The following is a 288,358-nucleotide window of genomic DNA, read 5'->3' as shown; positions in this document are numbered from 1 at the left end:
GGAACTGAGTCCCCCACACACAGCAGGAAAGAGACAAATCAATCCAGGCCTCTATTCATACCAGCTGGAGAGGAACTGAGTCCCCCACACACACCAGGAAAGAGCCAAGTCAATCCAGGCGTCTATTCATACCAGCTGGAGAGGAACTGAGTCCCACTCACACACCAGGAAGGCACCAATTCAATCCAGACCTCTATTAATACCAGCTGGAGTGGTACTGAGCCCCTCTCACTCACCAGGAAAGAGCCAATTCAATCCAGTCCTCTATTAATACCAGCTGGAGTGGTACTGAGCCCCACTCATCACCAGGAAGGAGCCAATTCAAACCAGACCTCTATTAATACCAGCTGGAGTGGTACTGAGTCCCACTCAAACACCAGGAAAGAGCCAAATCAATCCAGACCTCTATTAATACAAGCTGGAGTGGTTCTGAGTCCCACTCAAACACCAGGAAAGAGCCAATTCAATCCAGACCTCTATTAATACCAGCTCGAGTGGTACTGAGTCCCACTCACACACCAGGAAAGAGTCAATTCAAACCAGACCTCTATTAATACCAGCTGGAGTGGTACTGAGTCCCACTCACTCACCAGGAAGGAGTCAATTCAATCCAGACCTCTATTAATACCAGCTGGAGTGGTACTGAGTCCCACTCACTCACCAGGAAAGAGTCAATTCAATCCAGACCTCTATTAATACCAGCTGGAGTGGTACTGAGTCCCACTCACTCACCAGGAAAGAGTCAATTCAATCCAGACCTCTATTAATACCAGCTGGAGTGGTACTGAGTCCCACTCACTCACCAGGAAAGAGTCAATTCAATCCAGACCTCTTATTAACACCAGCTGGAGAGGTACTGAGTCCCACTCACACACCAGGAAAGAGAAATATCAATCCAGACCTCTATAAATACCAGCTGCAGTGTAACTGAGTCCCACTCACACACCAGGAAAGAAAAATATCAATCCAGGCCTCTATAAATACCAGCAGAAGTGGTACTGAGCCCCACTCACACACCAGGAAAGAGTCTATTCAATCCATTCCTCTATTAATACCAGCTGGAGTGGTACTGAGTCCCAGTCAAGCACCAGGAAAGAGTTACGTCAATCCAGGACTCTATTCATACCAGCTGGAGAGGAACTGAGTCCCCCACACACACCAGGAAAGAGCCAAGTCAATCCAGGCCTCTATTCATACCAGCTGGAGAGGAACTGAGTCCCCCACACACAGCAGGAAAGAGACAAATCAATCCAGGCCTCTATTCATACCAGCTGGAGAGGAACTGAGTCCCCCACACACACCAGGAAAGAGCCAAGTCAATCCAGGCCTCTATTCATACCAGCTGGAGGGGAACTGAGTCCCCCACACACAGCAGGAAAGAGACAAATCAATCCAGGCCTCTATTCATATCAGCTGGAGAGGAACTGAGTCCCCCACACACACCAGGAAAGAGCCAAGTCAATCGAGGCGTCTATTCATACCAGCTGGAGAGGAACTGAGTCCCACTCACACACCAGGAAGGCGCCAATTCAATCCAGACCTCTATTAATACCAGCTGGAGTGGTACTGAGCCCCTCTCACTCACCAGGAAAGAGCCAATTCAATCCAGTCCTCTATTAATACCAGCTGGAGTGGTACTGAGCCCCACTCATCACCAGGAAGGAGCCAATTCAAACCAGACCTCTATTAATACCAGCTGGAGTTGTACTGAGTCCCACTCAAACACCAGGAAAGAGCCAAATCAATCCAGACCTCTATTAATACCAGCTGGAGTGGTACTGAGTCCCACTCACACACCAGGAAAGAGAAATATCAATCCAGGCCTCTATAAATACCAGCAGAAGTGGTACTGAGCCCCACTCACACACCAGTAACGAGTCTATTCAATCCATTCCTCTATTAATACCAGCTGGAGTGGTACTGAGTCCCAGTCAAGCACCAGGAAAGAGTCACGTCAATCCAGGACTCTATTCATACCAGCTGGAGAGGAACTGAGTCCCCCACACACACCAGGAAAGAGACAAATCAATCCAGGCCTCTATTCATACCAGCTGGAGAGGAACTGAGTCCCCCACACACACCAGGAAAGAGCCAAGTCAATCCAGGCCTCTATTCATACCAGCTGGAGAGGAACTGAGTCCCCCACACACAGCAGGAAAGAGACAAATCAATCCAGGCCTCTATTCATACCAGCTGGAGAGGAACTGAGTCCCCCACACACACCAGGAAAGAGCCAAGTCAATCCAGGCGTCTATTCATACCAGCTGGAGAGGAACTGAGTCCCACTCACACACCAGGAAGGCGCCAATTCAATCCAGACCTCTATTAATACCAGCTGGAGTGGTACTGAGCCCCTCTCACTCACCAGGAAAGAGCCAATTCAATCCAGTCCTCTATTAATACCAGCTGGAGTGGTACTGAGCCCCACTCATCACCAGGAAGGAGCCAATTCAAACCAGACCTCTATTAATACCAGCTGGAGTGGTACTGAGTCCCACTCAAACACCAGGAAAGAGCCAAATCAATCCAGACCTCTATTAATACCAGCTGGAGTGGTACTGAGTCCCACTCAAACACCAGGAAAGAGCCAAATCAATCCAGACCTCTATTAAAACCAGCTGGAGTGGTACTGAGTCCCACTCACACACCAAAAAAGAGTCAATTCAAACCAGACCTCTATTAATACCAGCTGGAGTGGTACTGAGTCCCACTCACTCACCAGGAAAGAGTCAATTCAATCCAGACCTCTATTAATACCAGCTGGAGTGGTACTGAGTCCCACTCACTCACCAGGAAAGAGTCAATTCAATCCAGTACTCTATTAATACCAGCTGGAGTGGTACTGAGTCCCACTCACTCACCAGGAAAGAGTCAATTCAATCCAGACCTCTTATTAACACCAGCTGGAGAGTACTGAGTCCCACGCACACACCAGGAAAGAGAAATATCAATCCAGACCTCTATAAATACCAGCTGCAGTGTAACTGAGTCCCACTCACACACCAGGAAAGTGAAATATCAATCCAGGCCTCTATAAATACCGGCAGAAGTGGTACTGAGCCCCACTCACACACCAGTAAAGAGTCTATTCAATCCATTCCTCTATTAATACCAGCTGGAGTGGTACTGAGTCCCAGTCAAGCACCAGGAAAGAGTCACGTCAATCCAGGACTCTATTCATACCAGCTGGAGAGGAACTGAGTCCCCCACACACACCAGGAAAGAGCCAAGTCAATCCAGGCCTCTATTCATACCAGCTGGAGAGGCACTGAGTCCCCCACACACAGCAGGAAAGAGACAAATCAATCCAGGCCTCTATTCATACCAGCTGGAGAGGAACTGAGTCCCCCACACACACCAGGAAAGAGCCAAGTCAATCCAGGCCTCTATTCATACCAGCTGGAGAGGAACTGAGTCCCCCACACACAGCAGGAAAGAGACAAATCAATCCAGGCCTCTATTCATACCAGATGGAGAGGAACTGAGTCCCCCACACACACCAGGAAAGAGCCAAGTCAATCCAGGCGTCTATTCATACCAGCTGGAGAGGAACTGAGTCCCACTCACACACCAGGAAGGCGCCAATTCAATCCAGACCTCTATTAATACCAGCTGGAGTGGTACTGAGCCCCTCTCACTCACCAGGAAAGAGCCAATTCAATCCAGTCCTCTATTAATACCAGCTGGAGTGGTACTGAGCCCCACTCATCACCAGGAAGGAGCCAATTCAAACCAGACCTCTATTAATACCAGCTGGAGTGGTACTGAGTCCCACTCAAACACCAGGAAAGAGCCAAATAAATCCAGACCTCTATTAATACCAGCTGGAGTGGTACTGAGTCCCACTCAAAAACCAGGAAAGAGCCAAATCAATCCAGACCTCTATTAATACCAGCTGGAGTGGTACTGAGTCCCACTCACACACCAGGAAAGAGTCAATTCAAACCAGACCTCTATTAATACCAGCTGGAGTGGTACTGAGTCCCACTCACTCACCAGGAAAGAGTCAATACAATCCAGACCTCTATTAATACCAGCTGGAGTGGTACTGAGTCCCACTCACTCACCAGGAAAGAGTCAATTCAATCCAGACCTCTATTAATATCAGCTGGAGTGGTACTGAGTCCCACTCACTCACCAGGAAAGAGTCAATTCAATCCAGACCTCTATTAATACCAGCTGGAGTGGTACTGAGTCCCACTCACTCACCAGGAAAGAGTCAATTCAATCCAGACCTCTTATTAACACCAGCTGGAGAGGTACTGAGTCCCACTCACACACCAGGAAAGAGAAATATCAATCCAGACCTCTATAAATGCCAGCTGCAGTGTAACTGAGTCCCACTCACACACCAGGAAAGAGAAATATCAATCCAGGCCTCTATAAATACCAGCAGAAGTGGTACTGAGCCCCACTCACACACCAGTAAAGAGTCTATTCAATCCATTCCTCTATTAATACCAGCTGGAGTGGTACTGAGTCCCAGTCAAGCACCAGGAAAGAGTCACTTCAATCAAGGACTCGATTCATACCAGCTGGAGAGGAACTGAGTCCCCCACACACACCAGGAAAGAGCCAAGTCAATCCAGGCCTCTATTCATACCAGCTGGAGAGGAACTGAGTCCCCCACACACAGCAGGAAAGAGACAAATCAATCCAGGCCTCTATTCATACCAGCTGGAGAGGAACTGAGTCCCCCACACACACCAGGAAAGAGCCAAGTCAATCCAGGCCTCTATTCATACCAGCTGGAGAGGAACTGAGTCCCCCACACACAGCAGGAAAGAGACAAATCAATCCAGGCGTCTATTCATACCAGCTGGAGAGGAACTGAGTCCCACTCACACACCAGGAAGGCGCCAATTCAATCCAGACCTCTATTAATAACAGCTGGAGTGGTACTGAGCCCCTCTCACTCACCAGGAAAGAGCCAATTCAATCCAGTCCTCTATTAATACCAGCTGGAGTGGTACTGAGCCCCACTCATCACCGGGAAGGAGCCAATTCAAACCAGACCTCTATTAATACCAGCTGGAGTGGTACTGAATCCCACTCACACACCAGGAAAGAGTCAATTCAAACCAGACCTCTATTAATACCAGCTGGAGTGGTACTGAGTCCCACTCAAACACCAGGAAAGAGCCAAATCAATCTAGACCTCTATTAATACCAGCTGGAGTGGTACTGAGTCCCACTCACACACCAGGAAAGAGTCAATTCAAACCAGACCTCTATTAATACCAGCTGGAGTGGTACTGAGTCCCACTCACTCACCAGGAAAGAGTCAATTCAATCCAGACCTCTTAATCCCAGCTGGAGTGGTACTGAGTCCCACTCACTCACCAGGAAAGAGTCAATTCAATCCAGACCTTATTAATACCAGCTGGAGTGGTACTGAGTCCCACTCACTCACCAGGAAAGAGTCAATTCAATCCAGACCTCTATTAACACCAGCTGGAGTGGTACTGAGTCCCACTCACTCACCAGGAAAGAGTCAATTCAATCCAGACCTCTTATTAACACCAGCTGGAGAGGTACTGAGTCCCACTCACACACCAGGAAAGAGAAATATCAATCCAGACCTCTATAAATACCAGCTGCAGTGTAACCGAGTCCCACTCACACACCAGGAAAGAGAAATATCAATCCAGGCCTCTATAAATACCAGCAGAAGTGGTACTGAGCCCCACTCACACACCAGTAAAGAGTCTATTCAATCCATTCCTCTATTAATACCAGCTGGAGTGGTACTGAGTCCCAGTCAAGCACCAGGAAAGTGTCACGTCAATCCAGGACTCTATTCATACCAGCTGGAGAGGAACTGAGTCCCCCACACACACCAGGAAAGAGCCAAGTCAATCCAGGCCTCTATTCATACCAGCTGGAGAGGAACTGAGTCCCCCACACACACCAGGAAAGAGCCAAGTCAATCCAGGCCTCTATTCATACCAGCTGGAGAGGAACTGAGTCCCCCACACACAGCAGGAAAGAGACAAATCAATCCAGGCCTCTATTCATACCAGCTGGAGAGGAACTGAGTCCCCCACACACACCAGGAAAGAGCCAAGTCAATCCAGGCGTCTATTCATACCAGCTGGAGAGGAACTGAGTCCCACTCACACACCAGGAAGGCGCCAATTCAATCCAGACCTCTATTAATACCAGCTGGAGTGGTACTGAGCCCCTCTCACTCACCAGGCAAGTGCCAATTCAATCCAGTCCTCTATTAATACCAGCTGGAGTGGTACTGAGCCCCACTCATCACCAGGAAGGAGCCAATTCAAACCAGACCTCTATTAATACCAGCTGGAGTGGTACTGAGTCCCACTCAAACACCAGGAAAGAGAAATATCAATCCAGACCTCTATTAATACCAGCTGGAGTGGTACTGAGTCCCACTCACACACCAGGAAAGAGAAATATCAATCCAGGCCTCTATAAATACCAGCAGAAGTGGTACTGAGCCCCACTCACACACCAGTAAAGAGTCTATTCAATCAATTCCTCTATTAATACCAGCGGGAGTGGTACTGAGTCCCAGTCAAGCACCAGGAAAGAGACACGTCAATCCAGGACTCTATTCATACCAGCTGGAGAGGAACTGAGTCCCCCACACACACCAGGAAAGAGCCAAGTCAATCCAGGCCTCTATTCATACCAGCTGGAGAGGAACTGAGTCCCCCACACACAGCAGGAAAGAGACAAATCAATCCAGGCCTCTATTCATACCAGCTGGAGAGGAACTGAGTCCCCCACACACACCAGGAAAGAGCCAATTCAATCCAGGCCTCTATTCATACCAGCTGGAGAGGAACTGAGTCCCCCACACACAGCAGGAAAGAGACAAATCAATCCAGGCCTCTATTCATACCAGCTGGAGAGGAACTGAGTCCCCCACACACACCAGGAAAGAGCCAAGTCAATCCAGGCGTCTATTCATACCAGCTGGAGAGGAACTGAGTCCCACTCACATACCAGGAAGGCGCCAATTCAATCCAGACCTCTATTAATACCAGCTGGAGTGGTACTGAGCCCCTCTCACTCACCAGGAAAGAGCCAATTCAATCCAGTCCTCTATTAATACCAGCTGGAGTGGTACTGAGCCCCACTCATCACCAGGAAGGAGCCAATTCAAACCAGACCTCTATTAATACCAGCTGGAGTGGTACTGAGTCCCACTCAAACACCAGGAAAGAGCCAAATCAATCCAGACCTCTATTAATACCAGCTGGAGTGGTTCTGAGTCCCACTCAAACACCAGGAAAGAGCCAAATCAATCCAGACCTCTATTAATACCAGCTGGAGTGGTACTGAGTCCCACTCACACACCAGGAAAGAGTCAATTCAAACCAGACCTCTATTAATACCAGCTGGAGTGGTACTGAGTCCCACTCACTCACCAGGAAGGAGTCAATTCAATCCAGACCTCTATTAATACCAGCTGGAGTGGTACTGAGTCCCACTCACTCACCAGGAAAGAGTCAATTCAATCCAGACCTCTATTAATACCAGCTGGAGTGGTACTGAGTCCCACTCACTCACCAGGAAAGAGTCAATTCAATCCAGACCTCTATTAATACCAGCTGGAGTGGTACTGAGTCCCACTCACTCACCAGGAAAGAGTCAATTCAATCCAGACCTCTTATTAACACCAGCTGGAGAGGTACTGAGTCCCACTCACACACCAGGAAAGAGAAATATCAATCCAGACCTCTATAAATACCAGCTGCAGTGTAACTGAGTCCCACTCACACACCAGGAAAGAGAAATATCAATCCAGGCCTCTATAAATACCAGCAGAAGTGGTACTGAGCCCCACTCACACACCAGTAAAGAGTCTATTCAATCCATTCCTCTATTAATACCAGCTGGAGTGGTACTGAGTCCCAGTCAAGCACCAGGAAAGAGTCACGTCAATCCAGGACTCTATTCATACCAGCTGGAGAGGAACTGAGTCCCCCACACACACCAGGAAAGAGCCAAGTCAATCCAGGCCTCTATTCATACCAGCTGGAGAGGAACTGAGTTCCCCACACACAGCAGGAAAGAGACAAATCAATCCAGGCCTCTATTCATACCAGATGGAGAGGAACTGAGTCCCCCACACACACCAGGAAAGAGCCAAGTCAATCCAGGCGTCTATTCATACCAGCTGGAGAGGAACTGAGTCCCACTCACACACCAGGAAGGCGCCAATTCAATCCAGACCTCTATTAATACCAGCTGGAGTGGTACTGAGCCCCTCTCACTCACCAGGAAAGAGCCAATTCAATCCAGTCCTCTATTAATACCAGCTGGAGTGGTACTGAGCCCCACTCATCACCAGGAAGGAGCCAATTCAAACCAGACCTCTATTAATACCAGCTGGAGTGGTACTGAGTCCCACTCAAACACCAGGAAAGAGCCAAATCAATCCAGACCTCTATTAATACCAGCTGGAGTGGTACTGAGTCCCACTCAAACACCAGGAAAGAGCCAAATCAATCCAGACCTCTATTAATACCAGCTGGAGTGGTACTGAGTCCCACTCACACACCAGGAAAGAGTCAATTCAAACCAGACCTCTATTAATACCAGCTGGAGTGGTACTGAGTCCCACTCACTCACCAGGAAAGAGTCAATACAATCCAGACCTCTATTAATACCAGCTGGAGTGGTACTGAGTCCCACTCACTCACCAGGAAAGAGTCAATTCAATCCAGACCTCTATTAATACCAGCTGGAGTGGTACTGAGCCCCACTCACTCACCAGGAAAGAGTCAATTCAATCCAGACCTCTATTAATACCAGCTGGAGTGGTACTGAGTCCCACTCACTCACCAGGAAAGAGTCAATTCAATCCAGACCTCTTATTAACACCAGCTGGAGAGGTACTGAGTCCCACTCACACACCAGGAAAGAGAAATATCAATCCAGACCTCTATAAATACCAGCTGCAGTGTAACTGAGTCCCACTCACACACCAGGAAAGAGAAATATCAATCCAGGCCTCTATAAATACCAGCAGAAGTGGTACTGAGCCCCACTCACACACCAGTAAAGAGTCTATTCAATCCATTCCTCTATTAATACCAGCTGGAGTGGTACTGAGTCCCAGTCAAGCACCAGGAAAGAGTCACTTCAATCAAGGACTCTATTCATACCAGCTGGAGAGGAACTGAGTCCCCCACACACAGCAGGAAAGAGACAAATCAATCCAGGCCTCTATTCATACCAGCTGGAGAGGAACTGAGTCCCCCCCACACACCAGGAAAGAGCCAAGTCAATCCAGGCCTCTATTCATACCAGCTGGAGAGGAACTGAGTCCCCCACACACAGCAGGAAAGAGACAAATCAATCCAGGCGTCTATTCATACCAGCTGGAGAGGAACTGAGTCCCACTCACACACCAGGAAGGCGCCAATTCAATCCAGACATCTATTAATACCAGCTGGAGTGGTACTGAGCCCCTCTCACTCACCAGGAAAGAGCCAATTCAATCCAGTCCTCTATTAATACCAGCTGGAGTGGTACTGAGCCCCACTCATCACCAGGAAGGAGCCAATTCAAACCAGACCTCTATTAATACCAGCTGGAGTGGTACTGAGTCCCACTCAAACACCAGGAAAGAGCCAAATCAATCCAGACCTCTATTAATACCAGCTGGAGTGGTACTGAGTCCCACTCACACACCAGGAAAGAGTCAATTGAAACCAGACCTCTATTAATACCAGCTGGAGTGGTACTGAGTCCCACTCACTCACCAGGAAAGAGTCAATTCAATCCAGACCTCTTAATCCCAGCTGGAGTGGTACTGAGTCCCACTCACTCACCAGGAAAGAGTCAATTCAATCCAGACCTCTATTAATACCAGCTGGAGTGGTACTGAGTCCCACTCACTCACCAGGAAAGAGTCAATTCAATCCAGACCTCTATTAACACCAGCTGGAGTGGTACTGAGCCCCACTCATCACCAGGAAGGAGCCAATTCAAACCAGACCTCTATTAATACCAGCTGGAGAGGTACTGAGTCCCACTCAAACACCAGGAAAGAGCCAAATCAATCCAGACCTCTATAAATACCAGCTGGAGTGGTACTGAGTCCCACTCACACACCAGGAAAGAGAAATATCAATCCAGGCCTCTATAAATACCAGCAGAAGTGGTACTGAGCCCCACTCACACACCAGTAAAGAGTCTATTCAATCCATTCCTCTATTAATACCAGCTGGAGTGGTACTGAGTCCCAGTCAAGCACCAGGAAAGAGTCACGTCAATCCAGGACTCTATTCATACCAGCTGGAGAGGAACTGAGTCCCCCACACACACCAGGAAAGAGCCAAGTCAATCCAGGCCTCTATTCATACCAGCTGGAGAGGAACTGAGTCCCCCACACACAGCAGGAAAGAGACAAATCAATCCAGGCCTCTATTCATACCAGCTGGAGAGGAACTGAGTCCCCCACACACACCAGGAAAGAGCCAAGTCAATCCAGGCCTCTATTCATACCAGCTGGAGAGGAACTGAGTCCCCCACACACAGCAGGAAAGAGACAAATCAATCCAGGCCTCTATTCATACCAGCTGGAGAGGAACTGAGTCCCCCACACACACCAGGAAAGAGCGAAGTCAATCCAGGCGTCTATTCATACCAGCTGGAGAGGAACTGAGTCCCACTCACACACCAGGAAGGCGCCAATTCAATCCAGACCTCTATTAATACCAGCTGGAGTGGTACTGAGCCCCTCTCACTCACCAGGAAAGTGCCAATTCAATCCAGTCCTCTATTAATACCAGCTGGAGTGGTACTGAGCCCCACTCATCACCAGGAAGGAGCCAATTCAAACCAGACCTCTATTAATACCAGCTGGAGTGGTACTGAGTCCCACTCAAACACCAGGAAAGAGCCAAATCAATCCAGACCTCTATTAATACCAGCTGGAGTGGTTCTGAGTCCCACCCACTCACCAGGAAAGAGTCAATTCAATCCAGACCTCTTATTAACACCAGCTGGAGAGGTACTGAGTCCCACTCACACACCAGGAAAGAGAAATATCAATCCAGACCTCTATAAATACCAGCTGCAGTGTAACTGAGTCCCACTCACACACCAGGAAAGAGAAATATCAATCCAGGCCTCTATAAATACCAGCAGAAGTGGTACTGAGCCCCACTCACACACCAGTAAAGAGTATATTCAATCCATTCCTCTATTAATACCAGCTGGAGTGGTACTGAGTCCCAGTCAAGCACCAGGAAAGAGTTACGTCAATCCAGGACTCTATTCATACCAGCTGGAGAGGAACTGAGTCCCCCACACACACCAGGAAAGAGCCAAGTCAATCCAGGCGTCTATTCATACCAGCTGGAGAGGAACTGAGTCCCACTCACACACCAGGAAGGCGCCAATTCAATCCAGACCTCTATTAATACCAGCTGGAGTGGTACTGAGCCCCTCTCACTCACCAGGAAAGTGCCAATTCAATCCAGTCCTCTATTAATACCAGCTGGAGTGGTACTGAGCCCCACTCATCACCAGGAAGGAGCCAATTCAAACCAGACCTCTATTAATACCAGCTGGAGTGGTACTGAGTCCCACTCAAACACCAGGAAAGAGCCAAATCAATCCAGACCTCTATTAATACCAGCTGGAGTGGTTCTGAGTCCCACCCACTCACCAGGAAAGAGTCAATTCAATCCAGACCTCTTATTAACACCAGCTGGAGAGGTACTGAGTCCCACTCACACACCAGGAAAGAGAAATATCAATCCAGACCTCTATAAATACCAGCTGCAGTGTAACTGAGTCCCACTCACACACCAGGAAAGAGAAATATCAATCCAGGCCTCTATAAATACCAGCAGAAGTGGTACTGAGCCCCACTCACACACCAGTAAAGAGTATATTCAATCCATTCCTCTATTAATACCAGCTGGAGTGGTACTGAGTCCCAGTCAAGCACCAGGAAAGAGTTACGTCAATCCAGGACTCTATTCATACCAGCTGGAGAGGAACTGAGTCCCCCACACACACCAGGAAAGAGCCAAGTCAATCCAGGCCTCTATTCATACCAGCTGGAGAGGGACTGAGTCCCCCACACACAGCAGGAAAGAGACAAATCAATCCAGGCCTCTATTCATACCAGCTGGAGAGGAACTGAGTCCCCCACACACACCAGGAAAGAGCCAAGTCAATCCAGGCCTCGATTCATACCAGCTGGAGGGGAACTGAGTCCCCCACACACAGCAGGAAAGAGACAAATCAATCCAGGCCTCTATTCATATCAGCTGGAGAGGAACTGAGTCCCCCACACACACCAGGAAAGAGCCAAGTCAATCGAGGCGTCTATTCATACCAGCTGGAGAGGAACTGAGTCCCACTCACACACCAGGAAGGCGCCAATTCAATCCAGACCTCTATTAATACCAGCTGGAGTGGTACTGAGCCCCTCTCACTCACCAGGAAAGAGCCAATTCAATCCAGTCCTCTATTAATACCAGCTGGAGTGGTACTGAGCCCCACGCATCACCAGGAAGGAGCCAATTCAAACCAGACCTCTATTAATACCAGCTGGAGTGGTACTGAGTCCCACTCACACACCAGGAAAGAGAAATATCAATCCAGGCCTCTATAAATACCAGCAGAAGTGGTACTGAGCCCCACTCACACACCAGTAAAGAGTCTATTCAATCCATTCCTCTATTAATACCAGCTGGAGTGGTACTGAGTCCCAGTCAAGCACCAGGAAAGATTCACGTCAATCCAGGACTCTATTCATACCAGCTGGAGAGGAACTGAGTCCCCCACACACACCAGGAAAGAGCCAAGTCAATCCAGGCCTCTATTCATACCAGCTGGAGAGGAACTGAGTCCCCCACACACAGCAGGAAAGAGACAAATCAATCCAGGCCTCTATTCATACCAGCTGGAGAGGAACTGAGTCCCCCACACACACCAGGAAAGAGCCAAGTCAATCCAGGCCTCTATTCATACCAGCTGGAGAGGAACTGAGTCCCCCACACACAGCAGGAAAGAGACAAATCAATCCAGGCCTCTATTCATACCAGCTGGAGAGGAACTGAGTCCCCCACACACACCAGGAAAGAGCCAAGTCAATCCAGGCGTCTATTCATACCAGCTGGAGAGGAACTGAGTCCCACTCACACACCAGGAAGGCGCCAATTCAATCCAGACCTCTATTAATACCAGCTGGAGTGGTACTGAGCCCCTCTCACTCACCAGGAAAGAGCCAATTCAATCCAGTCCTCTATTAATACCAGCTGGAGTGGTACTGAGCCCCACTCATCACCAGGAAGGAGCCAATTCAAACCAGACCTCTATTAATACCAGCTGGAGTGGTACTGAGTCCCACTCAAACACCAGGAAAGAGCCAAATCAATCCAGACCTCTATTAATACCAGCTGGAGTGGTACTGAGTCCCACTCAAACACCAGGAAAGAGCCAAATCAATCCAGACCTCTATTAATACCAGCTGGAGTGGTATTGAGTCCCACTCACACACCAGGAAAGAGTCAATTCAAACCAGACCTCTATTAATACCAGCTGGAGTGGTACTGAGTCCCACTCACTCACCAGGAAAGAGTCAATTCAATCCAGACCTCTATTAATACCAGCTGGAGTGGTACTGAGTCCCACTCACTCACCAGGAAAGAGTCAATTCAATCCAGACCTCTATTAATACCAGCTGGAGTGGTACTGAGTCCCACTCACTCACCAGGAAAGAGTCAATTCAATCCAGACCTCTTATTAACACCAGCTGGAGAGGTACTGAGTCCCACGCACACACCAGGAAAGAGAAATATCAATCCAGACCTCTATAAATACCAGCTGCAGTGTAACTGAGTCCCACTCACACACCAGGAAAGTGAAATATCAATCCAGGCCTCTATAAATACCGGCAGAAGTGGTACTGAGCCCCACTCACACACCAGTAAAGAGTCTATTCAATCCATTCCTCTATTAATACCAGCTGGAGTGGTACTGAGTCCCAGTCAAGCACCAGGAAAGAGTCACGTCAATCCAGGACTCTATTCATACCAGCTGGAGAGGAACTGAGTCCCCCACAAACACCAGGAAAGAGCCAATTCAATCCAGGCCTCTATTCATACCAGCTGGAGAGGCACTGAGTCCCCCACACACAGCAGGAAAGAGACAAATCAATCCAGGCCTCTATTCATACCAGCTGGAGAGGAACTGAGTCCCCCACACACACCAGGAAAGAGCCAAGTCAATCCAGGCCTCTATTCATACCAGCTGGAGAGGAACTGAGTCCCCTACACACAGCAGGAAAGAGACAAATCAATCCAGGCCTCTATTCATACCAGCTGGAGAGGAACTGAGTCCCCCACACACACCAGGAAAGAGCCAAGTCAATCCAGGCGTCTATTCATACCAGCTGGAGAGGAACTGAGTCCCACTCACACACCAGGAAGGCGCCAATTCAATCCAGACCTCTATTAATACCAGCTGGAGTGGTACTGAGCCCCTCTCACTCACCAGGAAAGAGCCAATTCAATCCAGTCCTCTATTAATACCAGCTGGAGTGGTACTGAGCCCCACTCATCACCAGGAAGGAGCCAATTCAAACCAGACCTCTATTAATACCAGCTGGAGTGGTACTGAGTCCCACTCAAACACCAGGAAAGAGCCAAATCAATCCAGACCTCTATTAATACCAGCTGGAGTGGTACTGAGTCCCACTCACACACCAGGAAAGAGAAATATCAATCCAGGCCTCTATAAATACCAGCAGAAGTGGTACTGAGCCCCACTCACACACCAGTAAAGAGTCTATTCAATCCATTCCTCTATTAATACCAGCTGGAGTGGTACTGAGTCCCAGTCAAGCACCAGGAAAGAGTCACGTCAATCCAGGACTCTATTCATACCAGCTGGAGAGGAACTGAGTCCCCCACACACACCAGGAAAGAGCCAAGTCAATCCAGGCCTCTATTCATACCAGCTGGAGAGGAACTGAGTCCCCCACACACAGCAGGAAAGAGACAAATCAATCCAGGCCTCTATTCATACCAGCTGGAGAGGAACTGAGTCCCCCACACACACCAGGAAAGAGCCAAGTCAATCCAGGCCTCTATTCATACCAGCTGGAGAGGAACTGAGTCCCCCACACACAGCAGGAAAGAGACAAATCAATCCAGGCCTCTATTCATACCAGCTGGAGAGGAACTGAGTCCCCCACACACACCAGGAAAGAGCCAAGTCAATCCAGGCGTCTATTCATACCAGCTGGAGAGGAACTGAGTCCCACTCACACACCAGGAAGGCGCCAATTCAATCCAGACCTCTATTAATACCAGCTGGAGTGGTACTGAGCCCCTCTCACTCACCAGGCAAGTGCCAATTCAATCCAGTCCTCTATTAATACCAGCTGGAGTGGTACTGAGCCCCACTCATCACCAGGAAGGAGCCAATTCAAACCAGACCTCTATTAATACCAGCTGGAGTGGTACTGAGTCCCACTCAAACACCAGGAAAGAGCCAAATCAATCCAGACCTCTATTAATACCAGCTGGAGTGGTTCTGAGTCCCACTCAAACACCAGGAAAGAGCCAAATCAATCCAGACCTCTATTAATACCAGCTGGAGTGGTACTGAGTCCCACTCACACACCAGGAAAGAGTCAATTCAAACCAGACCTCTATTAATACCAGCTGGAGTGGTACTGAGTCCCACTCACTCACCAGGAAGGAGTCAATTCAATCCAGACCTCTATTAATACCAGCTGGAGTGGTACTGAGTCCCACTCACTCACCAGGAAAGAGTCAATTCAATCCAGACCTCTATTAATACCAGCTGGAGTGGTACTGAGTCCCACTCACTCACCAGGAAAGAGTCAATTCAATCCAGACCTCTATTAATACCAGCTGGAGTGGTACTGAGTCCCACTCACACACCAGGAAAGAGAAATATCAATCCAGACCTCTATAAATACCAGCTGCAGTGTAACTGAGTCCCACTCACACACCAGGAAAGAGAAATATCAATCCAGGCCTCTCTAAATACCAGCAGAAGTGGTACTGAGCCCCACTCACACACCAGTAAAGAGTATATTCAATCCATTCCTCTATTAATACCAGCTGGAGTGGTACTGAGTCCCAGTCAAGCACCAGGAAAGAGTTACGTCAATCCAGAACTCTATTCATACCAGCTGGAGAGGAACTGAGTCCCCCACACACACCAGGAAAGAGCCAAGTCAATCCAGGCCTCTATTCATACCAGCTGGAGAGGCACTGAGTCCCCCACACACAGCAGGAAAGAGACAAATCAATCCAGGCCTCTATTCATACCAGCTGGAGAGGAACTGAGTCCCCCACACACACCAGGAAAGAGCCAAGTCAATCCAGGCCTCGATTCATACCAGCTGGAGGGGAACTGAGTCCCCCACACACAGCAGGAAAGAGACAAATCAATCCAGGCCTCTATTCATATCAGCTGGAGAGGAACTGAGTCCCCCACACACACCAGGAAAGAGCCAAGTCAATCGAGGCGTCTATTCATACCAGCTGGAGAGGAACTGAGTCCCACTCACACACCAGGAAGGCGCCAATTCAATCCAGACCTCTATTAATACCAGCTGGAGTGGTACTGAGCCCCTCTCACTCACCAGGAAAGAGCCAATTCAATCCAGTCCTCTATTAATACCAGCTGGAGTGGTACTGAGCCCCACGCATCACCAGGAAGGAGCCAATTCAAACCAGACCTCTATTAATACCAGCTGGAGTTGTACTGAGTCCCACTCAAACACCAGGAAAGAGCCAAATCAATCCAGACCTCTATTAATACCAGCTGGAGTGGTACTGAGTACCACTCACACACCAGGAAAGAGAAATATCAATCCAGGCCTCTATAAATACCAGCAGAAGTGGTACTGAGCCCCACTCACACACCAGTAAAGAGTCTATTCAATCCATTCCTCTATTAATACCAGCTGGAGTGGTACTGAGTCCCAGTCAAGCACCAGGAAAGAGTCACGTCAATCCAGGACTCTATTCATACCAGCTGGAGAGGAACTGAGTCCCCCACACACACCAGGAAAGAGCCAAGTCAATCCAGGCCTCTATTCATACCAGCTGGAGAGGAACTGAGTCCCCCACACACAGCAGGAAAGAGACAAATCAATCCAGGCCTCTATTCATACCAGCTGGAGAGGAACTGAGTCCCCCACACACACCAGGAAAGAGCCAAGTCAATCCAGGCCTCTATTCATACCAGCTGGAGAGGAACTGAGTCCCCCACACACAGCAGGAAAGAGACAAATCAATCCAGGCCTCTATTCATACCAGCTGGAGAGGAACTGAGTCCCCCACACACACCAGGAAAGAGCCAAGTCAATCCAGGCGTCTATTCATACCAGCTGGAGAGGAACTGAGTCCCACTCACACACCAGGAAGGCGCCAATTCAATCCAGACCTCTATTAATACCAGCTGGAGTGGTACTGAGCCCCTCTCACTCACCAGGAAAGAGCCAATTCAATCCAGTCCTCTATTAATACCAGCTGGAGTGGTACTGAGCCCCACTCATCACCAGGAAGGAGCCAATTCAAACCAGACCTCTATTAATACCAGCTGGAGTGGTACTGAGTCCCACTCAAACACCAGGAAAGAGCCAAATCAATCCAGACCTCTATTAATACCAGCTGGAGTGGTACTGAGTCCCACTCAAACACCAGGAAAGAGCCAAATCAATCCAGACCTCTATTAATACCAGCTGGAGTGGTACTGAGTCCCACTCACACACCAGGAAAGAGTCAATTCAAACCAGACCTCTATTAATACCAGCTGGAGTGGTACTGAGTCCCACTCACTCACCAGGAAAGAGTCAATTCAATCCAGACCTCTATTAATACCAGCTGGAGTGGTACTGAGTCCCACTCACTCACCAGGAAAGAGTCAATTCAATCCAGACCTCTATTAATACCAGCTGGAGTGGTACTGAGTCCCACTCACTCACCAGGAAAGAGTCAATTCAATCCAGACCTCTTATTAACACCAGCTGGAGAGGTACTGAGTCCCACGCACACACCAGGAAAGAGAAATATCAATCCAGACCTCTATAAATACCAGCTGCAGTGTAACTGAGTCCCACTCACACACCAGGAAAGTGAAATATCAATCCAGGCCTCTATAAATACCGGCAGAAGTGGTACTGAGCCCCACTCACACACCAGTAAAGAGTCTATTCAATCCATTGCTCTATTAATACCAGCTGGAGTGGTACTGAGTCCCAGTCAAGCACCAGGAAAGAGTCACGTCAATCCAGGACTCTGTTCATACCAGCTGGAGAGGAACTGAGTCCCCCACACACACCAGGAAAGAGCCAAGTCAATCCAGGCCTCTATTCATACCAGCTGGAGAGGCACTGAGTCCCCCACACACAGCAGGAAAGAGACAAATCAATCCAGGCCTCTATTCATACCAGCTGGAGAGGAACTGAGTCCCCCACACACACCAGGAAAGAGCCAAGTCAATCCAGGCCTCTATTCATACCAGCTGGAGAGGAACTGAGTCCCCCACACACAGCAGGAAAGAGACAAATCAATCCAGGCCTCTATTCATACCAGATGGAGAGGAACTGAGTACCCCACACACACCAGGAAAGAGCCAAGTCAATCCAGGCGTCTATTCATACCAGCTGGAGAGGAACTGAGTCCCCCACACACACCAGGAAGGCGCCAATTCAATCCAGACCTCTATTAATACCAGCTGGAGTGGTACTGAGCCCCTCTCACTCACCAGGAAAGAGCCAATTCAATCCAGTCCTCTATTAATACCAGCTGGAGTGGTACTGAGCCCCACTCATCACCAGCAAGGAGCCAATTCAAACCAGACCTCTATTAATACCAGCTGGAGTGGTACTGAGTCCCACTCAAACACCAGGAAAGAGCCAAATCAATCCAGACCTCTATTAATACCAGCTGGAGTGGTACTGAGTCCCACTCAAACACCAGGAAAGAGCCAAATCAATCCAGACCTCTATTAATACCAGCTGGAGTGGTACTGAGTCCCACTCACTCACCAGGAAAGAGTCAATTCAAACCAGACCTCTATTAATACCAGCTGGAGTGGTACTGAGTCCCACTCACTCACCAGGAAAGAGTCAATACAATCCAGACCTCTATTAATACCAGCTGGAGTGGTACTGAGTCCCACTCACTCACCAGGAAAGAGTCAATTCAATCCAGACCTCTATTAATACCAGCTGGAGTGGTACTGAGTCCCACTCACTCACCAGGAAAGAGTCAATTCAATCCAGACCTCTATTAATACCAGCTGGAGTGGTACTGAGTCCCACTCACTCACCAGGAAAGAGTCAATTCAATCCAGACCTCTTATTAACACCAGCTGGAGAGGTACTGAGTCCCACTCACACACCAGGAAAGAGAAATATCAATCCAGACCTCTAGAAATACCAGCTGCAGTGTAACTGAGTCCCACTCACACACCAGGAAAGTGAAATATCAATCCAGGCCTCTATAAATACCAGCAGAAGTGGTACTGAGCCCCACTCACACACCAGTAAAGAGTCTATTCAATCCATTCCTCTATTAATACCAGCTGGAGTGGTACTGAGTCCCAGTCAAGCACCAGGAAAGAGTCACTTCAATCAAGGACTCTATTCATACCAGCTGGAGAGGAACTGAGTCCCCCACACACACCAGGAAAGAGCCAAGTCAATCCAGGCCTCTATTCATACCAGCTGGAGAGGAACTGAGTCCCCCACACACAGCAGGAAAGAGACAAATCAATCCAGGCCTCTATTCATACCAGCTGGAGAGGAACTGAGTCCCCCACACACACCAGCAAAGAGCCAAGTCAATCCAGGCCTCTATTCATACCAGCTGGAGAGGAACTGAGTCCCCCACACACAGCAGGAAAGAGACAAATCAATCCAGGCGTCTATTCATAGCAGCTGGAGAGGAACTGAGTCCCACTCACACACCAGGAAGGCGCCAATTCAATCCAGACCTCTATTAATACCAGCTGGAGTGGTACTGAGCCCCTCTCACTCACCAGGAAAGAGCCAATTCAATCCAGTCCTCTATTAATACCAGCTGGAGTGGTACTGAGCCCCACTCATCACCAGGAAGGAGCCAATTCAAACCAGACCTCTATTAATACCAGCTGGAGTGGTACTGAATCCCACTCAAACACCAGGAAAGAGCCATATCAATCCAGACCTCTATTAATACCAGCTGGAGTGGTACTGAGTCCCACTCAAACACCAGGAAAGAGCCAAATCAATCCAGACCTCTATTAATACCAGCTGGAGTGGTACTGAGTCCCACTCACACACCAGGAAAGAGTCAATTCAAACCAGACCTCTATTAATACCAGCTGGAGTGGTACTGAGTCCCACTCACTCACCAGGAAAGAGTCAATTCAATCCAGACCTCTTAATCCCAGCTGGAGTGGTACTGAGTCCTACTCACTCACCAGGAAAGAGTCAATTCAATCCAGACCTCTATTAACACCAGCTGGAGTGGTACTGAGTCCCACTCACTCACCAGGAAAGAGTCAATTCAATCCAGACCTCTTATTAACACCAGCTGGAGAGGTACTGAGTCCCACTCACACACCAGGAAAGAGAAATATCAATCCAGACCTCTATAAATACCAGCTGCAGTGTAACCGAGTCCCACTCACACACCAGGAAAGAGAAATATCAATCCAGGCCTCTATAAATACCAGCAGAAGTGGTACTGAGCCCCACTCACACACCAGTAAAGAGTCTATTCAATCCATTCCTCTATTAATACCAGCTGGAGTGGTACTGAGTCCCAGTCAAGCACCAGGAAAGTGTCACGTCAATCCAGGACTCTATTCATACCAGCTGGAGAGGAACTGAGTCCCCCACACACACCAGGAAAGAGCCAAGTCAATCCAGGCCTCTATTCATACCAGCTGGAGAGGAACTGAGTCCCCCACACACACCAGGAAAGAGCCAAGTCAATCCAGGCCTCTATTCATACCAGCTGGAGAGGAACTGAGTCCCCTACACACAGCAGGAAAGAGACAAATCCATCCAGGCCTCTATTCATACCAGCTGGAGAGGAACTGAGTCCCCCACACACACCAGGAAAGAGCCAAGTCAATCCAGGCGTCTATTCATACCAGCTGGAGAGGAACTGAGTCCCACTCACACACCAGGAAGGCGCCAATTCAATCCAGACCTCTATTAATACCAGCTGGAGTGGTACTGAGCCCCTCTCACTCACCAGGAAAGAGCCAATTCAATCCAGTCCTCTATTAATACCAGCTGGAGTGGTACTGAGCCCCACTCATCACCAGGAAGGAGCCAATTCAAACCAGACCTCTATTAATACCAGCTGGCGTGGTACTGAGTCCCACTCAAACACCAGGAAAGAGCCAAATCAATCCAGACCTCTATTAATACCAGCTGGAGTGGTACTGATTCCCACTCACACACCAGGAAAGAGAAATATCAATCCAGGCCTCTATAAATACCAGCAGAAGTGGTACTGAGCCCCACTCACACACCAGTAAAGAGTCTATTCAATCCATTCCTCTATTAATACCAGCTGGAGTCGTACTGAGTCCCAGTCAAGCACCAGGAAAGAGTCACGTCAATCCAGGACTCTATTCATACCAGCTGGAGAGGAACTGAGTCCCCCACACACACCAGGAAAGAGCCAAGTCAATCCAGGCCTCTATTCATACCAGCTGGAGAGGAACTGAGTCCCCCACACACAGCAGGAAAGAGACAAATCAATCCAGGCCTCTATTCATACCAGCTGGAGAGGAACTGAGTCCCTCACACACACCAGGAAAGAGCCAAGTCAATCCAGGCCTCTATTCATACCAGCTGGAGAGGAACTGAGTCCCCCACTCACAGCAGGAAAGAGACAAATCAATCCAGGCCTCTATTCATACCAGCTGGAGAGGAACTGAGTCCCCCACACACACCAGGAAAGAGCCAAGTCAATCCAGGCGTCTTTTCATACCAGCTGGAGAGGAACTGAGTCCCACTCACACACCAGGAAGGCGCCAATTCAATCCAGACCTCTATTAATACCAGCTGGAGTGGTACTGAGCCCCTCTCACTCACCAGGAAAGTGGCAATTCAATCCAGTCCTCTATTAATACCAGCTGGAGTGGTACTGAGCCCCACTCATCACCAGGAAGGAGCCAATTCAAACCAGACCTCTATTAATACCAGCTGGAGTGGTACTGAGTCCCACTCAAACACCAGGAAAGAGCCAAATCAATCCAGACCTCTATTAATACCAGCTGGAGTGGTACTGAGTCCCACTCAAACACCAGGAAAGAGCCAAATCAATCCAGACCTCTATTAATACCAGCTGGAGTGGTACTGAGTCCCACTCACACACCAGGAAAGAGTCAATTCAAACCAGACCTCTATTAATACCAGCTGGAGTGGTACTGAGTCCCACTCACTCACCAGGAAAGAGTCAATACAATCCAGACCTCTATTAATACCAGCTGGAGTGGTACTGAGTCCCACTCACTCACCAGGAAAGAGTCAATTCAATCCAGACCTCTATTAATACCAGCTGGAGTGGTACTGAGTCCCACTCACTCACCAGGAAAGAGTCAATTCAATCCAGACCTCTATTAATACCAGCTGGAGTGGTACTGAGTCCCACTCACTCACCAGGAAAGAGTCAATTCAATCCAGACCTCTTATTAACACCAGCTGGAGAGGTACTGAGTCCCACTCACACACCAGGAAAGAGAAATATCAATCCAGACCTCTATAAATACCAGCTGCAGTGGAACTGAGTCCCACTCACACACCAGGAAAGAGAAATATCAATCCAGGCCTCTATAAATACCAGCAGAAGTGGTACTGAGCCCCACTCACACACCAGTAAAGAGTCTATTCAATCCATTCCTCTATTAATACCAGCTGGAGTGGTAGTGAGTCCCAGTCAAGCACCAGGAAAGAGTCACTTCAATCCAGGACTCTATTCATACCAGCTGGAGAGGAACTGAGTCCCCCACACACACCAGGAAAGAGCCAAGTCAATCCAGGCCTCTATTCATACCAGCTGGAGAGGAACTGAGTCCCCCACACACAGCAGGAAAGAGACAAATCAATCCAGGCCTCTATTCATACCAGCTGGAGAGGAACTGAGTCCCCCACACACACCAGGAAAGAGCCAAGTCAATCCAGGCCTCTATTCATACCAGCTGGAGAGGAACTGAGTCCCCCACACACAGCAGGAAAGAGACAAATCAATCCAGGCCTCTATTCATACCAGCTGGAGAGGAACTGAGTCCCACTCACACACCAGGAAGGCGCCAATTCAATCCAGACCTCTATTAATACCAGCTGGAGTGGTACTGAGCCCCACTCATCACCAGGAAGGAGCCAATTCAAACCAGACCTCTATTAATACCAGCTGGAGTGGTACTGAGTCCCACTCAAACACCAGGAAAGAGCCAAATCAATCCAGACCTCTATTAATACCAGCTGGAGTGGTACTGAGTCCCACTCAAACACCAGGAAAGAGCCAAATCAATCCAGACCTCTATTAATACCAGCTGGAGTGGTACTGAGTCCCACTCAAACACCAGGAAAGAGCCAAATCAATCCAGACCTCTATTAATACCAGCTGGAGTGGGACTGAGTCCCACTCACACAGCAGGAAAGAGTCAATTCGAACCAGGCCTCTATTAATACCCTCTGGAGTGGTACTGAGTCCCACTCACACACCAGGAAAGAGTCAATTCAAACCAGACCTCTATTAATACCTTTCAGTGCAGCAGCTTTTTCGGGAGCAGCGTGTGAGCGAGTGAGCAGCTGGGAAAGTCCGTTTGAAAGTAAATTTAATTTCCTTTTGTTTTTCGGCAGAGGCCAGGGGGCTGCTGGGTAAGTAAAACACTATATATTTGGGCGGTTTAAAATAACTTTCCTTTCAGTGCAGCAGCTTTTTCGGGAGCAGCGTGTGAGCGAGTGAGCAGCTGGGAAAGTCCGTTTGAAAGTAAATTTAATTTCCTTTTGTTTTTCGGCGGAGGCCAGGGGGCTGCTGGGTAAGTAAAACACTATATATTTGGGCGGTTTAAATGACTTTCCTTTCAGTGCAGCAGCTTTTTCGGGAGCAGCGTGTGAGCGAGTGAGCAGCTGGGAAAGTCCGTTTGAAAGTAAATTTAATTTCCTTTTGTTTTTCGGCGGAGGCCAGGGGGCTGCTGGGTAAGTAAAACACAATATATTTGGGCGGTTTAAAATAACTTTCCTTTCAGTGCAGCAGCTTTTTCGGGAGCAGCGTGTGAGCGAGTGAGCAGCTGGGAAAGTCCGTTTGAAAGTAAATTTAATTTCCTTTTGCTTTTCGGCGGAGGCCAGGGGGCTGCTGGGTAAGTAAAACACTATCTATTTGTGCTAAGATTTCGATCCAGGGCTCTATCTATAGCGACTGGAGTGGCACCGAGTCCCCCTCACACACCAGAAAGAGTCAATTTAAACCAGCCCTCTATTAATACCAGCTGGAGTGGTACTGAGTCTCACTCACGCACCAGGGAAGATCCATTTCGATCCAGGGCTCTATCTATAGCGAATGGAGTGGCACCGAGTCCCCCTCACAGACCAGAAAGAGTCAATTTAAACCAGCCCTCTATTAATACCAGCTGGAGTGGTACTGAGTCCCACTCACTCATCAGGAAGGAGCCAATTCAATCCAGACCTCTATTAATACCAGCTGGAGTGGTACTGAGTCCCACTCACTCACCAGTAAAGAGTCAATTCAATCCAGACCTCTTATTAACACCAGCTGGAGAGGTACTGAGTCCCACTCACACACCAGGGAAGAGAAATATCAATCCAGACCTCTATAAATACCAGCTGCAGTGTAAATGAGTCCCACTCACACACCAGGAAAGAGAAATATCAATCCAGGCCTCTATAAATACCAGCAGAAGTTGTACTGAGCCCCACTCACACACCAGTAAAGAGTCTATTCAATCCATTCCTCTATTCATACCAGCTGGAGAGGAACTGAGTCCCCCACACACACCAGGAAAGAGCCAAGTCAATCCAGGCCTCTATTCATACCAGCTGGAGTGGAACCGAGTCCCCCACACACAGCAGGAAAGAGCCAAGTCAATCCAGGCCTCTATTCATACCAGCTGGAGAGGGACTGAGTCCCCCACACACACCAGGAAAGAGCCAAGTCAATCCAGGCGTCTATTCATACCAGCTGGAGAGGAACTGAGTCCCACTCACACACCAGGAAGGCGCCAATTCAATCCAGACCTCTATTAATACCAGCTGGAGTGGTACTGAGCCCCTCTCACTCACCAGGAAAGAGCCAATTCAATCCAGTCCTTTATTAATACCAGCTGGAGTGGTACTGAGCCCCACTCATCACCAGGAAGGAGCCAATTCAAACCAGACCTCTATTAACACCAGCTGGAGTGGTACTGAGTCCCACTCAAGCACCAGGAAAGAGCCAAATCAATCCAGACCTCTATTAATACCAGCTGGAGTGGTACTGAGTCCCACTCACTCACCAGGAAAGAGTCAATTCAATCCAGACCTCTATTAATACCAGCTGGAGTGGTACTGAGTCCCACTCACTCACCAGGAAAGAGTCAATTCAATCCAGACCTCTATTAATACCAGCTGGAGTGGTACTGAGTCCCACTCACTCACCAGGAAAGAGTCAATTCAATCCAGACCTCTTATTAACACCAGATGGAGAGGTACTGAGTCCCACTCACACACCAGGAAAGAGAAATATCAATCCAGACCTCTATAAATACCAGCTGCAGTGGAACTGAGTCCCACTCACACACCAGGAAAGAGAAATATCAATCCAGGCCTCTATAAATACCAGCAGAAGTGGTACTGAGCCCCACTCACACACCAGTAAAGAGTCTATTCAATCCATTCCTCTATTAATACCAGCTGGAGTGGTACTGAGTCCCAGTCAAGCACCAGGAAAGAGTCACTTCAATCCAGGACTCTATTCATACCAGCTGGAGAGGAACTGAGTCCCACTCACACACCAGGAAAGAGCCAAGTCAATCCAGGCCTCTATTCATACCAGCTGGAGAGGAACTGAGTCCCCCACACACAGCAGGAAAGAGACAAATCAATCCAGGCCTCTATTCGTACCAGCTGGAGAGGAACTGAGTCCCCCACACACACCAGGAAAGAGCCAAGTCAATCCAGGCCTCTATTCATACCAGCTGGAGAGGAACTGAGTCCCCCACAAACAGCAGGAAAGAGACAAATCAATCCAGGCCTCTATTCATACCAGCTGGAGAGGAACTGAGACCCCCACACACACCAGGAAAGAGCCAAGTCAATCCAGGCGTCTATTCATACCAGCTGGAGAGGAACTGAGTCCCACTCACACACCAGGAAGGCGCCAATTCAATCCAGACCTCTATTAATACCAGCTGGAGTGGTACTGAGCCACTCTCACTCACCAGGAAAGAGCCAATTCAATCCAGTCCTCTATTAATACCAGCTGGAGTGGTACTGAGCCCCACGCATCACCAGGAAGGAGCCAATTCAAACCAGACCTCTATTAATACCAGCTGGAGTGGTACTGAGTCCCACTCAAACACCAGGAAAGAGCCAAATCAATCAAGACCTCTATTAATACCAGCTGGAGTGGTACTGAGTCCCACTCAAACACCAGGAAAGAGCCAAATCAATCCAGACCTCTATTAATACCAGCTGGAGTGGGACTGAGTCCCACTCACACAGCAGGAAAGAGTCAATTCAATCCAGACCTCTTATTAACACCAGCTGGAGAGGTACTGAGTCCCACTCACACACCAGGAAAGAGTCAATTCAAACCAGACCTCTATTAATACCAGCTGGAGTGGTACTGAGTCCCTCTCACTCACCAGGAAAGAGTCAATTCAATCCAGACCTCTATTAATACCTGCTGGAGTGGTACTGAGTCCCACTCACTCACCAGGAAAGAGTCAATTCAATCCAGACCTCTTATTAACACCAGCTGGAGAGGTACTGAGTCCCACTCACACACCAGGAAAGAGAAATATCAATCCAGACCTCTATAAATACCAGCTGCAGTGTAACTGAGTCCCACTCACACACCAGGAAAGAGAAATATCAATCCAGGCCTCTATAAATACCAGCAGAAGTGGTACTGAGCCCCACTCACACACCAGTAAAGAGTCTATTCAATCCATTCCTCTATTAATACCAGCTGGAGTGGTACTGTGTCCCAGTCAAGCACCAGGAAAGAGTCACGTCAATCCAGGACTCTATTCATACCAGCTGGAGAGGAACTGAGTCCCCCACACACACCAGGAAAGAGCCAAGTCAATCCAGGCCTCTATTCATACCAGCTGGAGAGGAACTGAGTCCCCCACACACAGCAGGAAAGAGACAAATCAATCCAGGCCTCTATTCATACCAGCTGGAGAGGAACTGAGTCCCCCACACACACCAGGAAAGAGCCAAGTCAATCCAGGCGTCTATTCATACCAGCTGGAGAGGAACTGAGTCCCCCACACACAGCAGGAAAGAGACAAATCAATCCAGGCCTCTATTCATACCAGCTGGAGAGGAACTGAGTCCCCCACACACACCAGGAAAGAGCCAAGTCAATCCAGGCGTCTATTCATACCAGCTGGAGAGGAACTGAGTCCCACTCACACACCAGGAAGGCGCCAATTCAATCCAGACCTCTATTAATACCAGCTGGAGTGGTACTGAGCCCCTCTCACACACCAGGAAAGAGCCAATTCAATCCAGTCCTCTATTAATACCAGCTGGAGTGGTACTGAGTCCCACTCACACACCAGGAAAGAGTCAATTCAAACCAGACCTATATTAATACCAGCTGGAGTGGTACTGAGTCCCACTCACTCACCAGGAAAGAGTCAATTCAATCCAGACCTCTATTAATACCAGCTGGAGTGGTACTGAGTCCCACTCACTCACCAGGAAAGAGTCAATTCAATCCAGACCTCTATTAATACCAGCTGGAGTGGTACTGAGTCCCACTCACTCACCAGGAAAGAGCCAATTCAATCCAGACCTCTATTAATACCAGCTGGAGTGGTACTGAGTCCCACTCACTCACCAGGAAAGAGTCAATTCAATCCAGACCTCTTATTAACACCAGCTGGAGAGGTACTGAGTGCCACTCACACACCAGGAAAGAGAAATATCAATCCAGACCTCTATAAGTACCAGCTGCAGAGTAACTGAGTCCCACTCACACACCAGGAAAGAGAAATATCAATCCAGGCCTCTATAAATACCAGCAGAAGTGGTACTGAGCCCCACTCACACACCAGTAAAGAGTCTATTCAATCCATTCCTCTATTAATACCAGCTGGAGTGGTACTGAGTCCCAGTCAAGCACCAGGAAAGAGTCACGTCAATCCAGGACTCTATTCATACCAGCTGGAGAGGAACTGAGTCCCCCACACACACCAGGAAAGAGCCAAGTCAATCCAGGCCTCTATTCATACCAGCTGGAGAGGAACTGAGTCCCCCACACACAGCAGGAAAGAGACAAATCAATCCTGGCCTCTATTCATACCAGCTGGAGAGGAACTGAGTCCCCCACACACACCAGGAAAGAGCCAAGTCAATCCAGGCCTCTATTCATACCAGCTGGAGAGGAACTGAGTCCCCCACACACAGCAGGAAAGAGACAAATCAATCCAGGCCTCTATTCATATCAGCTGGAGAGGAACTGAGTCCGCCACACACACCAGGAAAGAGCCAAGTCAATCCAGGCGTCTATTCATACCAGCTGGAGAGGAACTGAGTCCCACTCACACACCAGGAAGGCGCCAATTCAATCCAGACCTCTATTAATACCAGCTGGAGTGGTACTGAGCCCCTCTCACTCACCAGGAAAGAGCCAATTCAATCCAGTCCTCTATTAATACCAGCTGGAGTGGTACTGAGCCCCACTCATCACCAGGAAGGAGCCAATTCAAACCAGACCTCTATTAATACCAGCTGGAGTGGTACTGAGTCCCACTCAAACACCAGGAAAGAGCCAAATCAATCCAGACCTCTATTAATACCAGCTGGAGTGGTACTGAGTCCCACTCACACACCAGGAAAGAGAAATATCAATCCAGGCCTCTATAAATACCAGCAGAAGTGGTACTAAGCCCCACTCACACACCAGTAAAGAGTCTATTCAATCCATTCCTCTATTAATACCAGCTGGAGTGGTACTGAGTCCCAGTCAAGCACCAGGAAAGAGTCACGTCAATCCAGGACTCTATTCATACCAGCTGGAGAGGAACTGAGTCCCCCACACACACCAGGAAAGAGCCAAGTCAATCCAGGCCTCTATTCATACCAGCTGGAGAGGAACTGAGTCCCCCACACACAGCAGGAAAGAGACAAATCAATCCAGGCCTCTATTCATACCAGCTGGAGAGGAACTGAGTCCCCCACACACACCAGGAAAGAGCCAAGTCAATCCAGGCCTCTATTCATACCAGCTGGAGAGGAACTGAGTCCCCCACACACAGCAGGAAAGAGACAAATCAATCCAGGCCACTATTCATACCAGCTGGAGAGGAACTGAGTCCCCCACACACACCAGGAAAGAGCCAAGTCAATCCAGGCGTCTATTCATACCAGCTGGAGAGGAACTGAGTCCCACTCACACACCAGGAAGGCGCCAATTCAATCCAGACCTCTTAATACCAGCTGGAGTGGTACTGAGCCCCTCTCACACACCAGGAAAGAGCCAATTCAATCCAGTCCTCTATTAATACCAGCTGGAGTGGTACTGAGTCCCACTCACACACCAGGAAAGAGTCAATTCAAACCAGACCTCTATTAATACCAGCTGGAGTGGTACTGAGTCCCACTCACTCACCAGGAAAGAGTCAATTCAATCCAGACCTCTATTAATACCAGCTGGAGTGGTACTGAGTCCCACTCACTCACCAGGAAAGAGTCAATTCAATCCAGACCTCTGTTAATACCAGCTGGAGTGGTACTGAGTCCCACTCACTCACCAGGAAAGAGAAATATCAATCCAGACCTCTATAAGTACCAGCTGCAGTGTAACTGAGTCCCACTCACTCACCAGGAAAGAGTCAATTCAATCCAGACCTCTGTTAATACCAGCTGGAGTGGTACTGAGTCCCACTCAAACACCAGGAAAGAGCCAAATCAATCCAGACCTCTATTCATACCAGCTGGAGAGGAACTGAGTCCCCCACACACACCAGGAAAGAGCCAAGTCAATCCAGGCCTCTATTCATACCAGCTGGAGAGGAACTGAGTCCCCCACACACAGCAGGAAAGAGACAAATCAATCCAGGCCTCTATTCATACCAGCTGGAGAGGAACTGAGTCCCCCACACACACCAGGAAAGAGCCAAGTCAATCCAGGCGTCTATTCATACCAGCTGGAGAGGAACTGAGTCCCACTCACACACCAGGAAGGCGCCAATTCAATCCAGACCTCTATTAATACCAGCTGGAGTGTACTGAGCCCCTCTCACTCACCAGGAAAGAGCCAATTCAATCCAGTCCTCTATTAATACCAGCTGGAGTGGTACTGAGCCCCACTCATCACCAGGAAGGAGCCAATTCAAACCAGACCTCTATTAATACCAGCTGGAGTGGTACTGAGTCCCACTCAAACACCAGGAAAGAGCCAAATCAATCCAGACCTCTATTCATACCAGCTGGAGAGGAACTGAGTCCCCCACACACACCAGGAAAGAGCCAAGTCAATCCAGGCCTCTATTCATACCAGCTGGAGAGGAACTGAGTCCCCCACACACAGCAGGAAAGAGACAAATCAATCCAGGCCTCTATTCATACCAGCTGGAGAGGAACTGAGTCCCCCACACACACCAGGAAAGAGCCAAGTCAATCCAGGCGTCTATTCATACCAGCTGGAGAGGAACTGAGTCCCACTCACACACCAGGAAGGCGCCAATTCAATCCAGACCTCTATTAATACCAGCTGGAGTGGTACTGAGCCCCTCTCACTCACCAGGAAAGAGCCAATTCAATCCAGTCCTCTATTAATACCAGCTGGAGTGGTACTGAGCCCCACTCATCACCAGGAAGGAGCCAATTCAAACCAGACCTCTATTAATACCAGCTGGAGTGGTACTGAGTCCCACTCAAACACCAGGAAAGAGCCAAATCAATCCAGACCTCTATTAATACCAGCTGGAGTGGTACTGAGCCCCACTCACTCACCAGGAAAGAGTCAATTCAATCCAGACCTCTATTAATACCAGCTGGAGTGGTACTGAGTCCCACTCACTCACCAGGAAAGAGTCAATTCAATCCAGACCTCTTATTATCACCAGCTGGAGAGGTACTGAGTCCCACGCACACACCAGGAAAGAGAAATATCAAACCAGACCTCTATAAATACCAGCTGCAGTGTAACTGAGTCCCACTCACACACCAGGAAAGAGACATATCAATCCAGGCCTCTATAAATACCGGCAGAAGTGGTACTGAGCCCCACTCACACACCAGTAAAGAGTCTATTCAATCCATTCCTCTATTAATACCAGCTGGAGTGGTACTGAGTCCCAGTCAAGCACCAGGAAAGAGTCACGTCAATCCAGGACTCTATTCATACCAGCTGGAGAGGAACTGACTCCCCCACACACACCAGGAAAGAGCCAAGTCAATCCAGGCCTCTATTCATACCAGCTGGAGAGGAACTGAGTCCCCCACACACAGCAGGAAAGAGACAAATCAATCCAGGCCTCTATTCATACCAGCTGGAGAGGAACTGAGTCCCCCACACACACCAGGAAAGAGCCAAGTCAATCCAGGCCTCTATTCATACCAGCTGGAGAGGAACTGAGTCCCCCACACACAGCAGGAAAGAGACAAATCAATCCAGGCCTCTATTCATACCAGCTGGAGAGGAACTGAGTCCCCCACACACACCAGGAAAGAGCCAAGTCAATCCAGGCGTCTATGCATACCAGCTGGAGAGGAACTGAGTCCCACTCACACCAGGAAGGCGCCAATTCAATCCAGACCTCTATTAATACCAGCTGGAGTGGTACTGAGCCCCTCTCACTCACCAGGAAAGAGCCAATTCAATCCAGTCCTCTATTAATACCAGCTGGAGTGGTACTGAGCCCCACTCATCACCAGGAAGGAGCCAATTCAAACCAGACCTCTATTAATACCAGCTGGAGTGGTACTGAGTCCCACTCAAACACCAGGAAAGAGCCAAATCAATCCAGACCTCTATTAATACCAGCTGGAGTGGTACTGAGTCCCACTCAAACACCAGGAAAGAGCCAAATCAATCCAGACCTCTATTAATACCAGCTGGAGTGGTGCTGAGTCCCGCTCACACACCAGGAAAGAGTCAATTCAAACCAGACCTCTATTAATACCAGCTGGAGTGGTACTGAGTCCCACTCACTCACCAGGAAAGAGTCAATACAATCCAGACCTCTATTAATACCAGCTGGAGTGGTACTGAGTCCCACTCACTCACCAGGAAAGAGTCAATTCAATCCAGACCTCTATTAATACCAGCTGGAGTGGTACTGAGTCCCACTCACTCACCAGGAAAGAGTCAATTCAATCCAGACCTCTATTAATACCAGCTGGAGTGGTACTGAGTCCCACTCACTCACCAGGAAAGAGTCAATTCAATCCATTCCTCTATTAATACCAGCTGGAGTGGTACTGAGTCCCAGTCAAGCACCAGGAAAGAGTCACTTCAATCCAGGACTCTATTCATACCAGCTGGAGAGGAACTGAGTCCCCCACACACACCAGGAAAGAGCCAAGTCAATCCAGGCCTCTATTCATACCAGCTGGAGAGGAACTGAGTCCCCCACACACAGCAGGAAAGAGACAAATCAATCCAGGCCTCTATTGATACCAGCTGGAGAGGAACTGAGTCCCCCACACACACCAGGAAAGAGCCAAGTCAATCCAGGCCTCTATTCATACCAGCTGGAGAGGAACTGAGTCCCCCACACACAGCAGGAAAGAGACAAATCAATCCAGGCCTCTATTCATACCAGCTGGAGAGGAACTGAGTCCCCCACACACACCAGGAAAGAGCCAATTCAATCCAGACCTCTATTAATACCAGCTGGAGTGGTACTGAGCCCCTCTCACTCACCAGGAAAGAGCCAATTCAATCCAGTCCTCTATTAATACCAGCTGGAGTGGTACTGAGTCCCTCTCACTCACCAGGAAAGAGTCAATTCAATCCAGACCTCTTATTAACACCAGCTGGAGAGGTACTGAGTCCCACTCACACACCAGGAAAGAGAAATATCAATCCAGACCTCTATAAATACCAGCTGCAGTGTAACTGAGTCCCACTCACACACCAGGAAAGAGAAATATCAATCCAGGCCTCTATAAATACCAGCAGAAGTGGTACTGAGCCCCACTCACACACCAGTAAAGAGTCTATTCAATCCATTCCTCTATTAATACCAGCTGGAGTGGTACTGAGTCCCAGTCAAGCACCAGGAAAGAGTCACGTCAATCCAGGACTCTATTCATACCAGCTGGAGAGGAACTGAGTCCCCGACACACACCAGGAAAGAGCCAAGTCAATCCAGGCCTCTATTCATACCAGCTGGAGAGGAACTGAGTCCCCCACACACAGCAGGAAAGAGACAAATCAATCTAGGCCTCCATTCATACCAGCTGGAGATGAACTGAGTCCCCCACACACACCAGGAAAGAGCCAAGTCAATCCAGGCCTCTATTCATACCAGCTGGAGAGGAACTGAGTCCCCCACACACAGCAGGAAAGAGACAAATCAATCCAGGCCTCTATTCATACCAGCTGGAGAGGAACTGAGTCCCCCACACACACCAGGAAAGAGCCAAGTCAATCCAGGCGTCTATTCATACCAGCTGGAGAGGAACTGAGTCCCACTCACACACCAGGAAGGCGCCAATTCAATCCAGACCTCTATTAATACAAGCTGGAGTGGTACTGAGCCCCTCTCACTCACCAGGAAAGAGCCAATTCAATCCAGTCCTCTATTAATACCAGCTAGAGTGGTACTGAGCCCCACTCATCACCAGGAAGGAGCCAATTCAAACCAGACCTCTATTAATACCAGCTGGAGTGGTACTGAGTCCCACTCAAACACCAGCAAAGAGCCAAATCAATCCAGACCTCTATTAATACCAGCTGGAGTGGTACTGAGTCCCACTCAAACACCAGGAAAGAGCCAAATCAATCCTGACCTCTATTAATACCAGCTGGAGTGGTACTGAGTCCCACTCACACACCAGGAAAGAGTCAATTCAAACCAGACCTCTATTAATACCAGCTGGAGTGGTACTGAGTCCCACTCACTCACCAGGAAAGAGTCAATTCAATCCAGACCTCTTAATACCAGCTGGAGTGGTACTGAGTCCCACTCACTCACCAGGAAAGAGTCAATTCAATCCAGACCTCTAGTAATACCAGCTGGAGTGGTACTGAGTCCCACTCACTCACCAGGAAAGAGTCAATTCAATCCAGACCTCTATTAATACCAGCTGGAGTGGTACTGAGTCCCACTCACTCACCAGGAAAGAGTCAATTCAATCCAGACCTCTTATTAACACCAGCTGGAGAGGTACTGAGTCCCACTCACACACCAGGAAAGAGAAATATCAATCCAGACCTCTATAAATACCAGCTGCAGTGTAACCGAGTCCCACTCACACACCAGGAAAGAGAAATATCAATCCAGGCCTCTATAAATACCAGCAGAAGTGGTACTGAACCCCACTCACACACCAGTAAAGAGTCTATTCAATCCATTCCTCTATTAATACCAGCTGGAGTGGTACTGAGTCCCAGTCAAGCACCAGGAAAGAGTCACGTCAATCCAGGACTCTATTCATACCAGCTGGAGAGGAACTGAGTCCCCCACACACACCAGGAAAGAGCCAAGTCAATCCAGGCCTCTATTCATACCAGCTGGAGAGGAACTGAGTCCCCCACACACAGCAGGAAAGAGACAAATCAATCCAGGCCTCTATTCATACCAGCTGGAGAGGAACTGAGTCCCCCACACACACCAGGAAAGAGCCAAGTCAATCCAGGCCTCTATTCATACCAGCTGGAGAGGAACTGAGTCCCCCACAAACAGCAGGAAAGAGACAAATCAATCCAGGCCTCTATTCATACCAGCTGGAGAGGAACTGAGTCCCCCACATACACCAGGAAAGAGCCAAGTCAATCCAGGCGTCTATTCATACCAGCTGGAGAGGAACTGAGTCCCACTCACACACCAGGAAGGCGCCAATTCAATCCAGACCTCTATTAATACCAGCTGGAGTGGTACTGAGTCCCACTCACTCACCAGGAAAGAGTCAATTCAATCCAGACCTCTATTAATACCAGCTGGAGTGGTACTGAGTCCCACTCACTCACCAGGAAAGAGTCAATTCAATCCAGACCTCTATTAATACCAGCTGGAGTGGTACTGAGTCCCACTCACTCACCAGGAAAGAGTCAATTCAATCCAGACCTCTTATTAACACCAGCTGGAGAGGTACTGAGTCCCACTCACACACCAGGAAAGAGAAATATCAATCCAGACCTCTATAAATACCAGCTGCAGTGTAACCGAGTCCCACTCACACACCAGGAAAGAGAAATATCAATCCAGGCCTCTATAAATACCAGCAGAAGTGGTACTGAACCCCACTCACACACCAGTAAAGAGTCTATTCAATCCATTCCTCTATTAATACCAGCTGGAGTGGTACTGAGTCCCAGTCAAGCACCAGGAAAGAGTCACGTCAATCCAGGACTCTATTCATACCAGCTGGAGAGGAACTGAGTCCCCCACACACACCAGGAAAGAGCCAAGTCAATCCAGGCCTCTATTCATACCAGCTGGAGAGGAACTGAGTTCCCCACACACAGCAGGAAAGAGACAAATCAATCCAGGCCTCTATTTATACCAGCTGGAGAGGAACTGAGTCCCCCACACACACCAGGAAAGAGCCAAGTCAATCCAGGCCTCTATTCATACCAGCTGGAGAGGAACTGAGTCCCCCACAAACAGCAGGAAAGAGACAAATCAATCCAGGCCTCTATTCATACCAGCTGGAGAGGAACTGAGTCCCCCACATACACCAGGAAAGAGCCAAGTCAATCCAGGCGTCTATTCATACCAGCTGGAGAGGAACTGAGTCCCACTCACACACCAGGAAGGCGCCAATTCAATCCAGACCTCTATTAATACCAGCTGGAGTGGTACTGAGCCACTCTCACTCACCAGGAAAGAGCCAATTCAATCCAGTCCTCTATTAATACCAGCTGGAGTGGTACTGAGCCCCACTCATCACCAGGAAGGAGCCAATTCAAACCAGACCTCTATTAATACCAGCTGGAGTGGTACTGAGTCCCACTCAAACACCAGGAAAGGGCCAAATCAATCCAGACCTCTATTAATACCAGCTGGAGTGGTACTGAGTCCCACTCACACACCAGGAAAGAGAAATATCAATCCAGGCCTCTATAAATACCAGCAGAAGTGGTACTGAGCCCCACTCACACACCAGTAAAGAGTCTATTCAATCCATTCCTCTATTAATACCAGCTGGAGTGGTACTGAGTCCCAGTCAAGCACCAGGAAAGAGTCACGTCAATCCAGGACTCTATTCATACCAGCTGGAGAGGAACTGAGTCCCCCACACACACCAGGAAAGAGCCAAGTCAATCCAGGCCTCTATTCATACCAGCTGGAGAGGAACTGAGTCCCCCACACACAGCAGGAAAGAGACAAATCAATCCAGGCCTCTACTCATACCAGCTGGAGAGGAACTGAGTCCCCCACACACACCAGGAAAGGGCCAAGTCAATCCAGGCGTCTATTCATACCAGCTGGAGAGGAACTGAGTCCCACTCACACACCAGGAAGGCGCCAATTCAATCCAGACCTCTATTAATACCAGCTGGAGTGGTACTGAGCCCCTCTCACTCACCAGGAAAGAGCCAATTCAATCCAGTCCTCTATTAATACCAGCTGGAGTGGTACTGAGCCCCACTCATCACCAGGAAGGAGCCAATTCAAACCAGACCTCTATTAATACCAGCTGGAGTGGTACTGAGTCCCACTCAAACACCAGGAAAGAGCCAAATCAATCCAGACCTCTATTAATACCAGCTGGAGTGGTACTGAGCCCCACTCATCACCAGGAAGGAGCCAATTCAAACCAGACCTCTATTAATACCAGCTGGAGTGGTACTGAGTCCCACTCAAACACCAGGAAAGAGCCAAATCAATCCAGACCTCTATTAATACCAGCTGGAGTGGAACTGAGTCCCACTCAAACACCAGGAAAGAGCCAAATCAATCCAGACCTCTATTAATACCAGCTGGAGTGGTACTGAGTCCCACTCACACACCAGGAAAGAGTCAATTCAAACCAGACCTCTATTAATACCAGCTGGAGTGGTATTGAGCCCCTCTCACTCACCAGGAAAGAGCCAATTCAATCCAGTCCTCTATTAATACCAGCTGGAGTGGTACTGAGCCCCACTCATCACCAGGAAGGAGCCAATTCAAACCAGACCTCTATTAATACCAGCTGGAGTGGTACTGAGTCCCACTCAAACACCAGGAAAGAGCCAAATCAATCCAGACCTCTATTAATACCAGCTGGAGTGGTACTGAGTCCCACTCAAACACCAGGAAAGAGCCAAATCAAACCAGACGTCTATTAATACCAGCTGGAGTGGTACTGAGTCCCACTCACACACCAGGAAAGAGTCAATTCAAACCAGACCTCTATTAATACCAGCTGGAGTGGTACTGAGTCCCACTCACTCACCAGGAAAGAGTCAATACAATCCAGACCTCTATTAATACCAGCTGGAGTGGTACTGAGTCCCACTCACTCACCAGGAAAGAGTCAATTCAATCCAGACCTCTATTAATACCAGCTGGAGTGGTACTGAGTCCCACTCACTCACCAGGAAAGAGTCAATTCAATCCAGACCTCTATTAATACCAGCTGGAGTGGTACTGAGTCCCACTCACTCACCAGGAAAGAGTCAATTCAATCCAGACCTCTTATTAACACCAGCTGGAGAGGTACTGAGTCCCACTCACACACCAGGAAAGAGAAATATCAATCCAGACCTCTATAAATACCAGCTGCAGTGTAACTGAGTCCCACTCACACACCAGGAAAGAGAAATATCAATCCAGGCCTCTATAAATACCAGCAGAAGTGGTACTGAGCCCCACTCACACACCAGTAAAGAGTCTATTCAATCCATTCCTCTATTAATACCAGCTGGAGTGGTACTGAGTCCCAGTCAAGCACCAGGAAAGAGTCACGTCAATCCAGGACTCTATTCATACCAGCTGGAGAGGAACTGAGTCCCCCACACACACCAGGAAAGAGCCAAGTCAATCCAGGCCTCTATTCATACCAGCTGGAGAGGAACTGAGTCCCCCACACACAGCAGGAAAGAGACAAATCAATCCAGGCCTCTATTCATACCAGCTGGAGAGGAACTGAGTCCCCCACACACACCAGGAAAGAGCCAAGTCAATCCAGGCCTCTATTCATACCAGCTGGAGAGGAACTGAGTCCCCCACACACAGCAGGAAAGAGACAAATCAATCCAGGCCTCTATTCATACCAGCTGGAGAGGAACTGAGTCCCCCACACACACCAGGAAAGAGCCAAGTCAATCCAGGCGTCTATTCATACCAGCTGGAGAGGAACTGAGTCCCACTCACACACCAGGAAGGCGCCAATTCAATCCAGACCTCTATTAATACCAGCTGGAGTGGTACTGAGCCACTCTCACTCACCAGGAAAGAGCCAATTCAATCCAGTCCTCTATTAATACCAGCTGGAGTGGTACTGAGCCCCACTCATCACCAGGAAGGAGCCAATTCAAACCAGACCTCTATTAATACCAGCTGGAGTGGTACTGAGTCCCACTCAAACACCAGGAAAGGGCCAAATCAATCCAGACCTCTATTAATACCAGCTGGAGTGGTACTGAGTCCCACTCACACACCAGGAAAGAGAAATATCAATCCAGACCTCTATAAATACCAGCTGCAGTGTAACCGAGTCCCACTCACACACCAGGAAAGAGAAATATCAATCCAGGCCTCTATAAATACCAGCAGAAGTGGTACTGAACCCCACTCACACACCAGTAAAGAGTCTATTCAATCCATTCCTCTATTAATACCAGCTGGAGTGGTACTGAGTCCCAGTCAAGCACCAGGAAAGAGTCACGTCAATCCAGGACTCTATTCATACCAGCTGGAGAGGAACTGAGTCCCCCACACACACCAGGAAAGAGCCAAGTCAATCCAGGCCTCTATTCATACCAGCTGGAGAGGAACTGAGTTCCCCACACACAGCAGGAAAGAGACAAATCAATCCAGGCCTCTATTTATACCAGCTGGAGAGGAACTGAGTCCCCCACACACACCAGGAAAGAGCCAAGTCAATCCAGGCCTCTATTCATACCAGCTGGAGAGGAACTGAGTCCCCCACAAACAGCAGGAAAGAGACAAATCAATCCAGGCCTCTATTCATACCAGCTGGAGAGGAACTGAGTCCCCCACATACACCAGGAAAGAGCCAAGTCAATCCAGGCGTCTATTCATACCAGCTGGAGAGGAACTGAGTCCCACTCACACACCAGGAAGGCGCCAATTCAATCCAGACCTCTATTAATACCAGCTGGAGTGGTACTGAGCCACTCTCACTCACCAGGAAAGAGCCAATTCAATCCAGTCCTCTATTAATACCAGCTGGAGTGGTACTGAGCCCCACTCATCACCAGGAAGGAGCCAATTCAAACCAGACCTCTATTAATACCAGCTGGAGTGGTACTGAGTCCCACTCAAACCCCAGGAAAGGGCCAAATCAATCCAGACCTCTATTAATACCAGCTGGAGTGGTACTGAGTCCCACTCACACACCAGGAAAGAGAAATATCAATCCAGGCCTCTATAAATACCAGCAGAAGTGGTACTGAGCCCCACTCACACACCAGTAAAGAGTCTATTCAATCCATTCCTCTATTAATACCAGCTGGAGTGGTACTGAGTCCCAGTCAAGCACCAGGAAAGAGTCACGTCAATCCAGGACTCTATTCATACCAGCTGGAGAGGAACTGAGTCCCCCACACACACCAGGAAAGAGCCAAGTCAATCCAGGCCTCTATTCATACCAGCTGGAGAGGAACTGAGTCCCCCACACACAGCAGGAAAGAGACAAATCAATCCAGGCCTCTACTCATACCAGCTGGAGAGGAACTGAGTCCCCCACACACACCAGGAAAGGGCCAAGTCAATCCAGGCGTCTATTCATACCAGCTGGAGAGGAACTGAGTCCCACTCACACACCAGGAAGGCGCCAATTCAATCCAGACCTCTATTAATACCAGCTGGAGTGGTACTGAGCCCCTCTCACTCACCAGGAAAGAGCCAATTCAATCCAGTCCTCTATTAATACCAGCTGGAGTGGTACTGAGCCCCACTCATCACCAGGAAGGAGCCAATTCAAACCAGACCTCTATTAATACCAGCTGGAGTGGTACTGAGTCCCACTCAAACACCAGGAAAGAGCCAAATCAATCCAGACCTCTATTAATACCAGCTGGAGTGGTACTGAGCCCCACTCATCACCAGGAAGGAGCCAATTCAAACCAGACCTCTATTAATACCAGCTGGAGTGGTACTGAGTCCCACTCAAACACCAGGAAAGAGCCAAATCAATCCAGACCTCTATTAATACCAGCTGGAGTGGTACTGAGTCCCACTCAAACACCAGGAAAGAGCCAAATCAATCCAGACCTCTATTAATACCAGCTGGAGTGGTACTGAGTCCCACTCACACACCAGGAAAGAGTCAATTCAAACCAGACCTCTATTAATACCAGCTGGAGTGGTATTGAGCCCCTCTCACTCACCAGGAAAGAGCCAATTCAATCCAGTCCTCTATTAATACCAGCTGGAGTGGTACTGAGCCCCACTCATCACCAGGAAGGAGCCAATTCAAACCAGACCTCTATTAATACCAGCTGGAGTGGTACTGAGTCCCACTCAAACACCAGGAAAGAGCCAAATCAATCCAGACCTCTATTAATACCAGCTGGAGTGGTACTGAGTCCCACTCAAACACCAGGAAAGAGCCAAATCAAACCAGACGTCTATTAATACCAGCTGGAGTGGTACTGAGTCCCACTCACACACCAGGAAAGAGTCAATTCAAACCAGACCTCTATTAATACCAGCTGGAGTGGTACTGAGTCCCACTCACTCACCAGGAAAGAGTCAATACAATCCAGACCTCTATTAATACCAGCTGGAGTGGTACTGAGTCCCACTCACTCACCAGGAAAGAGTCAATTCAATCCAGACCTCTATTAATACCAGCTGGAGTGGTACTGAGTCCCACTCACTCACCAGGAAAGAGTCAATTCAATCCAGACCTCTATTAATACCAGCTGGAGTGGTACTGAGTCCCACTCACTCACCAGGAAAGAGTCAATTCAATCCAGACCTCTTATTAACACCAGCTGGAGAGGTACTGAGTCCCACTCACACACCAGGAAAGAGAAATATCAATCCAGACCTCTATAAATACCAGCTGCAGTGTAACTGAGTCCCACTCACACACCAGGAAAGAGAAATATCAATCCAGGCCTCTATAAATACCAGCAGAAGTGGTACTGAGCCCCACTCACACACCAGTAAAGAGTCTATTCAATCCATTCCTCTATTAATACCAGCTGGAGTGGTACTGAGTCCCAGTCAAGCACCAGGAAAGAGTCACGTCAATCCAGGACTCTATTCATACCAGCTGGAGAGGAACTGAGTCCCCCACACACACCAGGAAAGAGCCAAGTCAATCCAGGCCTCTATTCATACCAGCTGGAGAGGAACTGAGTCCCCCACACACAGCAGGAAAGAGACAAATCAATCCAGGCCTCTATTCATACCAGCTGGAGAGGAACTGAGTCCCCCACACACACCAGGAAAGAGCCAAGTCAATCCAGGCCTCTATTCATACCAGCTGGAGAGGAACTGAGTCCCCCACACACAGCAGGAAAGAGACAAATCAATCCAGGCCTCTATTCATACCAGCTGGAGAGGAACTGAGTCCCCCACACACACCAGGAAAGAGCCAAGTCAATCCAGGCGTCTATTCATACCAGCTGGAGAGGAACTGAGTCCCACTCACACACCAGGAAGGCGCCAATTCAATCCAGACCTCTATTAATACCAGCTGGAGTGGTACTGAGCCACTCTCACTCACCAGGAAAGAGCCAATTCAATCCAGTCCTCTATTAATACCAGCTGGAGTGGTACTGAGCCCCACTCATCACCAGGAAGGAGCCAATTCAAACCAGACCTCTATTAATACCAGCTGGAGTGGTACTGAGTCCCACTCAAACACCAGGAAAGGGCCAAATCAATCCAGACCTCTATTAATACCAGCTGGAGTGGTACTGAGTCCCACTCACACACCAGGAAAGAGAAATATCAATCCAGGCCTCTATAAATACCAGCAGAAGTGGTACTGAGCCCCACTCACACACCAGTAAAGAGTCTATTCAATCCATTCCTCTATTAATACCAGCTGGAGTGGTACTGAGTCCCAGTCAAGCACCAGGAAAGAGTCACGTCAATCCAGGACTCTATTCATACCAGCTGGAGAGGAACTGAGTCCCCCACACACAGCAGGAAAGAGACAAATCAATCCAGGCCTCTATTCATACCAGCTGGAGAGGAACTGAGTCCCCCACACACAGCAGGAAAGAGCCAAGTCAATCCAGGCGTCTATTCATACCAGCTGGAGAGGAACTGAGTCCCACTCACACACCAGGAAGGCGCCAATTCAATCCAGACCTCTATTAATACCAGCTGGAGTGGTACTGAGCCCCTCTCACTCACCAGGAAAGAGCCAATTCAATCCAGTCCTCTATTAATACCAGCTGGAGTGGTACTGAGCCCCACTCATCACCAGGAAGGAGCCAATTCAAACCAGACCTCTATTAATACCAGCTGGAGTGGTACTGAGTCCCACTCAAACACCAGGAAAGAGCCAAATCAATCCAGACCTCTATTAATACCAGCTGGAGTGGTACTGAGTCCCACTCAAACACCAGGAAAGAGCCAAATCAAACCAGACGTCTATTAATACCAGCTGGAGTGGTACTGAGTCCCACTCACACACCAGGAAAGAGTCAATTCAAACCAGACCTCTATTAATACCAGCTGGAGTGGTACTGAGTCCCACTCACTCACCAGGAAAGAGTCAATACAATCCAGACCTCTATTAATACCAGCTGGAGTGGTACTGAGTCCCACTCACTCACCAGGAAAGAGTCAATTCAATCCAGACCTCTATTAATACCAGCTGGAGTGGTACTGAGTCCCACTCACTCACCAGGAAAGAGTCAATTCAATCCAGACCTCTATTAATACCAGCTGGAGTGGTACTGAGTCCCACTCACTCACCAGGAAAGAGTCAATTCAATCCAGACCTCTTATTAACACCAGCTGGAGAGGTACTGAGTCCCACTCACACACCAGGAAAGAGAAATATCAATCCAGACCTCTATAAATACCAGCTGCAGTGTAACTGAGTCCCACTCACACACCAGGAAAGAGAAATATCAATCCAGGCCTCTATAAATACCAGCAGAAGTGGTACTGAGCCCCACTCACACACCAGTAAAGAGTCTATTCAATCCATTCCTCTATTAATACCAGCTGGAGTGGTACTGAGTCCCAGTCAAGCACCAGGAAAGAGTCACGTCAATCCAGGACTCTATTCATACCAGCTGGAGAGGAACTGAGTCCCCCACACACACCAGGAAAGAGCCAAGTCAATCCAGGCCTCTATTCATACCAGCTGGAGAGGAACTGAGTCCCCCACACACAGCAGGAAAGAGACAAATCAATCCAGGCCTCTATTCATACCAGCTGGAGAGGAACTGAGTCCCCCACACACACCAGGAAAGAGCCAAGTCAATCCAGGCCTCTATTCATACCAGCTGGAGAGGAACTGAGTCCCCCACACACAGCAGGAAAGAGACAAATCAATCCAGGCCTCTATTCATACCAGCTGGAGAGGAACTGAGTCCCCCACACACACCAGGAAAGAGCCAAGTCAATCCAGGCGTCTATTCATACCAGCTGGAGAGGAACTGAGTCCCACTCACACACCAGGAAGGCGCCAATTCAATCCAGACCTCTATTAATACCAGCTGGAGTGGTACTGAGCCCCTCTCACTCACCAGGAAAGAGCCAATTCAATCCAGTCCTCTATTAATACCAGCTGGAGTGGTACTGAGCCCCACTCATCACCAGGAAGGAGCCAATTCAAACCAGACCTCTATTAATACCAGCTGGAGTGGTACTGAGTCCCACTCAAACACCAGGAAAGAGCCAAATCAATCCAGACCTCTATTAATACCAGCTGGAGTGGTACTGAGTCCCACTCACACACCAGGAAAGAGTCAATTCAAACCAGACCTCTATTAATACCAGCTGGAGTGGTACTGAGTCCCACTCACTCACCAGGAAAGAGTCAATTCAATCCAGACCTCTATTAATACCAGCTGGAGTGGTACTGAGTCCCACTCACTCACCAGGAAAGAGTCAATTCAATCCAGACCTCTATTAATACCAGCTGGAGTGGTACTGAGTCCCACTCACTCACCAGGAAAGAGTCAATTCAATCCAGACCTCTTATTAACACCAGCTGGAGAGGTACTGAGTCCCACGCACATACCAGGAAAGAGCAATATCAATCCAGACCTCTATAAATACCAGCTGCAGTGTAACTGAGTCCCACTCACACACCAGGAAAGAGAAATATCAATCCAGGCCTCTATAAATACCGGCAGAAGTGGTACTGAGCCCCACTCACACACCAGTAAAGAGTCTATTCAATCCATTGCTCTATTAATACCAGCTGGAGTGGTACTGAGTCCCAGTCAAGCACCAGGAAAGAGTCACGTCAATCCAGGACTCTATTCATACCAGCTGGAGAGGAACTGAGTCCCCCACACACACCAGGAAAGAGCCAAGTCAATCCAGGCCTCTATTCATACCAGCTGGAGAGGAACTGAGTCCCCCACACACAGCAGGAAAGAGACAAATCAATCCAGGCCTCTATTCATACCAGCTGGAGAGGAACTGAGTCCCCCACACACACCAGGAAAGAGACAAATCAATCCAGGCCTCTATTCATACCAGCTGGAGAGGAATTGAGTCCCCCACACACAGCAGGAAAGAGCCAAGTCAATCCAGGCGTCTATTCATACCAGCTGGAGAGGAACTGAGTCCCACTCACACACCAGGAAGGCGCCAATTCAATCCAGACCTCTATTAATACCAGCTGGAGTGGTACTGAGCCCCTCTCACTCACCAGGAAAGAGCCAATTCAATCCAGTCCTCTATTAATACCAGCTGGAGTGGTACTGAGCCCCACTCATCACCAGGAAGGAGCCAATTCAAACCAGACCTCTATTAATACCAGCTGGAGTGGTACTGAGTCCCACTCAAACACCAGGAAAGAGCCAAATCAATCCAGACCTCTATTAATACCAGCTGGAGTGGTACTGAGCCCCACTCATCACCAGGAAGGAGCCAATTCAAACCAGACCTCTATTAATACCAGCTGGAGTGGTACTGAGTCCCACTCAAACACCAGGAAAGAGCCAAATCAATCCAGACCTCTATTAATACCAGCTGGAGTGGTACTGAGTCCCACTCAAACACCAGGAAAGAGCCAAATCAATCCAGACCTCTATTAATACCAGCTGGAGTGGTACTGAGTCCCACTCACACACCAGGAAAGAGTCAATTCAAACCAGACCTCTATTAATACCAGCTGGAGTGGTACTGAGTCCCACTCACTCACCAGGAAAGAGTCAATTCAATCCAGACGTCTATTAATACCAGCTGGAGTGGTACTGAGTCCCACTCACTCACCAGGAAAGAGTCAATTCAATCCAGACCTCTATTAATACCAGCTGGAGTGGTATTGAGTCCCACTCACTCACCAGGAAAGAGTCAATTCAATCCAGACCTCTTATTAACACCAGCTGGAGAGGTACTGAGTCCCACGCACATACCAGGAAAGAGAAATATCAATCCAGACCTCTATAAATACCAGCTGCAGTGTAACTGAGTCCCACTCACACACCAGGAAAGAGAAATATCAATCCAGGCCTCTATAAATACCGGCAGAAGTGGTACTGAGCCCACTCACACACCAGTAAAGAGTCTATTCAATCCATTGCTCTATTAATACCAGCTGGAGTGGTACTGAGTCCCAGTCAAGCACCAGGAAAGAGTCACGTCAATCCAGGACTCTATTCATACCAGCTGGAGAGGAACTGAGTCCCCCACACACACCAGGAAAGAGCCAAGTCAATCCAGGCCTCTATTCATACCAGCTGGAGCGCAACTGAGTCCCCCACACACAGCAGGAAAGAGACAAATCAATCCAGGCCTCTATTCATACCAGCTGGAGAGGAACTGAGTCCCCCACACACACCAGGAAAGAGCCAAGTCAATCCAGGCCTCTATTCATACCAGCTGGAGAGGAACTGAGTCCCCCACACACAGCAGGAAAGAGCCAAATCAATCCAGGCCTCTATTCATACCAGCTGGAGAGGAACTGAGTCCCCCACACACACCAGGAAAGAGCCAAGTCAATCCAGGCGTCTATTCATACCAGCTGGAGAGGAACTGAGTCCCACTCACACACCAGGAAGGCGCCAATTCAATCCAGACCTCTATTAATACCAGCTGGAGTGGTACTGAGCCCCTCTCACTCACCAGGAAAGAGCCAATTCAATCCAGTCCTCTATTAATACCAGCTGGAGTGGTACTGAGCCCCACTCATCACCAGGAAGGAGCCAATTCAAACCAGACCTCTATTAATACCAGCTGGAGTGGTACTGAGTCCCACTCAAACACCAGGAAAGAGCCAAATCAATCCAGACCTCTATTAATACCAGCTGGAGTGGTACTGAGTCCCACTCAAACACCAGGAAAGAGCCAAATCAAACCAGACGTCTATTAATACCAGCTGGAGTGGTACTGAGTCCCACTCACACACCAGGAAAGAGTCAATTCAAACCAGACCTCTATTAATACCAGCTGGAGTGGTACTGAGTCCCACTCACTCACCAGGAAAGAGTCAATACAATCCAGACCTCTATTAATACCAGCTGGAGTGGTACTGAGTCCCACTCACTCACCAGGAAAGAGTCAATTCAATCCAGACCTCTATTAATACCAGCTGGAGTGGTACTGAGTCCCACTCACTCACCAGGAAAGAGTCAATTCAATCCAGACCTCTATTAATACCAGCTGGAGTGGTACTGAGTCCCACTCACTCACCAGGAAAGAGTCAATTCAATCCAGACCTCTTATTAACACCAGCTGGAGAGGTACTGAGTCCCACTCACACACCAGGAAAGAGAAATATCAATCCAGACCTCTATAAATACCAGCTGCAGTGTAACTGAGTCCCACTCACACACCAGGAAAGAGAAATATCAATCCAGGCCTCTATAAATACCAGCAGAAGTGGTACTGAGCCCCACTCACACACCAGTAAAGAGTCTATTCAATCCATTCCTCTATTAATACCAGCTGGAGTGGTACTGAGTCCCAGTCAAGCACCAGGAAAGAGTCACGTCAATCCAGGACTCTATTCATACCAGCTGGAGAGGAACTGAGTCCCCCACACACACCAGGAAAGAGCCTAGTCAATCCAGGCCTCTATTCATACCAGCTGGAGAGGAACTGAGTCCCCCACACACAGCAGGAAAGAGACAAATCAATCCAGGCCTCTATTCATACCAGCTGGAGAGGAACTGAGTCCCCCACACACACCAGGAAAGAGCCAAGTCAATCCAGGCCTCTATTCATACCAGCTGGAGAGGAACTGAGTCCCCCACACACAGCAGGAAAGAGACAAATCAATCCAGGCCTCTATTCATACCAGCTGGAGAGGAACTGAGTCCCCCACACACACCAGGAAAGAGCCAAGTCAATCCAGGCGTCTATTCATACCAGCTGGAGAGGAACTGAGTCCCACTCACACACCAGGAAGGCGCCAATTCAATCCAGACCTCTATTAATACCAGCTGGAGTGGTACTGAGCCCCTCTCACTCACCAGGAAAGAGCCAATTCAATCCAGTCCTCTATTAATACCAGCTGGAGTGGTACTGAGCCCCACTCATCACCAGGAAGGAGCCAATTCAAACCAGACCTCTATTAATACCAGCTGGAGTGGTACTGAGTCCCACTCAAACACCAGGAAAGAGCCAAATCAATCCAGACCTCTATTAATACCAGCTGGAGTGGTACTGAGTCCCACTCACACACCAGGAAAGAGTCAATTCAAACCAGACCTCTATTAATACCAGCTGGAGTGGTACTGAGTCCCACTCACTCACCAGGAAAGAGTCAATTCAATCCAGACCTCTATTAATACCAGCTGGAGTGGTACTGAGTCCCACTCACTCACCAGGAAAGAGTCAATTCAATCCAGACCTCTATTAATACCAGCTGGAGTGGTACTGAGTCCCACTCACTCACCAGGAAAGAGTCAATTCAATCCAGACCTCTTATTAACACCAGCTGGAGAGGTACTGAGTCCCACGCACATACCAGGAAAGAGCAATATCAATCCAGACCTCTATAAATACCAGCTGCAGTGTAACTGAGTCCCACTCACACACCAGGAAAGAGAAATATCAATCCAGGCCTCTATAAATACCGGCAGAAGTGGTACTGAGCCCCACTCACACACCAGTAAAGAGTCTATTCAATCCATTGCTCTATTAATACCAGCTGGAGTGGTACTGAGTCCCAGTCAAGCACCAGGAAAGAGTCACGTCAATCCAGGACTCTATTCATACCAGCTGGAGAGGAACTGAGTCCCCCACACACACCAGGAAAGAGCCAAGTCAATCCAGGCCTCTATTCATACCAGCTGGAGAGGAACTGAGTCCCCCACACACAGCAGGAAAGAGACAAATCAATCCAGGCCTCTATTCATACCAGCTGGAGAGGAACTGAGTCCCCCACACACACCAGGAAAGAGACAAATCAATCCAGGCCTCTATTCATACCAGCTGGAGAGGAATTGAGTCCCCCACACACAGCAGGAAAGAGCCAAGTCAATCCAGGCGTCTATTCATACCAGCTGGAGAGGAACTGAGTCCCACTCACACACCAGGAAGGCGCCAATTCAATCCAGACCTCTATTAATACCAGCTGGAGTGGTACTGAGCCCCTCTCACTCACCAGGAAAGAGCCAATTCAATCCAGTCCTCTATTAATACCAGCTGGAGTGGTACTGAGCCCCACTCATCACCAGGAAGGAGCCAATTCAAACCAGACCTCTATTAATACCAGCTGGAGTGGTACTGAGTCCCACTCAAACACCAGGAAAGAGCCAAATCAATCCAGACCTCTATTAATACCAGCTGGAGTGGTACTGAGTCCCACTCAAACACCAGGAAAGAGCCAAATCAATCCAGACCTCTATTAATACCAGCTGGAGTGGTACTGAGTCCCACTCACACACCAGGAAAGAGTCAATTCAAACCAGACCTCTATTAATACCAGCTGGAGTGGTACTGAGTCCCACTCACTCACCAGGAGAGAGTCAATACAATCCAGACCTCTATTAATACCAGCTGGAGTGGTACTGAGTCCCACTCACTCACCAGGAAAGAGTCAATTCAATCCAGACCTCTTATTAACACCAGCTGGAGAGGTACTGAGTCCCACTCACACACCAGGAAAGAGAAATATCAATCCAGACCTCTATAAATACCAGCTGCAGTGTAACTGAGTCCCACTCACACACCAGGAAAGAGAAATATCAATCCAGGCCTCTATAAATACCAGCAGAAGTGGTACTGAGCCCCACTCACACACCAGTAAAGAGTCTATTCAATCCATTCCTCTATTAATACCAGCTGGAGTGGTACTGAGTCCCAGTCAAGCACCAGGAAAGAGTCACTTCAATCCAGGACTCTATTCATACCAGCTGGAGAGGAACTGAGTCCCCCACACACACCAGGAAAGAGCCAAGTCAATCCAGGCCTCTATTCATACCAGCTGGAGAGGAACTGAGTCCCCCACACACAGCAGGAAAGAGACAAATCAATCCAGGCCTCTATTCATACCAGCTGGAGAGGAACTGAGTCCCCCACACACACCAGGAAAGAGCCAAGTCAATCCAGGCCTCTATTCATACCAGCTGGAGAGGAACTGAGTCCCCCACACACAGCAGGAAAGAGACAAATCAATCCAGGCCTCTATTCATACCAGCTGGAGAGGAACTGAGACCCCCACACACACCAGGAAAGAGCCAAGTCAATCCAGGCGTCTATTCATACCAGCTGGAGAGGAACTGAGTCCCACTCACACACCAGGAAGGCGCCAATTCAATCCAGACCTCTATTAATACCAGCTGGAGTGGTACTGAGCCCCTCTCACTCACCAGGAAAGAGCCAATTCAATCCAGTCCTCTATTAATACCAGCTGGAGTGGTACTGAGCCCCACTCATCACCAGGAAGGAGCCAATTCAAACCAGACCTCTATTAATACCAGCTGGAGTGGTACTGAGTCCCACTCACACACCAGGAAAGAGTCAATTCAAACCAGAGCTCTATTAATACCTTTCAATGCAGCAGCTTTTTCGGGAGCAGCGTGTGAGCGAGTGAGCAGCTGGGAAAGTCCGTTTGAAAGTAAATTTAATTTCCTTTTGTTTTTCGGCGGAGGCCAGGGGGCTGCTGGGTAAGTAAAACACTATATATTTGGGCGGTTTAAAATAACTTTCCTTTCAGTGCAGCAGCTTTTTCGGGAGCAGCGTGTGAGCGAGTGAGCAGCTGGGAAAGTCCGTTTGAAAGTAAATTTAATTTCCTTTTGCTTTTCGGCGGAGGCCAGGGGGCTGCTGGGTAAGTAAAACACTATATATTTGGGCGGTTTAAAATAACTTTCCTTTCAGTGCAGCAGCTTTTTCGGGAGCAGCGTGTGAGCGAGTGAGCAGCTGGGAAAGTCCGTTTGAAAGTAAATTTAATTTCCTTTTGTTTTTCGGCGGAGGCCAGGGGGCTGTTGGGTAAGTAAAACACTATATATTTGGGCGGTTTAAAATAACTTTCCTTTCAGTGCAGCAGCTTTTTCGGCAGCAGCGTGTGAGCGAGTGAGCAGCTGGGAAAGTCCGTTTGAAAGTAAATTTAATTTCCTTTTGTTTTTCGGCGGAGGCCAGGGGGCTGCTGGGTAAGTAAAACACTATATATTTGGGCGGTTTAAAATAACTTTCCTTTCAGTGCAGCAGCTTTTTCGGGAGCAGCGTGTGAGCGAGTGAGCAGCTGGGAAAGTCCGTTTGAAAGTAAATTTAATTTCCTTTTGTTTTTCGGCGGAGGCCAGGGGACTGCTGGGTAAGTAAAACACTATATATTTGGGCGGTTTAAAATAACTTTCCTTTCAGTGCAGCAGCTTTTTCGGGAGCAGCGTGTGAGCGAGTGAGCAGCTGGGAAAGTCCGTTTGAAAGTAAATTTAATTTCCTTTTGTTTTTCGGCGGAGGCCAGGGGGCTGCTGGGTAAGTAAAACACTATATATTTGGGCGGTTTAAAATAACTTTCCTTTCAGTGCAGCAGCTTTTTCGGGAGCAGCGTGTGAGCGAGTGAGCAGCTGGGAAAGTCCGTTTGAAAGTAAATTTAATTTCCTTTTGTTTTTCGGCGGAGGCCAGGGGGCTGCTGGGTAAGTAAAACACTATATATTTGGGCGGTTTAAAATAACTTTCCTTTCAGTGCAGCAGCTTTTTCGGGAGCAGCGTGTGAGCGAGTGAGCAGCTGGGAAAGTCCGTTTGAAAGTAAATTTAATTTCCTTTTGTTTTTCGGCGGAGGCCAGGGGGCTGCTGGGTAAGTAAAACACTATATATTTGGGCGGTTTAAAATAACTTTCCTTTCAGTGCAGCAGCTTTTTCGGGAGCAGCGTGTGAGCGAGTGAGCAGCTGGGAAAGTCCGTTTGAAAGTAAATTTAATTTCCTTTTGTTTTTCGGCGGAGGCCAGGGGGCTGCTGGGTAAGTAAAACACTATATATTTGGGCGGTTTAAAATAACTTTCCTTTCAGTGCAGCAGCTTTTTCGGGAGCAGCGTGTGAGCGAGTGAGCAGCTGGGAAAGTCCGTTTGAAAGTAAATTTAATTTCCTTTTGTTTTTCGGCGGAGGCCAGGGGGCTGCTGGGTAAGTAAAACACTATATATTTGGGCGGTTTAAAATAACTTTCCTTTCAGTGCAGCAGCTTTTTCGGGAGCAGCGTGTGAGCGAGTGAGCAGCTGGGAAAGTCCGTTTGAAAGTAAATTTAATTTCCTTTTGTTTTTCGGCGGAGGCCAGGGGGCTGCTGGGTAAGTAAAACACTATATATTTGGGCGGTTTAAAATAACTTTCCTTTCAGTGCAGCAGCTTTTTCGGGAGCAGCGAGTGAGCAGCTGGGAAAGTCCGTTTGAAAGTAAATTTAATTTCCTTTTGTTTTTCGGCGGAGGCCAGGGGGCTGCTGGGTAAGTAAAACACTATATATATTTGGGCGGTTTAAAATAACTTTCCTTTCAGTGCAGCAGCTTTTTCGGGAGCAGCGTGTGAGCGAGTGAGCAGCTGGGAAAGTCCGTTTGAAAGTAAATTTAATTTCCTTTTGTTTTTCGGCGGAGGCCAGGGGGCTGCTGGGTAAGTAAAACACTATATATTTGGGCGGTTTCTGAACCCGAGACACCACACTTGTAGTGTCTCCCACCCGCCCTCCTCCTCTAACCAAAAAGAAAGGACTCGGTGGGGTGTTTATAAGGTAAGGCATTTTCGATTTCTCTGGTTTTATTGTGATTGGTAAAAACTTTTCGTTCCTTTTTCATTTAACTAAGTTTAAACTTAAGATTAAAAATGGCAGGAGATCTCAGACCCGTATCATGCTCCTCTTGCTCAATGTGGGAGCTCAGGGACATGGCTGATGACCCTGACTCCTTCACGTGCAGGAAGTGTCCAGCTGCACATCTTGTTAGACCGCATGACGGCTCTCGAGCTACGGATGGACTCACTTTGGAGCATGCGCGATGCTGAGGAGGTCGTGGATAGCACGTTTAGTGAATTGGTGACACCGCAGATTAGGATTGCTGAGGGAGAAAGGGAATGGGTGAACAAAAGGCAGAGAAAGAGCAGGAAGGCAGCGCAGGAGTCCCCTGCGGTCATCTCCCTCCAAAACAAGTATACCGTTTTGGATACTGTTGAGGGAGATGGCTCACCAGGGGAAGGCAGCAGTAGCCAGGTCCATGGCACCGTGGCTGGCTCTGCTGTTCCGAAGGGCGGGAAAAAGAGTGGACGGGCTATAGTCGTAGGGGATTCGATTGTAAGGGGAGTAGATAGGCGGTTCTGTGGTCGAAAACGAGGCTCCCGAATGGTATGTTGCCTCCCAGGTGCACGGGTCAGGGACGTCTCAGATCGGCTGCAGAACATTCTAAAGGGGGAGGGTGAACAGCCAGTTGTCATTGTGCACATAGGCACTAATGATATAGGTAAAAAACGGGATGAGGTCCTACATGCAGAGTTTAGGGAGTTAGGAGCCAAGTTAAAAAGTAGGACCTCAAAGGTAGTAATCTCAGGATTACTACCAGTGCCACGTGATAGTCAGAGTAAAAATGAAAGAATAGTCAGGATGAATGCGTGGCTTGAGAGATGGTGCAGGAAGGAGGGGTTCAGATTTTTGGGACATTGGGACCGGTTCTGGGGGAGGTGGGACTATTACAAATTGGACGGTCTACACCTGGGCCGGACTGGAACCAATGTCCTTGGAGGTGCTTTTGCTAACGCTGTTGGGGAGGGTTTAAACTAATGTGGCAGGGGGATGGGAACCAATTGAGGTCAGTTGACAGTAAGGAGGTAGTAACAAAAGCCTGTAAGGAACTAGATAATGAAGTCAGTGTGAGTAAGGGGAAGAGCAGGCAGGGAGCAGATGATGAATAAAAAGGGACTGGTGGTCTGAGGTGCATTTGTTTAAATGCAAGAAGTGTGGTAGGTAAGGCAGATGAACTTAGGGCTTGGATTAGTACCTGGGAGTATGATGTTATTGCTATTACTGAGACTTGGTTGAGGGAAGGGCATGATTGGCAACTAAATATCCCAGGATATCGATGCTTCAGGCGGGATAGAGAGGGAGATAAAAGGGGTGGAGGAGTTGCATTACTGGTCAAAGAGGATATCACAGCTGTGCTGAAGGAGGGCACTATGGAGGACTCGAGCAGTGAGGCAATATGGACAGAACTCAGAAATAGGAAGGGTGCGGTAACAATGTTGGGGCTGTACTACAGGCCTCCCAACAGCGAGCGTGAGATAGAGGTACAAATATGTAAACAGATTATGGAAAGATGTAGGAGCAACAGGGTGGTGGTGATAGGAGATTTTAATTTTCCCAACATTGACTGGGATTCGCTTAGTGTTAGAGGTCCAGATGGAGCAGAATTTGTAAGGAGCATCCAGGAGGGTTTTCTAGAGCAGTATGTAAATAGTCCAACTCGGGAAGGGGCCATACTGGACCTGGTGTTGGGGAATGAGCCCGGCCAGGTTGTTGAAGTTTCAGTAGGGGACTACTTTGGGAATAGTGATCACAATTCCGTAAGCTTTAAAATACTCATGGACAAAGATGAGAGTGGTCCAAAAGGGAGAGTGCTAAATTGGGGGAAGGCCAACTACACCAAAATTCGGCAGGAGCTGGGAAATGTAGATTGGGAGCAGCTGTTTGAAGGTAAATCCACATGTGATATGTGGGAGGCTTTTAAAGAGAGGTTGATTAGCGTGCAGGAGAGACATGTTCCTGTGAAAATGAGGGATAGAAATGGCAAGATTAGGGAACCATGGATGACAGGTGAAATTGTGAGACTAGCTAAGAGGAAAAAGGAAGCATACATAAGGTCTAGGCGGCTGATGAAAGACGAAGCTTTGAAAGAATATCGGGAATGTAGGACCAATCTGAAACGAGGAATTAAGAGGGCTAAAAGGGGTCATGAAATATCTTTAGCAAACAGGGTTAAGGAAAATCCCAAAGCCTTTTATTCATATATAAGGAGAAAGAGGCTAACTGGAGAAAGGATTGGCCCACTAAAGGACAAAGGAGGAATGTTATGCTTGGACTCAGAGAAAATGGGTGAGATTCTAAACGAGTACTTTGCATCGGTATTCACCGAGGAGAGGGACATGACGGATGTTGAGGTTAGGAACAGATGTTTGATTACTCTAGGTCAAGTCGGCATAAGGAGGGAGGAAGTGTTGGGTATTCTAAAGTGCATTAAGGTGGACAAGTCCCCAGGTCCGGATGGGATCTATCCCAGGTTACTGAGGGAAGCGAGAGAGGAAATAGCTGGGGCCTTAACAGATATCTTTGCAGCATCCTTAAACACGGGTGAGGTCCCGGAGGACTGGAGAATTGCTAATGTTGTCCCCTTGTTTAAGAAAGGTAGCAGGGATAATCCAGGTAATTATAGACCGGTGAGCCTGACGTCAGTGGTAGGGAAGCTGCTGGAGAAGATACTGAGGGATAGGATCTATTCCCATTTGGAAGAAAATGGGCTCATCAGTGATAGGCAACATGGTTTTGTGCAGGGAAGGTCATGTCTTACCAACTTAATAGAATTCTTTGAGGAAGTGACAAAGTTGATTGATGAGGGAAGGGCTGTCGATGTCATATACATGGACTTCAGTAAGGCGTTTGATAAGGTTCCCCATGGCAGGCTGATGGAGAAAGTGAAGGCGCTTGGGGTCCAAGGTGTACGAGCTAGATGGATAAAGAACTGGCTGGGCAACAGGAGACAGAGTAGCAGTAGAAGGGAGTTTCTCAAAATGGAGACGTGTGACCAGTGGTGTTCCACAGGGATCCTTGCTGGGACCACTGTTGTTTGTGATATACATAAATGATTTGGAGGAAAGTATAGGTGGTCTGATTAGCAAGTTTGCAGATGACACTAAGATTGGTGGAGTAGCAGATAGTGAAGGGGACTGTCAGAGAATACAGCAGAATATAGATAGATTGCAGAGTTGGGCAGAGAAATGGCAGATGGAGTTCAATCAGGGCAAATGCGAGGTGATGCATTTTGGAAGATCCAATTCAAGAGTGAACTACACAGTAAATGGAAAAGTCCTGGGGAAAATTGATGTACTGAGAGATTTGGGTGTTCAGGTCCACTGTTCCCTCAAGGTGGCAACGCAGGTAAATAGAGTGGTCAAGAACGCATACGGCATGCTTTCATTCATCGGACGGGGTATTGAGTACAAGAGTTGGTAGGTCATGTTACAGTTGTATAGGACTTTGGTTCGGCCACATTTGGAATACTGCGTGCAGTTCTGGTCGCCACATTACCAAAATGATGTGGATGCTTTGGAGAGGGTGCAGAGGAGGTTCACCAGGATGTTGCCTGGTATGGAGGGCGCTAGCTATGAAGAGAGGTTGAGTAGATTAGGATTATTTTCATTAGAAAGACGGAGGTTGAGGGGGGACCTGATTGAGGTGTACAAAATCATGAGAGGTATAGACAGGGTGGATAGCAAGAGGCATTTTCCCAGAGTGGGGGATTCAATTACTAGAGGACACGAGTTCAAAGTGAAAGGGGAAATGTTTAGTGGGGATATGCGTGGAAAGTTCTTTACGCAGAGGGTGGTGGGTGACTGGAACGCGTTGCCAGCGGAGGTTGCAGATGCGGGCACGATGGGTCTTTTAAGATGTATCTAGACAGATACATGAAGGGGCAGGAAGAAAAGAGATACAGATAGAGGATCTGGATAGGCGCAGGCTTGGAAGGCCGTAGGGCCTGTTCCTGTGCAGTAATTTTCTTTGTTCTTTTCTTTGTTCAAAACCATCCACAGAACCTCCACCAACTTTACAATAGCTGAAGTAAGTCAAAAGCCTCTCACCTGTAAGTTGGATGCCTGGTTCTGCTGAATGTATGTTCAGCTGAGAGTGACTAACACAGGCGGTCAGTGGACATGCACAGACCAAGTTTCAAAGACGTGCATCAAAGTTCCCAGTATGGTACATTGACATCACTTTCAAATCCATCCTCAAAGGAACAACACATATCCGGTACGATTGTGCTGGAGCCCCTCCCAGATTGGGACACTGTGCAGGCCACACTAGAAGTGGCCGGCAGTGAAGACCACATGAATAGAACGTAGCTGATACGAGTTTGCTGGAGCCCTGCCCAGCATGGGGTATTGTGCACTCGCAGTGGTCGGCTGTGCGGTTCTCATCATTTTATGGATCCCAGCTTCTGTACCGTCAGCACCAGTAGTGCTGCAGAGTCTAAAATCGTGGCGCTGGACAGATACAGAGGGAAATAAATTGACTTTAAAAGGAGAACTGAAAAAAGATTGAAGTCAAAAGAGTTGCAGGTATATGGGAAATGGACAGGGAAATGGGAATATCTGGAGGGGTGAGGCCATGGAGAGTTTCAAACACAGGAATGATTAAAATTAAGGTGCTGCCAGACTGGGAGCCAATGTCGATCAGTGAGCACGGGGTGATGGGTGATCAGGATTTGGTGTGAGTTAGGATACAGGCAGCAGAGTTCTGGATGGACTGTGGTTTATGGAGGTTTATAACTGGGAGGGTGACCAGGATAGAATTGGAATAGTCAAGTGTGGATTTAACAGTGACACGGATGAGGGTTTATGCAGCAGATGGGTTGAGGCAGAAGTGGAGACGGGTGAACTTACATGGGTGTTAGTAGGCAGGGTGGTGATGGAAAGAATATGGAGATGAACTCAGCTCAGGTTTAAATATAAAGCACAGAAGTTGTAAAATGTCTGGTTCAAGCTCAGATATTTGGCAGGGTGGAGTATGTGCTTCCCAGATAGGGGATGGAGTTTGTGATGGAGACCAATGACACTCGCTTCAGTCATCCAAAAATTTTCATTACAGAACAGTATTTCATTGAAACAGCGTTTACAGATCTCCTGGCCTGAAATAGAGACAGCAACAGCAGCAACGATGAGAGAGTAAATGACAAGAACTGTAATACAGTTGAGAATGGTTTACAGAGCTAATAGCTGGACATATTCACCAGGCATACAACGGCATCAAGAAGGGCAGAGTAAATTACAGGAGCAGTAATTCAGTTAAACATGGTTTAAAGAATTAATAGCCAGATAGAGAGACTTACCAGGGACACCAATAATAGCCAGGCTGTGGTAATAAATATATTGAATAATCTTCAGTGCGAGATAGATACGGAAGTTTAATGATTACCGATCATAATATGTAGAAAGGGAGTAAATAACCGAGGATAAACTCCTGTCCATTGTTGTAACATTCCAATCTATTCTCAGATTCTGACCCATTGTTGCAACATTCCAGTCTTTTGTTCTCAGATTCTGACCCATTGCTGTAACATTCCAGTCTTCTGTTCTCAGATTCTGATCTATCCTCTCTCCATCTCTCTGGAGCAGCTGATCTCTGTAAGTGCCGGGGCTGATGTTCTCACTGACTATGGAATAACATATTGAAAGAAGCCCCTTATTAATAGAAGATGGAAAACACAATTAGGGTCCATGGAGACTGACATTATGTACAGTCACGGAACAAACAGATTCAGTTAACTCTTTTCAATCCTACACTTTAGTACCACAATAAAGTTGAACATTTACCCAGTCTGGATGGAATGTATGGGGGTTGCTGAGGGAAGCAATGGTGGAAATAGCCGAGGCACTGGCCAGAATATTCCAATCCCCCTTGGATATGGGCGGGATGACAGATTTCCACAGGCTCGCCACTCCCTGGGTGGAGAAACGTCTCCTCATCTCAGTCCTGAAATTTTTACCCCGTATCCTTAGACTATAAGCCCTTGTCCGGGAGTCACCCACCATCGGGAACATCCTTCCTGCATCTACCCTGTCAAGTCCCGTTAGAATGTTATCGGTTTCGATGAGAGCCCTCCTCACTCTTCTGAATTCCAGTGAATATAGTCCTAACCGACTCAATCTCTCCTCGTACGACAGTCCTACCACCCCAGGAATCAGTCTGGTAAAATTCTACTGCACTCCCTCTATAGCAAGAACAGCCTTCTTCAGATAAGGAGACCAAAACTGCACACAATATTCCAAGTGCAGCCTCACCAAGGCCCTGCATAAATGCAGCAAAACATCCCTGTGCCTGTACTCGAATCCTGTCTCTATGAAGGCCAACATAACATTCGCCTTTCTCTACCACCTGTTGCACCTGCATGCTTACCTTCAGTGACTGGTGTACGAAAACACCCAGGTCTCACTGCATATTACTCTCCCTCAGTTTATAGCCGTTAAGATAATATTTTGCCTTCCTGTTTTTTCTAGTAAAGTGGATAACTTCACATTTATCCACATTATACTGCATCTGCCATGCATTTGTCCACTCACTCAACTTGTCCAAATCACCCGGAAGCCTCTCTGCATCCCCCTCACATCTCACCCTCACACCCAATTTTGTATCATCTGCAAATCTAGAGATATTACATTTAGTTTCCTCATCTAAATCATTAATATATATTGTGAATAACTGAGGTCCCAGCTCCGATCCCTGCAGTACCCCACTAGTCACTGCCTGCCATTCAGAAAAAAGATCTGTATGTTCCAATGCTTTGTTTCCTGTCTGCCAACCAATTTTCTATCCATCGCAATACACTCCCCCAAATCCCATGCGTATAATTTTTACACGCTAAACCCTTACGTGGAACTTTGGCGAGAGCCTTCTGAAAGTGCAAATAAACCACATCCACTGGCTCCACCTCATCAACTCTCCTAGTTACATCCTCGAAGAATTCTAGTAGATTTATCAAGCATGATTTCCCTTTCATAAATCCATGCTGACTCTGGCCGATTCCACCACTGTTCGCCAAGTGCTCTGCTGCAAAATCTTTGATAATGGACACCAGGATATTTCCCACGACCGATGTCAGGCTGACTGGCCTACAATTTCCTGCTTTCTCTCTCCTCCCTTTTTGAATAGTGGGGAAACATTAGCTACCTTTCAATCTGTAGGAACTGTTCCGGAGTCCATAGAATCTTGGAAGATGACCACCAATGCATCCACTATTTCTCGGGCCACTTCCATAAGTACTCTAGGATGTAGATTACTAGGACCTGGGGATTTATCGGCCTTCAATACCATCAACTTCCCCAACACCATTTCTCCACTAATACTGACATCTTTCAGTTCCTCTCTCTCACTAAACCCTGTATTCACCAACATTTCTGGTATGATATTGGCGTCCTCCTTTGTGAAGACAGAACTAAAGTATGCATTTAGTTGGTCAGCCATTTATTTGTTTCCCATAATAAATTCCCCTGTTTCTGACTGTAACGGACCTTCATTTGTCTTCGCCAATCTTTTCCTCTTCACATACCTATAGATTCGTGTACAGTCAGTTTTTATGTTACCCGTAAGCTTACTCTCGTACTCCATTTTCCCCTTCTCAATCAATCCCTTGGTGCTCCTTTGCTGAATTTTAAACTGCTCCCAATCCTCAGGTCTGTTGTGTTTCCTGGCAAATTTATATGCCTCTTCTTTGGATCTAATGCTGTCTCTAATTTACCTTGTGAGCCATGATTTGGCTCCCTTTTCCGTTTTACTTTTGTGCCAGACAGGGATAAACAATTGTTGCAGGTTATCCATGCGCTCTTTGAATGTTTGCCTTTGCCTATCCAGGGTCATCTCTTTAAGTAACATTTCCCAATGTATCATCAACGACTCATGCCTCATACTTTCGTAGCTTACTTTATTAAGATTCACGACCCTAGTCTCAGAATCAACTAGGACACTCTCCATCATGATGAAGAATTCTATCATATTATGGTCGCTCATCCCCGAGGGATCTCGCACAACCAGATTGTCAATTATTCCTCTCTCATGACACAATAACCAGTCTAGGATGGCCTGTTCTCCAGTTGGTTGCTCAACGAATTGGTCCTGAAAACCATCCCGTATATTCTCCAGCAATTCCTCCACAATGTATTGTGACCAATTTGATTTGCCCAATCTATATGCAGATTCAAGAAACTCATTACAGATGTTCCTTTATCGCATGCGTCTCTAATTTCCTGTTCATTGCCATTCCCAAATTCAGCACTACAGTCTGGGGGTCTATATACAACCCCCACTAACGTTTTATGCCCCTTAGTGTTTCTCAGCTCTACCCATACATATTCGAAATCGTCAGAGCTAATATCCTGCCTCACTATTGCGTTAATTTCCTCTTTAACCAGCAATGCAACTCCACCGGGGTTGGAGATAGGCCGTTTTAGTGATGGTGTGAATATTTGGTCAGAACTTATCTCAAGACATCTCAGGGTTAACTATGTAACTATGTCTGTGAACAGTTTGGCTTCGTCCCAAGCATTTACAAAGGAGAGGGATGGAGTGTGTAACTAGAAAATGTTTGGAGCAGAGTCAGAAAGCAATGGCTTCAATCTTCTCAATATTTAATTGACATTGCAGATGTGTGAGGTAATACATTTTGAAAGGATGAATGAAGAGAGGCAATACAAGTTAAATGGTCCAACTATAAAGGTGGTGAAATAACAGAGACACCTGGGGTGTTTGTGCACAAATCTTTGAAGTTGGCAGGAAAGGTTATCTTGACAGTTAATAAATGTACGGGATCCTTGGGTCTATAAATAGAGGCAAAAAGAACAAAAGCAAGGACATTATGTGAAACATATATAAAATACTAGTTCAGCTGCACCTGGAGTCTTGTGTCGAATACTGGGAAACGCACTTTCGGCAGGACATGAAGCCTTCGGAGAGGGTACAGAACTGTTTTGCTGGAATTTGTCAGGGCATGAGGGATTACAGTTATGTATTTGGGGTTGTTCTGCATAGAGCAAAGAACTTTCAGAGGAGATTTGATTGAGGTGTTTAACATTAGGAAGGATTTAGATAAATTAAATAAACAGAAACTATTTCCAATGTCCAAGAGACACAGATTTAAGGCGATTGGTAAAAGAAGCAGACATGAGGATATTTGTTTCTGATTGGTTTGGATTTGGGATGCACTGTCTGATAGGCTGATGGATACAGATTCAATAGTAGATCCCAAAAGGGAATTGGATAAATATCTGAAGGAGAACAAATGCAAGGATATAGTGAAAGAGCCAGGGAGTGGGACGAACTGGATTGCTCTTTGAATGGGCCAGCACAGACTTGATGGGCCGAATGACCTCATTATGTCTGTGCTATTCTATGAATCTATGATGGTCCCCACCTGGACTTTCACAATATTCCTATCCTTTCACAAGGAGTTTGATAAAGTACCACATAAAAGCCATGTTACCGAATTAGAAACACACGGGATAAAAGGACCAATGTCAGCTGTGGCTCAGTTTGTCGCTCTCTCCCCTTTCAGTCACAAGCTTCCAGGATCAAGTGTCACTGCAGGACTTGATCACAAGAATCAATGCTGACATTGCAGTGCAGTACTGAGGGTGTGCTGCACTGTCAGAGGTGCAGTTTAGCGAATGAAACTTTAAGCCAAGTTGCAGTCTGCCCTCTCAGGTGGATGTTAAATGTTCCACCGCACTATGTAGAAGCAGAGCAGGGGAATTATTACCGGTGTCCTGGTCAAAATGTTTCCTTCATTCAACATCACAAAAACAGATCTGATCATTATCACATTGCTGCTTGTGGGATCTTGCTGTGCAGAAATTGTCTGCCTGTTTCCTACATTGCAAGAGTGACTTCGCTTTAAGAAGTATTCATTGGAAGTACACATTAAGAAGTATACATTAAGAAGTATTCACTTTGGAACATGCAGTGGTCATGAAAAGCGTTTCATAAATGGAAGTCTGTTCTTTTGTTTTCAATGTCAGCATGTGGGAAATTAGCTCAGTGACAGAAAGTAGAGAATAGTGGAGAATGGTTGTTGTTCGGTCTGGAGTGAAATAGTCAATGGGGTTCCCCAGGGTCACTGTTGTTGTATGTTAATGCAATGGGCTTGTGTACAGAGGTGATAATGTCAAATATTTCAGATGGCAGGAAAGGCAGAAATGTTAATAAACAATGAGAAGGATAGTAACACACTTCAGGAGGACAGAGACTGACTGGTGAAATTTGCAGGCGGATGGCAAATATTAGTTAACACAGTGAAGTGAGAAGTGAGACATTTGGGTAGGAAGTGCAAGGGAAGGAAACAGAAACAAATTGGTATTGTTTCAATGAGGAGACAGTAACAGAGAGATTTGGTGTGTATTCAGACAGATATTTGAAGGCCGCATGAAAAGTTGACAAGTTGATGCCTGATATAACAGACATCAGGTGGAAAACACTATTGAGAAGCAGGCTGAATATTGAAGGTCCAGTGGGGAAGTGAAAAAGCAAATAAGAGAAGCAAAGAGTGAGCATGAAAAGAGGCGAGCATTGAAGGAAATCCCAAAGATTTAGTTTTGGTGACTGTAGCTTTGATAGTAACGGAGGTGCGTGAGCGGGCTTACAGCTGAGAGGTCAATTTCAGTGTAAGTTTAAAAGTGAATTCCCTTTTGTTTTCGGAGGACCATGGGACTGCTGGGTAAGGAAAAAGTTTCGGTGACTGCAGTTTTGATAGCAACGGAGGTGCGTGAGCGGGCTTACAGCTGTGAAGTCAATTTCAGTGCAAGTTTAAAAGTGAATTCCCTTTTGTTTTCGGAGGACCAGGGGACTGCTGGGTAAGGAAAAAGGTATATATTTGTGTGGTTTAAAATCTCTTTCTTTTAGTTTCGGTGACTGCAGCTTTGATAGTAACGGAGGTGCGTGAGCGGGCTTACAGCTGTGAAGTCAATTTCAGAGTAGGTATAAAAGTGAATTCCCTTTTGTTTTCGGAGGACTAGGGGACTGCTGGGTAAGGAAAAAGGTATATGTTTGTGTGGTTTAAAAGCTCTTTCTTGTCGTTTCGGTGACTGCAGCTTTGATAGCAACGGAGGTGCGTGAGCGGGCTTACAGCTGTGAAGTCAATTTCAGTGGAAGTTTAAAAGTGAATTCCCTTTTGTTTTCGGAGAACCAGGGGACTGCTGGGTAAGGAAAAAGGTATATATTTGTGTGGTTTAAAATCTCTTTCTTTTAGTTTCGGTGACTGCAGCTTTGATCGCAACGGAGGTGCGTGAGCGGGCTTACAGCTGTGAAGTCAATTTCAGTGTAAGTTTAAAAGTGAATTCCCTTTTGTTTTCGGAGGACCAGGGGACTGCTGGGTAAGGAAAAAGATATATATTTGTGTGGTGGCTGTACCCGAGACACTACACGTGTAGTGTCTCCCACCCACACTCCTCCTCCAACCAAAAAAAAAGGACTCTGGTGTGTTGATAAGGTAAGCTTTTTATTTAGGAAGTTCTGTCCGTTGGATTGCTAACCTAACAAGTTTTGACTTTTTGTTTTTGGTTTTTCAGTAGATTTGTTGGGAATTTGGAATAGTGGGAATGGAGGTTAAGGAAGTTGTATGTTCCTCCTGCAGAATGTGGGAGGTAAGGGTCGCCAAGAGTGTCCCTGCTGACTGCATCTGTGGGAAGTGCACCCAACTCCAGCTCCTCGAGAACCGCGTTAGGGAACTGGAGCTGGAGCTGGATGAACTTCGGATCATTCGGGAGGCGGAGGAGGTTATTGAGAGGAGTTATGGGGAGGTAGTCACACCTCAGGTAAAAGAAGTAGGTAGATGGGTTACCGTCAGGGGAAGGAGAGGGAACCAGCAGGCAGTGCAGGGATCCCCTGTGGCCGTTTCCCTCAACAACAGGTATACCGTTTTGGACACTGTTGCGGGGGACGACTTACCAGGGGTAAGCAATGGGGTACAGGTATCTGGCACAGAGTCTGTCCCTGTTGCTCAGAAGGGAAGGGGGTAGAGGAGCAGAACATTAGTCATTGGGGACTCCATAGTTAGGGGAACAGATAGGAGGTTCTGTGGGAACGATAGAGACTCATGGTTGGTATGTTGCCTCCCAGATGCCAGGGTTCGTGATGTCTTGGATCGTGTTTTTGGGATCCTTAATGGGGAGGGGGAGCAGCCCCAAGTCGTGGTCCACATAGGCACCAACGACATAGGTAGGAAGAAAGATGGGGATTTAAGACAGAAATTTAGGGAGCTAGGGTGGAAGCTTAGAGCGAGAACAAACAGAGTTGTTATCTCTGGGTTGTTGCCCGTGCCACGTGATAGCGAAGCGAGGAATCGGGAGAGAGAGGAGTTGAACACGTGGCTGCAGGGATGGTTCAGGAGGGAGGGTTTTGGTTTCCTGGATAATTGGGGCTCTTTCTGGGGTAGGTGGGACCTCTACAAACAGGATGGTCTTCACCTGAACCAGAGGGGTACCAATATCCTGGGGGGAGAGGTTTGCTAGTGCTCTTCGTGGGGGGGTTTAAACTAATTCAGCAGGGGAATGGGAACCTAAATTGTAGTGCCAGTGTACAGGATGTTGAGAGTAGTGAGGTCAGCGATATGGGTACAAGGACGCAAGAGGGCACTGGCAAGCAAGAACCTGGTTTAAAGTGTGTCTATTTCAACGCCAGGAGCATCCGGAATAAGGTGGGTGAGCTTGCAGCATGGGTTGGTACCTGGGATCTCGATGTAGTGGCCATTTCGGAGACATGGGTAAAGCAGGGGCAGGAATGGATGTTGCAGATTCCGGGATTTAGATGTTTCAGTAAGAACAGAGAAGATGGTAAAAGAGGGGGGGGGGGGGGGGGGGTGTGTGGCATTGTTAATCAAGGAGAGTATTACAGCGACAGAAAGGACGTTTGAGGACTCGTCTACTGAGGTAGTATGGGCCGAGGTTGGAAGCAGGAGAGGTGAGGTTACCCTGTTGGGAGTCTTTTATAGACCTCCGAATAGTTCCACAGAGATGAAGAGGAAAGGATAGCGAAGATGATTCTCGACAGGGGCGAGAGTAACAGGGGAGTTGTTATGGGGGACTTTAACTTTCCAAATATTGACTGGAAATACTATAGTTCGAGTACTTTAGATGGGTCAGTTTTTGTCCAGTGTATGCAGGAGGGTTTTCTGACACAGTATGTAGACAGGCCAACCAGGGGCGATGCCACATTGGATTTGGTACTGGAAAATGAACCCGGCCAGGTGTTCGATTTAGATGTAGGTGAGCACTTTGGTGATAGTGATCACAATTCGGTTAGGTTTACCTTAGCGATGGGCAGGGACAGGCATATACCGCAGGGCAAGAATTATAGCTGGGGGAAAGGAAATTATGATGCGATTAGGCAAGATTTAGGATGCGGAGGATGGGGAAGGAAACTGCAGGGGATGGGAACAATCGAAATGTGGAGCTTATTCAAGGAGCAGCTACTGTGTGTCCTTGATAAGTATGTACCTGTGAGGCAGGGAGGAAGTTGTCGTGCGAGGGAGCCGTGGTTTACTAAAGAAGTTGAAGTGCTTGTCAAGAGGAAGAAGAAGGCTCAGTTAGGGCGCTTGAGAGCTACAAGCTAGCCAGGAAGGATCGAAAGGGAGAGCTAAGAAGAGCAAGGAGAGGACACGAGAAGTCATTGGTGGATCGGGTCAGGGAAAACCCTAAGGCTTTCGATAGGTATATCAGGAATAAAAGAATGACTAGAGTTAGATTAGGGCCAATCAAGGATAGTAGTGGGAAGTTGTGTGTGGAATCAGAGGTGATAGGGGAAGTGTTAAATTAATATTTTGCGTCAGTATTTACAGGAGAGAAAGAAAATGTTGTTGAGAATACTGAGATTCAGGCGACGAGGCTAGATGGGATTGAGGTTCACAAGGAGGAGGTGTTAGCAATTTTGGAAAGTGTGTAAATAGATAAGTCCCCTGGGCCAGATGGGATTTATCCTAGGATTCTCTGGGAAGCGAGGGAGGAGATTGCAGAGCCTTTGTCCTTGATCTTTATGTCGTCATTGTCGACAGGAATAGTGCCGGAAGACTGGAGGATTGCAAATGTTGTCCCCTTGTTCAAGAAGGGGAGTAGAGACAGCCCTGGTAATTATAGACCTGTGAGCCTTACTTCGGTTGTGGGTAAAATGTTGGAAAAGGTTATAAGAGACAGGATGTATAATCATCTTGAAAAGAATAAGTTCATTAGAGATAGTCAACACAGTTTTGTGACGGGTAGGTCGTGCCTCACAAACCTTATTGAGTTTTTCGAGAAGGTGACCAAACAGGTGGATGAGGGAAAAGCAGTGGATGTGGTGTATATGGATTTTAGTAAGGCGTTTGATAAGGTTCCCCACGGTAGGCTATTGCAGAAAATACGGAAGTATGGGGTTGAAGGTGATTTAGAGCTTTGGATCAGAAATTGGCTAGCTGAAAGAAGACAGAGGGTGGTGGTTGATGGCAAATGTTCATCCTGGAGTTTAGTTACTAGTGGTGTACCGCAAGGATCTGTTTTGGGGCCACTGCTGTTTGTCATTTTTATAAATGACCTGGAAGAGGGTGTAGAAGGGTGGGTTAGTAAATTTGCAGATGACACTAAGGTCGGTGGAGTTGTGGATAGTGCCGAAGGATGTTGTAGGGTACAGAGGGACATAGATAGGCTGCAGAGCTGGGCTGAGAGATGGCAAATGGAGTTTACTGCGGAAAAGTGTGAGGTGATTCACTTTGGAAGGAGTAATAGGAATGCAGAGAACTGGGCTAATGGGAAGATTCTTGGTAGTGTAGATGAACAGAGAGATCTTGGTGTCCAGGTGCATAAATCCCTGAAGGTTGCTAACCAGGTTAATAGGGCTGTTAAGAAGTCATATGGTGTGTTAGCTTTTATTAGTAGGGGGGTCGAGTTTCGGAGCCACGAGGTCATGCTGCAGCTGTACAAAACTCTGGTGCGACCTCACCTGGAGTATTGCATGCAGTTCTGGTCACCGCAGTATAGGAAGGATGTGGAAGCTATGGAAAGGGTGCAGAGGATATTTACTAGGATGTTGCCTGGTATGGAGGGAAGGTCTTCCGAGAAAAGGCTGAGGGACTTGAGGTTGTTTGCGTTGGAGAGAAGGAGGAGGAGAGATGACTTAATAGAGACATATAAGATAATCAGAGGGTTAGATAGGGTGGATAGTGAGCGTCTTTTTCCTAGGATGGTGATGGTAAACACGAGGGGACATAGCTTCAAGTTGACAGGTGATAGATATAGGACAGATGTGAGAGGTAGTTTCTTTACTCAGAGAGTAGTAAGGGCGTGGAACGCCCTGCCTGCAGCAGTAGCAGATTCGCCAACTTTAAGGGCATTTAAGTGGTCATTGGATAGACATATGGATGAAAATGGAATAGTGTAGGTCAGATGGTTTCACAGGTCGGCGCAACATCGAGGGCCGAAGGGCCTGTACTGCGCTGTAATGTTCTAATTCTAATTTCTATAGGCATCTAAACAGTAAAAGGGTAGTAAAAGGAACCATGGAGCCGACTCAGGACCATAAAGGGGATTTGCACATGGAGGCAGTGGATATAGCTGTGGTACTAAATGAATAATTTCCACCTGTCTTTACCAAGGAAGAAGATATGGAATCCTTTCCTTTATTAGCCGAGGTACAGAATATACGAGCAGGGAGGTCATGCTAGATTCGTTTAACTCATTGGTTGGGACACAACTTGAGTACTGTGTGTAGTTCTGGTCACCTCATTACAGAAAGGATGTAATTGCACTAGAGAGGGTACACAGGAGATTTACGAGGATGTTGCCAGGTTTGGAAAAATGTAGCTATGAGGAAAGATTGGACAGGCTGGGGTTGTTCTTCTTGGAATAGAGAAGTTTGAGGGGAAATCTGATTGAAATGTACAAAACCGGGAGGGGCCTTTATAGAGTGGAGGTGAAGGGTCCATTCACCTTAGCAAAGAGGTCAGTGACGAGGGGGCATGGACTTAAAGTGATTGGCAGAAAGATTAAAAGGGAGCTGCGGATTTTATTTTTCACCCAGCGGGTGGTGGGAGCCTGGAACTCACTTTCTGAAAGGGTAGTTGAGGCAGAAACCCACAACTCATTCAAAAGGTGTCTGGATATGCACCTCAACTGCTGTAATCTATCAAATGCTGGAAGGCAGGATCAGAATGGATGGGTCGTTTTCTGGACAGCATAGACACGATGGACCAAGTGGCCTCTCTCTGTGCCATAAACTTTCTATGATTCTAAGATGCAACCCAGGCAATGTTGAAAGAGGAGGTAAGTCGGACACTAGTGGGGCTTAAAATTGATAAAGAGGAAGTATTAGATAGGCTGTCTGGACTTAAATTGAATAAAGCACCAGGAACAGATGAGATGCATCCAAGGATACTGAGGGAAGTGAGGGTGGAAATCGCAGAGGCACTGGACATAAGTTTTCAGTCTTCCTTAGACTTGGGGGTGATGCAAGAGGACTGGAGAATTGCAAACGTTACACCCTTGTTCAAAAAAGGGTGTAAAGATAAGGCCAGCAACTACAGGCCTGTCAGTTAAACTTCGGTGGTGGGAAAACTTCTAGAAAGAAATAATCCTGGACAAAGCTAATAGTCAAATGGACAAATGCGAGTTAATTAAACAAGCCAGCATGGATTTCTTGAGAGTACATCATGTTTAACTAATTTGCTGGAGATGTTTGAGGTGGTATCAGAGATAGTTGATGAGGGCAATTCTGTTGATGTTCATTGATTTTCATATAACGGACTATTCAGTTTCAAATGAACCTGCCTCCACCATTCTCAAGCAGTGCATTCCAGACATTTAACTATTCCCTGCATGCAAAAACCTTTTGATACAATGCCACACAACAGACCTGTGAGCAAACTTGTAGCTCATGGAATAAAAGGGACGGTCGCAACATGGATACGAAATTAGCTGAGTGACAGGAAACAAAGAGTAGTGGTTAATGGATGTTTTGCAGGCTGGAGGAAGGTTTGCATTGGAGTTCCCCAGACATCAGTGTTGGGATCCTTGCTTTTCCTGATATATATTAAGGACCTAAACCTGGGTGCACAGGGCACAATTTCAACGTTTGCAGCTGATACGAAAGTTGGAAGCATTGTGAACTGTGAGGAGGATCTTGTAGAACTTCAAAAGGACACACACAAGTTGGTGGAATGGGCAGACAGGTGGCAGATGAAGTTCAATACAGAGAAATGTGAAGTGATTCATGTTGATAGGAAGAACACGGGGAGACAATATACAATAAAGGGTACAATTCTATAGGGTATGCAGGAGCAGAGGGACCTGTGTGTATATGTGCAGAAGTCATTGAAGGCGGCAGGACAGGTTGAGAAAGTGTTTAATAAAGCATGCAGTATCCTGGGCTTTATTAATAGGGGCATAGAGTACAAGAGCAAGGAAGTTATGTTGAACTTATATAAGACATTATTTCAGCCTCAGCTGTGGCATTGCGACCAGTTCTGGGTGCCACACTTGAGGAAAGACGTGAGGTCATTGGAGAGAGTACAGAAAATATTCACGTGAATGATTCCCGGGATGAGGATTTTCAGTTATGAAGATAGGCTGGAGAAGTTAGGACTGTTTTCCTCGGAAAAGGCTGAGAGGTGCTTTCGTAGAGGTTTCAAAAATCATGAGGTGTCTGGACAGAGTAGATAGAGAGAAACAGTTCCCAATCGTGAAAGGATCGAGAACGAAAGGGCACAGATTTAAAGTCATGGGTAAAAGAAGCAAAGACGACCTGAGGAAAATATTTTTTCACACAGTGAGTGGTTAGAGTCTGGAATGCACTGCCTGAGAGTGTGGTGGAGGCAGGTTCAATTGAAGCTGAATAGACTGTTATATGAGAAGGAAGAATGTGTAGGGTTACAGGGAGAATGCAGGGAACTGCATTAGGTGAATTGTTCATTCGGAGAGCCAGTGCAGACACGAAATGCTGAATCGGTTGGTGATGGAAAGAAAATGGAGATGAGCTCAGCTCAGGTTTGAATATAAGCGGGCAGAACCCGGTCCTCCTCCCTCTTTACAGAGCTTCCCCTTTCTGCAGCCTCTGCTCCATTTGTTGATCACGTTACAGATCAAGGTACATTGTAACTACAGTCAAGAACAAAGAACAAAGAACAGTACAGCACAGGAACAGGCCATTCGGCCCTCCAAGCCTGCGCCGATCCTGATGCCTGCCTAAACTAACACCTTCTGCACTTACGGGGCCCATATCCCTCTATTCCCTTCCTATTCATGTATTTGTCAAGATGTCTCTTCAACGTCGCGATGGTATCTGCTTCCACCACCTCCCCTGGCAGCAAGATCCAGGCACACACCACCCTCCGTGTCAAAAACCTGCCTCGCACATCCCCTCTAAACTTTGCCCCTCGCACCTTAAACCTTTGTCCCCTAGTAACTGACTCTTCCACCCTGGGAAAAAGCTTTTGACTATCCACTCTGTCCATGCCGCTCATAACTTTGTAAACCTCTATCATGTCGCCCCTCCTCCTCCGTCGTTCCAGTGAAACCAATCCGAGTTTATCCAACCTCTCCTCATAGCTAATGCCCTCCAGACCAGGCAACATCCTGGTAAACCTCCTCTGTACCCTCTCCAAAGCCTCCACATCCTTCTGGTAGTGTGGCGACCAGAATTGCACATAATATTCCAACTGTGGCCTAACTAAGGTTCTGTACAGCTGCAACATGACTTGGCAGTTTTTATACTCTGTGCCTCATCCGATGAAGGCAGGCATGCTGTATGCCTTCTTGACTACCTTATCCACCTGTGTTGCTACTTTCAGTGACCTGTGGACCTGTACGCCCAGATCCCTCTGCCTATGAATACTCCTCAGGGTTCTGCCATTTACTGTATACCTCCCACCTGCATTAGACCTTCCAAAATGCATTACCTCACATTTTTCCGGATTAAATTCCATCTGCCATTTCTCTGCCCGAGTCTCCAACTGATCTATATCCTGCTGTATCCTCTGACAATCCTCATCATTATCCGCACCTCCACCAACCTTTGTGTCATTCGCAAACTTACTAATCAGACCAGCTACATTTTCCTCCAAATCATTTATATATACTACAAACATCAAAGGTCCCAGCAGTGATCCCTGCGGAACACCATTAGTCACATCCCTCCATTCAGAAAAACACCCATCCACTGTTACCCTCTGTCTTTTATGACCAAGCCAGTTCTGTATCCATCTTGCCAGCTCACCTCTGATCCTGTTTGACTTCACCTTTCGTACCAGTCTGCCATGCGGGACCTTGTCAAAGGCTTTAGTAAAGTCCATACAGGTAACATCCACTGCCCTTCCTTCATCAATCATCTTCGTCACTTCCTCAAAAAACTCAATCAAAATAGTAAGACACGACCCCCCCTTTACAAAACCATGCTGCCTCTCGCTAATAAGTTCGTTTGTTTCCAAATGGGAGTAAATCCTGTCCCGAATAATCCTCTCTAATAGTTTACCTACCACTGGCGTAAGGCTCACCAGCCTATAATTTCGTGGATTATCCTTGCCACCCTTCTTCAACAAAGGAACAACATTGGCTACTCTCCAGTCCTCTGGGACGTCACCTGTAGCCAATGAGGATGCAAAGATTTCTGTCAAGGCGCCAGGAATTTCTTCCCTTGCCTCCCTCAGTATTCTAGGGTAGATCCCATCAGGCCCTGGAGACATATCTACCTTAATGCTTTGCAAGACACCCAACACCTCCTCCTTATTGTTAATGAAATGACTGAGACTATTGCACTCCCTTCCCTATGCTCATCATCCACCAAGTCCTTCACTTTGGTGAATACTGATGCAAAGTACTCATTTAGCACCTCGCCCATTTCCTCTGGCTCCACACATGGATTCCCATCTCTGTCCTTGAGTGGGCCAACCCTTTCCCTGGTTACCCTCTTGCTCTTTATATATGTATAAAAAGCCTTGGGATTTTCCTTAATCCTGTTTGCCAATGCCTTTTCATGACCCCTTTTAGCCCTCCTAACTCCTTGCTTAAGTTCCTTCTTACTGCCTTTATATTCCTCAAGTGCTTCGTCTGTTCCCAGCCTTCAAGCCCTTACAAATGCTTCCTTTTTCTTTTTGACTAAGCTCACAATATCCCGTGTTATCCAAGCTTCCCGAAACTTGCCAAACTTGTCTTTTTTCCAGAACATGCCTGTCCTGGATTCTAATCAACTGACGTTTGAAAGACTCCCACATGTCAGATGTTGATTTACACTCAAACAGCCGCCCCCAATCTAAATTCTTCAGTTCCTGCCTAATTTTGTTATAATTAGCCATCCCCCAATTTAGCACCTTCACCCGAGGACTACTCTTATCCTTATCCACAAGTACCTTAAAACTTATGGAATTATGGTCACTGTTCCCGAAATGCTCCCCCACTGCAACTTCGACCACCTGACCAGGCTCATTCCTCAATGCCAGGTCCAGAATGGCCCCATCCCTAGTTGGACTATCTACATACTGTTTCAAGAGGCCCTCCTGGAGGCTCCTCAGAAATTCTGCCCCATCCAAGCCGCACAAAGCGAATCCCAGTCAATATTGGGGAAGTTATAATCATCCACCACTACAACACTGTTACGTTTACATCTTTTCAAAATCTGTCTGCATATCTGCTCCTCTACCTCCCGCTGGCTGTTGGGAGGCCTGTAGTAAACCCCCAACATCGTGACTGCACCCTTCCTATTCCTGAGCTCAACCCATATTGCCTCGCTGCATGACCCCTTTGAGGTGTCCTCCCGCAGTACAGCTGTGATATTCTCCTTAAACAGTAATGCAACTCCCCCACCCCTTTTACATCCCCCTCTATCCCGCCTGAAGCTTCTAAAACCTGCATCATTTAGCTGCCAATCCTGCCCTTCCCTCAACCAAGATCCCGGAAATAGCAAAAACATCATATTTCCAAGTACTAATCCAAGTTCTAAGTTCATCTGCCTTCCTTGTTATACTTCTCGCATTGAAATAAATGCACTTCAGACCACCAGTCCCGCTGTGCTCAGAAACATCTCCCTGCCTGTTCTTCCTCTTCGTCCTACTGGCCTTATTTACTATGTCCTCCTCATTTATTTCACTAGCTGTCCGACTGCTGTGGTCCCCCCCCCCCCCCCCGCGCCTGCCACACTAGTTTCAACCCTCCCGAGTGATGCTTGCAAACCTTGCAGCCAGGATATTAGTGCCCTTCCAGTTTATATGCAACCCGTCCTTCTTGTACAGGTCCCATCTGTCCCTGAAGAGATCCCAATTGTCCAGATATCTGAAACCCTCCCTCCTGCACCAGCTGCTCAACCACGTGATTAGCTGCACTATCTTCCTATTTCTAGAATCACTAGCACGTAGCACTGGGAGGAATCCAGCGATTACAACCCTCGAGGTCTTGTTTTGTAACTTATTGCCTAACTTCCTAAACTCCCCCTGTAGGACCTCATCACTCTTCCTGCCTATGTCATTGCTACCGATGTGTACCACAACCTCTGGCTGTTCACCCTCCCCCTTCAGAATGCCCCCTGTCCGTTCAGAGATATCCTTGACCCTGAAACCAAGGAGGCAACATACCATCCTGCAGTCTCTTTCACGTCCACAGAAGCGCCTATCTGTCCCCATAACTACAGAGTCCCCTATAACTATTGCTCTTCTGCGCTTTGTCCCTCCCTGCTGAACAACAGTGCCAGCCGTGGTGACACTGCTCTGGCTGCTGCTGTTTTCCCCTGATAGGCCATACCTCGTGCAGAGTTGGGTCACCAAATCCTCTGTCCTCCCTGAATATCTGCAGCAGCTCACAACACAACCTCCAACAAACCATCCACAGCACCTCCACTAACTTTACAATAATAGAAGTAAGTCAAAAGCCTGTAAGTAAACCTGTAAGTTGGATGCCTGGTCCTTTTAATTGATACTAGAGGGGGTTCCTCATGTTGCTGAATGTATGTTCAGATGAGAGTGACTAACACATGAGGTCAGTGGACATGTACAGACCAAGTTTCAAAGACGTACATCAATGCTGCCGGTATGGTACATTGACATCACATTCAAAACCATCCTCAGAGCAACAACACATACATGGTACGATTGAGCTAGAGCCCTGCCCAGAATGGGGCACTTTTCACGCCGCACTAGAAGTGCCTGCCTGTGCAGTTCACATCTCTGTATGGATCCCAGCTTCTGTACCGTCAGCACCAGTAGTGCTGTACAGTCTAAAATAGTGGCTCGGGACAGATACAGTGGGAAAGGAATTCACTTCAGAAGGAGATATGAGAAAAGATTGAAGTCAAAACATTTTCAGGAATATGAGATTGGGCAGGAGAATGGGGCTAATTGGAGGGGTGAGGCCATGGAGAGATTCAAACACAAGAATGACTATATTAAAATTAAGGTGCTGCCAGACCAGGAGCCAATGTAGATCAGTGAGTACAGGGGTGATGGGTGATCAGGATTTGGTGTGAGTTAGGATACAGGCAGCAGAAATCTGGATGGGCTGTGGTTTATGGAGGTTTATAACTGGGAGGGTGACCAGGATAGAATTGGAATAGTCAAGTGTGGATTTAACAAAGGTACAGGTGAGGGTTTATGCAGCAGATTGGCTGAGACAGAGGTGGAGGTGGGGGATATTACAGAGGTGGTCGTAGACAGGGTTGGTACTGCAGAGAATATGGAGATGGACTCAGCTCAGGTTTAAATAGAACACACCGATTGCAAACAGTCTGGTCCAGCCTCAGATATTGGGCAGGGTGGTGTATTTGTTTCACAGATAGGGGATGGAGTTTGTGATGGAGACCAATAACATTGGCTTCAGTCTTCCTAATATTTACATAACAGAACAGTAGTTCAGTGAAACGGGGTTTACAATGCCCTACCGGGAAATAGAGACAGCAACAGTAGTAAAGATGAGAGAGCAAATGTCAAGAAAGCCAATAAAGTTGGCAATGGTTTATCGAGCTAATAGCTGGACATATTCACCAGGAATACAACGGCAGCAAAAAGTGCAGAGTAAATTATAGGAGCCGTAATGCTGTTAGACTTGGTTTAGAGAATTAATATCTAGATAGAGAGACTTACCAGGGACGCCAATAATAGCCAGGATGGGATAGTAAATGTATTGAATAATCTTCAGTGCGAGATGTATACGCGAGTTTAATGAGTACCGATCATAACATGTAGAAAGGTAGTAAAGATCCAAGGATAAACTCCTGTCCATTGTTGTAACATTCCAATCTATTGTTCTCAGATTCTGACCCATTGTTGTAACATTCCAATCTATTGTTCTCAGATTCTGACCCATTGTTGTAACATTCCAATCTGTTGTTCTCAGATTCTGACCCATTGTTGTAACATTCCAATCTGTTGTTCTCAGATTCTGATCTATCCTTTCTCTCTCTCTGGAGCCGCTGATCTCTGTTGTGCCGGGGCTGATGTTCCGGCTGAAACGATGGGATAACACATGGCAGCCCCTTATTAATAGAAGATGGAAAACTTCCAGTGACACAATTAGGGTCCATGGAGACTGACATTATTTGCAGTCACTGAACAAACAGATTCAGTTAACCCTTTTCAATACAGCACTTTTTGTATCACAATAAAGTAGATCATTTACCCAGTCTGGATGGGATGCATGTGGGTTGCTGAGGGATGGAATGATGGAAGTAGCAGAGGCACTGGCCAGCATATTCCAATCCCTCTTGTACATGGGAGTGATAACGTAATTTCACTGGCTCACCACTCTCTGGGTGAAGAAATTTCTCCTCAGTTCAGTCCTGAAAAGTTTACCCCGTATCCTTAGACTATGACCCCTTGTTCTGGACTCCCCCACCATCGGGAGCATCCTTCCTGCAACTACCCTGTCAAGTCCTGTTAGAATTTTAGAGCTTTCTATGAGATCCCTCTTCACTCTTCCGAACTCCAGCGAATATAATCCTATCTCTCCTCATACGTCAGTCCCGCCATCCCAGGAATCAGTCTGATAAACCTGCATTGCACTCTTGCTATAGCAGGAACATCCTTTCTCGGAGAAGGAGACCAAAACTGCACACAATATTCCAATTGCGGCCTGACCAACGCCCTGGATAACTGCAGCAAGACATCCCTGCTCCTGTACTCGAATCCTGTCTCCATGAAGGCCAACATAACATTCGCCTTTTTCTCCCGCCTGTTGCACCTGCATGCTTACCTTCAGTGACTGGTGTACAAGAACACCCAGGTCTCGTTGCATATTCCCCTCTCTCAGTTTATCGCAGTTCAGATAATAATCTGCCTTCCTGTTTTTGCTACCAAAGTGGATAACCTCTCATTTATTCACATTATACTGCATCTGCCATGCAATAGCCCACTCACTCAACTTGTCCAAATCACCCTGAAGCCACTCTGCATCCTCCTCACAACTCACCCTCCCACCCAGTTGTGTGTCTTCTCAAAATTTGGAGATATTACATTTAGCTCCCGCATCGAAATCGGCAATATGGAGTGTGAATAGCTGGGGTCCTAGCGCCGATCTCTGTGGTACCCCACTAATCACTGCCTGCCTTTTGGTAAAAGATCCGTTTATCCCTACACTTTTTTTTCCATCTGCCAACCAATTTTCTATCTATCGCAATACACTTCCACTAATCCCATGCGCTTTAATTTTACTCACTAATCTCTTATGTGGGACTTTGTCGAAAGCCTTCTGAAAGTCCAAATAAACCACATTCTCTGACTCCCCCTCATCAACTTTATTAGTTACATCCTCGAAGAATTCTAATAGATTTATCAAGCATGATTTCCCTTCCGGAAATCCATGCTGACTCTATCCGATTCTAACACTGTTCTCCAAGTGCTCTGCCCTAAAAACTTTGATAATGGACTCCAGAATTGTCCCGCTACCGACGTCAGGCTGACTTGTCTATAATGCCCTGCTTTATTTCTACCTCCCTTTTTAAATGGTGGGATTACATTAGCTGCCCTCCAATCAGCTGGAACTGTTCCAAAGTCTATAGAATCTTGAAAGATGACCACCAAAGCATCCACGATTTCCAGGGTCACTTCCTTAAGTAATCTGGGATGCAGATTATCAGGCCCTGAGGATTTATCGGCCTTCAATCCCATCAACTTCTCCAACACAATTTCTCTACTAATACTGATTTCCTTCGGTTCCTTCCTCTCACTAAACCCTGTGTTCCCCAACATTTCTGGTAAGATATTTGTGTCATCCTTTGTGAAGACAGAATCAAAGTATGCATTTAGTTGGTTAGCCATTTCTTTGTTTCCCCTAATAAATTCCCATGTTTCTAACTGTAGGGACCTACATTTGTCTTAACCAATCCTTTCCTCTTCACATTCCAACAGAAACCATTACAGTCAGGTTGTATGTTCCCCGCAAGCTTACTCGTGTACTTTATTTTCCCCTTATTAATCAATCCCTTGGTCCTCCTTTGTTGAATTCTAAACTGCTCCCAATCCTCAGGTCTGTTGCTTCTTTCTGGCGAATGTATATGCCTCTTCCCTGAATCTAATACTATCTCTAATTTTCCTTGTGAGCCATGGTTTGGCTACGTTTCCCATTTTACTTTTGCGCCAGACAGCAGTAAACAATTGTTGCAGTTCATCAATGCACTCTTTGAATATTGCCATTGCCTTTCCACCATCATCCCTTTAAGTAACGTTTCCCAATCCATCATAGCCAACTCGTGCCTCATACCTTCATACTTTCCTTTATTAAGATTCACGACCCTAGTCTCAGAATCAACTACGTCACTCTCCATCTTAGAGTCAGAGATTCGTACAGCATAGAAACAGGCCCTTCGGCCCACTGCGTCCATGCCGACCATAATGCCGATCTATACTGATTCCACGTGTCTGCATTAATTCCATATCCGTCTATGCTTTGCTCATTCAAATACCTGTCCAGATGACTCTTAAATGTGGCCACTGTTCCTGCCTCCACCACCTCCTCTGGCAGCTCATTCCAGATACGCACTATTCTTTGTGTGTAAAATTTACCCTTTTAATCCCGTTTAAACCTCCTCCCTTTCATCTAAAATCTATGCCCTCTAGTTTTCGTCACCCCTACTATGGGAAACAGACTCTAACTACCTGCTCTGTCTATGCCTCTCATAATTTTATATACCTCCATCATGTCCCCTCTCAGCCGTCTTTGCTCCAGGGAAAACAGACCCAGCCTACCCAATCTCTCTTTATAACTCAAGCCCTCCAAACCAGGCAACATCCTTATAAATCTTTTCTGCACCCTCTCTAGCTTAATCACATCTTTCCTGTAGTGCTGCGACTAGAACTGCACACTGGACTCCAAATGCGGAATAACCAATGTTATGTACAACTGTAACATGACGTCCCAACTCTTGTACTCCATGCCGCAGTTGATGAAGACAAGCAAGCCATGCACCTTCTTCGCCACCCTGTCTACCTGTGTTGCCACAATCAGGGAACTATGCACTTGCACCCCAAGGTCTCTCTTCTCAACAACACTCCCCAGGCCCTGTCATTCACTGTATATGTCCTGCCCTGGTTTAACTTCCCAAAATGCATCACTTCGCACTTGTCTGCATTAAATTCCATTTGCCAATCCCTTGCCCACTTTCCAAGTTTATCTATATCCTGTTGTAACCTTAGACAACCTTCTTCACTTTCTACTATTCCATCAATTTTTGTATCATCTGCAAACTTACCAATCATGCCCCCTGCATTCATATCCAAGTCATTAATATATATGACAAACAAGAGAGGGCCCAGAACCGATCCCTGTGGCACACCACTGTTTACCAGCCTCCAATCTGAAAAACAACCCCCCACTACCATCCGATCACCAAGCCAAATTTGTATCCAATTGGCTAGCACACCCTGGATCCCATGTGTTTGAACCTTCTGGACCAGCCGACCATGCGGGAAATTGTCAAAGGCCTTGCTAAAGTCCATGTAGACAACGTCCATCGCCCTGCCATCGTCAATCCTCTTGGTCACCTCCTCAAAGAACGCAATCAAATTCCTGAGACATGATTCCCATGCACAAAACCATGCTGACTATCCCTAATCAGACGTTGCCTTTCCAAATGCATATAAATCCTGTCTGTCAGAATCCCTTCCAGTAACTTTCCCATCACTGATGTAAGGCTCACCGGCCTGTTGTTCCCTGGCTTATCACTGCCGCCCTTATTAAATAAAGGCACAGCATTAGCTATCCTCCAGTCTTCCAGTATCTCACCTGTGGCTAACGATAATGCAAAAATCTCTGCTCGGGCTCCAGGAATATCCTCCCTTTCTTCCCATAGCATCCTAGGATACACCTGGTCAGGCCCTGGGGATTTATCTACCTTAATGAGCTTCAAAACCTCCTGCACCTCCTTCTTTGTAATGTTGATATGCTCCAGGATATCGCTGTTCCCTCCTGTGAACTCAGTAGCTTCCATGTCGTCTCCATGGTAAATAAAGACGAGAAGTATTCATTTAAGACCTCACCCATTTCACGTGGCTGCACACGTAGATTACCACACTGATCCTTAAGGGGACTGACTCTCACCCTAGCTACCCTTTTACTCTTAATATACTTATAGAATATTTTAGGATTCTCCATTATCTTATCTGCCAGGGAAATCTCATGGCCCAATTTCTCCCTCCTAATTTCTTTCTTGAGTGTACTCCTCCATCCACTGTACTCCTGGAGGGACTCGTTTGATCCCCACTGCCTATACCTGACATATTCCTCCTTCTTTGTCCTGATCAGACCCTCAATATCCCTCATCAACCAACGTTCCCTAAACTTGCCAATCTTGCCCTTCCATCTAACAGGAATATGCCGGCCCATAACTCTTCCTATCTCACTTTTAAAAGCCTCCCACTTGCCAGAAGTCCCTTTACCTGTAAACAGCCCCTTCCATTTAGCTTCTGAGAGTTCCTGTCTGATGCCATCGAAATCAACCTTCCTCCAATTTAGGACTTGAACCTGAGGACCAGTCCTATCCTCTTCCATAACTATCTTGAAGCTAATAGAGTTATGGTCACTGGTCCCAAAGTGCTCCCTCACTAACACATCATCCACCTGCCCATCCTCATTTCCAAAGAGGAGGTCGAGTGTCGCCTTTTCTCTCGTAGGGCCATCCATATACTGTTTCATAAAACTATCCTGGACACACTGAACAAATTCTTGCCCATCTGATCCCTTAGCACTAAGGCAGTCCCAGTCAATATTAGGAAAGTTAAAATCACTTACTATTACAACCCGAAAATTCCTACACCTATCTGTGATTTCTCTGCATATATGCTCCTCCAATTCCCTCTGACTATTGGGGGGCCTATAGTATAATTCCATCGAAGAGACCACCCCTTGCTTATTTCTAAGCTCCACTCATATGGCCTCACTGGACGTTCCCCCCGAGATATCCTCTCTAACTACTGCCGTGATGTGCTCCCTCATCAATAGTGCAACTCCCCATCCTCTCTTCCCTCCAACTGAAGCATCGGTACCCCGTAACATTGAGCTGCCAGTCTTGCCTATCCCTCAACCACGTTTCTGTAATAGCTATAATACCACAATCCCATGTACTGATCCATGCTCTGAGTTCATCTGCCTTACCTGTAAGGCCTCTTGCATTAAAGTACTTGCAGTTTAGTCGACCAGACCTTCCACGCTCCCTGTCAGGCCACTGCCAGGCCCGCTTACTGGACTTGCTTGCATGAACGTCTACATTTACCTTAACTATCTCATCGGAGAGACTACTACTTTGAGTCCCACCTCTCTGCAAGACTAGTTTAAACCCTCCCGAGCAGCACTAACAAACCTCCCCGCAAGGATATTGGTCCCCTTCCAGTTTAGGTGCAATCTGACCCTCTTCAACAGGTCATCTCTGCACCAGAAGAGATCCCAATGATCCAAGTAGCTGAAGCCCTCCCGCCTACACCAGCTCTTCAGCCACACTTTCATTTGCCTAATCCTCCTATTCCTATCCTCACTAGCACGTGGCACAGGGAGTAATCCTGAGATTCTTCTTCTTCTTTGTCTTTGGCCTCCTTACCTCGAGAGACAATGGGTAAGCGCCTGGAGGTGGTCAGTGGTTTGTGCAGCAGCGCCTGGAGTGTCGATAAAGCCCAATTCTAGAGTGACAGGCTCTTCCACAGGTGCTGCAGAAAAATTTGTCTGTCGGGGCTGTTACATAGTTGGCTCTCCCCTTGCGCTTCTGCCTTTTTTCCTGCCAACTGTGAAGTCTCTTCGACTCGCCACACTTTAGCCCATCCTTTATGGCTGCCCGCCAGCTCTGGCGATCGCTGGCAACTGACTCCCACGACTTGTGATCGATGTCACAGGACTTCATGTCGCATTTGCAGACGTCTTTAAAGCGGAGACATGGACGGCCGGTGGGTCTGATGCCAGTGGCGAGCTCGCTGTACAAAGTGTCTTTGGGGATCCTGCCATCTTCCATGCGGCTCACGTGGCCAAACCATCTCAAGCGCCGCTGACTCAGTCGTGTGTATAAGCTGGGGATGTTGGACGCCTCGAGGACTTCTGTGTTGGAGATACGGTCCTGCCACCTGATACCAAGTATTCTCCGGAGGCAGCGAAGATGGAATAAATTGAGACGTCGCTATTGGCTAACATACGTTGTCCAGGCCTCGCTGCCATACAGCAAGGTACTGAGGACACAGGCTTGATACACTCGGACTTTTGTGCTCCGTGTCAGTGCGCCATTTTGCCACACTCTCTTGGCCAGTTTGGACATAGCAGTGGAAGCCTTTCCCGTGTGCTTGTTGATTTCTGCATCTAGAGACAGGTAACTGGTGATAGTTGAGCCTAGGTAGGTGAACTCTTGAACCACTTCCAGAGCGTGGCCGCCGATATTGATGGATGGAGCATTTCTGACATCCTGTCCCATGATGTTCATTTTCTTGAGGCTGACGGTTAGGCCAAATCCTGAGATTACTCCTAGAGGTTCTACGTTTTAACCTTCTGCCTAACTCCCTATATTCACTTTGCAGGACCTTATCTCTTTTCCTATCTATGTCGTTAGCAGCAATATGGACTACGACCTCTGGCTGCTCACTCTCTCCTTTCAGAATTTCCTGCAGCCACTCCGAGACATCCTTGACCCTCGCAGCAGGGAGGCAACATACCATCCTGGTGCCTCTTTTGCGGCCACAGAAACGCCTACCTGCACCCCTTACGATAGAATTCCCTATCACGATAGCTCTTACACCCCTTTTCCTGCCCTGCTGTGAGGCAGAGCCCTCTGTGGTCCCATGGGCCTGGTTGTTGCTGCTTTCCCCTGGGAGGTCATCCCCCCCAACAGTATCCAAAGCGGTCTATCTGTTTGAGAGGTTGTGGCCACAGGGGACTCCTGCACTACCTGCCTGTGCCTACTACTCTGTCTGGTGATCACCCATCCCTTTTCTGCCTGTGCAGCTATTATCTGCGGTGTGACCACCTCGCTAAACATGTTATCCACGACTTTTTCAGCATTATGGATTCTCCACAGTGAATTCACCTGCAGCTCCATCTCCATAATGCGGGTCGCCAGTAGTTGCAGATGGATCCACTTCCTGCACACATGCCCACTAGGGACACTGGAAGCATCCCTGATTTCCCACAAAGGGCAGGAGGAGCAGATCACGGGGCTGACCTCTCCTGTCATGACCTACCCTTAGACTAATTAGTTACACCCTTAATTTAAAAAAATACTAATTACATGAGGGGCCTTTTTCTACCCACTTCAATCTAAGATTCTTAATAAACTACACTGAATTAAAAAAAGAAACACTTCAGTAGTACTCACCTTATCACCAGAGTTCTTTTCCCACAAAAATAAACTTTTCACTTTTTTAAAGATATCTCCATGCACTAATAGCTGCTACTCACCCAACCAATCAGCTTGCAGCTCTCCTCTGACGTCACTGTTGGCTTTCCTCATGACAAATTCTATGATATTATGGTCGCTCATCCTCAAGGGATTTCACACAACTAGATTGTCAATTATTCCTCTCTCTTCACACAATACCCAGTCTGGGATGGCCTGTTCTCTATTTGGTTCCTCAACATATTGGTCCAGAAAACCATCCCGTATACACTCCAGTAATTTCTCCTCTACGTTATTGTGACAAATTTGATTTGACCAATCTATATGCAGATTTAAGTCACCCATAATTACAGATGTTGCTTTACCGCATGGATCTCTAATTTCCTGTTTAAGACCATTCCCACATCACCACCACAGTTTGGGGGTCTATATATAACCCCCACTAACGTTTTTTGCCCCTTAGTGTTTCTCAGCTCTACCCATACAGACTCCACATCATCAGATCTCATATCCTTCCTCACTATTGTATTACTTCCCTTTTTAACCAGAAATGCAACTCCACCGCGGGTGGAAATACGCCATTTTACTGATGGTGTGAATATTTGGTCAGAAGCTCATCGCAAGGCATCTCAAGGTTAACTATGTAACCAAGTGTGTGAACAGTTTGGCTTTTCGTCTCAAACATTTACAAAGGAGAGGGATGGAGTGTGTAGCTAGGAAATATTTGAAGCAGAGACAGAAAGCAATGGCTTCAATCTTCTCAATATTTAATTGGCATTGCAGATGTGTGAGGTAATACATTTTGAAAGGAGGAATGAGGAGAGACAATACAAGTTAAATGGTATAACTATAAAGGTGGTGAAATAACAGAGACACCTGGAGTATTTGTACACAAATCTTTGTAGCCAAACCTTTAATAAATATATGGGATCCTCGGTTTTATAAATAGAGGCAAAAAAAGCAAAAGCAATGACATTATGTGAAACATATATAAAATACTAGTTCAGCTGCACCTGAAGTCTTGTGTCGAATACTGGGAACCACACTTTCGGAAGGACATGAAGCCTTCGGAGAGGGTAAAGAACTGTTTTACGAGAATTTGTGCAGGCATGAGGGATTACAGTTATGTAGCTGTGGTTGTTCTGCTTAGAGCAGAGAACTTTCAGAGGAGATTTGATTGAGCTGTTTAACATTAGGAAGGGTTTAGATAAATTAAATAAAGAGAAACTGTTTCCAATGTCCAAGGGGTCACTAACCAGAGACACAGATTTAAGGCGATTGGTAAGAGAAGCAGATCTGAGGATTTTTGTTTCTGAGTGGTTTGGATTTGGGATGCACTATCTGATAGGCTGATGGATACAGATTCAATAGTAGATCCCAAAAGGGAATTGGATAGATATCTGAAGCAGGAAAAATGTTAGGATATAGTGAAAGAGTCAGGGAGTGGGTGTAACTGGATTGCTCTTTGAATGGGCCAGCACTGACTTGATGGGCAGAATGACATCATCAGGGCTGTGCTATTCTATGATTCTATGATTGTTCCTGCCTGTATTTTCCCAATATTCCTATCCTTTCAGCAGCTGTTTGATAAAGTAGCACATAACAGCTGTGTTACCGAATTAGAAACACATGGGATTAAAGGACCAATGTCAGCAGTGACTCAGTTTGTCGCTCTCTCCCCTGTCAGTCACAAGCTTCTAGGATCAAGTGTCACTGCAGGACTTGATGACAAGAATCAAGGCTGACACTGCAGTCCTGTACTGAGGGAGTGCTGCACTGTCCGAGGTGCCGCCTTGTCAAAGAAAAGGTAAAGCCAGGCCCCGTCTGCCCTCTCAGGTGGATGTAAAGATCCTATGGAATTATTTAGAAGGTCAGGGGAATTATTCCCAGTGCCCTGGTCAACATTTACCCCTCAAATTAACATTACAGAAACAGATCTGATCATGACCACACTGCTGCTTGTGGGATCTTGCTGTGCGGAAATTGGCAGTCTTTTTCCTACATTACAAGACAGACTAAACGGCAAAAGTACTCGTTGGTTGTCAGTCGCTTTGGGACATGCAGTGGTCATGAAGGCGTTACATAAATGGAAGTCCTTTTTTTTATTTTCAATGTCAGCATGCAGGAAATTAGGTCAGTGACAGAAAGCAGAGAGTAGAGGAGAATGGTTGTTGTTTAGTCTGGAGGGAAATACAAAGTGCGGTTCCCCAGCGTCACTATTGGAATCACTGTTGCTGTATGTTAATGCAATGGGCTTGTGTACAGAGAGGACAATTTCAACGTTTTCAGAGGGCAGGAATCTCAGAAATGTTAATAAACAGTGTGATGGATAGTAACAGACTTCAGCAGGACAGAGACTGACTGGTGAAATGGACAGGAACATGGCAGATGTATTTTAACACAGTGAAGTGTGAAGTGAGACATTTGAAATAGAATTAGAATTAGAACATTACAGCGCAGTACAGGCCCTTCGGCCCTCGATGTTGCGCTGACCTGTGAAACCATCTGACCTACACTATTCCATTTCCATCCATATGTCTATCCAATGACCACTTAAATGCCCTTAAAGTTGGCGAGTCTACTACTGTTGCAGGCAGGGCGTTCCACGCCCCTACTACTCTCTGAGTAAAGAAACTACCTCTGACATCTGTCCTATATCTTTCACCCCTCAACTTAAAGCTATGTCCCCACGTGTTTGCCATCATCATCCGAGGAAAAAGACTCTCACTCTCCACCCTATCTAACCCTCTGATTATCTTGTATGTCTCTATTAAGTCACCTCTCCTCCTCCTTCTCTCTAACGAAAACAACCCCAAGTCCCTCATCCTTTCCTCGTAAGACCTTCCCTCCATACCAGGCAACATCCCAGTAAATGTCCTCTGCACACTTTCCAAAGCTTCCACATCCTTCCTATAATGCGGTGACCAGAACTGCACGCAATACTCAAGGTGCGGTCTCACCAGAGTTTTGTACAGCTGCATCATGACCTCGTGGCTCCTAAACTCGATCCCCCTACTAATAAAAGCTAACACACCATATGCCTTCTTAACAGCCCTATAACCTGGGTGGCAACTTTCAGGGATTTATGTACCTGGACACCAAGATCTCTCTGCTCATCTACACTACCAAGAATCTTCCCTTGAGCCCAATACTCTGCATTGCTGTTACTCCTTCCAAAGTGAATCACCTCACACTTCTCCGCATTAAACTCCATTTGCCATCTCTCAGCCCAGCTCTGCAGCCTACCTATGTCCCTCTGTACCCTACAACACGCTTCGACACTATCCACAACTCCACCGACCTTCGTGTCATCCGCAAATTTAGTAACCCACCCTTCCACACCCTCTTCCAAGTCATTTATAAAAATGACAAACAGCAGTGGCCCCAAAACTGAACCTTGCGGTACACCACTGGTAACTAAACTCCAAAATGAACATTTGCAATCAACCACCACCCTCTGTCTTCTTTCAGCTAGCCAATTTCTGATCGAAAGCACTAAATCACCTTCAACCCCATACTTCCGTATTTTCTGCAATAGCCTACCGTGGGGAACTTTATCAAACGCCTTACTGAAATCCATATACACCACATCCACGGCTTTACCCTCACCCACCTGTTTGGTCACCTTCGATAAAAACTCAATAAGGTTTCTGAGGCACGACCTACCTTTTACAAAACCGTGCTGACTATCGCAAATCAACTTATTCTTTTCTATAAATCCTATCTCTTATAACCTTTTCCAACATTTTACCAACAACCGAAGTAAGGCTCACAGGTCTATAATTACCAGGGCTGTCTCTACTCCCCTTCTTGAACAAGGGGACAACATTTGCTATCCTCCAGTCTTCTGGCACTACTCCTGTCGACAATGACGACATAAAGATCAACAACAACGGCTCTGCAATCTCCTCCCTGGCTTCCCAGAGAATCCTAGGGTAAATCCCATCTTGCCCAGGGGACTTATCTATTTTCACACTTCCCAAAATTGCTAACACCTCCTCCTTGTGAATCTCAATCCCATCTAGCCTAGCAGGCTGTATCTCAGTAATCTCCTCGACAACATTTTCTTTCTCTACTGTAAATACTGACGAAGAATATTCATTTAACGCGTCCCCTATCTCCTCTGATTCCACGCACAACTTCCCACTACTATCCTTGATTGGCCCTAATCTAACTCTCGTCATTCTTTTATTCCTGATATACCTATAGAAAGCCTTCGGGTTTTCCCTGATCCTATCCGCCAATGACTTCTCGTGTCCTCTCCTAGCTCTTCTTAGCCCTCCCTTTAGATCCTTCCTGGCTAGCTTGTAACTCTCAAGCACCCTAACTGAGCCTTCACGTCTCATCCAAACATAAGCCGCCTTCTTCCTCTTGACAAGCCCTTCAACTTCTTTAGTAAACCACGGCTCCCTCGCTCGACAACTTCCTCCCTGCCTGACAGGTACATACTTATCAAGGACACGCATTTGCTGCTCCTTGAATAAGCTCCACAGTTCGTTTGTGCCCATCCCCTGCAGTTTCCTTCCCCATCCTACACATCCTAAATCTAGCCTAATCGCGTCATAATTTCCTTTCCCCCAGCTATAATTCTTGCCCTGCGGTATATACCTGTCCCTGCCCATCGCTAAGGTAAACCTAACCGAATTGTGATCACTATCGCCAAAGTGCTGACCTACATCTATATCTAACATCTGGCCGGGTTCACTACCCAGTACCAAATCCAATGTGGCATCGCCCCTGGTTGGCCTGTCAACATACTGTGTCAGAAAACCCTCCTGCACACACTGGACAAAAACAGACCCATCTAAAGTACTCGAACTGTGGTATTTCCAGTCAATATTTGGAAAGTTATAGTCCCCCATAACCACTACCCTGTTACTCTAGCTCCTGTCGAGAATCATCTTCGCTATCCTTTCCTCTACATCTCTGGAACTATTCGGAGGTCTATAGAAAACTCCCAACAGGGTGACCTCACCTCTCCTGTTTCTAACCCCGGCCCATACTACCTCACTAGACGAGTCCTCAAACGTCCTTTCTGCCGCTGTAATACTTTCCTTGATTAACAATGCCACACGCCCCCCTCTTTTACCCTCTTCTCTGTTCTTACTGAAACATCAAAATCCCGGAACCGGCAATATCCATTCCTGCCCCTGCTCTACCCATGTCTCCGAAATGGCCACAACATCAGGATCCCAGGTACCAACCCATGCTGCAAGCTCACCCACCTTATTCCGGATGCTCCTGGCGTTGAAGTAGACACACTTAAAACCAAGTTCTTGCTTGCCAGTGCCCTCTTGCGTCCTTGTAACCTTATCCCCTACCTCACTACTCTCAACAGCCTGGACACTGGAACTACAATTTAGGTTCCCATTCCCCTGCTGATTTAGTTGATACCCCACGAAGAGCACTAGCAAATCTCCCACCCCCCTCCCCCCGCCAGGATATTGGTACCCCTCTGGTTCAGGTGAAGACCATCCTGTTTGTAGAGGTCTCACCTACCCCAGAAAGAGCCCCAATTATCCAGGAAACCAAAACCCTCCCTCCTGCACCATCCCTGCAGCCACGTGTTCAACTCCTCTCTCTCCCTATTCCTCTCTTCGCTAGCACGTGGCACGGGCAACAACCCAGAGATAACAACACTGGTTGTTCTCGCTCTAAGCTTCCACCCTAGCTCCCTGAATTTCTGCCTTAAATCCCCATCTCTCGTCCTACCTATGTCGTTGGTGCCTATGTGGACCACGACTTGGGGGTGCTCCCCCTCCCGCTTAAGGATCCCTAAAACACGATCCGAGACATCACGTACCCTGGCACCTGGGATGCAACACACCGACCGTGAGTCTCTCTCGTTCCCACAGAACCTCCTATCTGTTCCCCTAACTATGGAGTCCCCAATGACTAATGCTCTGCTCCTCTTCCCCTTTCCCTTCTGAGCAACAGGGACAGACTCTATGCTGGAGACATGCACCCCATTGCTTACCCCTGGTAAGTCTTCCCCCGCAACAGTATCCAAAACGGTATACCTGTTGTTGAGGGAAACGGCCACAGGGGATCCCTGCACTGCCTGCTGGTTCCCTCTCCTTCCCCTGACGGTAACCCATCTATCTACTTCTTTTATCTGAGGTGTGATTGCCTCCCTATAACTCCTGTCAATAATCCCCTCCACCTCCCGAATGATCCGAAGTTCATCCAGCTCCAGCTCCATTTCCCTAACGCGGTCTGCGAGGAGCTGGAGTTGGGTGCACTTCCCGCAGATGCAGTCAGCAGGGACACTCTTGACGACCCTTACCTCCCACATTCTGCAGGAGGAACATACAACTGCCTTAACCTCCATTCCCACTATTCTAGATTCCCAACAAGTCTACTGAAAAACCAAAAAAAAAAAGTCAAAACTTGTTCGCTTTGCAATCCGACGGACTGAACGTTTTAAATAAAAAGCTTACCTTATCAACACACCAGAGTCCTTTTTTTTTGGTTAGAGGAGGAGGGTGGGTGGGAGACACTACACGTGTAGTGTCTCTGGTACTGCCACTGCCCAAATAAATAGTTTTCCCTTACGCAGCAGTCCCCTGGTCCTCCGAAACAAAAGGGGATTAACTTGTAATTTACACTGAAATTGACCACTCAGCTGTAAATTCGCTCCGCACCTCCTTCTGTCAAAGCTGCTGCTCGCAAAAAGAAAATGATTTAAAAACTGCCCAAATAAATAGTTTTCCCTTACCCAGCAGTCCCCTGGTCCTCCGAAACAAAAGTGGATTAAATTGTAACTTGCACTGAAATTGACCGCTCAGCTGTAAGTTCGCTCCGCACCTCCTTCTGTCCAAGCTGCTCCTCGCAAAATTTGGGTATACAATATGAGGAGAAACAACGTAAACTCAATGGTACCATTATAAAGTGGGTGCAGGATTAGAGCGACCTGGGGTGTACGCACGCAGATCTTTGAATGTAACATGTAGTGTCCTTGGTGTTAGAGAGAGAGGCACAGAGTAATAAAACTCAGGAGGAAATGCTGATGTTTATCCATCATTGGTTAGGTCCCAGCTGGAGAATTGTGTCCAATTCTGATCACCACCCTTTGGTAAGGATTTCAAGGACTTAGTGAATATACTGAGGTGATTTACTAGAATGGTACCAGGGATCTGGGAATTCAGTTACGTGGAGAGATTGGAAAAGCTGGGATTGTTCTCTTTAGAGCAGTGAACGGTAAGGGGAGATTAAATATAGAATTCAAAATCATGAAGGGTTTTGATAGGTTAATTAATGTGAAACTGTTATCAGTGTCAGAAAGTTCAGTATTAAGAAGACACAGATTGAAGGTAATTGACAAAGAACCAAAGGTGAAATGAGGAGAATTTTCTTACACAGCGAGTTGTTGGGATCTGGAATTCACTGCCTGAAAACATGGTGGAAGCAGATTCAATAATATCTTTCAAAAGAGAATTCAGCAAATACATGAATTGGAATTTAAAAAGCTGGGGTGTGGGTCAAGAGGAGGAGAGAGGAACTAATTTGATAACTCTTTCAAAGAGACTGCACTGACACAATGGGCTGAATACCCTCCTTCTGTGCGTCGGGTTTGTGATTCATGATTTGCCCGTGCCCGTTCTTGTTGAGGCAGGTGACACACAAAGCTCCTGCTTTCTCCTCATTTCCATGAATTCTTCTTGCTGCCCAGGGTGACCCACGCTGATGTCTGTCTGCACATTAACTGGGAGCGAAGTGTGCGTGAGGCTGGTTTGTGTTTCAGCCAGCATTCAGCTTTTAAAGGCAGTCTGTCCCTCTTAAAGGGAAGCTGCACTGAATCACAGGAGGCTGCGTGTGCTGCTGCTGCTGACTGTGAATTCTGCAATTGGAAACAAGGTAAGTGGAATCCTAGGACAGAGAGAGGGATCTGCAGTTCACGGATGTGGTGATGGAGGCCTTAGTCATGGAGGGGGACAGGAGGAGGGAGGCCACGTTTTCATGGCGTGGGGCCGAGACCCTCAAGTAACACTCTCTGAAGGGAATGGGAGCAGGTGGCCAGGGAGGTCAATGCAAGAAGTCCGGCCCCGAGGACCTGGCAGCAGAGTCGGAAGAAGTTTAATGAGCTCACACGGGTGATCAATGTCGGTGAATTCATCTCCACATGGCATCTCCTACCCCCAACACAACCAACCTCGCACATTGCTCAATGTACCACACCCCCATCACTCACCCATCAGCAATCCCCAACACTCAGGATTCAAACCAAACATTCACTTACTCCACCTCACCCTCACACACATTCCACTGATGCCAGCCTCACACCCACCTCTCAATGCCTCCACATACCTCCAACTATTCAGCTATGGTCGGCAAATCACCCAAACACAGTGAAACACAATCACTGCCATTCTGCTCTCTCGTACAGGACAAGGCGGCCCATAATCACAGGATACAGCAGTGTTACGGCGAGGGCTAGGCATACCTTCATCCCCTGAGCCTGAGGGAGGAGATGGTTCTTCACATCATGGGACCGGCTGTGACAGTGCCCGTAGCATCCGGCATCACCGACAGTATTCAGGATGATGCTATGTTCCTGCCTTATGTCCCTTGTTAACTCCCACCTCCCCCTCATCCTGCTGTCTGGGATGATGTACAAGCTTCAGATGGTGGGACCATTGACCTCCTGCTTTCCATCCCACCCTCAATCCCTCACCCCAACTTTCCCCTTCTAATTTTATACTTTCCAATGATAACTCAAAACTACCAGCTTTCCAGTCACAGCAGCTCCAGGAGACAGAGAGAGAGCAGCAGCACAGCACTGATGGCGAAGCACCATCACTTGGTCTAATACTCACAGCCAACAGTTCAAATACTTACACTGTGTGTGCTTTAGAGGCTGGTATAGAATCGGAATCTACACGTGGTGAGTCACCGAGCACGAGTGAGCTGCAGCCAGGCCAGGGGGAAAGGATAGTTCATGTGTCAGCTCACCAGAGGGCGAGGTCACAAACGAGTTATAATACACAGGACTCAGATATGAACATTGCTGGAACTGCATACAGGAGAATGCTGATGGACATGTACACTGAGATACTTTGTCCATTGACAGGCCTGTCAGACAGTCTGTTATCACTGTTAAGGAACATGGAGGAGTCCGGCTCCAACATGGCACAGGGCATTTCACAGAGACTGAAGCCCATTCTTTCCCCTGTGGAAGTGGTCACTAACTCCATGACATCACTAGCAGACCCAGCCATGATACAGTATCTGGTAATCATTGTCTCAGCTTCCACTGCAGCACAGACGGCAGACACCCAACGTCTCAGTGCTGCAATGGAAGCTCAGACTGAGGTCATGTGATCCATGCTTGCTGCCATGCAGGATCATGCTTCTCTGGTGGGTAGGGCAGAGCCCCCTCCTCTTGCCTTTTGACATAGATTCCCCTCTCTGCAGCATCTGCTCCATTTGTTGGTCATGTTACAGACCCAGAGACACAGTAACTACAGTCCCCAAACCTCGTCCTGAATTGGGTCACAAAGTCCTCTGTCCTGCCTGAATGTCTGCAGCAGCTCACAACACAACGTCCAGAAAAACATCCAAAGCACCTCCACTAACTTTACAATGGCATTAGCAAGTCAAAAGCCCCTCACCTGTAAGTTGGATGCCTGGTCCTTTGAAATAACAAGTGACTAACACAGGTTGTCAGTGGACATCCACAGACCAAGTTTCAAGGACAGACATCAACACTGTTGGGCTGGTGCATTGACGTCACCTTGAACCCTCCTTACACTAACAGCACATACCAAGTACGCCCGGGCAAGTCCCCTGCCCAGCATGGGGCACTGTGTTGGCCACACTAGAAGCGACCGGCTGTGCAGATAGCATCATTTTATGGATCAAGGTTTCTGTAACATTGGCACCAGCACGAAATTCACAGCCGGGAGGGATAGAGAGAAAAAGCAACTCACTTTCAATGGGGAATTGGGAAAAGAGTTGAAGGCATAAGATTTTCAAGAATATGGGATATGGACAGGGAAATGGGACTAATTGGAGGGGTGAGGCCATGGAGGGATTCAAACACAAGAATGAGAATATTTAAATTAAGGTGCTGCCAGACCGGGAGCCAATGTAGATCAGTGAGCACAGGGTTGATGGGTTACAGGATTTGGGGTGATGGGTGATCGGGATTTGGTGTATATTAGTTTACAGGCAGCAGAGCTCTGGATGGTCTGTGGTTTATGGAGGTTTATAACTGGGAGGGTGACCAGGACAGAATTGGAATAGTCAAGTGTGGATTTAACAAAGGCACGGATGAGGGCTTATGCAGAAGATGTTTTGAGACAGAGGTGGACATGGGTGATATTACAGAAGTGGTATTAGGCAGGTTAAGTGATGGAGAGAACATGACGATGAACTCAGCTCAGGTATAAATAGAACATAGAGGTTGTAAACTGTCTGTTTCAGCCTCAGCCATTGGCTAGTGAGGTCGATATAGACAGTGGATAGGGAGCAGACTTTGTGAGAGAGACTGAAGACAGAGGCTTCAGTATTCCCAGGATTTACATGCAAAGAGCACAAGTCAGTGACAAATGGTTTATAGATATAATAGTTGGATACAGAGACTTACCAGGGACACCAATAATAGCGAGGATGGGATAGTAAATCGTTTGAATCATCTTTAGTGCATAATATATTCGCATTTCTAATGTTCTCCAATAATAATCTGCAGTAACTTCGCCAAACCAATAGGATAAACTCTTGCTGACCATTTTTGTAAAATTCCAATCAATTGTTCTCAGATTCTGATCAATCCTTTCCCACTCTCTGGAGCTGCTGTTAGTGTGGGGGTGATGCTCCCGGCTTGGAATAACACATTGAAAGAAATCCCTTATTAATGGAAGTGGAACACTCTCCAATGACTCAATTAGGGTGCATGGAGACTGACATTAATTACACACACTGAACAAACATATTCAGTTAACCCCTGTCAAACCAACATTTAGTGTCCCAAAATAAAGTAGAACATTTACCCAGACTGGATGTTATGTATGAGGTTTGTTAAGGGAAGGAGTGGCAGAGTCACTGGCCAGAAGCTTTCACTCCTCCTTGGCTATGGGAGTAGTGACAGGGGAGTGGAGTACTGTAAATGATGCACCCTGTTTAAAAAAAAGAGATATTGGATAAACCCTGTAACATCTGACCAATCAGTCTAAAGTCAGCGATTGGAAATTTCTAGAGGTCATAACCCAGCTCAAAAATATATATTTCTTGGAAAAACATCTGATAATAAATGACAAACAGGATGGATAGCTTGATAACCAATCATGTCTGATAATCTTGATCAAGTTAGTTGATGACATAACTATGAGTGTTGATGAGGTCAGCTTGTTTCGTGTTATGTATATGAACTTTCAAAAGGCCTGTCATCAAATGACATTTCATAGACTTGTTATGAAAAATGGAAGACATGGATTAATGTGACAGTGATAGTGTGGATATGACATTGACTCAGGGACAGAAAGCAGAGAGAAGTTGTGAACAGTCATTGTTTATTCTGGGGGAGGAGAAGTATACAGTGATGTTTCTCAGGGGAGAGTATTAGAACCAGTGCTGTTCCTGACATATAGATAGATGCATGATATAGACTTAAATGTAAAAATAAACAATTTCAACTCCTGCAGATGACATGAAACTCATATGTAAGGGTGGCAAAGGCGCAGACCACATAATTATCCAACCTCAAAGACTGTATATGTTTTTTTTATTTATCATGGACTCTCAGCCAACACCAATGTATTTCTCAATCTAATTTATTTGTGTGTGATTCTCGTGTGAGTGTGTGCATGAATGAGTAGCGTACATGTTTATTATTTTATTCAGATCCAGTTTAGATTGTTAAGTATAATAAACTCACCTCTTGTTTAATCTCAAGAAAACCTGTCTGACTGGCTCTTTCACGAGCACAATAAAGATATAAGGTAAAATACTCACTGTGGTGGTCAGCACGACCAATGTGAAAAAGGAATAAACCCTATTGTGGTCAAATGAGAGATAGGACAAGAGGGGATCTGGGACCCCTCCTCACATGGCTGCAACAGAAATTGATTGTAACCCAATGACAAACGAGAAATTAGAAGCAGGAAAAACAATTGATCCCAGAAAAATAATGAAGATTTCAATGTAGGTTTTATTGTGGCTTTCGCTGCTACAGCACTAAAAAGTTCATATTCGGAGACAGTAACATCCTAAGCCACAGCGTATGAAGATATGAACAGATGAATTAGGATCACGAGTAGGCCACTCGGCTCTTCAAGCCTGCTCTGCCATTCAATAAGGTCATGACTAATCTGATTGTAAACTCGACTTCACATTTCCACCTGCCACCGATAACCTTTCACCCCCTTGCTTTTCAATAATCTATCTACCTCTGCCTTACAAATATTCAAAGACTCTGCTTCCAGCGCCTTTTGAGGAAGAGATTTCCAAAAACACACGACCCTCACAGAAAAAAAATCTCCTCCTCTGTGTGTTAAATGGGTGACCCCCTTATTTTTAAATAGGGACCCCTAATTCTGGATTCTCCCACAATGAGAAACATCCTTTCCACATCCACCCCGTCAAGACATCTCAGAGTCCTATATGTTTCAATCAAGTCTCCTCTTACTCTTCCAAAGTCCAGCGGATACAAGCCTAGCCTGTCGAATATTCCCACATAAGTTGGCCCGCCCATTCCAGGCTTCAGTCTAAATAGCCTTCTCTGTACTGCCCCCAATACATTTTCATTTTTCCATTAACAAGGAGACCAATGCTGTACACAATACTCCAGATGTGGTCTCACCAATGCCCTGTAAAACTGAAGCATGACCACCATACTTTGCTATTCAATTTCTCTTGCAGTAAACAATAACATTCTATTAGTTTTCCAATTACTGCTTACTAGCCTTTTGTGATTCATGCACTTGGACACCCAGATCCCTCTGCATCTCAGAGCACTGCAATCTCTCACCATTTAGATGACAGGCTTCTTTTTTATTCTTCCTGCCAAAGTGGACAATTTCACACTTTCCTGCAGTATACTCCATTTTCCAGGTCTTTGCCCACTCACTTAACCTATCTATATTCCTTTGCAGTCCCCTATGTCCTGTTCACAACTTAGTTTCCTACATATCTTTGTGTCATGGGAAAATATAGCAATTAGGTCCCTTCATCCAATTAATTTATATAAATTGTAAAAAGTTGAAGATCCCTGTGGTACACCACTCGTTTCATCTTGCCAACCAGAAAATTACCCATTTATGCTGATACTCGGTTTCCTGTTAGCTAGTCAATCTTCTTTCCATACCAATATTTTACCCCCGACACCATGAGCTTTAATTTTCCGCGATAAACTTTGATGTGGCATCTTATCAAATGCCTTATGGAAATCTAAGTCCAGTACATCCACCGGTTCTCCTTCATCCACAACACATGTAACTCCTTCAAAGAAATCCAACAAACTGATTAATCATGATTTAACTTTCATAAATCCATGTTGATTCTGCCTGATTACCTCGATTTGTTCTGAGTGCCGGCTATACCATGCCTAATAATATCTTCTAAATTTTTCCCCAAGACAAAAGTGTAGCTAACTGGCCTGTAGTTACCTGCTTTCTGTCTCCCTCCCTTTTTGAATAAAGGAGTTATATTGCCAATAAAGGAGTTACATACAGAGTGAATTAACTTGGTATAGGTTAAACGCCCTGTCTGCTGAAAATTTGAGTAATGTAGCTGGAAGGTTAGGGATTACACTCCATCCAAAAGCTAGGGAATATGTAATCGTAAGACTTGTGGCCAACCATTTTTCACTTGAAGCTGAAGGCTCAATCAGGGTTAGAATCACTAACAGATAGAGTGATTTTAGCTAAGGTAAAACTAGAACAGAAAGGACTAGAATTAGAATTCCAGAGAGAGCGAGAAAGAGCAGAGTGAGTGTCAAGAAAGGGAAAAAGTAAGAGTGTTCCAGAAGGAGAAGGAGGAAAGGGAGTTATGGCGGCTCAAACAACTAGATGAAGTCCCAGTACACCCAGTGAAGGCACAGCTCGTGAGGGAGCTACCCCTAGCTCAGGGCCATGTGATGAGCTCTGAAAGTTCTCCCAGTTCATTCTAAAGTTCAATGAGGAAAATGTGGCAGCACTTTTCTTTCCTTTTGAAACATTTTCAAAGCAACTGCAATGACCGTCAGAGAACTGGATGCTGGTTTCACAAAATAAAATAACAGGAAAAGATGAAAGTTCATCAGATTATGAGAGGACTGAAAATGCTATCCTGGGCCCATATGAGACAGTACTGGAGCTGCACCAACAAAAATTCAGAATCTTTGTAAAGCAGCCTGACCAAACCTACCTAGCGTTTGAAAGAGTTAAGCAATTTCGGAACATTGGAACATAGGAGCAGCAGTAGGACATCGAGCCTGTTCCACCATTCAATATGATAATAGCTGATCATCCACTTCAATGTCTTTTTCCCACACTATCCCCATTTCCCGTGATGTCACTGGTATTTAGGCCGAGGCATTGAGGACCTGAGTTGGGACGTCATGTTCCAGTTGTACATAACATTGGTTAGGCCGCATTTGGAGTATTGTGGGCAGTTCTGGTCGCCGCACTACACAAAAGATGTGATTAAGCTCGAGAGGGTGCAGAAAAGATTCACAAGGATGTTGCCTGGTTTGAAAGGCTTGAGTTATAAAGAGAGACTGGATAGGCTGGGGCTGATTTCCCTGCAGCGAAGGAGGCTGAGAGGAGACATGATAGAGGTATATAAAATTATGAGAGGCATAGATAGGGTAGATAGCCAAAGTCTGTTTCCCATGGTAGGGGTGACTAAAACTAGAGGGCATAGATTTAAGGTGAGAGGGAGGAGGTCTAAAGGGATCAAAGGGTTAAATGTTTCACACAAAGAATAGTGGATATCTGGAATGAACTGCCTGAAGAGGTGGTGGAGGCAGGAACAGTAGTGACATTTAAGAGGCATCTGGACAGGTACTTGAATGAGCAAGGCATAGAGGGATATGGAATTAATGCAAGCAGTTGGGATTAGTATGGATCGGCATTATAGTCAGCCCGGACGCGGTGGGCCGAAGGACCTGTTTCTATGCTGTACTACTCTATAACTCCATTTATAAATCTGTTAATATTTGCTTTAAACATACTCAATGACAGAGCTTCCACAGCCCTCTGGGGTAGAGAATTCCAAAGATTCACAACACTCTGAGAAAAGACATTTCTCCTCATCTCTGTCCTAATTGGATTTCAACTTATTTAGAAATAATTTCCCCTGGTTCTAGATTCCCCAATCATGGTAAACATGTCAGCTGCATCTACCCTGTCTATCACTTTCAATATTTTGTCGGTTTCAATGAGATCACCTCTCATTCTTCGAAACTCTAGGGAATACAGGCCCAGTTTCCCCAATCTCTCTTCATGGGACAGTCCCACCATCCCGGGAACAAGTCTGATGAACCGTCATTGCACTCCATCTATGATCATAACATCCTTCCTAAGGTAAGGGGACCAAAACTGCACACATTACTCCAGGTGCAGTCTAACCAAGATTCCATACAATTCGAGCAAAACTTCACTACTACTGCACTAAAATCCACTTGCAATAAAGGCTAACATACCATTAGCCTTCCTAATTGCTTTCTGCACCTGCATGTTTGTTTTCAGTGACTTATTGACGAGGACATACAGGCCCCTTTGTACAACTACACTTTCTAATCTCTTACCGTTTAAGAAATACTCTGCACATCTGTTCCTGCTACCGAAGTGGATAACCTCACATTTTTCCACATTATATTTCAACTGCCGTGTTCTTGCCCACTCACTACGGCTGTCCAAATGCCCTTGAAGCCGCTTTGCATCTTCCTCATCAACACTCATTCCCATCTAGTTTACTGGCATCGAAAACCTGGAAATATTACACTGGTCCCCACATCCAAGTCATTGATACGTATTGTGAACTGTCGGGGCCCAAGCACTGATCCCTGTAGTACCCCGCTAGTCACTGCCTTCCAAGGCAAGAATTGCCCATTTATTCCTACTCTCTGCTTTCTGCCTGTTAACTTATCCTTAATCCCTGCCAGTACATCATCTCCTATCCCATGTGCTTCAATTTTACTAACCAACCTCCTGTCGGGGACTTTTTCAAAAGCTTTCTGAAAATCCAAGTATACCACGTCCACCGAATTCCCTTTATCAATTCTGTGAGCAACATCCTCAAAAAACTCCAACAGGTTCGTCAAACATTGTTTCCCATTTATCCATGTTGACTCTGCCTAATCAGATCCATTTGTCACATTCTTTAGAATAGAGTATAGCTTGTTCCCAGCGACTGATGTAAGGCTAACATGTCTGTAGTGCCCTGTTTTCTCTCTCCCTCCATACTTAAATACTGGGGAGACATTTTCTATCTTATAACCACAGGAACAGTTCCAGAATCTACAGAATATTGAAAGATATTCACCAATGTATCCACTATTTCCAAAGCTTCCTCTTTCAACACTCTGGGATGGAGAATATCAGGTCCTGGGGACTTGTCAACCTTCAGCTCCATTAATTCCTCCCAGACAACCTTCTTACTTATACTAATTTCATTCATTTCCTCATTCTCCCGAGTCCCTTGGATCTCTAATTCTGGGAGATTTCTTGTATCTTCCTCAGTGAAGCCAGACACAAAGTAATCATTTAGCTTCTCTGCCATTTCTCTCTTCCCCATTATAAATTCTCCCGGCACTGCCTGTAATGGACCCACATTTGTCTAAGCGAAACGTTTCCTTTTCACGTATCTATAGAAGATTTTACAGTCCATTTTTGTGTTTGTTTTTGGCCAGTGATATGAGCGCTCAAGATAGAGCCCACATATGAAACCCTCAGAGCGGTGATCCCTCTCGAGGAACTCACAAACTCGCCCCCCTCCCAGTAAAACCCACACAGAGGGACAGAGGGTTCAAAGGTATTCTGGCTGATGAATTTTCCCTTGTACACAAAGCCTTAACCCCCAGAGAGAACCCCTTTCCTCGTCACCCCAAAGACCCGATAATAAAAGGTGGAGGGGAGATCGGAGCCCGAGCAGCCATGGGCAAGACGCGGGACACACAAGGGTCCATCCTCAGGCCAAATAGGTGCTGAGAGCAGGAGTAATGGCTGAAGATCTGCGTGTTTCCACAGTAATAAGGCAGGTCACCATCGAGTTGACTAATGGAAGTGACGGGGAAAAACCTGTAGGATTAATCAGAGTCCACCAGATCAGTGCTGGAAAACGGGCCCTGATGGAAAGCACAGCAGGTCAGGCTGTGCCTTTAACTGTAACGGTCAGACACAGTAACTCCATCACAGAGATTGAGGGAAAATTCAACAAAATCCCTGAGAGTTACCAGGAATTTATATTCCAAGGAAAAGTGACCCCATACCCCTCGAGTGGGGCAAGCAAACCCATAGTCATACTGAGGGATACAGGGGCCAAACAAACCCTTCTGCTGGGAAAAGACCTTTACCCGAGAGAGTGCAGTGAATGCTAAAGTGTTAGTGAATGGTATCAGAAGATGATATATGACCATACCTGTATATCGACTGCTCTTGGAATGTGACCCAGTTTCAAGACCGGTAACCATGAGGATTGTACCTAGTTTACCGGTGGAGGGGTCGATCAGCTCCTGGGTAATTATCTGACAGGGGAAAAGGTGGCAGCTTCCCCAGTAGCTCTGGAGAGACCAAAAGAGATCAGGGAGACAGAGCAGTTACAGGAGAAGGTCCCTGACATTCTCACTGATTGTGTGGTGACTCGGTCCATGGACAAACAATCCCCTGAACTGACACTACAGACTTATGACCCTACTGTCTGGTTATCTGAAAACTTCTTTGGGAAGTTAGAGGACCCAAAGGATTTGTTAAACAGATCGTCCTCAGTTGAAGCTCAACAACCTAAACCAGTGTTAAAAAAGGCACAGATTGTCCAAACCAAAACTGAAGCAGAGGGAGTTGCAGAGTGCTACTAGTTAAATAATGAGGTGCTAATGAGGAAGTGGAGACCGCCTCACAGACCTGCGGATGAAGAGTGCATAGTGCTTCACCAGATACAGATGACGCTGAGGTACTTTAGAACATAGAACATTACAGCGCAGTACAGGCCCTTCGGCCCTCGATGTTGCGCCGATCTGTGTAACCATCTGACCTACACTATTCCATTTTCATCCATATGTCTATCCAATGACCACTTAAATGCCCTTAAAGTTGGCGAGTCCACTACTGTTGCAGGCAGGGCGTTCCACGCCCCTACTACTCTCTGAGTAAAGAAGCTACCTCTAACATCTGTCCTATATCTATCACCCCTCAACTTAAAGCTATGTTCCCTCCTGTTTGCCATCACCATCCGAGGAAAAAGACTCTCACTATCCACCCTATCTAACCCTCTGATTGTCTTATATGTCTCTATTAAGTCACCTCTCCTCCTCCTTCTCTCTAACGAAAACAACCTCAAGTCCCTCAGCCTTTCCTCGTAAGACCTTCCCACCATACCAGGCAACAACCTAGTAAATCTCCTCTGCACACTTTCCAAAGCTTCCACATCCTTCCTATAATGTGGTGACCAGAACTGCACGCAACACTCCAAGTGCGGCCGCACCAGAGTTTTGTACAGCTGCAGCATGACCTCGTGGCTCCGAAACTCGATCCCCCTACTAATAAAAGCTAACACACCAAATGCCTTCTTAACAGCTCTATTAACCTGGGTGGCAACTTTCAGGGATTTATGTACCTCGACACCAAGATCTCTCTGCTCATCTACACTACCAAGAATCTTCCCTTGAGCACAGTACTCTGCATTCATGTAACTCCTTCCAAAGTGAATCACCTCACACTTTTCCGCATTCAACTCCATTTGTCATCTCTCAGCCCAGCTCTGCAGCCTATCTATGTCCCTCTGTAACCTACAACATCCTCCGGCACTATCCACAACTCCACCGACCTTCGTGCCATCCGCAAATTTACTAACCCACCCTTCGACACCTTCATCCAGGTCATTTATGAAAATGACAAACAGCAGTGGCCCCAAAACAGATCCTTGCGGTACACCACTAGTAACTAAACTCAAGGATGAAGATTTGCCATCAACCACCACCCTCTGTCTTCTTTCAGCTAGCCAATTTCTGATCGAAAGCACTAAATCACCTTCAATCCCACACTTCCGTATTTTCTGCAATAGCCTACCGTGGGGAATCGTATCAAACGCCTTACTGAAATCCATAGACACCACATCCACGGCTTTACCCTCATCCACCTGTTTGCTCACCTTCTCAAAAGTCGCAATAAGATTTGTGAGGCACGACCTACCCTTCACAAAACCGTGCTGACTATCTCTAATGAACTTATTCTTTTAAAGATGATTATAAATGCTATCTCTTATAACCTTTTCCAACATTTTACCCACAACCGAAGTAAGGCTCACAGGTCTATAATTACCAGGGCTGTCTCTACTCCCCTTCTTGAACAAGGGGACAACATTTGCTATCCTCCAGTCTTCCGGGACGATTCCTGTCGACAATGACGACATAAAGATCAAGGTGAAAGGCTCTGCAATCTCCTCCCTAGCTTCCGAGAGAATCCTAGGATAAATCCCATCTGGCCCAGGGGACTTACCTATTTTCACACTTTCCAAAATTGCTAACACATCCTCCTTGTGAACATCAATCCCATCTAGCCTAGTCTGTATCTCAGTATTCTCCTCGACAACATTTTGTTTCTCTACTGTAAATACTGACGCAAAATATTCATTTAACGCTTGCCGTGTCTCCTCTGATTCCACACACAACTTCCCACTACTATCCTTGATTGGCCCTAATCTAACTCTAGGCATTCTTTTATTCCTGATCTACCTATAGAAAGCCTTAGGCTTTTCCTTGATCCTTTCCACCAATGACTTCTCGTGTCCTCTCCTCGCTCTTCTTAGCTCTCCCTTTAGATCCTTCATGGCTAGCTTGTAACTCTCAAGCGCCCTAACTGAGCCTTCACGTCTCATCCAAACATAAGCCGAATTCTTCCTCTTGACAAGCGCTTCAACGTCTTTAGTAAACCACGGCTCCCTCGCTCGACAACTTCCTCCCTGCCTCACAGGTACATACTTATCAAGGACACGAAGTAGCTGCTCCCTGAATAAGCTCCACATTTCGATTGTGCCCATCCCCTGCAGTTTCCTTCCCCATCCTACGCATCCTAAATCTTGCCTAATCGCATCGTAATTCCCTTTCCCCCGGCTATAATTCTTGCTCTGCGGTATATACCTGTCCCTGCCCATCGCGAAGGTAAACCTAACCGAATTGTGATCACCAAAGTGCTCACCTACATCTAAATCTAACACCTGGCCGGGTTCATTACCCAGTACCAAATCCAATGTGGCATCGCCCCTGGTTGGCCTGTCTACATCCTGTGTCAGAAAACCCTCCTGCACACACTGGACAAAAACTGACCCATCTAAAGTACTCGGACTATAGTATTTCCAGTCAATATTTGGAAAGTTAAAGTCCCCCACAACAACTACCCTGTTACACTCGCTCCTGTCCAGAATCATCTTCGCTATCCTTTCCTCTACATCTCTGGAACTATTCGGAGGTCTATAGAAAACTCCCAACAGGGTGATCTCTCCTCTCCTGTTTCTAACCTCGGCCCATACTACCTCAGTAGACGAGTCCTCAAATGTCCTTTCTGCCGCTGTAATACTCTCCTTGATTAACAATGCCACACCCCTTCCCCCCTCTTTTACCCTCTTCTCTGTTCTTACTGAAACATCTAAATCCCGGAACCCGCAACATCCATTCCTGTCTCTACTTTACCCAAGTCTCCAAAATGGCCACAACATCGAGATCCCAGGTACCAACCCATGCTGCAAGCTCACCCACCTTATTCCGGATGCTCCTGGCGTCGAATAGACACACTTTAAACCAAGTTCTTGCTTGCCAGTGCCCTTTAAGAAATATTAAGAATGGCCCACGAACTTCCAATGACTGGACATGTCAGTATATGAAAAATCGAAGCATGCATAAGACAGCATCTTCACTGGCCACAACTCCACAAAGATGTGGTGGAATTCTGTAACACTAGTCACATGTGCCAGGTCGTGGAGAAGCCCCAAGCTGCAATAAAACCTTCACCTCTAATTCCCATACCAGCTTTTGGGGAACCCTTCAGCAGAATGCTAGTGGATTGTGTGGGACACCTGCTGAAAACAAAACGGGATTACCAGTATCTTCTCACCATTATGGATGTGGTGACCCGATTCCCAGCGGCCATTCTCCCGAAGAACCTTCTCTGCCAAGGTAGTGGTGGAGGGGTTAACCCAATTCTTTACCCGATATGGGCTGCCTGCTGAGATCCAGATGGAATAGGGCACACATTTTATATCAAGTATTTTTGAAAAGGAAATCTGGACATAACCCAGCTAAGGTCCTTAGCCTACCACCCACAGTCACAAGGGGCTGTGGAGCGGCACCACCGGACCTGAAAGACAATGATCAGGCCATACTGCTATGAGTAACCCCATGACTGGGACAACGGGCTGGGATTTCTTCTGTTGGTTACCGGGGACTTATCCACTCTGTCCACTGGCTTTAGTCTCTTTGAATTAGTTTATGGACACGAGATGAGCGGTCCTCTTAAACTAATCAAGGAGATGTTTTTTGGGGCAGAGGGATCAAACTTCCTTGCTCTACTACTTTTACTTGCTCTGGGAGTGGCTCACGAAAACCTGTGCCTTGGCTCAGTAACACCGAAAGACCTCCCAGGCAGCTATGAAAAGGTAATCAGACTGAAATGCCGAGGCTGGAACATTTCAGGACAGAGACCATGTATTGTTACTACTCCCACTGCAGTGTGAATCCCTAAAAGCCCAGTTCGGTGGTCCATATCGAGTGGCAAAAGGAATAGTTAGGTAAATTATTTAATTGACATCCCAGACCAAAGGAAAAAAGCAAAGGCTTTGGAGGGGACAGACATGCACAGATCTGTCAGACCGTCAAAAGGGGAGGCTTGAAAAAGACAGTGAGGACAGGTTAGAAGAGGGCCATGAGGAATCTCAACTGGAATCCCCTAGTCTCCGATTAGCCAACCCTGAAATGTTAGATAAATTAGACCACACGCTCTCCTCTTTAAATACAACCCAAAAAAGGCACCCGAAAAAGGCTGCTAACAGCATTTACAGAAAGCTGCAAGGGCAAGGTAAGTTCCAAAAAAGGCAAGCCGATGGTGAGGGAGATGCCTCACCTAGTCGAAGTGCCGCAGTAGAGTGAAGTGAAAGCTGGACAGACACTTGCGAGCACTAATATCCCGAGGACAAAGGGCAGATCAGAAAAAAATGATGCTCCCTACAGTAAAGGGAAAAGTGAGGGCAAAACACCCTAAAATAAACAGCATTTGTGTACCTCACCAGAAGCTAAATGTGAGGTCAGTGTGGATCTACCCACTGAAGAACCCAATGATCAGGTCCCAAACCGAAACCTAAACAAACCCAATAAAAAAAACAATTTATTACAAATTGTCAGTTCAGGGAGGAAGTTTAGACAGGAACCTGAATGGTGAAAGCTTCATTGCAGGAGAGAAAAAAAAGGTCGAACCCGACACATCATCATCCCAGACAAACACCAAAAAATTAAATCAGCAAAATTGTAATAGACAATGTCAGCTGCAGTAATTCTAAGATTAATGTTTGAATTTGAGAAGTGATTATTGAGAATGAATGTGTGTTTCCTTCTATTTCTTCTCACAATTCTGCAATAAAATGTTCCTATTATCACATTTCTTTCCATGTGCTGCAGCGGTGTCAAGATAACACAATATGCCCAATGAGGAATTTTAATTCATCGATTAGACACTTACAGCAATCATTTAATGGAAAAAATCCTGCAGCTAACCTTGAAAAAACTGGCAGCCAAGATGGCCACCGCAATTGGCATCTGAAACACATTTTCACATTCCAGAGGCAACAGGAGACACATGTCTGATGAGCCTGGACCCAAAACATTGGCTTTCTCTAGTTATTGAATTACCTAAGATTACATTCATTAACACGGTATACAAGGACATCCTGACAAATTGACTTTAAAAGGGCAAACTCCTCCAAGTGTAAATACTGGTATCCTGAAACCTGCGGAGATAGAAGTTCCTAACTTTGAATCTCTTAATAAGGGTCCAGCAAATACAGTGAGGTAGTCAGGAGACCTTCTGTCATCTCTGTGAAAGCTGGGAGTTGCCCCTGGACAAAGACAGACAAGCCAGTAATTCAAACTGTGCAGAAGCAGAAGGGCTGTGTCCCCCTCTCCCTCTCTCTGTCCAGATAACGTCACAAGTTTGAAAACCACGTGCGGCTGTGGGCCGTCCATTTCTACAGATGACTACAGACAGAGACACCGGGGGAAGAAAGCCACCCACAAGTCTGCCTCCAAGAAAACCCTGAGCCACGTGGGTCAGCCACAAAGGGCACTTTGACCATCCAAAAACTTCAAGAATATAACTTCAAAGAAAGAACAAAGAACAAAGAAAATTACAGCACAGGACCAGGCCCTTCGGCCCTCCAAGCCTACGCCGATCCAAATCCTCTATCTAAACCAGTCGCCTATTTTCTAAGGGACTGTATCTCTTTACTTCCTGCCCATTCATGTATCTGTCTAGATACATCTTAAAAGACACTATCGTGCCCGCGTCTGCCACCTCCGCTGGTAATGCGTTCCATGCACCCACCCCCCTCTGCGTAAAGAACTTTCCACGCATATCCCCCCTAAACTTTTCCCCTTTCACTTTGAACTCGTGTCCCCGAGGAATTGAATCCCCCACTCTGGGAAAAAGCTTCTTGCTATCCACCCTGTCTATACCTCTCATGATTTTGTACACCTCAATCAGGTCCCCCCTCAACCTCCGTCTTTCTAATGAAAATAATCCTAATCTACTTAACCTCTCTTCATAGCTAGCGCCCTCCATACCAGGCAACATCCTGGAGAACCTCCTCTGCACCCTCTCCAAAGCATCCACATCCTTTTGGTAATGTGGCGACCAGAACTGCACGCATTATTCCAAATGTGGCCGAACCAAAGCCCTATACAACTGTAACATGACCTGCCAACTTTTGTACTCAATACCCCGTCCGATGAAGGAAAGCATGCCGTATGCCTTCTTGACCACTCTATTTACCTGCGTTGCCACCTTCAGGGAACAATGGAGCTGAACACCCAAATCTCTCTGTACATCAATTTTCCCCACGACTTTTCCATTTACTGCATAGTTCACTCTTGAATTGGATCTTCCAAAATGCATCACATCGCATTTTCCCTAATTGAACTCCATCTGCCATTTCTCTGCCCTACTCTCCAATCGATCTATATTCTGCTGTATTCTCTGACAGTCTCTGCTGCTCCACCAATCTTAGTGTCGTCTGCAAACTTGCTAATCAGACCACCTATACTTTCCTCCAAATCATTTATGTATATCACAAACAACAGTGGTCCAGCACGGATCCCTGTGGAACACCACAGGTCACACGTCTCCATTTTGAGAAACTCCCTTCCACTGCTGCTCTCTGTCTCCTGTTGCCCAGCCAGTTCTTTATCCATCTGGCTAGTACACCTTGGACCCCATGCGCCTTCACTTTCTCCATCAGCCTACCATGGGGAACCTCATCAAACGCCTTACTGAAGTCCATGCATATGACATCTGAAGCCCTTCCATCATCAATCAACTTTGTCACTTCCTCAAAGAATTCTTTTAAGTTGGTAAGACATGACCTTCCCTGCACAAAACCATGTTGCCTGTCACTGATCAGCCCATTTTCTTCCAGATGGGAATATATCCTATCCCTCAGTATCTTCTCCAGCAGCTTCCCTGCCACTGACGTCAGCCTCACCGGTCTATAATTACCTGGATTTTCCCTGCTACCCTTCTTAAGCAAGGGGACAGCATTAGCAATTCTCCAGTCCTCCGGGACCTCACCCGTGTTTAAGGATGTTGCAAAGATATCTGTTAAGGCCCCAACGCTTTCCTCTCTCGCTTCCTGCAGTAGCCTGGGATAGATCCTTTCCGGACCTGGGGACTTGTCCACCTTAATGCCTTTTAGAATACCCAACACTTCCTTCCTCCTTATGCCGACTTGACCTAGAGTAATCAAACATCTGTCCCTAACCTCAACATCCGTCATGTCCCTCTCCTCGGTGAATACCGATGCAAAGTGCTCGTTTAGAATCTCACCCATTTTCTCTGACCCACGCATAACTTTCCTCCTTTGTCCTTGAGTGGGCCAATCCTTTCTCTAGTTACCCTCTTGCTCCTTATACATGAAGAAAAGGCTTTGGGATTTTCCTTAACCCTGTTTGCTAAAGATATTTCATGACCACTTTTAGCCCTCTTAATTCCTTGTTTCAGATTGCGCCTACAATCCCGATATTCTTTCAAAGCTTCGTCTTTCTTCAGCCGCCTACACCTTATGTGTGCTTCCTTTTTCCTCTTAGCTAGTCTCACAATTTCACCTGTCATCCATGGTTCCCTAATCGTGCCATTTCTACTCCTCATTTTCACAGGAACATGTCTCCCCTGCACGCTAATCAACCTCTCTTTAAATGCCTCCCACATATCAAAAGTGGATTTAGCTTCAAACAGCTGCTCCCAATCTACATTCCCCAGCTCCTGCCGAATTTTGGTATCGTTGGCCTTCCCCCAATTTAGCACTCTTCCTTTAGGACTGCTCTCGTATTTGTCCATGAGTATTCTAAAACTTACGGAATTGTGATCACTATTCCCAAAGTAGTCCCCTACTGAAACGTCAACCACCTGGCCCAGCTCATTTCCCAACACCAGGTCCAGTATGGCCCCTTCCCGAGTTGGACTATTTACATACTGCTCTAGAAAACCCTCCTGGATGCTCCTTACAAATTCTGCTCCATCTAGACCCCTAACACTAAGTGAATCCCAGTCAATGTTGGGAACATTAAAATCTCCTATCACCACCACCCTGTTGCTCCTACAGCTTTCCATAATCTGTTTACATATTTGTACCTCTATCTCACGCTCGCTGTTGGGAGGCCTGTAGTACAGCCCCAACACTGTTACCGCACCCTTCCTATTTCTGAGTTCTGCCCATATTGCCCACATACGATATGTTAAATATGAGTCTGGGAAAAGAGGCGGGGAGAGGAGCTAATTAGGTAGCTCTTTCAAAGAGACAGTACTGACACAATAGGCCGAATAGCCTCCTTCTATGCTGCACCAATCTCTAATTCTATGAACAAGAGACAGAGAGTGAAGTGAATGAGGGAGAGGGAGAAAAAACGTGAAAGAGGAAAAGGTCAATAGGAAGAGCGAAAAAATCGTGTTTGCATCACTTTTTCAGCAGAGCAGTCATGATCTGCCCGTCCCCGTTCCTGTTGAGACAGGTGACACACAAACATCCTGCTGCCTCCTCATTTCCATGCATTCTACGTACACCACAAAGCGACCCGCGCTGCTGCCTGTCTGCACGTTTAACTGGGGCCTAACTGTGTGTGAGGCTGGCTCGTGTTTCAGCCAGGCTTCAGCTCTTCAAGGCAGTCTGTCCCTCTTAACGGGAAGTTGTACTGAATCACAGGAGGCTGCTGTTGCTGATTGGGAATGCTGCAATTGGAGATAAGGCAAATGGAATACTACGACAGAGAGAGGGCTCTGTTGTTCACGGATGTGGTGTTGGAGGCATTAGTCATGGTGGGTGACAGGAGGAGAGAGGCCATGTTTCCGTGGGGTGGGCTGAAGACCCTCAAGGAACGTCCTCCGAATGGAATGGGAGCAGGTGGTCAGGGTGATCAATGCAAGAAGTCTGGCCCTGAGGACTTGGCAGCAGAGCCAGAAGAAGTTTAATGAGTTCACACGGGTGGTCAATGTCAGTGAATTCATCTCCACATGGCTTCTCCTACCCCCAACATCACCAACTTCTCACACTGCTCAATGTACCGCACCCCCATCACCCACCCATCAGCAGTCCCTCACACTCATGACTCATACCTAATATTCACATACTCCACCTCACCCTCACACACCTTCCAATGATACCAGCCTCACAGCCACCCCTCACTGCCTCCACATAGCTCCAGCTATTCAGCTATGGCAGGCACATCACCCAAACACAGTGCAACACAATCACTGACATTCTGCCCTCTCTCTTACAGGACAAGGTGGCCCATAATCACAGGGAGCAGCAGTGGTCCGGCGGGGGCCAGGCATACCTTCATCCCCTGAGCCTGAGGGAGGAGATGGTTCTCCATATCATGGGACTGGCTGTGACAGAGCCCGTGGCATCCGCCATCACCGGGAGCATTCAGGATGATGCTATGTTCCTGCCTTATGTCCCATCTTAACTCCCCATTCCCCCACATCCTGCTGGGATGGGATGATGTACAAGCTGCAGATGGTGGGACCATGGACCTCCTGCTTTCCATCCCACCCCCAATCCCTCACCCCAACCCTCCCACTCTGATTTTATACTTTCCAATCATAACCCAAAACTGCCAGCTTTCCAGTCACAGCAGATCCAGGAGACAGAGAGAGAGAGCAGCAGCACACCACTGATGGTGAAACCCCATCACTTGGTCTGATACTCATAGTCATCTGATCAAATACTTACACTGTGTGGACCTTAGAGGCTGGTATAGAGTTGGGATCTGCACATGGTGAGTCACCGAGCACGAGTGAGCTGCAGCCAGGCCGGGGGAAAGGATGGTCCATGTGTCAGAACACCGGAGGGCGAGGTCACAAACGTGTTATAATACACAGGACTCAGATGTGAACATTGCTGGAACAGCATACAGGAGAATGCTGATCGGCATGTACACTGAGATACTTTGTCCATTGACAGGCCTGTTAGACAGTCTGTTATCACTGTCAAGGAACATGGAGGAGTCCGACTCCAACATGGCACAGGACATTGCACAGAGTTTGAAGCCCATACTTTCCCCTGTGGAAGTGGTCACTAACTCCATGACAGCAGTACCGGACTTAGCCCTGATACACTGTCTGGTGAACATTGTCTCAGCTTCCACTGCAGCACAGACGGCAGACACCCAACGTCTCAGTGCTGCAGTGGAAGGTCAGACTGAGGTCATGAGATCCATGTTTGCTGCCATGCAGGATCCGACTGCTGTCATCATGGCTGTGGATCTCAGTGTTCAAAGGGGTTTGCAGGCTCTCACAGCAGTCCAGCAATCTGTGATCCAGTAGATTATTAGGATTACTGATGTGTCGCCCCGTGGGTGTGACAGTGTCTCCGTGGAGCATGAACCTGCTGTCCTCTCTCAGGAGGACAGTATTTGTTCTCACTTCACTGTCACGACACCTGTGTCCTTGCTGTTACCCATCAGCCAGCCCAGGCTGTGTATCAGGGCTAAGTCCGGTACTGCTGTCATGGTGGAGGGGCTAACGCGTTATGGGCTGCCTGCTGAGATTCAGATGGATCAGGGCACACATTTTACGTCCAGTATTTTTGAAAAGGTCATGGGTATTCTAGACATAACCCAGCTAAAGTCTACAACCCACAGTCACAAGGAGCTTTGGAGCAGTACCACCAGACCCTAAAGACAATGATCAGGCCATACTGCTATGAGTAACCCCATGACTGGGACAAAGGGATGGCTATTCATCTGTTGGTTACCAGGAACATATCCATTGAGTCCACTGACTTTAATCTCTTTGAATTACTTTATGGACACGAGGTGAGAGGTCCTCTTAAACTAATCAAGGAGAAGTTTTTGGGACACAGGGATGAGTCTTCCATGTTAGACTGCATCTCCATGCTCTGGGAGCGGCTCATGAGAGCCTGTGTCATGGCTCAGGAACACCTAAGGACCTACCAGGCAGCTCTGAAAATGTAATCAGGCAAAATTCCAAGGTCAGAACATTTCATCCCAGCGATCATGTACTGTTACTATTCCCACTGCAGGGTGAATCCCTGAAAGCCCAGTCCAGAGTTCCATATCGAGTGGCAAAAGGAACAGCGAGGTAAATTATTTAAATGACACCCCAGACCAAAGGCAAAAAACAAAGGCTGTGGAGGGGACAGACAAGTATAGATCTGTCAGACAGTCAGGAGGGAAGGATTGAAAAGGACAGTGAGGACAGGTTAGAGGAGGGCCAGGAGGATTCCCAACTGGAATCCCCTACTCTCCGATTAGCCAACCCTGAAATGTTAGATAAATTAGACCACACACTCTCCTTCATAAATGCATGTCAATGAGGCAACCTAAAAAGTCTGCTAAAAGCATTTACAGAAACATGCAATGACAAAAGAAAGTTCCCAAAAAGGCAAGCCAATAGTGAGGGAGATGCGTCACCGAGTCGAGGTGTCGCAGGAGAGTGCAGTGAAAGATGGACAGCCACCTGCGAGTCATAAAATCCCAGAGGACATGGGGCTGGTTAGAAAAATGATGCTCCCCGTAGTAGGGGGAAAAGGGAAGGGAAAACACCCTAAAGTAAACAGCACTTGTGTACCTCACCAGAAAGCTAAAAGTAAGGTCAGTGTGGATCTACCCACTGAAGAACCCAATGATCAAGTCCCAAACCCAAATCTAATCAAACCCACCAATTTCAAAGCCGAACTCAGCAAGAACAATGGCCCAGAGGAAATCTCAGACACCTCACAGGGGCTAAAAAAAACAATTTATTACACACTGTTGGTTTAGGGAGAAAGATTATCAAGGTGAAGGAAACTGAATGGTTAAAGCTTCATTGCAGGAGAGAAAAAAAGATACAATGGAATCGCTGATGCAATATCCAGGGTCGAACCTGACACATAACCATCCCAGACAAAACACCAAAACATTAAATCAGTACAACTGTAACAGACAATGTCAGCTGCAGTAACTCTAAGATTAATATGTCAGTTTGGGAAGTGATTATTGAGAATGAATGTGTGCTTTCTTCTTTTCATTCCCACAATCCTGCAATGAAATGTTCGTGTTATCAGATTTTTTCCACGTGTGCTGTGGCGGTGTCAAGATAACACAATATGCCAAATTCTGAAATTTAATTCATAGTTTGGAAACTTACAGTAAACCTTTAATAGAAAAAAAATCTTGCCGTTATCCTTGAAAAAACTGGCAGCCAAGATGGCCACCGCAATTGGCATCTGACACACCTTTTCACATTCTAAAGCCTACAACAGGAGACAGATGTCTGATGAGCCTGGACCCAAATCATTGGCTTGCTCCAGTGATTGAATTACCTGAGATTATATTCATTAACACGGCATACAAGGCCATCCTGACACATTGACTTTGAAAGAGAAAACTCCTCCAAGAGTAAATACTGGTATCCTGTGCCCTGGGGAGATAGAAGGTCCTAACCTTGAATCTCAATGTAACAGTCCAGCGAATACACTGAGTCAGACTGGAGACTGTCTATCCCTGCGAAAGCTGAGAGTTTTCCCTGGACAAAAACAGACAAGTCAGTGATTCAAGATGAGCTGAAGCAGGAGGGCTGTGTTCCCCCCACGCCCCTCCCTTTCTCTCCATCTCCCTCTCCACATAACATCACAAATTTGAAAACCACATGCGACTATGGGCCCTCCAAGCCTACAGATTGCTACAGACAGAGTAACCAGGGGAAGAAAGCCACCTACAAGTGTGCCTCAAAGAATTCCCAGAGCCATGTGGACCAGCCACAAACTGCACATTGACCAGAAAAAGACTTCAAGGATACAACTTCTGCAGGAAGACCACGGAATGGTCAAACCTCACAGAATGAGTTTAAAAAATATATTTATTCTGGACTCCAATACAACCACAAATTTACTTCTCACTCTGTGATCTATTTCTGTGTGATTCGTGTGTGAGTGTGCGCATAAATGTGTTCTATTTATTTTAATAATTTTATTTAGATCGGTTTTATATTGTTAAGTATAATAAACTCACCTCTTTCATGTTTCAACTCAAGAGAACCTGTCCAATCAGTTCCTTCATCATCATACGAAAGGTAAAATGTAAAGCACTCACTGAGACGTTAAGCATATTCACCGTTTATAAAGGACAAACACTGTTGTGATCAAATAAAGCCGAGCGACTTTGACCCCTCCTCACCTGGCCATAACAATTGGCAGGGTTGGGGATGGAGAGAATATGGGGATGAACTCAGCTCAGCATTAAATAGATACCAGAGGTTGTAAACTTCCTGGTTCCACCTCAGACAATGGCCAGCGAGGGGGATGTAGATCATGGACAGGGAATGGAGTTTGTGACAGAAACTGAAGATAATGGTTTCAGTCTTCTCACGATTTAAATGACAAGAACACTAAATCAGTGAAATATGGTTTATGAATCTAATAGTTGGATACAGTGACTTACCAGGGACACCAATAATAGCGAGGATGGTATAGTAAATAAATTGAATCATCTTCCGAGCATAATAGATCCGCCGTTCTAATGTTATCCAATAATAATCTGCAGTAACCAGGCCAAACCAATCGGATAAACTCCTGTCCATTGTTGTAACATTCCAATCTATTGTTTTCAGATTCTGACCTATTGTTGTAACATTCCAATCTATTGTTCTCAGATTCTGACCCATTGTTGTAACATTCCAATCTATTGTTCAGATTCTGACCCATTGTTGTAACATTCCAATCTATTGTTCAGATTCTGATCTATCCTCTCCCTCTCTCTGCAGCCGCTGATCTCTGTTAGTGCCGGGGTTAATGCGCCCACTGACACTATACGATAACACATTGAAAGGAGTCCCTTCTTAATAGAAGAGGGAAACCCTCCAGTGACACCATTAGGGTGCATGGAGACTGACATTAATTACAGTCACTGAACAAACAGGTTCATTTAACACCTTTCAATCCAACATATTTTGTATCGCAGTAAAGTAGAACATATATCCAGTCTGGATGGGATGTATGATAGTTACTGAGGGAAGGAATGGTGAAAATAACAGAGGCACTGGACAGAATATTTCAATCCTCCTTGGATATGGGATTGATGCCAGAGGACTGCAGGGTAAATGTTACACTGTTTAAAAAAGTAGAGGTTGGATAAAACCTGTAACTATCAGTCTCACGTTGGTGGTAGGAAAATTCATAACCCAGCACAAACATATATCTTGCTTGTAAAAACATGGGGTAATAAATGACAAGTAGCATGGATAGGTTAATGGAAAATCATTTCTGATAATCTTGATCGAGTTCGTTAAGGACGTAACTGTGAGTGTTACTGAGGACAGCGTGTTTCATGTAATATAATCATAAAAAGTTTAAGACACAGAAAGAGGCCACTTGGCCCATTGTGTCTGTGCCGGCCGATACATGATCCACCTATTCTAATCCCACCTTCCAGCATTTGATCCATATCCCTGAAGATTATGGCATTTGAGTTGAACATCCAGACTCCTTTTGAATGAGTGGAGGGATTCTGCCTCAACTATCCTTACAGGCAGTAAGTTCTAGATCTTCACTAAAAACAGGGGACCCAGGACTGAACCCTGTGGAATGCCAATGGAAGCAGTCCTCCGGTCAGTAAAATACCCGTCAACAATTAAACTTTCATAAAAACAAGAAATGTTGGAAATACTCAGCAGGTCTGGCAGCATCTGTGGAGAGAGAAGCAGAGTTGGCGTTACAGGTCACTGACCCTTCTTCACTGACCTGAAACATTATCTCTGCTTCTCCCTCCACATATGCTGCCAGACCTGCTGAGTATTTCCAGCATTTCTTGTTTTTACTTCAGATTTCCAGCATCTGCAGTATTTTGCTTTTATTATAACAATTACCCTTTGTTTCCTGCCACTGAGCCAATTTTGTATTTTTGGGTGAACAAGATTTTCCTCAACTCCCCGTTAATCCTTCTACCAAGCACTTGAAGTCACTGCCCCCTAGTCACTGATCTCTCTGCTAAGGTGAATAGACTCTTCACCTCCACTCTATCCAGACAACACTAAATTATGCTCATTTCAATCAGATCTCCCCTCACCTCCTCTGTTCCAAGTAGAACAACCCCAGCCTATCTAATCTTAATTCATAGCTGCATTTTTCCAGTCCGGGCAACATCCTCGTAAATCTCCTCCATACCCTCTCCAGTGAAATTACATCCTTTGTGAATGAGGTGACCAAAACTGCACACAGTACTCAGCTTGTGACCTAACCAATGATTTATACAGTTCCAGCATAACCTCCCTGCTCTTATATTCTATACCTCAGCTAATAAAAGGAAAGGATTCCATATGCCTTCTTAACCACCTTATCGACCTGACCTGCTACCTTCAGGGATCAGTGGACATTGACTCCAAGGTCCCTCACTTCCTCTACACTTCTCAGTATTTTCCTATTAATCGTCTATCCCTTTGCCTTGTTTGACCTCCTCAATTGCATCACCTTACACTTATCCAGGTTGAATTCCATTTGTCACTTTTCTGTCATCAATATCTTCCTGCAGCCTACAGATATCCTCCTCGCTATATACCGCAAGACTAATCTGTGTACCATCTGCAAACATCTTGATCATGCCCCCTACATTTACGTTCAAATCATTAATGTATATTACAAAAACGCAGGCGACCCAGTACTGAGCCCTGTGGCATGCCACTGGAAACAGGCCTCAAGTCAGTGAAACACCCGTCAACAATCACCCTTTGTTTCCTGTCACTGAGACAATTTTGTATCCAGCTTGCTGAATTTCCCTGGATTCCATGGGATTTTATTTTTTTAACTAGCATGCCAGATGGGATCTTGACAAAAGCCTTGCCAATATCCATGTAGACCATATCAACTGCACTACCCTCATCTATCATCCTTGCTACTTCTTCAAAATATTCAATCAATTTGGTCAAACAATATCTTCCCTTATCAAATCCATGCTGACTGTCCATGACTAACCTGTGACTTTCTAAGTGACACGTGATCCTGCCTCAGAATAGATTCCAATAATGTGCCCACTACGGAGGTTACACTGACTGGCCTGCAATTATTCGGTCTATCCCTTGCTCCCTTTTTAAAGAGGTACTATTTTAACAGTTCACCAATCCTCTGGCACTACACTGTATCCAGTGCGGACTGGAAAATGATGGTCAGACCCTCTGCTATTTCCTTTCTCACCTCTTTTAGCAGCCTAGGATACATTTCAACTGGGCCTGGTGATGGATCAACTTTCAAGGATGCTAATCCCATTAATTCTTCCTCTCTCCCTATGTATATCACATCCAATAATACACACTCCTCCTCCTTAACCACAATATCTGCATCGCGCCCCCTTTTGTTAAGACAGATACAAAGTATTCATTAAGGACCATACCAACATGTTCCGCCCCTACTCGTGTATATCAATTTATGTATATAGATTTTCAAAAGGCCTGTGATCAAATGAGATTTCATAGACTTGTTATCAGAAATGGAAGACATTGATTAACGTGACAGTGATGGTGTGGATATGACAGTGACTCAGGGACAGAAAGCAGAGAGAAGTGGTGAACAGTCATTGTTCAGACTGGAGGTGGAGGGCAGTATGCAGTACTGTTTCTCAGGGTTCGATTCACTCAGCGTGATATCAAGATACGACTGAAGGCAATGGATACTGCAAAGGCTATGGGCCCTGCCAATATTTGGGAAATAGTACTGAAGACCTGTGCTCCAGAACTTGCCGCGCCCCTAGCCAAGCTGTTCCAGTACAGCTACAACACTGGCATCAACCTGGCAATGTGGAAAATTGCCCAGGTATGTTCTGTAGACAAAAAGCAGGACAAGTCCAACCCGACCAATTACCGCCCCATCAGCCTACTCTCAATCATCAGTAAAGTGATGGAAGGTGTCACCGACAGTGCTATCAAACAACACTTGCTTAGCAATAACCTGCTCAGTGACGCTCAGTTTAGGTTCTGCTACAGCCACTCAGCTCCTGATCTCATTACCTCATTATCTCAAACCCTCAGCTGGCTGGTGTCATACCTAGTGCAAAGGAAGATGGTTGTGGTTTATGGAGGTCAATCATCTGAGCTCCAGGGCATCACTGCAGGAGTTCCTCAGGGTAGTGTCCTAGGCCCAACCATCTTCCGCTGCTTCATCAATGACCTACCTTCAATAATAAGGTCAGAAGTGGGGATGTTCACTGATGATTGCACAATGTTCAGCACCATTCCTGACTCCTCAGATACTGAAGCATTCCATGCAGAAATGCAGCAAGACCTGAACAATATCCAGGCTTGGGCTGATAAGTGGCAAGTAACATTCGTGCCACACAAGTGCCAGGCAATGACCATCTCCAACGAGAGAGAATCTAAAAAACCTCCACTTGATATTCAATGGCATAACCACCGCTGAATCTCCCACTATCAACATCCTAGGGGCTACCATTGACCAGAAACTGAACTGGAGTACCCATATAAATACCGTGGCTACAAGAGCATGTCAGAGGCTAGGAATCCTGAGGCAAGTAACTCACCTCCTGACTCCAAAAAGCCTGTCCACCATCTACAAGGCACATGTCAGGGGTGTGGTGGAATACTCTCCATTTGCCTGAATCGGTGCAGCTCCAACAACACTCAAGAAGCTCGACACCATCCAGGACAAAGCAGCCCGCTTCATTAGCACCCCATCTACAAACATTCACTCCCTCCACCACCGATGCACAGTAGCAGTAGTGTGTACCATCTTCAAGATGCACTACAGCAATGCACCAAGGCTCCTTAGGCAGCACTTTCCAAACCCACGACCTCTACCAACTAGAAGGACAAGGGCAGCAAATACATGGGAACATCACCACCTTCAAGTTCCCTTTCAAGTCACACACCATCCTGCTGCTGTCCATGTTGGGGTGGTGCAGTCTGAATCCGAGGCCTCAAGGCCCAGAGCTGCTCGAGGACGTCCTGCAAGGCCATCTGCAGTCTCCTCCAGTGAAAGTCAGCAGCCTTCCACCAGCCATGCTGCAGTCATTGGGGAAACACTGTGTAGGAGCACTGGGCAAGTCGAGGGAACCCATAAGACAGGCACTAAGGGAATATACAATGGTGAATAGTTCGGTTTTGTTGGTAAAATTGAATACGTTGGATAAAGATGTTAATGAAAAGGTTTTTGTTGGTATTTTTTACTGCAGGATGGAGCATCTCAGATAGGTGTAATGGTGGAGAATCGGGGATCCATGGTGGGAAAGGGAAGATGTACTGGGCATGCTCACACACCAAATGCACTTTAATGGAGTGAGAGTTCTTTCAGTTCCTATACCTCTCCCCATTGACATGGGGGCCCCGCAGAGCCGCCTACACCATCAGGAATCCCTCTATCCTAACAAAGTCACGGGATCTCTCATCCTGCTTCTCCCTGCTGAGGGAGAAAATGATGACATAGATGGTCACCCTCACCTCCCAGAATTATCAATGAACAAGGCACAGGCCTCGCAACTACTGGTCAGTTAGTGTAACATCAGTGGTGATTAAGGTTTTAGAAACTATAATCAGGGAAAAAGGACCACACACACTTGGAGAGGTTAGTGTTATGTCAGCATTGTCAGCACGGATTTCTAAAAGACAGATCATGCTTGACTGAACTAATTGAATTTATTTGATGAAGTAACAGAGAGGTTTGATGAAGGGAATGTGATGGATGTTGTATACATGGAATTTATGAAATTATTCGATAAAGTACCACACAAAAGTTTGGCGAACAAAATTGAAGTTCATGCATTAGCATCCAATTGGATCAAATATTGTCAAGGACAGAAAAGTGTGGGTTGTGGGAAATGGTTGTTTTTCAGACTGGAGGATTGTAGACAGTGATGTTCCCCAATGGTCAGTGCTAAGAGCTTGGAATACAGAGTAGAATATCAAAATGTTCCGATCTTGGAGCAGGTGAACGGGAGGATGCTGCAAACCGCCTGCAACAGGATATAGATAGGCTGGCAGAATGGACAGAGAAATGGCAGGCTTAATTTAATACAGAGGTGTGTGAGGTGATGTATTTTGTCAGAAGGAATAGGAAGGCAACATAGACTTAATGGCACATTTCTAAAGATTGTGCAGGAACAGAGGGACCTGCTGCTCCATAGGCATTGATCTTTGAAGGTGCCAGGACATATTAGGACAGTGTTTAGCAAAGCATATCAGATCATGGGCTTCTTCATTAGAGGCAAAGATACAAAAGGAGGGAAGTTATGCTGAAACTTTATAAAGCTTTGGTTAGGCCCCAACTAGAGAACTGTGTTCAGTTCTGGTTACCACACTTTCGGAAGGATGTGAAAGTCCTTGAGAGGGTGCAGAGCAGATTTAACAGAATGGTTCCAGGGATGGGAGTTTAGTTACAAGGATAGTTTGGAGAAGATGGAGTTGTTCTCCCTCGAGTAAAGGAGAGTGAGAGAGATTTGATAGAGGTGTACAAGATTATGATAGGCTTAGAAAAGATAGACAAGGAAAAGCTGTTCCCATCAACTGATAAAATATGGACTAGGGGACACAGATGGAAGGTTTTGGGTAAGAGATGCAGGGGTAATATAAGGAAGAACCTTCTTACACAGTGGATGGTAATGAGTTGAATTCACTTTCCATGAGGGTGGTGGAAGCTGAGACAATCAATGATTTCAGAAGGAAACTGGATGGGCACTTGAAGGAAATGAAATTGCAGAGATACGGGTATTAAGTGGGAGAGTGGGACTGACTGGATTGTTCCACAGAGAGCTGGCACAGAGGAGCCGAATGGCCTCCTTCTGTGTCGTAAATGACTCTATCAATCTCTGTGAATCTATGTTGGATATGTCTTCTGCTCCTCTCTGGAAAGATCCAGATAAATAGAAGTTCAATGAAACCGTGACCTTAACAGCCACTGACAGCTCCGTCCTCACCCTGGTGTGAGGCTCCAGGTCGTGTTACAGGAGGTGACACAGCTCTGTGAGCATCTCCTTATTGAATCAGAGTCACCTAACACACTGCTCCTGGGTTAGGTGTAGGTAGGAAAAGTGCTGTTGCAAAACCCGGTGTGGGTAGGGCAGTGCCCCATCCTCCTCCCTCTTTACAGAGCATCCCCTTCGCTGCAGCCTCTGCTCCATTTGTTGGTCATGTCATAGACCCAGAGACACTGTAACTACAGTCCCCATTCCTTGTCCATACTTGGGTCACCAAATCCTCTGTCTTCCCTGAATGTCGGCAGCAGTTCACAACACAACCTCCAGAAAACCATCCACAGCACCTCCACTAACTTAACAATGGCAGAAGTATGTCAAAAACCCCTCACCTGTAAGTTGGATGCCTGGTCCTTTTAAATAACACTAGAGGGGGTTCCTCGTGCTGCTGAATATATGTTCAGCTGAGAGTGAATAACACAGGCGGTCAGTGGACATGCACAGACCAAGTTTCAAAGACGTACATCAAAGCTGCCGGAATGGATGTTCGACACCATATTCAGACCCACCCTCAAAGGAACAACACATGTATCATACGATTGAGCGAGAGCCCTGCGCAGATTGAGACACTGTGCTGGCCACACTAGAAGTGGCCGGCTGTGAAGACTACACTAACAGCACATAGATGATACGACTGGGCTGGAGCTCTGCCCAGCATGGGGTATTGAGCAGGCCGCACTAGAAGTTCACATCTCTTTATGGATCACAGCTTCTGCACTGTCAGCACCAGTAGTGCTGTAAAGTCTAAAATCGTGGATCAGGTCAGATACAAAGGGAAAGAAATTCACTTTAAAAGGAGATTTGGAAAAGATTGAAATAAAAAGATTTTCAGGAATAATGGAATGGGACTAATTAGAGGGGTGAGGGCATGGAGCGAGTTCAAACACAAGAATGAGAATATTAAAATTAAGGTGCTGCCAGACCGGGAGCCAATGTCGATCAGTGAGAACAGGTCTGATGGGTGATCGGGATTTGGTGTGAGTTAGGATACAGGCAGCAGAGTGCTAGATGGGCTGTGGTATATGGAAGTTTTTAACAGGGAGGGTGACCAGGATAGAATTGGTATAGTCAAATGTGGATTTAACAGTGACAGGGCCGAGGGTTTATGCAGCAGATGGGCTGAGATATTGGGCAGGGTGAAGTTTGTATTTGACAGATAGGGGATGGACTTCGTGATGGAGATCAATGACGTTGGCTTCAGTCTTCCCAAAATTTACATTGCAGACAAACATTTCAGTGAAACAGGGTTTACAGATCTCCTAGCCTGAAATAGAGACAACAACAGCAGCAAAGATGAGAGAATAAATGACAGGAATTTGTAATACAGTTCACAGCGGTTTACAGAGCTAATGGCTGGAGATAATCACCAGGAATAACAACGGCAGCAAGATGGGCAGAGTAAATTACAGGAGCAGGAATGCAGTTAAGCATAGTTTATAGAAATAATAGCTAGATAGAGAGACTTACCAGGGACACCAATAATAGCCAGGATGGGATAGTAAATGTATTGAATAATCTTCAGTGCGCAGTCGATACGAGTGTTTAATGAGTACCTATCATAATATGTAGAAAGATAGTAAAGATCCGACGATAAACTCCTGTCCGTTGTTGTAACATTCCAATCTATTGTTCTCAGATTCTGACCCATTGTTGTAACATTCCCATCTATTGTTCTCAGATTCTGACCCATTGTTGTAACATTCCAATATATTGTTCTCAGTTTCTGACCCATTGTTGTAACATTCCAATCTATTGTTCTCAGATTCTGACCCATTGTTGTAACATTCCCATCTATTGTTCTCAGATTCTGACCCATTGTTGTAACATTCCAATCCATTGTTCTCAGATTCTGAACAATTGTTGTAACATTCCAATCTATCATTCTCAGGTTCTGATCCATTGTTTTAACATTCCGATCTATTGCCCTCAGATTCTGATCTATCAGCTATCTCTCTGGAGCTGCTGATCCCTGTTAGTGCAGATTTTCTGGCTGACACTATGTTATAACACATTGAAAGGTACCTCTTATTAATAGAAAATGGAAAACTTCCAGTGACACAATTAGGATCCATGGAGACTGCCATTAATTACAGTCACGGAACAAACAGATTCCATTAACCCTTTTCAATCCAACACTTTTTGTTCCACAATAAAGTCGCCAATTTACCGAGTCTGGATGGGAAGTATGAGGGTTGCTGAGGGAAGGAATGGTGGTAATAGCAGAGGCACTAGCCAGAATCTTCCAATCCCCCTTGGATATGGGCATGATGACAGATTTACACAGGCTTGCCACTCTCTGGGTGAAGATATTTCTCCTCATTTCAGTCGTGAAAAGTTTACCCCGTATCCTTAGACTATGACCCCTGGTTCTGGTTTTCCCCACCATCAGGAACATCCTTCCTGCATTTACCCTGTCAAGCCATGTTAGAATTTTATAGGTTTCTATGAGATCCCTCCTCGTTCTTCAGAACTCCAGCGAATTTAATCCTAACCAACTCAATCTCTCCTCATACGTCAGTCCCGCCATCCCAGGAATCAGTCTGGTAAACCTTCGCTGCACTCCCTGTATAGCAAGACCATCCTTCCTCAGATAAGGAGACCAAAACTGCACACAACATTGCCGCTGTGGCCTCACCAAGGCCCTGTATAATTGTAGCAAGACATCCCTGCTCCTGTACTGGAATCCTTTCGCTATGACGGCCAACATACCAGTTGCCTTTTTTACCACCTGTTGCATCTGCATGCTAACATTCAGCGACTTGAGTATGAGAACACCCCGGTCTCGTTGCATATTTCACTCTCTGAGTTTATAGCCATTCAGATAATAATCTGACTTCCTGATAACCTGACATTTATCCACATTATACAGCATCTGCCATGCATTTTCCCACTCACTCAACTTGTCCATATCACCCTGAAGCCTCCCTGCATCCTCCTCACAACTCACCCTCCCACCCCGTTTTGTGTAATCTGCAAATTTGGAGATATTACAATTCGTTCCCTCATCGAAATTATTAATGTCTATTGTGAATAGCTGGGGTCCTAACACTGATCCCTGCGGTACCCCACTAGTCACTGCCTGCCACTCAGCAAAAAGAACGGTTTACTCCTACACTTTGTTTCCTGTCTGCCAACCAATTTTCTATTCATCACAATACATTACCCCCAATCACATGCATGTTAATTTTACACGCTAAGCTCTTAGAATTAGAACATTACAGCGCAGTACAGGCCCTTCGGCCCTCGATGTTGAGCCGACCTGTGAAACCATCTGACCTGCACTATTCCATTTTCATCCATATGTCTATCCAATGACCACTTAAATGCCCTTAAAGTTGGCGAGTCTACTACTGTTGCAGGCAGGGCGTTCCACGCCCCTACTACTCTCTGAGTAAAGAAACTACCTCTGACATCTGTCCTATATCTATCACCCCTCAACTTAAAGCTATGTCCCCTCGTGTTTGCCATCACCATCCGAGGAAAATGACTCTAACTATCCACCCTATCTAACCCTCTGATTATCTTATATGTCTCTATTAATTCACCTCTTCTCCTCCTTCTCTCCAATGAAAACAACCTCAAGTCCCTCAGCCTTTCCTTGTAAGACCTTCCCTCCATACCAGGCAACGTCCTAGTAAATCTCCTCTGCACCCTTTCCATAGCTTCCACATCCTTCCTATAATGCGGTGACCAGAACTGCACGCAATACTCCAGGTGCGGTCTCACCAGAGTTTTGTACAGCTGCAGCATGACATCGTGGCTCCGAAACTCGACCCCCCGACTAATAAAAGCTAACACACCATATGCCTTCTTAACAGCCCTATTAACCTGGATAGCAACCTTCAGGGATTTATGCACCTGGACACCAAGATCTCTCTGTTCATCTACACTACCAAGAAACTTCCCATTAGCCCAGTACTCTGCATTCCTGTTACTCCTTCCAAAGTGAATCACCTCACATTTTTCCGCATTAAACTCCATTTGCCATCTCTCAGCCCAGCTCTGCAGCCTATCTATGTCCCTCTGTACCCGACAACATCCTTCGGCACTATCCACAACTCCACCGACCTTCGTGTCATCCGCAAATTTACTAACCCACCCTTCTACACCCTCTTCCAGGTCATTTATAAAAATGACAAACAGCAGTGGCCCCAAAACAGATCCTTGCGGTACACCACTAGTAACTAAACTCCAGGATGAACATTTGCCATCAACCACCACCCTCTGTCTTCTTTCAGCTAGCCAATTTCTGATCCAAAGCTCTAAATCACCTTCAACCCCATACTTCCGTATTTTCAGCAATAGCCTACCATGGGGAACCTTATCAAACGCCTTACTGAAATCCATATCGACCACATCCACTGCTTTACCCTCATCCACCTGTTTGGTCACATTCTCGAAAAACTCATAAGGTTTGTGAGGCACGACCTACAGGTCACAAAACCGTGCTGACTATCGCTAATGAACTTATTCTTTTCAAGATGATTATACATCCTGTCTCTTATAACCTTTTCCAACATTTTACCCACAACCGAAGTAAGGCTCACAGGTCTATAATTACCAGGGCTGTCTCTACTCCCCTTCTTGAACAAGGGGACAACATTTGCTATCCTCCAGTCTTCCGGCACTATTCCTGTCGACAATGAGGACATAAAGATCAAGGACAAAGGCTCTGCAATCTCCTCCCTGGCTTCCCAGAGAATCCTAGGATAAATCCCATCTGGCCCAGGGGACTTATCTATTTTCACACTTTCCAAAATTGATGACACGTCCTCCTTGTGAACCTCAATCCCATCTAGCCTAGTAGTCTGTATCTCAGTATTCTCCTCGACAACATTTTCTTTCTGTACTGAAAATACTGACGCAAAATATTCATTTAACACTTCCCCTATCTCCTCTGATTCCACACACAACTTCCCACGACTATCCTTGATTTTCCCTAATCTAACTCTAGTCATTCTTTTATTCCTGATATACCTATAGAAAGCCTTAGGGTTTTCCCTGATCCTATCCGCCAATGACTTCTCGTGTCCTCTCCTTGCTCTTCTTAGCTCTCCATTTAGATCCTTCCTGGCTAGCTTGTAACTCTCAAGCGCCCTAACTGAGCCTTCATGTCTCATCCTAACATAAGCCTAACATCAACCATCTTAGGTGGGACTTTGTCGAGATCCTTCTGAAAGTCCACTGGCTCCCCCTCATCAACTCTACTAGTTACACGCCCGAAGAATTCTATTAGGTTTATCAAGCACGGTTTCCCTTTCGTAAATCCATGATCTGTCCGATTCTACCACTGTTCTCCAAGTGCTCTGCTATAAAATCTTTGATAATGGACTCTAGAATTTTCCCCACTACCGATGTCAGGCTGACTGGTCTATAATTCCCTGCTTTCTCTCTCCCTTCCTTTTTCACCAGTGGGGTTACATGAGCTACCCTCCAATCTATAGGAACTGTTCCAGAGTCTACAGAATCTTGGAAGATGACTACCAATGCATCCACTTTTTCTAAAGCCACTTCCGTAATTACTGTGGGAAGCATTCTATCAGGCCCTGGGGATTTATCGGCCTTCAATCCCATCAATTTCCCCAACACCATTTCTCTACAAATACTGATTTCCTTAAGTTCCTCTCTCTCACTAAACCCTGTGTTCTCCAACATTTCTGCTATGATATTTGTGTTCTCCATTGTGAAGGCAGAACCAAAATATCCATTTAGTTGGTCAGCCATTTCTTTGTTCCCCATAATAAATTCCCCTGTTTGACTGTAAGGGACCTACTTTTGTCTTCACCAATCTTTTCCTCTTCACACAGCTATAGAAACTTTTACAATCAGTTTTTATGTTCCCCACAAGCTTACTCTCGGACACTATTTTCCCCTTCTTAATCAATCCCTTGGTCCTGCTTTGCTGAATTCGAAACTGCTCCCAATCACCTGTTCTGTTGTTTTTTTCAGGCTAATTTGTATGCGTCTTCCTGGTATCTAATGCTATCTCTAATTTTCCGTGTAAGCCATGGTTTGGCTACCTTTCCAGTTTTACTTTTGCGCCAGACAGGAGTAAACAATTGTTGCAGTTCCTCCATGCACTCTTTGAATTTTTGCCATTGCCAATCGACCGTCATCACTTTAAGTAACATTTCCCAATCCATCATAGCCAACGCGAGCCTCATACCTTCGTAGTTTCCTTTATTAACGTTCAGGACCCGAGTCTCAGAATCAACTATGTCACTCTCCACGTTGACGAAGAATTCTATCATATTATGGTCGCTCATCCCCAAGGGATTTCGCACAACTAGATTGTCAATTATTCCTCTCTCATTAAACGATACCCAATCTACGATGGCCTGTTCTCTAGTTGGTTCCTCAACGTATTGGTCCAGAAAACCATTTCGTATACACTCCAGGAATTCCTCCTCTGCAGTATTGTGACCAATTTGATTTGTCCAATCTATAAGCAGATTAAAGTCACTCATAATTACAGATGTTCCTTTATCGCATGCGTCTCTAATTTCCTGTCTAATGCCATTCCCAACATCACCACTACAGTTTGGGGGTCGATATACAACCCCCACGAACGTTTTCTGTCCATTAGTTTTTCTCAGCTCGACCAATACATATTCGACATCGTCAGAGACTATATCCTTCCTCACGATTACGTTAATTTCCTCTTTAACCAGCAATGCAACTCCAATGGGGCTGCAAATAGGCCGTTTTACTGATGGTGTGAATATTTGGTCGGAATTTCATCTCAAGACATCTCAAGGTGAACTATGTAACCAAGTTTGTGAACAGTTTGGCTTGCTCTCAAACATTTACAAAGCAGAAGGATCGAGATAGGAAATGATTGGAACGGAGACAGAAACAAATGGCTTCAATCTTCTTAATATTTATTTGGCTTTGCAGATGTGTGTTGTGATACAATTTCGAAGGACGAAATGATACAACTATAAAGGTGGTGAAATAACAGAGACACCTGGGGTGTTTGTACACAAATCTTTGAAGGTGGTCGGAAAGACTAATGAAACCGTTAATAAATATATGGGATCCTAGGTTTGATAAATAGAGGAAAAAAGAGCAAAAGCAAGGACATTATGTGAAGCATATAGAAAATACTAGTTCGGTTCCACCTGGAGACTTGTGTCAAATACCAGAAACCACACTTTAGGAAGGACATGGAGCCTTCAGAGAGGGGACAGAACTGTTTTACTAGAATTTGTGCAGGCATGAGGGATTACAGTTATGTAGCTGATGTTGTTCACCTTGGAGCAGAGAACTTTCAGAGGAGATTTGATTGAGGTCTTTAACATTAGGAAGGGTTTAGATAAATTAAATAAAGAGAAACTGTTTCCAATGTCCAAGGGGCCGTTAACCAGAGACACAGATTTAAGGTGATTGGTAAAAGAAGCAGACATGAGGATTTTTGTTTCTGAGTGGTTTGGATTTGGAATGCACTGTCTGATAGGCTTATGCATTCAGATTCAATAGTAGATCCCAAAAGGGAATTGGATAATATCTGAAGCAGAGAAAATGCAAGGATATAGTGAAAGAGCCAGGGAGTGGGACTAACTGGATTGCTCTTTGAAAGGGCCAGCACAGATTTGATGGGTCGAATGATCTCATTATGTCTGTGGTATTCTATGTTTCTATGATTGTAGCTGCCTGTACTTTCACAATATTCCTATCCTTTCACCAGGCGTTTGATAAAGTAACACATAGCAGCCGTGTTACCAAATTAGAAATACATGGGATTAAAGAGCCAATGTCAGCCGTGGCTCAGATTGTAGCTCTCTCCCCTTTCAGTCACAAGTTTCTAGGATCAAGTGTCACTGCAGGACTTGATCACAAGAATCAAGGCTGACACTGTAGTGCAGTGAGGGAGTGTTGCACTGTCAGAGGTGCCATATATCGAATGAAACGTTAAACCAAGGCCCCGGCTGCCCTCCCATTTGGATGTTGAAGATCCCATGGGATTATTTCGAAGAACAAGGGAATTCTCCCCAGTGTCCTGGTCACTATTTACCCTTCAATCAACATCACAAAAACAGATCTGATCATCATCACATTGTTACTTGTGGGATCTTGCTGTGTAGAAATTGGCTGCCCTGTTTCCTACATTATGAAACTGACTAAGTTTTAAGAAGTATTCATTAATTGGAAGTCACTTTGGGACATGCAGTGGTCATGAAACACGTTACATAAATGGGCGACTGTTCTTTTATTTACAATGCCAGCATGCAGGAAATTAGCTCAGTGACAGAAAGCAGAGAGTATTGGAGAATGGTTATTGTTCAGTCTGGAGGGAAATACACAGTGGGGTTTCCCAGTCTCACAGTCGGGATCACTGTTGCTGTTTGTTATTGCCGTTGGGTTGTGTCCAGACGGGATAATGTCAAACTTTTCAGATGGACGGAAGCTCAGAAATGTTAATAAGCAGTGAGAAGGATAGTAACAGACTTCAGGACGACAGAGACTGAATGGTGAAATGGGCAGGGACATTGCAGATGTAATTTAACACAGTGAAGTGTGAAGTGAGACATTTGGGTAGGAAGCATGTGGCGAAACAATATAAGCTAAATATCGGGCGGCACAGTGGCGCAGTGGTTAGCACCGCAGCCTCACAGCTCCAGAGACCCGGGTTCGATTCCGGGTACTGCTTGTGTGGAGTTTGCAAGTTCTCCCTGTGTCTGCGTGGGTTTTCTCCGGGTGCTCCTGTTTCCTCCCACAAGCCAAAAGACTTGCAGGTTGATAGGTAAATTGGCCATTATAAATTGTCACTCGTATAGGTAGGTGGCAGGGAAATATAGAGACAGGTGGGGATGTTTGGTAGGAATATGGGATTAGTGTAGGATTAGTACAAATGGGCGGTTGATGTTCAGCACAGACTCGGTGGGCCGAAGGGCCTGTTTCAGTGCTGTATCTCTAATCGAAATGATACCATTATAAAGTGGGTGCAGGAGTAGAGAGACCTGGGGTGTACACACACAGATCTTTGAAGGTAACATGTAGTGTCTTTGGTGTTGGAGAGAGACACGCAGTAATAAAAATGCTGATTTTTATACATCAATGGTTCGGTCCCAGCTAGAGAATTATGTCCAATTCTGATCGCCACACTTTGGTAAGGATGTCAAGATACTGAGGTGATTTACAAGAATGGTACCAGGGATCTGGGAATTCAGTTACGTGGAGAGATTGGAAAAGCTGGGATTGTTCTCTTTACAGCAGTGAATGGTAAGGGGAGATTTCAAATAGAATTCAGAATCATGAATGGTTTTGATAGGTTAATTAATGTGAAACTGTTTCCAGTGTCAGAAAGTGCAGTATTAAGAAGACACAGATTGAAGGTAATTGACAAAGAACCAGAGGTGAAATGAGGAGAATTTTCTTATACAACAAGTTGTTGGGATGTGGGATTCACTGCCTGAAAACATGGTGGAAGCAGATTCAATAATATCTTTCAAAAGGGAATGTAACAAATTCTTGAAAATGGGAAAACACGCAGTAGTCTGGGGAAAGGGGAGGGGGCGTGGAACTAATTAGATAGCTCTTTCAAAGGGACAGCACTGACACAATGGGCCGACAGACCTCCTTCTGTGGTGCATCAATCTCTGATTCTATGAGCAAGAGACAGAAAGTGAAGAGAGGGGGAGAGAGGGAGCAAATGCGCATGATGGAAAGGGAAAGAGCAAGAACGAGAAAATCCGGTTTTCGTCCCTTTTTGGGCAGAGGGATCATGATCTGCCTGTGTCCGTTTCTGTTGAGGCAGGTGACACACAAAGCTCCTGTCTCCTCATTTCCATGAAATCTACGTGTCACCCATGGTGACCTGCGCTGCTGTCTGTCTGCACGCTTAACAGAGACCTAACTGTGTGTGAGACTGGATCGTCTTTCAGCCAGCATTCAGCATTTGAAGGCACTCTGTCCCTCTTAAAGGGAAGCTGCACTGAATCACAGGAGGCTGCTGCAGCTGACTGTGAATGCTGCAATTGGAGACAAGGTAAATGGAATACTGGGACAGAGAGAGGGCTGTTTGGTTCACGCATGTGGTGCTGGAGGCCTTAGTCATGGATGGTGACAGGAAAAGAGAGACCCTGTTTCTGTGGGGTGGGTTGGAGACCACGAGGAACTCCCTCTGAAGGGAATGGGAGCAGGCGGCCAGGGAGATCAATGCAAGAAGTCTGGCCCCGAGGAACTGGCAGCAGAGCCATAAGAAGTTTAATGAGTTCACACGGGTTGACAATGTCAGTGAATTCATCTCCACATGACATCTCCTACCCCCAACATCACCATCCTCTCACACTGCTCACTGTACCACACCCCCATCACTCACCCATCAGCAGTCCCTAACACTCAGGACTCACACCTAACTTTCACATACTCCACCTCACGCTCACACACATTCCATTTATACCAGCTTCACACCCACCTCTCACTGCCTCCACATTCCCCAGCTATTCAGCTATGGCAGGGACATCACCCAAACACAGTGCAACACAATGACTGACATTTTGCCTTTTCTCTTACAGGACAAGGTTTCCCATAATCACCGGGGCCGCATTGAACCGGCGGGGGCCAGGCTTACCTCCATCCCCTGAGCCTGAGGGAGGAGATGGTTCTCCATATTATGGGACCGGCTGTGACAGAGCCCGTAGCATCCGGCATCACCGAGAGTATTCAGGATGATTTTACGTTCCTGCCTTATGTCCCTTCTTAACTCCCATCTCACCCTCCTCCTGATGTCTGGGATGATGTACAGGCTGCAGATGGGGGGACCATGAAACTCCTGCTTTCCATCCCACCCCCAATCTCTCACCCAACACCCCCCTTCTGATTTTATACTTTCCAATACTTTTCTGGGCGGCACAGCGGCGCAGTGGTTAGCACCGCAGCCTCACAGCTCAAGGGACCCGGTTTCGATTCTGGGTACTGTCCGTGCGGAGTTTGCAAGTTCTCCCTGTGACCGCATGGGTTTTCGCCGGGTGCTCCGGTTTCCTCCCACAGCCAAAGCCTTGCAAGTGATAGGTAAATTGGCCATTACAAATTGCTCCTAGTGTAGGTAGGTGGTAGGGAATATGGGATTACTGTAGGGTTAGTATAAATGGGTGTTTGTTGGTCGGCACAGACTCGGTGGGCCGAAGGGCCTGTTTCAGTGCTGTATCTCTAAATAAATAAATAAATGAATAAAACAATGATAACATAAAACTGGCAGCTTCCTAGTCACAGCAGATCCAGGAGACAGAGAGAGAGGGCAGCAGCACTGCACTGATGGTGTAACTCCATCACTTGGTCTGATACTCACAGTCACCAGATCAAATACTTAAACTGCGTGCATCTTAGAGGCTGGCGGGGTGAGTCACCAAGAACGAGTGAGCTGTAGCCAGGCCAGGGGAAAAGGATAGTTCATGTGTCAGCTCACCGGAGGGCGAGGTCACAAACGATTTATAATACACCGGACTCAGATGTGAACATTGCTGGAACAGCATACAGGAAAATGCTGATGGACATGTACACTGAGATACTTTGTCCATTGACAGGCCTGTCAGACAGTCTGTTGACACTGTCAAGGAACATGGAGGAGTCCGGCTCCAACATGGCACAGGGCATCACACAGAGCGTGAAGCCCATTCTTACTCCTGTGGAAGAGTCACGAACTCCATGACAGCAATAACGGGCCCAGCCATGATACAGTGTATGGTGATCATTGTCTCAGCTTCCACTGCAGCTTCGACGGAAGACACCCAACGTCTCAGTGCTGCAGTGGAAGCTCAGACTGAGGACATGGGATCCATGCTTGCTGCCATGCAGGATCAGACTGCTGTCATCATGGCTGTGGATCTCAGTGTTCAAAGGGGTTTGCAGGCTCTCACAGCAATCCAGCAATCTGTGATCCAGTAGATTACTAGGATTACTGAGGTGTCACCCTGTGGGAGTGAGAGTGTCTCCGTGGAGCATGAACCTGCTGTCCTCTCTCAGGATGACAGTATTTGTTCTCACATCACTGTCACTCCACCAGTGTTCTTGCTGTTACCCATCAGCCAGCCAAGGCTGCGACTGCACATGTCGAGGTGGTGTAGTCTGAATCCGAGCCCGCAAGGCCCAGAGCTGTTTGACGACGTCCTGCAAGGCCATCTGCAGTCTCCTCCAATGGAAGTCAGCAGCCTTCCACCAGCCATGCTGCAGTTACTGGAGAAACACTGTGTAGGCGCAATAGGCAAGTCGAGGGAACCCACAAGACAGGCACTAAGGGAATACGCAAGGGTGAATAGTTCAGTTTAGTTTGTATAATTGGATGTGTTGTTGGATAAAAATGTTATGAAAAGGTTTTTGTTGGTGTTATTATTGCAGGATGCTGACCAAGGGGACACTGCGATGGGTCGTCTCAGATGGATGTAATGTTGGAGAATGGGGAATCCATGGTGGGAAAGGAAAGTTGTCTTATGGGAGCCGGTATCTCAGTAGACACTCTCCCACAGTCTGTCCGGGTCGAAGGCATCCAGGAAATATCCTCCCTTCCTCCTCCTGCTCCTCCTGATGTGGCCTCCGGATTCCTGGTGCGATTGTAATGTAAAGATTGGGGTAATCATTGTCTCCGAGGAGCCGCATATTTTTCTCTACAGAGTCCTGATGGTCATTGGAATGTCTGACTGCTTCAGAATGAAGGTATGGTGGCTGCTGCCAGGATAGTGGACACTCACCAACATGATGTACTGGGCATGCTAACACACCATTAATGGAGTGAGAGTTCTTTCACTTCTTGTCCCTCTCCCCGTTGACTTGGGGCCCCCGCAAAACCACCTACACCATCAGGAATCCTGCTATTCTGAAAAACCCACGGGATCTCTCAACCTACTTCTCCCTGCTAAGGGAACAGACAGTATTATTCACCTCACCCGACATAGCTGGCCTCTGTCACACAGCAGATATATCAATGGACAACACACAGGCATCACAACTACAGGCCAGTTCGTCCAAAATCAGTGGTGGGAAAGGTTTTAGAATAATAATCAGGTGATAAAACAACAGACATCTGGAGAGGTTTGAGTTAATTCAGGATAGCCAGCATACATTTACAAAAGGAAAGTCATGTTTGTGAAATATAATTGAATTGTTTAATGATGTAACAGAGAAGGTTGCTGAAGGGAATGTGATGGATGTTGTCTATATTGGTTTGAAGAATGTGTTTGATAAAATACCACATAAAAGGTTAATTAACAACATTGAGTCTCATGGAATGGGCTGGTCAGTGTCCAATTGGATAAAAGATGGATAATGTACAGAAAACAGTGTATCATAGTAAATGACAGTTTTTCAGACTGGAAGATGTTAGACAGTGAGTGTTCCCCCAGGGTCAGTGCGAGGGCCATTGTTTTATTTTGCTGTGCATAAATGACTTGGATCTTGGAATACAGAGTAGAATTTCAAAATCTGTCTCTGATACCAAACTTGGAGCTGTGACAAACAGTGAGGATATTCAGAACCACCTGTGACAGGACATAGATACTGATTAGAATGGGCAGACAAGTGGCAGATGGAAATGTGAGACAAGTGTGAGGTGAGACATTTTGACAGAAAGGATAGGAAGGCAATATGGGTGACAGTTGTAAACAGTGTGCAGGAACAGACAGACTTGTGGGGGCATCGATCTTTAAAGGTGACAGGACATATTGAGAGATTTGTTAGTAAAACACATATAATCGTACATTTCAAAAATAGAGGTATTGAATACAAAAGCAGGGAAGTTATGATGAGCGTTTAAAATCTCTGGTTAGGTCTCAGCTGGAATATTGTGTCCACTTCTGGCCACCACACTTCAGAAAGATTGTGAAGCTCCTTGAAATGGTGCAGAGGAGATTTAACAGGATGGTTCCAGGGATGGAGGATTTTAGTTCCAAGGTTAGGTTACAAGATTATGACAGGTTTAGATAATTTAGACAATGAAAAAGTGTTCCCATTAACTGATGGAAGAAGGACTAGGGGCACGGATTGAAGGTTTTGGACAAGAGATGCAGGGGGAATATGAGGAGAAATGTTTTCTTATGCAGTGGGTGTTAATGATCTGGAACTCACTGCCCACAAGTGTGGTGGAAGCAGAGACAATCAGTGATTTCAAATGAAAGCTGGTGGGCACCTGAAGGAAATGAATTTGCTACAGGGATTGAGCGGGGCAGTGGGACTGACTGGATTGTTCCATGGAGAGCCAACATGGACATGATAGGATGAATGGCCTCCTTCTATGTCTTACATGACTCGATGTTGGATACGTCTCCTGCTCTTGTCTGGAAAGATCCAGATACATAGAAGTCCAATGAAACTGTGACCTTAACAGCCACTGGCAGCTCCGTCCTCACCCTGGTGTGAGGCTCCAGGTCGTGTTACAGGAGGTGACACAGCTCTGTGACCATCTCCTTATTGAATCAGAGTCACCCACACACTGCTCCGGGGTTAGGTGTAGGTAGGAAAAGTGCTCTTGGAAAACCCAGGGTGGGTAGGGCAGAGCCCCCTCATCCTCCCTCTTTATAGAGCATCCCCTCTCTGCAGCCTCTGTTCCATTTTTTGGTCATGTTATAGACCCAGAGACACTGTAACTACAGTCCCCATACCTCGTCCAGTGTTGGATCACCAAATTCTCTGTCCTCCCTGAATGTCTGCAGCAGCTCACAACACAACCTCCAGATAACCATCCACAGCACCTCCACTAACCTTACAATAACAGAAGCAAGTCAAAAGCCCCTCACATGTAAGTTGGATGCCTGGTCATTTTAAATAACACTAGATGGGGTTACTCGTGCTGCTGAATGAATGTTCAGCTGAGAATGAGTAACACAAGCGGTCAGTGGACATGCACAGACCAAGTTTCAACGATATACATCAAAGTTGCTGGAATGGCTGATAGATGTCACATTCAAATCCCTCCTTACACTACGAGCACATGCTTGGTGAACTGGGGCTAGAGCCCTGTGCAGCATTGAGCACTGGAAGTGACCAGCAGCTTTGCTCGTACCATTTTAAGAATCCAAGCTTCCATGCCGTTGGGCCCAGTGGCGCTGAGGAGCTGAAAATCATTGCCAGGAGTAGATATAGAGAGGAAGACCATATGACCGTATGAATTCGGAGCAGAAGTAGGCCATTCAGCCCATCGAGCCTGCTCCACCATTTAATATGATCATGGTTGATCTGTTTCTGTCTCGAATTCCACACTCCCATTTACTCCCGAGAACCTTTGATTCCCTTGCCTAACAAGTAACTATCTACCTCTGCCTTAAAATATTCAATGCCACCGCCACCACCACCTTCAGAGGCAGAGTGTTCCAAAATCACACAACCCTCTGAGAGGAAAACAAATCTCATCATCTCTGCCCTAAAAGTGCGATCCCTAACTTTCAAACAGTGCCTTTTCAAACAGTTACTTTAAAAGAGAAATTGAAGAAAAGACTTCATGGCAAAAGATAGGCAGGAATATAGGAATTATGTAGGGGAATTGGAGGGGTGAGGCCATGGAGGATGTTCAAACACAAGAAAGAGATAATTGAAATTAAGATGCTGCCGGACCAGGAGACAATGTAGATCAGTGAGCACAGGGGTGATGGCTGATCAGGATTTGGTGTGAGTTGGAATGCAGGCAGTAGAGTTCTGGATGGGCTGCGGTTTATGAAGATTTTTAACTGGGAGGGTGACCAGAATAGAATTGGAAAATTTGAATAGTCGAGTGTGCATTTAAGAAAGGCACAGATGAGGCTTTATGCAGCAAATGGGCTGAAGCAGTGGAGGAGACGGCTGATGTTACATAGATGGTATTAGGCATGGTTGGTGAAGGAGATGAACTCAGCTCTGGTTTATATAGAACACAGAGGTTGTAAACAGTCTGGTTCAGCCTCAGACATTGGCCAGGGAGGAGGAAGTGGTTCATGGATAGGGGACAGAATTGCTTATGGAGACCGATCACACTAGCTCCACTCTTCCCAAAATTAAAACTGCTAGAACATTATTTCCGTGAAACAAGGTTTCCAGATCTCATAGCGGGAAATTGAGACTTACCAGGGACAGCAACAGCAGTACAGATGAGAGAGTAAATTACAAGAACTCTAATACACGTAGCAATGGTTTATAAAGCTAATATCTGGAGATGGAGATTTGCCAAGAATAACAAAAGTAGAAAGGAGGGCAGAGTAAATGACAAGAACGGTAATGCAGTTAAACATGGTTTATGGAATAAATAGCTGGATAGAGAGACTTACCAGGGACACCAATAATAGCAAGGATGGGATAGAAAATGTGTTGAATAATCGTCAGTGAGTAATAGATCCGACTGTTTAATGGCAGCCAATCATAATTTGCAGAGAGAAAGTCAAACTCCCAGATGGAACTCCTGCCCATTGTTGTAACATTCCAATCTATTGTTCTCAGATTCTGACCCATTGTTGTAACATTCCAATCTATTGTTCTCAGATTCTGACCCTTTGTTGTAACATTCCAATCTATTGTTCTCAGATTCTGACCCATTGTTGTAACATTCCAATCTGCTGTTCTCAGATTCTGACCCATTGTTGTAACATTCCAATCTATTGTTCTCAGATTCTGATCTATCCTCTCCCTCTCTCTGGAGCTGCTGATCCCTGTTAGTGTCGGGGATGATGCTCCTGCTGACACTATGGGATACCACACTGAAAGGAGTCCCTTATTAATAGAAGAGGGAAATCCTCCAGTGACACAATTAGGGCCCATGGTGACTGACATTAATTACAGTCACTGAACAAACACGGTTAGTTAATCCCTTTCAATCAAACACTTTTTGTACCACAATAAACTAAACATTTATCCTGTTTGGATGGGAATTATGAGGGTTCGTGAGAGAATGAATGGTGAAAATAGCAGAGGAATCTGTCAATTCTCTTTGTATATGAGAGTGATGACAGAGGACTGGAGGGCTGCAAATTTTACACCATGTTTACAAAAAGGAGATGCGGGAACGCATGTACTTTCAGTCATGTACTGTCACCACCACCTCTCTCCAAACCTCCACTGTTGTTAAATTATCAGACTGATTATCCGACATCCAGTACTGGATGAGCAGAAATTTCCTACAGTTAAATATTGGGAAGACTGAAGCCATTATTTTCACTCCCCACTCCAACTCTGTTACCTTGCTATTTATTCCATCCCTCTCCCTGGTAACAGTCTGAGAGTCAGACAGTTTAATTGCAACCTTGGTGTCACATTTGGGATAAAATAAATGGGCACTTGGACAAATGGGTGTTAATTAAGGGAAAATTGTGTCTAACTAAATGGCTGGAGTTTTTTGAAAAGGTAAAAAGAAAGTTTGATGAGGGCAATGCTGTTGATGTGGTATAAATTGAATTCCAAAAGGCATTTGAGAAAGTGCCACACAACAGACCTGTGAGCAAAGTTATAGCTCATCAAATAAAACCAACAGTAGCAACATGAAACTAAGCTGGTTGAGTGACGGGAAAACAGAGAGAAGTGATTAATGGATGCTTTTCGGGCTGGAGTAAGGTTTGTAGTGGAATCGAAGCAAAATACTGCGGATGCTGGAAATCTGAAATATAAACAGAAAGTGCTGGAAATACTCAGCATCTGTGGAGAGAGAAGCAGAGTTAATGTTTCAAGTCGGTGACCTTTCATCAGAACTGGCAAAGTTGGGGTTTTGGGGGAAACACAAGTACAGAAATGTGACCATTAGAGCGGGGGTGGAGGATGGAGAGTGTTGAAATGATAAGCCAGCGGATGTTCGGTGTCACACTTTTGGACTGAGTGGAGGTGTTTCACAAAGCGGTCACCCAATCTGCGTTTAGCCTGCTGCGGTGTTCCAGTGAACATCAATGCCAGCTCGAGGAACATCACCTCATTGTCCGATTAGGCACTCTACAGCCTGTCGGTCTGAACACTGAGTTCAAGGATTATTTTGTTTTATCATTTTTTGCCATGTGCCAGCATTAAACTGATTTTTTTATGTTGGTGCTTTTAGCTAGGGCTGTTCATTATTCTGTCATTTAACACCCTCACTACACTAATGCTTTGTCTTTCGCCACACAACTAGCACACTTTCTTTGCCTTTGCCCCATGACCTCCTGGTCAGTTAATCTCTCTGACCCTCTGTTCTATCAGCAATTCTTCTGTTCTCTTTTGCCCCACCCCTGCTTTATTTGCTTAAAACCTATTACATTTCTAACCTTTGCCAATTCTGATGAAAGGTCACAGAACTGAAACGTTAACTCTGCTTTTCTCTCCACAGATGCTTCCAGACCTGCTGCGTCTTTCCAGCACTTTTTGTTTTTATTTAAGGTTTGTAATGGAATTTCCCAGGGATCAGTGTTGGGACCCTTTCTCTTCCTGACAAATATTAATGACCTAGACCTCGGTGTACAGGACACAATTTCAAAGTTTGCAGATGATACAAAACTTGGAAGCATTGTGAACTGTGAGGAGTAAATTGTAGAAAATCAAACGGACATGGACAAGTTAGTGGAATGGACAGACAGGTGGCAGATGAAGTTCAATGTGGAGAAATGTGAAGTGATTCATTTTGGTAGGATGAACATGGAAAGACAATGTATAATAAAGGGTACAATTCTAAAGGGGGTGAGGAGCAGAGGGACCTGGATGTATATGTGCATAGGTCATTAAAGGGGTCGGGACAAGTGAGAGAGTAGTTAATGAAACATACAGTATCCTGGGCTTTGTTAACAGCAGCATGGAATACAATAGCAAAGAGGTTATATTGAACTTGTACGAGACACTAGTTCGGCCTCAGTTGCAGTATTACGTCTAGTTCTGGGCACCACACTTTAGGTAACGTGAAGACATTGGAGAGTGTGAAAAAACATTCACAAGAATGGTTCCAGGGATGAAGAATATCAGTTCTGAAGATAAACTGGAGAAGTTGGAACATTTTCCTTAGAGAAGAGAAGGCTGAGAGGAGATTTGAAAAAAGGCATTCAAAATTATGATGCGTCTGGGCAGATAGGGAAAACTGTCCCCATTCCTGAAAGGATCGACAACGAGAGGGCAAAGAATTAAAGTAATTGGTAAAAGAAGCAGCAGTGACATGAGGAAAACGTTTTCACACAGTGAGTGGTTAAGGTCTGGAATGCACTACCTGAGAGTGTGGTGGAGGCAGATTCAATCGAGGCATTCAGGAAGAAATTGGATAGTTATCTGAAAAGGAAGATTGTACAGAGTTACAGGAAGAAGGCAGGGGAGTGACACTCGACGAATTGTTCTTTTGGAGAGCCAGTATAGACACGATGGACTGAATGGCCATCTTCTGCGCTGTAACAATTCTGTGATTCCGTGGCATTCGACCACACAATGAGCTTCCAACCTTATATTCGCGCCATCACTATGACGACCTATTTCCACCTCAATAAGATCGCCCAACTTCACCCCTTTCTCAACTCATCTGCTGCTGAAGCTCTCATTCATGCTTTCATTACCTGTAGACTAGACTGTTCCAACTCATTCTCCCACATTCTACTATCTGTAAACTTGAAGTCATCTAAAACTCTGCAGTCTGTGTCTTAACCTACAACAAGTCCCATTCCCCGATCACTGACCTACATCAGCTCACAGTCAAACAATGTCTTGATATTAAAATTCTCAGCCTTGTTTCAAATCCGTCCATGGCCTCACCCCTCACGATAACTGTTATCTCCTCCTGCCCCACAACCCTCTGAGATATATCTGCTCCTCTAATTCTAGCCTCTTGTGCATCCCTAATTTTAATTACTCTACCATTTGTGGCCACACCTTCAGTTGCCTCGGCGCCAAACTCTGGAATATCCTCCCTTCACAGCTCCACCTCTCCACCTCGCTTTTATCCTTTAAGACACTGCTTTAAAACCTGCCTCTTTGACCAAGCGTTTGGACACCTAACCTAATATCTTCCTTTGTGGTTCAGTGTCATACTGTGTTTCATAATGCTGCTGTGAAGTGCCTTGGGATAAGTTCTTGTTGAAGTTTTCCCGACAGGATTTGTCATTAGCATATCCGTGCTGCTTGAAATTTATTATGCTATGCTTTTCCAAGCAACAAACATTTATAGTGGACATGCACAGTCCAAGATTCAAAGACATACATCAAAGCTGCTGGAACAGAAGTTTGACGTGACATTCCACAACTCCTCATGCTATTAGCACACACAATGTACACCCGGGCACAGCACGGGGCAGTGTGCAGACCACATCGGACGTGGCTGGTAACTCATATCACATCCTTTTGTGGATCCTTGCTTCCAAAGTGTGGGCAACTGTGGTGCTGTAGAGCCATAAATCACCACCAGGGAGAGATAGAGAGGGAAGGAAATTCTCTTTGAAGGGGGACATGGAAACAGATTTGAAGGCGAAAGATTTTCTCGAATATGGGAATGTACAGGGGAATTGGACTAATTGGACGGGTGAGGACATGGAGGGATTCTAACACAAGAATGAGAATATTTAAATTAAGGTGCTGCCAGACTGGGAGCCAATATATATCAGTGAACACCGGGGTGATGGATAATCGGGATTTAATGAGAGTGAGGAAACAGGTAGCAGAGTTCTAAATGGGTGGTAGTTTATGGAGGTTTATAACTGGGAGGATGACCAGGATAGAATTGGAATAGTCAAGTGTAGATTTAACAAAGGTACAGATGAGGGTTTATGCAGCAGATGGGCCGAGGCAGAGGTGGAGTCGGCAGGGTTTGTGATGGAGAGAATATGGAGATGAACTCAGCTCAGGTTTAAATAGAACACAGCGGTTGCAAACTGTCTGGTTCCGCCTCAGACATTGGGCAGGGAGGGGTATGTGGTTCACAGATAGGGGACTGAATTTCTGATGGAGACCAAAAACACTGGCTTCATTCTTCGAAAAAAAAACTAAATTACTTGAACGGTATTTCAGTGAACCAGGGTTTACAGATCTTATATGTGGAAATAAAGACTTACCAGGGGCAGTAACAGCAGCAGGAGAGATGAGGCTAAATTACAAGAACTATAATACCGTTAGCAATGGTTGTAGAGCTAATAGCTGGAGACAGAGATTCATCAGGAATAACAACAGCAATAAGGAGGGACGCAGAAGAGGCCTGAATTAGAGGAGCACAGATATATTGAAGGGTTGTGGGGCTGGATATTACAGATACAGGACGGGAGTTGAGGTCCTGGAGGGAAAACAAGGTGGAGAATTTAAATAAAGACATTATTTGATCAGGAGTCAATGTCGGTCAGTGATATGTGAATGGCACTTGCTGCGAATTAGGACATGGGCAGCAGAGTTCTGGAGGACTTGAAGTGAACAGAGAGTAGCATGCGGGAGACCAGACAGGAGCGTGTTGGAATAATCATTTCTAGGGAAAATGAAGGCATGAATGAGTTTCAGCAGCAGATGGGCTGAGACAGGGGTGATGTTGCGTGCTGTTACTGAGGTGGAAACAGGCGGTCGTAGTGATAGAATGAATATTATGTTAAAAGCTAATTTTGTGGTCAACTGTGACACCAAGGTTGCAAACAGACTTTCTGAATCTCAGATCTGTTACCAGGGAGAGGGATGGAATCAATAGCAAGGGGACAGAGTTGGAGTGGGGAGTGATAACAATGGCTTCAGTCTTCCCAATATTTAATTGGAGGAAATTTCTGCTCATCCAGTACTGGATGTCGGATAAGCAATCTGATAATTTAACAACAGTGGAGGAGTGGAGAGAGGTGGTGGTGAGGTAAACTTGATGGAGTTATTTGATAAAACAATGGAGAGGGTTGATGAGGCTAGTGTGATTGAAGTTATATATATGGACATTCAAAAGGTGTTTGATCTAGTGACATTCAATAGACAGCTTAGGAAAACTGAACCCTATGGATTAAAGGGACAGTGACAGTGTGGACATAACATTGACGAAGGAACAGTAAACAGAGAGAAGTGGTGAAAGGCTGTTGTTCAGACACGATGGGAGTATACAGTGGTGTTCCACAGGGCTCGGTATTAGGACCACTGCTCTTTGTGCTCTTGGAAAACAAGGTGTGGGTAGGGCTGAGCCCCCTCCTTCTCCCTCCTTACAGAGATTCCACTCTCTGCAGCCTCTGCTCCATGTGTTGGTCATGTTACAGACCCAGCGACACTGTAACTACAGTCCCCATACCTTGTCCAGAGTTGGGTCACCAAATCCTCTGTCCTCTCTGAATGTCTGCAGCAGCTCACAACACAACCTCCAGAAAACCATTAACAGCACCTCCAATAACTTTACAATAGCAGAGGTAAGTCAAAAGCCCCTCACCTGTACGTTGGATGCCTGGTCCTTTTAAATAACACTAGAGGTGTTTCCTCGTGCTGCTGAATGTATGTTCAGCTGAGAGTGACTAACACAGGCGGTCAGTGGACATGCAAAGACCAATTTTCAAAGACGTCCATCAAAGCTGCTGGAATGGCTGATTGACACCATATTCAGACCCTCCTCACACTACAGACACTCACACGTTACACCCACGCTTGCACCCCGGCCAGCCTGGGTTTCCTGTACAATGTGCTGAATGTGACTGGTACTGCAGCTCACACCATTTTCTGGATCCAAACTTCCACAGCACCAGTAGAGCTGGAGAGATGAAATGGGTGATCAGAGAGAGAGACAGAGGGAAGGAACTCACTTTAAAATGGAATTAGATAAAGATCTTAAGATGAATAAGTTTCAGGAAAATTGGAAATGGGCAGGGGATTGGGATAATCAGAGGGTTGAGGCCATGGTGGGATTTGATCATACGAGTGAGAATATTAAAATTGAGGTGTTACTGGACCAAGAGCCAATGTAGGTAAGTGAGCACAGGGATGTTGGGTGAACAGAATCTGGTGTAAGTTAGAAGTTGGCAGCAGAGCTTTGCATGATCACAATGTTAGAGAGTGGAATGTGGGAGAGCAGCCAGCAGTGTGTTAGAATAGTCAAGTCTCGAGGTGACAGTCAAACCGTCCTGCCACAATGGACAATTTCACCTTTTCCCACATTATACTCCATTTGCTAGATCTTTGACCACTCACTTAACCTATCTATATCCCTTTGTAGCGTCCTTATGTCCTCTTCAGAATTTATGTTCTTAACTATCTTGGAATCATTAGCAAATTTAGCAAGCATACCTTCGGTCCACTCATCAAAATCATTTATATAAATTGTAAAAAGTTGAGTCCCCAGCACTGACCCCTCTGGCACACCACACGTTACATCTTGCCAGCCATAAAAATGACCCATTTATGCCTACGCTGTTTCCTGTTAGTTCGCCAATCTTCCATCCATGCCAATATGTTACCCAATACACCATGAGCTTTTATTTTCCACAATGACGTTTGATGTGGAACGTTATCAGATGCCTTCTGGAAATCTAAGTATAGAACATCTCCCAGTTCCCATTTACCAACAACACATGTTACTTATTCAAAGAACTCCGATAAATTGGTTAATCATGATTTCCCTTTCACAAAAACATGTTGACTCTGCCTGATCACCTTGAATGTTTCTACCTACCCTACTATAACGTCTTTAATAATAGCTTCTAACATCTGATCCATAGCCAGAAAGCCATTCTCACCTGCCACAGGTCGCATGTCCACTATATTTATTCTGATGTTGTGCGGTATTTGAACTGTTAGTCCTCAGTAGAGTCATAGAGATATACAGCACAGAAACATGGCCTTTGGCCCACTGTGTCTGTGCCAGCCATCAAGCACCTAACCATTCCTATCCCAATTTCCAGCACTTGGCCTGTAGCCTTGTTTGGTATGGCGTTTCAAGTGCTCATCTCAATACTTCTGAAATGTTGTGACTGTTCCTGCCTCTACCACCCCTTCAGGCAGTGTGTTCCAGATTCCAACCACCCTCTGGATGAAAATTATTTTCCTCAAATCCCCTCTAAGCCTCCTGCCCCTTACCTTAAATCTATGCCCCTGGTTATTGACCCCTCCGCTAAGGGAAAAAGATTATTCCTATCTAACCTATCAATGCCCCTCATAATTTTGCATTCCTCAATCATAACCACTCTCATCCTTCTCTGCTCGAAGGGAAATAACAGTGGACTTTTCTGTCGCTCTTCACAGCTGAAATTGTCCAGCCCAGGCAACATCCTGGTGAATCTATTCTGCTCCGCCTCCAGTGCTATCACATCCTTCCTATAGTGCAGCAACCAGAACTATACACAGTACTCCAGTTGTGGCCTAACTGGATTTTTATACTGCTCCATCATAACCTCCCTGCTCTTATATTCTATGCCTCAGCTAATAAAGGCAAGTGTCCCAAATGCCTTCCTAACCACATTGCCTACCTGTGCTGTTGCCTTCAGTTATCTATGGACAAGTACACCAAGGTCCCTCTGACCTTCTGTACATACTAGCGTCCTACCATCCACTGTATGTTTCCTTGCCTTGTTAGTCCTCCCAAAATGCATCACCTCACACTTCTCAGGATTAAATTCCATTTGCCACTTCTCTGCCCATCTTACTAGCCCATCTAAACCGACATGTAATCGAAGGCTCTCCTCCTCACTATTTACAACACCAAAGATTTTCGTGTCAGCTGCGAACTTACTAGTCATCCCTCCTATATTCACGTCCAAATCATTAATGTACACTACAAACAGCAAGGGTCCCAGCACCGATCCCTGCAGTACACCACTGGTCACAGGCTTCCACTCGCAAAAACAACCCTTGACAATCACCCTCTGCCTCCTGCCGCTGAGCCAATTTTGGATCCAATTTACCAAATTGCCCTGGATCCCATGGGCGCTTACCTTCTTAACCAATCTCACATGTACAACCCTATCAAATGTCTTACCGAAGTCAATGTAGAATACATCAACTACTTTACCCTCATCTACACATCTAGTCAATGCCTCGAAAAAATTCAATCAAGTTAGTTAGACTCGATCTCCCCCTGACAAAGCCATACTGACAATCCCTGATTAATCCCTGCCTCTCCACGTGGAGATTAATCCGGTCCCTCTGAACATTTTCCAATAGTTTCCCTGCAATAAACTGCTTGTGACCCTTCGACCTCCTTTTGGTTAATCTGTGACCCCTGATCAGATCTTACAGTGGTGTAGGAGAGGGAACAGAGTTCATTTCAAAGTCCTGACTCCCTTTTATATGATCCTGCACAATGGACAGGGACTACTGGGCAGTAATGTGCTCAAAGGTTATCAGCAGTAATTGATTATCCCTATATTTGTATATTATGGAACATTAAAGCATACCCCTACTGTGGTGTCCATTGCACCCTCAATATTCATGATTAAAATATCAGAGGAGTGTGAACCAGACACCTCTGATGACCCTGAGCTGCAGGCGATTCTCGAGTCGGTGTTGAGTGTATTTACAACCCATAAAGATAACTGTGGAAACATGAGCAGACCTGAAGAAATTAACTGACCATTGGATGCTCCATGAAGCAGTATTCATACCGAGCTGAGATTATATCATATATTCCAGACGCTATCAGGTCATAGTTATACCAGGGTGTAGTTCACAAAGACACATTCACTACTAACTAACTGCCCCATTTGGCCAGTTAGAAAACGGGATGGCAGCTGGAGACTGACTGTTGACCACCACAAACTCAACACGGTCACCCCTGTGTGAACCCGGTTGTCTGATAGAAACCCACATTACACACCCGAATTCCCAGCGGCAGGACTGTCTTCAGCACCATGGATATCTCTAATGGTTATTGGAGTATCCGAGTAAAACTAGAGAAACAATTTAAATTCACATTCACTTCTGAGGTCCAAAGATACCCCTGGATATGTCTGTCACAAAGGGATTCCACAATAACCGCACTATTTTACACAAACATATGGCCGGGGACCTTATGAGCTTTTCACAGTCTTCCTGCTTGCTGAAATAAATTGATGATCGCCTCCTCATTCCCACAGACCGTGTCCGACACATTTAACCCTTTTACTGGAACTTCTGCAGCTACTTTGGGAGCTAGTCTAAAAGACCATCCACGTAAGGCCCAGCTGGTGCAAGATCGTGTCATGTTTCTAGGTGTCCAGATTGGATCATTCAGCATCAGCCCAGACCAACATCAGGTCGAGGCCATCCAGCGTCTACCCCTGTCCACCTCAAAGACTGCCCTGTGTCCTATCCTCAAGCTTGTGGGGTATCAGTGGACCCTCATCCAGTGTCTACCCCTGTCCACCACAAATACTGCCCTATGTCCTATCCTCAGGCTGGTGGTGTTTCAGCGGACCCACATACAGTGTCTACCCCTGTCCACCACAAAGACTGCCCTATGTCCTATCCTCAGGCTGGTGGTGTTTCAGCGGACCCTCATACAGTATCTACCCTGTTCTCTTCAAAGACTGCCCTCTGTCCTATCTTCAAGCTTGTGGGGTATCAGTTGGCCCTCATCCAGTGTCTCCCCCGGTCCACCTCAAAGACTGCCCTATGTCCTATCCTCAAGCTGGTGGTGTTTCAGTGGACCCTCATCCAGTGTCTACCCCTGTCCACCACAAAGACTGCACTGTGTCCTATCCTCAAGCTGGTGGGGTATCAGCAGACCCGCATCCAGTGTCTACCGCTGTCCACCTCAAAGACTGCCCTGTGTTCTATCCTCAAGCTGGTGCGGTATCAGCAGACCCTCATCCAGTGTCTACCCCTGTCCACCTCAAAGACTGCCCTGTGTATTATCCTCAAGCTGGTGGGGTATCAGCGGACCCTCATCCAGTGTCTACCGCTGTCCACCTCAAAGACTGCCCTGTGTCCTATCCTCAAGCTGGTGGGGTATCAGCGGACCCTCATCCCTCGATTTGCAGAGACTGTGACTCCTCTTTATGAACTACCTAATGGTGATGATGACCAGTTTTAACCCAGTTGGACTGAAGAGAGCAGAGAAGCAGCAACACAACTGAAGAAAGCTGTCGCCTCGGTAACGTGTCTGATCTCACCTAACCCTGACAATACTTTCCACATCGAGGTAGGGGACACTGTGAAAAGCCTGGCTGCTGTCCTATGTAGAGAAAACCAGGAGAAACTACTCCCCATTGTGAATGATCCAGAATTGTGAGTGGGACTAAACTGATTTACTCTGTTTGTGAAAGACATTTGTTAAACACGTTCTGGGACAACAAACATTTCACTTACATCACGGGGTTCAACAGGGTGATACTGCCCAGTCCATTATAAACTTTCCCAGTATAGGAAAGCAGTAGTTATAGTAATCCCCTGTCAGACAGTCGTAGTCATTTCGAGTCCATGCCAGCTTTGTAGATAAATCCAGCCAGTATCATTCCCCAGCTCTGTCTCCATATACCTGCAAGTCGATTTCCCTCAAGTGTTCATCCAATATCCTTTTGAAAGCATTCACCATCTCCGCTTTCAACACCCTCGTAGGCAGTGATTTCCAGGCCATTCCCTCTCGCTGTGTAAAGAAGTTGTTCCTCACATCCCCCTGTATCTCTTGCCACAACCTTAACTCTAGTCCTTGTACCATTAACTAATGGGAACATCTTTTCCTGTCTACCTTATCCAAACATGACATCATCTTGTATACCTCTATCAAATCTCCCCTCAATCTCCTTTACTCCAAGCAAAACAATCCCAGCGATTTCGGGACTCGTCCTGTCGATTCTGGGCCGACTAGAGAAGGACGCAGGAGGGCTTCCCCTCCTTGAGGCTTTGGTGCGATGTGGGCAAGACTCACAGCCGGGTCTTCTGTCAGGAGTATGCGAGGGGGTCGACCAAGAGGCGGGAAGTTGAGATCGGGCGCCGAGAGAAGGAGGTCCACGATTTGGAGTCCCGCCTCGGTCATGCCGTCGCGGACCCGGCCCTGTGGCAGGCGTACAAAGAGAAGAAGCACTCGCTGAGGGACCTGCAGCTCATAGGGTCCCGAGGCGCGTACGTGAGGTCGCGGATCCAGATCCTGGAAGTTTGGACTGCGCTTCACCCTTCTTCTACTCGCTGGAAAAATGGCTCGTCGAGCTGCTGGCCGACGACGGATCCTCCATCACGGATCCGGAGGGAATAGGCCTCCTGGTTCGTACTTATTACAGTGTGTTGTTCTCTCCGGATCCGTCCAGCGACAAGTTTTGTGGGAGGAAATGCCGCAGGTCAACCCGGAGGGCGCCGAATGGTTGGAGGCTCCGCTCACTTTGATGGAGCTGACCGGCGCCCTCCATCAGCTCTCGAGGGGCAAATCCCCAGGGCTGGATGAGTTGACACTGGAGTACCTCAGGGCGTTCTGGGACATTCTGGGGGTCGATTACGCGAGGGCCCTGGGGAAAAGCCTGGTGACCGGGCAGATGCCCCTCACATTGCACAGGGCGGTCATCGTTCTCCTGCCGAAGAGGGGTGATCTCCACCTGCTTAAAAACTGGCGTTCAGTCTCCCTCCTCAGCACGGATTCTCAGATCTTCGCCCGGGCTGTGTCTACCCGCCTGGGATCCGTGCTGGCCCACATGATCCAGCAGACCAGTCATACACGGTCCCGGGCTGGTCCAACCAGGACAACGTCCACCTGGTCCAGGACCTGATCCATCTTTCCCAGAGGACTGGTCAGTCAGTCGCCTTTCTCTAACCTCGACCAGGAGAAGGCGTTTGACAGGGTAGATCACGAATACCTTGTCGGGATTCGTCGCGCTTTCGGACTCGGGCCGCATTTCGTGGCCCGGGTCCGACTTTTATAAGCCGCCGCGTGTGTCTTGTCAAGGTTAAAGGATCCTTGACGGCTCCCCTTCGCTTTGGGAGTGGAGTGCGTCAGGGATTCCCCATGTCCGCCCAATTGTACACCATCTGTGTGGAGCCCTTCCTGTGCCTAGTTCGCAGGAGGTTGAGGGGATTGGCTCTGCGTGAGCTGGCCATGTGGTTTGTCCTCTCGGCTTACGCCGACAACGTGCTCCTCGTGGTCACGGATCCTGTTGACTTGTGGAGGATGTGCGACTACCAGCAGACCTTTTCTGCAGCATCCTCTGCGAGGATCAATTGGGAGAAATGTTCCAGACCCCTGGTGGGTCAGTGGCGGGTGGACTCCCTGCCGGAGGAGATGACACCTTTTGTGTGGAGCACCACGCACCTCCTCTATCTGGAAGTCCACCTTAGCCCTGCTGAGGAAGCCTGGCTGGCAAACTGACAGGAGTTGGAGGCGAAAGTCACCACTCGGCTGGGGCCCTGGACAGGACTGCTCCGAGTGCTTTCCTACAGGGGCCGAGCGCTGTTGATAAACCAACTTGTGGCCTCCATGCTGTGGTACCAGTTGGTCACTTTGGCCCCGCCCCCTGCATTAGCAACCAAGATCCAGAAGAAACTCGTCGATTTCTTCTGGGGCATCAGGAAACACTGGGTCTCTGCCGCGGTCCTGAGTCTCCCGATTGAGGAGGGCAGCCAGTTGCTGGTGTGCATCCGCACCCAGGCTGCGACTCTCCGCCTTCGGACCCTGCAGAGATACCTGTACGTCGAGCGTCCTCCCAGATGGTGGTTGCTGGCGACATATTTTTTCCGCCAGTGTCACTGCCTTCAAGATGACACGCAGCTCCTGGTGGAGTCCATTAGCCGCGCCTCTCTGAGGGAGTTGCCTGTCTTTTACCGGGATCTAATCCGATTCTAGAACATGGTCACCTCCAGTCAAGGTGCTCCCCCGCCGACTGAGGAGAGCTCCTCGGCTGTCCGGGCGGCCTACTCCAGTGCCGGACCAGTATGTAGAGGAGTAGCCGAAGCCCCTGGGATGCCCTTCACTGTGGGTGGCGATGGGGCTCGGGAGAGTGGAGCGCTCCCGGCCGAGCTGACCTCCACTCGGCCGGAACTGCTCATCAGACCCAGGCCCCGAAACCCTCCTCCGGAGCCGGGGCCGCACAACCCGAGCTGCCTCTCGGAAATGCCTTCCATGCCATTCCAGTCGGTGCGGAGGGATTTCTTGCACGGGCTGCTCCTGCACACTCTCCACTTCCTCGCCTTTGTCAGCCGGCTGGACATGCCCTGGCGGTCCGCGTTGCCATCTGGCGGCGAGGGGAAACCCCGATGGAGGCCTCTCACACGGGAGTCTTCCCCCTTCACATCGGGGAACTTGGGTGGAGGGTGTTGCACAGGGCAATCCCGTGCAACAGACTTTTATGTAGGTTCACAGGCTCCCAGGCGACCTGTACTTTCTGCAGCCTGGACGAGTCCGTGTTCCACATATATACCGAGTGTGTGAGGTTGCAGCCCCTCTTTGAGTATCTGAAGGGTCTGCTCCTCAAGTTCTGGCTGCACTTCTGTCCTACGCTCCTGATCTTTGGGAACACGGTGCGGAGGGGCTTGGGCTGCGAGGAGGATCTCCTCGTCAGTCTGCTCCTGGGCCTGGCCAATGTGGCAATTCACAGGTCCAGACTGCGGGCCGTCGGGGGCTCCGTCCTCCCCGATTGCCTGCCCCTCTTCCAGGTTACATTCGCGCCCGGGTGTCACTGGAGAAGTAGCATGCGATGTCCGCTGGTATGGTTGAGGCCTTCCATGACCGGTGGTCACCACAGGGACTGGAGTGCATCATCGACGCCGAGAATAGCATTTTAATTTGAGTGTTTTGTTTATTTATCTGTTCTTAATAAAGTTATTTTAAAATTTTAAATATGCATATAATGTTGGCCTGAGGAATAAAGGCCCCCTCGACATATATTATATAAAGGTGGGGGGGGGGGGGAACGGGGTTAGATATAAAGTAAATCTCCCTCTACACTGTCTGCATCAAACACATACAGTGCAGGAATGGCACGGGTTTACAAAAGAGCAAATACCCATCTATCTGTGCTATCTATGTTACAAGGATAGTTTGGAGAAGCTGGAGTTGTTCTCCCTGGAGTAAAGGAGAATGAGAGAGATGTGATAGAGGTTTACAAGATTATGATAGGCTTAGATAAGATAGACATGGAAAAACTTTTCCCATTAACTGATGAAACACGGACTAGGGGTCACAGATGGGTGGTTCTGGGTAAGAGATGCGGGGGGAATATGAGGAAGAACTTTTTTTACACAGTGGATAGTAATGAACTGGAACTCACTGCCCAGGAGGGTGTTGCAAGCCGAGACAATCGATGATTTCAAAAGGAAACTGGATGGGCACCTGAAGGAAATGAACTTGCAGGGATATGGGGATTGAGAGGGGGAGTGGGAATGACTGGATTGTTTTACATTGAGCTGGCATGGAGGGGTAGAATGGCTTCCTTTTATGTCGGAAATGACTTTATGACTACATCGATTTCTGCGTCTCTATGTTGGATACGGCACCTGCTCCCACCTGCAAAGATCCAGATACATAGAAGTTCAATGAAACTGTGACCTTATCAGCCACTGAAAGCTCCGTCCTCACCCTGGTGTCAGGCTCTAGGTCGTGTTACAGGCGGTGACACAGCTCTGTGATCATCACCTTATTGAATCAGAGTCACCTCACACACTGCTCCTGGGTTAAGTGTAGGTAGGAAAAGTGCTCTTGGAAAACACGGGGTGGGTAGGACAGAACCCCCTCCTTCTCCCTCTTTACAGAGCTTCCTCTCTCTGCAGCCTCTGCTCCACTTGTTGGTCATGTGACAGACCCAGAAACACTTTAACTACAGTTCCCATACCTCGTCCAGAGTTGGGTCACCAAATCCTCTGTCCTCCCTGAATGTCTGCAGCAGCTCACAACACAACCTCCAGAAAACCATCCACAGAACCTCCTCTAACTTTACAATAGCAGAAGTAAGTCAAAAAACCCTCACCTTTAAGTTGGATGCCTGGTCCTTTTAAATAACACCAGAGGTGGTTTCTCGTGCTGCTGAATGTATGTTCAGCTGAGAGTGACTGACACAGGCAGTCAGTGGACATGCAAAGACAATGTTTCAAAGACGTACATCAAAGCTGTCGGAATGGCAGATTGACGTCAACTCAAACCCTTCCTCACACTGATAGCACATGCACAGTATACCCAGGCTAGTTCCCTGCCCAGCATGGGGCACTGTGCAGGCCACACTAGAAGTGGCCGGCAGTTCAGTTCACATCATTTTACAGATCCAGGTTTCCATACCGTTGGCACCAGTGCCGTCATAGAGTGAAAATCACAGCAGGGAAGATATAGAGTGAAAACAGCTCTCTTCTAAAAGGGAATTGGAAAAAGACTTGAAGGCATAAGATTTACAAGAATATGTGACATGGAAGGGAAATGGGACTAATTGGAGGTGTGAGGCCATGGAGGGATTCAAACACAAGAATGAGAATATTAAAATTAAGGTGCTGCCAGACCAGGAGCCAATGTCGATCAGTGAGCACAGGGGTAATGGGTGATCGGGATTTGGTGTGAGTTAGGATATAGGCAGCAGAGATCAGGATGGGCTGTGGTTTATGCACGTTGATAACTGGGAGGGTGACCAGGATAGAATTGGAATAGTTAAGTGTGGACTTAACAACGGCACAGATGAGGGATTATTAGCAGATGGGCAGAGGTGGTGATGGGTGATATTACAGAGGTTTTAGTAGGTAGGGTTGGTGATAGGCGGAATATGGCAATGAACTCAGCTCAGGTAGAAATATAGAGGTTCCAACCGTTTGTTTCAGCCTCAGACATTGGGTAGGGAGGGGAATGCGGAAGGTGTATGCAGAGTGGAATGTGAGATACAGACTGAAGACTGTGGCTTAAGTCTTCCCAAGATTTACATGACAAGAACACTAAATCAGTGAAATATGATTTATAGATCTAATAGTTGGATACAGAGACTTACCAGGGACACCAAGAATAGCGAGGATGGGATACTAAATCGTTTGAATCATCTTCAGAGCATAACAGATCCGCAAATCTAATGTTATCCAAAAATAATCCGCAGTAACGAGGCTAAACCAATAGGAGAAACTCCTGCTGTCCATTGTTTTAACATTCCATTCTACAATCCTCAGATTCTGATCCATTGTTGTGGGCATCCAATCTTTTCTAGTAGTCTGAAGAGACCACGTCTGCTGACGAGGTCAAAGGCTTTGGTGAGATCAATGAAAGCAATGTAGAGGGGCATCTGTTGCTCACGGCATTTCTCCTGTATCTGACAAAGGGAGAACAGCATTTCAACGTTCGAACTCTCTGCACGAAAGCCATATTGTGCCTCAGGGTAGACGCGCTTGGCCAGCTTCTTGAACCTCTTGATTTAACTCAAGAAAACCTGTCTGATTGGTTCTTTCACGATCACAACAAAGGTGAAAGGTAAAATGCTCACTGAGATGGTCAGCATGTCCACTGCTAAAAAGGAATACGCCCCGTTGCAGTGAAATAAAAGATAGGACAAGAGGAGAGCCTGGGACCCCTACTCACCTGGCTGTAACAGAAATCTGGAGGTTCTAGTGATCATAACGCAACAACAAATGAGAAATTGGAAGTGTCACAGATGCACAGAGTTTTACAGCACAGAAACAGTCCCTTCGCCCCACGCTGTCTGTGCCGGCCATCAAGCCTGTCCATTCTAATCCCCTTTTACAGCACTTGGCCCGTAACCTTGTATGCTATGGTATTTCAAATGCTCATCTAAATACTTCTTAAATTTTGTGAGGTTTCTTGCCTCTACCATCTTTTCAGGTAGTGTGTTCCAGATTCCAGCCACCATCCGAGTGAAATATTTTTTTTCCTCAAATCTCCTCGAAACCACTTGCCCCTTATCTTAAATCAATGGCCCCCGGTTATTGACACCTCTGCTAAGGGAAAACTTTCTTCTTCTCTACCCTATCTATGCACCTCATAATTCTTCCTGCCTTCTGTCTCCCTCCATGTTTGAATAAAGGAGTGACATTGGCATAAAAGAGTTACATACAGAGTGAAGTAACTCGGTACAGGTTAAAATCGCTCTCTGTTGAAAAGTTGATTAATGTAGCTGTATAGTTAGGGATTACTCTCCGTCCAAAAGCTAGGAAACCCGAAATTTTAAGACCTGTGGCAACCATTTTCCACTTGAAGCTGAAGACTCAGACAGAGTTAGAATCACTAACAGATAGAATAATGTTAGCTAAGGTAAAGCTAGAACAGAAGAGACTAGAATTGGAAATCCAGAGAGAACGAGCAAGAGCAGAGTGAGTGTCAAGAAAGGGAAAAAGTAAGAGTGTCACAGAAGGAGAAGGAGGAAAGGGAGTTAAGGCGGCTCAATCAACTAGAGGAAGACCCAGTACACCCTGTGAAGGCACAGCTAGTGAGGGAGCTGCCCATAGCTCAGGACCATGTGCTGGGATCTTAATGTTACCCCAGTTCATTCTGAAGTTCAATGAGGAGGATGTGGCAGAATTTTTCATCACTTTTGAAAAACTTGCAAAGCAGCTGAAATGGCGGCAGAGAACTGGATACTGTTTTTATAAGGCAAAGTAACAGGAAAAGCCCATGAGGTTTATTCACTGTTACCCGATGAAAGTTCATCAGATTATGAAATGAATAAAAATGCTATCCAGGGCGCATATGAGATAGTATCAGAAGCGTACTACCAAAAATTCGGAACACTCCGAAAGTAGCCTGAGGGAACGTTTGAAAGAGTTAAGCAGCTTTGGAACATAGGAGCAAGAGTAGGCCATTCAGCCAATCTAGTCTGCCCCGCCATTCAAAACGATCACGGGTTATCATCTATTTCAATTCCTTTTTACCACACTATCCCCATATCCCTTTATGTCATTTGTATTTAGAAATCTGTCAATCTCTGCTTCAAACATACAGAATGACTGAGCTTCCACAGCCCTCTGGGGTAGAGAATTCTAAAGATTCACATTTTCAATTCAAAATTCTGGAGAATACAGGCCCAGTTTTCCCAATATCTTCATAGGACAGTCCTGCCATCCCAGGAACAAGTCTAGTGAATATTCGTTGCACTCCCCCTATGTCAATAATATACTTTCTAAAGTAAGGGGAGCAAAGCTGCACACAGTACTCCAGGTGTGGTCTCACAAGGTTGCTTACAATTGAAGCAAGACTTCACCACTCCTGTACTCAAATTCTCTTGTGATAAAGGCTAACATACCATTAGCCTTCTTAAGTGCTTGCTGTCCCTGCATGTCAGCTTTCAGTGATTTATTGACAAGGACACCCAGATCCCTTTGTACATCTACACTTTCTAATTTCTTACCATTCAAGAAATACCCTGCACATCTATTCCACCTTCCAAAGTGGATAACCTCATATTTTCCACATTATATTCCATCTGTCCTTGAAGCCACTTTGCATCTTCCTCACAGCACATACATTCCCACATCTTTTTGTATCATCTGCAAACTTGGGAATATTACTCTGGTCCCCACATCTAAATCAATGATACATATTGTGAACAGATGGGGCCCGAGTACTTACCCAAATGTTACCTTTTTACTTACCCCACTGGTTACAGCCTGCCAAAGCGAGAATAACCCATTTATTCCTACACTCTGTTTTATGCTTGTTAACCAATCCTTAATCCATGCCAGTATATTACGTCCTATCCCATGTGCTTTAATTTTACTAACCAACATCCTGTGGGGGACTTTAGCAAAAATCCATCTGAAAATCCAAATAAACTACATCCACCGACTCCACTTTATCAATTCTGTTACTAATATCCTCAAAAAACTCCAACAGGTTCATCAAACATGATTTCCCATTCATAAATCCATGTTGACTATGTCCAATCAGATCATCTTTATCCAATTATCCATTTATCACACCCTTTATGATAGAGTCTACCATTTTCTCTCTCCCGCCCTTCTTAAATCGTGGGGTGACATTTGCGACCTTCCAATATGCTGGAACCGTTCCAGAAGGTGATCACCCATGCACCCACTGTCTCCATAGCTACCTCTGCCAACACTGTGGAATTTAGAATATCAGGTCCTGGGGACTTCTCAACCTTCAACCCCATTAATTTCTCCAACACAAACTTCTTACTAATATTAATTTGCTTCACTTCCTCATTCCCCCTAATCCTTTGGATCTCTAATTCTGGGAGATTTCTTGTATCTTTCTCAGTGAAGACAGACACAAAGTGATCATTTAGCTTCTCTGTGATTTCTCGATTCCCCATTATAAATTGCCCTGACTCTGCCTGTAACAGACACATACATGTCTTACCCAAATGTTTCCTTTTAACGTAACTATAGAAGATTTTACAGTACGTTTTGATGTTTGCCTCTGACTAGTAGATACGGAAAATCAGGATACAGCCCACATATGTAAACCTCAGAGCGGTGATCCTTCTCAAGGAGTTCAAAAACTCGCTCCCGCTCCCATTAAAACCCACACAGAGTAAAAAATGGTTCGAAGAGCCAGGAAGGTTGCAATTCTGGATGATGATTTTTTTCCATGTACACAAGACCTTAACCCCAAAGGGAATGCATTCCCTAGTCACCCCAAAGACCCGGGAATAAAAGGTGGGAGGGTGATAAGAGCCTGAACTGCCACGGGCAAGGAGGAAAATCTGTACACCCAGGGGCGCACGCTCAGGCCAAATAGGGCGGTACTGAGAGCAGGAGTAATGGCCGATGATCTGTGTCTTTCCACTGCAGTAAGGCAGGTCACCATCGAGTTGAATGCTGTAAGTGATGGGGAAAACCTGTAGGATTACTCAGGGTCCACCTGATCAGTGTAGGAAAACGGGCCCTGATGGAATTCACAGCAGGTCAGGTTGTGCCTTTAACTGCAACAGTCCGACACAGTAACCCGATCACAGAGAGTGGGGAAAACTTAACAAAATCCTTGAGCGTTACTAGGATTTTGAATCCCAGCGAAAAGTGACCCCGTACCCCTTCAGTGAGGTAAGCAAGCCCTGGTCATACTCAGGGATAAAGGGGCCACCCAATCCCTTCTGCTGGGAAAAGGCATGACCTTTCTCGGAGAGTGCAGTGAATGCAGGAGTGTCAACGAATGGTATTGGAAGACAGTATATGTCCATACCATTCTATTAGGTGCACTTGGAGTGCGACCTATTTTCAGTACCAGGAGCCATGGGGACCTGCTCCTGGGTATTGATCTGGCAGGGAAAAGGTGGCAGCTTCCGCAAAAGTTCTGGAGAGACCACAAGAGATCAGGGACACAGAGCAGTTACAGGAGAAGGTCCCCGGCATTCTCCCTGATTCTGTGGTGACTCGGTCCATGGCTAAACAACCCCCATCAGAGGCGGCTGAACTGACACTGGAGACGATGACCCTACTGTCTGGTTGTCTGAAAACTTATTTGGGAAGGTAGAGAACACAAAGGATGTGTTAAACAGATCTTCCTTAGTTGAGGCTCAACAACACGACCCAGTGTTAAAATATAGCACAGACCGTCCAAACCAAAACTGAAGCAGAGGGAGTTGCAGAGTGCTACTATTTAAAGAATGAGGTGCTGGTGAGGAAGTGGAGACCTCCTCACAGACCTGCGGATGAAGTGCTTCACCAGATAGTGGTGCCGCTGAGGTCCCTTAAAGAAATACTAATGGCCCACGAACTTCCAATGACTGGACATGTTGATGTATGAAAATTTAAAGCCCACATAAGACAGAATTTTGACTGACCACAACTGCACAAAGATGTGGTGGAGTTCTGTAAAACCGGTCACACCTGCCATGTTGTGGGGAAGCTCCAACCTGCAATAAAACCTTCACCCCTAATTCCCATACCAGAATTTGTGGAACCCTTCAGCAGAATGCTGGTGGATTATGTGGGACACCGGCTGAAAACAAAACGGGATTACCAGTATCTTCTCACAATTATCAATGTGGTGACCCGATTCCCAGAGGCCACTCCCCCGAAGAACTATCTCTGCCAATGTAGTGGTGGAGGGGCTAACGCGTTATGGGCTGCCTGCTGAGATTCAGATGGATCAGGGCACACATTTTACGTCCAGTATTTTTGAAAAGGTCATGGGTATTCTAGACATAACCCAGCTAAAGTCTACAACCCACAGTCACAAGGAGCTTTGGAGCAGTACCACCAGACCCTAAAGACAATGATCAGGCCATACTGCTATGAGTAACCCCATGACTGGGACAAAGGGATGGCTATTCATCTGTTGGTTACCAGGAACATATCCATTGAGTCCACTGACTTTAATCTCTTTGAATTACTTTATGGACACGAGGTGAGAGGTCCTCTTAAACTAATCAAGGAGAAGTTTTTGGGACACAGGGATGAGTCTTCCATGTTAGACTGCATCTCCATGCTCTGGGAGCGGCTCATGAGAGCCTGTGTCATGGCTCAGGAACACCTAAGGACCTACCAGGCAGCTCTGAAAATGTAATCAGGCAAAATTCCAAGGTCAGAACATTTCATCCCAGCGATCATGTACTGTTACTATTCCCACTGCAGGGTGAATCCCTGAAAGCCCAGTCCAGAGTTCCATATCGAGTGGCAAAAGGAACAGCGAGGTAAATTATTTAAATGACACCCCAGACCAAAGGCAAAAAACAAAGGCTGTGGAGGGGACAGACAAGTATAGATCTGTCAGACAGTCAGGAGGGAAGGATTGAAAAGGACAGTGAGGACAGGTTAGAGGAGGGCCAGGAGGATTCCCAACTGGAATCCCCTACTCTCCGATTAGCCAACCCTGAAATGTTAGATAAATTAGACCACACACTCTCCTTCATAAATGCATGTCAATGAGGCAACCTAAAAAGTCTGCTAAAAGCATTTACAGAAACATGCAATGACAAAAGAAAGTTCCCAAAAAGGCAAGCCAATAGTGAGGGAGATGCGTCACCGAGTCGAGGTGTCGCAGGAGAGTGCAGTGAAAGATGGACAGCCACCTGCGAGTCATAAAATCCCAGAGGACATGGGGCTGGTTAGAAAAATGATGCTCCCCGTAGTAGGGGGAAAAGGGAAGGGAAAACACCCTAAAGTAAACAGCACTTGTGTACCTCACCAGAAAGCTAAAAGTAAGGTCAGTGTGGATCTACCCACTGAAGAACCCAATGATCAAGTCCCAAACCCAAATCTAATCAAACCCACCAATTTCAAAGCCGAACTCAGCAAGAACAATGGCCCAGAGGAAATCTCAGACACCTCACAGGGGCTAAAAAAAACAATTTATTACACACTGTTGGTTTAGGGAGAAAGATTATCAAGGTGAAGGAAACTGAATGGTTAAAGCTTCATTGCAGGAGAGAAAAAAAGATACAATGGAATCGCTGATGCAATATCCAGGGTCGAACCTGACACATAACCATCCCAGACAAAACACCAAAACATTAAATCAGTACAACTGTAACAGACAATGTCAGCTGCAGTAACTCTAAGATTAATATGTCAGTTTGGGAAGTGATTATTGAGAATGAATGTGTGCTTTCTTCTTTTCATTCCCACAATCCTGCAATGAAATGTTCGTGTTATCAGATTTTTTCCACGTGTGCTGTGGCGGTGTCAAGATAACACAATATGCCAAATTCTGAAATTTAATTCATAGTTTGGAAACTTACAGTAAACCTTTAATAGAAAAAAAATCTTGCCGTTATCCTTGAAAAAACTGGCAGCCAAGATGGCCACCGCAATTGGCATCTGACACACCTTTTCACATTCTAAAGCCTACAACAGGAGACAGATGTCTGATGAGCCTGGACCCAAATCATTGGCTTGCTCCAGTGATTGAATTACCTGAGATTATATTCATTAACACGGCATACAAGGCCATCCTGACACATTGACTTTGAAAGAGAAAACTCCTCCAAGAGTAAATACTGGTATCCTGTGCCCTGGGGAGATAGAAGGTCCTAACCTTGAATCTCAATGTAACAGTCCAGCGAATACACTGAGTCAGACTGGAGACTGTCTATCCCTGCGAAAGCTGAGAGTTTTCCCTGGACAAAAACAGACAAGTCAGTGATTCAAGATGAGCTGAAGCAGGAGGGCTGTGTTCCCCCCACGCCCCTCCCTTTCTCTCCATCTCCCTCTCCACATAACATCACAAATTTGAAAACCACATGCGACTATGGGCCCTCCAAGCCTACAGATTGCTACAGACAGAGTAACCAGGGGAAGAAAGCCACCTACAAGTGTGCCTCAAAGAATTCCCAGAGCCATGTGGACCAGCCACAAACTGCACATTGACCAGAAAAAGACTTCAAGGATACAACTTCTGCAGGAAGACCACGGAATGGTCAAACCTCACAGAATGAGTTTAAAAAATATATTTATTCTGGACTCCAATACAACCACAAATTTACTTCTCACTCTGTGATCTATTTCTGTGTGATTCGTGTGTGAGTGTGCGCATAAATGTGTTCTATTTATTTTAATAATTTTATTTAGATCGGTTTTATATTGTTAAGTATAATAAACTCACCTCTTTCATGTTTCAACTCAAGAGAACCTGTCCAATCAGTTCCTTCATCATCATACGAAAGGTAAAATGTAAAGCACTCACTGAGACGTTAAGCATATTCACCGTTTATAAAGGACAAACACTGTTGTGATCAAATAAAGCCGAGCGACTTTGACCCCTCCTCACCTGGCCATAACAATTGGCAGGGTTGGGGATGGAGAGAATATGGGGATGAACTCAGCTCAGCATTAAATAGATACCAGAGGTTGTAAACTTCCTGGTTCCACCTCAGACAATGGCCAGCGAGGGGGATGTAGATCATGGACAGGGAATGGAGTTTGTGACAGAAACTGAAGATAATGGTTTCAGTCTTCTCACGATTTAAATGACAAGAACACTAAATCAGTGAAATATGGTTTATGAATCTAATAGTTGGATACAGTGACTTACCAGGGACACCAATAATAGCGAGGATGGTATAGTAAATAAATTGAATCATCTTCCGAGCATAATAGATCCGCCGTTCTAATGTTATCCAATAATAATCTGCAGTAACCAGGCCAAACCAATCGGATAAACTCCTGTCCATTGTTGTAACATTCCAATCTATTGTTTTCAGATTCTGACCTATTGTTGTAACATTCCAATCTATTGTTCTCAGATTCTGACCCATTGTTGTAACATTCCAATCTATTGTTCAGATTCTGACCCATTGTTGTAACATTCCAATCTATTGTTCAGATTCTGATCTATCCTCTCCCTCTCTCTGCAGCCGCTGATCTCTGTTAGTGCCGGGGTTAATGCGCCCACTGACACTATACGATAACACATTGAAAGGAGTCCCTTCTTAATAGAAGAGGGAAACCCTCCAGTGACACCATTAGGGTGCATGGAGACTGACATTAATTACAGTCACTGAACAAACAGGTTCATTTAACACCTTTCAATCCAACATATTTTGTATCGCAGTAAAGTAGAACATATATCCAGTCTGGATGGGATGTATGATAGTTACTGAGGGAAGGAATGGTGAAAATAACAGAGGCACTGGACAGAATATTTCAATCCTCCTTGGATATGGGATTGATGCCAGAGGACTGCAGGGTAAATGTTACACTGTTTAAAAAAGTAGAGGTTGGATAAAACCTGTAACTATCAGTCTCACGTTGGTGGTAGGAAAATTCATAACCCAGCACAAACATATATCTTGCTTGTAAAAACATGGGGTAATAAATGACAAGTAGCATGGATAGGTTAATGGAAAATCATTTCTGATAATCTTGATCGAGTTCGTTAAGGACGTAACTGTGAGTGTTACTGAGGACAGCGTGTTTCATGTAATATAATCATAAAAAGTTTAAGACACAGAAAGAGGCCACTTGGCCCATTGTGTCTGTGCCGGCCGATACATGATCCACCTATTCTAATCCCACCTTCCAGCATTTGATCCATATCCCTGAAGATTATGGCATTTGAGTTGAACATCCAGACTCCTTTTGAATGAGTGGAGGGATTCTGCCTCAACTATCCTTACAGGCAGTAAGTTCTAGATCTTCACTAAAAACAGGGGACCCAGGACTGAACCCTGTGGAATGCCAATGGAAGCAGTCCTCCGGTCAGTAAAATACCCGTCAACAATTAAACTTTCATAAAAACAAGAAATGTTGGAAATACTCAGCAGGTCTGGCAGCATCTGTGGAGAGAGAAGCAGAGTTGGCGTTACAGGTCACTGACCCTTCTTCACTGACCTGAAACATTATCTCTGCTTCTCCCTCCACATATGCTGCCAGACCTGCTGAGTATTTCCAGCATTTCTTGTTTTTACTTCAGATTTCCAGCATCTGCAGTATTTTGCTTTTATTATAACAATTACCCTTTGTTTCCTGCCACTGAGCCAATTTTGTATTTTTGGGTGAACAAGATTTTCCTCAACTCCCCGTTAATCCTTCTACCAAGCACTTGAAGTCACTGCCCCCTAGTCACTGATCTCTCTGCTAAGGTGAATAGACTCTTCACCTCCACTCTATCCAGACAACACTAAATTATGCTCATTTCAATCAGATCTCCCCTCACCTCCTCTGTTCCAAGTAGAACAACCCCAGCCTATCTAATCTTAATTCATAGCTGCATTTTTCCAGTCCGGGCAACATCCTCGTAAATCTCCTCCATACCCTCTCCAGTGAAATTACATCCTTTGTGAATGAGGTGACCAAAACTGCACACAGTACTCAGCTTGTGACCTAACCAATGATTTATACAGTTCCAGCATAACCTCCCTGCTCTTATATTCTATACCTCAGCTAATAAAAGGAAAGGATTCCATATGCCTTCTTAACCACCTTATCGACCTGACCTGCTACCTTCAGGGATCAGTGGACATTGACTCCAAGGTCCCTCACTTCCTCTACACTTCTCAGTATTTTCCTATTAATCGTCTATCCCTTTGCCTTGTTTGACCTCCTCAATTGCATCACCTTACACTTATCCAGGTTGAATTCCATTTGTCACTTTTCTGTCATCAATATCTTCCTGCAGCCTACAGATATCCTCCTCGCTATATACCGCAAGACTAATCTGTGTACCATCTGCAAACATCTTGATCATGCCCCCTACATTTACGTTCAAATCATTAATGTATATTACAAAAACGCAGGCGACCCAGTACTGAGCCCTGTGGCATGCCACTGGAAACAGGCCTCAAGTCAGTGAAACACCCGTCAACAATCACCCTTTGTTTCCTGTCACTGAGACAATTTTGTATCCAGCTTGCTGAATTTCCCTGGATTCCATGGGATTTTATTTTTTTAACTAGCATGCCAGATGGGATCTTGACAAAAGCCTTGCCAATATCCATGTAGACCATATCAACTGCACTACCCTCATCTATCATCCTTGCTACTTCTTCAAAATATTCAATCAATTTGGTCAAACAATATCTTCCCTTATCAAATCCATGCTGACTGTCCATGACTAACCTGTGACTTTCTAAGTGACACGTGATCCTGCCTCAGAATAGATTCCAATAATGTGCCCACTACGGAGGTTACACTGACTGGCCTGCAATTATTCGGTCTATCCCTTGCTCCCTTTTTAAAGAGGTACTATTTTAACAGTTCACCAATCCTCTGGCACTACACTGTATCCAGTGCGGACTGGAAAATGATGGTCAGACCCTCTGCTATTTCCTTTCTCACCTCTTTTAGCAGCCTAGGATACATTTCAACTGGGCCTGGTGATGGATCAACTTTCAAGGATGCTAATCCCATTAATTCTTCCTCTCTCCCTATGTATATCACATCCAATAATACACACTCCTCCTCCTTAACCACAATATCTGCATCGCGCCCCCTTTTGTTAAGACAGATACAAAGTATTCATTAAGGACCATACCAACATGTTCCGCCCCTACTCGTGTATATCAATTTATGTATATAGATTTTCAAAAGGCCTGTGATCAAATGAGATTTCATAGACTTGTTATCAGAAATGGAAGACATTGATTAACGTGACAGTGATGGTGTGGATATGACAGTGACTCAGGGACAGAAAGCAGAGAGAAGTGGTGAACAGTCATTGTTCAGACTGGAGGTGGAGGGCAGTATGCAGTACTGTTTCTCAGGGTTCGATTCACTCAGCGTGATATCAAGATACGACTGAAGGCAATGGATACTGCAAAGGCTATGGGCCCTGCCAATATTTGGGAAATAGTACTGAAGACCTGTGCTCCAGAACTTGCCGCGCCCCTAGCCAAGCTGTTCCAGTACAGCTACAACACTGGCATCAACCTGGCAATGTGGAAAATTGCCCAGGTATGTTCTGTAGACAAAAAGCAGGACAAGTCCAACCCGACCAATTACCGCCCCATCAGCCTACTCTCAATCATCAGTAAAGTGATGGAAGGTGTCACCGACAGTGCTATCAAACAACACTTGCTTAGCAATAACCTGCTCAGTGACGCTCAGTTTAGGTTCTGCTACAGCCACTCAGCTCCTGATCTCATTACCTCATTATCTCAAACCCTCAGCTGGCTGGTGTCATACCTAGTGCAAAGGAAGATGGTTGTGGTTTATGGAGGTCAATCATCTGAGCTCCAGGGCATCACTGCAGGAGTTCCTCAGGGTAGTGTCCTAGGCCCAACCATCTTCCGCTGCTTCATCAATGACCTACCTTCAATAATAAGGTCAGAAGTGGGGATGTTCACTGATGATTGCACAATGTTCAGCACCATTCCTGACTCCTCAGATACTGAAGCATTCCATGCAGAAATGCAGCAAGACCTGAACAATATCCAGGCTTGGGCTGATAAGTGGCAAGTAACATTCGTGCCACACAAGTGCCAGGCAATGACCATCTCCAACGAGAGAGAATCTAAAAAACCTCCACTTGATATTCAATGGCATAACCACCGCTGAATCTCCCACTATCAACATCCTAGGGGCTACCATTGACCAGAAACTGAACTGGAGTACCCATATAAATACCGTGGCTACAAGAGTATGTCAGAGGCTAGGAATCCTGAGGCAAGTAACTCACCTCCTGACTCCAAAAAGCCTGTCCACCATCTACAAGGCACATGTCAGGGGTGTGGTGGAATACTCTCCATTTGCCTGAATCGGTGCAGCTCCAACAACACTCAAGAAGCTCGACACCATCCAGGACAAAGCAGCCCGCTTCATTAGCACCCCATCTACAAACATTCACTCCCTCCACCACCGATGCACAGTAGCAGTAGTGTGTACCATCTTCAAGATGCACTACAGCAATGCACCAAGGCTCCTTAGGCAGCACTTTCCAAACCCACGACCTCTACCAACTAGAAGGACAAGGGCAGCAAATACATGGGAACATCACCACCTTCAAGTTCCCTTTCAAGTCACACACCATCCTGCTGCTGTCCATGTTGGGGTGGTGCAGTCTGAATCCGAGGCCTCAAGGCCCAGAGCTGCTCGAGGACGTCCTGCAAGGCCATCTGCAGTCTCCTCCAGTGAAAGTCAGCAGCCTTCCACCAGCCATGCTGCAGTCATTGGGGAAACACTGTGTAGGAGCACTGGGCAAGTCGAGGGAACCCATAAGACAGGCACTAAGGGAATATACAATGGTGAATAGTTCGGTTTTGTTGGTAAAATTGAATACGTTGGATAAAGATGTTAATGAAAAGGTTTTTGTTGGTATTTTTTACTGCAGGATGGAGCATCTCAGATAGGTGTAATGGTGGAGAATCGGGGATCCATGGTGGGAAAGGGCAGATGTACTGGGCATGCTCACACACCAAATGCACTTTAATGGAGTGAGAGTTCTTTCAGTTCCTATACCTCTCCCCATTGACATGGGGGCCCCGCAGAGCCGCCTACACCATCAGGAATCCCTCTATCCTAACAAAGTCACGGGATCTCTCATCCTGCTTCTCCCTGCTGAGGGAGAAAATGATGACATAGATGGTCACCCTCACCTCCCAGAATTATCAATGAACAAGGCACAGGCCTCGCAACTACTGGTCAGTTAGTGTAACATCAGTGGTGATTAAGGTTTTAGAAACTATAATCAGGGAAAAAGGACCACACACACTTGGAGAGGTTAGTGTTATGTCAGCATTGTCAGCACGGATTTCTAAAAGACAGATCATGCTTGACTGAACTAATTGAATTTATTTGATGAAGTAACAGAGAGGTTTGATGAAGGGAATGTGATGGATGTTGTATACATGGAATTTATGAAATTATTCGATAAAGTACCACACAAAAGTTTGGCGAACAAAATTGAAGTTCATGCATTAGCATCCAATTGGATCAAATATTGTCAAGGACAGAAAAGTGTGGGTTGTGGGAAATGGTTGTTTTTCAGACTGGAGGATTGTAGACAGTGATGTTCCCCAATGGTCAGTGCTAAGAGCTTGGAATACAGAGTAGAATATCAAAATGTTCCGATCTTGGAGCAGGTGAACGGGAGGATGCTGCAAACCGCCTGCAACAGGATATAGATAGGCTGGCAGAATGGACAGAGAAATGGCAGGCTTAATTTAATACAGAGGTGTGTGAGGTGATGTATTTTGTCAGAAGGAATAGGAAGGCAACATAGACTTAATGGCACATTTCTAAAGATTGTGCAGGAACAGAGGGACCTGCTGCTCCATAGGCATTGATCTTTGAAGGTGCCAGGACATATTAGGACAGTGTTTAGCAAATCATATCAGATCATGGGCTTCATCATTAGAGGCAAAGATACAAAAGGAGGGAAGTTATGCTGAAACTTTATAAAGCTTTGGTTAGGCCCCAACTAGAGAACTGTGTTCAGTTCTGGTTACCACACTTTCGGAAGGATGTGAAAGTCCTTGAGAGGGTGCAGAGCAGATTTAACAGAATGGTTCCAGGGATGGGAGTTTAGTTACAAGGATAGTTTGGAGAAGATGGAGTTGTTCTCCCTCGAGTAAAGGAGAGTGAGAGAGATTTGATAGAGGTGTACAAGATTATGATAGGCTTAGAAAAGATAGACAAGGAAAAGCTGTTCCCATCAACTGATAAAATATGGACTAGGGGACACAGATGGAAGGTTTTGGGTAAGAGATGCAGGGGTAATATAAGGAAGAACCTTCTTACACAGTGGATGGTAATGAGTTGAATTCACTTTCCATGAGGGTGGTGGAAGCTGAGACAATCAATGATTTCAGAAGGAAACTGGATGGGCACTTGAAGGAAATGAAATTGCAGAGATACGGGTATTAAGTGGGAGAGTGGGACTGACTGGATTGTTCCACAGAGAGCTGGCACAGAGGAGCCGAATGGCCTCCTTCTGTGTCGTAAATGACTCTATCAATCTCTGTGAATCTATGTTGGATATGTCTTCTGCTCCTCTCTGGAAAGATCCAGATAAATAGAAGTTCAATGAAACCGTGACCTTAACAGCCACTGACAGCTCCGTCCTCACCCTGGTGTGAGGCTCCAGGTCGTGTTACAGGAGGTGACACAGCTCTGTGAGCATCTCCTTATTGAATCAGAGTCACCTAACACACTGCTCCTGGGTTAGGTGTAGGTAGGAAAAGTGCTGTTGCAAAACCCGGTGTGGGTAGGGCAGTGCCCCATCCTCCTCCCTCTTTACAGAGCATCCCCTTCGCTGCAGCCTCTGCTCCATTTGTTGGTCATGTCATAGACCCAGAGACACTGTAACTACAGTCTCCATTCCTTGTCCATACTTGGGTCACCAAATCCTCTGTCTTCCCTGAATGTCGGCAGCAGTTCACAACACAACCTCCAGAAAACCATCCACAGCACCTCCACTAACTTAACAATGGCAGAAGTATGTCAAAAACCCCTCACCTGTAAGTTGGATGCCTGGTCCTTTTAAATAACACTAGAGGGGGTTCCTCGTGCTGCTGAATATATGTTCAGCTGAGAGTGAATAACACAGGCGGTCAGTGGACATGCACAGACCAAGTTTCAAAGACGTACATCAAAGCTGCCGGAATGGATGTTCGACACCATATTCAGACCCACCCTCAAAGGAACAACACATGTATCATACGATTGAGCGAGAGCCCTGCGCAGATTGAGACACTGTGCTGGCCACACTAGAAGTGGCCGGCTGTGAAGACTACACTAACAGCACATAGATGATACGACTGGGCTGGAGCTCTGCCCAGCATGGGGTATTGAGCAGGCCGCACTAGAAGTTCACATCTCTTTATGGATCACAGCTTCTGCACTGTCAGCACCAGTAGTGCTGTAAAGTCTAAAATCGTGGATCAGGTCAGATACAAAGGGAAAGAAATTCACTTTAAAAGGAGATTTGGAAAAGATTGAAATAAAAAGATATTCAGGAATAATGGAATGGGACTAATTAGAGGGGTGAGGGCATGGAGCGAGTTCAAACACAAGAATGAGAATATTAAAATTAAGGTGCTGCCAGACCGGGAGCCAATGTCGATCAGTGAGAACAGGTCTGATGGGTGATCGGGATTTGGTGTGAGTTAGGATACAGGCAGCAGAGTGCTAGATGGGCTGTGGTATATGGAAGTTTTTAACAGGGAGGGTGACCAGGATAGAATTGGTATAGTCAAATGTGGATTTAACAGTGACAGGGCCGAGGGTTTATGCAGCAGATGGGCTGAGATATTGGGAAGGGTGAAGTTTGTATTTGACAGATAGGGGATGGACTTCGTGATGGAGATCAATGACGTTGGCTTCAGTCTTCCCAAAATTTACATTGCAGACAAACATTTCAGTGAAACAGGGTTTACAGATCTCCTAGCCTGAAATAGAGACAACAACAGCAGCAAAGATGAGAGAATAAATGACAGGAATTTGTAATACAGTTCACAGCGGTTTACAGAGCTAACGGCTGGAGATAATCACCAGGAATAACAACGGCAGCAAGATGGGCAGAGTAAATTACAGGAGCAGGAATGCAGTTAAGCATAGTTTATAGAAATAATAGCTAGATAGAGAGACTTACCAGGGACACCAATAATAGCCAGGATGGGATAGTAAATGTATTGAATAATCTTCAGTGCGCAGTCGATACGAGTGTTTAATGAGTACCTATCATAATATGTAGAAAGATAGTAAAGATCCGACGATAAACTCCTGTCCGTTGTTGTAACATTCCAATCTATTGTTCTCAGATTCTGACCCATTGTTGTAACATTCCCATCTATTGTTCTCAGATTCTGACCCATTGTTGTAACATTCCAATATATTGTTCTCAGTTTCTGACCCATTGTTGTAACATTCCAATCTATTGTTCTCAGATTCTGACCCATTGTTGTAACATTCCCATCTATTGTTCTCAGATTCTGACCCATTGTTGTAACATTCCAATCCATTGTTCTCAGATTCTGAACAATTGTTGTAACATTCCAATCTATCATTCTCAGGTTCTGATCCATTGTTTTAACATTCCGATCTATTGCCCTCAGATTCTGATCTATCCTCTATCTCTCTGGAGCTGCTGATCCCTGTTAGTGCAGATTTTCTGGCTGACACTATGTTATAACACATTGAAAGGTACCTCTTATTAATAGAAAATGGAAAACTTCCAGTGACACAATTAGGATCCATGGAGACTGCCATTAATTACAGTCACGGAACAAACAGATTCCATTAACCCTTTTCAATCCAACACTTTTTGTTCCACAATAAAGTCGCCAATTTACCGAGTCTGGATGGGAAGTATGAGGGTTGCTGAGGGAAGGAATGGTGGTAATAGCAGAGGCACTAGCCAGAATCTTCCAATCCCCCTTGGATATGGGCATGATGACAGATTTACACAGGCTTGCCACTCTCTGGGTGAAGATATTTCTCCTCATTTCAGTCGTGAAAAGTTTACCCCGTATCCTTAGACTATGACCCCTGGTTCTGGTTTTCCCCACCATCAGGAACATCCTTCCTGCATTTACCCTGTCAAGCCATGTTAGAATTTTATAGGTTTCTATGAGATCCCTCCTCGTTCTTCAGAACTCCAGCGAATTTAATCCTAACCAACTCAATCTCTCCTCATACGTCAGTCCCGCCATCCCAGGAATCAGTCTGGTAAACCTTCGCTGCACTCCCTGTATAGCAAGACCATCCTTCCTCAGATAAGGAGACCAAAACTGCACACAACATTGCCGCTGTGGCCTCACCAAGGCCCTGTATAATTGTAGCAAGACATCCCTGCTCCTGTACTGGAATCCTTTCGCTATGACGGCCAACATACCAGTTGCCTTTTTTACCACCTGTTGCATCTGCATGCTAACATTCAGCGACTTGAGTATGAGAACACCCCGGTCTCGTTGCATATTTCACTCTCTGAGTTTATAGCCATTCAGATAATAATCTGACTTCCTGATAACCTGACATTTATCCACATTATACAGCATCTGCCATGCATTTTCCCACTCACTCAACTTGTCCATATCACCCTGAAGCCTCCCTGCATCCTCCTCACAACTCACCCTCCCACCCCGTTTTGTGTAATCTGCAAATTTGGAGATATTACAATTCGTTCCCTCATCGAAATTATTAATGTCTATTGTGAATAGCTGGGGTCCTAACACTGATCCCTGCGGTACCCCACTAGTCACTGCCTGCCACTCAGCAAAAAGAACGGTTTACTCCTACACTTTGTTTCCTGTCTGCCAACCAATTTTCTATTCATCACAATACATTACCCCCAATCACATGCATGTTAATTTTACACGCTAAGCTCTTAGAATTAGAACATTACAGCGCAGTACAGGCCCTTCGGCCCTCGATGTTGAGCCGACCTGTGAAACCATCTGACCTGCACTATTCCATTTTCATCCATATGTCTATCCAATGACCACTTAAATGCCCTTAAAGTTGGCGAGTCTACTACTGTTGCAGGCAGGGCGTTCCACGCCCCTACTACTCTCTGAGTAAAGAAACTACCTCTGACATCTGTCCTATATCTATCAGCCCTCAACTTAAAGCTATGTCCCCTCGTGTTTGCCATCACCATCCGAGGAAAATGACTCTAACTATCCACCCTATCTAACCCTCTGATTATCTTATATGTCTCTATTAATTCACCTCTTCTCCTCCTTCTCTCCAATGGAAACAACCTCAAGTCCCTCAGCCTTTCCTTGTAAGACCTTCCCTCCATACCAGGCAACGTCCTAGTAAATCTCCTCTGCACCCTTTCCATAGCTTCCACATCCTTCCTATAATGCGGTGACCAGAACTGCACGCAATACTCCAGGTGCGGTCTCACCAGAGTTTTGTACAGCTGCAGCATGACATCGTGGCTCCGAAACTCGACCCCCCGACTAATAAAAGCTAACACACCATATGCCTTCTTAACAGCCCTATTAACCTGGATAGCAACCTTCAGGGATTTATGCACCTGGACACCAAGATCTCTCTGTTCATCTACACTACCAAGAAACTTCCCATTAGCCCAGTACTCTGCATTCCTGTTACTCCTTCCAAAGTGAATCACCTCACATTTTTCCGCATTAAACTCCATTTGTCATCTCTCAGCCCAGCTCTGCAGCCTATCTATGTCCCTCTGTACCCGACAACATCCTTCGGCACTATCCACAACTCCACCGACCTTCGTGTCATCCGCAAATTTACTAACCCACCCTTCTACACCCTCTTCCAGGTCATTTATAAAAATGACAAACAGCAGTGGCCCCAAAACAGATCCTTGCGGTACACCACTAGTAACTAAACTCCAGGATGAACATTTGCCATCAACCACCACCCTCTGTCTTCTTTCAGCTAGCCAATTTCTGATCCAAAGCTCTAAATCACCTTCAACCCCATACTTCCGTATTTTCAGCAATAGCCTACCATGGGGAACCTTATCAAACGCCTTACTGAAATCCATATCGACCACATCCACTGCTTTACCCTCATCCACCTGTTTGGTCACATTCTCGAAAAACTCATAAGGTTTGTGAGGCACGACCTACCCGTCACAAAACCGTGCTGACTATCGCTAATGAACTTATTCTTTTCAAGATGATTATACATCCTGTCTCTTATAACCTTTTCCAACATTTTACCCACAACCGAAGTAAGGCTCACAGGTCTATAATTACCAGGGCTGTCTCTACTCCCCTTCTTGAACAAGGGGACAACATTTGCTATCCTCCAGTCTTCCGGCACTATTCCTGTCGACAATGAGGACATAAAGATCAAGGACAAAGGCTCTGCAATCTCCTCCCTGGCTTCCCAGAGAATCCTAGGATAAATCCCATCTGGCCCAGGGGACTTATCTATTTTCACACTTTCCAAAATTGATGACACGTCCTCCTTGTGAACCTCAATCCCATCTAGCCTAGTAGTCTGTATCTCAGTATTCTCCTCGACAACATTTTCTTTCTGTACTGAAAATACTGACGCAAAATATTCATTTAACACTTCCCCTATCTCCTCTGATTCCACACACAACTTCCCACGACTATCCTTGATTTTCCCTAATCTAACTCTAGTCATTCTTTTATTCCTGATATACCTATAGAAAGCCTTAGGGTTTTCCCTGATCCTATCCGCCAATGACTTCTCGTGTCCTCTCCTTGCTCTTCTTAGCTCTCCATTTAGATCCTTCCTGGCTAGCTTGTAACTCTCAAGCGCCCTAACTGAGCCTTCATGTCTCATCCTAACATAAGCCTAACATCAACCATCTTAGGTGGGACTTTGTCGAGATCCTTCTGAAAGTCCACTGGCTCCCCCTCATCAACTCTACTAGTTACACGCCCGAAGAATTCTATTAGGTTTATCAAGCACGGTTTCCCTTTCGTAAATCCATGATCTGTCCGATTCTACCACTGTTCTCCAAGTGCTCTGCTATAAAATCTTTGATAATGGACTCTAGAATTTTCCCCACTACCGATGTCAGGCTGACTGGTCTATAATTCCCTGCTTTCTCTCTCCCTTCCTTTTTCACCAGTGGGGTTACATGAGCTACCCTCCAATCTATAGGAACTGTTCCAGAGTCTACAGAATCTTGGAAGATGACTACCAACGCATCCACTTTTTCTAAAGCCACTTCCGTAATTACTGTGGGAAGCATTCTATCAGGCCCTGGGGATTTATCGGCCTTCAATCCCATCAATTTCCCCAACACCATTTCTCTACAAATACTGATTTCCTTAAGTTCCTCTCTCTCACTAAACCCTGTGTTCTCCAACATTTCTGCTATGATATTTGTGTTCTCCATTGTGAAGGCAGAACCAAAATATCCATTTAGTTGGTCAGCCATTTCTTTGTTCCCCATAATAAATTCCCCTGTTTGACTGTAAGGGACCTACTTTTGTCTTCACCAATCTTTTCCTCTTCACACAGCTATAGAAACTTTTACAATCAGTTTTTATGTTCCCCACAAGCTTACTCTCGGACACTATTTTCCCCTTCTTAATCAATCCCTTGGTCCTGCTTTGCTGAATTCGAAACTGCTCCCAATCACCTGTTCTGTTGTTTTTTTCAGGCTAATTTGTATGCGTCTTCCTGGTATCTAATGCTATCTCTAATTTTCCGTGTAAGCCATGGTTTGGCTACCTTTCCAGTTTTACTTTTGCGCCAGACAGGAGTAAACAATTGTTGCAGTTCCTCCATGCACTCTTTGAATTTTTGCCATTGCCAATCGACCGTCATCACTTTAAGTAACATTTCCCAATCCATCATAGCCAACGCGAGCCTCATACCTTCGTAGTTTCCTTTATTAACGTTCAGGACCCGAGTCTCAGAATCAACTATGTCACTCTCCACGTTGACGAAGAATTCTATCATATTATGGTCGCTCATCCCCAAGGGATTTCGCACAACTAGATTGTCAATTATTCCTCTCTCATTAAACGATACCCAATCTACGATGGCCTGTTCTCTAGTTGGTTCCTCAACGTATTGGTCCAGAAAACCATTTCGTATACACTCCAGGAATTCCTCCTCTGCAGTATTGTGACCAATTTGATTTGTCCAATCTATAAGCAGATTAAAGTCACTCATAATTACAGATGTTCCTTTATCGCATGCGTCTCTAATTTCCTGTTTAATGCCATTCCCAACATCACCACTACAGTTTGGGGGTCGATATACAACCCCCACGAACGTTTTCTGTCCATTACTTTTTCTCAGCTCGACCAATACATATTCGACATCGTCAGAGACTATATCCTTCCTCACGATTACGTTAATTTCCTCTTTAACCAGCAATGCAACTCCAATGGGGCTGCAAATAGGCCGTTTTACTGATGGTGTGAATATTTGGTCGGAATTTCATCTCAAGACATCTCAAGGTGAACTATGTAACCAAGTTTGTGAACAGTTTGGCTTGCTCTCAAACATTTACAAAGCAGAAGGATCGAGATAGGAAATGATTGGAACGGAGACAGAAACAAATGGCTTCAATCTTCTTAATATTTATTTGGCTTTGCAGATGTGTGTTGTGATACAATTTCGAAGGACGAAATGATACAACTATAAAGGTGGTGAAATAACAGAGACACCTGGGGTGTTTGTACACAAATCTTTGAAGGTGGTCGGAAAGACTAACGAAACCGTTAATAAATATATGGGATCCTAGGTTTGATAAATAGAGGAAAAAAGAGCAAAAGCAAGGACATTATGTGAAGCATATAGAAAATACTAGTTCGGTTCCACCTGGAGACTTGTGTCAAATACCAGAAACCACACTTTAGGAAGGACATGGAGCCTTCAGAGAGGGGACAGAACTGTTTTACTAGAATTTGTGCAGGCATGAGGGATTACAGTTATGTAGCTGATGTTGTTCACCTTGGAGCAGAGAACTTTCAGAGGAGATTTGATTGAGGTCTTTAACATTAGGAAGGGTTTAGATAAATTAAATAAAGAGAAACTGTTTCCAATGTCCAAGGGGCCGTTAACCAGAGACACAGATTTAAGGTGATTGGTAAAAGAAGCAGACATGAGGATTTTTGTTTCTGAGTGGTTTGGATTTGGAATGCACTGTCTGATAGGCTTATGCATTCAGATTCAATAGTAGATCCCAAAAGGGAATTGGATAATATCTGAAGCAGAGAAAATGCAAGGATATAGTGAAAGAGCCAGGGAGTGGGACTAACTGGATTGCTCTTTGAAAGGTCCAGCACAGATTTGATGGGTCGAATGATCTCATTATGTCTGTGGTATTCTATGTTTCTATGATTGTAGCTGCCTGTACTTTCACAATATTCCTATCCTTTCACCAGGCGTTTGATAAAGTAACACATAGCAGCCGTGTTACCAAATTAGAAATACATGGGATTAAAGAGCCAATGTCAGCCGTGGCTCAGATTGTAGCTCTCTCCCCTTTCAGTCACAAGTTTCTAGGATCAAGTGTCACTGCAGGACTTGATCACAAGAATCAAGGCTGACACTGTAGTGCAGTGAGGGAGTGTTGCACTGTCAGAGGTGCCATATATCGAATGAAACGTTAAACCAAGGCCCCGGATGCCCTCCCATTTGGATGTTGAAGATCCCATGGGATTATTTCGAAGAACAAGGGAATTCTCCCCAGTGTCCTGGTCACTATTTACCCTTCAATCAACATCACAAAAACAGATCTGATCATCATCACATTGTTACTTGTGGGATCTTGCTGTGTAGAAATTGGCTGCCCTGTTTCCTACATTATGAAACTGACTAAGTGTTAAGAAGTATTCATTAATTGGAAGTGACTTTGGGACATGCAGTGGTCATGAAACACGTTACATAAATGGGAGACTGTTCTTTTATTTACAATGCCAGCATGCAGGAAATTAGCTCAGTGACAGAAAGCAGAGAGTATTGGAGAATGGTTATTGTTCAGTCTGGAGGGAAATACACAGTGGGGTTTCCCAGTCTCACAGTCGGGATCACTGTTGCTGTTTGTTATTGCCGTTGGGTTGTGTCCAGACGGGATAATGTCAAACTTTTCAGATGGACGGAAGCTCAGAAATGTTAATAAGCAGTGAGAAGGATAGTAACAGACTTCAGGACGACAGAGACTGAATGGTGAAATGGGCAGGGACATTGCAGATGTAATTTAACACAGTGAAGTGTGAAGTGAGACATTTGGGTAGGAAGCATGTGGCGAAACAATATAAGCTAAATATCGGGCGGCACAGTGGCGCAGTGGTTAGCACCGCAGCCTCACAGCTCCAGAGACCCGGGTTCGATTCCGGGTACTGCTTGTGTGGAGTTTGCAAGTTCTCCCTGTGTCTGCGTGGGTTTTCTCCGGGTGCTCCTGTTTCCTCCCACAAGCCAAAAGACTTGCAGGTTGATAGGTAAATTGGCCATTATAAATTGTCACTCGTATAGGTAGGTGGCAGGGAAATATAGAGACAGGTGGGGATGTTTGGTAGGAATATGGGATTAGTGTAGGATTAGTACAAATGGGCGGTTGATGTTCAGCACAGACTCGGTGGGCCGAAGGGCCTGTTTCAGTGCTGTATCTCTAATCGAAATGATACCATTATAAAGTGGGTGCAGGAGTAGAGAGACCTGGGGTGTACACACACAGATCTTTGAAGGTAACATGTAGTGTCTTTGGTGTTGGAGAGAGACACGCAGTAATAAAAATGCTGATTTTTATACATCAATGGTTCGGTCCCAGCTAGAGAATTATGTCCAATTCTGATCGCCACACTTTGGTAAGGATGTCAAGATACTGAGGTGATTTACAAGAATGGTACCAGGGATCTGGGAATTCAGTTACGTGGAGAGATTGGAAAAGCTGGGATTGTTCTCTTTACAGCAGTGAATGGTAAGGGGAGATTTCAAATAGAATTCAGAATCATGAATGGTTTTGATAGGGTAATTAATGTGAAACTGTTTCCAGTGTCAGAAAGTGCAGTATTAAGAAGACACAGATTGAAGGTAATTGACAAAGAACCAGAGGTGAAATGAGGAGAATTTTCTTATACAACAAGTTGTTGGGATGTGGGATTCACTGCCTGAAAACATGGTGGAAGCAGATTCAATAATATCTTTCAAAAGGGAATGTAACAAATTCTTGAAAATGGGAAAACACGCAGGAGTCTGGGGAAAGGGGAGGGGGCGTGGAACTAATTAGATAGCTCTTTCAAAGGGACAGCACTGACACAATGGGCCGACAGACCTCCTTCTGTGGTGCATCAATCTCTGATTCTATGAGCAAGAGACAGAAAGTGAAGAGAGGGGGAGAGAGGGAGCAAATGCGCATGATGGAAAGGGAAAGAGCAAGAACGAGAAAATCCGGTTTTCGTCCCTTTTTGGGCAGAGGGATCATGATCTGCCTGTGTCCGTTTCTGTTGAGGCAGGTGACACACAAAGCTCCTGTCTCCTCATTTCCATGAAATCTACGTGTCACCCATGGTGACCTGCGCTGCTGTCTGTCTGCACGCTTAACAGAGACCTAACTGTGTGTGAGACTGGATCGTCTTTCAGCCAGCATTCAGCATTTGAAGGCACTCTGTCCCTCTTAAAGGGAAGCTGCACTGAATCACAGGAGGCTGCTGCAGCTGACTGTGAATGCTGCAATTGGAGACAAGGTAAATGGAATACTGGGACAGAGAGAGGGCTGTTTGGTTCACGCATGTGGTGCTGGAGGCCTTAGTCATGGATGGTGACAGGAAAAGAGAGACCCTGTTTCTGTGGGGTGGGTTGGAGACCACGAGGAACTCCCTCTGAAGGGAATGGGAGCAGGCGGCCAGGGAGATCAATGCAAGAAGTCTGGCCCCGAGGAACTGGCAGCAGAGCCATAAGAAGTTTAATGAGTTCACACGGGTTGACAATGTCAGTGAATTCATCTCCACATGACATCTCCTACCCCCAACATCACCATCCTCTCACACTGCTCACTGTACCACACCCCCATCACTCACCCATCAGCAGTCCCTAACACTCAGGACTCACACCTAACTTTCACATACTCCACCTCACGCTCACACACATTCCATTTATACCAGCTTCACACCCACCTCTCACTGCCTCCACATTCCCCAGCTATTCAGCTATGGCAGGGACATCACCCAAACACAGTGCAACACAATGACTGACATTTTGCCTTTTCTCTTACAGGACAAGGTTTTCCATAATCACCGGGGCCGCATTGAACCGGCGGGGGCCAGGCTTACCTCCATCCCCTGAGCCTGAGGGAGGAGATGGTTCTCCATATTATGGGACCGGCTGTGACAGAGCCCGTAGCATCCGGCATCACCGAGAGTATTCAGGATGATTTTACGTTCCTGCCTTATGTCCCTTCTTAACTCCCATCTCACCCTCCTCCTGATGTCTGGGATGATGTACAGGCTGCAGATGGGGGGACCATGAAACTCCTGCTTTCCATCCCACCCCCAATCTCTCACCCAACACCCCCCTTCTGATTTTATACTTTCCAATACTTTTCTGGGCGGCACAGCGGCGCAGTGGTTAGCACCGCAGCCTCACAGCTCAAGGGACCCGGTTTCGATTCTGGGTACTGTCCGTGCGGAGTTTGCAAGTTCTCCCTGTGACCGCATGGGTTTTCGCCGGGTGCTCCGGTTTCCTCCCACAGCCAAAGCCTTGCAAGTGATAGGTAAATTGGCCATTACAAATTGCTCCTAGTGTAGGTAGGTGGTAGGGAATATGGGATTACTGTAGGGTTAGTATAAATGGGTGTTTGTTGGTCGGCACAGACTCGGTGGGCCGAAGGGCCTGTTTCAGTGCTGTATCTCTAAATAAATAAATAAATGAATAAAACAATGATAACATAAAACTGGCAGCTTCCTAGTCACAGCAGATCCAGGAGACAGAGAGAGAGGGCAGCAGCACTGCACTGATGGTGTAACCCCATCACTTGGTCTGATACTCACAGTCACCAGATCAAATACTTAAACTGCGTGCATCTTAGAGGCTGGCGGGGTGAGTCACCAAGAACGAGTGAGCTGTAGCCAGGCCAGGGGAAAAGGATAGTTCATGTGTCAGCTCACCGGAGGGCGAGGTCACAAACGATTTATAATACACCGGACTCAGATGTGAACATTGCTGGAACAGCATACAGGAAAATGCTGATGGACATGTACACTGAGATACTTTGTCCATTGACAGGCCTGTCAGACAGTCTGTTGACACTGTCAAGGAACATGGAGGAGTCCGGCTCCAACATGGCACAGGGCATCACACAGAGCGTGAAGCCCATTCTTACTCCTGTGGAAGAGTCACGAACTCCATGACAGCAATAACGGGCCCAGCCATGATACAGTGTATGGTGATCATTGTCTCAGCTTCCACTGCAGCTTAGACGGAAGACACCCAACGTCTCAGTGCTGCAGTGGAAGCTCAGACTGAGGACATGGGATCCATGCTTGCTGCCATGCAGGATCAGACTGCTGTCATCATGGCTGTGGATCTCAGTGTTCAAAGGGGTTTGCAGGCTCTCACAGCAATCCAGCAATCTGTGATCCAGTAGATTACTAGGATTACTGAGGTGTCACCCTGTGGGAGTGAGAGTGTCTCCGTGGAGCATGAACCTGCTGTCCTCTCTCAGGATGACAGTATTTGTTCTCACATCACTGTCACTCCACCAGTGTTCTTGCTGTTACCCATCAGCCAGCCAAGGCTGCGACTGCACATGTCGAGGTGGTGTAGTCTGAATCCGAGCCCGCAAGGCCCAGAGCTGTTTGACGACGTCCTGCAAGGCCATCTGCAGTCTCCTCCAATGGAAGTCAGCAGCCTTCCACCAGCCATGCTGCAGTTACTGGAGAAACACTGTGTAGGCGCAATAGGCAAGTCGAGGGAACCCACAAGACAGGCACTAAGGGAATACGCAAGGGTGAATAGTTCAGTTTAGTTTGTATAATTGGATGTGTTGTTGGATAAAAATGTTATGAAAAGGTTTTTGTTGGTGTTATTATTGCAGGATGCTGACCAAGGGGACACTGCGATGGGTCGTCTCAGATGGATGTAATGTTGGAGAATGGGGAATCCATGGTGGGAAAGGAAAGTTGTCTTATGGGAGCCGGTATCTCAGTAGACACTCTCCCACAGTCTGTCCGGGTCGAAGGCATCCAGGAAATATCCTCCCTTCCTCCTCCTGCTCCTCCTGATGTGGCCTCCGGATTCCTGGTGCGATTGTAATGTAAAGATTGGGGTAATCATTGTCTCCGAGGAGCCGCATATTTTTCTCTACAGAGTCCTGATGGTCATTAGAATGTCTGACTGCTTCAGAATGAAGGTATGGTGGCTGCTGCCAGGATAGTGGACACTCACCAACATGATGTACTGGGCATGCTAACACACCATTAATGGAGTGAGAGTTCTTTCACTTCTTGTCCCTCTCCCCGTTGACTTGGGGCCCCCGCAAAACCACCTACACCATCAGGAATCCTGCTATTCTGAAAAACCCACGGAATCTCTCAACCTACTTCTCCCTGCTAAGGGAACAGACAGTATTATTCACCTCACCCGACATAGCTGGCCTCTGTCACACAGCAGATATATCAATGGACAACACACAGGCATCACAACTACAGGCCAGTTCGTCCAAAATCAGTGGTGGGAAAGGTTTTAGAATAATAATCAGGTGATAAAACAACAGACATCTGGAGAGGTTTGAGTTAATTCAGGATAGCCAGCATACATTTACAAAAGGAAAGTCATGTTTGTGAAATATAATTGAATTGTTTAATGATGTAACAGAGAAGGTTGCTGAAGGGAATGTGATGGATGTTGTCTATATTGGTTTGAAGAATGTGTTTGATAAAATACCACATAAAAGGTTAATTAACAACATTGAGTCTCATGGAATGGGCTGGTCAGTGTCCAATTGGATAAAAGATGGATAATGTACAGAAAACAGTGTATCATAGTAAATGACAGTTTTTCAGACTGGAAGATGTTAGACAGTGAGTGTTCCCCCAGGGTCAGTGCGAGGGCCATTGTTTTATTTTGCTGTGCATAAATGACTTGGATCTTGGAATACAGAGTAGAATTTCAAAATCTGTCTCTGATACCAAACTTGGAGCTGTGACAAACAGTGAGGATATTCAGAACCACCTGTGACAGGACATAGATACTGATTAGAATGGGCAGACAAGTGGCAGATGGAAATGTGAGACAAGTGTGAGGTGAGACATTTTGACAGAAAGGATAGGAAGGCAATATGGGTGACAGTTGTAAACAGTGTGCAGGAACAGACAGACTTGTGGGGGCATCGATCTTTAAAGGTGACAGGACATATTGAGAGATTTGTTAGTAAAACACATATAATCGTACATTTCAAAAATAGAGGTATTGAATACAAAAGCAGGGAAGTTATGATGAGCGTTTAAAATCTCTGGTTAGGTCTCAGCTGGAATATTGTGTCCACTTCTGGCCACCACACTTCAGAAAGATTGTGAAGCTCCTTGAAATGGTTCAGAGGAGATTTAACAGGATGGTTCCAGGGATGGAGGATTTTAGTTCCAAGGTTAGGTTACAAGATTATGACAGGTTTAGATAATTTAGACAATGAAAAAGTGTTCCCATTAACTGATGGAAGAAGGACTAGGGGCACGGATTGAAGGTTTTGGACAAGAGATGCAGGGGGAATATGAGGAGAAATGTTTTCTTATGCAGTGGGTGTTAATGATCTGGAACTCACTGCCCACAAGTGTGGTGGAAGCAGAGACAATCAGTGATTTCAAATGAAAGCTGGTGGGCACCTGAAGGAAATGAATTTGCTACAGGGATTGAGCGGGGCAGTGGGACTGACTGGATTGTTCCATGGAGAGCCAACATGGACATGATAGGATGAATGGCCTCCTTCTATGTCTTACATGACTCGATGTTGGATACGTCTCCTGCTCTTGTCTGGAAAGATCCAGATACATAGAAGTCCAATGAAACTGTGACCTTAACAGCCACTGGCAGCTCCGTCCTCACCCTGGTGTGAGGCTCCAGGTCGTGTTACAGGAGGTGACACAGCTCTGTGACCATCTCCTTATTGAATCAGAGTCACCCACACACTGCTCCGGGGTTAGGTGTAGGTAGGAAAAGTGCTCTTGGAAAACCCAGGGTGGGTAGGGCAGAGCCCCCTCATCCTCCCTCTTTATAGAGCATCCCCTCTCTGCAGCCTCTGTTCCATTTTTTGGTCATGTTATAGACCCAGAGACACTGTAACTACAGTCCCCATACCTCGTCCAGTGTTGGATCACCAAATTCTCTGTCCTCCCTGAATGTCTGCAGCAGCTCACAACACAACCTCCAGATAACCATCCACAGCACCTCCACTAACCTTACAATAACAGAAGCAAGTCAAAAGCCCCTCACATGTAAGTTGGATGCCTGGTCATTTTAAATAACACTAGATGGGGTTACTCGTGCTGCTGAATGAATGTTCAGCTGAGAATGAGTAACACAAGCGGTCAGTGGACATGCACAGACCAAGTTTCAACGATATACATCAAAGTTGCTGGAATGGCTGATAGATGTCACATTCAAATCCCTCCTTACACTACGAGCACATGCTTGGTGAACTGGGGCTAGAGCCCTGTGCAGCATTGAGCACTGGAAGTGACCAGCAGCTTTGCTCGTACCATTTTAAGAATCCAAGCTTCCATGCCGTTGGGCCCAGTGGCGCTGAGGAGCTGAAAATCATTGCCAGGAGTAGATATAGAGAGGAAGACCATATGACCGTATGAATTCGGAGCAGAAGTAGGCCATTCAGCCCATCGAGCCTGCTCCACCATTTAATATGATCATGGTTGATCTGTTTCTGTCTCGAATTCCACACTCCCATTTACTCCCGAGAACCTTTGATTCCCTTGCCTAACAAGTAACTATCTACCTCTGCCTTAAAATATTCAATGCCACCGCCACCACCACCTTCAGAGGCAGAGTGTTCCAAAATCACACAACCCTCTGAGAGGAAAACAAATCTCATCATCTCTGCCCTAAAAGTGCGATCCCTAACTTTCAAACAGTGCCTTTTCAAACAGTTACTTTAAAAGAGAAATTGAAGAAAAGACTTCATGGCAAAAGATAGGCAGGAATATAGGAATTATGTAGGGGAATTGGAGGGGTGAGGCCATGGAGGATGTTCAAACACAAGAAAGAGATAATTGAAATTAAGATGCTGCCGGACCAGGAGACAATGTAGATCAGTGAGCACAGGGGTGATGGCTGATCAGGATTTGGTGTGAGTTGGAATGCAGGCAGTAGAGTTCTGGATGGGCTGCGGTTTATGAAGATTTTTAACTGGGAGGGTGACCAGAATAGAATTGGAAAATTTGAATAGTCGAGTGTGCATTTAAGAAAGGCACAGATGAGGCTTTATGCAGCAAATGGGCTGAGGCAGTGGAGGAGACGGGTGATGTTACATAGATGGTATTAGGCATGGTTGGTGAAGGAGATGAACTCAGCTCTGGTTAATATAGAACACAGAGGTTGTAAACAGTCTGGTTCAGCCTCAGACATTGGCCAGGGAGGAGGAAGTGGTTCATGGATAGGGGACAGAATTGCTTATGGAGACCGATCACACTAGCTCCACTCTTCCCAAAATTAAAACTGCAAGAACATTATTTCCGTGAAACAAGGTTTCCAGATCTCATAGCGGGAAATTGAGACTTACCAGGGACAGCAACAGCAGTACAGATGAGAGAGTAAATTACAAGAACTCTAATACACGTAGCAATGGTTTATAAAGCTAATATCTGGAGATGGAGATTTGCCAAGAATAACAAAAGTAGAAAGGAGGGCAGAGTAAATGACAAGAACGGTAATGCAGTTAAACATGGTTTATGGAATAAATAGCTGGATAGAGAGACTTACCAGGGACACCAATAATAGCAAGGATGGGATAGAAAATGTGTTGAATAATCGTCAGTGAGTAATAGATCCGACTGTTTAATGGCAGCCAATCATAATTTGCAGAGAGAAAGTCAAACTCCCAGATGGAACTCCTGCCCATTGTTGTAACATTCCAATCTATTGTTCTCAGATTCTGACCCATTGTTGTAACATTCCAATCTATTGTTCTCAGATTCTGACCCTTTGTTGTAACATTCCAATCTATTGTTCTCAGATTCTGACCCATTGTTGTAACATTCCAATCTGCTGTTCTCAGATTCTGACCCATTGTTGTAACATTCCAATCTATTGTTCTCAGATTCTGATCTATCATCTTCCTCTCTCTGGAGCTGCTGATCCCTGTTAGTGTCGGGGATGATGCTCCTGCTGACACTATGGGATACCACACTGAAAGGAGTCCCTTATTAATAGAAGAGGGAAATCCTCCAGTGACACAATTAGGGCCCATGGTGACTGACATTAATTACAGTCACTGAACAAACACGTTTAGTTAATCCCTTTCAATCAAACACTTTTTGTACCACAATAAACTAAACATTTATCCTGTTTGGATGGGAATTATGAGGGTTCGTGAGAGAATGAATGGTGAAAATAGCAGAGGCACCGGACAGAATCTGTCAATTCTCTTTGTATATGAGAGTGATGACAGAGGACTGGAGGGCTGCAAATTTTACACCATGTTTACAAAAAGGAGATGCGGGAACGCATGTACTTTCAGTCATGTACTGTCACCACCACCTCTCTCCAAACCTCCACTGTTGTTAAATTATCAGACTGATTATCCGACATCCAGTACTGGATGAGCAGAAATTTCCTACAGTTAAATATTGGGAAGACTGAAGCCATTATTTTCACTCCCCACTCCAACTCTGTTACCTTGCTATTTATTCCATCCCTCTCCCTGGTAACAGTCTGAGAGTCAGACAGTTTAATTGCAACCTTGGTGTCACATTTGGGATAAAATAAATGGGCACTTGGACAAATGGGTGTTAATTAAGGGAAAATTGTGTCTAACTAAATGGCTGGAGTTTTTTGAAAAGGTAAAAAGAAAGTTTGATGAGGGCAATGCTGTTGATGTGGTATAAATTGAATTCCAAAAGGCATTTGAGAAAGTGCCACACAACAGACCTGTGAGCAAAGTTATAGCTCATCAAATAAAACCAACAGTAGCAACATGAAACTAAGCTGGTTGAGTGACGGGAAAACAGAGAGAAGTGATTAATGGATGCTTTTCGGGCTGGAGTAAGGTTTGTAGTGGAATCGAAGCAAAATACTGCGGATGCTGGAAATCTGAAATATAAACAGAAAGTGCTGGAAATACTCAGCATCTGTGGAGAGAGAAGCAGAGTTAATGTTTCAAGTCGGTGACCTTTCATCAGAACTGGCAAAGTTGGGGTTTTGGGGGAAACACAAGTACAGAAATGTGACCATTAGAGCGGGGGTGGAGGATGGAGAGTGTTGAAATGATAAGCCAGCGGATGGTCGGTGTCACACTTTTGGACTGAGTGGAGGTGTTCCACAAAGCGGTCACCCAATCTGCGTTTAGCCTGCTGCGGTGTTCCAGTGAACATCAATGCCAGCTCGAGGAACATCACCTCATTGTCCGATTAGGCACTCTGCAGCCTGACGGTCTGAACACTGAGTTCAAGGATTATTTTGTTTTATCATTTTTTGCCATGTGCCAGCATTAAACTGATTTTTTTATGTTGGTGCTTTTAGCTAGGGCTGTTCATTATTCTGTCATTTAACACCCTCACTACACTAATGCTTTGTCTTTCGCCACACAACTAGCACACTTTCTTTGCCTTTGCCCCATGACCTCCTGGTCAGTTAATCTCTCTGACCCTCTGTTCTATCAGCAATTCTTCTGTTCTCTTTTGCCCCACCCCTGCTTTATTTGCTTAAAACCTATTACATTTCTAACCTTTGCCAATTCTGATGAAAGGTCACAGAACTGAAACGTTAACTCTGCTTTTCTCTCCACAGATGCTTCCAGACCTGCTGCGTCTTTCCAGCACTTTTTGTTTTTATTTAAGGTTTGTAATGGAATTTCCCAGGGATCAGTGTTGGGACCCTTTCTCTTCCTGACAAATATTAATGACCTAGACCTCGGTGTACAGGACACAATTTCAAAGTTTGCAGATGATACAAAACTTGGAAGCATTGTGAACTGTGAGGAGTAAATTGTAGAAAATCAAACGGACATGGACAAGTTAGTGGAATGGACAGACAGGTGGCAGATGAAGTTCAATGTGGAGAAATGTGAAGTGATTCATTTTGGTAGGATGAACATGGAAAGACAATGTATAATAAAGGGTACAATTCTAAAGGGGGTGAGGAGCAGAGGGACCTGGATGTATATGTGCATAGGTCATTAAAGGGGCCGGGACAAGTGAGAGAGTAGTTAATGAAACATACAGTATCCTGGGCTTTGTTAACAGCAGCATGGAATACAATAGCAAAGAGGTTATATTGAACTTGTACGAGACACTAGTTCGGCCTCAGTTGCAGTATTACGTCTAGTTCTGGGCACCACACTTTAGGTAACGTGAAGACATTGGAGAGTGTGAAAAAACATTCACAAGAATGGTTCCAGGGATGAAGAATATCAGTTCTGAAGATAAACTGGAGAAGTTGGAACATTTTCCTTAGAGAAGAGAAGGCTGAGAGGAGATTTGAAAAAAGGTATTCAAAATTATGATGCGTCTGGGCAGATAGGGAAAACTGTCCCCATTCCTGAAAGGATCGACAACGAGAGGGCAAAGAATTAAAGTAATTGGTAAAAGAAGCAGCAGTGACATGAGGAAAACGTTTTCACACAGTGAGTGGTTAAGGTCTGGAATGCACTACCTGAGAGTGTGGTGGAGGCAGATTCAATCGAGGCATTCAGGAAGAAATTGGACAGTTATCTGAAAAGGAAGATTGTACAGAGTTACAGGAAGAAGGCAGGGGAGTGACACTCGACGAATTGTTCTTTTGGAGAGCCAGTATAGACACGATGGACTGAATGGCCATCTTCTGCGCTGTAACAATTCTGTGATTCCGTGGCATTCGACCACACAATGAGCTTCCAACCTTATATTCGCGCCATCACTATGACGACCTATTTCCACCTCAATAAGATCGCCCAACTTCACCCCTTTCTCAACTCATCTGCTGCTGAAGCTCTCATTCATGCTTTCATTACCTGTAGACTAGACTGTTCCAACTCATTCTCCCACATTCTACTATCTGTAAACTTGAAGTCATCTAAAACTCTGCAGTCTGTGTCTTAACCTACAACAAGTCCCATTCCCCGATCACTGACCTACATCAGCTCACAGTCAAACAATGTCTTGATATTAAAATTCTCAGCCTTGTTTCAAATCCGTCCATGGCCTCACCCCTCACGATAACTGTTATCTCCTCCTGCCCCACAACCCTCTGAGATATATCTGCTCCTCTAATTCTAGCCTCTTGTGCATCCCTGATTTTAATTACTCTACCATTTGTGGCCACACCTTCAGTTGCCTCGGCCCCAAACTCTGGAATATCCTCCCTTCACAGCTCCACCCCTCCACCTCGCTTTTATCCTTTAAGACACTGCTTTAAAACCTGCCTCTTTGACCAAGCGTTTGGACACCTAACCTAATATCTTCCTTTGTGGTTCAGTGTCATACTGTGTTTCATAATGCTGCTGTGAAGTGCCTTGGGATAAGTTCTTGTTGAAGTTTTCCCGACAGGATTTGTCATTAGCATATCCGTGCTGCTTGAAATTTATTATGCTATGCTTTTCCAAGCAACAAACATTTATAGTGGACATGCACAGTCCAAGATTCAAAGACATACATCAAAGCTGCTGGAACAGAAGTTTGACGTGACATTCCACAACTCCTCATGCTATTAGCACACACAATGTACACCCGGGCACAGCACGGGGCAGTGTGCAGACCACATCGGACGTGGCTGGTAACTCATATCACATCCTTTTGTGGATCCTTGCTTCCAAAGTGTGGGCAACTGTGGTGCTGTAGAGCCATAAATCACCACCAGGGAGAGATAGAGAGGGAAGGAAATTCTCTTTGAAGGGGGACATGGAAACAGATTTGAAGGCGAAAGATTTTCTCGAATATGGGAATGTACAGGGGAATTGGACTAATTGGACGGGTGAGGACATGGAGGGATTCTAACACAAGAATGAGAATATTTAAATTAAGGTGCTGCCAGAGTGGGAGCCAATATATATCAGTGAACACCGGGGTGATGGATAATCGGGATTTAATGTGAGTGAGGAAACAGGTCGCAGAGTTCTAAATGGGTGGTAGTTTATGGAGGTTTATAACTGGGAGGATGACCAGGATAGAATTGGAATAGTCAAGTGTAGATTTAACAAAGGTACAGATGAGGGTTTATGCAGCAGATGGGCCGAGGCAGAGGAGGAGTCGGCAGGGTTTGTGATGGAGAGAATATGGAGATGAACTCAGCTCAGGTTTAAATAGAACACAGCGGTTGCAAACTGTCTGGTTCCGCCTCAGACATTGGGCAGGGAGGGGTATGTGGTTCACAGATAGGGGACTGAATTTCTGATGGAGACCAAAAACACTGGCTTCATTCTTCGAAAAAAAAACTAAATTACTTGAACAGTATTTCAGTGAACCAGGGTTTACAGATCTTATATGTGGAAATAAAGACTTACCAGGGGCAGTAACAGCAGCAGGAGAGATGAGGCTAAATTACAAGAACTATAATACCGTTAGCAATGGTTGTAGAGCTAATAGCTGGAGACAGAGATTCATCAGGAATAACAACAGCAATAAGGAGGGACGCAGAAGAGGCCTGAATTAGAGGAGCACAGATATATTGAAGGGTTGTGGGGCTGGATATTACAGATACAGGACGGGAGTTGAGGTCCTGGAGGGAAAACAAGGTGGAGAATTTAAATAAAGACATTATTTGATCAGGAGTCAATGTCGGTCAGTGATATGTGAATGGCACTTGCTGCGAATTAGGACATGGGCAGCAGAGTTCTGGAGGACTTGAAGTGAACAGAGAGTAGCATGCGGGAGACCAGACAGGAGCGTGTTGGAATAATCATTTCTAGGGAAAATGAAGGCATGAATGAGTTTCAGCAGCAGATGGGCTGAGACAGGGGTGATGTTGCGTGCTGTTACTGAGGTGGAAACAGGCGGTCGTAGTGATAGAATGAATATTATGTTAAAAGCTAATTTTGTGGTCAACTGTGACACCAAGGTTGCAAACAGACTTTCTGAATCTCAGATCTGTTACCAGGGAGAGGGATGGAATCAATAGCAAGGGGACAGAGTTGGAGTGGGGAGTGATAACAATGGCTTCAGTCTTCCCAATATTTAATTGGAGGAAATTTCTTCTCATCCAGTACTGGATGTCGGATAAGCAATCTGATAATTTAACAACAGTGGAGGAGTGGAGAGAGGTGGTGGTGAGGTAAACTTGATGGAGTTATTTGATAAAACAATGGAGAGGGTTGATGAGGCTAGTGTGATTGAAGTTATATATATGGACATTCAAAAGGTGTTTGATCTAGTGACATTCAATAGACAGCTTAGGAAAACTGAACCCTATGGATTAAAGGGACAGTGACAGTGTGGACATAACATTGACGAAGGAACAGTAAACAGAGAGAAGTGGTGAAAGGCTGTTGTTCAGACACGATGGGAGTATACAGTGGTGTTCCACAGGGCTCGGTATTAGGACCACTGCTCTTTGTGCTCTTGGAAAACAAGGTGTGGGTAGGGCTGAGCCCCCTCCTTCTCCCTCCTTACAGAGATTCCACTCTCTGCAGCCTCTGCTCCATGTGTTGGTCATGTTACAGACCCAGCGACACTGTAACTACAGTCCCCATACCTTGTCCAGAGTTGGGTCACCAAATCCTCTGTCCTCTCTGAATGTCTGCAGCAGCTCACAACACAACCTCCAGAAAACCATTAACAGCACCTCCAATAACTTTACAATAGCAGAGGTAAGTCAAAAGCCCCTCACCTGTACGTTGGATGCCTGGTCCTTTTAAATAACACTAGAGGTGTTTCCTCGTGCTGCTGAATGTATGTTCAGCTGAGAGTGACTAACACAGGCGGTCAGTGGACATGCAAAGACCAATTTTCAAAGACGTCCATCAAAGCTGCTGGAATGGCTGATTGACACCATATTCAGACCCTCCTCACACTACAGACACTCACACGTTACACCCACGCTTGCACCCCGGCCAGCCTGGGTTTCCTGTACAATGTGCTGAATGTGACTGGTACTGCAGCTCACACCATTTTCTGGATCCAAACTTCCACAGCACCAGTAGAGCTGGAGAGATGAAATGGGTGATCAGAGAGAGAGACAGAGGGAAGGAACTCACTTTAAAATGGAATTAGATAAAGATTTTAAGATGAATAAGTTTCAGGAAAATTGGAAATGGGCAGGGGATTGGGATAATCAGAGGGTTGAGGCCATGGTGGGATTTGATCATACGAGTGAGAATATTAAAATTGAGGTGTTACTGGACCAAGAGCCAATGTAGGTAAGTGAGCACAGGGATGTTGGGTGAACAGAATCTGGTGTAAGTTAGAAGTTGGCAGCAGAGCTTTGCATGATCACAATGTTAGAGAGTGGAATGTGGGAGAGCAGCCAGCAGTGTGTTAGAATAGTCAAGTCTCGAGGTGACAGTCAAACCGTCCTGCCACAATGGACAATTTCACCTTTTCCCACATTATACTCCATTTGCTAGATCTTTGACCACTCACTTAACCTATCTATATCCCTTTGTAGCGTCCTTATGTCCTCTTCAGAATTTATGTTCTTAACTATCTTGGAATCATTAGCAAATTTAGCAAGCATACCTTCGGTCCACTCATCAAAATCATTTATATAAATTGTAAAAAGTTGAGTCCCCAGCACTGACCCCTCTGGCACACCACACGTTACATCTTGCCAGCCATAAAAATGACCCATTTATGCCTACGCTGTTTCCTGTTAGTTCGCCAATCTTCCATCCATGCCAATATGTTACCCAATACACCATGAGCTTTTATTTTCCACAATGACGTTTGATGTGGAACGTTATCAGATGCCTTCTGGAAATCTAAGTATAGAACATCTCCCAGTTCCCATTTACCAACAACACATGTTACTTATTCAAAGAACTCCGATAAATTGGTTAATCATGATTTCCCTTTCACAAAAACATGTTGACTCTGCCTGATCACCTTGAATGTTTCTACCTACCCTACTATAACGTCTTTAATAATAGCTTCTAACATCTGATCCATAGCCAGAAAGCCATTCTCACCTGCCACAGGTCGCATGTCCACTATATTTATTCTGATGTTGTGCGGTATTTGAACTGTTAGTCCTCAGTAGAGTCATAGAGATATACAGCACAGAAACATGGCCTTTGGCCCACTGTGTCTGTGCCAGCCATCAAGCACCTAACTATTCCTATCCCAATTTCCAGCACTTGGCCTGTAGCCTTGTTTGGTATGGCGTTTCAAGTGCTCATCTCAATACTTCTGAAATGTTGTGACTGTTCCTGCCTCTACCACCCCTTCAGGCAGTGTGTTCCAGATTCCAACCACCCTCTGGATGAAAATTATTTTCCTCAAATCCCCTCTAAGCCTCCTGCCCCTTACCTTAAATCTATGCCCCTGGTTATTGACCCCTCCGCTAAGGGAAAAAGATTATTCCTATCTAACCTATCAATGCCCCTCATAATTTTGCATTCCTCAATCATAACCACTCTCATCCTTCTCTGCTCGAAGGGAAATAACAGTGGACTTTTCTGTCGCTCTTCACAGCTGAAATTGTCCAGCCCAGGCAACATCCTGGTGAATCTATTCTGCTCCGCCTCCAGTGCTATCACATCCTTCCTATAGTGCAGCAACCAGAACTATACACAGTACTCCAGTTGTGGCCTAACTGGATTTTTATACTGCTCCATCATAACCTCCCTGCTCTTATATTCTATGCCTCAGCTAATAAAGGCAAGTGTCCCAAATGCCTTCCTAACCACATTGCCTACCTGTGCTGTTGCCTTCAGTTATCTATGGACAAGTACACCAAGGTCCCTCTGACCTTCTGTACATACTAGCGTCCTACCATCCACTGTATGTTTCCTTGCCTTGTTAGTCCTCCCAAAATGCATCACCTCACACTTCTCAGGATTAAATTCCATTTGCCACTTCTCTGCCCATCTTACTAGCCCATCTAAACCGACATGTAATCGAAGGCTCTCCTCCTCACTATTTACAACACCAAAGATTTTCGTGTCAGCTGCGAACTTACTAGTCATCCCTCCTATATTCACGTCCAAATCATTAATGTACACTACAAACAGCAAGGGTCCCAGCACCGATCCCTGCAGTACACCACTGGTCACAGGCTTCCACTCGCAAAAACAACCCTTGACAATCACCCTCTGCCTCCTGCCGCTGAGCCAATGTTGGATCCAATTTACCAAATTGCCCTGGATCCCATGGGCGCTTACCTTCTTAACCAATCTCACATGTACAACCCTATCAAATGTCTTACCGAAGTCAATGTAGAATACATCAACTACTTTACCCTCATCTACACATCTAGTCAATGCCTCGAAAAAATTCAATCAAGTTAGTTAGACTCGATCTCCCCCTGACAAAGCCATACTGACAATCCCTGATTAATCCCTGCCTCTCCACGTGGAGATTAATCCGGTCCCTCTGAACATTTTCCAATAGTTTCCCTGCAATAAACTGCTTGTGACCCTTCGACCTCCTTTTGGTTAATCTGTGACCCCTGATCAGATCTTACAGTGGTGTAGGAGAGGGAACAGAGTTCATTTCAAAGTCCTGACTCCCTTTTATATGATCCTGCACAATGGACAGGGACTACTGGGCAGTAATGTGCTCAAAGGTTATCAGCAGTAATTGATTATCCCTATATTTGTATATTATGGAACATTAAAGCATACCCCTACTGTGGTGTCCATTGCACCCTCAATATTCATGATTAAAATATCAGAGGAGTGTGAACCAGACACCTCTGATGACCCTGAGCTGCAGGCGATTCTCGAGTCGGTGTTGAGTGTATTTACAACCCATAAAGATAACTGTGGAAACATGAGCAGACCTGAAGAAATTAACTGACCATTGGATGCTCCATGAAGCAGTATTCATACCGAGCTGAGATTATATCATATATTCCAGACGCTATCAGGTCATAGTTATACCAGGGTGTAGTTCACAAAGACACATTCACTACTAACTAACTGCCCCATTTGGCCAGTTAGAAAACGGGATGGCAGCTGGAGACTGACTGTTGACCACCACAAACTCAACACGGTCACCCCTGTGTGAACCCGGTTGTCTGATAGAAACCCACATTACACACCCGAATTCCCAGCGGCAGGACTGTCTTCAGCACCATGGATATCTCTAATGGTTATTGGAGTATCCGAGTAAAACTAGAGAAACAATTTAAATTCACATTCACTTCTGAGGTCCAAAGATACCCCTGGATATGTCTGTCACAAAGGGATTCCACAATAACCGCACTATTTTACACAAACATATGGCCGGGGACCTTATGAGCTTTTCACAGTCTTCCTGCTTGCTGAAATAAATTGATGATCGCCTCCTCATTCCCACAGACCGTGTCCGACACATTTAACCCTTTTACTGGAACTTCTGCAGCTACTTTGGGAGCTAGTCTAAAAGACCATCCACGTAAGGCCCAGCTGGTGCAAGATCGTGTCATGTTTCTAGGTGTCCAGATTGGATCATTCAGCATCAGCCCAGACCAACATCAGGTCGAGGCCATCCAGCGTCTACCCCTGTCCACCTCAAAGACTGCCCTGTGTCCTATCCTCAAGCTTGTGGGGTATCAGTGGACCCTCATCCAGTGTCTACCCCTGTCCACCACAAATACTGCCCTATGTCCTATCCTCAGGCTGGTGGTGTTTCAGCGGACCCACATACAGTGTCTACCCCTGTCCACCACAAAGACTGCCCTATGTCCTATCCTCAGGCTGGTGGTGTTTCAGCGGACCCTCATACAGTATCTACCCTGTTCTCTTCAAAGACTGCCCTCTGTCCTATCTTCAAGCTTGTGGGGTATCAGTTGGCCCTCATCCAGTGTCTCCCCCGGTCCACCTCAAAGACTGCCCTATGTCCTATCCTCAAGCTGGTGGTGTTTCAGTGGACCCTCATCCAGTGTCTACCCCTGTCCACCACAAAGACTGCACTGTGTCCTATCCCCAAGCTGGTGGGGTATCAGCAGACCCGCATCCAGTGTCTACCGCTGTCCACCTCAAAGACTGCCCTGTGTTCTATCCTCAAGCTGGTGCGGTATCAGCAGACCCTCATCCAGTGTCTACCCCTGTCCACCTCAAAGACTGCCCTGTGTATTATCCTCAAGCTGGTGGGGTATCAGCGGACCCTCATCCAGTGTCTACCGCTGTCCACCTCAAAGACTGCCCTGTGTCCTATCCTCAAGCTGGTGGGGTATCAGCGGACCCTCATCCCTCGATTTGCAGAGACTGTGACTCCTCTTTATGAACTACCTAATGGTGATGATGACCAGTTTTAACCCAGTTGGACTGAAGAGAGCAGAGAAGCAGCAACACAACTGAAGAAAGCTGTCGCCTCGGTAACGTGTCTGATCTCACCTAACCCTGACAATACTTTCCACATCGAGGTAGGGGACACTGTGAAAAGCCTGGCTGCTGTCCTATGTAGAGAAAACCAGGAGAAACTACTCCCCATTGTGAATGATCCAGAATTGTGGGTGGGTCTGAACTGATTTACTCTGTTTGTGAAGGACATTTGTTAAACACGTTCTGGGACAACAAACATTTCACTTACATCACGGGGTTCAACAGGGTGATACTGCCCAGTCCATTATAAACTTTCCCAGTATAGGAAAGCAGTAGTTATAGTAATCCCCTGTCAGACAGTCGTAGTCATTTCGAGTCCATGCCAGCTTTGTAGATAAATCCAGCCAGTATCATTCCCCAGCTCTGTCTCCATATACCTGCAAGTCGATTTCCCTCAAGTGTTCATCCAATATCCTTTTGAAAGCATTCACCATCTCCGCTTTCAACACCCTCGTAGGCAGTGATTTCCAGGCCATTCCCTCTCGCTGTGTAAAAAAGTTGTTCCTCACATCCCCCTGTATCTCTTGCCACAACCTTAACTCTAGTCCTTGTACCATTAACTAATGGGAACATCTTTTCCTGTCTACCTTATCCAAACATGACATCATCTTGTATACCTCTATCAAATCTCCCCTCAATCTCCTTTACTCCAAGCAAAACAATCCCAGCGATTTCGGGACTCGTCCTGTCGATTCTGGGCCGACTAGAGAAGGACGCAGGAGGGCTTCCCCTCCTTGAGGCTTTGGTGCGATGTGGGCAAGGCTCACAGCCGGGTCTTCTGTCAGGAGTATGCGAGGGGGTCGACCAAGAGGCGGGAAGTTGAGATCGGGCGCCGAGAGAAGGAGGTCCACGATTTGGAGTCCCGCCTCGGTCATGCCGTCGCGGACCCGGCCCTGTGGCAGGCGTACAAAGAGAAGAAGCACTCGCTGAGGGACCTGCAGCTCATAGGGTCCCGAGGCGCGTACGTGAGGTCGCGGATCCAGATCCTGGAAGTTTGGACTGCGCTTCACCCTTCTTCTACTCGCTGGAAAAATGACTCGTCGAGCTGCTGGCCGACGACGGATCCTCCATCACGGATCCGGAGGGAATAGGCCTCCTGGTTCGTACTTATTGCAGTGTGTTGTTCTCTCCGGATCCGTCCAGCGACAAGTTTTGTGGGAGGAAATGCCGCAGGTCAACCCGGAGGGCGCCGAATGGTTGGAGGCTCCGCTCACTTTGATGGAGCTGACCGGCGCCCTCCATCAGCTCTCGAGGGGCAAATCCCCAGGGCTGGATGAGTTGACACTGGAGTACCTCAGGGCGTTCTGGGACATTCTGGGGGTCGATTACGCGAGGGCCCTGGGGAAAAGCCTGGTGACCGGGCAGATGCCCCTCACATTGCACAGGGCGGTCATCGTTCTCCTGCCGAAGAGGGGTGATCTCCACCTGCTTAAAAACTGGCGTTCAGTCTCCCTCCTCAGCACGGATTCTCAGATCTTCGCCCGGGCTGTGTCTACCCGCCTGGGATCCGTGCTGGCCCACATGATCCAGCAGACCAGTCATACACGGTCCCGGGCTGGTCCAACCAGGACAACGTCCACCTGGTCCAGGACCTGATCCATCTTTCCCAGAGGACTGGTCAGTCAGTCGCCTTTCTCTAACCTCGACCAGGAGAAGGCGTTTGACAGGGTAGATCACGAATACCTTGTCGGGATTCGTCGCGCTTTCGGACTCGGGCCGCATTTCGTGGCCCGGGTCCGACTTTTATAAGCTGCCGCGTGTGTCTTGTCAAGGTTAAAGGATCCTTGACGGCTCCCCTTCGCTTTGGGAGTGGAGTGCGTCAGGGATTCCCCATGTCCGCCCAATTGTACACCATCTGTGTGGAGCCCTTCCTGTGCCTAGTTCGCAGGAGGTTGAGGGGATTGGCTCTGCGTGAGCTGGCCATGTGGTTTGTCCTCTCGGCTTACGCCGACAACGTGCTCCTCGTGGTCACGGATCCTGTTGACTTGTGGAGGATGTGCGACTACCAGCAGACCTTTTCTGCAGCATCCTCTGCGAGGATCAATTGGGAGAAATGTTCCAGACCCCTGGTGGGTCAGTGGCGGGTGGACTCCCTGCCGGAGGAGATTACACCTTTTGTGTGGAGCACCACGCACCTCCTCTATCTGGAAGTCCACCTTAGCCCTGCTGAGGAAGCCTGGCTGGCAAACTGACAGGAGTTGGAGGCGAAAGTCACCACTCGGCTGGGGCCCTGGACAGGACTGCTCCGAGTGCTTTCCTACAGGGGCCGAGCGCTGTTGATAAACCAACTTGTGGCCTCCATGCTGTGGTACCAGTTGGTCACTTTGGCCCCGCCCCCTGCATTAGCAACCAAGATCCAGAAGAAACTCGTCGATTTCTTCTGGGGCATCAGGAAACACTGGGTCTCTGCCGCGGTCCTGAGTCTCCCGATCGAGGAGGGCAGCCAGTTGCTGGTGTGCATCCGCACCCAGGCTGCGACTCTCCGCCTTCGGACCCTGCAGAGATACCTGTACGTCGAGCGTCCTCCCAGATGGTGGTTGCTGGCGACATATTTTTTCCGCCAGTGTCACTGCCTTCAAGATGACACGCAGCTCCCGGTGGAGTCCATTAGCCGCTTCTCTGAGGGAGTTGCCTGTCTTTTACCGGGATCTAATCCGATTCTAGAACATGGTCACCTCCAGTCAAGGTGCTCCCCCGCCGACTGAGGAGAGCTCCTCGGCTGTCCGGGCGGCCTACTCCAGTGCCGGACCAGTATGTAGAGGAGTAGCCGAAGCCCCTGGGATGCCCTTCACTGTGGGTGGCGATGGGGCTCGGGAGAGTGGAGCGCTCCCGGCCGAGCTGACCTCCACTCGGCCGGAACTGCTCATCGGACCCAGGCCCCGAAACCCTCCTCCGGAGCCGGGGCCGCACAACCCGAGCTGCCTCTCGGAAATGCCTTCCATGCCATTCCAGTCGGTGCGGAGGGATTTCTTGCACGGGCTGCTCCTGCACACTCTCCACTTCCTCGCCTTTGTCAGCCGGCTGGACATGCCCTGGCGGTCCGCGTTGCCATCTGGCGGCGAGGGGAAACCCCGATGGAGGCCTCTCACACGGGAGTCTTCCCCCTTCACATCGGGGAACTTGGGTGGAGGGTGTTGCACAGGGCAATCCCGTGCAACAGACTTTTATGTAGGTTCACAGGCTCCCAGGCGACCTGTACTTTCTGCAGCCTGGACGAGTCCGTGTTCCACATATATACCGAGTGTGTGAGGTTGCAGCCCCTCTTTGAGTATCTGAAGGGTCTGCTCCTCAAGTTCTGGCTGCACTTCTGTCCTACGCTCCTGATCTTTGGGAACATGGTGCGGAGGGGCTTGGGCTGCGAGGAGGATCTCCTCGTCAGTCTGCTCCTGGGCCTGGCCAAGGTGGCAATTCACAGGTCCAGACTGCGGGCCGTCGGGGGCTCCGTCCTCCCCGATTGCCTGCCCCTCTTCCAGGTTACATTCGCGCCCGGGTGTCACTGGAGAAGTAGCATGCGATGTCCGCTGGTATGGTTGAGGCCTTCCATGACCGGTGGTCACCACAGGGACTGGAGTGCATCATCGACGCCGAGAATAGCATTTTAATTTGAGTGTTTTGTTTATTTATCTGTTCTTAATAAAGTTATTTTAAAATTTTAAATATGCATATAATGTTGGCCTGAGGAATAAAGGCCCCCTCGACATATATTATATAAAGGGGGGGGGCGGAAACGGGGTTAGATATAAAGTAAATCTCCCTCTACACTGTCTGCATCAAACACATACAGTGCAGGAATGGCACGGGTTTACAAAAGAGCAAATATCCATCTATCTGTGCTATCTATGTTACAAGGATAGTTTGGAGAAGCTGGAGTTGTTCTCCCTGGAGTAAAGGAGAATGAGAGAGATGTGATAGAGGTTTACAAGATTATGATAGGCTTAGATAAGATAGACATGGAAAAACTTTTCCCATTAACTGATGAAACACGGACTAGGGGTCACAGATGGGTGGTTCTGGGTAAGAGATGCGGGGGAATATGAGGAAGAACTTTTTTTACACAGTGGATAGTAATGAACTGGAACTCACTGCCCAGGAGGGTGTTGCAAGCCGAGACAATCGATGATTTCAAAAGGAAACTGGATGGGCACCTGAAGGAAATGAACTTGCAGGGATATGGGGATTGAGAGGGGGAGTGGGAATGACTGGATTGTTTTACATTGAGCTGGCATGGAGGGGTAGAATGGCTTCCTTTTATGTCGGAAATGACTTTATGACTACATCGATTTCTGCGTCTCTATGTTGGATACGGCACCTGCTCCCACCTGCAAAGATCCAGATACATAGAAGTTCAATGAAACTGTGACCTTATCAGCCACTGAAAGCTCCGTCCTCACCCTGGTGTCAGGCTCTAGGTCGTGTTACAGGCGGTGACACAGCTCTGTGATCATCACCTTATTGAATCAGAGTCACCTCACACACTGCTCCTGGGTTAAGTGTAGGTAGGAAAAGTGCTCTTGGAAAACACGGGGTGGGTAGGACAGAACCCCCTCCTTCTCCCTCTTTACAGAGCTTCCTCTCTCTGCAGCCTCTGCTCCACTTGTTGGTCATGTGACAGACCCAGAAACACTTTAACTACAGTTCCCATACCTCGTCCAGAGTTGGGTCACCAAATCCTCTGTCCTCCCTGAATGTCTGCAGCAGCTCACAACACAACCTCCAGAAAACCATCCACAGAACCTCCTCTAACTTTACAATAGCAGAAGTAAGTCAAAAAACCCTCACCTTTAAGTTGGATGCCTGGTCCTTTTAAATAACACCAGAGGTGGTTTCTCGTGCTGCTGAATGTATGTTCAGCTGAGAGTGACTGACACAGGCAGTCAGTGGACATGCAAAGACAATGTTTCAAAGACGTACATCAAAGCTGTCGGAATGGCAGATTGACGTCAACTCAAACCCTTCCTCACACTGATAGCACATGCACAGTATACCCAGGCTAGTTCCCTGCCCAGCATGGGGCACTGTGCAGGCCACACTAGAAGTGGCCGGCAGTTCAGTTTACATCATTTTACAGATCCAGGTTTCCATACCGTTGGCACCAGTGCCGTCATAGAGTGAAAATCACAGCAGGGAAGATATAGAGTGAAAACAGCTCTCTTCTAAAAGGGAATTGGAAAAAGACTTGAAGGCATAAGATTTACAAGAATATGTGACATGGAAGGGAAATGGGACTAATTGGAGGTGTGAGGCCATGGAGGGATTCAAACACAAGAATGAGAATATTAAAATTAAGGTGCTGCCAGACCAGGAGCCAATGTCGATCAGTGAGCACAGGGGTAATGGGTGATCGGGATTTGGTGTGAGTTAGGATATAGGCAGCAGAGATCAGGATGGGTTGTGGTTTATGCACGTTGATAACTGGGAGGGTGACCAGGATAGAATTGGAATAGTTAAGTGTGGACTTAACAACGGCACAGATGAGGGATTATTAGCAGATGGGCAGAGGTGGTGATGGGTGATATTACAGAGGTTTTAGTAGGTAGGGTTGGTGATAGGCGGAATATGGCAATGAACTCAGCTCAGGTAGAAATATAGAGGTTCCAACCGTTTGTTTCAGCCTCAGACATTGGGTAGGGAGGGGAATGCGGAAGGTGTATGCAGAGTGGAATGTGAGATACAGACTGAAGACTGTGGCTTAAGTCTTCCCAAGATTTACATGACAAGAACACTAAATCAGTGAAATATGATTTATAGATCTAATAGTTGGATACAGAGACTTACCAGGGACACCAAGAATAGCGAGGATGGGATACTAAATCGTTTGAATCATCTTCAGAGCATAACAGATCCGCAAATCTAATGTTATCCAAAAATAATCCGCAGTAACGAGGCTAAACCAATAGGAGAAACTCCTGCTGTCCATTGTTTTAACATTCCATTCTACAATCCTCAGATTCTGATCCATTGTTGTAATATTCCAATCTATTGTTCTCAGATTCTGACCCATTACTGTAATATTCCAATCTATTGTTCTCAGATTCTGACCCATTACTGTAATATTCCAATCTATTGTTCTCAGATTCTGATCTCTCCTCTCTCACTCTCTGGAGCCACTGATCTCTGTTAGTGCTGGGGGTGATGTTCCCACTGACGCTATGAGCCAGCACATTGGAAGGAGTCCCTTCTTAATAGAAGAGGAAAACCCTCCAGTGACACAATTAGGGTCCTTGGAGACTGACGTTAATTACAGTCAATGACCAAACAGGTTCAGTTAACACCTTTCAATCCAACACTTTTTAGACCACAATAGTGTCGAAGATTTACTCAGTCTAGATGGGATATATGAGGTTTGTTGAGGGAAGGAATGTGGGAATAGCAGAGGCACTGGCCAGAAGCTTTCAATCCTCTTTGGATCTGGGAGTGATTTCAAAGGACTGGAGTGTTGTAAATGTTACAAGGTGTTTAAATAAGGAGACATTAGATAAACCCTATAACGACTGACCAGTCAGTCTAAAGTCGGTGGTTGGAAATTTCTAGAGGCCGTGACCCAGTACAAAAATATATCATTCTAGGAAAAACATGTGATATTAAATGACAAACTGTATGGATAGGTTAATGGAAAATCAAGTCTTATAATCTTGATCAAGTTAGTTGATGGCATAACTGTGAGTGTTGATGAGGATAGTGTGTTTCCTGTTATGTATCTGGACTATTAAAAGGCCTGTGATCAAATGACATTTCATAGACTTGTTATGAAAAATGGAACATATGGATTAATGTGAGAGTGATAGTGCATATATGATACTGACTCAAGGAAAGAAAGCAGAGAGAAGTGGTGAACAGACATTGTTCAGACTGGGGGAGGGGGAGAATACAGTGCTGTTTCTCAGGGGTCAGTATTAAAACCAGTGCTCTTGCTGACATATAGATAAATATACAAGTGACATAAACTTCTATGTAAAACAACATAATTTAAACCTTTGCAGATGACATGACACTTATAAATAAGGGAGGCAAAGGGACAGACCACAGAATTACCCAATCTCACAGATTTTGTTTATTTTTAATTTATTCTGGACTCTAATCCGAATAGAAATTTAGTTCTCACTCTATAATTTATTTCTGTGTGATTTGTTTGTCTGTGTGTGTGTCTGTGTGTGCGTGCATGTTTATTATTTTATTTAGATTCAGTTTAGATTTTTAAGTATAATAAACTCACCTCTTGATTCTTCTTCTTTTGCCTCCTTATCTCGAGAGACTGGAGGTGGTCAGTGGTGTGTGGAGCAGCTCCTGGAGTGGCCATAAAGGCCAATTCTAGAGTGACAGGCTCTTCCACAGGTGCTGCAGGAAAATTTGATTGTCGGGGCTGTTAGACAGTTGGCTCTTCCCTTGCACCTCTGTATTTTTTCCTGGCAACTGCTAAGTTTCTTCGACTCGCCACACTTTAGCCCCGCCTTTATGGCTGCCCGCCAACTCTGGCGAACGCTGGCAACTGACTCCCACGACTTGTGATCAATGTCACAGGATTTCATATCGCGTTTGCAGACGTCTTTAAAGCGGAGACATGGACGGCCGATGGGTCTGATACCAGTGGCGAGCTCGCTGTACAATGTGTCTTTGGGAATCCTGCCATCTGCCATGCGGCTCACATGGCCAAGCCATCTCAAGCGCCGCTGACTCAGTAGTGTGTATAAGCTGGGGATGTTGGCCGACTCGAGGACTTCTGTGTTGGAGATACTGTCCTGTCTCCTGATGCCAAGGATTCTCCGGAGGCAGTGAAGGTGGAATGAATTGAGACGTCGCTCTTGGCTGACATACGTTCTCCAGGCCTCGCTGCCATCGAGCAAGGTACTGAGGACACAGGCTTGATACACTCGGACTTCTTTGTTCCGTGTCAGTGCGCCATTTTCCCACACTCTCTTGGCCAGTCTGGACAGAGCAGTGGAAGCCTTCCCCATGTGCTTGTTGATTTCTGCGTCTAGAGACAGGTTACTGGTGATAGTTGAGCCTGGGTAGGTGAACTCTTGAACCACTTCCAGAGCGTGGTCGCTAATATTGATGGATGGAACATTTCTGACGACCTGCCCCATGATGTTCGTTTTCTTGAGGCTGATGGTTCGGCCAAATTCATTGCAGGCAGCCGCAAACCTGTCGATGAGACTCTGCAGGCACTCTTCAGTGTGAGATGTTAAAGCAGCATCGTCAGCAAAGAGGAGTTCCCTGATGAGGACTTTCCGTACTTTGGACTTCACTCTTAGACGGGCAAGGTTGAACAACCTGCCCCTGATCTTGTGTGGAGGAAAATTCCTTCTTCCGAGGACTTGAACGCATGTGAAAGCAGCAGGGAGAAGAAAATCCCAAAAAAGTTTGGGTGCGAGAACACAGCCCTGTTTCACGCCACTCAGGATAGGAAAGGGCTCTGATGAGGAGCCACCATGTTGAATTGTGCCTTTCATATTGTCATGGAATGAGGTGATGATACTTAGTAGCTTTGGTGGGCATCCAATCTTGCCTCTACCATCTTTTCAGGTAGTGTGTTCCAGATTCCAGCCACCATCCGAGTGAAATATTTTTTTTCCTCAAATCTCCTCGAAACCACTTGCCCCTTATCTTAAATCAATGGCCCCCGGTTATTGACACCTCTGCTAAGGGAAAACTTTCTTCTTCTCTACCCTATCTATGCACCTCATAATTCTTCCTGCCTTCTGTCTCCCTCCATGTTTGAATAAAGGAGTGACATTGGCATAAAAGAGTTACATACAGAGTGAAGTAACTCGGTACAGGTTAAAATCGCTCTCTGTTGAAAAGTTGATTAATGTAGCTGTATAGTTAGGGATTACTCTCCGTCCAAAAGCTAGGAAACCCGAAATTTTAAGACCTGTGGCAACCATTTTCCACTTGAAGCTGAAGACTCAGACAGAGTTAGAATCACTAACAGATAGAATAATGTTAGCTAAGGTAAAGCTAGAACAGAAGAGACTAGAATTGGAAATCCAGAGAGAACGAGCAAGAGGAGAGTGAGTGTCAAGAAAGGGAAAAAGTAAGAGTGTCACAGAAGGAGAAGGAGGAAAGGGAGTTAAAGCGGCTCAATCAACTAGAGGAAGACCCAGTACACCCTGTGAAGGCACAGCTAGTGAGGGAGCTGCCCATAGCTCAGGACCATGTGCTGGGATCTTAATGTTACCCCAGTTCATTCTGAAGTTCAATGAGGAGGATGTGGCAGAATTTTTCATCACTTTTGAAAAACTTGCAAAGCAGCTGAAATGGCGGCAGAGAACTGGATACTGTTTTTATAAGGCAAAGTAACAGGAAAAGCCCATGAGGTTTATTCACTGTTACCCGATGAAAGTTCATCAGATTATGAAATGAATAAAAATGCTATCCAGGGCGCATATGAGATAGTATCAGAAGCGTACTACCAAAAATTCGGAACACTCCGAAAGTAGCCTGAGGGAACGTTTGAAAGAGTTAAGCAGCTTTGGAACATAGGAGCAAGAGTAGGCCATTCAGCCAATCTAGTCTGCCCCGCCATTCAAAACGATCACGGGTTATCATCTATTTCAATTCCTTTTTACCACACTATCCCCATATCCCTTTATGTCATTTGTATTTAGAAATCTGTCAATCTCTGCTTCAAACATACAGAATGACTGAGCTTCCACAGCCCTCTGGGGTAGAGAATTCTAAAGATTCACATTTTCAATTCAAAATTCTGGAGAATACAGGCCCAGTTTTCCCAATATCTTCATAGGACAGTCCTGCCATCCCAGGAACAAGTCTAGTGAATATTCGTTGCACTCCCCCTATGTCAATAATATACTTTCTAAAGTAAGGGGAGCAAAGCTGCACACAGTACTCCAGGTGTGGTCTCACAAGGTTGCTTACAATTGAAGCAAGACTTCACCACTCCTGTACTCAAATTCTCTTGTGATAAAGGCTAACATACCATTAGCCTTCTTAAGTGCTTGCTGTCCCTGCATGTCAGCTTTCAGTGATTTATTGACAAGGACACCCAGATCCCTTTGTACATCTACACTTTCTAATTTCTTACCATTCAAGAAATACCCTGCACATCTATTCCACCTTCCAAAGTGGATAACCTCATATTTTCCACATTATATTCCATCTGTCCTTGAAGCCACTTTGCATCTTCCTCACAGCACATACATTCCCACATCTTTTTGTATCATCTGCAAACTTGGGAATATTACTCTGGTCCCCACATCTAAATCAATGATACATATTGTGAACAGATGGGGCCCGAGTACTTACCCAAATGTTACCTTTTTACTTACCCCACTGGTTACAGCCTGCCAAAGCGAGAATAACCCATTTATTCCTACACTCTGTTTTATGCTTGTTAACCAATCCTTAATCCATGCCAGTATATTACGTCCTATCCCATGTGCTTTAATTTTACTAACCAACATCCTGTGGGGGACTTTAGCAAAAATCCATCTGAAAATCCAAATAAACTACATCCACCGACTCCACTTTATCAATTCTGTTACTAATATCCTCAAAAAACTCCAACAGGTTCATCAAACATGATTTCCCATTCATAAATCCATGTTGACTATGTCCAATCAGATCATCTTTATCCAATTATCCATTTATCACACCCTTTATGATAGAGTCTACCATTTTCTCTCTCCCGCCCTTCTTAAATCGTGGGGTGACATTTGCGACCTTCCAATATGCTGGAACCGTTCCAGAAGGTGATCACCCATGCACCCACTGTCTCCATAGCTACCTCTGCCAACACTGTGGAATTTAGAATATCAGGTCCTGGGGACTTCTCAACCTTCAACCCCATTAATTTCTCCAACACAAACTTCTTACTAATATTAATTTGCTTCACTTCCTCATTCCCCCTAATCCTTTGGATCTCTAATTCTGGGAGATTTCTTGTATCTTTCTCAGTGAAGACAGACACAAAGTGATCATTTAGCTTCTCTGTGATTTCTCGATTCCCCATTATAAATTGCCCTGACTCTGCCTGTAACAGACACATACATGTCTTACCCAAATGTTTCCTTTTAACGTAACTATAGAAGATTTTACAGTACGTTTTGATGTTTGCCTCTGACTAGTAGATACGGAAAATCAGGATACAGCCCACATATGTAAACCTCAGAGCGGTGATCCTTCTCAAGGAGTTCAAAAACTCGCTCCCGCTCCCATTAAAACCCACACAGAGTAAAAAATGGTTCGAAGAGCCAGGAAGGTTGCAATTCTGGATGATGATTTTTTTCCATGTACACAAGACCTTAACCCCAAAGGGAATGCATTCCCTAGTCACCCCAAAGACCCGGGAATAAAAGGTGGGAGGGTGATAAGAGCCTGAACTGCCACGGGCAAGGAGGAAAATCTGTACACCCAGGGGCGCACGCTCAGGCCAAATAGGGCGGTACTGAGAGCAGGAGTAATGGCCGATGATCTGTGTCTTTCCACTGCAGTAAGGCAGGTCACCATCGAGTTGAATGCTGTAAGTGATGGGGAAAACCTGTAGGATTACTCAGGGTCCACCTGATCAGTGTAGGAAAACGGGCCCTGATGGAATTCACAGCAGGTCAGGTTGTGCCTTTAACTGCAACAGTCCGACACAGTAACCCGATCACAGAGAGTGGGGAAAACTTAACAAAATCCTTGAGCGTTACTAGGATTTTGAATCCCAGCGAAAAGTGACCCCGTACCCCTTCAGTGAGGTAAGCAAGCCCTGGTCATACTCAGGGATAAAGGGGCCACCCAATCCCTTCTGCTGGGAAAAGGCATGACCTTTCTCGGAGAGTGCAGTGAATGCAGGAGTGTCAACGAATGGTATTGGAAGACAGTATATGTCCATACCATTCTATTAGGTGCACTTGGAGTGCGACCTATTTTCAGTACCAGGAGCCATGGGGACCTGCTCCTGGGTATTGATCTGGCAGGGAAAAGGTGGCAGCTTCCGCAAAAGTTCTGGAGAGACCACAAGAGATCAGGGACACAGAGCAGTTACAGGAGAAGGTCCCCGGCATTCTCCCTGATTCTGTGGTGACTCGGTCCATGGCTAAACAACCCCCATCAGAGGCGGCTGAACTGACACTGGAGACGATGACCCTACTGTCTGGTTGTCTGAAAACTTATTTGGGAAGGTAGAGAACACAAAGGATGTGTTAAACAGATCTTCCTTAGTTGAGGCTCAACAACACGACCCAGTGTTAAAATATAGCACAGACCGTCCAAACCAAAACTGAAGCAGAGGGAGTTGCAGAGTGCTACTATTTAAAGAATGAGGTGCTGGTGAGGAAGTGGAGACCTCCTCACAGACCTGCGGATGAAGTGCTTCACCAGATAGTGGTGCCGCTGAGGTCCCTTAAAGAAATACTAATGGCCCACGAACTTCCAATGACTGGACATGTTGATGTATGAAAATTTAAAGCCCACATAAGACAGAATTTTGACTGACCACAACTGCACAAAGATGTGGTGGAGTTCTGTAAAACCGGTCACACCTGCCATGTTGTGGGGAAGCTCCAACCTGCAATAAAACCTTCACCCCTAATTCCCATACCAGAATTTGTGGAACCCTTCAGCAGAATGCTGGTGGATTATGTGGGACACCGGCTGAAAACAAAACGGGATTACCAGTATCTTCTCACAATTATCAATGTGGTGACCCGATTCCCAGAGGCCACTCCCCCGAAGAACTATCTCTGCCAATGTAGTGGTGGAGGGGCTAACGCGTTATGGGCTGCCTGCTGAGATTCAGATGGATCAGGGCACACATTTTACGTCCAGTATTTTTGAAAAGGTCATGGGTATTCTAGACATAACCCAGCTAAAGTCTACAACCCACAGTCACAAGGAGCTTTGGAGCAGTACCACCAGACCCTAAAGACAATGATCAGGCCATACTGCTATGAGTAACCCCATGACTGGGACAAAGGGATGGCATTTCATCTGTTGGTTACCAGGAACATATCCATTGAGTCCACTGACTTTAATCTCTTTGAATTACTTTATGGACACGAGGTGAGAGGTCCTCTTAAACTAATCAAGGAAAAGTTTTTGGGACACAGGGATGAGTCTTCCATGTTAGACTGCATCTCCATGCTCTGGGAGCGGCTCATGAGAGCCTGTGTCATGGCTCAGGAACACCTAAGGACCTACCAGGCAGCTCTGAAAATGTAATCAGGCAAAATTCCAAGGTCAGAACATTTCATCCCAGCGATCATGTACTGTTACTATTCCCACTGCAGGGTGAATCCCTGAAAGCCCAGTCCAGAGTTCCATATCGAGTGGCAAAAGGAACAGCGAGGTAAATTATTTAAATGACACCCCAGACCAAAGGCAAAAAACAAAGGCTGTGGAGGGGACAGACAAGTATAGATCTGTCAGACAGTCAGGAGGGAAGGATTGAAAAGGACAGTGAGGACAGGTTAGAGGAGGGCCAGGAGGATTCCCAACTGGAATCCCCTACTCTCCGATTAGCCAACCCTGAAATGTTAGATAAATTAGACCACACACTCTCCTTCATAAATGCATGTCAATGAGGCAACCTAAAAAGTCTGCTAAAAGCATTTACAGAAACATGCAATGACAAAAGAAAGTTCCCAAAAAGGCAAGCCAATAGTGAGGGAGATGCGTCACCGAGTCGAGGTGTCGCAGGAGAGTGCAGTGAAAGATGGACAGCCACCTGCGAGTCATAAAATCCCAGAGGACATGGGGCTGGTTAGAAAAATGATGCTCCCCGTAGTAGGGGGAAAAGGGAAGGGAAAACACCCTAAAGTAAACAGCACTTGTCTACCTCACCAGAAAGCTAAAAGTAAGGTCAGTGTGGATCTACCCACTGAAGAACCCAATGATCAAGTCCCAAACCCAAATCTAATCAAACCCACCAATTTCAAAGCCGAACTCAGCAAGAACAATGGCCCAGAGGAAATCTCAGACACCTCACAGGGGCTAAAAAAAACAATTTATTACACACTGTTGGTTTAGGGAGAAAGATTATCAAGGTGAAGGAAACTGAATGGTTAAAGCTTCATTGCAGGAGAGAAAAAAAGATACAATGGAATCGCTGATGCAATATCCAGGGTCGAACCTGACACATAACCATCCCAGACAAAACACCAAAACATTAAATCAGTACAACTGTAACAGACAATGTCAGCTGCAGTAACTCTAAGATTAATATGTCAGTTTGGGAAGTGATTATTGAGAATGAATGTGTGCTTTCTTCTTTTCATTCCCACAATCCTGCAATGAAATGTTCGTGTTATCAGATTTTTTCCACGTGTGCTGTGGCGGTGTCAAGATAACACAATATGCCAAATTCTGAAATTTAATTCATAGTTTGGAAACTTACAGTAAACCTTTAATAGAAAAAAAATCTTGCCGTTATCCTTGAAAAAACTGGCAGCCAAGATGGCCACCGCAATTGGCATCTGACACACCTTTTCACATTCTAAAGCCTACAACAGGAGACAGATGTCTGATGAGCCTGGACCCAAATCATTGGCTTGCTCCAGTGATTGAATTACCTGAGATTATATTCATTAACACGGCATACAAGGCCATCCTGACACATTGACTTTGAAAGAGAAAACTCCTCCAAGAGTAAATACTGGTATCCTGTGCCCTGGGGAGATAGAAGGTCCTAACCTTGAATCTCAATGTAACAGTCCAGCGAATACACTGAGTCAGACTGGAGACTGTCTATCCCTGCGAAAGCTGAGAGTTTTCCCTGGACAAAAACAGACAAGTCAGTGATTCAAGATGAGCTGAAGCAGGAGGGCTGTGTTCCCCCCACGCCCCTCCCTTTCTCTCCATCTCCCTCTCCACATAACATCACAAATTTGAAAACCACATGCGACTATGGGCCCTCCAAGCCTACAGATTGCTACAGACAGAGTAACCAGGGGAAGAAAGCCACCTACAAGTGTGCCTCAAAGAATTCCCAGAGCCATGTGGACCAGCCACAAACTGCACATTGACCAGAAAAAGACTTCAAGGATACAACTTCTGCAGGAAGACCACGGAATGGTCAAACCTCACAGAATGAGTTTAAAAAATATATTTATTCTGGACTCCAATACAACCACAAATTTACTTCTCACTCTGTGATCTATTTCTGTGTGATTCGTGTGTGAGTGTGCGCATAAATGTGTTCTATTTATTTTAATAATTTTATTTAGATCGGTTTTATATTGTTAAGTATAATAAACTCACCTCTTTCATGTTTCAACTCAAGAGAACCTGTCCAATCAGTTCCTTCATCATCATACGAAAGGTAAAATGTAAAGCACTCACTGAGACGTTAAGCATATTCACCGTTTATAAAGGACAAACACTGTTGTGATCAAATAAAGCCGAGCGACTTTGACCCCTCCTCACCTGGCCATAACAATTGGCAGGGTTGGGGATGGAGAGAATATGGGGATGAACTCAGCTCAGCATTAAATAGATACCAGAGGTTGTAAACTTCCTGGTTCCACCTCAGACAATGGCCAGCGAGGGGGATGTAGATCATGGACAGGGAATGGAGTTTGTGACAGAAACTGAAGATAATGGTTTCAGTCTTCTCACGATTTAAATGACAAGAACACTAAATCAGTGAAATATGGTTTATGAATCTAATAGTTGGATACAGTGACTTACCAGGGACACCAATAATAGCGAGGATGGTATAGTAAATAAATTGAATCATCTTCCGAGCATAATAGATCCGCCGTTCTAATGTTATCCAATAATAATCTGCAGTAACCAGGCCAAACCAATCGGATAAACTCCTGTCCATTGTTGTAACATTCCAATCTATTGTTTTCAGATTCTGACCTATTGTTGTAACATTCCAATCTATTGTTCTCAGATTCTGACCCATTGTTGTAACATTCCAATCTATTGTTCAGATTCTGACCCATTGTTGTAACATTCCAATCTATTGTTCAGATTCTGATCTATCCTCTCCCTCTCTCTGCAGCCGCTGATCTCTGTTAGTGCCGGGGTTAATGCGCCCACTGACACTATACGATAACACATTGAAAGGAGTCCCTTCTTAATAGAAGAGGGAAACCCTCCAGTGACACCATTAGGGTGCATGGAGACTGACATTAATTACAGTCACTGAAAAAACAGGTTCATTTAACACCTTTCAATCCAACATATTTTGTATCGCAGTAAAGTAGAACATATATCCAGTCTGGATGGGATGTATGATAGTTACTGAGGGAAGGAATGGTGAAAATAACAGAGGCACTGGACAGAATATTTCAATCCTCCTTGGATATGGGATTGATGCCAGAGGACTGCAGGGTAAATGTTACACTGTTTAAAAAAGTAGAGGTTGGATAAAACCTGTAACTATCAGTCTCACGTTGGTGGTAGGAAAATTCATAACCCAGCACAAACATATATCTTGCTTGTAAAAACATGGGGTAATAAATGACAAGTAGCATGGATAGGTTAATGGAAAATCATTTCTGATAATCTTGATCGAGTTCGTTAAGGACGTAACTGTGAGTGTTACTGAGGACAGCGTGTTTCATGTAATATAATCATAAAAAGTTTAAGACACAGAAAGAGGCCACTTGGCCCATTGTGTCTGTGCCGGCCGATACATGATCCACCTATTCTAATCCCACCTTCCAGCATTTGATCCATATCCCTGAAGATTATGGCATTTGAGTTGAACATCCAGACTCCTTTTGAATGAGTGGAGGGATTCTGCCTCAACTATCCTTACAGGCAGTAAGTTCTAGATCTTCACTAAAAACAGGGGACCCAGGACTGAACCCTGTGGAATGCCAATGGAAGCAGTCCTCCGGTCAGTAAAATACCCGTCAACAATTAAACTTTCATAAAAACAAGAAATGTTGGAAATACTCAGCAGGTCTGGCAGCATCTGTGGAGAGAGAAGCAGAGTTGGCGTTACAGGTCACTGACCCTTCTTCACTGACCTGAAACATTATCTCTGCTTCTCCCTCCACATATGCTGCCAGACCTGCTGAGTATTTCCAGCATTTCTTGTTTTTACTTCAGATTTCCAGCATCTGCAGTATTTTGCTTTTATTATAACAATTACCCTTTGTTTCCTGCCACTGAGCCAATTTTGTATTTTTGGGTGAACAAGATTTTCCTCAACTCCCCGTTAATCCTTCTACCAAGCACTTGAAGTCACTGCCCCCTAGTCACTGATCTCTCTGCTAAGGTGAATAGACTCTTCACCTCCACTCTATCCAGACAACACTAAATTATGCTCATTTCAATCAGATCTCCCCTCACCTCCTCTGTTCCAAGTAGAACAACCCCAGCCTATCTAATCTTAATTCATAGCTGCATTTTTCCAGTCCGGGCAACATCCTCGTAAATCTCCTCCATACCCTCTCCAGTGAAATTACATCCTTTGTGAATGAGGTGACCAAAACTGCACACAGTACTCAGCTTGTGACCTAACCAATGATTTATACAGTTCCAGCATAACCTCCCTGCTCTTATATTCTATACCTCAGCTAATAAAAGGAAAGGATTCCATATGCCTTCTTAACCACCTTATCGACCTGACCTGCTACCTTCAGGGATCAGTGGACATTGACTCCAAGGTCCCTCACTTCCTCTACACTTCTCAGTATTTTCCTATTAATCGTCTATCCCTTTGCCTTGTTTGACCTCCTCAATTGCATCACCTTACACTTATCCAGGTTGAATTCCATTTGTCACTTTTCTGTCATCAATATCTTCCTGCAGCCTACAGATATCCTCCTCGCTATATACCGCAAGACTAATCTGTGTACCATCTGCAAACATCTTGATCATGCCCCCTACATTTACGTTCAAATCATTAATGTATATTACAAAAACGCAGGCGACCCAGTACTGAGCCCTGTGGCATGCCACTGGAAACAGGCCTCAAGTCAGTGAAACACCCGTCAACAATCACCCTTTGTTTCCTGTCACTGAGACAATTTTGTATCCAGCTTGCTGAATTTCCCTGGATTCCATGGGATTTTATTTTTTTAACTAGCATGCCAGATGGGATCTTGACAAAAGCCTTGCCAATATCCATGTAGACCATATCAACTGCACTACCCTCATCTATCATCCTTGCTACTTCTTCAAAATATTCAATCAATTTGGTCAAACAATATCTTCCCTTATCAAATCCATGCTGACTGTCCATGACTAACCTGTGACTTTCTAAGTGACACGTGATCCTGCCTCAGAATAGATTCCAATAATGTGCCCACTACGGAGGTTACACTGACTGGCCTGCAATTATTCGGTCTATCCCTTGCTCCCTTTTTAAAGAGGTACTATTTTAACAGTTCACCAATCCTCTGGCACTACACTGTATCCAGTGCGGACTGGAAAATGATGGTCAGACCCTCTGCTATTTCCTTTCTCACCTCTTTTAGCAGCCTAGGATACATTTCAACTGGGCCTGGTGATGGATCAACTTTCAAGGATGCTAATCCCATTAATTCTTCCTCTCTCCCTATGTATATCACATCCAATAATACACACTCCTCCTCCTTAACCACAATATCTGCATCGCGCCCCCTTTTGTTAAGACAGATACAAAGTATTCATTAAGGACCATACCAACATGTTCCGCCCCTACTCGTGTATATCAATTTATGTATATAGATTTTCAAAAGGCCTGTGATCAAATGAGATTTCATAGACTTGTTATCAGAAATGGAAGACATTGATTAACGTGACAGTGATGGTGTGGATATGACAGTGACTCAGGGACAGAAAGCAGAGAGAAGTGGTGAACAGTCATTGTTCAGACTGGAGGTGGAGGGCAGTATGCAGTACTGTTTCTCAGGGTTCGATTCACTCAGCGTGATATCAAGATACGACTGAAGGCAATGGATACTGCAAAGGCTATGGGCCCTGCCAATATTTGGGAAATAGTACTGAAGACCTGTGCTCCAGAACTTGCCGCGCCCCTAGCCAAGCTGTTCCAGTACAGCTACAACACTGGCATCAACCTGGCAATGTGGAAAATTGCCCAGGTATGTTCTGTAGACAAAAAGCAGGACAAGTCCAACCCGACCAATTACCGCCCCATCAGCCTACTCTCAATCATCAGTAAAGTGATGGAAGGTGTCACCGACAGTGCTATCAAACAACACTTGCTTAGCAATAACCTGCTCAGTGACGCTCAGTTTAGGTTCTGCTACAGCCACTCAGCTCCTGATCTCATTACCTCATTATCTCAAACCCTCAGCTGGCTGGTGTCATACCTAGTGCAAAGGAAGATGGTTGTGGTTTATGGAGGTCAATCATCTGAGCTCCAGGGCATCACTGCAGGAGTTCCTCAGGGTAGTGTCCTAGGCCCAACCATCTTCCGCTGCTTCATCAATGACCTACCTTCAATAATAAGGTCAGAAGTGGGGATGTTCACTGATGATTGCACAATGTTCAGCACCATTCCTGACTCCTCAGATACTGAAGCATTCCATGCAGAAATGCAGCAAGACCTGAACAATATCCAGGCTTGGGCTGATAAGTGGCAAGTAACATTCGTGCCACACAAGTGCCAGGCAATGACCATCTCCAACGAGAGAGAATCTAAAAAACCTCCACTTGATATTCAATGGCATAACCACCGCTGAATCTCCCACTATCAACATCCTAGGGGCTACCATTGACCAGAAACTGAACTGGAGTACCCATATAAATACCGTGGCTACAAGAGCATGTCAGAGGCTAGGAATCCTGAGGCAAGTAACTCACCTCCTGACTCCAAAAAGCCTGTCCACCATCTACAAGGCACATGTCAGGGGTGTGGTGGAATACTCTCCATTTGCCTGAATCGGTGCAGCTCCAACAACACTCAAGAAGCTCGACACCATCCAGGACAAAGCAGCCCGCTTCATTAGCACCCCATCTACAAACATTCACTCCCTCCACCACCGATGCACAGTAGCAGTAGTGTGTACCATCTTCAAGATGCACTACAGCAATGCACCAAGGCTCCTTAGGCAGCACTTTCCAAACCCACGACCTCTACCAACTAGAAGGACAAGGGCAGCAAATACATGGGAACATCACCACCTTCAAGTTCCCTTTCAAGTCACACACCATCCTGCTGCTGTCCATGTTGGGGTGGTGCAGTCTGAATCCGAGGCCTCAAGGCCCAGAGCTGCTCGAGGACGTCCTGCAAGGCCATCTGCAGTCTCCTCCAGTGAAAGTCAGCAGCCTTCCACCAGCCATGCTGCAGTCATTGGGGAAACACTGTGTAGGAGCACTGGGCAAGTCGAGGGAACCCATAAGACAGGCACTAAGGGAATATACAATGGTGAATAGTTCGGTTTTGTTGGTAAAATTGAATACGTTGGATAAAGATGTTAATGAAAAGGTTTTTGTTGGTATTTTTTACTGCAGGATGGAGCATCTCAGATAGGTGTAATGGTGGAGAATCGGGGATCCATGGTGGGAAAGGGAAGATGTACTGGGCATGCTCACACACCAAATGCACTTTAATGGAGTGAGAGTTCTTTCAGTTCCTATACCTCTCCCCATTGACATGGGGGCCCCGCAGAGCCGCCTACACCATCAGGAATCCCTCTATCCTAACAAAGTCACGGGATCTCTCATCCTGCTTCTCCCTGCTGAGGGAGAAAATGATGACATAGATGGTCACCCTCACCTCCCAGAATTATCAATGAACAAGGCACAGGCCTCGCAACTACTGGTCAGTTAGTGTAACATCAGTGGTGATTAAGGTTTTAGAAACTATAATCAGGGAAAAAGGACCACACACACTTGGAGAGGTTAGTGTTATGTCAGCATTGTCAGCACGGATTTCTAAAAGACAGATCATGCTTGACTGAACTAATTGAATTTATTTGATGAAGTAACAGAGAGGTTTGATGAAGGGAATGTGATGGATGTTGTATACATGGAATTTATGAAATTATTCGATAAAGTACCACACAAAAGTTTGGCGAACAAAATTGAAGTTCATGCATTAGCATCCAATTGGATCAAATATTGTCAAGGACAGAAAAGTGTGGGTTGTGGGAAATGGTTGTTTTTCAGACTGGAGGATTGTAGACAGTGATGTTCCCCAATGGTCAGTGCTAAGAGCTTGGAATACAGAGTAGAATATCAAAATGTTCCGATCTTGGAGCAGGTGAACGGGAGGATGCTGCAAACCGCCTGCAACAGGATATAGATAGGCTGGCAGAATGGACAGAGAAATGGCAGGCTTAATTTAATACAGAGGTGTGTGAGGTGATGTATTTTGTCAGAAGGAATAGGAAGGCAACATAGACTTAATGGCACATTTCTAAAGATTGTGCAGGAACAGAGGGACCTGCTGCTCCATAGGCATTGATCTTTGAAGGTGCCAGGACATATTAGGACAGTGTTTAGCAAATCATATCAGATCATGGGCTTCATCATTAGAGGCAAAGATACAAAAGGAGGGAAGTTATGCTGAAACTTTATAAAGCTTTGGTTAGGCCCCAACTAGAGAACTGTGTTCAGTTCTGGTTACCACACTTTCGGAAGGATGTGAAAGTCCTTGAGAGGGTGCAGAGCAGATTTAACAGAATGGTTCCAGGGATGGGAGTTTAGTTACAAGGATAGTTTGGAGAAGATGGAGTTGTTCTCCCTCGAGTAAAGGAGAGTGAGAGAGATTTGATAGAGGTGTACAAGATTATGATAGGCTTAGAAAAGATAGACAAGGAAAAGCTGTTCCCATCAACTGATAAAATATGGACTAGGGGACACAGATGGAAGGTTTTGGGTAAGAGATGCAGGGGTAATATAAGGAAGAACCTTCTTACACAGTGGATGGTAATGAGTTGAATTCACTTTCCATGAGGGTGGTGGAAGCTGAGACAATCAATGATTTCAGAAGGAAACTGGATGGGCACTTGAAGGAAATGAAATTGCAGAGATACGGGTATTAAGTGGGAGAGTGGGACTGACTGGATTGTTCCACAGAGAGCTGGCACAGAGGAGCCGAATGGCCTCCTTCTGTGTCGTAAATGACTCTATCAATCTCTGTGAATCTATGTTGGATATGTCTTCTGCTCCTCTCTGGAAAGATCCAGATAAATAGAAGTTCAATGAAACCGTGACCTTAACAGCCACTGACAGCTCCGTCCTCACCCTGGTGTGAGGCTCCAGGTCGTGTTACAGGAGGTGACACAGCTCTGTGAGCATCTCCTTATTGAATCAGAGTCACCTAACACACTGCTCCTGGGTTAGGTGTAGGTAGGAAAAGTGCTGTTGCAAAACCCGGTGTGGGTAGGGCAGTGCCCCATCCTCCTCCCTCTTTACAGAGCATCCCCTTCGCTGCAGCCTCTGCTCCATTTGTTGGTCATGTCATAGACCCAGAGACACTGTAACTACAGTCTCCATTCCTTGTCCATACTTGGGTCACCAAATCCTCTGTCTTCCCTGAATGTCGGCAGCAGTTCACAACACAACCTCCAGAAAACCATCCACAGCACCTCCACTAACTTAACAATGGCAGAAGTATGTCAAAAACCCCTCACCTGTAAGTTGGATGCCTGGTCCTTTTAAATAACACTAGAGGGGGTTCCTCGTGCTGCTGAATATATGTTCAGCTGAGAGTGAATAACACAGGCGGTCAGTGGACATGCACAGACCAAGTTTCAAAGACGTACATCAAAGCTGCCGGAATGGATGTTCGACACCATATTCAGACCCACCCTCAAAGGAACAACACATGTATCATACGATTGAGCGAGAGCCCTGCGCAGATTGAGACACTGTGCTGGCCACACTAGAAGTGGCCGGCTGTGAAGACTACACTAACAGCACATAGATGATACGACTGGGCTGGAGCTCTGCCCAGCATGGGGTATTGAGCAGGCCGCACTAGAAGTTCACATCTCTTTATGGATCACAGCTTCTGCACTGTCAGCACCAGTAGTGCTGTAAAGTCTAAAATCGTGGATCAGGTCAGATACAAAGGGAAAGAAATTCACTTTAAAAGGAGATTTGGAAAAGATTGAAATAAAAAGATTTTCAGGAATAATGGAATGGGACTAATTAGAGGGGTGAGGGCATGGAGCGAGTTCAAACACAAGAATGAGAATATTAAAATTAAGGTGCTGCCAGACCGGGAGCCAATGTCGATCAGTGAGAACAGGTCTGATGGGTGATCGGGATTTGGTGTGAGTTAGGATACAGGCAGCAGAGTGCTAGATGGGCTGTGGTATATGGAAGTTTTTAACAGGGAGGGTGACCAGGATAGAATTGGTATAGTCAAATGTGGATTTAACAGTGACAGGGCCGAGGGTTTATGCAGCAGATGGGCTGAGATATTGGGCAGGGTGAAGTTTGTATTTGACAGATAGGGGATGGACTTCGTGATGGAGATCAATGACGTTGGCTTCAGTCTTCCCAAAATTTACATTGCAGACAAACATTTCAGTGAAACAGGGTTTACAGATCTCCTAGCCTGAAATAGAGACAACAACAGCAGCAAAGATGAGAGAATAAATGACAGGAATTTGTAATACAGTTCACAGCGGTTTACAGAGCTAACGGCTGGAGATAATCACCAGGAATAACAACGGCAGCAAGATGGGCAGAGTAAATTACAGGAGCAGGAATGCAGTTAAGCATAGTTTATAGAAATAATAGCTAGATAGAGAGACTTACCAGGGACACCAATAATAGCCAGGATGGGATAGTAAATGTATTGAATAATCTTCAGTGCGCAGTCGATACGAGTGTTTAATGAGTACCTATCATAATATGTAGAAAGATAGTAAAGATCCGACGATAAACTCCTGTCCGTTGTTGTAACATTCCAATCTATTGTTCTCAGATTCTGACCCATTGTTGTAACATTCCCATCTATTGTTCTCAGATTCTGACCCATTGTTGTAACATTCCAATATATTGTTCTCAGTTTCTGACCCATTGTTGTAACATTCCAATCTATTGTTCTCAGATTCTGACCCATTGTTGTAACATTCCCATCTATTGTTCTCAGATTCTGACCCATTGTTGTAACATTCCAATCCATTGTTCTCAGATTCTGAACAATTGTTGTAACATTCCAATCTATCATTCTCAGGTTCTGATCCATTGTTTTAACATTCCGATCTATTGCCCTCAGATTCTGATCTATCCTCTATCTCTCTGGAGCTGCTGATCCCTGTTAGTGCAGATTTTCTGGCTGACACTATGTTATAACACATTGAAAGGTACCTCTTATTAATAGAAAATGGAAAACTTCCAGTGACACAATTAGGATCCATGGAGACTGCCATTAATTACAGTCACGGAACAAACAGATTCCATTAACCCTTTTCAATCCAACACTTTTTGTTCCACAATAAAGTCGCCAATTTACCGAGTCTGGATGGGAAGTATGAGGGTTGCTGAGGGAAGGAATGGTGGTAATAGCAGAGGCACTAGCCAGAATCTTCCAATCCCCCTTGGATATGGGCATGATGACAGATTTACACAGGCTTGCCACTCTCTGGGTGAAGATATTTCTCCTCATTTCAGTCGTGAAAAGTTTACCCCGTATCCTTAGACTATGACCCCTGGTTCTGGTTTTCCCCACCATCAGGAACATCCTTCCTGCATTTACCCTGTCAAGCCATGTTAGAATTTTATAGGTTTCTATGAGATCCCTCCTCGTTCTTCAGAACTCCAGCGAATTTAATCCTAACCAACTCAATCTCTCCTCATACGTCAGTCCCGCCATCCCAGGAATCAGTCTGGTAAACCTTCGCTGCACTCCCTGTATAGCAAGACCATCCTTCCTCAGATAAGGAGACCAAAACTGCACACAACATTGCCGCTGTGGCCTCACCAAGGCCCTGTATAATTGTAGCAAGACATCCCTGCTCCTGTACTGGAATCCTTTCGCTATGACGGCCAACATACCAGTTGCCTTTTTTACCACCTGTTGCATCTGCATGCTAACATTCAGCGACTTGAGTATGAGAACACCCCGGTCTCGTTGCATATTTCACTCTCTGAGTTTATAGCCATTCAGATAATAATCTGACTTCCTGATAACCTGACATTTATCCACATTATACAGCATCTGCCATGCATTTTCCCACTCACTCAACTTGTCCATATCACCCTGAAGCCTCCCTGCATCCTCCTCACAACTCACCCTCCCACCCCGTTTTGTGTAATCTGCAAATTTGGAGATATTACAATTCGTTCCCTCATCGAAATTATTAATGTCTATTGTGAATAGCTGGGGTCCTAACACTGATCCCTGCGGTACCCCACTAGTCACTGCCTGCCACTCAGCAAAAAGAACGGTTTACTCCTACACTTTGTTTCCTGTCTGCCAACCAATTTTCTATTCATCACAATACATTACCCCCAATCACATGCATGTTAATTTTACACGCTAAGCTCTTAGAATTAGAACATTACAGCGCAGTACAGGCCCTTCGGCCCTCGATGTTGAGCCGACCTGTGAAACCATCTGACCTGCACTATTCCATTTTCATCCATATGTCTATCCAATGACCACTTAAATGCCCTTAAAGTTGGCGAGTCTACTACTGTTGCAGGCAGGGCGTTCCACGCCCCTACTACTCTCTGAGTAAAGAAACTACCTCTGACATCTGTCCTATATCTATCAGCCCTCAACTTAAAGCTATGTCCCCTCGTGTTTGCCATCACCATCCGAGGAAAATGACTCTAACTATCCACCCTATCTAACCCTCTGATTATCTTATATGTCTCTATTAATTCACCTCTTCTCCTCCTTCTCTCCAATGGAAACAACCTCAAGTCCCTCAGCCTTTCCTTGTAAGACCTTCCCTCCATACCAGGCAACGTCCTAGTAAATCTCCTCTGCACCCTTTCCATAGCTTCCACATCCTTCCTATAATGCGGTGACCAGAACTGCACGCAATACTCCAGGTGCGGTCTCACCAGAGTTTTGTACAGCTGCAGCATGACATCGTGGCTCCGAAACTCGACCCCCCGACTAATAAAAGCTAACACACCATATGCCTTCTTAACAGCCCTATTAACCTGGATAGCAACCTTCAGGGATTTATGCACCTGGACACCAAGATCTCTCTGTTCATCTACACTACCAAGAAACTTCCCATTAGCCCAGTACTCTGCATTCCTGTTACTCCTTCCAAAGTGAATCACCTCACATTTTTCCGCATTAAACTCCATTTGTCATCTCTCAGCCCAGCTCTGCAGCCTATCTATGTCCGTCTGTACCCGACAACATCCTTCGGCACTATCCACAACTCCACCGACCTTCGTGTCATCCGCAAATTTACTAACCCACCCTTCTACACCCTCTTCCAGGTCATTTATAAAAATGACAAACAGCAGTGGCCCCAAAACAGATCCTTGCGGTACACCACTAGTAACTAAACTCCAGGATGAACATTTGCCATCAACCACCACCCTCTGTCTTCTTTCAGCTAGCCAATTTCTGATCCAAAGCTCTAAATCACCTTCAACCCCATACTTCCGTATTTTCAGCAATAGCCTACCATGGGGAACCTTATCAAACGCCTTACTGAAATCCATATCGACCACATCCACTGCTTTACCCTCATCCACCTGTTTGGTCACATTCTCGAAAAACTCATAAGGTTTGTGAGGCACGACCTACCCGTCACAAAACCGTGCTGACTATCGCTAATGAACTTATTCTTTTCAAGATGATTATACATCCTGTCTCTTATAACCTTTTCCAACATTTTACCCACAACCGAAGTAAGGCTCACAGGTCTATAATTACCAGGGCTGTCTCTACTCCCCTTCTTGAACAAGGGGACAACATTTGCTATCCTCCAGTCTTCCGGCACTATTCCTGTCGACAATGAGGACATAAAGATCAAGGACAAAGGCTCTGCAATCTCCTCCCTGGCTTCCCAGAGAATCCTAGGATAAATCCCATCTGGCCCAGGGGACTTATCTATTTTCACACTTTCCAAAATTGATGACACGTCCTCCTTGTGAACCTCAATCCCATCTAGCCTAGTAGTCTGTATCTCAGTATTCTCCTCGACAACATTTTCTTTCTGTACTGAAAATACTGACGCAAAATATTCATTTAACACTTCCCCTATCTCCTCTGATTCCACACACAACTTCCCACGACTATCCTTGATTTTCCCTAATCTAACTCTAGTCATTCTTTTATTCCTGATATACCTATAGAAAGCCTTAGGGTTTTCCCTGATCCTATCCGCCAATGACTTCTCGTGTCCTCTCCTTGCTCTTCTTAGCTCTCCATTTAGATCCTTCCTGGCTAGCTTGTAACTCTCAAGCGCCCTAACTGAGCCTTCATGTCTCATCCTAACATAAGCCTAACATCAACCATCTTAGGTGGGACTTTGTCGAGATCCTTCTGAAAGTCCACTGGCTCCCCCTCATCAACTCTACTAGTTACACGCCCGAAGAATTCTATTAGGTTTATCAAGCACGGTTTCCCTTTCGTAAATCCATGATCTGTCCGATTCTACCACTGTTCTCCAAGTGCTCTGCTATAAAATCTTTGATAATGGACTCTAGAATTTTCCCCACTACCGATGTCAGGCTGACTGGTCTATAATTCCCTGCTTTCTCTCTCCCTTCCTTTTTCACCAGTGGGGTTACATGAGCTACCCTCCAATCTATAGGAACTGTTCCAGAGTCTACAGAATCTTGGAAGATGACTACCAATGCATCCACTTTTTCTAAAGCCACTTCCGTAATTACTGTGGGAAGCATTCTATCAGGCCCTGGGGATTTATCGGCCTTCAATCCCATCAATTTCCCCAACACCATTTCTCTACAAATACTGATTTCCTTAAGTTCCTCTCTCTCACTAAACCCTGTGTTCTCCAACATTTCTGCTATGATATTTGTGTTCTCCATTGTGAAGGCAGAACCAAAATATCCATTTAGTTGGTCAGCCATTTCTTTGTTCCCCATAATAAATTCCCCTGTTTGACTGTAAGGGACCTACTTTTGTCTTCACCAATCTTTTCCTCTTCACACAGCTATAGAAACTTTTACAATCAGTTTTTATGTTCCCCACAAGCTTACTCTCGGACACTATTTTCCCCTTCTTAATCAATCCCTTGGTCCTGCTTTGCTGAATTCGAAACTGCTCCCAATCACCTGTTCTGTTGTTTTTTTCAGGCTAATTTGTATGCGTCTTCCTGGTATCTAATGCTATCTCTAATTTTCCGTGTAAGCCATGGTTTGGCTACCTTTCCAGTTTTACTTTTGCGCCAGACAGGAGTAAACAATTGTTGCAGTTCCTCCATGCACTCTTTGAATTTTTGCCATTGCCAATCGACCGTCATCACTTTAAGTAACATTTCCCAATCCATCATAGCCAACGCGAGCCTCATACCTTCGTAGTTTCCTTTATTAACGTTCAGGACCCGAGTCTCAGAATCAACTATGTCACTCTCCACGTTGACGAAGAATTCTATCATATTATGGTCGCTCATCCCCAAGGGATTTCGCACAACTAGATTGTCAATTATTCCTCTCTCATTAAACGATACCCAATCTACGATGGCCTGTTCTCTAGTTGGTTCCTCAACGTATTGGTCCAGAAAACCATTTCGTATACACTCCAGGAATTCCTCCTCTGCAGTATTGTGACCAATTTGATTTGTCCAATCTATAAGCAGATTAAAGTCACTCATAATTACAGATGTTCCTTTATCGCATGCGTCTCTAATTTCCTGTTTAATGCCATTCCCAACATCACCACTACAGTTTGGGGGTCGATATACAACCCCCACGAACGTTTTCTGTCCATTAGTTTTTCTCAGCTCGACCAATACATATTCGACATCGTCAGAGACTATATCCTTCCTCACGATTACGTTAATTTCCTCTTTAACCAGCAATGCAACTCCAATGGGGCTGCAAATAGGCCGTTTTACTGATGGTGTGAATATTTGGTCGGAATTTCATCTCAAGACATCTCAAGGTGAACTATGTAACCAAGTTTGTGAACAGTTTGGCTTGCTCTCAAACATTTACAAAGCAGAAGGATCGAGATAGGAAATGATTGGAACGGAGACAGAAACAAATGGCTTCAATCTTCTTAATATTTATTTGGCTTTGCAGATGTGTGTTGTGATACAATTTCGAAGGACGAAATGATACAACTATAAAGGTGGTGAAATAACAGAGACACCTGGGGTGTTTGTACACAAATCTTTGAAGGTGGTCGGAAAGACTAACGAAACCGTTAATAAATATATGGGATCCTAGGTTTGATAAATAGAGGAAAAAAGAGCAAAAGCAAGGACATTATGTGAAGCATATAGAAAATACTAGTTCGGTTCCACCTGGAGACTTGTGTCAAATACCAGAAACCACACTTTAGGAAGGACATGGAGCCTTCAGAGAGGGGACAGAACTGTTTTACTAGAATTTGTGCAGGCATGAGGGATTACAGTTATGTAGCTGATGTTGTTCACCTTGGAGCAGAGAACTTTCAGAGGAGATTTGATTGAGGTCTTTAACATTAGGAAGGGTTTAGATAAATTAAATAAAGAGAAACTGTTTCCAATGTCCAAGGGGCCGTTAACCAGAGACACAGATTTAAGGTGATTGGTAAAAGAAGCAGACATGAGGATTTTTGTTTCTGAGTGGTTTGGATTTGGAATGCACTGTCTGATAGGCTTATGGATTCAGATTCAATAGTAGATCCCAAAAGGGAATTGGATAATATCTGAAGCAGAGAAAATGCAAGGATATAGTGAAAGAGCCAGGGAGTGGGACTAACTGGATTGCTCTTTGAAAGGTCCAGCACAGATTTGATGGGTCGAATGATCTCATTATGTCTGTGGTATTCTATGTTTCTATGATTGTAGCTGCCTGTACTTTCACAATATTCCTATCCTTTCACCAGGCGTTTGATAAAGTAACACATAGCAGCCGTGTTACCAAATTAGAAATACATGGGATTAAAGAGCCAATGTCAGCCGTGGCTCAGATTGTAGCTCTCTCCCCTTTCAGTCACAAGTTTCTAGGATCAAGTGTCACTGCAGGACTTGATCACAAGAATCAAGGCTGACACTGTAGTGCAGTGAGGGAGTGTTGCACTGTCAGAGGTGCCATATATCAAATGAAACGTTAAACCAAGGCCCCGGCTGCCCTCCCATTTGGATGTTGAAGATCCCATGGGATTATTTCGAAGAACAAGGGAATTCTCCCCAGTGTCCTGGTCACTATTTACCCTTCAATCAACATCACAAAAACAGATCTGATCATCATCACATTGTTACTTGTGGGATCTTGCTGTGTAGAAATTGGCTGCCCTGTTTCCTACATTATGAAACTGACTAAGTGTTAAGAAGTATTCATTAATTGGAAGTCACTTTGGGACATGCAGTGGTCATGAAACACGTTACATAAATGGGAGACTGTTCTTTTATTTACAATGCCAGCATGCAGGAAATTAGCTCAGTGACAGAAAGCAGAGAGTATTGGAGAATGGTTATTGTTCAGTCTGGAGGGAAATACACAGTGGGGTTTCCCAGTCTCACAGTCGGGATCACTGTTGCTGTTTGTTATTGCCGTTGGGTTGTGTCCAGACGGGATAATGTCAAACTTTTCAGATGGACGGAAGCTCAGAAATGTTAATAAGCAGTGAGAAGGATAGTAACAGACTTCAGGACGACAGAGACTGAATGGTGAAATGGGCAGGGACATTGCAGATGTAATTTAACACAGTGAAGTGTGAAGTGAGACATTTGGGTAGGAAGCATGTGGCGAAACAATATAAGCTAAATATCGGGCGGCACAGTGGCGCAGTGGTTAGCACCGCAGCCTCACAGCTCCAGAGACCCGGGTTCGATTCCGGGTACTGCTTGTGTGGAGTTTGCAAGTTCTCCCTGTGTCTGCGTGGGTTTTCTCCGGGTGCTCCTGTTTCCTCCCACAAGCCAAAAGACTTGCAGGTTGATAGGTAAATTGGCCATTATAAATTGTCACTCGTATAGGTAGGTGGCAGGGAAATATAGAGACAGGTGGGGATGTTTGGTAGGAATATGGGATTAGTGTAGGATTAGTACAAATGGGCGGTTGATGTTCAGGACAGACTCGGTGGGCCGAAGGGCCTGTTTCAGTGCTGTATCTCTAATCGAAATGATACCATTATAAAGTGGGTGCAGGAGTAGAGAGACCTGGGGTGTACACACACAGATCTTTGAAGGTAACATGTAGTGTCTTTGGTGTTGGAGAGAGACACGCAGTAATAAAAATGCTGATTTTTATACATCAATGGTTCGGTCCCAGCTAGAGAATTATGTCCAATTCTGATCGCCACACTTTGGTAAGGATGTCAAGATACTGAGGTGATTTACAAGAATGGTACCAGGGATCTGGGAATTCAGTTACGTGGAGAGATTGGAAAAGCTGGGATTGTTCTCTTTACAGCAGTGAATGGTAAGGGGAGATTTCAAATAGAATTCAGAATCATGAATGGTTTTGATAGGGTAATTAATGTGAAACTGTTTCCAGTGTCAGAAAGTGCAGTATTAAGAAGACACAGATTGAAGGTAATTGACAAAGAACCAGAGGTGAAATGAGGAGAATTTTCATATACAACAAGTTGTTGGGATGTGGGATTCACTGCCTGAAAACATGGTGGAAGCAGATTCAATAATATCTTTCAAAAGGGAATGTAACAAATTCTTGAAAATGGGAAAACACGCAGGAGTCTGGGGAAAGGGGAGGGGGCGTGGAACTAATTAGATAGCTCTTTCAAAGGGACAGCACTGACACAATGGGCCGACAGACCTCCTTCTGTGGTGCATCAATCTCTGATTCTATGAGCAAGAGACAGAAAGTGAAGAGAGGGGGAGAGAGGGAGCAAATGCGCATGATGGAAAGGGAAAGAGCAAGAACGAGAAAATCCGGTTTTCGTCCCTTTTTGGGCAGAGGGATCATGATCTGCCTGTGTCCGTTTCTGTTGAGGCAGGTGACACACAAAGCTCCTGTCTCCTCATTTCCATGAAATCTACGTGTCACCCATGGTGACCTGCGCTGCTGTCTGTCTGCACGCTTAACAGAGACCTAACTGTGTGTGAGACTGGATCGTCTTTCAGCCAGCATTCAGCATTTGAAGGCACTCTGTCCCTCTTAAAGGGAAGCTGCACTGAATCACAGGAGGCTGCTGCAGCTGACTGTGAATGCTGCAATTGGAGACAAGGTAAATGGAATACTGGGACAGAGAGAGGGCTGTTTGGTTCACGCATGTGGTGCTGGAGGCCTTAGTCATGGATGGTGACAGGAAAAGAGAGACCCTGTTTCTGTGGGGTGGGTTGGAGACCACGAGGAACTCCCTCTGAAGGGAATGGGAGCAGGCGGCCAGGGAGATCAATGCAAGAAGTCTGGCCCCGAGGAACTGGCAGCAGAGCCATAAGAAGTTTAATGAGTTCACACGGGTTGACAATGTCAGTGAATTCATCTCCACATGACATCTCCTACCCCCAACATCACCATCCTCTCACACTGCTCACTGTACCACACCCCCATCACTCACCCATCAGCAGTCCCTAACACTCAGGACTCACACCTAACTTTCACATACTCCACCTCACGCTCACACACATTCCATTTATACCAGCTTCACACCCACCTCTCACTGCCTCCACATTCCCCAGCTATTCAGCTATGGCAGGGACATCACCCAAACACAGTGCAACACAATGACTGACATTTTGCCTTTTCTCTTACAGGACAAGGTTTCCCATAATCACCGGGGCCGCATTGAACCGGCGGGGGCCAGGCTTACCTCCATCCCCTGAGCCTGAGGGAGGAGATGGTTCTCCATATTATGGGACCGGCTGTGACAGAGCCCGTAGCATCCGGCATCACCGAGAGTATTCAGGATGATTTTACGTTCCTGCCTTATGTCCCTTCTTAACTCCCATCTCACCCTCCTCCTGATGTCTGGGATGATGTACAGGCTGCAGATGGGGGGACCATGAAACTCCTGCTTTCCATCCCACCCCCAATCTCTCACCCAACACCCCCCTTCTGATTTTATACTTTCCAATACTTTTCTGGGCGGCACAGCGGCGCAGTGGTTAGCACCGCAGCCTCACAGCTCAAGGGACCCGGTTTCGATTCTGGGTACTGTCCGTGCGGAGTTTGCAAGTTCTCCCTGTGACCGCATGGGTTTTCGCCGGGTGCTCCGGTTTCCTCCCACAGCCAAAGCCTTGCAAGTGATAGGTAAATTGGCCATTACAAATTGCTCCTAGTGTAGGTAGGTGGTAGGGAATATGGGATTACTGTAGGGTTAGTATAAATGGGTGTTTGTTGGTCGGCACAGACTCGGTGGGCCGAAGGGCCTGTTTCAGTGCTGTATCTCTAAATAAATAAATAAATGAATAAAACAATGATAACATAAAACTGGCAGCTTCCTAGTCACAGCAGATCCAGGAGACAGAGAGAGAGGGCAGCAGCACTGCACTGATGGTGTAACCCCATCACTTGGTCTGATACTCACAGTCACCAGATCAAATACTTAAACTGCGTGCATCTTAGAGGCTGGCGGGGTGAGTCACCAAGAACGAGTGAGCTGTAGCCAGGCCAGGGGAAAAGGATAGTTCATGTGTCAGCTCACCGGAGGGCGAGGTCACAAACGATTTATAATACACCGGACTCAGATGTGAACATTGCTGGAACAGCATACAGGAAAATGCTGATGGACATGTACACTGAGATACTTTGTCCATTGACAGGCCTGTCAGACAGTCTGTTGACACTGTCAAGGAACATGGAGGAGTCCGGCTCCAACATGGCACAGGGCATCACACAGAGCGTGAAGCCCATTCTTACTCCTGTGGAAGAGTCACGAACTCCATGACAGCAATAACGGGCCCAGCCATGATACAGTGTATGGTGATCATTGTCTCAGCTTCCACTGCAGCTTAGACGGAAGACACCCAACGTCTCAGTGCTGCAGTGGAAGCTCAGACTGAGGACATGGGATCCATGCTTGCTGCCATGCAGGATCAGACTGCTGTCATCATGGCTGTGGATCTCAGTGTTCAAAGGGGTTTGCAGGCTCTCACAGCAATCCAGCAATCTGTGATCCAGTAGATTACTAGGATTACTGAGGTGTCACCCTGTGGGAGTGAGAGTGTCTCCGTGGAGCATGAACCTGCTGTCCTCTCTCAGGATGACAGTATTTGTTCTCACATCACTGTCACTCCACCAGTGTTCTTGCTGTTACCCATCAGCCAGCCAAGGCTGCGACTGCACATGTCGAGGTGGTGTAGTCTGAATCCGAGCCCGCAAGGCCCAGAGCTGTTTGACGACGTCCTGCAAGGCCATCTGCAGTCTCCTCCAATGGAAGTCAGCAGCCTTCCACCAGCCATGCTGCAGTTACTGGAGAAACACTGTGTAGGCGCAATAGGCAAGTCGAGGGAACCCACAAGACAGGCACTAAGGGAATACGCAAGGGTGAATAGTTCAGTTTAGTTTGTATAATTGGATGTGTTGTTGGATAAAAATGTTATGAAAAGGTTTTTGTTGGTGTTATTATTGCAGGATGCTGACCAAGGGGACACTGCGATGGGTCGTCTCAGATGGATGTAATGTTGGAGAATGGGGAATCCATGGTGGGAAAGGGAAGTTGTCTTATGGGAGCCGGTATCTCAGTAGACACTCTCCCACAGTCTGTCCGGGTCGAAGGCATCCAGGAAATATCCTCCCTTCCTCCTCCTGCACCTCCTGATGTGGCCTCCGGATTCCTGGTGCGATTGTAATGTAAAGATTGGGGTAATCATTGTCTCCGAGGAGCCGCATATTTTTCTCTACAGAGTCCTGATGGTCATTGGAATGTCTGACTGCTTCAGAATGAAGGTATGGTGGCTGCTGCCAGGATAGTGGACACTCACCAACATGATGTACTGGGCATGCTAACACACCATTAATGGAGTGAGAGTTCTTTCACTTCTTGTCCCTCTCCCCGTTGACTTGGGGCCCCCGCAAAACCACCTACACCATCAGGAATCCTGCTATTCTGAAAAACCCACGGGATCTCTCAACCTACTTCTCCCTGCTAAGGGAACAGACAGTATTATTCACCTCACCCGACATAGCTGGCCTCTGTCACACAGCAGATATATCAATGGACAACACACAGGCATCACAACTACAGGCCAGTTCGTCCAAAATCAGTGGTGGGAAAGGTTTTAGAATAATAATCAGGTGATAAAACAACAGACATCTGGAGAGGTTTGAGTTAATTCAGGATAGCCAGCATACATTTACAAAAGGAAAGTCATGTTTGTGAAATATAATTGAATTGTTTAATGATGTAACAGAGAAGGTTGCTGAAGGGAATGTGATGGATGTTGTCTATATTGGTTTGAAGAATGTGTTTGATAAAATACCACATAAAAGGTTAATTAACAACATTGAGTCTCATGGAATGGGCTGGTCAGTGTCCAATTGGATAAAAGATGGATAATGTACAGAAAACAGTGTATCATAGTAAATGACAGTTTTTCAGACTGGAAGATGTTAGACAGTGAGTGTTCCCCCAGGGTCAGTGCGAGGGCCATTGTTTTATTTTGCTGTGCATAAATGACTTGGATCTTGGAATACAGAGTAGAATTTCAAAATCTGTCTCTGATACCAAACTTGGAGCTGTGACAAACAGTGAGGATATTCAGAACCACCTGTGACAGGACATAGATACTGATTAGAATGGGCAGACAAGTGGCAGATGGAAATGTGAGACAAGTGTGAGGTGAGACATTTTGACAGAAAGGATAGGAAGGCAATATGGGTGACAGTTGTAAACAGTGTGCAGGAACAGACAGACTTGTGGGGGCATCGATCTTTAAAGGTGACAGGACATATTGAGAGATTTGTTAGTAAAACACATAGAATCGTACATTTCAAAAATAGAGGTATTGAATACAAAAGCAGGGAAGTTATGATGAGCGTTTAAAATCTCTGGTTAGGTCTCAGCTGGAATATTGTGTCCACTTCTGGCCACCACACTTCAGAAAGATTGTGAAGCTCCTTGAAATGGTTCAGAGGAGATTTAACAGGATGGTTCCAGGGATGGAGGATTTTAGTTCCAAGGTTAGGTTACAAGATTATGACAGGTTTAGATAATTTAGACAATGAAAAAGTGTTCCCATTAACTGATGGAAGAAGGACTAGGGGCACGGATTGAAGGTTTTGGACAAGAGATGCAGGGGGAATATGAGGAGAAATGTTTTCTTATGCAGTGGGTGTTAATGATCTGGAACTCACTGCCCACAAGTGTGGTGGAAGCAGAGACAATCAGTGATTTCAAATGAAAGCTGGTGGGCACCTGAAGGAAATGAATTTGCTACAGGGATTGAGCGGGGCAGTGGGACTGACTGGATTGTTCCATGGAGAGCCAACATGGACATGATAGGATGAATGGCCTCCTTCTATGTCTTACATGACTCGATGTTGGATACGTCTCCTGCTCTTGTCTGGAAAGATCCAGATACATAGAAGTCCAATGAAACTGTGACCTTAACAGCCACTGGCAGCTCCGTCCTCACCCTGGTGTGAGGCTCCAGGTCGTGTTACAGGAGGTGACACAGCTCTGTGACCATCTCCTTATTGAATCAGAGTCACCCACACACTGCTCCGGGGTTAGGTGTAGGTAGGAAAAGTGCTCTTGGAAAACCCAGGGTGGGTAGGGCAGAGCCCCCTCATCCTCCCTCTTTATAGAGCATCGCCTCTCTGCAGCCTCTGTTCCATTTTTTGGTCATGTTATAGACCCAGAGACACTGTAACTACAGTCCCCATACCTCGTCCAGTGTTGGATCACCAAATTCTCTGTCCTCCCTGAATGTCTGCAGCAGCTCACAACACAACCTCCAGATAACCATCCACAGCACCTCCACTAACCTTACAATAACAGAAGCAAGTCAAAAGCCCCTCACATGTAAGTTGGATGCCTGGTCATTTTAAATAACACTAGATGGGGTTACTCGTGCTGCTGAATGAATGTTCAGCTGAGAATGAGTAACACAAGCGGTCAGTGGACATGCACAGACCAAGTTTCAACGATATACATCAAAGTTGCTGGAATGGCTGATAGATGTCACATTCAAATCCCTCCTTACACTACGAGCACATGCTTGGTGAACTGGGGCTAGAGCCCTGTGCAGCATTGAGCACTGGAAGTGACCAGCAGCTTTGCTCGTACCATTTTAAGAATCCAAGCTTCCATGCCGTTGGGCCCAGTGGCGCTGAGGAGCTGAAAATCATTGCCAGGAGTAGATATAGAGAGGAAGACCATATGACCGTATGAATTCGGAGCAGAAGTAGGCCATTCAGCCCATCGAGCCTGCTCCACCATTTAATATGATCATGGTTGATCTGTTTCTGTCTCGAATTCCACACTCCCATTTACTCCCGAGAACCTTTGATTCCCTTGCCTAACAAGTAACTATCTACCTCTGCCTTAAAATATTCAATGCCACCGCCACCACCACCTTCAGAGGCAGAGTGTTCCAAAATCACACAACCCTCTGAGAGGAAAACAAATCTCATCATCTCTGCCCTAAAAGTGCGATCCCTAACTTTCAAACAGTGCCTTTTCAAACAGTTACTTTAAAAGAGAAATTGAAGAAAAGACTTCATGGCAAAAGATAGGCAGGAATATAGGAATTATGTAGGGGAATTGGAGGGGTGAGGCCATGGAGGATGTTCAAACACAAGAAAGAGATAATTGAAATTAAGATGCTGCCGGACCAGGAGACAATGTAGATCAGTGAGCACAGGGGTGATGGCTGATCAGGATTTGGTGTGAGTTGGAATGCAGGCAGTAGAGTTCTGGATGGGCTGCGGTTTATGAAGATTTTTAACTGGGAGGGTGACCAGAATAGAATTGGAAAATTTGAATAGTCGAGTGTGCATTTAAGAAAGGCACAGATGAGGCTTTATGCAGCAAATGGGCTGAAGCAGTGGAGGAGACGGGTGATGTTACATAGATGGTATTAGGCATGGTTGGTGAAGGAGATGAACTCAGCTCTGGTTTATATAGAACACAGAGGTTGTAAACAGTCTGGTTCAGCCTCAGACATTGGCCAGGGAGGAGGAAGTGGTTCATGGATAGGGGACAGAATTGCTTATGGAGACCGATCACACTAGCTCCACTCTTCCCAAAATTAAAACTGCAAGAACATTATTTCCGTGAAACAAGGTTTCCAGATCTCATAGCGGGAAATTGAGACTTACCAGGGACAGCAACAGCAGTACAGATGAGAGAGTAAATTACAAGAACTCTAATACACGTAGCAATGGTTTATAAAGCTAATATCTGGAGATGGAGATTTGCCAAGAATAACAAAAGTAGAAAGGAGGGCAGAGTAAATGACAAGAACGGTAATGCAGTTAAACATGGTTTATGGAATAAATAGCTGGATAGAGAGACTTACCAGGGACACCAATAATAGCAAGGATGGGATAGAAAATGTGTTGAATAATCGTCAGTGAGTAATAGATCCGACTGTTTAATGGCAGCCAATCATAATTTGCAGAGAGAAAGTCAAACTCCCAGATGGAACTCCTGCCCATTGTTGTAACATTCCAATCTATTGTTCTCAGATTCTGACCCATTGTTGTAACATTCCAATCTATTGTTCTCAGATTCTGACCCTTTGTTGTAACATTCCAATCTATTGTTCTCAGATTCTGACCCATTGTTGTAACATTCCAATCTGCTGTTCTCAGATTCTGACCCATTGTTGTAACATTCCAATCTATTGTTCTCAGATTCTGATCTATCCTCTCCCTCTCTCTGGAGCTGCTGATCCCTGTTAGTGTCGGGGATGATGCTCCTGCTGACACTATGGGATACCACACTGAAAGGAGTCCCTTATTAATAGAAGAGGGAAATCCTCCAGTGACACAATTAGGGCCCATGGTGACTGACATTAATTACAGTCACTGAACAAACACGGTTAGTTAATCCCTTTCAATCAAACACTTTTTGTACCACAATAAACTAAACATTTATCCTGTTTGGATGGGAATTATGAGGGTTCGTGAGAGAATGAATGGTGAAAATAGCAGAGGCACCGGACAGAATCTGTCAATTCTCTTTGTATATGAGAGTGATGACAGAGGACTGGAGGGCTGCAAATTTTACACCATGTTTACAAAAAGGAGATGCGGGAACGCATGTACTTTCAGTCATGTACTGTCACCACCACCTCTCTCCAAACCTCCACTGTTGTTAAATTATCAGACTGATTATCCGACATCCAGTACTGGATGAGCAGAAATTTCCTACAGTTAAATATTGGGAAGACTGAAGCCATTATTTTCACTCCCCACTCCAACTCTGTTACCTTGCTATTTATTCCATCCCTCTCCCTGGTAACAGTCTGAGAGTCAGACAGTTTAATTGCAACCTTGGTGTCACATTTGGGATAAAATAAATGGGCACTTGGACAAATGGGTGTTAATTAAGGGAAAATTGTGTCTAACTAAATGGCTGGAGTTTTTTGAAAAGGTAAAAAGAAAGTTTGATGAGGGCAATGCTGTTGATGTGGTATAAATTGAATTCCAAAAGGCATTTGAGAAAGTGCCACACAACAGACCTGTGAGCAAAGTTATAGCTCATCAAATAAAACCAACAGTAGCAACATGAAACTAAGCTGGTTGAGTGACGGGAAAACAGAGAGAAGTGATTAATGGATGCTTTTCGGGCTGGAGTAAGGTTTGTAGTGGAATCGAAGCAAAATACTGCGGATGCTGGAAATCTGAAATATAAACAGAAAGTGCTGGAAATACTCAGCATCTGTGGAGAGAGAAGCAGAGTTAATGTTTCAAGTCGGTGACCTTTCATCAGAACTGGCAAAGTTGGGGTTTTGGGGGAAACACAAGTACAGAAATGTGACCATTAGAGCGGGGGTGGAGGATGGAGAGTGTTGAAATGATAAGCCAGCGGATGTTCGGTGTCACACTTTTGGACTGAGTGGAGGTGTTTCACAAAGCGGTCACCCAATCTGCGTTTAGCCTGCTGCGGTGTTCCAGTGAACATCAATGCCAGCTCGAGGAACATCACCTCATTGTCCGATTAGGCACTCTACAGCCTGTCGGTCTGAACACTGAGTTCAAGGATTATTTTGTTTTATCATTTTTTGCCATGTGCCAGCATTAAACTGATTTTTTTATGTTGGTGCTTTTAGCTAGGGCTGTTCATTATTCTGTCATTTAACACCCTCACTACACTAATGCTTTGTCTTTCGCCACACAACTAGCACACTTTCTTTGCCTTTGCCCCATGACCTCCTGGTCAGTTAATCTCTCTGACCCTCTGTTCTATCAGCAATTCTTCTGTTCTCTTTTGCCCCACCCCTGCTTTATTTGCTTAAAACCTATTACATTTCTAACCTTTGCCAATTCTGATGAAAGGTCACAGAACTGAAACGTTAACTCTGCTTTTCTCTCCACAGATGCTTCCAGACCTGCTGCGTCTTTCCAGCACTTTTTGTTTTTATTTAAGGTTTGTAATGGAATTTCCCAGGGATCAGTGTTGGGACCCTTTCTCTTCCTGACAAATATTAATGACCTAGACCTCGGTGTACAGGACACAATTTCAAAGTTTGCAGATGATACAAAACTTGGAAGCATTGTGAACTGTGAGGAGTAAATTGTAGAAAATCAAACGGACATGGACAAGTTAGTGGAATGGACAGACAGGTGGCAGATGAAGTTCAATGTGGAGAAATGTGAAGTGATTCATTTTGGTAGGATGAACATGGAAAGACAATGTATAATAAAGGGTACAATTCTAAAGGGGGTGAGGAGCAGAGGGACCTGGATGTATATGTGCATAGGTCATTAAAGGGGTCGGGACAAGTGAGAGAGTAGTTAATGAAACATACAGTATCCTGGGCTTTGTTAACAGCAGCATGGAATACAATAGCAAAGAGGTTATATTGAACTTGTACGAGACACTAGTTCGGCCTCAGTTGCAGTATTACGTCTAGTTCTGGGCACCACACTTTAGGTAACGTGAAGACATTGGAGAGTGTGAAAAAACATTCACAAGAATGGTTCCAGGGATGAAGAATATCAGTTCTGAAGATAAACTGGAGAAGTTGGAACATTTTCCTTAGAGAAGAGAAGGCTGAGAGGAGATTTGAAAAAAGGTATTCAAAATTATGATGCGTCTGGGCAGATAGGGAAAACTGTCCCCATTCCTGAAAGGATCGACAACGAGAGGGCAAAGAATTAAAGTAATTGGTAAAAGAAGCAGCAGTGACATGAGGAAAACGTTTTCACACAGTGAGTGGTTAAGGTCTGGAATGCACTACCTGAGAGTGTGGTGGAGGCAGATTCAATCGAGGCATTCAGGAAGAAATTGGATAGTTATCTGAAAAGGAAGATTGTACAGAGTTACAGGAAGAAGGCAGGGGAGTGACACTCGACGAATTGTTCTTTTGGAGAGCCAGTATAGACACGATGGACTGAATGGCCATCTTCTGCGCTGTAACAATTCTGTGATTCCGTGGCATTCGACCACACAATGAGCTTCCAACCTTATATTCGCGCCATCACTATGACGACCTATTTCCACCTCAATAAGATCGCCCAACTTCACCCCTTTCTCAACTCATCTGCTGCTGAAGCTCTCATTCATGCTTTCATTACCTGTAGACTAGACTGTTCCAACTCATTCTCCCACATTCTACTATCTGTAAACTTGAAGTCATCTAAAACTCTGCAGTCTGTGTCTTAACCTACAACAAGTCCCATTCCCCGATCACTGACCTACATCAGCTCACAGTCAAACAATGTCTTGATATTAAAATTCTCAGCCTTGTTTCAAATCCGTCCATGGCCTCACCCCTCACGATAACTGTTATCTCCTCCTGCCCCACAACCCTCTGAGATATATCTGCTCCTCTAATTCTAGCCTCTTGTGCATCCCTGATTTTAATTACTCTACCATTTGTGGCCACACCTTCAGTTGCCTCGGCCCCAAACTCTGGAATATCCTCCCTTCACAGCTCCACCCCTCCACCTCGCTTTTATCCTTTAAGACACTGCTTTAAAACCTGCCTCTTTGACCAAGCGTTTGGACACCTAACCTAATATCTTCCTTTGTGGTTCAGTGTCATACTGTGTTTCATAATGCTGCTGTGAAGTGCCTTGGGATAAGTTCTTGTTGAAGTTTTCCCGACAGGATTTGTCATTAGCATATCCGTGCTGCTTGAAATTTATTATGCTATGCTTTTCCAAGCAACAAACATTTATAGTGGACATGCACAGTCCAAGATTCAAAGACATACATCAAAGCTGCTGGAACAGAAGTTTGACGTGACATTCCACAACTCCTCATGCTATTAGCACACACAATGTACACCCGGGCACAGCACGGGGCAGTGTGCAGACCACATCGGACGTGGCTGGTAACTCATATCACATCCTTTTGTGGATCCTTGCTTCCAAAGTGTGGGCAACTGTGGTGCTGTAGAGCCATAAATCACCACCAGGGAGAGATAGAGAGGGAAGGAAATTCTCTTTGAAGGGGGACATGGAAACAGATTTGAAGGCGAAAGATTTTCTCGAATATGGGAATGTACAGGGGAATTGGACTAATTGGACGGGTGAGGACATGGAGGGATTCTAACACAAGAATGAGAATATTTAAATTAAGGTGCTGCCAGACTGGGAGCCAATATATATCAGTGAACACCGGGGTGATGGATAATCGGGATTTAATGTGAGTGAGGAAACAGGTAGCAGAGTTCTAAATGGGTGGTAGTTTATGGAGGTTTATAACTGGGAGGATGACCAGGATAGAATTGGAATAGTCAAGTGTAGATTTAACAAAGGTACAGATGAGGGTTTATGCAGCAGATGGGCCGAGGCAGAGGAGGAGTCGGCAGGGTTTGTGATGGAGAGAATATGGAGATGAACTCAGCTCAGGTTTAAATAGAACACAGCGGTTGCAAACTGTCTGGTTCCGCCTCAGACATTGGGCAGGGAGGGGTATGTGGTTCACAGATAGGGGACTGAATTTCTGATGGAGACCAAAAACACTGGCTTCATTCTTCGAAAAAAAAACTAAATTACTTGAACGGTATTTCAGTGAACAAGGGTTTACAGATCTTATATGTGGAAATAAAGACTTACCAGGGGCAGTAACAGCAGCAGGAGAGATGAGGCTAAATTACAAGAACTATAATACCGTTAGCAATGGTTGTAGAGCTAATAGCTGGAGACAGAGATTCATCAGGAATAACAACAGCAATAAGGAGGGACGCAGAAGAGGCCTGAATTAGAGGAGCACAGATATATTGAAGGGTTGTGGGGCTGGATATTACAGATACAGGACGGGAGTTGAGGTCCTGGAGGGAAAACAAGGTGGAGAATTTAAATAAAGACATTATTTGATCAGGAGTCAATGTCGGTCAGTGATATGTGAATGGCACTTGCTGCGAATTAGGACATGGGCAGCAGAGTTCTGGAGGACTTGAAGTGAACAGAGAGTAGCATGCGGGAGACCAGACAGGAGCGTGTTGGAATAATCATTTCTAGGGAAAATGAAGGCATGAATGAGTTTCAGCAGCAGATGGGCTGAGACAGGGGTGATGTTGCGTGCTGTTACTGAGGTGGAAACAGGCGGTCGTAGTGATAGAATGAATATTATGTTAAAAGCTAATTTTGTGGTCAACTGTGACACCAAGGTTGCAAACAGACTTTCTGAATCTCAGATCTGTTACCAGGGAGAGGGATGGAATCAATAGCAAGGGGACAGAGTTGGAGTGGGGAGTGATAACAATGGCTTCAGTCTTCCCAATATTTAATTGGAGGAAATTTCTGCTCATCCAGTACTGGATGTCGGATAAGCAATCTGATAATTTAACAACAGTGGAGGAGTGGAGAGAGGTGGTGGTGAGGTAAACTTGATGGAGTTATTTGATAAAACAATGGAGAGGGTTGATGAGGCTAGTGTGATTGAAGTTATATATATGGACATTCAAAAGGTGTTTGATCTAGTGACATTCAATAGACAGCTTAGGAAAACTGAACCCTATGGATCCAGGCGTCTATTCATACCAGCTGGAGAGGAACTGAGTCCCACTCACACACCAGGAAGGCGCCAATTCAATCCAGACCTCTATTAATACCAGCTGGAGTGGTACTGAGCCCTTCTCACTCACCAGGAAAGAGCCAATTCAATCCGGTCCTTTATTAATACCAGCTGGAGTGGTACTGAGCCCCACTCATCACCAGGAAGGAGCCAATTCAAACCAGACCACTATTAATACCAGCTGCAGTGGTACTGAGTCCCACTCAAACACCAGGAAAGAGCCAAATCAATCCAGACCTCTATTAATACCAGCTGGAGTGGTACTGAGTCCCACTCACTCACCAGGAAAGAGTCAATTCAATCCAGACCTCTTATTAACACCAGCTGGTGAGGTACAGAGTCCCACTCACACACCAGGAAAGAGAAATATCAATCCAGGCCTCTATAAATACCAGCAGAAGTGGTACTGAGCCCCACTCACACACCAGTAAAGAGTCTATTCAATCCATTCCTCTATTAATACCAGCTGGAGTGGTACTGAGTCCCAGTCAAGCACCAGGAAAGAGTCACTTCAATCCAGGACTCTATTCATACCAGCTGGAGAGGAACTGAGTCCCCCACACACACCAGGAAAGAGCCAAGTCAATCCAGGCCTCTATTCATACCAGCTGGAGAGGAACTGAGTCCCCCACACACAGCAGGAAAGAGACAAATCAATCCAGGCCTCTATTCATACCAGCTGGAGAGGAACTGAGGCCCCCACACACACCAGGAAAGAGCCAAGTCAATCCAGGCCTCTATTCATACCAGCTGGAGAGGAACTGAGTCCCCCACACACAGCAGGAAAGAGACAAATCAATCCAGGCCTCTATTCATACCAGCTGGAGAGGGACTGAGTCCCCCACACACACCAGGAAAGAGCCAAGTCAATCCAGGCGTCTATTCATACCAGCTGGAGAGGAACTGAGTCCCACTCACACACCAGGAAGGCGCCAATTCAATCCAGACCTCTATTAATACCAGCTGGAGTGGTACTGAGCCCCTCTCACTCACCAGGAAAGAGCCAATTCAATCCAGTCCTCTATTAATACCAGCTGGAGTGGTACTGAGCCCCACTCATCACCAGGAAGGAGCCAATTCAAACCAGACCTCTATTAATACCAGCTGGAGTGGTACTGAGTCCCACTCAAACACCAGGAAAGAGCCAAATCAATCCAGACCTCTATTAATACCAGCTGGAGTGGGACTGAGTCCCACTCACACAGCAGGAAAGAGTCAATTCGAACCAGGCCTCTATTAATACCCTCTGGAGTGGTACTGAGTCCCACTCACACACCAGGAAAGAGTCAATTCAAACCAGACCTCTATTAATACCTTTCAGTGCAGCAGCTTTTTCGGGAGCAGCGTGTGAGCGAGTGAGCAGCTGGGAAAGTCCGTTTGAAAGTAAATTTAATTTCCTTTTGTTTTTCGGCGGAGGCCAGGGGGCTGCTGGGTAAGTAAAACACTATATATTTGGGCGGTTTAAAATAACTTTCCTTTCAGTGCAGCAGCTTTTTCGGGAGCAGCGTGTGAGCGAGTGAGCAGCTGGGAAAGTCCGTTTGTAAGTAAATTTAATTTCCTTTTGTTTTTCGGCAGAGGCCAGGGGGCTGCTGGGTAAGTAAAACACTATATATTTGGGCGGTTTAAAATAACTTTCCTTTCAGTGCAGCAGCTTTTTCGGGAGCAGCGTGTGAGCGAGTGAGCAGCTGGGAAAGTCCGTTTGAAAGTAAATTTAATTTCCTTTTGTTTTTCGGCGGAGGCCAGGGGGCTGCTGGGTAAGTAAAACACTATATATTTGGGCGGTTTAAAATAACTTTCCTTTCAGTGCAGCAGCTTTTTCGGGAACAGCGTGTGAGCGAGTGAGCAGCTGGGAAAGTCCGTTTGAAAGTAAATTTAATTTCCTTTTGTTTTTCGGCGGAGGCCAGGGGGCTGCTGGGTAAGTAAAACACTATATATTTGGGCGGTTTAAAATAACTTTCCTTTCAGTGCAGCAGCTTTTTCGGGAGCAGCGTGTGAGCGAGTGAGCAGCTGGGAAAGTCCGTTTGAAAGTAAATTTAATTTCCTTTTGTTTTTCGGCGGAGGCCAGGGGGCTGCTGGGTAAGTAAAACACTATATATTTGGGCGGTTTAAAATAACTTTCCTTTCAGTGCAGCAGCTTTTTCGGGAGCAGCGTGTGAGCGAGTGAGCAGCTGGGAAAGTCCGTTTGAAAGTAAATTTAATTTCCTTTTGTTTTTCGGCGGAGGCCAGGGGGCTGCTGGGTAAGTAAAACACTATATATTTGGGCGGTTTAAAATAACTTTCCTTTCAGTGCAGCAGCTTTTTCGGGAGCAGCGTGTGAGCGAGTGAGCAGCTGGGAAAGTCCGTTTGAAAGTAAATTTAATTTCCTTTTGTTTTTCGGCGGAGGCCAGGGGGCTGCTGGGTAAGTAAAACACTATATATTTGGGCGGTTTAAAATAACTTTCCTTTCAGTGCAGCAGCTTTTTCGGGAGCAGCGTGTGAGCGAGTGAGCAGCTGGGAAAGTCCGTTTGAAAGTAAATTTAATTTCCTTTTGTTTTTCGGCAGAGGCCAGGGGGCTGCTGGGTAAGTAAAACACTATATATTTGGGCGGTTTAAAATAACTTTCCTTTCAGTGCAGCAGCTTTTTCGGGAGCAGCGTGTGAGCGAGTGAGCAGCTGGGAAAGTCCGTTTGAAAGTAAATTTAATTTCCTTTTGTTTTTCGGCGGAGGCCAGGGGGCTGCTGGGTAAGTAAAACACTATATATTTGGGCGGTTTAAATGACTTTCCTTTCAGTGCAGCAGCTTTTTCGGGAGCAGCGTGTGAGCGAGTGAGCAGCTGGGAAAGTCCGTTTGAAAGTAAATTTAATTTCCTTTTGTTTTTCGGCGGAGGCCAGGGGGCTGCTGGGTAAGTAAAACACTATATATTTGGGCGGTTTCTGAACCCGAGACACCACACTTGTAGTGTCTCCCACCCGCCCTCCTCCTCTAACCAAAAAGAAAGGACTCGGTGGGGTGTTTATAAGGTAAGGCTTTTTCGATTTCTCTGGTTTTATTGTGATTGGTAAAAACTTTTCGTTCCTTTTTCATTTAACTAAGTTTAAACTTAAGATTAAAAATGGCAGGAGATCTCAGACCCGTATCATGCTCCTCTTGCTCAATGTGGGAGCTCAGGGACATGGCTGATGACCCTGACTCCTTCACGTGCAGGAAGTGTCCAGCTGCACATCTTGTTAGACCGCATGACGGCTCTCGAGCTACGGATGGACTCACTTTGGAGCATGCGCGATGCTGAGGAGGTCGTGGATAGCACGTTTAGTGAATTGGTGACACCGCAGATTAGGATTGCTGATGGAGAAAGGGAATGGGTGAACAAAAGGCAGAGAAAGAGCAGGAAGGCAGCGCAGGAGTCCCCTGCGGTCATCTCCCTCCAAAACAAGTATACCGTTTTGGATACTGTTGAGGGAGATGGCTCACCAGGGGAAGGCAGCAGTAGCCAGGTCCATGGCACCGTGGCTGGCTCTGCTGTTCCGAAGGGCGGGAAAAAGAGTGGACGGGCTATAGTCGTAGGGGATTCGATTGTAAGGGGAGTAGATAGGCGGTTCTGTGGTCGAAAACGAGGCTCCCGAATGGTATGTTGCCTCCCAGGTGCACGGGTCAGGGACGTCTCAGATCGGCTGCAGAACATTCTAAAGGGGGAGGGTGAACAGCCAGTTGTCATTGTGCACATAGGCACTAATGATATAGGTAAAAAACGGGATGAGGTCCTACATGCAGAGTTTAGGGAGTTAGGAGCCAAGTTAAAAAGTAGGACCTCAAAGGTAGTAATCTCAGGATTACTACCAGTGCCACGTGATAGTCAGAGTAAAAATGAAAGAATAGTCAGGATGAATGCGTGGCTTGAGAGATGGTGCAGGAAGGAGGGGTTCAGATTTTTGGGACATTGGGACCGGTTCTGGGGGAGGTGGGACTATTACAAATTGGACGGTCTACACCTGGGCCGGACTGGAACCAATGTCCTTGGAGGTGCTTTTGCTAACGCTGTTGGGGAGGGTTTAAACTAATGTGGCAGGGGGATGGGAACCAATTGAGGTCAGTTGACAGTAAGGAGGTAGTAACAAAAGCCTGTAAGGAACTAGATAATGAAGTCAGTGTGAGTAAGGGGAAGAGCAGGCAGGGAGCAGATGATGAATAAAAAGGGACTGGTGGTCTGAGGTGCATTTGTTTAAATGCAAGAAGTGTGGTAGGTAAGGCAGATGAACTTAGGGCTTGGATTAGTACCTGGGAGTATGATGTTATTGCTATTACTGAGACTTGGTTGAGGGAAGGGCATGATTGGCAACTAAATATCCCAGGATATCGATGCTTCAGGCGGGATAGAGAGGGAGATAAAAGGGGTGGAGGAGTTGCATTACTGGTCAAAGAGGATATCACAGCTGTGCTGAAGGAGGGCACTATGGAGGACTCGAGCAGTGAGGCAATATGGACAGAACTCAGAAATAGGAAGGGTGCGGTAACAATGTTGGGGCTGTACTACAGGCCTCCCAACAGCGAGCGTGAGATAGAGGTACAAATATGTAAACAGATTATGGAAAGATGTAGGAGCAACAGGGTGGTGGTGATAGGAGATTTTAATTTTCCCAACATTGACTGGGATTCGCTTAGTGTTAGAGGTCCAGATGGAGCAGAATTTGTAAGGAGCATCCAGGAGGGTTTTCTAGAGCAGTATGTAAATAGTCCAACTCGGGAAGGGGCCATACTGGACCTGGTGTTGGGGAATGAGCCCGGCCAGGTTGTTGAAGTTTCAGTAGGGGACTACTTTGGGAATAGTGATCACAATTCCGTAAGCTTTAAAATACTCATGGACAAAGATGAGAGTGGTCCAAAAGGGAGAGTGCTAAATTGGGGGAAGGCCAACTACACCAAAATTCGGCAGGAGCTGGGAAATGTAGATTGGGAGCAGCTGTTTGAAGGTAAATCCACATGTGATATGTGGGAGGCTTTTAAAGAGAGGTTGATTAGCGTGCAGGAGAGACATGTTCCTGTGAAAATGAGGGATAGAAATGGCAAGATTAGGGAACCATGGATGACAGGTGAAATTGTGAGACTAGCTAAGAGGAAAAAGGAAGCATACATAAGGTCTAGGCGGCTGATGAAAGACGAAGCTTTGAAAGAATATCGGGAATGTAGGACCAATCTGAAACGAGGAATTAAGAGGGCTAAAAGGGGTCATGAAATATCTTTAGCAAACAGGGTTAAGGAAAATCCCAAAGCCTTTTATTCATATATAAGGAGAAAGAGGCTAACTGGAGAAAGGATTGGCCCACTAAAGGACAAAGGAGGAATGTTATGCTTGGACTCAGAGAAAATGGGTGAGATTCTAAACGAGTACTTTGCATCGGTATTCACCGAGGAGAGGGACATGACGGATGTTGAGGTTAGGAACAGATGTTTGATTACTCTAGGTCAAGTCGGCATAAGGAGGGAGGAAGTGTTGGGTATTCTAAAGTGCATTAAGGTGGACAAGTCCCCAGGTCCGGATGGGATCTATCCCAGGTTACTGAGGGAAGCGAGAGAGGAAATAGCTGGGGCCTTAACAGATATCTTTGCAGCATCCTTAAACACGGGTGAGGTCCCGGAGGACTGGAGAATTGCTAATGTTGTCCCCTTGTTTAAGAAAGGTAGCAGGGATAATCCAGGTAATTATAGACCGGTGAGCCTGACGTCAGTGGTAGGGAAGCTGCTGGAGAAGATACTGAGGGATAGGATCTATTCCCATTTGGAAGAAAATGGGCTCATCAGTGATAGGCAACATGGTTTTGTGCAGGGAAGGTCATGTCTTACCAACTTAATAGAATTCTTTGAGGAAGTGACAAAGTTGATTGATGAGGGAAGGGCTGTCGATGTCATATACATGGACTTCAGTAAGGCGTTTGATAAGGTTCCCCATGGCAGGCTGATGGAGAAAGTGAAGGCGCTTGGGGTCCAAGGTGTACGAGCTAGATGGATAAAGAACTGGCTGGGCAACAGGAGACAGAGAGTAGCAGTAGAAGGGAGTTTCTCAAAATGGAGACGTGTGACCAGTGGTGTTCCACAGGGATCCGTGCTGGGACCACTGTTTGTGATATACATTAATGATTTGGAGGAAAGTATAGGTGGACTGATTAGCAAATTTGCAGACGACACTAAGATTGGTGGAGTAGCAGATAGTGAAGGGGACTGTCAGAGAATACAGCAGAATATAGATAGATTGGAGAGTTGGGCAGAGAAATGGCAGATGGAGTTCAATCAGGGCAAATGCGAGGTGATGCATTTTGGAAGATCCAATTCAAGAGTGAACTATACAGTAAATGGAAAAGTCCTGGGGAAAATTGATGTCCAGAGAGATTTGGGTGTTCAGGTCCACTGTTCCCTGAAGGTGGCAACGCAGGTAAATAGAGTGGTCAAGAAGGCATACGGCATGCTTTCCTTCATCGGACGGGGCATTGAGTACAAGAGTTGGCAGGTCATGTTACAGTTGTATAGGACTTTGGTTCGGCCACATTTGGAATACTGCGTACAGTTCTGGTCGCCACATTATCAAAAGGATGTGGATGCTTTGGAGAGGGTGCAGAGGAGGTTCACCAGGATGTTGCCTGGTATGGAGGGCGCTAGCTATGAAGAGAGGTTGAGTAGATTAGGATTATTTTCATTAGAAAGACGGAGGTTGAGGGGGGACCTGATTGAGGTGTACAAAATCATGAGATGTATAGACAGGGTGGATAGCAAGAGGCTTTTTCCCAGAGTGGGGGTTTCAATTACTAGAGGACACGAGTTCAAAATGAAAGGGGAAAAGTTTAGGGGGGATATGCGTGGAAAGTTCTTTACGCAGAGGGTGGTGGGCACCTGGAACGCATTGCCAGCGGAGGTGGTAGATGCGGGCACGATGGAGTCTTTTAAGATGTATCTAGACAGATACATGAATGGGCAGGAAGAAAAGAGATACAGAACCTTAGAAAATAGGCGACATGTTTAGAGAGAGGATCTGGATCGGCGCAGGCTTGGAGGGCCGAAGGGCCTGTTCCTGTGCTGTAATTATCTTTGTTCTCTTTGTTCTTTGTAATACCAGCTGGAGTGGAACTGAGTCCCACTCACACACCAGGAAAGAGTCAATTCAATCCAGACCTCTATTAATACCAGCTGGAGTGGGACTGAGCCCCACTCACTCACCAGGAAAGAGTCAATTCAATCCGGACCTCTATTAATATCAGCTGGAGTGGTACTGTGCCCCACTGACTCACCAGAATGGAGCCAATTCAATGCAGACCTCAATTAATAACGCCTGGAGTGGTACTGAGCCCCACTCACTCACCAGGATGGAGCCAATTCAATCCAGACCTCTATTAATACCAGCTGGAGTGGTACTGAGCCCCACTCACTCACCAGGATGGAGCCAATTCAATCCAGACCTCTATTAATACCAGCTGGAGTGGTACTGAGCCCCACTCACACACGAGGAAAGAGCCAATTCAATCCAGGCCTCTATTGATACCAGCTGGAGTGGTACTGAGCCCCACTCACACACCAAGAAAGAGCCAATTGAATCAGAGCCTATATTAATAACAGCTGGAGTGGTACTGAGTCCCACACACACACCAGGAAAGAGCCAATTCAATCCGGGCCCCTATTAATACCAGCTGGAGTGGTACTGAGCCCCTCTCACACACCAGGGAAGAGCTAAATCAATACAGGTCTCCACTAATACCAGCTGGAGTGGAATTGGGTCACAAGTCACACTAGCAGAAAGCCAACTCAAGCAAGGCTTTTATTAATACCAGCTGGCGTGGCACTGAGGCCCACTCACACACCAGGAAAGAGCCAATTCAATCAAGACCTCTATTAATACCAGCTGGCGTGGCACTGAGGCCCACTCACACACCAGGAAAGAGCCAATTCAATCCAGGCCTCTATTAATAACAGCTGGAGTGGTACTGAGCCCCACTCACTCACCAGGAAAGAGTCAACTCAATTCAGACCTCTATTAATACCAGCTGGAGTGGGACTGAGTCCCACTCACACACCAGGAAAGAGGCAATTCAATCCAGGCGTCGATAAAAACCAGCTGGAGTGGTACTGAGTCCGAATCACACGCCAGGAAAGAGGCAATTCAATCCAGCTCTCTATTAATACCAGCTGGAGTGGTGCTGATCCCCACTCACACAGCAGGAAAGAGTCAATTCAATCCAGACCTCTATTAATACCAGCTGGAGTGGTACTGAGTCCACCTCAAACATCAGGAAAGAGTCAATTCAATCCACACCTCGATAAATACCAGCTGGAGTGGGACTGAGTCTCCCTGACTCACCAGGAAAGAGACAATTCAATCCAGGCCTCTATTAATACCAGCTGGAGTGGTACTGAGCCCCACTTACTCACCAGGAAAGAGCCAATTCAATCCAGGCCTCAATTAATATCAGCTGGAGTGGTACTGAGCCCCAGTCACGCACCAGGGAAGAGCCAAGTCAATCCAGGCCTCTATTAATACCAGCTGAAGTGGTACTGAGCCCCACTCACACACCAGGATTGAGGCAAGTCAATCCACACCTCGATAAGTACCAGCTGGAGTGGGACTGAGCCCCACTCACTCACCAGGAAAGAGCCAAGTCAATCCAGGCCTCTATTAATACCAGCTGGAGTGGTACTGAGCCCCACTCACTCACCAGGAAAGAGCCAAGTCAATCCAGTCCTCTATTAATACCAGCTGGAGTGGTACTGAGCCCCACTTACTCACCAGGAAAGAGCCAATTCAATCCAGGCCTCTATTAATACCAGCTGGAGTGGTACTCAGCCCCACTCACTCACCAGAATGGAGCCAATTCAATCCAGACCTCTATTAATACCAGCTGGAGTGATACTGAGACCCACTCACTCACCAGGATGGAACCAATTCAATCCAGACCTCTATTAATACCAGCTGGAGTGATACTGAGCCCCACTCACTCACCAAGATGGAACCAATTCAATCCAGACCTCTATTAATACCAGCTGGAGTGGTACTGAGCCCCACTCACTCACCAGGAAGGAGCCAATTCAATCCAGACCTCTATTAATACCAGCTGGAGTGGTACTGAGCCCCACTCACTGACCAGGATGGCGCCTATTCAATCCAGTCTATTAATAAAAGCTGGTGTGGTACTGAGTCCCACTCACACACCAGGAAAGAGGCAATTTAATCTTATCTCTATTAATACCAGCTGGAGTGGTACTGATCCCCACTCACACACCAGGATGGAGCCAATTCAAACCAATCCTCTTTTGATACCAGCTGGAGTGGAACTGAGTCCCACTCACACACCAGGAAAGAGTCAATTCAAACCAGGCTTCTATTAATAGCAGCTGGAGAGGTACTGAGTCCCACTCACATACCAGGAAAGAGTCAATTCAATCCAGATCTCTATTAATACCAGCTGGAGTGGTACTGCGTCCCATTCACACACCAGGAAAGAGTCAATTCAAACCAGGCCTCTATTAATACCAGCTGGAGTGGAACTGAGTCCCACACACACACCAGGAAAGAGTTAATTCAATCCAGACCTCCATTAATACCAGCTGGAGTGGCACCGAGTCCCCCTCACACACCAGAAAGAGTCAATTTAAACCAGCCCTCTATTAATACCAGCTGGAGAGGTACTGAGTCCCACTCACACACCGGGAAAGAGAAATATCAATCCAGTCCTCTATAAATACCAGCTGCAGTGTAAATGAGTCCCACTCACACACCAGGAAAGAGAAATATCAATCCAGGCCTCTATAAATACCAGCAGAAGTGGTACTGAGCCCCACTCATACACCAGTAAACAGTCTATTCAATCCATTCCGCTATTCATACCAGCTGGAGAGGAACTGAGTCCCCCACACACACCAGGATAGAGCCAAGTCAATCCAGGCCTCTATTCATACCAGCTGGAGAGGAACTGAGTCCCCCACACACAGCAGGAAAGAGACAAATCAATCCAGGCCTCTATTCATACCAGCTGGAGAGGAACTGAGTCCCCCACACACGCCAGGAAAGAGGCAAGTCAATCCAGGCCTCTATTCATACCAGCTGGAGAGGAACTGAGTCCCCCACACACAGCAGGAAAGAGACAAATCAATCCAGGCCTCTATTCATACCAGCTGGAGAGGAACTGAGTCCCCCACACACACCAGGAAAGAGCCAAGTCAATCCAGGCGTCTATTCATACCAGCTGGAGAGGAACTGAGTCCCACTCACACACCAGGAAGGCGCCAATTCAATCCAGACCTCTATTAATACCAGCTGGAGTGGTACTGAGCCCTTCTCACTCACCAGGAAAGAGCCAATTCAATCCGGTCCTTTATTAATACCAGCTGGAGTGGTACTGAGCCCCACTCATCACCAGGAAGGAGCCAATTCAAACCAGACCACTATTAGTACCAGCTGGAGTGGTACTGAGTCCCACTCAAACACCAGGAAAGAGCCAAATCAATCCAGACCTCTATTAATACCAGCTGGAGTGGTACTGAGTCCCACTCACTCACCAGGAAAGAGTCAATTCAATCCAGACCTCTTATTAACACCAGCTGGTGAGGTACAGAGTCCCACTCACACACCAGGAAAGAGAAATATCAATCCAGACCTCTATAAATACCAGCTGCAGTGTAACTGAGTCCCACTCACACACCAGGAAAGAGAAATATCAATCCAGGCCTCTATAAATACCAGCAGAAGTGGTACTGAGCCCCACTCACACACCAGTAAAGAGTCTATTCAATCCATTCCTCTATTAATACCAGCTGGAGTGGTACTGAGTCCCAGTCAAGCACCAGGAAAGAGCCACGTCAATCCAGGACTCTATTCATACCAGCTGGAGAGGAACTGAGTCCCCCACACACACCAGGAAAGAGACAAATCAATCCAGGCCTCTATTCATACCAGCTGGAGAGGAACTGAGTCCCACTCAAACACCAGGAAAGAGCCAAATCAATCCAGACCTCTATTAATACCAGCTGTAGTGGGACTGAGTCCCACTCACACAGCAGGAAAGAGTCAATTCAAACCAGGCCTCTATTAATACCCTCTGGAGTGGTACTGAGTCCCACTCACACACCAGAAAAGAGTCAATTCAAACCAGACCTCTATTAATACCAGCTGGAGTGGAACTGAGTCCCACTCACTCACCAGGAAGGAGTCAATTCAATCCAGACCTCTATAATACCAGCTGGAGTGGAACTGAGTCCCACTCACTCACCAGGAAAGAGTCAATTCAATCCAGACCTCTATTAATACCAGCTGGAGTGGTACTGAGTCCCACTCACTCACCAGGAAAGAGTCAATTCAATCCAGACCTCTATTAATACCAGCTGGAGTGGTACTGAGTCCCACTCACTCACCAGGAAAGAGTCAATTCAATCCAGACCTCTATTAATACCAGCTGGAGTGGTACTGAGTCCCACTCACTCACCAGGAAAGAGTCAATTCAATCCAGACCTCTTATTAACACCAGCTGGAGAAGTACTGAGTCCCACTCACACACCAGGAAAGAGCCAACTCAATCCAGACCAATATTAATACCAGCTGGAGTGGGACTGAGCCCCACTCACTCACCACGAAGGAGCCAATTCAAACCAGACCTCTATTAATACCAGCCGGAGTGGTACTGAGCATCACTCTCACACCAGGAAAGAGCCAATTCAATCCGGACCTCTATTAATATCAGCTGGAGTGGTACTGAGCCCCACTTACTCACCAGGATGGAGCCAATTCAATGCAGACCTCTATTAATAACAGCTGGAGTGGTACTGAGCCCCACTCACTCACCAGGATGGAGCCAATTCAATCCAGACCTCTATTAATACCAGCTGCAGTGGTACTGAGCCCCACTCACTCACCAGGATGGAGCCAATTCAATCCAGACCTCTATTAATACCAGCTGGAGTGGTACTGAGCCCCACTCACTCACCAGGATGGAGCCAATTCAATCCATACCTCTATTAATACCAGATGGAGTGGTACTGAGTCCCACTCACACACGAGGAAAGAGCCAATTCAATCCAGGCCTCTATTGATACCAGCTGGAGTGGTACTGAGCCCCACGCACACACCAAGAAAGAGCCAATTGAATCAGAGCCTATATTAATAACAGCTGGAGTGGTACTGAGTCCCACACACACACCAGGAAAGAGCCAATTCAATCCGGGCCCCTATTAATACCAGCTGGAGTGGTACTGAGCCCCTCTCACACACCAGGGAAGAGCTAAATCAATACAGGTCTCCACTAATACCAGCTGGAGTGGGACTCAGTCTCACTCACAATCCAGGAAAGAGCCAATTCAATCCAGGCCTCTAATAATACCAGCTGGAGTGGTACTGAGTCCCACAAACGCACCAGGAAAAAGTCAATTCAAATCAGGTTTCTATTAATATCAGCTGGAGTGGAATTGGGTCACAAGTCACACTAGCAGAAAGCCAACTCAAGCAAGGCTTTTATTAATACCAGCTGGCGTGGCACTGAGGCCCACTCACACACCAGGAAAGAGCCAATTCAATCAAGACCTCTATTAATACCAGCTGGCGTGGCACTGAGGCCCACTCACACACCAGGAAAGAGCCAATTCAATCCAGGCCTCTATTAATAACAGCTGGAGTGGTACTGAGCCCCACTCACTCACCAGGAAAGAGTCAACTCAATTCAGACCTCTATTAATACCAGCTGGAGTGGGACTGAGTCCCACTCACACACCAGGAAAGAGGCAATTCAATCCAGGCGTCGATAAAAACCAGCTGGAGTCGTACTGAGTCCGAATCACACGCCAGGAAAGAGGCAATTCAATCCAGCTCTCTATTAATACCAGCTGGAGTGGTGCTGATCCCCACTCACACAGCAGGAAAGAGTCAATTCAATCCAGACCTCTATTAATACCAGCTGGAGTGGTACTGAGTCCACCTCAAACACCAGGAAAGAGTCAATTCAATCCACACCTCGATAAATACGAGCTGGAGTGGGACTGAGTCTCACTGACTCACCAGGAAAGAGCCAATTCAATCCAGGCCTCTATTAATACCAGCTGGAGTGGTACTGAGCACCACTCACTCACCAGGAAAGATCCAAGTCAATCCAGGCCTCTATTAATACCAGCTGGAGTGGTACTGAGCCCCACTTACTCACCAGGAAAGAGCCAATTCAATCCAGGCCTCAATTAATACCAGCTGGAGTGGTACTGAGCCCCAGTCACGCACCAGGAAAGAGCCAAGTCAATCCAGGCCTCTATTAATACCAGCTGAAGTGGTACTGAGCCCCACTGACACACCAGGATTGAGGCAATTCAATCCACACCTCGATAAGTACCAGCTGGAGTGGGACTGAGCCCCACTCACTCACCAGGAAAGAGCCAAGTCAATCCAGGCCTCTATTAATAACAGCTGGAGTGGTACTGAGCCCCACTCACTCACCAGGAAAGAGCCAAGTCAATCCAGGCCTCTATTAATAACAGCTGGAGTGGTACTGAGCCCCACTTACTCACCAGGAAAGAGCCAATTCAATCCAGGCCTCTATTAATACCAGCTGGAGTGGTACTCAGCCCCACTCACTCACCAGGATGGAGCCAATTCAATCCAGACCTCTATGAGTACAAGCTGGTGTGGGTCTGAGCCCCACTCACTCACCAGGAAAGAGCCATTTCAATCCAGACCTCTATTAATACCAGCTGGAGTGATACTGAGTCCCACTCACACACCAGGAAAGAGCCAATTCAATCCAGACCTCTAATAATACCAGCTGGAGTGGTACTGAGCCCCACTCACTCACCAGGATGGAGCCAATTCAATCCAGACCTCTATTAATACCAGCTGGAGTGATACTGAGACCCACTCACTCACCAGGATGGAACCAATTCAATCCAGACCTCTATTAATACCAGCTGGAGTGATACTGAGACCCACTCACTCACCAGGATGGAACCAATTCAATCCAGACCTCTATTAATACCAGCTGGAGTGGTACTGAGCCCCACTCACTCACCAGGAAGGAGCCAATTCAATCCAGACCTCTATTAATACCAGCTGGAGTGGTACTGAGCCCCACTCACTGACCAGGATGGAGCCTATTCAATCCAGTCTATTAATAACAGCTGGAGTGGTACTGAGTCCCACTCACTCACCAGGATGGAGCCAATTCAATCCAGACCTCTATTAATACCAGCTGGAGTGGTACTGAGCCCCACTCACTCACCGGGAAAGAGCCAATTCAATCCAGACCTCTATGAGTACAAGCTGGTGTGGTACTGAGTCCCACTCACACACCAGGAAAGAGGCAATTCAATCCTTATCTCTATTAATACCAGCTGGAGTGGTACTGATCCCCACTCACACACCAGGAAGGAGCCAATTCAAACCAATCCTCTTTTGATACCAGCTGGAGTGGAACTGAGTCCCACTCACACACCAGGAAAGAGTCAATTCAAACCAGGCTTCTATTAATACCAGCTGGAGAGGTACTGAGTCCCACTCACATACCAGGAAAGAGTCAATTCAATCCAGATCTCTATTAATACCAGCTGGAGTGGTACTGCGTCCCATTCACACACCAGGAAAGAGTCAATTCAAACCAGGCCTCTATTACACCAGCTGGAGTGGAACTGAGTCCCACACACACACCAGGAAAGAGTTAATTCAATCCAGACCTCCATTAATACCAGCTGGAGTGGACCTGAGTCCCACTCAATCACCAGGAAGGAGCCAATTCAATCTAGACCTCTTAATACCAGCTGGGGTGGGACTGAGCCCCACTCACTCACCAGGAAGGAGCCAATTCAATCTAGACCTCTTATTACCAGCTGGAGTGGGACTGTGCCCCACTCACTCACCAGGAAGGAGCCAATTCAATCTAGACCTCTTAATACCAGCTGGGGTGGGACTGAGCCCCATTCAATCACCAGGAAGGAGCCAATTCGATCCAGACCTCTATTAACACCAGCTGGAGTGGCACTGAGTCCCACTCACTCACCAGTAAAGAGTCAATTCAATCCAGAACTCTATTAACACAACCTGGAGTGGTACTGAGCCCCACTCACTCACCAGGAAGGAGCCAATTCAATCTAGACCTCTTAATACCAGCTGGAGTGGTACTGAGCCGCACTCACTGACCAGGATGGAGCCAATTCAATCCAGACCTCTATTAATACCAGCTGGAGTGGTACTGAGCCACACTCACTCACCAGGAAAGAGCCAATTCAATCCAGACCTCTGCGAGTACAAGCTGGTGTGGTACGGAGTCCCACTCAAACACCAGGAAAGAGCCAAATCAATCCAGACCTCTATTAATAGCAGCTGGAGTGGTACTGAGTCGCACTCACACACCAGGAAAGAGGCAATTCAATCCACACCTCGATAAATACCAGCTGGAGTGGGACTGAGTCCCACTCACACACCAGGAAAGAGGCAATTCAAACCAGGCCTCTTTTGATACCAGCTGGAGTGGAACTGAGTCCCACTCACACACCAGGAAAGAGCAAATTCAATCCAGGCCTCTATTAATCCCAGATGGAGAGGTACTGAGTTCCACGCACACACCAGGAAAGAGTCAATTCAATCCAGACTTCTATTAATACCAGCTGGAGTGGACCTGAGTCCCATTCACACACCAGGAAAGAGTCAATTCAAACCAGGCCTCTATTAATACCAGCTGGAGTGGACCTGAGTCCCATTCACACACCAGGAAAGAGTCAATTCAACCAGGCCTCTTTTGAAACCAGCTGGAGTGGAACTGAGTCCCACTCACACACCAGGAATGAGTCAATTCTAACCAGGCCTCTATTAATACCAGCTGGAGTGGTACTGAGTCCCACTCACACACCAGGAAAGAGCCAATTCAATCCAGACCTCTAATAATACCAGCTGGAGTGGTACTGAGCCCCACTCACTCACCAGGATGGAGCCAATTCAATCCAGACCTCTATTAATACCAGCTGGAGTGATACTGAGACCCACTCACTCACCAGGATGGAACCAATTCAATCCAGACCTCTATTAATACCAGCTGGAGTGATACTGAGCCCCACTCACTCACCAGGATGGAACCAATTCAATCCAGACCTCTATTAATACCAGCTGGAGTGGTACTGAGCCCCACTCACTCACCAGGAAGGAGCCAATTCAATCCAGACCTCTATTAATACCAGCTGGAGTGGTACTGAGCCCCACTCACTGACCAGGATGGAGCCTATTCAATCCAGTCTATTAATAACAGCTGGAGTGGTACTGAGTCCCACTCACTCACCAGGATGGAGCCAATTCAATCCAGACCTCTATTAATACCAGCTGGAGTGGTACTGAGCCCCACTCACTCACCGGGAAAGAGCCAATTCAATCCAGACCTCTATGAGTACAAGCTGGTGTGGTACTGAGTCCCACTCACACACCAGGAAAGAGGCAATTCAATCCTTATCTCTATTAATACCAGCTGGAGTGGTACTGATCCCCACTCACACACCAGGAAGGAGCCAATTCAAACCAATCCTCTTTTGATACCAGCTGGAGTGGAACTGAGTCCCACTCACACACCAGGAAAGAGTCAATTCAAACCAGGCTTCTATTAATACCAGCTGGAGAGGTACTGAGTCCCACTCACATACCAGGAAAGAGTCAATTCAATCCAGATCTCTATTAATACCAGCTGGAGTGGTACTGCGTCCCATTCACACACCAGGAAAGAGTCAATTCAAACCAGGCCTCTATTAATACCAGCTGGAGTGGAACTGAGACCCACACACACACCAGGAAAGAGTTAATTCAATCCAGACCTCCATTAATACCAGCTGGAGTGGACCTGAGTCCCACTCAATCACCAGGAAGGAGCCAATTCAATCTTGACCTCTTAATACCAGCTGGGGTGGGACTGAGCCCCACTCACTCACCAGGAAGGAGCCAATTCAATCTAGACCTCTTAATACCAGCTGGAGTGGGACTGTGCCCCACTCACTCACCAGGAAGGAGCCAATTCAATCTAGACCTCTTAATACCAGCTGGGGTGGGACTGAGCCCCATTCAATCACCAGGAAGGAGCCAATTCGATCCAGACCTCTATTAACACCAGCTGGAGTGGCACTGAGTCCCACTCACTCACCAGTAAAGAGTCAATTCAATCCAGAACTCTATTAACACAAGCTGGAGTGGTACTGAGCCCCACTCACTCAGCAGGAAGGAGCCAATTCAATCTAGACCTCTTAATACCAGCTGGAGTGGTACTGAGCCGCACTCACTGACCAGGATGGAACCAATTCAATCCAGACCTCTATTAATACCAGCTGGAGTGGTACTGAGCCACACTCACTCACCAGGAAAGAGCCAATTCAATCCAGACCTCTGCGAGTACAAGCTGGTGTGGTACGGAGTCCCACTCAAACACCAGGAAAGAGCCAAATCAATCCAGACCTCTATTAATAGCAGCTGGAGTGGTACTGAGTCCCACTCACACACCAGGAAAGAGGCAATTTAATCCACACCTCGATAGATACCAGCTGGAGTGGGACTGAGTCCCACTCACACACCAGGAAAGAGGCAATTCAAACCAGGCCTCTTTTGATACCAGCTGGAGTGGAACTGAGTCCCACTCACACACCAGGAAAGAGCAAATTCAATCCAGGCCTCTATTAATCCCAGATGGAGAGGTACTGAGTTCCACTCACACACCAGGAAAGAGTCAATTCAATCCAGACTTCTATTAATACCAGCTGGAGTGGACCTGAGTCCCATTCACACACCAGGAAAGAGTCAATTCAAACCAGGCCTCTATTAATACCAGCTGGAGTGGACCTGAGTCCCATTCACACACCAGGAAAGAGTCAATTCAACCAGGCCTCTATTAATACCAGCTGGAGTGGAACTGAGTCCCACAAACACACCAGGAAATAGGCAATTCAAACCAGGCCTCTTTTGAAACCAGCTGGAGTGGAACTGAGTCCCACTCACACACCAGGAATGAGTCAATTCTAACCAGGCCTCTATTAATACCAGCTGGAGTGGTACTGAGCCCCTGTCACGCACCAGGAAAGAGCAAATTCAATCCAGGCCTCTATTAATACCAGCTGGAGAGGTACTGAGTCCCACTCACACACCAGGAAAGAGTCAATTCAATCCAGACTTCTATTAATACCAGCTGGAGTGATACTGAGACCCACTCACTCACCAGGATGGAACCAATTCAATCCAGGCCTCTATTAATACCAGCTGGAGTGATACTGAGCCCCACTCACTCACCAGGATGGAACCAATTCAATCCAGACCTCTATTAATACCAGCTGGAGTGGTACTGAGCCCCACTCACTCACCAGGAAGGTGCCAATTCAATCCAGACCTCTATTAATACCAGCTGGAGTGGTACTGAGCCCCACTCACTGACCAGGATGGAGCCTATTCAATCCAGTCTATTAATAACAGCTGGAGTGGTACTGAGTCCCACTCACTCACCAGGATGGAGCCAATTCAATCCAGACCTCTATTAATACCAGCTGGAGTGGTACTGAGCCCCACTCACTCACCGGGAAAGAGCCAATTCAATCCAGACCTCTATGAGTACAAGCTGGTGTGGTACTGAGTCCCACTCACACACCAGGAAAGAGGCAATTCAGTCCTTATCTCTATTAATACCAGCTGGAGTGGTACTGATCCCCACTCACACACCAGGAAGGAGCCAATTCAAACAAATCCTCTTTTGATACCAGCTGGAGTGGAACTGAGTCCCACTCACACACCAGGAAAGAGTCAATTCAAACCAGGCTTCTATTAATACCAGCTGGAGAGGTACTGAGTCCCACTCACATACCAGGAAAGAGTCAATTCAATCCAGATCTCTATTAATACCAGCTGGAGTGGTACTGCGTCCCATTCACACACCAGGAAAGAGTCAATTCAAACCAGGCCTCTATTAATACCAGCTGGAGTGGAACTGAGTCCCACACACACACCAGGAAGGAGCCAATTCAATCTTGACCTCTTAATACCAGCTGGGGTGGGACTGAGCCCCACTCACTCACCAGGAAGGAGCCAATTCAATCTAGACCTCTTAATACCAGCTGGAGTGGGACTGTGCCCCACTCACTCACCAGGAAGGAGCCAATTCAATCTAGACCTCTTAATACAAGCTGGGGTGGGACTGAGCCCCATTCAATCACCAGGAAGGAGCCAATTCGATCCAGACCTCTATTAACACCAGCTGGAGTGGCACTGAGTCCCACTCACTCACCAGTAAAGAGTCAATTCAATCCAGAACTCTATTAACACAAGCTGGAGTGGTACTGAGCCCCACTCACTCACCAGGAAGGAGCCAATTCAATCTAGACCTCTTAATACCAGCTGGAGTGGTACTGAGCCGCACTCACTGACCAGGATGGAGCCAATTCAATCCAGACCTCTATTAATACCAGCTGGAGTGGTACTGAGCCACACTCACTCACCAGGAAAGAGCCAATTCAATCCAGACCTCTGTGAGTACAAGCTGGTGTGGTACGGAGTCCCACTCAAACACCAGGAAAGAGCCAAATCAATCCAGACCTCTATTAATAGCAGCTGGAGTGGTACTGAGTCCCACTCACACACCAGGAAAGAGGCAATTCAATCCACACCTCGATAAATACCAGCTGGAGTGGGACTGAGTCCCACTCACACACCAGGAAAGAGGCAATTCAAACCAGGCCTCTTTTGATACAAGCTGGAGTGGAACTGAGTCCCACTCACACACCAGGAAAGAGCAAATTCAATCCAGGCCTCTATTAATCCCAGATGGAGAGGTACTGAGTTCCACTCACACACCAGGAAAGAGTCAATTCAATCCAGACTTCTATTAATACCAGCTGGAGTGGACCTGAGTCCCATTCACACACCAGGAAAGAGTCAATTCAAACCAGGCCTCTATTAATACCAGCTGGAGTGGACCTGAGTCCCATTCACACACCAGGAAAGAGTCAATTCAACCAGGCCTCTATTAATACCAGCTGGAGTGGAACTGAGTCCCACAAACACACCAGGAAAGAGGCAATTCAAACCAGGCCTCTTTTGAAACCAGCTGGAGTGGAACTGAGTCCCACTCACACACCAGGAATGAGTCAATTCTAACCAGGCCTCTATTAATACCAGCTGGAGTGGTACTGAGCCCCTGTCACGCACCAGGAAAGAGCAAATTCAACCCAGGCCTCTATTAATACCAGCTGGAGAGGTACTGAGTCCCACTCACACACCAGGAAAGAGTCAATTCAATCCAGACTTCTATTAATACCAGCTGGAGTGGACCTGCGTCCCATTCACACACCAGGAAAGAGTCAATTCAAACCAGGCCTCTGTTAATACAAGCTGGAGTGGACCTGAGTCCCATTCACACACCAGGAAAGAGTCAATTCAAACCAGGCCTCTATTAATACCAGCTGTAGTGGACCTGAGTCCCATTCACACACCAGGAAAGGGTCAATTCAAACCAGGCCTCTATTAATACCAGCTGGAGTGGAACTGAGTCCCAATCACACACCAGGAAAGAGGCAAATCAAACCAGGTCTCTATTAATACCAGCTGGAGTGGAACTGAGTCCGACTTACACACCAGGAAAGAGCCAATTAAATCCAGGCCTCTGTTAATACCAGCTGGAGTGGTACTGAGCCCCACTCACACACCAGGAAAGAGTCAATTCAAACCAGGTCTCTATTAATACCAGATGGAGTGTTACTGAGTCCCACTCACACACCAGGGAAGAGCCAATTCAATCCAGACCTCTATTAATACCGGCTGGAGTGGAACTGAGTCCGACGCACACACCAGGGAAGAGCCAATTCAATCCAGACCTCTATTAATACCAGCTGGAGTGGGACTGAGTCCCACTCAATCACCAGGAAAGAGTCAATTCAATCCAGACCTCTTATTAACACCAGCTGGAGAGGTACTGAGTCCCACTCACACACCAGGAAAGAGCCAATTCAATCCAGCCCTCTATAAATACCAGCTCGAGTGGTACTGAGTCCCACTCACACATCAGGGAAGAGCCAATTCAATCCAGACCTCTATTAATACCAGCTGGAGTGTTACTGAGTCCCACTCACACACCAGGGAAGAGCCAATTCAATCCAGACCTCTATTAATACCAGCTGGAGAGGTACTGAGTCCCACTCACTCACCAGGAAAGAGCCAAATCAATCCAGACCTCTATTGAAACCAGCTGGAGAGGTACTGAGTCCCACTCACACACCAGGAAAGAGTCAATTCAATCCAGACCTCTATTAATACCAGCTGGAGTGGACCTGAGTCCCATTCATACACCAGGAAAGAGTCAATTCAAACCAGGCCTCTATTAATACCAGCTGGAGTGGAACTGAGTCCCACACACACACCAGGAAAGAGTCAATTCAATCCAGACCTCCATTAATACCAGCTGGAGTGGACCTGAGTCCCATTCATACACCAGGAAAGAGTCAATTCAAACCAGGCTTCTATTAATACCAGCTGGAGTGGAACTGAGTCCCACTCACACACCAGGAAACAGCCAATTCAATCCAGACCTCTTAATACCAGCTGGAGTGGGACTGAGCCCCACTTAATCACCAGGAAAGAGCCAATTCAATCCAGACCTCTATTAATACCAGCTGGAGTGGTACTGAGTTCCACTCACACACCAGGAAAGAGCCAATTCAATCCAGACATCTATTAATACCAGCTGGAGTGGTACTGAGCCCCACTCACACACCAGGAAAGAGCCAATTCAATCCAGACCTCTATTAATACAAGCTGGAGTGGTACTGAGTCCCACTCACTCACCAGGAAAGAGTCAATTCAATCCAGGCCTCTATTAGTACCAGCTGGAGTGGTACTGAGCCCCACTCACTCACCAGGAAAGAGCCAATTCAATCCAGACCTCTATGAGTACAAGCTGGTGTGGTACTGAGCCCCACTCACTCACCAGGATGGAGCCAATTCAATCCAGACCACTATTAATACCAGCTGGAGTGGTACTGAGCCACACTCACTCACCAGGATGGAGCCAATTCAATCCAGACCTCTATTAATACCAGCTGGAGTGGTACTGAGCCCCACTCACACACCAGGAAAGAGCCAATTCAATCCAGACCTCTATTAATACCAGCTGGAGTGGTACTGAGCCCCACTCACACACCAGGAAAGAGCCAATTCAATCCAGACCTCTATTAATACCAGCTGGAGTGGTACTGAGTCCCACTCACTCACCAGGAAAGAGGCAATTCAATCCAGGCCTCTATTAATACCAGCTGGAGTGGTACTGAGCCCCACTCACTCACCAGGAAAGAGCCAATTCAATCCAGAACTCTATTAATACCAGCTGCAGTGGTTCTGAGCCCCACTGACTCACCAGAAAAGAGCCAATTCAAAGCAGACCTCTACGAGTACAAGCTGTTGTGGTACTGAGTCCCATTCACACACCAGCTAAGAGGCAATTCAATCCCAGTCTCAATGAATACCAGCTGGAGTGGTACTGAGTCCCACTCAAACACCAGGAAAGAGCCAAATCAATCCAGACCTCTATTAATACCAGCTGGAGTGGTACTGAGTCCGACTCACACACCAGGAAAGAGCCAATTAAATCCAGACCTCTATTAATACCAGCTGGAGTGTTACCGAGTCCCACTCACACACAGGAAAGAGGCAATTCAATCCAGACCTCTATTCATACCAGCTGGAGTGTTACCGAGTCCCACTCACACACCAGGAAAGAGGCAATTCAATCCAGGCCTCTATTAATACCAGCTGGAGTGGGACTGAGTCCCACTCACACACCAGGAAAGAGCCAATTAAATCCAGACCTCTATTAATACCAGCTGGAGTGTTACCGAGTCCCACTCACACACCAGGAAAGAGGCAATTCAATCCAGACCTCTGTTCATACCAGCTGGAGTGTTACCGAGTCCCACTCACACACCAGGAAAGAGGCAATTCAATCCAGACCTCTATTCATCCCAGCTGGAGTGTTACCGAGTCCCACTCACACACCAGGAAAGAGGCAATTCAATCCAGGCCTCTATTAATACCAGCTGCAGTGGTACTGAGTCCCACTCACACACCAGGAAAGAGGCAATTCAATCCAGGCCTCTATTAATACCAGCTGCAGTGGTACTGAGTCCCACTCACACACCAGGAAAGAGCCAATTCAATCCAGACCTCTATTCATACCAGCTGAAGTGGTACAGAGCCCCACTCACACACCAGGAAAGAGCCAATTCAATCCAGGCCTCTATAAATACCAGCTGAAGTGGTACTGAGCCCCACTCACACAGCAGGATTGAGGCAATTCAATCCACACCTCGATAAATACCAGCTGGAGTGTGACTGAGCCCCACTCACACACCAGGAAAGAGCCAATTCAATCCAGACATCTTAATGCCAGCTGGAGTGGGACTGAGTCCAATTCAATCACCAGTAAGGAGGCAATTCAATCCAGACCTCTATTAACACCAGCTGGAGTGGTACTGAGTCCCACTCACACACCAGGAAAGAGGCAATTCAATCCACACCTCTACTAATACCAGCTGGAGTGGTTCTGAGTCCCACTCACACACCAGGAAAGAGGCAATTCAATCCATACCTCCATTAATACCAGCTGGAGTGGGACTGAGTCCCACTCACTCACCAGGAAAGAGTCTATTCAATCCAGGCATCTATTAATACCAGCTGGAGTGGTTCTGAGCCCCAGTCACGCACCAGGAAAGAGCCAAGTCAATCCAGGCCTCTATTCATACCAGCTGGAGTGGAACTGAGTCCCCCACACACACCAGGAAAGATCCAAGTCAATCCAGGCCTCTATAAATACCAGCTGAAGTGGTACTGAGCTCCACTCACACACCAGGAAAGAGGCAATTCAATCCAGACCTCTATTCATACCAGCTGGAGTGTTTTTTGCCCCACTCACACACCAGGAAAGAGGCAATTCAATCCAGGCCTCTATTAATACCAGCTGGAGTGGGACTGAGTCCCACTCACACACCAGGAAATAGTCAATTAAATCCATGTCTCTATTAATACCAGCTGAAGTGGTACTGAGCCCCACTCACACACCAGGAAAGAGCCAATTCAATCCAGGCCTCTATAAATACCAGCTGAAGTGGTACTGAACCCCACTCACACACCAGGATTGAGGCAATTCAATCCACACCTCGATAAATACCAGCTGGAGTGGGACTGAGCCCCACTCATACACCAGGAAAGAGCCAATTCAATCCAGACATCTTAACGCCAGCTGGAGTGGGACTGAGCCCCACTCAATCACCAGGAAAGAGCCAATTCAATCCAGACCTCTATTAACACCAGCTGGAGTGGTACTGAGTCCCACTCAAACACCAGGAAAGAGGCAATTCAATCCACACCTCTATTGATACCAACTGGAGTGGTTCTGAGCCCCACTCACACACCAGGAAAGAGCCAATTCAATCCATACCTCTATTAATACCAGCTGGAGTGGGACTGAGCCCCACTCAATCACCAGGAAGGAGCCAATTCAATCCAGACCTCTATTAACACCAGCTGGAGTGGTACTGAGTCCCACTCACTGACCAGTAAAGAGGCAATTCAATCCACACCTCGATAAATACCAGCTGGAGTGGGACTGAGTCCCACTCACACACCAGGGAAGAGTCAATTCAATCCAGGCATCTATTAATACCATCTGGAGTGGGACTGAGTCCCACTCACTCACCAGGAAAGAGTCTATTCAATCCAGGCATCTATTAATACCAGCTGGAGTGGGACTGAGTCCCCCACACACACCAGGAAAGAGCCAATTCAATCCAGACCTCTACTAATACCAGCTGGAGTGGTACTGAGCCCCACTCACTCACCAGGATGGAGGCAATTCAATCCAGACCTCTATTAATAGCAGCTGGAGTGGTACTGAGCCCCACTCACTCACCAGGAAAGATCCAATTCAATCCAGACCTCTATGAGTACAAGCTGGTGTGGTACTGAGCCCCACTCACTCACCAGGATGGAGCCAATTCAATCCAGGCCTCGATAAATACCAGCTGAACTGGTACTGAGCCCCACTCACACACCAGGATTGAGGCAATTCAATACACACCTCGATAAATACCAGCTGGAGTGGGACTGAGCACCACTCACACACCAGGAAAGAGCCAATTCTATCCAGACCTCTATTAACACCAGCTGGAGTGGTACGGAGCCCCAGTCAACTACCAGGAAAGAGCCAAGTCAATCCAGGCCTCTATTAATACAAGCTGAAGTGGTACTGAGTCCCACTCACATACCAGGAAAGAGCCAATTCAATCCAGGCCTCTATCAATACCAGCTGGAGAGGTACTGAGTCCCACTCACACACCAGGAAAGAGCCAATTCAATCCAGACCTCTATTAATACCAGCTGGAGTGGAACTGAGTCCCACTCACACACCAGGAAAGAGCCAATTAAATCCAGACCTCTATTAATACCAGCTGGAGTGTTACTGAGTCCCACTCACACACCAGGGAAGAGCCAATTCAATCCAGGCCTCTATTAATACCAGCTGGAGTGGTACTGAGTCCCACTCACTCACCACTAGAGAGTCAATTCAATCCAGACCTCTATTAATACCAGCTGGAGTGGGACGGAGCCCCACTCACTCACCAGTAGAGAGTCAATTCAATCCAGACCTCTTATTAACACCAGCTGGAGAGGTACTGAGTCCCACTCACTCACCAGGAAAGAGCCAATTCAATCCAGACCTCTTAATACCAGCTGGAGTGGGACTGAGCCCCACTCAATCACCAGGAAGGAGACAATTCAATCCAGACCTCTATTAACACCAGCTGGAGTGGTACTGAGTCCCACTCACTGACCAGTAAAGAGGCAATTCAATCCACACCTCGATAAATACCAGCTGGAGTGGGACTGAGTCCCACTCACACACCAGGGAAGAGTCAATTCAATCCAGGCATCTATTAATACCATCTGGAGTGGGACTGAGTCCCACTCACTCACCAGGAAAGAGTCTATTCAATCCAGGCATCTATTAATACCAGCTGGAGTGGGACTGAGTGCCCCACACACACCAGGAAAGAGCCAATTCAATCCAGACCTCTATTAATACCAGCTGGAGTGGGACTGAGCGCCACTCAATCACCAGGAAGGAGCCAATTCAATCCAAACCTCTATTAACACCAGCTGGAGTGGTACTGAGTCCCACTCACTCACCAGTGAAGAGCCAATTCAATCCAGACCTCTACTAATACTAGCTGGAGTGGTACTGAGCCCCACTCACTCACCAGGATGGAGGCAATTCAATCCAGACCTCTATTAATAGCAGCTGGAGTGGTACTGAGCCCCACTCACTCACCAGGAAAGATCCAAATCAATCCAGACCTCAATGAGTACAAGCTGGTGTGGTACTGAGCCCCACTCACTCACCAGGATTGAGGCAATTCAATACACACCTCGATAAATACCAGCTGGAGTGGGACTGAGCACCACTCACACACCAGGAAAGAGCCAATTCTATCCAGACCTCTATTAATACCAGCTGAAGTGGTACTGAGTCCCACTCACACACCAGGAAAGAGCCAATTCAATCCAGGCCTCTATAAATACCAGCTGAAGTGGTACTGAGTCCCACTCACACACCAGGAAAGAGCCAATTCAATCCAGGCCTCTATTAATACCAGCTGGAGTGGTAGGGAGCCCCAGTCACACACCAGGAAAGAGCCAAATCAATCCAGACCTCTATTAATACCAGCTGGAGTGGTACTGATCCCCACTCACACACCAGCAAAGAGCCAAGTCAATCCAGGCCTCTATAAATACCAGCTGGAGAGGTACTGAGTCCCACTCACACAACAGGAAAGAGCCAATTCAATCCAGACGTCTATTAATACCAGCTGGAGAGGTACTGAGACCCACTCACACACCAGGAAAGAGCCAATTCAATCCAGGCCTCTATCAATACCAGCTGGAGAGGTACTGAGTCCCACTCACGCACCAGGAAAGAGCCAATTCAATCCAGACGTCTATTAATACCAGCTGGAGTGGAACTGAGTCCCACTCACACACCAGGAAAGAGCCAATTAAATCCTACCTCTATTAATACCAGCTGGAGTGTTACTGAGTCCCACTCACACACCAGAGAAGAGCCAATTCAATCCAAACCTCTATTAATACCAGCTGGAGTGGTGTTGAGTCCCACTCACAAACCAGAAAAGAGGCAATTCAATCCAGGCATCTATCAATACCAGCTGGAGAGGTACTGAGTCCCACTCACACACCAGGAAAGAGTCAATTCAATCCAGACCTCTATTATTACCAGATGGAGTGGTACTGAGTCCCACTCACACACCAGAAAGAGCAAATTCAATCGAGGCCTCTATTAATACCAGCTGGAATGGTACTGAGTCTCACTCACACACCAGAAAAGAGCCAATGCAATCCAGACCTCATTCAATATCTGCTAGAGTGGTACTGAGGCTCACGCACACACCAGAAAAGTGCCAATTCAATGCAAACCTTTATTAGGAACAGCTGGAGTGGTACTGAGTCCCACTCACATACCAGGAAAGAGCCAGTTCAATCCAGGCCTCTATTAATACCAGCTGGAGTGGAACTGAGTCCCACTCACTCACCAGGAAAGAGCCAATTCAATCCAGACCTCTTAATACCAGCTGGAGTGGGACTGAGCCCCACTCAATCACCAGGAAGGAGACAATTCAATCCAGACCTCTATTAACACCAGCTGGAGTGGTACTGAGTCCCACTCACTGACCAGTAAAGAGGCAATTCAATCCACACCTCGATAAATACCAGCTGGAGTGGGACTGAGTCCCACTCACACACCAGGGAAGAGTCAATTCAATCCAGGCATTTATTAATACGATCTGGAGTGGGACTGAGTCCCACTCACTCACCAGGAAAGAGTCTATTCAATCCAGGCATCTATTAATACCAGCTGGAGTGGGACTGAGTGCCCCACACACACCAGGAAAGAGCCAATTCAATCCAGACCTCTATTAATACCAGCTGGAGTGGGACTGAGCGCCACTCAATCACCAGGAAGGAGCCAATTCAATCCAAACCTCTATTAACACCAGCTGGAGTGGTACTGAGTCCCACTCACTCACCAGTGAAGAGCCAATTCAATCCAGACCTCTACTAATACTAGCTGGAGTGGTACTGAGCCCCACTCACTCACCAGGATGGAGGCAATTCAATCCAGACCTCTATTAATAGCAGCTGGAGTGGTACTGAGCCCCACTCACTCACCAGGAAAGATCCAAATCAATCCAGACCTCAATGAGTACAAGCTGGTGTGGTACTGAGCCCCACTCACTCACCAGGATTGAGGCAATTCAATACACACCTCGATAAATACCAGCTGGAGTGGGACTGAGCACCACTCACACACCAGGAAAGAGCCAATTCTATCCAGACCTCTATTAATACCAGCTGAAGTGGTACTGAGTCCCACTCACACACCAGGAAAGAGCCAATTCAATCCAGGCCTCTATAAATACCAGCTGAAGTGGTACTGAGTCCCACTCACACACCAGGAAAGAGCCAATTCAATCCAGGCCTCTATTAATACCAGCTGGAGTGGTAGGGAGCCCCAGTCACACACCAGGAAAGAGCCAAATCAATCCAGACCTCTATTAATACCAGCTGGAGTGGTACTGATCCCCACTCACACACCAGCAAAGAGCCAAGTCAATCCAGGCCTCTATAAATACCAGCTGGAGAGGTACTGAGTCCCACTCACACAACAGGAAAGAGCCAATTCAATCCAGACGTCTATTAATACCAGCTGGAGAGGTACTGAGACCCACTCACACACCAGGAAAGAGCCAATTCAATCCAGGCCTCTATCAATACCAGCTGGAGAGGTACTGAGTCCCACTCACGCACCAGGAAAGAGCCAATTCAATCCAGACGTCTATTAATACCAGCTGGAGTGGAACTGAGTCCCACTCACACACCAGGAAAGAGCCAATTAAATCCTACCTCTATTAATACCAGCTGGAGTGTTACTGAGTCCCACTCACACACCAGAGAAGAGCCAATTCAATCCAAACCTCTATTAATACCAGCTGGAGTGGTGTTGAGTCCCACTCACAAACCAGAAAAGAGGCAATTCAATCCAGGCATCTATCAATACCAGCTGGAGAGGTACTGAGTCCCACTCACACACCAGGAAAGAGTCAATTCAATCCAGACCTCTATTATTACCAGATGGAGTGGTACTGAGTCCCACTCACACACCAGAAAGAGCAAATTCAATCGAGGCCTCTATTAATACCAGCTGGAATGGTACTGAGTCTCACTCACACACCAGAAAAGAGCCAATGCAATCCAGACCTCATTCAATATCTGCTAGAGTGGTACTGAGGCTCACGCACACACCAGAAAAGTGCCAATTCAATGCAAACCTTTATTAGGAACAGCTGGAGTGGTACTGAGTCCCACTCACATACCAGGAAAGAGCCAGTTCAATCCAGGCCTCTATTAATACCAGCTGGAGTGGAACTGAGTCCCACTCACTCACCAGGAAAGAGCCAATTCAATCCAGACCTCTTAATACCAGCTGGAGTGGGACTGAGCCCCACTCAATCACCAGGAAGGAGACAATTCAATCCAGACCTCTATTAACACCAGCTGGAGTGGTACTGAGTCCCACTCACTGACCAGTAAAGAGGCAATTCAATCCACACCTCGATAAATACCAGCTGGAGTGGGACTGAGTCCCACTCACACACCAGGGAAGAGTCAATTCAATCCAGGCATTTATTAATACGATCTGGAGTGGGACTGAGTCCCACTCACTCACCAGGAAAGAGTCTATTCAATCCAGGCATCTATTAATACCAGCTGGAGTGGGACTGAGTGCCCCACACACACCAGGAAAGAGCCAATTCAATCCAGACCTCTATTAATACCAGCTGGAGTGGGACTGAGCGCCACTCAATCACCAGGAAGGAGCCAATTCAATCCAAACCTCTATTAACACCAGTTGGAGTGGTACTGAGTCCCACTCACTCACCAGTGAAGAGCCAATTCAATCCAGACCTCTACTAATACCAGCTGGAGTGGTACTGAGCCCCACTCACTCACCAGGATGGAGGCAATTCAATCCAGACCTCTATTAATAGCAGCTGGAGTGGTACTGAGCCCCACTCACTCACCAGGAAAGATCCAATTCAATCCAGACCTCAATGAGTACAAGCTGGTGTGGTACTGAGCCCCACTCACTCACCAGGATTGAGGCAATTCAATACACACCTCGATAAATACCAGCTCGAGTGGGACTGAGCACCACTCACACACCAGGAAAGAGCCAATTCTATCCAGACCTCTATTAATACCAGCTGAAGTGGTACTGAGTCCCACTCACACACCAGGAAAGAGCCAATTCAATCCAGGCCTCTATAAATACCAGCTGAAGTGGTACTGAGTCCCACTCACACACCAGGAAAGAGCCAATTCAATCCAGGCCTCTATTAATACCAGCTGGAGTGGTAGGGAGCCCCAGTCACACACCAGGAAAGATCCAATTCAATCCAGACCTCAATGAGTACAAGCTGGTGTGGTACTGAGCCCCACTCACTCACCAGGATTGAGGCAATTCAATACACACCACGATAAATACCAGCTGGAGTGGGACTGAGCACCACTCACACACCAGGAAAGAGCCAATTCAATCCAGACGTCTATTAATACCAGCTGGAGAGGTACTGAGACCCACTCACACACCAGGAAAGAGCCAATTCAATCCAGGCCTCTATCAATACCAGCTGGAGAGGTACTGAGTCCCACTCACGCACCAGGAAAGAGTCAATTCAATCCAGACGTCTATTAATACCAGCTGGAGTGGAACTGAGTCCCACTCACACACCAGGAAAGAGCCAATTAAATCCTACCTCTATTAATACCAGCTCGAGTGTTACTGAGTCCCACTCACACACCAGAGAAGAGCCAATTCAATCCAAACCTCTATTAATACCAGCTGGAGTGGTTTTGAGTCCCACTCACACACCAGAAAAGAGGCAATTCAATCCAGGCATCTATCAATACCAGCTGGAGAGGTACTGAGTCCCACTCACACACCAGTAAAGAGTCAATTCAATCCAGACCTCTATTAATACCAGCTGGAGTGGTACTGAGTCCCACGCACACCAGGAAAGAGGCAATTCAATCCAGACGTCTATTAATACCAGCTGGAGTGGTACTGAGTCCCACTCACACACCAGGAAAGAGCCAATTAAATCCAGACCTCTATTAATACCAGCTGGAGTGTAACTGAACCCCAGTCACCCACCAGGAAAGAGCCACTTAAATCCAGGCCTCTATAAATACCAGCTGGAGAGGTACAGAGTCCCACTCACACACCAGGAAAGAGCCAATTAAATACAGACCTCTATTAATACCAGATGGAGTGGTACTGAGTCCCACTCACACACCAGAAAGAGCAAATTCAATCGAGGCCTCTATTAATACCAGCTGGAATGGTACTGAGTCTCACTCACACACCAGGAAAGAGCCAATGCAATCCAGACCTCATTCAATATCTGCTAGAGTGGTACTGAGGCTCACGCACACACCAGAAAAGTGCCAATTCAATGCAAACCTTTATTAGGAACAGCTGGAGTGGTACTGAGTCCCACTCACATACCAGGAAAGAGCCAGTTCAATCCAGGCCTCTATTAATACCAGCTGGAGTGGAACTGAGTCCCACACACACACCAGGAACGCGTCAATACAATCCAGACCTCTGTTCATAACAGCTGGAGTGGAACTGAGTCCCACACACACACCAGGAAAGAGTCAATTCAATCCAGACCAATATTAGTACCAGCTGGAGTGGTACTGAACCCCAGTCACCCACCAGGAAAGAGCTACTTAAATCCAGGCCTCTATAAATACCAGCTGCTGAGGTACAGAGTCCCACTCACACACCAGGGAAGAGCCAGTACATTCCAGGCCTCTATAAATACAAGCTGGAGTGGTACTGAGTCCCACGCAAACATCAGGAAAGACCCAGTTCAATCCAGGCCTCTAATAATACCAGCTGGAGTGGTACTGAGAATCGCTCACACAAAAAAAAAGAGCCGGTTTAATCCAAGACTCTATTAATACGAGCTGGAGTGAGACTGAGTCCCACTCACATACCAGGAAAGAGCCAATTCAATCCAGGCCTCTATTAATACCAGCTGGAGTGGTACTGAGTCCCACACACACATCAGGAAAGAGCCAGTTCAATCCAGGCCTCTATTAATACCAGCTGGAGTGGGACTGAGTGCCACCCATTCAGCAGGAAAGAGCCAATTCAATCCAGGCCTCTATTTATACCAGCTGGAGTGGTACTGAGACCCACACACACATCAGGAAAGAGCCAGTTCAATCCAGGCCTCTATTAATACCAGCTGGAGTGGCACTGAACCCCAGTCACCCACCAGGAAAGAGCCAATTCAATCCAGGCCTCTATTAATACGAGCTGGAGTGGGACTGAGTGCCACCCATTCAGCAGGAAAGAGCCAATTCAATCCAGGCCTCTATTAATACCAGCTGGAGTGGCACTGAACCCCAGTCACCCACCAGGAAAGAGCTACTTAAATCCAGGCCTCTATAAATACCAGCTGAAGTGGGACTGAGTCCCACTCACACACCAGAAAGAGCCAATTCAATCGAGGCTTCCATTATTACCAGCTGGAATGGTACTGAGTCTCACTCACACACCAGGAAAGAGCCAATGCAATCCAGACCTCTTTCAATACCAGCTAGAGTGGTACTGAGTCGCACTCACACGCCAGGAAAGAGCCAGTTCAATCCAGGCGTCTATTAATACCAGCTGTTGTGGACTTAGGCCCACTCACACACCAGGAAAGAGCCAATTCAATCCAGACATCTATTAATAGCATCTGGAGTGGTACTGAGTCTCACGCACACACCAGCAGAAAGCCAACTCAAGCAAAGCTTTTATTAATACCAGCTGGTGTGGCACTGAGGCCCACTCACACACCAGGAAAGAACCAATTCAATCCAGACATCTATTAATATCTGCTGGAGTGGTACTGAGGCTCACGCACACACCAGAAAAGAGCCAATTCAATCCAGACCTTTATTGATACCAGCTGGAGTGGTACTGAGTCCCACTCACATACCAGGAAAGAGCCAGTTCAATCCAGGCCTCTATTAATAACAGCTGGAGTGGAATTAACACCCACTCACACCCAGGAAAGAGCCATTTCATTCCTGGCCATTATTAATACCAGCTGGAGCGGGACTGAGTCCGATTCACACACCAGGGAAGAGTCAGTTCATTACAGGCCTCTATTAATACCAGCTGGAATGGCACTGAGTCTCACTCACACACCAGAAAGATCCAAATCAATCCTTATCTCCATTAATACCAGCTGGAGTGGTACTGAGTCCCACTCACACACCAGGAAAGAGTCAATTCAATCCTGATCTCTATTCATACCAGCTGGCGAGGTACTCAGTCCCACTCACACAACCAGAAATAGCCAATTTTTTCCAGACCTTTATTAGTACCAGCTGGACCGGTACTGAGTCACACTCACAAACCAGGGAAGAGCCAATTCAATCCTGATCTCCATTCATACCAGCTGGAGTGGTACTGAGTCACACTCACACACCAGGGAAGAGCCAATTCAATCCAGATCTCTATAAGAACCAGCTGTACTGGAATCAACTCACACTCAAACAGCAGGGAAGAGCCAGTACTTTCCAGGCCTCTATAAATACCAGCTGGAGTGGTACTGAGTCCCACGCACACATCAGGAAAGACCCAGTTCAATCCAGGCCTCTAATAATACCAGCTGGAGTGGTACTGAGACTCGCTCACACAACAAAAAGAGCCAATTCAATCCAAGACTCTATTAATACCAGCTGGAGTGGTACTGAGTCCCACTCACACACCAGGAAAGAGCCAATTCAATCCAAGACTCTATTAATACCAGCTGGAGTGGTACTGAGTCCCACTCACACACCAGGAAAGACCCAATTCAATCCAAGACTCTATTAATACCAGCTGGAGTGGTACTGAGTCCCACTCACACACCAGGAAAGAGCCACTTAAATCCAGGCCTCTATAAATACCAGCTGGAGAGGTACAGAGTCCCACTCACACACCAGGCAAGAGCCAGTTCAATCCAGGCTTCCATTAATACCAGCTGGAATGGTACTGAGTCTCACTCACACACCAGGAAAGAGCCAATTCAATCCAGAGCTCTATTAATATCTGCTGGAGTGGTACTGAGTCTCACGCACATACCAGAAAAGAGCCAATTCAATGCAAACCTTTATTAAGACCAGCTGGAGTGGTACTGAGACTCGCTCACACAACAAAAAGAGCCAATTCAATCCAAGATTCTAATAATACCAGCTGGAGTGGTTCTGAGTCCCACTCAGACACCAGAAAGAGCCAATTCAATCGAGGCTTCCATTAATACCAGCTGGAGTGGTACTGAGTCCCACTCACACACCAGGAAAGAGTCAATTCCATCCAGACCTATATTAATACCAGCTGGAGAGGTAATGAGCCCCACCCACACACCAGAAAGAGCCAATGCAATTCAGGCCTCCATTAATACCAGCTGGAATGGTACTGAGTCTCACTCACACACCAGGAAAGAGCCAATTCAATTCTGGCCTCTATTAATACCAGCTGGAGTGGAATTATCCTCCACTCACACACCAGGAAAGTGCCAATTCTATCCAGACCTCCATTAATACCAGCTGGAATTGTTTTGAGTCCCAATCACACACCAGGAAAGAGCCAGTTCAATCCACGCCTCTATTAAATACATTTGAAGTGGACTGTGTCCCACTCACACACCAGGAAAGAGCCAGTTCATTCCAGGACTCTATTAATACCAGCTGGAGTGACATTGAGTGCCACTCACACACCAGGAAGAGGCAGATCAATCCAGGCGTCTGTTAATACCAGCTGGAGTGGGACTGAGTCTCACTCACACACCAGGAAAGTGAGAATTCAATACAGACCTCCATTAATAGCATCTGGAGTTGCACTGAGTCTCTCTCACACACCAGGAAAAAGAGAATGCAATCCAGAACTCTATAAATACCAGCTGGAGTGGTACTGAGCCCCACTCAAACACCAGTAAAGAGCCAATTCAATTCAGGCCTCTATCAATACCAGCTGGAGTGGTACTGAGTCTCACTGACACACCAGGAAAGAGGCAATTCAATCCAGGGTTCTATTAAAACCAGCTGGCGTGGTACTGAGCCCGAGGCAGATAACAGGAAAGAGCCAATTCAATTCTGGCCTCTATTATTACCAGCTGGAGTGGTACTAATCCCCACTCACTCACCAAGTAAGAGCCAATTCCATCCAGGGTTCTATTAATACCAGCTGTTATGGCACTGAGACTCACTCACACAGCAGGAGAGAGCCAATTCAATCCAAACCTCTATTAATACCAGCAGGATTGTGACTGATTCCAACTCACACACAAGGATAGAGGCAATTCAATCCAGGCCTCTATTATTACCAGCTGGAGTGGTACTGATCCCCACTCACACACCAAGAAAGAACCAATTCAATCCAGGCCTCTATTAATACCAGCTGGAGTGGTACTGATTCTCTCTCACACACCAGGAAAGAGCCAATTCAATCCAGACCTCTATTAATACCAGCTGGAGTGGTACTGAGCCCCACTCAAACACCTGAATGGTGCCAATTCAATCCAGTCCTCTATTAATACCAGCTGGAGTGGCACTGAGTCCCACTCACACCGCAGTAGAGAGCCAATTCAATCCAAACCTCTATTAATACCATTTTTTTAAAGTTGTTTTTTCTTCCTATTTTGCATTCCTTCTTACATTTTTTACAATCATTCTTTGCATTTATTTCATTTCATCTTAGTTTGTTCAGTTTGCTTACCCACTGTTTTTTTCAGGTTGTTTTTCTTCAGGTTTGCACTTGCTGCTGTTCAATATTCAGTGTATTCACACCTAATCTGTACTAATGCTTTGTCTTTCAACACACCATTAACATATTGTTTGCCTTTGCTCAGTGAACTTTTGTTCAGCGATGTGGCCTGGTCCAATCTGCACCTTCTCCTTTGTTATCTCTTGCCCCACCCCCACCTCACTAGTTTATAATCTGTGACTTTTCTAATATTTGTCAGTTCCGAAGAAGGGTCACTGACCCGAAACGTTAACTCTGCTTCTCTTTCCACAGATGCTGCCAGACCTGCTGAGTGATTCCAGCATTTCTTGTTTTGGCTCTATTAATACCAGCAGGATTGCGACTGAGTCCACCTCACGCACCAAGAAAGAGGCAATTCAATCCAGGCCTCTATTATTAGCAGCTGGAGTGGTACTAAGCCCCACTAACACACCAAGAAAGAGCCAATTCAATTATGGCCTCTATTAATACCAGCTGGAGAGGAATTAACCTCCACTGACACACCAGGAAAGAGCCAGTTCATTCAAGGACTCTAATAATACCAGCTGGAGAGGCATTGAATGCCAAACACACACCAGAAAGAGGCAGTTCAATCCAGGCGTCTATTAATACCAGCTGGAGTGGGACTGAGCCCCACTCACAAACCAGGAGAGTGTCAATTCAATCCAGGCCTCTATTAATACCAGCTGGAGTGGTACCGAGTCTCACTCATCCACCAGGAAAGAGCCAAATCAATCCAGGCCTCTATTAATACCAACTGGAGTGGTACTGAGCCCCACTCACGCACCAGGAAAGAGCCAATTCAATCCAGACCTCTATTAATACCAGCTGGAGTGGTACCGAGTCTCACTCATCCACCAGGAAAGAGCCAAATCAATCCAGGCCTCTATTAATACCAACTGGAGAGGTACTGAGCCCCACTCACAAACCAGGAAAGAGCAAATTCAATCCAGGCCTCTATTAATACCAGCTGGTGTGGTACTGAGTCCCACTCTCAAACCAGGAAAGAGCCAATTCAATTCAGATCTCTATTAATACCAGCTTGAGTGGTACTGAGACCCACTCACAAACCAGGAAAGAGCAAATTCAATCCAGGCCTCTATTAATACCAGCTGCAGTGGTACTGATCCCGGCTCACACACCAGGAAAGAGCCAATTCAATCCAGATCTCTATTCATACCAGCTGGAATGGTACTGAGTCCCACTCAGACACCAGAAAGAGCCAATTCAATCCAGGGTTCTATTAATACTAGCTTGAGTGGTACTGAGACCCACTCACAAACCAGGAAAGAGCAAATTCAATCCAGGCCTCTATTAATACCAGCTGCAGTGGTACAGATCCCCACTCACACACCAGGAAAGAGCCACTTCAATCCCAAATGTATTAATACCAGCTGGAGTGGTTCTGAGTCCCAATCACACACCAGTAAAGTGTCAATTCAATCCAGGCCTCTATTAATAACAGTTGGAGTGGTACTGAGTCTCACTCACACAACAGAGAAGAGACAGCTCATTCCAAACATCTATAAATATCAGCTGGAATGGTACTGAACCCCACTCACCCACCCGGAAAGAGCGAATTCAGTCCAGACCTCTTTTAATCCCAGCTGGAGTGCGACTGATTCCAATTCACGCAGCAGGAAAGGGACAGTTCATTCCAGGCCTCTACTAATCCCAGCTGGAGTGGTTCAGAGCCCCAGTCACACACCAGGAAAGAGCCAATTCAATCCTGTCCTCTATTAATACCAGCAGGAATGGTACTGAGCCCCACTCAGACACCAAAAAGAGCCAATTCAATCCAGCCCTCTATTAATACCAGCTGGAGGGGTACTGAGTCCCACTCACTCTCCAGAAAGAGGCAATTCAATCCAGGCCTCTATTAATACTAGCTGGAGTGGTACTGAGTCCCACTCACAAACCAGGAAAGAGCCAGTTCATTCCAGACCTCTATTAATAGCAGCTGGAGTGGGACTGAGTCCCACTCACAAACCAGGAAAGAGCCAATTCAATCCAGACCTCTATAATACCAGCTGGAGTGATACTGATTCTCATGGACACACCAGGAAAGAGCCAATTCAATCCAGACCTCTATAATACCAGCTGGAGTGATACTGATTCTCATGGACACACCAGGAAAGAGCCAATTCAATCCAGACCTCTATAATACCAGCTGGAGTGATACTGATTCTCATGGACACACCAGGAAAGAGACCATTCCATCCAGACCTCTAACAATACCAGCAGGATGGCACTGAGCCCCCCTCAGGCACCAGCAAGAGCCAATTCAATCCAGGCCTCTATTAACACCAGCTGGAATGGTTCTGATTCCCACTCACACCAGGAAAGAGCAAATTCAACCAGATCTCTATTAATACCAGCTGGAGTGGTACGGAACCCCACTCACTCCGCAGCAAAGAGCCAATTCAATCCAGGCCTCTATTAATACCAGCTGGAGTGGTACTGAGTCTCACTCACACACCAGGAAAGAGACAATTCAATTCAGGCCTCTTTTAATACCAGCAGGAGTGGCACTAATCCCCACTCACTCACCAAAAAAGAGCCAATTCTATCCATGTCTCTATTAATAGCAGAAGGAGTGGAACTGAGCCCCGCTCACACACCAGTAAGTGGCTAACTCAATCCAGGCCTCTATTAATACCAGCTGGAGTGGTACTGAGTCCCACACACACCAGGAAAGAGCCAATTCAATCCCAACCCTATTAATACCAGCTGGAGTGGTACTGAGTCCCACACACACCAGGAAAGAGCCAATTCAATCCCAACCCTATGAATACCAGCTGGAATGGTACGGAGACCCACTCACACACCAGTTAAGAACCAATTCAATCCCGACCTCTATTAATACCCGATGGAGTGGGACTGAGTCCCACTCACACATCAGTTAAGAGCCAATTCAATCCCGACCTCTATTAATACCCGATGGAGTGGGACTGAGTCCCACTCACACATCAGTTAAGAGCCAATTCAATCCAGGCCTCCATTAATACCGGATGGAGTGGGACTGAGTCCCACTCACACATCAGTTAAGAGCCAATTCAATCCAGGCCTCTATGAATACCAGCTGGAGTGGTACAGACTCCCACTCACACACCAGGAAAGAGCCAATTCAATCCCAACCCTATTAATACCAGCTGGAGTGGTACTGAGTCCCACACACACCAGGAAAGAGCCAATTCAATCCCAACCCTATGAATACCAGCTGGAGTGGTTCGGAGTCCCAATCACACACCAGGAAAGAGCCAATTCAATCCAGGCCTCTATTAATACCAGCTGGAGTGGTACTGAGCCCCAATCACACACCAGGAAACAGCCAATTCAATCCCAACCCTATGAATACCAGCTGGAGTGGTACTGAGCCCCAGTCACACACCAGGAAACAGCCAATTCAATCCCAACCCTATGAATACCAGCTGGAGTGGTTCGGAGTCCCAATCACACACCAGGAAAGAGCCAATTCAATCCAGGCCTCTATTAATACCAGCTGGAGTGGTACTGAGTCCCACTCACACATCAGTTAAGAGCCAATCCAGTCCAGACCTCTATAATACTAGCTGAAGTGCGACTGAGTCCCACACACACAGCAGGAAAGGGACAGTTCATTCCAGGCCACTATTCATACCATCTGGAGTGGAATTAACTCCCACTCACACACCAGGAAAAAGCCAATTCAATCCAGACCTCTACAATACCAGCTGAAGTGCGACTGAGCCCCATTCACCCACCCAGAAAGAGCCAATCCAATCCAGACCTCTATAATACCAGCTGAAGGGCGACTGAGTCCCACACACACAGCAGGAAAGGGACAGTTCATTCTAGGCCACTATTCATACCATCTGGAGTGGAATTGACTCCCACTCACACACCAGGAAACAGCCAATTCATCCAGACCTCTATAATACCAGCTGGAGTGGTACTGAGTCTCACTCACACACCAGGAAAGAGACAATTCAATCCAGACCTCTATAATACCAGCTGGAGTGGTACTGAGTCTCACTCACACACCAGGAAAGAGCCAATTCAATCCAGACCTCTATAATACCAGCTGGAGTGGTACTGAGTCTCACTCACACACCAGGAAAGAGACAATTCAATTCAGGCCTCTTTTAATACCAGCTGGAGTTGTACTGAGACCCACTCACACACCAGTTAAGAGCCAATTCAATCCCGACCTCTATTAATACCAGCTGGAGTGGGACTGAGTCCCCACTCACTCACCAGGAAAGGGACAGTTCATTCCAGGCCACTATTCATACCATCTGGAGTGGAATTGACTCCCACTCACACACCAGGAAGGAGCCAATTCAATCCAGACCTCTATCATACCAGCTGGAGTGCGACTGAGTCCCACACACAGAGCAGGAAAGGGACAGTTCATTCCAGGCCTCTATTTAACCAGTTGTAATGGTACTGAGCCCCACACACAGACCAGAAAGAGCCAATTCAATCCAGGCCTCTATTAATACCAGCTGGAATGGTACTGAGCCCCCTCACACACCAGTAAAGAGCAACTTCCAACCAGACCTCCATGAAAAGCAGCTGGACTGGTACTGAACCCCATTCACCCAGCCGGAAAGAGCGAATTCAGTCCAGACCTCTTTCAATCCCAGCTGGAGTGGTTGTGAGCCCCACTCACACACCAGGAAAGTGCCAATTCAATACAGACCTCTATAATACCAGCTGCAGTGCGACTGAGTCCCACACACAGAGCAGGAAAGGGACAGTTCATTCCAGGCTTCTATTAATCCCAGCTGGAGTGGTTCTGAGCCCCAGTCACACACCAGGAAACGGCCAATTCAATCTAGGCCTCTATTAATACCAACTGGAGTGGAATTAACTCCCACTCACACACCAGGAAATAGCCAATTCAATCCAGACCTCTATTAATACCAGCAGGAATGGTACTGAGCCCCACGCAGACACCAGAAAGATCCAATTCAATCCAGGCTTCTATTAATACCAGCTGGAGTGGTACTAAGTCCCACTCACAAACCAGGAAAGAGCCAATTCAATTCAGGCCTCTATTAATACTAGCTGGAGTGGAATTAACTCCATCACACACACCAGAAACAGCCAATTCAATCCTGACCTCTATGATACACGCTGGTGTGCGTCTAAGTCCCACTCACACGCCATGAAGGGGTAAGTTCATTGCAGGCCTCTATTAATACCAGCTGGAGTGGTACTGAGCCCCACGCAGACACCAGAAAGATCCAATTCAATCCAGGCCTCTATTAATACCAGCTGGAGGGGTACTGAGTCTCACTCACAAACCAGGAAAGGGCAGTTCATTCCAGGCCTCTATTAATACCAGCTGGAGTGGAATTAACTCCATCACACACACCAGAAACAGCCAATTCAATCCTGACCTCTATAATACCAGCTGGTGTGCGTCTAAGTCCCACTCACACGCCATGAAGGGGTCAGTTCATTGCAGGCTTCTATTAATACCAGCTGGAGTGGTACTGAGTCCCACTCACGAACCAGGAAAGAGCCAATTCAATTCAGGCCTCTATTAATTCGAGCTGGAGTGGTACTGAGTCCCACTCACAAACCAGGAAAGTGCCAATTCAATTCAGGCCTCTATTCATACCAGCTGGAGTGGAATTAACTCCATCACACACACCAGTAACAGCCAATTCAATCCTGACCTCCATAATAGCAGCTGGTGTGCGTCTGAGTCCCTCTCACACGCCATGAAGGTGTCAGTTCATTCCAGGCCTCTATTAATACCAGCTGGAGTGATACTGAGACCCACTCACACCCCAGGAAAGAGCCAATTCAATTCAGGCCGCTATTCATACCAGCTGGAGTGATACTGAGTTCCACTCACAAACCAGGACAGAGCCAAATCAGTCCAAACTTCTATTAATACCAGCTGGAGTGGGACTGAGGATCACTCAGACACCAGGAAAGAGGCCCATTCAATCCAGACCTCTTAATACCAGCTGGAGAGGTACTGAGCCCCACTCACACACCAGGGAAGAGAGAATTCAATCCAGACCTTTATTCATACCAGCTGGAGTTGTACTGAACCCCACTCACGCACCAGGAAAGAGCCAATTGAATCCAGACCACTAATTCATACCAGCTGGAGTGGTACTGAGTCCCACTCACGCACCAGGAAAGAGCCAATTAAATCCAGACCACTAATTCATACCAGCTGGAGTGCGACAGAGTCCCACTCACACAGCCGTAAAGCGACAGGTCATTCCAGGCCTCCATTAATACCAGCTGGAGTGCGACTGAGTCCCACTCACACAGCAGGAAAGTGACAGTTCATTCCAGGCCTCTATTAATACAAGCTGGAGTTGAACTGATCCAAACTCACATCAGGAAAGTGCCAATTCGATCCAGACCTCCATTAATAGCAGCTGGAGTGGTACTGAACCCCACTCACACACCAGGAAAGAGCCAATTGAATCCAGACCACTAATTAATACCAGCTGGAGTGGTACTGAGTCCCACACACACACCAGGAAAGAGCCAATTCAATCCAGACCTCTGTAATACCAGCTGGAGTGCGACTGAGTCCCACTCACACAGCAGGAAAGGGACAGTTCATTCCAGGCCTCTATTAATACCAGCTGGAGTTGTACTGATCCCCACTCACACACCAGGAAAGTGCCAATTCGATCCAGACCTCCATTAATAGCAGCTGGAGTGGTACTCAAAGAACAAAGAACAAAGAACAAAGACAATTACAGCACAGGAACAGGCCCTTCGGCCCTCCAAGCCTGCCCCGATCCAGATCCTCTATCTAAACATGTCGCCTATTTTCTAAGGGTCTGTATCTCTGTTCTTCCTGCCCATTCATGTATCTGTCTCGATACATCTTAAAAGACGCCATCGTGCCCGCATCTACCACCTCCGCTGGCAACGCGTTCCAGGCACCCACCACCCTCTGCGTAAAGAACTTTCCACGCATATCCCCCCTAAACTTTTCCCCTCTCACTTTGAACTCGTGTCCTCTAGTAATTGAATCCCCCACTCTGGGAAAAAGCGTCTTGCTATCCACCCTGTCTATACCTCTCATGATTTTGTACACTTCAATCAGGTCCCCCCCTCAACCTCCGTCTTTCTAATGAAAATAATCCTAATCTACTCAACCTCTCTTCATAGCTAGCGCCCTCCATACCAGGCAACATCCTGGTGAACCTCCTCTGCACCCTCTCCAAAGCATCTACATCCTTTTGGTAATGCAGCGACCAGAACTGCAGGCAGTATTCCAAATGTGACCGAACCAAAATCCTATCCAACTGTAACATGACCTGCCAACTCTTGTACTCAATACCCCGTCCGATGAAGGAAAGCATGCCGTATGCCTTCTTGACCACTCTATTTACCTGCGTTGCCACCTTCAGGGAACAGTGGACCTGAACACCCAAATCTCTCTGTACATCAATTTTCCCCAGGACTTTTCTATTTACTGTATAGTTCACTCTTGAATTGGATCTTCCAAAATGCATCACCTCGCATTTGCCCTGATTGAACTCCATCTGCCATTTCTCTGCCCAACTCTCCAATCTATCTATATTCTGCTGTATTCTCTGACAGTCCCTTCACTATCTGCTCCTCCACCAATCTTAGTTTCGTCTGCAAACTTGCTAATCAGACCACCTATACTTTCCTCCAAATCATTTATGTATATCACAAACAACAGTGGTCCCAGCACGGATCCCTGTGGAACACCACTGGTCACTCGTCTCCATTCTGAGAAACTCCCTTCCACTGCTACTCTCTGTCACCTGTTGCCCAGCCAGTTCTTTATCCATCTAGCTAGTATACCTTGGACCCCATGCGCCTTCACTTTCTTCATCAGCCTACCATGGGGAACCTTATCAAACGCCTTACTGAAGTCCATGTATATGACATCGACAGCCCTTCCCTCATCAATCAACTTTGCCACTTCCTCAAAGAATTCTATTAAGTTGGTAAGACATGACCTTCCCTGCACAAAACCATGTTGCCTATCACTGATAAGCCCATTTTCTTCCAAATGGGAATAGATCCTATCCCTCAGTATCTTCTCCAGCAGCTTCCCTACCACTGACGTCAGGCTCACTGGTCTATAATTACCTGGATTTTCCCTGCTACCCTTCTTAAACAAGGGGACAACATTAGCAATTCTCCAGTCCTCCGGGACCTCACCCGTGTTTAAGGATGCTGCAAAGATATCTGTTAAGGCCCCAGCTATTTCCTCTCTCGCTTCCCTCAGTAACCTGGGATAGATCCCATCCGGACCTGGGGACTTGTCCACCTTAATGCCCTTTAGAATACCCAACACTTCCTCCCTCCTTATGCCGACTTGACCTAGAGTAATCAAACATCTGTTCCTAACCTCAACATCCGTCATGTCCCTCTCCTCGGTGAATACCGATGCAAAGTACTCGTTTAGAATCTCACCCATTTTCTCTGACTCCACGCATAACATTCCTTCTTTGTCCTTTTGTGGGCCAATCCTTTCTCTAGTTACCCTCTTTCTCCTTATATATGAATAAAATGCTTTGGGATTTTCCTTAACCCTGTTTGCTAAAGATATTTCATGACCCCTTTTAGCTCTCTTAATTCCTCGTTTCAGATTGGTCCTACATTCCCGATATTCTTTCAAAGCTTCGTCTTTCATCAGCCGCCTACACCTTATGTATGCTTCCTTTTTCCTCTTAGCTAGTCTCACAATTTCACCTGTCATCCATGGTTCCCTAATCTTGCCATTTCTATCCCTCATTTTCACTGGAACATGTCTCTCCTGCACGCTAATCAACCTCTCTTTAAAAGCCTCCCACATATCACATGTGGATTTACCTTCAAACAGCTGCTCCCAATCTACATTCCCCAGCTCCTGCCGAATTTTGGTATAGTTGGCCTTCCCCCAATTTAGCACTCTTCCTTTAGGACCACTCTCGTCTTTGTCCATGAGTATTTTAAAGCTTACGGAATTGTGATCACTATTCCCAAAGTCGTCCCCTACTGAAACTTCAACAACCTGGCCGGGCTCATTCCCCAACACCAGGTCCAGTATGGCCCCTTCCCGAGTTGGACTATTTACATACTGCTCTAGAAAACCTTCCTGGATGCTCCTTACAAATTCTGCTCCATCTGGACCTCTAACACTCAGCGAATCCCAGTCAATGTTGGGAAAATTAAAATCTCCTATCACCACCACCCTGTTGCTCCTACATCTTTCCATAATCTGTTTACATATTTGTACCTCTATCTCACGCTCGCTGTTGGGAGGCCTGTAGTAAAGCCCCAACATTGTTACCGCACCCTTCCTATTTCTGAGTTCTGTCCATATTGCCTCACTGCTCGAGTCCTCCATAGTGCCCTCCTTCAGCACAGCTGTGATATCCTCTTTGACCAGTAATGGAACTCCTCCACCCCTTTTACCTCCCTCTCTATCCCGCCTGAAGCATCGATATCCTGGGATATTTAGTTGCGAATCACGCCCTTCCCTCAACCAAGTCTCAGTAATAGCAATAACATCATACTCCAAGGTACTAATCCAAGCCCTAAGTTCATCTGCCTTACCTACTACACTTCTTGCATTAAAACAAATGCACCTCAGACCACCAGTCCCTTTACATTCATCATCTGCTCCCTGCCTGCTCTTCCCCTTAGTCACACTCACACACCAGGAAACAGCCAATTCAATCCAGACCTCTATTCATACCAGCTGTAGTGCGACTGAGTCCCACACACACAGCAGGAAAGGGACTGTTCATTCCAGGCCTCTATTTAACCAGTTGCAGTGGTCCTGAGCCCAACACAATCACACCAGAAAGAGCCAATTCAATCCAGGCCTCTGTTAATACCAGCTGGAATGGTACTGAGCCCCCTCACACACCAGGAAGGAGCAAATTCAATCCAGAACTCCAAGAAAAGCAGCTGGACTGATACTGAACCCCATTCACACACCCGGAACGAGCGAATTCAGTCCAGACCTCTTTTAATCCCAGCTGGAGTGGTTCTGAGCCCCACTCACACACCAGGAAAGTGCCAATTCAATCCAGACCTCAATAATACAAGCTGCAGTGTGACTGAGTCCCATTCACACAGCAGGAAAGGGACAGTTCATTCCAGGCTTCTATTAATACCAGCTGGAGTGGTTATGAGCCCCAGTCACACACCAGGAAACGGCCAATTCAATCTAGGCCTCTATAAATACCAGCTGGAATGGAATTAACCCCCACTCACACACCAGGAAAGCGCCAATTCAATCCAGACCTCAATTAATACCAGAAGGAATGGTTCTGAGCCCCACGCAGACACCAGAAAGAGCCAATACAATCCAGGCCTCTATTAATACTAGCTGGAGGGGTACTGAGTCCCTGTCACAAACCAGGAAAGGGCAGTTCATTCCAGGCCTCTATTAATACCATTTGGAGTGGTACTGAGACCCACTCACACCCCAGAAAGAGGCAATTCAATCTGGGCCTCTATTAATAACAGCTGGAGTGGTACTGAGTCCCACTCTCAAACCAGGAAAGAGCCAATTCAATTCAGGCCTCTATTAATACTAGCTGGAGTGGTACTGAGTCCCACTCTCAAACCAGGAAAGAGCCAATTCAATGCAGGCCTCTATTAATACTAGCTGGAGAGGTTCTGAGTCCCACTCTCAAACCAGGAAACAGCCAATTCAATCCAGACCTCTATTCATACCAGCTGGAGTGCGACTGAGTCCCACTCACGCACAAGGAAAGAGGCAATTCAATCCAGACATCTATAATACTAGCTGAAGTGCGACTGAGTCCCACTCACACAGCAGGAAAAGAACAGTTCATTCCAGGCCTCTATTAATACCAGTTGGAGTGGTACTGAGCCACACACACACACCAGAAAGAGCCAATTCAATCCAGGCCTCTATTAATACCAGCTGGAGTGGTACAGATCCCCACTCACACACCAGGAAAGAGCCAATTCAATCCAGACCTCTATTCATACCAGCTGGAGTGGTTCTGAGTCCCACTCACACACCAGAGAAAGAGCCAATTCAATCCCGACCTCTATTAATACCAGCTGGAGTGGTTCTGAGTCCCACTCACACACCAGGAAAGAGACAATTCAATGCAGGCCTCTATTAATAACATTTGGAGTGGTGCTGAGTCCCACTCACACAGCAGAGAAGAGACAGTTCATTCCATGACTCTTTTAACACCGGGTGTACTGGCACTGTGTCCCACTCACACACCAGGAAAGAGCCAATTCAATCCAAACCTCTGTTACTACCAGCTGGAGAGGTACTGAGTCTCACTCAAACACCATGAAAGAGCCAATTCAATCCAAACCTATTTTAATACCAGCTGGAGTGGTACTGAGCACCACTCACACTCCAGGAAAGAGCCAATTCAATCCAGGCATCTATTCATACCAGCTGGAGTGGTACTGAGTCCCACTCACACAACAGTAAAGCGCCAATTCATTGCAGGCCTCTATTAATAACATTTGGAGTGGGACTGAGTCCCACTCACACAGCTGAGAAGAGCCAATTCATTCCAGGCCTCTATTAATACCAGCTGGAGTGGTACTGAGCCCCCCTCAGGAACCAGCAGCAACCAATTCAATCCAGGCCGCTATTAATACCAGCTGGAATGGTACTGAGTCCCACTCACACACCCGGAAAGAGCCAATTCAATGCAGGCCTCTATTAGTAACATTTGGAGTGGGACAGAATCCCACTCACACAGCAGAGAAGACACAGTTCATTCCAGGACTCTATTAACTCCGGGTGATCTGGCACAGTGTCCCACTCACACACCAGGAAAGGGACAGGTCATTCCAAACATCAATCAATACCAGCTGGAGTGGTACTGAGCCGCCCCACTCACCCACCAGGAAAGAGCCAATTCAATCCAGACCTCTATTAATACCGGCTGGAGTGGTACTGAACCCCACTCACCCACCAGGAATGAGCCAATTCTACCCAGACCACTAATCGAATTTAGAATTAGAACATTAGAGCGCAGTACAGGCCCTTCGGCCCTCGATGTTGCGCCGACCTGTGAAACCATCTGACCTACACTATTCCATTTACATCCATATGTCTATCCAATGACCACTTAAATGACCTAAACGTTGGCATATCTACTACTGCTGCAGGCAGGGCTTTCCACGCCCTTACTACTCTCTGAGTAAAGAAACTACCTCTCACATCTGTCCTATATCTATCACCCCTCAACTTGAAGCTATGTCCCCTCGTGTTTTCCATCACCATCCGAGGAAAAAGACTCTCACTATCCACCCTATCTAACCCTCTGATTATCTTATATGTCTCTAGTAAGTCACCTCTCCTCCTCCTTCTCTCCAACGAAAACAACCTCAAGTCCCTCAGCCTTTCCTCGTAAGACCTTCCCTCCATACCAGGCAACATCCTAGTAAATCTCCTCTGCACCCTTTCCAAAGCTTCCACATCCTTCCTATAATGCAGTGACCAGAACTGCACGCATTACTCCAGGTGCGGCCTCACCAGAGTTTTGTACAGCTGCAGCATGACCTCGTGGCTCCGAAACTCGATCCCCCTACTAATAAAAGCTAACACACCATTTGCCTTCTTAACAGCCCTATTAACCTAGGAAGCAATCTTCAGGAATTTATGTACCTGGACACCAAGATCTCTCTGTTCATCTACACTCCCAAGAATCTTCCCATTAGCCCAGTATTCTGCAATCCTGTTACTCCTTCCAAAGTGAATCACCTCACACTTTTCCGCATTAAACTCCATTTGCCATCTCTCAGCCCAGCACTGCAGCCTATCTATGTCCCTCTGTAACCTACAACATCCTTCGGCACTATCCACAACTCCACAGACCTTAGTGTCATCTGCAAATTTACTAACCCACCCTTCTACACCCT

Source organism: Heterodontus francisci, unplaced genomic scaffold (genome assembly GCF_036365525.1).
Source record: "Heterodontus francisci isolate sHetFra1 unplaced genomic scaffold, sHetFra1.hap1 HAP1_SCAFFOLD_75, whole genome shotgun sequence".
Lineage (NCBI taxonomy): Eukaryota > Metazoa > Chordata > Chondrichthyes > Heterodontiformes > Heterodontidae > Heterodontus > Heterodontus francisci.
This window is presented reverse-complemented; position numbering follows the sequence as displayed.